The following is a 222056-nucleotide window of genomic DNA, read 5'->3' as shown; positions in this document are numbered from 1 at the left end:
ACACCTGCCAGCAGACTCTCGGGGTTTGCCCCAGCTGGAAGACAGAGAGGGAAGACCCAAGAGGAAGCCTCATGAGAATTTAGACAAGGGAAAGCTGTTGGTCCTCACACCTCAGGGCTCTTCTTTTCATTGCATTTGTCACACTCAGCTAGTAATCTGAATCCTGGAGTCATTAGTCATCACAGAAAGTACAATAAAGAAAAGACAAGAACTTCTGGTATTGGGGAAATTCCCATGAGGGTGTGAGGATTTATGGGGGAGGGGGAATGTGCTTCTGCGATGAAATGCTGAGCTGCACATGGAAATTTTTAGGAGTTTTGAAATATGACCTTTTTCTTGGTATATGTGCATCATGTCTGCGTCAGACTTTGGGCCCATTTTAGAAGCCTTCTTCCAGCCTCACATTTCAAGAGACAGTAGTGAAACCTCGACATCATTCATTTGCTCTCTCAAGTAACAAAGTCACGAGTTTGTTTACTAGGCCCTCTTGTGCCAAAGTTAATCCTTAGGAAAATGCACTTGCTGTTGCAAAGAAAGAGGCCTCAAGAACAGGACACCTCAGATGTTTCAACTGGAGAAAATCTAGCCTGTCCTCAAATCCCAGATGTCCTGCCATCACGCTATACTTGGAGTAGGCTCTGCGTCGAGATCTGTCCTTTCTTTGGCGTATTCCTTATCTTAGGGGTTCATCAGCAGCTCTACAGAGCAGCGCCCATATACCCCTTCGCCAGGGAGGCTTAAGGGATTCAGAGGTGGCTTTGGAGCCAGATGGACTTGGGCTGGACTCTCCGCTTCATCACTCACTAGTTATGTGGCATGGGTTGAGTTCTGTTTTACCTGCAAGTCCCAATTTCGTCACTGGAAAAATGAGGATAATATTACCTACCTCATAGGGCTTCTTGTTATGATAAATAAGGTCATATATGTCAACTGCTTAGCATGGTCTGGTAAATAGAAGCTCTAAACCCATAGTAACCACTTTTTTTAGGAATTTCAAGTTAATTTTAGTAGTAAGATTTTTAACAATTAAAACATTGTGTCCTGGGGTGCCTGGGGGGCTCAGTGGGTTAAAGCCTCTGCCTTCAGCTCGGGTCATGGTCCCAGGGTCCTGGGATCGAGCCCCGCATCAGGCTCTCTGCTCAACAGGGAGCCTGCTTCCTCCTTTCTCTCTGCCTGCCTCTCTGCCTACTTGTGATCTCTGTCTGTAAAATAAATAAATAAAATCTTCAAAAAAAAAAAAAAATTGTGTCCTTAGGACTGATGCTTGGCTCCTGCCAATATTTTCAGCCTCATTAGCATAAGCCCCCAGTCTCATTCTGTCACCCTTATTTAGTGCCTAAATTGTGTGCCAGGGCTGTAAGGCTGACCCAGGGAGGACAGGCCCTGAGACCACAGACCAGAGAGGGGGAAAGACGCATAGCAAACCACAGTTGCGTAACCAAGCAGTAAACTTGAGGGGAGACTAACCATGTGCTCTGCCTCAGAAGTTCGGAGAAGAGGTAAGGTTGGAGCTGGAAAAGAAGGATGGAGTAGGTACTGTCCAGGCAGAGAAGAGGAGCAAAACCATTCCAGGCAGAGGGAATGTTTGCCAGGGAGAAATAAAATCACGTGGTTCCTTCAGAAGTTTACCTCAAGAGTCTTCCCCCAGTAGTTAAAAGCATGACCCCATTCTTCCCTCCTGGGATCTAAGAAGATCTTTCAGAAGCCAACACACTGTATTTTGGAGGAGGCTGGAAGGTTAGGTGAGGTAACTACATTTTCCTGAACGGTTCCTAGTGCCGGGCATTTTACATACATGATCTATATGTCAAAGGAAGCCAGCAGAAAGCTAGAGGAGAAAATGCCCTTGGCTATTGCAGGGAAGCAGAGTTGGGATTTGAACTTAGATTTCTCTGCCTCAAGGCACATTTATACCTCTAGGGATCAAACCAAAAGGCCCCCAGAGACCAGGCAGACATGGAAAATGAGTGTAACAGTAGAACATTCACACCTCAGATTCAAGACATTTGAGATTCAAGACATTTGGGGGCTGAATAAGAGGAAGTATGCGAGCTAGGTCCAGTCTGCAAGTTTGTCCTTTATTGGGGATCTCTTTTTTTTTTTAGTCACTAACACTTTAGTTGACTCCTGCCACTCTGTTTTTGTTTCAGTGTCTTACACTTAGCAATCATCCATCTTCATGCTCAGCTTGTGAGGGATCTACTAGAAGTCACATCTGGTTTGATTTCTGATGACATTATCAATATGAGAAATGATCTCTACCAGGTAAGCAGAAATGCCAACTGAAGAAAAATGCAGTTAATACATGCTTTACATGTGTGTGTGCATGTATGTGTGTGTGCGTGTGTATACATATTATTTCTAATAATGTTAACAGTAAGAAAAATACAGTATTTTGTAAGTTAAATCCTAAAAGCCCGTTACTTGGGCATATTGCTTATGATTTAAGATCCTTTAGTCTGTGAGTATAATAGAAATCACTCCACAACAAAATTCTGCATCCTGCTGGGGGAAGGCAAAGTTTAAACTTTAGAAATTTGTCAAAGAATTGATTCATTTTCTTTTTTTTTTCTTTTTCAAGTTTATTTTATTCTGTCCTTCCTGTCCCCACCCCCAGCACCGGTAACCATCAGTTTATTCTTTGTAATTAAGGTCTGTCTTTGGTTTGTCCCTCTCTTTTTCCCCCTTTGCTTGTTTGTTTTGTTTCTTAAATTCCCCATAAGAATGAAATCATATGGTATTTGTCTTTCTCTGACTTATTTCACTTAGTGTTATACTCTATAGCCCCATCCATGTTGTGGTAAAGATTTCATTCTTTTTTATGATGAATATTATTCCTGTGTGTGTGTGTGTGTGTGTGTGTGTGTGTGTGACTTCTTCTTTGTTCATTGTCGATGGACACTTGGGCTGCTTCCATAGTCTGACTACTGTAGATAATGCTGGTATAAACATAAGGGTACATAGATTCCTTTGAATCGGTGTTTTTGTATTTTGGGGGTATTTACTTAGTAGTGGGATTACTGGGTTGTAGGGTAGTTCTATTTTTAATTTTTTGAGGAACCTCTGCACTGTTTTCCACAGTGGCTGTACCATTTCGCATTCCCATCACTTTTTCTCCACATCCTCGTCAACACTTGTTTCTGGTTTTGATTTTAGCCATTCTGACGGGTGTGAGGTGATATCTCATTGTGGTTTTGATTTGCTTTTCCGTGATGATGAGTTGTGTTGAGCATCTTTTTTTCTTTTTTAAATTGAAATATAATTGATATATAACATTGTATTAGTTTAAGGTACACAATAATTTGGTATTTGTATATATGGCAAAATAATCACCAAAATATGTTTGTCATCCATCACCGCCTATAGTTACAAATTTTTTTTCTTGTGATAAGAACTTTTGGATCTACGCTCATAGCAACTTTCAGATATGCAGTATGGGAGAACTTGGAGTAAATATGTCATTTTTGTCAAGATAAATACAATTGAAAAAAATTAAGTTTGGAAACCCAATAATGTGTAAGAATTTTGAAGCCTGCTGAAACACATTTTGACAATATCTAGATTAAGTGTATATCAAATAAAGGGTCTGAAATCAGAACACAGAAAAGTAAAAAAGGTCAGTTGAGGAGAAAGTGTCTTTCAAAATCAGAAAGACAGGGATGCCTGGGTGGCTCAGTTGGTTAAGCAGCTGCCTTCAGCTCAGGTCATCATCCCAGCGTCATGGGATCGAGTCCCACATTGGGCTCCTTGCTCCGCAGGGAGCCTGCTTCTCCCTCTGACTCTGCCTGCCACTCTGTCTGCCTGTGCTCGCTCTCGCTCTCTCTCTCTCTGACAAATAAATAAAATCTTTAAAAAAAAAAAAATCAGAAAGACAGCGCCAATCAAGGAAACCAGGAAAAAAAAAAAAAAAAAAAACAGAATTTTGCTCGGGTTGGGTTTGAACAGGAATTCAGTGGGTTCAGAAGCAAACTGAGGAACCCTGGTACAGAGGTCTCAGACGTTGCAGAGAGAAGGTAGCTGGGACCCGGTGAGGCTTCCTGATGGGCACGTGCAGACTTTAGGTGAGAAAAAGAAATTGGAACTGCACTTGGCAGAACCAAAGCCTGGAGGCTGGTATTGGGAGTCTGAGACCTGGCCCAGCCACTCTGGCCAAAGGGGCACTCTCCTGCCCCAGCCACCTTCGCCCCCACCCCACCTGGCTTTGGTGCCAATCTCCTGGTCTTGCTCCTTGTTAGCTTTCCCATTTTCTCCTTCCCTTCACTCCACCCAGAGTGACTTCCCAGCCCTTGGTGGCCCGGACAGCGTGCTTAGGTGCCTGGTCCAGGCACACCTGTCACTCTAAAAATACGGACTGTCGTGTGCAATTAACTGCACAGTAAAGGTACCTGTTCCAGTTCTCAGTTGTTAAAGCAGGTGCCGTGAGTCATTTTTATCTCCTCGAGGCAAAAGAGCTAAAATGTCTACATGTAGCTCTCACTAGATTGTTATGTGTGAATAGGCGTTTCCTGATAAGGGAAATAAGTCTCTCATTTGATGTAAGGCTTTCGGCTCCTTCCCTGGTGGTGGTGCTTTATGTCGACGGAAGAATGAAGTTGGGGATTCTTCACTGACTCATAATATAAAGTAATGAGGACAAAGTCTAATTTTAGGTAGACATTTAAAGAATGTCTTCAGATTTTCATACCATCTTGGGGGTTGGTGGTATTTGGAGAGTCATCTGGCCCTTAAAGCTTGATTTGCTCCATCTTTACGACTGTTCCTCTCAACCATCACGAGCATACAAATAAAACTGGGAACGAACGGGACTCTGTCGCTTCTCAGTCCTCCTTTCAAAGATTGCTTCACTTCGCTGCCTGTAGGTCAGATTCAAGGAATTACTTGTTTTTCTGTTTATAAATAGGCCCTGCAAAGGGCACCGCACAACAGGATTAGTAGTCGTGATTTATTATGGGCTGACCTCCTTACTGTATCATTTGGTTACATATATTGAGACTCTCTGGTGTGCTAGACACAAACACCTTGAAACCACCACCTCTGACACGTCTTGCCTTCCGATCTGGGGACTCTGGGGAGAACACAGGTCCATTTCTCCCCCAACTTAGCACCACTCTCCTTCGTGGACAGGGAATCTAGGATCCCCTGGTAATGGCTTCTAGATCTCAAAGATACACCCAGTGACGACTTCGATTTGAAAACTAGAAAAGGCTAAAATTTGGACTCATTTCTCTTTGTAAAGGCTCTCTGTTAACTATTCTCGATGGAAGAATCTTGCAGTTCTCTAAGTAATTTGGATTATTTGGCAATTGTCTTAGACAACCTCCCAAAATACCATTCACTAATCTTAGTACATTTCTGTGACCATCTGTCATGATCAAATCTCTCTCCCCACCCACTTTCTAGAGATGTACTCAAAATAATCCCATTGCATAGAGTTAGGATTCTTCTGAAGATATTTCTGAAATCAATTGCCTTCAAGCCCTCTCCTCTTCTTCTCCCCCCCACCACAGATCACCCCTCCAGTGTGTTTGATATGGATTGTTTATCAGTTGTTAAAGCAGGTGCCGTGAGTCATTTTTATCTCCTCGAGGCAAAAGAGCTAAAATGTCTACATGTAGCTCTCACTAGATTGTTATGTGTGAATAACATGAAACATTAATGAGGGGTTTTGTGCATGTGGGTTTTTGCTTCTTTATTTTTAACTTTTATCAATACAGTATATGTTAATGGTTCTTCGGATCATACATAAGGAAATACACTGGAAAATCAAAAGTTGCCCTCCCTGGCACTATACAGGTCCCCCAAACTCATTCCCAAATATAACTACTGCATTTGTAAGTATTTTTCCAGATACTGGCTACATAAACATATACACTTGAAATATTATAGATATTTTAGGATACTCTCACACACAGTCCACACTACATTATATAATCCTGGGGTTAAAGATATAAAGACTGAAATTTCATAGAAAACCTTTGGTGGGACTATGCTAAAAAAAAAAAAAAAAAAAAAAAAAAAAAAAAACTTACTCACGGTAGCAGAATTTGTGTAAACGTGAAAAAAAAATCATATTAAAACCAGATATAGGGCCGCCTGGGTGGCTCAGTGGGTTAAAGCCTCTGCCTTCAGCTCAGGTCATGTCCCAGGGTCCTGGGATCGAGCCCCGCCCTGTATCGGGCTCTCTGCTCAGCAGAGAGCCTGCTTCCCTTTCTCTCTCTCTGCCTGCCTCTCTGCCTACTTGTGATCTCTGTCTGTCAAATAAATAAGTAAAATCTTTAAAAAAAAAAAAAAGATAATTACTAATTTCTGAGTGGTATAATATTTTATAATTTCAGATCTTTTTTACAATTTCATTCTCTCGCATTTTTCATCTCCCCAAGTAGGGCTTCCTATTAATACATGCACCCTTTTTGTTTTACATATTTATTTTTTGAGAAGAAGGCTCTTGGCTTACAGTATCTAAAGTTTTGAGGACACCATTCTGTTTCAAGCAGGGATATAAAATATGAAAAAAAAAAAACAAGAAAGAATGGAAATTTGGTCCAAAAGCCTGCCTTGCTTCTGCTGTGTGCATTTATTACTGTGAGTGAGCTGAAGCTGTGGGAACTTCTTGCATTGCATCCTGGGCTGTGGTCGTCCTTCACCAGGGGCGTTGCTATTGTCGGTGCTGTCGCTAGGAATCGCATGCCGAGAGAGAAAGTGTAGGCATATTGTCACCAGACACACTGGATTTCACGAACTCCTGTGAAATAGACTGAGTTGTATAAAAACATATCACTCTTTTGTCAGTGGCCTCAGTTCTTTGAAAGATACTTTCACAATTCTGTTTTTGTTGCTCACTTTGAAAACACTGTTTGCAAAATATCTCATTTGCATTTGCCGAGGCACTGGCTTGGGGGCAGAGTAATCAAATGGACTCTGGACGCACCTGTGAGGTGTCAGCAAGTCAGCTTGCTTATTCCTCGGAGGCTTCTTACTGAGATGGGTCTCTCGTCCTTGTTAAGACATTTAGAATCCTTGGACACCTGTTGTAAAATGGGGGTGCCAGAGTTCTGTTGGTTGGTCTCATCATGGAGCAGGTCCATGGAAGAATATTTTTCATTTTAGCAAACTCATTTTCCATGTCAATATTGAATGACAGCACCTTTGTGAATTGGTTTCTATTGAGTAATGAGTTCATTTCCACTTCTTAAGTAAAACTACAGCCTTGCTTTGACTTGTTAATATGCAGAATTATCGGCTGAAGATAGATTTCTGCTAGAAAATCAAGGAAAAGAAATTTATTAATAGAAAAATTAACATATCAGCAGTCAGCAAGCTGTAATGAGGAACAAGAAAGCAATTAGGAATTGTAGATATAAAAATAACCTTAATTATCATGTGGCTCACTGTCAGTCCGGCACAGACTGCATTCTCACAGGGCATGGAACAGGGAATAACTCGTTTGCGGAGGTGAAGAGTTGATCTGGCAACGGGCAGTGGCCCCAAGGCAGGACACCACCCTCTTGCAATGGTAGCGACCAAGCCGGTAGGTTCAAAACCCAGGGGGTTTCAAGTGTGTGCCTCTGACCCATTTGTCTCCTGACCCTTCTCCACTTCCCAGACACCCTTGCACTTGGCAGTGATCACCAAGCAAGAGGCTGTGGTGGAGGACCTGCTGAGGGCCGGGGCCGACCTGAGTCTTCTGGACCGCTTGGGTAACTCTGTTTTGCACCTAGCTGCCAAAGAAGGACAAGATAAAATTCTCAGTATTTTACTCAAGCACAAGAAGGCAGCACTACTGATGGACCACCCTAATGGGGAAGGTAAGAGACAAGCAGATGTCATGGGTGACCTCTCACTGCTTTCTAAACAGTTGGTAGCTAGCTACATGATAAATGTGTGTTCTCTGATTTGCACCCAAAAATGCTTCCCAACTTCCCTGGAGTCTGTCATCTCTCATGAGAATTTCCTGTTGCCCGCTGTGACCAATTTCTTTAAAGATGATTTGGAATTGTTAGTAGGTGGAAAAAGCAGAGGCCTGAGCAAACTCCGGCCTCAAGGTGTAGCAAGCATCAAGCGTCATTAGCCACAGAATGTTTATTTACCCTCAGTGTCTCCTGAGCACACACGAGGAGACCGTGGGTTTTCCTGAAGAACAACAGCCTTGCAGCGCCTTTCCAGGCTCTCTGGAGCAGACGCTAGGTGTGCAGGGACTCGACAGCATTCCCTCCCTAGGGTCCAGTTTTGCTGTCCTGCGACCAGCCTCCCAGCTCCATGACTGTCCCTGTGCTTGGGCCGCAGGTCTCAACGCCATTCACATAGCCGTGATGAGCAACAGCCTGCCGTGTCTGCTGCTGCTGGTGGCCGCCGGTGCCGACGTCAACGCCCAGGAGCGGAAGTCCGGGCGCACGGCGCTGCACTTGGCGGTGGAGCGCGACAACATCTCCCTGGCGGGCTGCCTGCTCCTGGAGGTGACGGACATGCCTCTTTGCCTTCGCGTTACATTTCCCAGAGGGCGTTAGGACCATCTTTTCAAGGACGGACGTCAGTGACGTCTTTCTCCCTGCAGCTGACTCGATTTATTCCAAAGCTCCTCAAGGCTACGGGGTGGTCAGCTTTGGGCTGTCCTGACACCGCCAGCCCCTTCTCTCCAACTGGGGATTTCTGAAGTGGCGGAGAGCATCCCAGATAGCCGCTGGGCTAGTTATAGGATCTGGTATAGGACCCAGGAGTCACGCTGACAGGAGACAGTCGGGACTGGAGGGTGCAAGAACCTTCCACTAACTCCTTCCTGTATGGGCTGGATTTCAGGGCGAGGCCCACGTAGACAGTACCACCTACGATGGGACGACAGCTCTGCACATAGCAGCCGGGAGAGGGTCCACCAGGCTGGCAGCTCTTCTCAAGGCAGCAGGTAAGGCGGCCTGGCAGGTTGGGCTGGAAAGCTCTATCAGGAATGCAAACCCAACTCCAGGTGCACAGCCCCAGCTGCTCCTTTAAGCCACGGAGCTATTGCTGGAAGGCACGAGTAAATAAAAATCACACGTCCATGGCTGGAATGGCGCTGGCGGGACTTGTAATCCTGGGCTCCATCCCGATGCGTGTGTCAGTCCTTTCTCTCTGGTTCATTGGTTTGTTTTGGGTGTTAGTGATTTAGGTTGACTCCCATGACAGGAGATCTTCTTAAGGTTGAATTTGATCCCTTAAAGAACTCTAAGCAATGCCAGCCTCACATCGTGTCAGAAATCTCCAGGTAAAAAAGCTGATTGATAGAAGACATTTAGGAATTTCCGTGGGCAAGAGAGGTCCCTTAGAAATTGAAATAATAGGAAAAAACAAATGGTTTTTTGTGAGGCCCTAGAAATTGCTAGCTGCTATGTGTCAGGCAGTGTGCTAGGCCTGCCAGATGCACTGTCTCATTTAATCTGCAATAACCCCTAGAGTTAAGTATCATTTTTTTTTCCCATCTCACAGCAGATGAAACAGACTGAAGAAACCTGTGGGACCCTGTCCTGGGGTCCTAGGAAGGGCACAGCTATGACTCACATCTCATCCATCTGAGCTTCCAGACTCCATTCTCTCTACTATTTCTCTCCCCTGCTCTGCTCAAGGATTTTTAGGTGTCATTCCATTTAATTCTTTAGTCCTGTGAGGTATAGAAATTACTCCTGCTCACCCCTGAATCTCTCTTGCCTTCCATACTTAGAACCTCAACAAATGTTTAATGGGAGTAGTCTCGCAAACCTTGAGCTATCCGATTTACTACAGATCTTATTAGAACCTTTTTAGAAAACAGATGCTTCATAAGTTCAAGAAAACACAACGAGTTAAATACCTCTTTAAAAACTGAGCCCAGGATGATATACAGACTTTTTCTTTGGGGAGCCCCACATATTTCTAAGCGAATTAAGTCATGTCCAAATAAACCATAACCTTCTCTTTTCTTCATTTCGGTCAAGTCAACCTTTCTCTTGAACAAGAGACTCTGATTGCAGTATGTGTGAATAGTTTGGGATGTCCCTGGTTATTTTTTTTTTAATGAATATTCATTCCATTTAGTAATTTGTGATTATCGCATAACTTTGTTGATGTAAAGATTTTTTTTCCTTTTTTTTTTTATTTATTTTTTATTTTCAGCATAACAGTATTCATTATTTTTGCACCACACCCAGTGCTCCAATTAAGAAATGCCTTCAGGGGGCGCCTGGGTGGCTCAGTGGGTTAAGCCTCTGCCTACGGCTCAGGTCATGATCCCAGGGTCCTGGGATCGAGCCCCACACCGGGCTCTCTGCTCGCTAGGGAGCCTGCTTCCTCCTGTCTCTCTCTGCCTATCGCTCTGCCTACTTGTGATCTCTCTCTCTCTCTCTCTCTCTGTCAAATAAATAAATAAATAAATAATCTTTTAAAGAAATGATTTCAGACAAAAACCTATAACCCTTTCAAAAACACTTTCTCTTAAATTCTTAATACCTCATGAAAGGAGTAGTGAAAACAGAGTACAAAAATAGTAAATGAAGGTACTCGGATGAAAAACCTAGTGCTGAGCTCCCGGTCATGCCAAAGGTCACTTCAGGACCAGAGCTTAGCTCCTCCAGCATTCATCAGCCCATAAATCATTCCTCTTAGTTTCTCTTGTGTTTTCCGTGGTCAGATGGCCCTCCCTGCCTTCTGGATCAGGTGGGGGCTGGAAGGCTGAAGTAAGAAACAGCACGAAGATCCTTCCCTGACTCTCATTTGGCCCTCTCCTATTATTGAAGTTGGCACAAAGCAAATGATCGCCCAGCAAGATAAAAACAGGTTCTTCCCAGAAGGGTGTACTGAACTGACTACTGTTCGTTAGACAGCTGACTAAACGCTCTCATAAAAATAGTTTCTAAGCCTCTAAGAGGTAACTAGCTCTAATCTCTGAGTGACTTTTGGTGTTTTCTTGCTGCACATTAAGAAACAGACTGCATTTTTCCAAGATCAATAACTAGACATCGTAGGAGAATGTTTTTGTGGTGTTTGTCCGTTTAAGGATTGGGGCCCCGGCAGTGCTGTACCCAGGAATAAAAGTGAGCCTATTGAAAGAGCAAACTTTGCTGTATATCCCTATACAGCAAAGTTTGCTCTTTTGCGCAAGTAAGAGAATAGCCTGAGACATGTGCAGTGGTGGGCATGAACTTGAACGTTAAATTAGGTCCTGAATCCTGAGGAGGCAGCCCAGCCCTTATAAATCGCTGCCATTACTCCTCAGCTTAAAGGTGCCTCATTCAGTTGAAAACTGTCCTAAAGAGTTAAATGTGAGGGTCAGGGTACTTCTAAGTCTTTTGTCTTTGAAACTGTCCTTGGTTGTATAGGGTATCATCAGACATCTTTACAGTCAAAATAAATTAGAATTTAAAAGAGGATCTCTGAATAGTTCGGTAGAAGCATGTTTCCTGTATTAAAAATCATCCCAGTAATTGCCTCAAGTAGCTATTGTGCTTTACCTTTGGAAATGTGACCTCTGCAGGCATTTCAGAGTCGATAAGATTGGGGCTTATTGTGCTGTGTAACTTAACAGGCGCAGATCCCCTGGTGCAGAACTTTGAGCCTCTCTATGACCTGGATGACTCCTGGGAAAAAGATGGAGAGGATGAAGGAGTCGTGCCTGGAACCACACCTCTAGACATGGCCACCAACTGGCAGGTGAGTGTGGTTCCTGTCTGTGTGGCGGCAGCTCCGGAGGGAGCTAATGATTCGGGAGTATAAGAACAGATGGTCTTCTTGGGTCTTCATTCCCCAAAGCACAATCCTTTTATTTTTAAGAAAGTCTGTTTGTCAAGAGACATACTTATCTTGAAAAGCCTACCCATGAAAGATCTAGGTCAGCAGAGTTATGAGTGTGAAAGTGTGAGCCTAATCAGATCACGGTTAAATTGTGAGAGAGGGTTCCGCAAGAGAAAACACAAAATTCATGCAAGAGTTTCCCGTTCTGAGCTCACACCAGAATGGTTCCCATCTCCATTTCTGAAGCTAGGAGAAATGTTGCAGTTTGCTTAGAATTTTGCTAAGTGATTTCTTTTCATAAAAAGAACCCAGGGATTCTTCTGAGGATTTTAATAACTATAAACATAGTAAAGAGACTTAAACTCTTGCTCCACACTCCAGTGACCTGAGATCTGAGGGTGAAAAGCAGTGAGTAAGTCTTTATGGGCCAGGAAGAAGAGCCAGGGGGAGGACACGGGCATCAGACACATCTCTGACACAACAAAATCGACTTTCTTAGGGCCAAGCGCTGCTCTGCATCCAAAAACTGCTTGTTTGCCTCTTTGAGGCTCGTGGTGTTGAGCTGAGTGACCCTGGCAGAGACCACACGGTTCCCTTTAATGCTGAGCACCTGGCTTTCCCAGAAGCCTCACCACAGAACACACAAAGATAACCCACTTTAGTGACCCCATGTTGTCCTTACCAAAGTCAGCGAGCCCGGAGTGACTGCAGAGCACAGAGAGAGGTCTCCATAGCTACGGAATTGTGTTTTTCCTTTTAACCTAAGACTTTTCTGTCCCCTCAATTTAAAATGCAGCTGGTGCTGGAAGAGAATATCCAGCTTTGTGAGTATTACTATACCCCAGTCTGAGCACATCTATAGACTTCGTTCCAGACGCCTTCCCTGAGGGAAGAGAGGGCAGTGAGGAGGCCCAGCTTCCAGCTCTGCTTAAGCCCAGTCCTCCTCCGGGCTCTCAGACATACATCACTTCCTGACAAGTCTCCCACCAACACATGGCCGATCTGGTGGCCTGGACTGTTCTGGAGAACAGTGGGAGAGGGAAAAGCAGGCTACTCACAGAGCAGGGAGCCCAATGGGGGCTCGATCTCAGGACCCCAGGATCATAACCCAAGCCAAGGGCAACCGCTTTAACCACTGAACCACCCAGGTGCCACTGGACTGTTCTGGCTTTGTCCTTTAAAAGTACTGTGGTGCCAGCTCTCTGCAAGGTTGGCTTGGGTCTTCCTATCCACCTCAGAAGCCCCTATATAGCCCCGCCTCCTGGCCCCAGAGCCCCCAGGACTTTTCTTTGTCCAAAGGGCATTGTCCTGACTTTGAGGGTCATGGGACCGACTCCTTCCCATTCCTCCACCTTTAGGGTACTAGGCCCTCGTCAGGAGGACACAGTGAGTTTATTACAAAGCAACTGACTCCGTCCTGGTCCCTTTAATGTGTAATGTTTCTCCACGGTTTTCTCCCTAACAGGTGTTTGATATATTAAATGGAAAACCCTATGAGCCAGAGTTTACATCTGATGATTTACTTGTGCAAGGTGAGCTCTTAACCGGTATTCCCTCCACACAGTCATTAAAAGGGCTGAGAGAGAAGCAGCATTGGCCAGGCTGTGCTATGAAAGGCTCGGTGGCTTATTCCAGAATCAAAAGCTCCTTGGTTGTATGCAAAGGAGCCTGTCCGACTGTGATCTGCTAAAACATGCATACTGCCCTTACTTGGCTAGGCTGCTGCCTGCTCCAGGAAAAGCAGCTTCCTGGCTCCCACTGGGAGCCAAGGGCAGCAGCACGGGCCATGCTCAGTCCCTCCAGAGTATCTCTGGGTGCTTAGCACAGCTGTGTTTCTTCTTCATTCTTTCAGGAGACATGAAACAGCTGACTGAAGATGCAAAGCTGCAGCTCTACAAGTTGCTAGAAATCCCTGATCCAGATAAAAACTGGGCGACTCTGGCACAGAAGTTAGGTCTGGGCATACTAAATAATGCCTTCCGGCTGAGTCCTGCTCCTTCTAAAACGCTGATGGACAACTATGAGGTAACCCATCACCTCACCCTTGCACTTGACTCTCATCTGTTAACATCACTGACCTGGCCATGGTCCCCTTCCAAGGAGGCGGAAAATCGGTCATTACCGTGTCCTGGGAGAGTGACCCCGACCAGGGCAGAAACCCACCTTTGTAAGAAGACAGTTTTCAGATATCTTGAGATTTCCTGCACAAATCCTAGGTAGAAGGTCAGGGTTGTCACAGAACTTTGACCGCCTGAACCACCGTGATAGACTGTGATCCACATGCATTATCTTTTCATCCCCAAGAGCATGCCGTGATCCCCAGTCAGGACCCAGAGGCAGCTTTCTGTGAGGTGAAATCATTGGTCTACTGAGAATTTCCTTTGTGGCTCTGGTTTCTCGGTGGTTTTCAGAGCCTCAACCCCAACAGGGATACCGCGTGACCTTCACGGCAGGCAGAGTTTCACCGCCTCAGCACTTCTATCCTTCTCTGTCCTCTGGGCTTACTGGAAGCTGCTTCTCTGTGATTTCCTGAGAGGAGGTCTCTGCGCTGACACAAGAAGCCCGACATGAAGGCCACGCGTCTCCGTGGCCATCTGCCCGCCAAGCCCTGCAGGCCTCTGGGTGCTTGCAGGGGCCGAGCGGGGCAGGTGTCGTGGGGATGGCCTGCCTGCTTGGTCCTGGCTCCCTGCTCAGGAACGCATGCTGCCTGTCTTTCTCGCAGGTCTCCGGGGGCACAATAAGAGAGCTGGTGGAGGCCCTGAGACAGATGGGCTATACCGAAGCCATCGAAGTGATCCAGGCAGCCTTCTGCACCCCAGCAACCGTGGTCCCCGGCCCCGGGAAGGCGACGCCTCAGACCCTCTCACTGCCCCTCTCACCTGCCTCCACGAGGTCGCCAGTAGGTAAGGGAAAAACAGAACAAGCAGTGGAGATAACCTCCTGCTCCCCAGGCTGTGTCCTCCATGTCTTGAGCTGTGGCTGTCGTCCCCTGAGGACCCTGTCCCGTGTGTCCATCTCCCTCCACAGCTCACGGGTTCTACCTTCTGTGCCTCTCCTGATGCTGCTGTTCAGGCAGGGTGCTGTCCCCAGGAGCAGTCCCATTGACCCGTGAGTCACTTGGATTCGTAGTAAATACTACGTAGTAAATAGTAAAATAAATACTAAAAACAATGATGTGGCTACTTAAGGCAAATAGTGTCTCTCTCACTTCTTAAGTGTAAAGGAGGGAAAGGAACTAACAGAGCAGGACCTGTAGAGCCAGGGCTGGCCCCAGAATGTAGATGACACCGCAGTTCCCACCACCGCACCCTCGGCTCTTCCCATCCAGCCCAGAAGTGGCTTCACCTTCTCCCTGCGCCCCCTCCCGGCCCCCAGCACTGATCCTCTGTCCCCCACCTGAAACACATCCCAGAACAGACTCCCAGCATCCCAGTAACCCTTTGTTTCCCTGCAAATGTATTCTCGAACTCTCTCAACAACCACTCGTGCTTTCTCTCTTTGGACCCTCCCTCTGTCAGTTCCCACCGAGAACATGGCAGCAGCTAGAATTCCCTCATCCCTGAAAGACCAACAGTTGCCCATGTCAGGCAGAAGTTCCTCCATCCTCCAGGAGGTTAGGACAAAAATCCCAGACTCAGCTATGAACATCTGCTGCTCGCAGCCAGAACACACGCAGCCCCCAGCCCCTCCTCTGGGACAGCCTTCCTTGTCCATCCACCTTCATTTCTTGCCTCAGTTCCTGCAGCAGCTCCTGGTCAGTCTCCCTGCTTCCGGTCTGCCCCTCTTCCTTCAGTCCACTCAGGCAACAAGAGTCTTTTAAAAAAGTACTGCTATGGTTGTACCTGTTGTATACCTTCCAGTTCACTTATCCACTCACCAAATCTTTAATGAGCACATCCTGTGTGTCTAGCACTGTTTAAGGCTTTGAAGAGAGAGAGAGGTAACAAAGGCAGTGTCACTTATCCATTGTCTCTCGCAAATCCCTTCCATATGCCTTTCCTCCTGCCCCACTTCCCTGCACCCACTGTCCCCCAAGCCCTCTGCTCACAAGTCTGATCCCATCTCAGGACCCCCTGCCTGCAAAGATCCTCACCCAGTGGCTCCTTCTTGCCCTTCAGTGTCAGCCCAAGGGGTCACCTTCTCAGGGGCCCTTCTAGGAGAGTAAGGACAGATGTTGCACACGTTGGAAAGGAATAAAGTGTCCACCAGCAAAATAGCCCTAATCTCTTATGTCGTGACTTGATGCTCCTTCTACACAAAGAAATAGAAAAATACTTATATCTTTAAAATCTGATTTGATCTCTGACTTGTAGTTATTTTTAAAATACCTCCTACACATAATAGAAACCCAGTAAAGATTGGGTGACCGAATAAATCAAATCAGTCAATAAATCTACCAAATTAGTAAAAAAACAACAGCGTGTCACGGCCATTAAGGTCTTACTATTTTAATATCAGAACTTAATATACAAGAAGATAGCATTTTGATTTGTGTATATTAGACTTTGTTTCTCTGATCACTTTCTCTCTATAGGCAATAACTCCACATTGTTCCCATCTTGAAAGACGTTTCTCAACAAGGAGAATGTGACCTACTCGTTCATCACAGACTCCTTTTCCCCATAATCACCTCATCTTTTCTCTGCTACCAGAATGTTTTTGAAGCAATGAGTAGCATTTAATAGCACGTGAGGCCCAGAGAGATATCTCATTTTTAGTTCCTACTTTGGTCACAGATTTATTTTGCCTGGGTTCAGCAATTTCCCCAGCTAGAAAATAGGTAATACAGTGGTTGGAAAAATACACCTGATTTCTAAGAAAAAGAAGGCCCACTGTGAGTTAAGAGAATTCGGAAAGGATTCTGATAAACGTGATGGTAAGGAAGAGATGTGGAAACATTTGCCTAATTTTGATGTCTTCACGGTGTTTCTGTTGCCCGGGGTTCTCTGTTTTTCAGCCACCGCTGGGCGCAGTAGTGACAGGCGGGTGGCAGGAGTGACAGGCAGGCGGCCTGCGGAAGCGGATAGACAGGAGCTGCCCACGAGCCTCTTAGACCCAGACTCTGAGCCTGCCTGGGCTAACAGGTGTAGGAGAGCCAAGGCTCTGCCCTCTCCCTAGCTGTGCCCCAGTGACTCTGTGCTTCTTCCCCCAGACGAGGTCCGAGACGACAGCATCTGTGACAGCGGCGTGGAGACGTCCTTCCGCAAACTCAGCTTTACAGAGTCTCTGACCAGCAGCAGCTCCTTGCTGACTCTTAACAAAGTGCCCCATGAGTACGGGCAGGAAGGACCCATAGAGGGCAAAATCTAGCCTGCTGGCAGTTCTCCCACACCGTGTAAACCAAAGCTTTGAAATTCCACCCTTGTCCAAAAGAAGGAAGGCGAAGTGCATCCACGGGTGCTCAGAGGAAAAGCAGCCTGCCTCCGTCTCTTGGAATTTCACTCAAGGCCTTTTGCAGTTGGCTTCCTTTCTCGGTTCTCACGGGAATGTTACTAGTCCAGTCCACGAACACACAGTCCTGAGCAGTCACCATGCCTGGCTGGCCTGCCGCCTCCCTGTGGGCAGGCCGGCTTAGTGAGCTTTCCCAGCTGCTTCCCGTTGTCACTGCTGCTGCCCCCACACCTCCGCGTTCCCGCTGGCATTAAAAGGTGACCCAGTCCCCACCTGGTGTTCTCTCTGGCCGTCCACAGCACTGTCGTGCATTCAGATTAAGGATTATGAAAAGGGATATTTTTAAATGAAAGTTACCTGGTGTATAATTTTAAAAAAAAAAGGCTTTATTGCTTTTTCTAATGTGGTTATCTATGTGATTCGAAAACAGAACATATAATGTCAATATATAATGTCAACATATAATGTCAATATGTAAACATGGTTACAATCAGTGCTGCAAATGGTCTTTACCCCCTTTTTCTGCATTTTGCTATTGTAAATATGTTTTTTAGATCAAATACTTTAAAGGAAAATATGTTGGATTTATAAATGCTATTTTTTATTTTACTTTTATAATAAAAGGAAAAGCAAATTGGTTACCTCATTCTGTTCGATCTTCAGAAATACTTTTCTGAGATGATTTCTTACAATCACGGGATCATTCCACAGCCCAGTTATCACATTCACATACCCCTTCAGAGTCCAGTTTTTGACCCAGAAATGAATCCCCCAAAAATGATCAAAAGAGCAGTGTTTTAAGCTTAGATGAAAGCTTTGAGTTTGTCGACTCCTCGCTTGGCTCGTTTCATTCTGGCTGTGTCGCTTCACCTCCCACCGCCTCGTGGGACACTGGGCCCCTGCAACCCTCAGGATGCTCTCGGGGCCCCTGCACTGCCTCAGGTCCTGTGGTCTCAGCACATGGAGGGGGGCCTGCAACCAGCAGCCTTCCAGCAGGAAGCTTGACTGACTGCTCTTCACTCAGAGGCTTGGAAACAAGGCAGAGGGGACATGAAAAGCGTTTTAAGGAGGTGCTGTGATGAACCCTGGGACACGCAACCAAGAACCCTCTTTAACAAAGGCCGCATCCACCCAGCCGCCGGGAGCACACTTGGCCAAAGCCCTCTCGACCTGTCAGTTCCTTCGGGGATTGCCTCAGCCACAGAGAGCCACCCCACCAGGTCACACTCTTGGCCCTGATGGCCCCGAGTAACATGGATGGATGTGGCATACAAAGGCTCCTCAGCCCCTGGGACGACGGTGAAGGGCTGGCTGTCTGCACTCCAGAGCTCCCTCTCACTGGCTGAGCTGTTATTGGGGTCTGCGTCACAGCTTGGGTCTTCCGCCTGCCCAGGACGGCTTCCTCCCCCGGCCTGCACAGGCCTGGATCCCAGGCCACCCTGGCTCCCTCTCAGAGCCGGCTTTCATGGAGTCCAACCTGCACAGAGGCTCACAGCTAACGGTGACCACTTTCGCTCAACCTATGAAGTCGGGCAATCTTGAAAATAACCCAATCAAGTGTACGGAATTATCCCCAACATACAGAGAAGGAAATTGAGCCCCAAGAGTTCAAGTAGGCAGTGGCTAAGCTGCTTCTGAGTGTATATCCAGGTCTGTCTAGTTCCAGAGCTAATGGGCTAGAGAATTACCTTGGTGAGGACAAAAAGATAGGTTAAGATAATTGAGTCCAGAAGTAGACCCCCAAATATATAGGAATTTAGTCTATAATAAATTTCAAATCAAAGAGGAAAAGATGGTTAATCAATAAGATGTTCCATCTGGTTAATCACTGGAAAGAAGTTAGTTAATCTGAACTTCTACTTCCCTTCTTTCACCAAAATGACTTCCAAATATATCAAAAATGAAACCATAAAAATGCTAGAAATACTAAAAATCATGGATGAATTATCTTGAAATAGAGGAGGCCTTTTTAAGTAAGACTTTGTTCTTGGTGTGAACAGTTTGGGCTCTTCATTTCACAGTGCGTCCCAAAGAAATGAAAATATTTTTTAAATTCTACTTCTATTTTTTATTACATTGCCATTTCTCCACATGCTCCAATCCACTCTTCCAGTTGTTGAAAGCTGTATCTTTAAAAAACAAAAAACAAAAAACCTTACTTTCCTTAATTCTCCAGCAACAAGCCCATGACACTGTCCCTCCCCTGTTCCTCTCTGTGGCAGATGGTCCTCTTCCAGTTGGCCCACGGCGGCAGCTCTCCGGTCTACAAGATGGCGGCCGAGACTCCTCCCACTGAGGGAGGGGCCTGTGCTCCTCCCTCATCAGTGTAGGCCTATGAAAGGGTCGAACTGATGGTCAATGGCTTCCGAGGTTAGGTTGGAAAATGCAGTGCAGCTTCTGCCCGGACCCCCCCACCCCCACCCCCACCCGAGGTGTCACTCCCTCTTGGAATCCAGTTACCACACTCTGGGGAGCCGAGTGGATACATGGAGAAGCCACGTCGTAGGTGTTTGGCCTTCAGCTTTCACGGAGGTCATGGCCAACGCCAGCACCGCCAGCAGATGTCTGAGGGAGGCAAGCCTTGAGCTAATTCCAGTCGCTAGCCACTGAGTCACACCTGTCTGACCTTCAGGCTGCCTCAGCCACTGCTGTCCAAGCAGAGACCGGCGAGCCCTATGCAAATGGCAGATTCACGAGTAAAATCGTGGTTGATGCTTTAAGTCCTCCGTGCGGAGTGTTGACATGCTCCAGGGTTCCAACCTGACAGCTCCCATACCAGAAAGCCACTTTAAAGAGAAGCGGACTCCAGGAGGAACTACTAAACCACTCATGCCGAGACTAAAAATAACATTCTCCTTCTTCAATAAGAAGCCCTGTTTCTCTTCTGTTCCGGAAACTTCCTCTTTCCCCGCCTCCCAGATCTCCGTGTGGCCTGAGCCTCTGCATGGTGCTTTGAGCAAAAAGGCTATCAACGCTATCTGTACCTCTGAGGAAGAAGTGTCTTTCATAGTGTACCAGCAGATGGAGATCAATACCAGGAGGAACGCGGGAGATCAGGTGGAAAGCTACACTGGGCCGGAAATCAACCTTCCCAGAAAGCCGGTCTCTCAGCAGGAAACCATTTAAAAATAGCTTTCTCAGAACTTTGTCATCTTTACTCTGCAGGCATAACCTAGACTTCTGCAGGAGGGGCAGTATCTGTTGGCAGAAGGAGGTCCTCATCACCCACCTGAGTCCCCTGCAGTAGTCCAGTGGGGCACGGAGGGCCCTCCTCAAGCCATGGAGGGCAGCCTCACAAACCAGACCCTGGGCACCTTAGCAAGAGAAAAGAAAGGCAGGAGCCAGGCAGATCGATGTGCAATCCCCTTTGCATTAATGATTTCTAAATGATAATTGTCAGACATCCCTCTGAGGTACATATTTAACCCCAATGTTAGAGTGAGGAAATGGATAATCTGAATATTAACTAATTCACCCCAGATTTAAATCCAGTTCTGTCAGATCCCACGGGTTACTCTTTAACCATGTCTGAAGACCTTACAAGGAAAGAGGTGGTATTTAAAAGGGAAAGAAAAAAATCCACACAATTCTATATGTTAATAGAGTCATAAGGTACCTCAACCAAAATACAAAATGAACCTGGAATATCACTGAAGAGCCTTCTTGCTTAAATGTTAACCTGGCTTGATTTTCCTTCTAAAACCAGGCTAAGATGCTTAAGTATGAATTATTCATGGACAGGAGGTCACTAGAAGCATCTCTTTCTCCTTATTGTGCTTCTGGGGGAAATTTTCTTTCTGATTTGTGCTTCCCCAGGAAATAGGCTTGGGGAGGCACAGGAGTAAAGAGAAGGTGAAGCTAGAATGCTATCTATTTTGAGGGTCTGGCTGGCTCAGTCAGTAGAGCATGTGACTCTTGATACCAGGGCTGTGAGCTCAAGCCCCATGTTGGTCATAGAGATTACTTGAAAAAAATGCTGCTTATTTTCTTAAGCATCACAGAACTTAGAGCTGGGGAGTATCTTAAAGATCACCTAAGTAAATCACCCAAGTTGTCATCTTTTTTTAAGCACCTACAATAGGAAGCATCTCAATTTATAATGCTCACTATAGCCTGCCGCTTCATTTAAACACCAATCCCAGAGACTATAAATCCTTGTCCATTGGTTGGGAGAGGCGCTGTAGAGGGGCTTGACATTAAATGGATTCTCTCATTTTCCATTATTGTGGATTCCATTGTGTCTGCAATGGCCTGCTTGCACTACCCTGGACAAAAGACGAGTTCTACACATTGTTCAAGCTTCTTAGAATGAGAGGGAGGAAGGGGCTGAAATATCATTTTTTCGCTTCCAGCAAATAGCTCTTCCACAATGATCTCTCTCTTTCCAAAGTGATGATTTCATTAAAATATCACAACAATCCTCCAGGAATGAAGATATGTATTCAGTCAAGATGTTTTTGAGCATCTGTTGCGTGCCAGGCACTACAATAGGTGGTCATCATTCACTCACTCATATTACGTATCTGAAAACCCTGTGAAGAAAAATCTGTCCCTATTTTACAGATGAGTAAACTAAGGCACACATAAAGCATTTAACCACAGGATCTCCTGATTGCAATAAGGTGGCTGCCAGGGTCCCAGTCAGCTGAAAGGGGAAAGGAGCACGGAGGAGTACTTGTGGGAGTTTTGAAAGGGGCGCTTCCTCTCACATGGCCCCAGAGAAGAACGTAAGTCCCACAGCCATGGGACCAAGCGCAGGAAGGCGATAGGGGTGATCAACTTTTGTTCCCTATATTAGGAGGAATGATTCTGGAGAACACATCCCAGGGTCTGGCACAGATCAAAATTCTTTACCTGACTGAAGGAGGAGCTTGAACCTGAAGGTTCTTTCTAATTCCAAGTTGTGTGCAAACATTCACTCACTCTGGCTGTAACCAAAAGCAAAACCATTTCCCAGGATTAAGAATGAAAGATGCAGGGGCGCCTGGGTGGCTCAGTGGGTTAAGCCGCTGCCTTCGGCTCAGGTCATGATCTCAGGGTCCTGGGATCGAGTCCCGCATCAGGCTCTCTGCTCAGCAGGGAGTCTGCTTCCTCCTCTCTCTCTCTCTGCCTGCCTCTCTGCCTACCTGTGAGCTCTGTCAAATAAATAAATAATTTTAAAAAAAAAAAAAAAAAAAAAAAAAAAGAATGAAAGATGCACCGTAAGGACAGTCACAGTTCCTCTTCAGGAAATCCTCAGAAATAATCAAGTGTATTAGACTAGGTAGGATGAGGGAGAATTACAGCAAGGGCTTGTTGCCCTGGCGGTGACTCAAGGAGGACTCCTGTTCTCCAGCCCCTGGGGTCTGTAGTTCCTTAACAACAGACCTTGGGCTTGTTGATGCCAAGATTAAGAGTCTTCAAGACATCATGGTTCTTGGGATCCCACCCAAAGGAGAAAGGCAAGCAAGTTTATCTCCCTTGTGATCTGCAGAGAACAGGCATTTCTCGGATGAACAGGAAAGGAGCAGAAGTGGGTTCTTAGGGGAATAATAATCCCTCCAGGCCCGAAGAAGAGCAAATGAAAGAATTCTAGAAACTCCTTCTCCTGGGGTTCCATCTTAGGACTCAGGAAGCAGGGTTGATGCTGAAGACGGTCAGATGAAACCGCCAGGCACATGAGGGGAGCGTATAGGATAGGAGGAGGTTATGCGTTCATGCCGAATGCTACAGATAACTGGGTTGCTGGGACTATTCCCTGGCAGGAAGATTTTTTTTTTTTTTCCATTTCAAAACTGTTGTGTGGTTGCCCTTCCCTTTCCTAAAGCAAGAATCAACAACAAATTATTTTGTTTCAAAAATTCAAATGAGAAATTTCAGGGATTTTTTTTTTTTTTTTTCTTTTACAGGGCACCTTTTTATCACTTAGTTCAAATGTAAATGTTCCCTTTGGCTTTTGAAATAAATTTCCTTTTGCAGTTTTGGAAAAAAAAAAAAATCCAAAAACAAAATCTAAAACTTTGATCTACACAGTATTTTCAAATGTTTATTCTCCTAACAATCTGTGAAGCAAACTGGGAGGAGTTTTAATTGCCGCCTTCCCCCCGCCCTCCCCCCCCCCCCCCCCCGCACAAAATAGCAAAGCCCCCATGTCCCTGTTGGTTCCTCCTCTGGAACCAACAGGGACATGGGGGCTGGACTCGGCCTTCAGTGCTCTAACTGCCCTCCTTGGACTGGCGCTGCAGCCCCTCCCAGAACACGTGGCTGCTTGGAAGGGGAAGGTCACAATGGCAGGCCCAAGAGAGGGCAGGGAAAATGGCCAAATGCAGACACTGAAGGCTGTCAGAGCGGAGGGATAGCAGCATCCGGCCAGGCCGGCTGCGCTCAGTACCAGTCCCTGCGAGCAGCCGCCGCCGCCGCCGCCACCACCAGAGGCCAGGGGATCATACCGGATGTCCTCCTCCGTCCTTCCTTTCAGCCTCTCTCACCTCCTTTGCTTTGGGATTCTCCCAAGGGTCCCCAAGGTAATGTGGAATCCTGCCCCACAGCCAAAGGGCAGCCTGGGCCAGAGAAGCCAAAGGGCCAGAAATCACAGCGGGGGGAAGCCTCCCCGCATCTCCTCCCCAAAGTCCCAGGCTGTGCCCCTCCTGCCACACCTGAGACCACCTCCCCCCTCCTCCGCAGGGGCCGCCCAGGAAGTGTTTGCTCGCCCCTGGGCCCCTGTAGTCCTGTTCTTGTCTGGGAAGGTCAAAGCTGCCGTTGGGCCCTGACTCCCTCCCCCACCTCACCCAGAGCACCTTTTGAGGGATTATCAACATAAGCACACTTACAAGAGCCAGGGACCATTTTAGCTCTGAAAGGCAGAGAGACTCCAGATTTAAAGATTCAAGAAAGACTGTGTGGGCGGCGAGTCACCCACATGCCCACATGGCCGCCTCCTGAGTCTCCAGATCTCCCTCTTTGTCACCAGCAGGCCCTGCCTTTCTTCAGATGACGCCTTAATTGGGGTTTCTGTCCCTTCCCACTGCTCCCAGTTACTGCGCCTTGTAAGAGCACATCTGACTTCCTCTCCTCCGTCACCTCTTCTGGAGGCTTTATGCCAAGTTTTCATGACCCATCCTAATTAAATTAGGGTTAAAGGTCATAATCCCTCCTCCACCCTCCCTCGGCCTCCCTGCCCCCTCCTATTTATTCTCCCTGCCTCCCTTCTCTGCCGGCCTGTCTTCCTCCTCTCACGCTTTCTCTCTCCTTCCTCGTTTCCTTTCTCTTTTTCTCTCTGCCTTTCTTTCTTTCTTTCTTTCTGCCTTTTTCTTTCTCCCCCCATCCTCCACACCCCCCACCCACTTTCTCTTTCTTTCTTTCCTGGAAGACTCTTCCATTCCAGGGCAGGGGCCTCCAGCATTCTGAGGCAGGAAGGGCTGGGGTACAGGTGAACACCCTGCAGGCTGTTCCCCAGAGTCTTCTCCGCACCTTCTGCAGGGGAAGCCTCCTGGAAACCAGTGCCCTGGCCTATGGCTGCCCACCGCACTCCCCGCCCACCCCCCCTGCCAGCAACTGCCACCGGCCCCATTTCCTGTGCACAGGAGGCCTCTGCTGGAAGAAGCAGAATTTTGCACAATCATGCAACAGCTGGTCTGCCTCTTGCTACTCAACTTTTTTTTACTTGAACAAATTTGGAAAGAGGCTTACAAGAAAAGGGAATTAGAAACGTCTTGGGCTTTCTGCCTGAATGTTTTTCCTTCAATTCAGGTCACAGAAGCTGATGATTATTTTCCCTTAGCAGAGAAGACTTGAATTGTTTTTTTCTTTTGCCAAGAAACATGTAAACTCCCCTAGGCCTGATCCTTCCATCCAGGGCAACCTCCTAAGCCAACATTTACTACTCGCCCATTTTAGGCACTGTACTCCCTGTAAGGACCTATTTAGAAACTGTCCCTGCTCCCCTTCCCCCAGGGGATTTACTTGGAGACAAGTCCCGGCAACCAGCTTCAGGTAACAAAGCCCAGATACAAAGGTGGGTCAGGTCAGGTGAAGACATCCAATCAGTTGGGGGGGGGGGTGCATACTGTCTCCTTGGTTACCAAAGAGTATGGGCCCCACTCTTTGGGAGCCTTTTGGGTGCCAATCCCAATCAAGGTGTAATAGGCTGGTTCAAATGTCTGCTAGGGTAAATTGTAACTCAATTGGTCACCTAGCATCACTGTGGAGTTTCCTGTGTGTGTTACAATCTCAGTGGCCACCTGTGTGTGGCCAGGCCTGACCGCATGGCCTTTGCCCTTAAAAGCTAGTCTGTGAAACAGAGAAGGGTTGCCCTCTCTTATGAGAGGTGCATCCCTGAACGTTCGGTTAGATTCTTGATGCTTGGCGCGAAATAAAACTTTGCTTGACCTTCTTTTTATATCAGTCTCGCTCCTTTAATCACGGACTTATCATTGGGGCGTAACACTCCCCACCTCTTAGTTAAACCTCACAATCCTATGAGATCATAAATTACTATTAACCCCATCTTAAAGATAAGGAAACAGAAGTGTGGCGGTTAAGTGATCTGTCCAGGTTCAGTACGATTTAGAGCCAAATTTGCACATTGGAGGTTCCATATCAGAGCATGAGCTCATAGCCACTGCTGGGGCCTTCGTGTGTGTGCACACTCATACACACACACACACACACACACACACACACACAATTTGGATCTTTAACAAGGGAAAATCTAGTTTGTTGTATTTGCAAGTTCAATAAGCTAAAAACCTTTTTGTTCAAGCCATCAAAAACATGGGTAGGGAAACACTCCAATCACCTGGCTTGGGCTGGCTTCCCATGATAAAAGAGCAGGATTCTTCCTTCACTCAGCTGGACCAGTCAGGCCTCCACCACCTTCCTTACTGAAGACATTCAGGCGCAGGCAAGTGACAACCAGGAGGCCCTCCGCTGAGAGAAAACCTCAGCATCCTCCCTACCGCTCCAAGGCCCAGCTGTGTCTGACCTCCAAGCTCAAGCCTACATCTGTTCGAATGCCTCTGAGTACAAAGTAAGAATACCTATGATTGGATTAGACAGTTGCTTTCTCTTCTTGCATCATTACAAGATCAGAGATAGCTAGATCTAGATTTCAGGAGGAATGTTCCCCTTGTTGGCAAGTAATTCACCTTTTCAAATCACTATTTGTGCCAACAAAATTATCTGCTGGCCAAATATGACCTCTGTGACTTGACCCACACTTTCTATAATTGTACCTTCGGGATGACCGGGGAGGGTGATGAGCTTAAAGCTTTGGGAAGGAATCAAGGTCTTTACCTCTCCTCTTCTAGGTGCCATTGCTGGCTCCTCCCTCCCAGCAGCAGCCCTGGCTGATACTGTTCCCAACCATCACCCAAGTGCCTGAGCAAGTTCCCTTTCTGTCCACCTGCCTAGGCTTTCTTTGATGACCTAACACAGAGGAAATGATAATTATAATAGCCAACATTTGTTGAATAGTTATTGTGTGCTATCAATATCTAGGCATCATCTAAATTAGTCCTCACTAGTATTATTATTTGATTACTCCGATTTTTATTTTTCAAAAGATTTTATTTATTTATGTATTTAGAAAGCATGTGAGCCAGGGTGGATAGGAGGGTAGGGGTGGGGAGAGAGGGGCATAGGGAGGAGGGGAAAGACAATCCCATGCTGGTCTTGGTGCCACGACTCAGAGATCACTACCTGGGCTGAAACCAAGAGTTAGACTCAACCCACTGAGACACCAAGGCGCCCCATATTACTCCATTTTTTAAAAGGATTTTATTTATTAGAGAGTGGAGAGAGCATGAGCAGGGGCAAGGGGCAGAGGGACAATGAGAAGCAGGTTCCCCGCTAAGCAGGGAACCTGACTCAGGGCTCAATCTCAGGGCCCTGGGATCATGACCCGAGCAGAAGGCTGACACTTAACTGACTGAACCACTCAGTCACCCCCTCCCTTTTTTGTTTTTTAAAGATTATTTATTTATTTATTTATTTAACAGAGAGAGAAATCACAAGCAGGCAGAGAGAGAGGAGGAAGCAGGCTCCCAACTGAGCAGAAAGCCTGATGCAGGACTCAATCCCAGGACCCTGGGATCATGACCTGAGCTTAAGGCAGAGGCTTTAACCCACTGAGCCACCCAGGCACCCCCCTCCTCCCATTTTTTAAAGATGAAGAAACTAAGGTACAGAAAGAGTAACTAATAGGCAATGTCAAACAGCCTACTAGTGGTGGGTCTGGAATGGAAACATAAGTTATGTCTGATTTCAAAGCCCACACCCTCAACTGTTCTATCAGTTAGGATACCTGGGTTATAAAATGAGAATACCTGAGAACAACTAGATTACACAAATAGGGCCTTATTTTTCATAAGGAGACTGGAGTTAGATGACTGCAGGGTTAGCTCAGTAGCTCAACATCTCTGACATGCCCCGGTGTCACCAGTGTTTCCTCAAGCTCACAAAAAGGCTATAGCAGCTCCAAGAGTCAGATCCCCACACAGCAACTTCTGAACTTCACCCAACAGCAGAGCTGGTGATCCTCCTCAGGCCTCTTTCTTGTTAGGCAGGAAAACCTTCCCACCCCAAAACCTACATTAAGTGTCAACTTGTGTTTCATTCCCCAGAAATGGGTCATATGCCTCACCCTAGACCAGTCATTGGCAAAGAACAGAATTAGTATAACCAATTACAGTTCAGTCCCTGAGGCTAGAAACAAAGTCACCTCTATTAGCAGAGAAGCAGCAGATACGGAGGTAGGGTGGCCGGCCCATCATGTCCACCCCAACTGTTGCGAATATGTGAATTGTCTCTCAGGATCCAGTAAATCTTACAAAAGCCTAAGTAAGTAACACTAACAGAATAAGAACAAGAGGGTTGCTCGCACATGGATGATGAGACAGGAAACGAGTCTAGTGTTCAACCAGAAATTTCCATGAGCCTGACATCCCATTTCCTGGGAACTCTAGGTCACTTTGGTGTTACTGACATCTTTTGTACAGCTCCGTACTTTGTACTATGCTCCTAGCACAATGCGCCACAAGTTGTTGCTCAATAAATCCTGTGTAAACGCTGGGACTCGACCTAGGCCAGTGAGATGCATTATTGTTGCAAATGTTTTTTTCATGGCAGGATTCAGTAACCCATTACTGAGATAGAAGGAGAGGTAGTGATAAAATCTGACACAGGGATGCAAGACCCTTATTTCTGCAAAGCACATTCCTGATTTGGCCCCTATTCAAGGCTTAAAGATGTCTTGGGAGGTTGCCCAGCCTCAGCCTAACAAACTCAAGTCCGAAGTCCAACCTTGCTAACTACCTGCTCTTGTGCTTTTCCTTCCTTAAGGATTAACCACAGGGAAGGTCTTAAAGGCTCTTTTCTCAACTGAAAAACTCTTTTTCTTTTTTTGTATTTTATCCTAACCTTTCTTTGTATTTTATCCTAACCTTTCAAAACAAAACCTAAAGTTTTGAATGAGACGGCCCTATCTCACACTGCTCCGCCATCACTGTCACATTAACCCTGTAGGTCTTGTCCCTGCTGAAATGGCCTTATTTGTCTGTTTGCTTATTGTCTGTCTCCCCCTGAAACTGCTTAAAAGCATGATATTGAACAAAAATCAAAATAGCTGCACTTGTGCTTCAGCAGAACTCGATTTTAAAGTAACCTTTTTGGGGGGTACTCCAGAGTGGCTCAGTCTGTTGCACATCTGACTCTGGATGTCTGCGCGGTTCATGATCTCGGGGTGATGGGATCCAGCCCCACATCAGGCTCTGTGCTCTGCATAGAGTTGGCTTGAGAGTTTCTCTCCCTCATTTCTGCTCTTCCCCCTTGCTCACTCGCTCTAAATAAATAAAATATTTAAATAAAATAAAAATAGGGGCGCCTGGGTGGCTCAGCCGTTAAGCGTCTACCATCAGCTCAGGTCATGATCCCAGGGTCCTGGCATCAAGCTCTGCATCGGGCTTCCTGCTCAGAGGGGAGCCTGCCTCTCCCTCTCCCTCTGCCTTTCCCCCCAGCTCATTCTCTGTGTCAAATAAATAAACACAATTTCTAAAATAAATCAATAATAATTTTAAAAAATAAATAAAAAATAAAGTAGCCTATTTCCTCTCTTCCACAAACCTCTCCACCCTTCTTAGCCTTTTGTTTTAGGAACCCAGTCCCACCCTGAGAAGAATTAACAGGACTCACGAGGCTGGCTGCTCACACAATTCCTGTTATCTAGACCAGCTAGATCCTGTATCTCCCTACATCCCCACCCCAGGCCCTTCCTGCGGGTGGGTGTGGGAGGCTTACAGTTTTTGAAGGCCATAGCCTGCTGCAGTCTCCTTTGCCGGGCAAAGCAAAAAAGCTCTTGTTCTTCATCCCAAACTCTGTCTTTGAGTTCTTTTTTGGCCCTGAAGCATAAAGGTCGGTTTTTGACAACACCCCTACCAGGGACAGTCCGTGAGAGCAGAGACTTGACTGCCTTTTGTCATTGCAATACTCCCAGGGACAAGGACAGTGCCCTGCTGCTCAGATGATAAATAAATGCTTGGTAATAAATGCTCAGTAATATGCTTGCTAAATAAATAATAAATGCTTGGTAAATGAATGAATAAATTCTCAAGTTAAACAGACTCTACAGTCAGAACATAGATGTGTCTTAATACTGGTTTTGCCTGTGATTTTTAGGGCCTTACACACTATCAACCATCAAGTGGTTGATACCCTCTGATCAGTCTATTACAAAACAAGAAGCCTGGAAAGATTTCGAAATGCTTTGATTTTCATGCACAAATAACGCCTACTTGTTTTTCTTCCTAAATCTTACCAAGTTGGGAATAAGTTTCCTGAGAGCCCAGGGGACGATTCTTTCTGTCTCAGGTCCCTGTCACTTTGGGAATGTGTGGGAAACTCAGCTTTATTTCTCCTGTGCACCAGTTCACTTTCCTTCCAACCTAGAAAACAATCTTCCTATTTATTTTCCAAGTGACTTCCCATGGTTTGAAAACCTCTCACAATGAAAAGTCAAGTAAGAAAAAAAAAAACAAGTGGAGTTACAGTGAATGTGAATGAGGAAATTACCATTTTTATTGTCCTCTTAGTTCTCAAATGAGAAGATGGAATCCTGTGAACGGACTTCTCTTCATCTCACACTCTCTGGAATGTGCTTTGCATCCAGCATGGCAGAAGGACCCCATCCCCTTCTTTCCATTCTACTCAGGTTTGCATAACTACTAGCAGAAAAGTCTTCTCAGAAATCCAAAGCTGAGAGTAAGTATATCAGACTCTGACCCAGTACATGTGGCAAAATAAAATCTATTAAAATGGTAGAGAGGACTGAACACAGTGCCACACATGAGCTGTGGAGACTGTTTCCGATGTCACCGTTCTCTTACAGAAATAATATGCATACAGCAACAGCACATTCCTCTCCTTCTACCAGTTGTTGTCCACATACACTCATGTCTGTTCATTCATTGTTTCTTCCTTTACAGATTCATTATTTTCTGATATCTTCTTCCCCTCTTAAAAGTACGTCTAGAGGGGCGCCTGGGTGGCTCAGTCAGTTAAGCGACCGACTCTTGGTAAGAGCTCAGGTCTTGATCTCAGGGTCATGAGTTCAAGCCCTGCACTGGGCTTCAATAGGCATGGAGACCACTTAAAAAAAAAAAAAAAAAAAGTCTGGAAGACATTTGCCTTTAAATTTACTTTATTTTTTACTCTCGCATCATGTTTTAATTGGATAATAATGATTATGATGTTAAAAAATCCAACCACCATTTACTTAGCATTTATTTTGTTCCAGTTGTTTAGTCCTCACAACTACCTTGAGGGTTAGAGATTATTATCTCCATTTTACCAATGAGACAATTCAAGTCCCAGGTCAAGCAGTCAGCCAAGCTCACAATAACCTACACGCCTCAGAACCTCAGCACACAGATTCCAAACCGTGTCAGTGTGGCTAGAAGCCCAGCCCTCTCTAGGACAGGACGGTCCCCAACCCAGGATGGTGCTTCCATTTTCAGGGCCCTTATTATGGGCCAGCACAGGGCCTAGTCCCCATGTTAAATTTTAAATTCATTCTTCAAGACAAACTTGCAAGGGCATTGTATTTATTTCCATTTCACCATCACAAAACTGAAACACAGAAGTGAAATAACTTGATTAAGAGCTGGTAAAGGCAGAATTGTGATATAAATTCTGGTCCATCAATTTCAAAGCCCACCTCACAGGGTGCCTGGCCTAGAAAATTCTCTAGTTTAATGGAGACAGGATTTTCAACATTGACAAGAAAATTATATATTTATTAAGTAAAAATCTTCTAAGATGCATCCCCAAGCTCCAGGCTTTCATAAGACTTTTATAAACATATTGAAATAGCTGAACACATAAGATGAGGAAGCTCTTAGATACTGAAGAGAGGCCTGGATCACCTGCATTTATTGCCATTTTAGTCAATGAATCATGACCTAAACCTTCTCAGGTTTAAAACCAAATCTATATCTAATTAGGCTTGATTTTCAAGTCAAACTCTCATTGCCACTCCATTCCATAACCAATTACACGATTCTTCCCAGGGAAAACCACTCAAGTACCTTAACCTAGGTTTCTTAAACTCTCCCAATTTATCAAGTAGAATAAAAAGTTGGCTAGAGCTAAAGGGAAATCAAATGCCCAGCACACAAATGGACACAAATGAATGTTTCTGGAATGATTAAACAAGCCACAGATGAAACATCACACTGTTAATGCAATCTATATAACTTTTATTTTTTGATCATTTTAAACTTATAGAAAGGTTGCAAAAGCAGAAGAAAAGAATTCTTGCACACCTCCACCCATTAACATTTTGCCCCAATGGCTTCATTATGAATATAATTTATAAACATGATCATATATAATAAAATAATTTTATAGCAACTTACTTACAATTAATCAATATTAATAAAAATGACTTATTTTTAAAAAGATCTTTTTGTTTATTTGTTAGAGAGAGTGAGAGCACAATCGGGGAGGCAGAGGGAGAAGCAGGCTTCCCGCTGAGCAAGACCAATGCAGGACTTGATCCCAGGACCCTGGGATCATGACCTGAGCTGAAGGCAGACACCTAACTGTCTGAACCATCCAGTTGTCCAGTAAAACTGATCTAAACCCAAGCCAGAAGAAATACACTTTGCTGCCAGAGTCAACAAATATAAATCTAATTCACGGATTTCCAATTGGGAAGTACATTGGATTTTGCCACATCTACAATCCACACATAATTATGGGTAACAACTTATGTTAGGACACTCAAGAATCTTCAGAGTGACCACAGAGATGTCCATTTCAATGTCAGCTTATTTTTCAAAGGAGAATCACTCTAAATAGACTTTGAAAAAAGCTGTTACTGTCAAAAAAAATTTTTTTTTTTTGAGAGAGAGAGAGAGATGTGGGGAAGGGCAGAGGGAGAGGGAGAGAGAGAATCCTAAGCAGGCTTCACACCCAGTGGAGAGCCTGACTCAGGGCTCAGTCCCACGACCCTAAGATCATGACCTGAGCTGAAATCGAGTCAGATGCTTAACGGACTAAGCCAGCCAGGTTCCCCAGTCAAAACGATACTTTGTAACAAAACCCACAAATGAAAAGAGAATCTTATCCAAAAAAGTAATCAAACGGCAACAATCAACTCCCCAAACTTTCCAACAACCAATATGGCTACTATCCAGAACCCCCAGCTGAACCTCCATTTCCTCAGGGAATAATAACAAAGCAGCTTCATTTTGATTATTCACTATTTTTCAAGGCTAACTCTGAGAGGCTTACACGAACCTCACAGCCTTCCAATTTGGCTCCACAGACACTGCAGTCGTCATGTTCTTGTGATTCCCTGACAGGACTTTATGAGTGGACTTCCTTTTCTGGGTAGGAAGAGTGGTTGGGTTATAACTGGGTCACATGGTGCCAGAGCTGTGGGGGGAGGGCTAAAATCAAAGGCCTGGCACAGGCTGAAGAAAGCCGAACCACGGCCTTGTTGGAGGATATCACCGGAGTAAACAACCTTCCCGGACATAACACACTGGACAAACTCTTCAGAGTCATGACTCAGACAGGTGGAGGCAGGCAGACACACTTCCCAGCTTCTTCAACTTGTCTCTGGGTGTCTTCAGCTCCAGACGGTGCCTTAGAAAGGCTTTATTCCAGGGTCTGCTAAAAATACCACCTGCAACCCCTCAGTAAATATCCATCAGGGAAGTCACACGAAGAGACTGCTCCAGTTCGCTCTTGCTGGTGGGTTTCCAAGGGTAAAATAACACAGTCCGTGTCTCTTCAGTCATGAGGAAACCGTTGTCACTGAATCTCCCGGGGATGCTTCCTACATCTAACCAAACAAAAGGAGCAACAGCGGAGGTTTCCAGATCAAAAGCGAATGTGTCACCTTGCTGAGAGATGATAGCCTGAAAGAAAAAGATAAATTAAGTGAACGATGAGGGGAGACCTATTTATTCTACCCACAATGCCTATCAGAATGTGTCTGTGGGCCAACAAGGAGCGTGTCTCTTACAGCTTTGGCTCCGCTGACAAAGTCTCATACTCTGCGCACTGTCTAATACCAAAAAACAAAGGACATTTATTTGAGGCTGTGGAAAATTACCAAATGGTTATCTCTAGCTAAGTGTAAAATATGTCAGTCTCTAATGATTAAGGAGGATATTTCACAAGAAGCTCAAAGCTTTATTATCTCTCACAGCTTTTCTCCGGGGACCAAGAGAGGAACATTTTGGCATAAGGGCCGGGAAGTTTCGATGACTTTCTCAGGATGTATGGTGGAGTTAGCACCATCAGGAAGCTTGTTCTAGAAAGATCCAGCAATCTAGACAGCTGCCTGCCAGGCATTTACAAAAGCTCTACCGTTAGAGCCTCCTCTCTTTTGCTGCATAATACCAGAAAGTTACGTTATTAGCACTTTTAACATGTGCAAATCCCACACAATATCAGCAAAGGCAAGTGTAATTTAAGCCCTGTCGTTCACTAGCCAGTTAGTGCACACTGAGGAGAGGCTAGGTTGGGTGGTGCCCCAGAGGGTTGGGGTTTGTGAGGTTCTTTCAGTGCGAGCGAGCACGCTGCTGAGAGTGACACAAAAGGTGACACCTCAACATGCAGACATGCCACACTGTAGGTGTGACGTTGGACGTGATGTGTGGCATAGAGAATTCCAAGGTGCAATTTTTACTGTATGTAATTTTGGGCTTACACATCATGTGGGGTTCTGAGTTATAAACAAAAAAATGTACTTTGGAGGAAACAGCACAGACACTTCATAAGGTGTATCCGGTATCTCTTTGGATTCAGATCTGAAGCTAGATGTTAAAGTCCCAAACCATACCGCCCAGGGGTTCAGTGAAGACCTTACGGCAGTCGCAGGCATGCAATTCCCATGGCGGGCCCCAGTCCCCCTGCCAAGTCTGCCAGGGAAGCCTCGGCTACTGCGGCTCCCCGGCCAAAGCCAGCAGGGGGACTGGGGCCTGCTTCCCATCTGAAGTCTCATCTCTGTACAGGACTGCAGAGCCCAGGGTCAGGCCTGTCGCCTGGCTTCAGGGAGGTGTGGTAAACAACTTCCCAAATCCTGCTGGGGAGAGCACACCTGAGTGTCTGGCCTATGGTAAGCCTGCAGAAAATGTTAACTATTATTACTATTATTAGATCCCTCTGGAAGGGCAAGTCTCACTGAAATCCAAATGAGGCAGGACAAGGGAACAAGTCCCACTTCTCTCCCACACCCACTCATCCTAAGGTAATGAAGGCCTGGTTTAGGAAAGAGAAAAAAACTTCGAAATCCTAAGTCTAGAGCCTGCAAATTGAACTGCTACAGAGTTTTTTGGTTTTATTGTTGTTATTTTTCTGGAAAGAAGCTGTGTGATTGTATGGTATTCCCTTCACAGCTGCTCCACATCAGCTGTTACAGATTACTTATATTTCATTATGTGAGTATCTCACATTAATTAGAAAGATATGTTTTCACTTCAAGGACTGTTTTCATATGATTATTTCTAAGTAGACACACACACACACACACACACACACACACACACACACACACAAAAACCCTGTCACTGAAGCATTCTCAATGACTTATAGGTCTAAAACAAACGTAACTTTCATTAAACATAGAGAATAAAACTTCTTAGAGAATACATCCAATCACCATGTGTAGGGGAAAGGGTAAGAGAGATTTTCAACCAACTAGACAGATTCCACATTCTCCAGCTGCACAAATTTTAGAACAACACACGCTGGTTATTCCATTTTTTTCTTGGCAATTACAGATTTGATGATTAAGCTACTTGGAAGCAATAAATCAAAGAGAGTAGAGGGATATTTTTTTTAATTTCCTTAGTTTTAAGGACTTTCCTTAAATTTAAATTTTTAGTTTAAATATTTAATTTAAAATTTTAATTTTATTTTTTTTAATTTCCTTAAATTTAAATCCTTAAACTTAAATTTTTCTTAAATATCCTAAATTAAATGATTGTCCTTAAGCCTTCCAAGTCAGAGTGCTTCTGCTGGGGATTCCTGGTCCCCCCTCTACTAAGGTTTGCTGGCTTGTCAGGGTGGCACATGATACTTCAGGGATGAAGCAGGAAAGCCTGGGGACAGAGCCTGGGACATGGTGCAGGAGCAGTTAGCGGCGATGACTCATGCAGCCTTTTCCTGTTGTGCTCAAGCCCACTTCAGAGGGGCCAAGGGCTAGTGGAAGTGGCAGGAACCCTAAGCTCGGACAAACACTGAAATAGAAAAAAAAGTCTTTTGGTCTTTGCTTCTAGTGGGAAGAGACGAACATTCCCCAAGTCTCAGGTAAACTTAGTATCAAGGGGAAATTCTGCAGAATGCAGGAGGCCATGTGCTTCGCTCAGGAGCAGGAAAGGTTGGCAAGGCAACGGGGACCCCAGGCCACTGGTACTTACAGTGATGTACGCCTTGCGCAGCCCCACGCTCTCACTCAGTGAGGACAGGAAGTGATAGTTGGTTGGGCTCCCAAGTTGGCTGTCAGTTGAAAGGTAAAAGGAAACCACACAGCTTTGCCGGGTACAATTCCCACAATTCTCCAATAATACGGGTACCGGCTCCTTATAGAGGAGAACGGCCTTCCCTGCTTTCAGGACAAAATGGTCAGTCTCAGAGGAGCACACCGGCTCCAGCGAACTCCACGTGTGGACTTTCACCTGGGAGAAACAAGACAGGGCCAAAACAAACATTCTTGGTTTTGTTTTGTTTTGTTTTGTTTTGAAGAGAATAATAGATGAAAGTCTGAATAGCAGAACTAGTTAAGAGCCTATGAATCCTGGGTTTAACCCCACCCCACTCAGTCCTAGAGCTCATAAGAGAGCAAGTTCCTCAGCTTCTCAAAGGCTCTGCTTTTTCACATGGAAAATGAGAATAAGAACAGCATCAACTTCAACGGCTGACGTGAGATTTAAATTAAGTAATCTGTGGAAGACACAGGACCCGGTGAACTGTCAGGAGTCCATAGCCGTGACCTCTCTGCAGTGTTCTCCAGACTGCAGCCGCCTGAGACTCTGAGTCTCTACCCTCTATTTTTGCCTGACATTGTTTTAAATACAGGAGTGTTTTTCCATATATGTTCGGAATTCTTTTACAGATTTTCACTTTAATAAGCCATTTTTAAGGATTCCTTTCTGTCAAGTTTAGGCTATTTCCAGCTTCTTGTGATTATATGACTTTATGTTATAGCGGCACTTTACAGTTTATAATTTGCTTTCAACTGCCCATCGAAATCCTTCAGGATTGCCTGATGAGGGAAAATATGATATTCGCAGATGAGGAAACTGAATCACCAAGGCATTAAGCCTTAAAGTCATGGGATAAATGGCAGAGTTTTACCCTGAAGGTAAAGGTATTCTGAGTCCAAGGACAGCCCCTTTCCTGCGACAGGCACTAGAAACATTTTGATATAAATCAATTTCTCTTTTCTTTTTCCCAGAAGAAATATAACCAATAACTAAAGAATTATGAGCAAAATCTCTCCCTCTGGCTTAGAAAAAAAAACTCGAAGCAACTTACAGTAAGCTTCGCCTTACAGTCAGAGTGAAGGTCTGAAACACCATAGATGAAAAACACGTCTTGATCCTCAAAACCCATGGGCAACAGTGGAGCGAAGAAATGCCGAGCAAAGTAATGAAGCATCTTCCACTTTCCTCCATACTCTAGAAACAGGCGAGTTAAGAGATGGGTAGGGTCAAGCAGGCAGGGTCATCTCGCCCACAGTCCAGCTGTCTGACTTGTCATGATTCCAGGGACAGAGCATAGCAGAGAGACTCAACAGGGTTACAAACCCACATTTCATTAAGGCCTCGGGGCATTCAAGCCTTTTCCTGGAGGCACCCTCACATCTTGGTGAGGTGAGCATTCACATCTCCCTTACAATGAGGGAAGGGAAGCTCAAGTAGTAAAGCAAACATGCCACAGGCAGGACTCTGAGCCCGACAGGACTCCTAGGCAGCACTTTCTCATACATAATTCTGCTTCTGGGAGCTCGATGTGCCAATATTCCTTTTGACTACATATGCATGAAGAGGGAAATCGGTACATGGCCATAAAAATATCACACATATATTAGTAACTGGGTTTTTAAAATTTAATTTAATTTTTTCAGTGTTCCAAGATTCATTGTTTATGTACCCCACCCAGTGGTCCATATATTAGTAGCTGTAAGAAAATATTACAAGTGTATAAGATACCATAAATATTTATTTATAAGCGTTATAGAGAGGGGTGCCTGGGTGGCTTAATTGGTTAAGCAACTAAGTCTTGATTTCAGCCTCAGGGTCATGAGATTGAGCTCTGTGTGTCCATGCTCAGCAGCTCAGTGCAGAATCTGCTGGAGACTCTCCCCTTCTTTTTCTCTTTGCCTCTCCCCCTCCCATTCGCATGCACTCTCTCTCTAATAAATAAATAAATAAATAAAATCTTTAAAAATTTTTTTAAAAATAAGAGTTGTAGGAAACATAGTCAATAACACTGTAATAACTTTGTATGGTGACAGATGCTGACTACACTTATCATGGTGAGTATTTCGTAACGTATAGAAATGTCGAATCACTGTATGGTACACCTAAAAAAAAAAAACATAAACAAAACACTTGGGAAAGAAAAATTTAAAAGGTGACAGAAAGAGTTATTTAGAACTCAAAGTCTTCCTTTTCCCATAAGCACAAAAGGCTCTGAGTGAAATAAAACAACCATTATCATAAATGCCGCTGGCAAGTGCAGATTCGAGGAGAACATCCAAACAGATGATAATTAATGACAGTTGCTCAGATACAATTAGAAGCTGTTGAGAACCTATGAATTCTGTGCCCTGCTGGCAAGTCTAGGATGCTAAACCCCCAAACTGAAAAATATGTCACCATGCCTCTATTTCAAAAAAGCTCTTTCCCACAAAGCACTGCATCACTGAACAACTTCCAGAGAGATGGTGGGGAGGGAGAGTGGGAGGAAGGGGTGGGGGGTGGGGAGTATCGTGTCCAGAATTCAGTGTAAGCTGCTGACATGGGAAATGTGGTTTGAAGTTCAGATAGAACCAACTTATTTGGGTTTTCCAAAATTTCAACTCTCAGCACTTCAACTGCAACTCTTAAATTTCCCCTTAAAAAACAACAAGCGGAAAAAAAAAAAAAAAAAAACAAGCAGGGAGGGGTGGAGAGCCTTCCATATTAGACCTGTAGAATGAACTCACACTTACAACACTGACCTTGAACAACGTGGGTTTAGGGGCACCAAACCCTGCGCAGTCAAAAATCTGCATATATAAAAAATAATAATAAAATAAAAATTTAAAAGTATGTTTTTAAAAATCCACATATACATTTTTGACTCCCCCAGAACTTAACTACTAATAGCTTACTGTTGACCAAGCCTTACTGATAACATAAGTGGTCAATTAACACGTATTTTGTACGTTATATGTACTATATACTGTATTCTCACCATAAAGCAAGCTAGAGAAAAGAAAATGTTATTAAGGACATCAGAAGGAAGAAGAAATACATTTACAGTACTGTACTGTCTTTACCCAAAAAATCTGTATCTTCTTGAACATGCACAGTTCAACCTCATGTTGTTCAAACATTAACTGTATTTGGAAAGTTTTCTCATAAACAGAAGATGGCTCAGACCTGAGGTAACTTAGAGATGCTCGCGTGTGATATCCATTACAGAAGAGACTTTACATGCATGGTTCCAACTTTGCGGCCACATGCAGAACACAGGAGAACAGCAACTGAAGCACAAGGTCTCACTGGGCCAGACACTAGTTACTCATCAGGGACAAAGTATGGCTACCAATTTAACATCTTGCAGTCAACTGAAGATGTTCTGTGATTTCTGGCTTTTCTATTAGCTCTCAACCTGTCCAAGTTTATGACCCAAGCAAAATAAAATGCCCAGGAGGATTTCTGTATTTGCAAAATTGTAACTAAAAATGAGACTAGTTTTTTTTAAAAGGAAATATATAAGAATCTAGAGATTCCAAGCAGCTATGATCCCTTTAAAGGATCACATTCCCCATCCCCACCTGTATATTAAAGGATCCCCTTTTCAGGTGATAAGAGGAGACACATTCGTTCCCCCACCCTCACTGGCACACACTAGATGCACCAGATTCATTAAACCAACGAAGTAGAGTTAAACAGAGGCCATGAGGCTGCCCAGAGCAGGAGCAGACATAGCATATCATGTCACGCCTTCCCCCTGGCACCTGTTTTCTGTAACAGGTACAAGAAGATGGTAAACCTCTCCATGGAGGCACTGTCCTGCTAGACTTTAGAAAACAAATTCTTGCTCTGCCATCACAACTTCTGTTTCTGGCTTTACTCGCCTTTTCTCTCTCTCTCTTTTTTTTTAAAGATTTTATTTATTTGGCAGAGAGAGACAGCAAGAGAGGGAACACAAGCAGGAGGAGTAGGGGAGGGAGAAGCAGGCTTCCCGCTGAGCAGGGAGCCCGATGCTGGGCTCCATCTCAGGACCCTGGGATTATGACCTGAGCCAAAGGCAGATGCTTACCCACCGAGCCACCCAGGCGCCCTACTCACTCTTTCTAAAGAACTCATTAAAATAATCTGCAGTACAGTCATTTAAGGCGAGATCAACAAAGACTAGGTTCTCCCAGTTCTCGAACCAAACTCTGCTTCAGGAGTCCACAACCTCATCCACAGACAAGAAGGCAGGTTCAGAGTCCAAGCATCTCTGAACAATATCTCTTTGTCCAGTTTTAAGCATCCCAGAAAGGCTACTCTCCCTAGTCTAGAGCTGATTCTCATTCAATACTCTTTTATCTGGTTGGTGTTGATAAACAGTTTGGTCGGAGAAACTTGATCGACACTCCGACTTACCACAAGAGGTGATTCAGCACACTGATCAAAGCACATGGGTAATGGACTCCTTTGGATCTGTATACACAGCTGGTTTAAGAGTCTGACCCAGCAAAGGGGCTTTTTTACTGTGGGACCTTGCCTCACTTTTGCCCCCAAATTCTTGTGTACATTATTAACTGTACTTTGCTTCAAACCACCACTAGTGAACACCAAAGATTCATCATTACTCCTTAATTTTTAAAAATATATCAAAATAGAATAATTCAAACTGCTGGTACCATGCCAGTCATCTTTCTGTTGCCAACTGATGGAACTGATAACCTTTCCCATCTTAATTTCTGACTCCACATGTTTTGCCTGAGAGATAAACAGAGCAAAAATAAAGATGGCCTCATGAACCTAAAAGGGAATCCGGAAAAAGAACATTTTAACACTCGGCTGGGCCAGCATTCCACTTGGCTGAATTCTTTTTCTAAACAGAGGAAAAGAGGCTTAGGTAAATGCTTCTTTTGCCTGGAAATTCCTCCTAATTAAATTCAAAATTATAAGCAATAATTATAAGACACATGGCTGAGATCTTCATGCATCTACACCCTACATTAGCCGGCTTTTGTGACTCTGCACAGCCCACAACTCCAACAAGGCAGCCTCCAAGGCTCCTGGAGAGACCAGGAAGGTGGGTGAGGTGGCCACAGTTCACCAGCTGTGGGAGGAACCTCTCCACTTAGGTGCCAGAGTCTACTCAGTTTAGTCTGATCCTCAGGCCCTGGGGCTTTGTCAGCCGCCTCTCTGCCCTGGAGTCGCTTTCTCTCAAGGACGCAGAGAATGCAGCAACACTTACCTAGAGAAGCCCAGGAAGGAGCCTGCCAGATGTCATTCAGCTGCCAATAAAGGGCACCCATGGTATAGCCTTGCCCATCCACTATCTCGCTGCGACTGCGGCGGTAGAATTCAGTCTCTATTTTGACACACTGGGCCTGCGTCACCTGACTCAGGGGAAAACACCGAAGCACACAAGTTATTGTTAGGCTTAAGTGTCCAGGTCTGAGAAAATGGCATGTTTGAGCTGTTTTTTAAAGCAGGTTGGATAAATTAGGGACTCTGATTAACATTATGTCTACCATTATCATACTAGATCTGGAACTAGCCCCTCAGCATAACAGAAGGGTTATCTATAATAGCTGATTTGTTTGGGAGTCTTAGTGTTCTGTTTATGGGTAATCAAGGAAACAGGATGGTATGAAAGGTTCCTTGCTAATGACAGTATAGGCAATGATGGAAAACAGACTATTATTCCAGAATAAATGGTAGATGTAGTCAAACACTAATTTTTTTGAAAGTGATGGGTTTTATAAATATATTCATAGCTACTAATGAACAAAGTTTTATTAGAAAAAAGTTCTATAGGAAAAATAACATTATTTTAAGTCTGATACTGTCTGGTCCCTAGCCCCTTTTTTCTACTCAAGCAACTTTGTCCTTATATCGTGATTTTTGATAATCGTAAATTTTTTTTTTAAGATTTTTGTTTATTTGTCAGAGAGAGAGAGAGATAGTGAGAGAGGGAACCCCAGCAGGGGTAGTGGGAGAGGGAGAAGCAGACACCCCGCTGAGCAGGGAGCCCAATGCGGGGCTCGGTCCCAGGACCCCGGGATCATGACCTGAGCCAAAGGTAGACACTTAACCGACTGAGCCATCCAGGCACCCTGATAATCATAAAATTTTTTATAAATGTAACTCCTTCATTACAGCAGAACAGATGGTAAATTGTAGCAATGAGACCCATGAATTTAGTTCCCACTGAAGAGGCACTGAAGAACTTCATATAGGACTCTTAATTATTGGCAACATCACTGAAATATCACCCTTTCATTGCTACTATTATCACATGCTTTTTAAAAGAGTTACTTTTTTATTTGGAGAATGCGAGCCAGAGGGGAGAGTCCGTCCCAAGCAGACTCTGAACTGAGTGCAGAGTCCGACGCAGGGCTCGATCCCGCTAACTTTAGATCAGGACCTGAGCTAAAACCAAGAGTGGGAGGCCCCGACTACACCACCACCCAGGCGCCCCTGTTACCCCATGCCTTTAGAGTTGTAGTAGGGGAGGCTCACGAGTGAGAGGTTCTCAGGCTGGTTTGGAGAAGTCACCAAGGAGACCTTGCAGAGATGGTCAGTGCTGCAAGGATTCCTCACTAGAGTGAGGCCTGGATTTTCAGAGGAAGGAAAAGAAGGATGCAGATAAGGTTTCTAGGAGACTAAGCCCAGACACTTCCTAAAAGCTGGAAGAGCTCAGGTAAAGGTAGATCCTTTAAACAGAGTTAGGCTGGCTAGTGAGAAAGTCATAAGTGAAGATATGACTTACTTATATGAGATGGTGCCATAGAATTGCAGAAGAGTGAAGCAAGAAGAAATCATGGTCATTCAATAAAGATGTAATAAGTACCTATAGTATGTGTTACATGCTGGTATGGTCCACCCCTCTCCCAGCAGAAAAGATACAAGTGCACCCTCATGGAGCTTACTGGCTTGTGGAGAAGACAGGACTTCATCAGAGAGTCACGCAAATGAATGTAAACTCTAAACAGTAATAAGTGCTAAGTGGGAGGGGTGAGCAATGTTAGGAGTGTGGATCACAGGGAAAGCAGGCCTAGCCGAGGAATGACGATTGGCCTCAGAGAAGAGGAAAGAGAAAAAGAGAGAGGGCAGAACCTGGCAGCCAGACAGGACATGTGCGTTGAGCAGAGAAAATTCAAGTGAAGAACTGAAAGGCACAGAGAGCCAGGAGCAGTGGAAGGGAGGCCAGTAAGAGGCAGGGATCAGATCTGGGAAGGTTCTGATGTGTGTCCTGGAGGCAACCATAAGCTCAAGGGGTGAAAGGACCAGATTCACTTTCCCGAAGAAGATGCTGCTGACCAAACGGAGAAACAGAGGTGCGGTGGGGGTTTACAGTGGGATTAGGGCGACCCTTCAGAAAGCTATGAAAACCACCCCAGCAAGAGATGATACCAGCTGTGAACAGATAAAGAAATGTCCTTTCAAGAACTAGACCACGGGGACCACAGCAACGAGAACAGCGAATACACTCTAAAGAAAGTAAGAATCTCACAGACGGAGTGGCAATGGTGCCAACTGAAAATGACCACAGGATACATTCGGCATATATTAGTCCGACACTAAGTCAGAGGGAATGAAACAGAAAAACAAACCTATGAAATCTGATGTGTTAGTCAAGCCAATCTGCAATTATACTCAGAAATCTCTAGCCAAGTTCCTTGTAAAAATACCAATCTTGTCCAAACTAAAAGAGAGAGAGAGAGAGAGATTTATTTACTTCTAGGCCTAGATAGGTAGGCACAGAGAAATTAAGTCCCTTAGTAAGCATTCACGTATGTTGAGTTTTGAGGTACAAAATCAGTGTTGTGGAGCAACTTCTAGAAAATTCAGTGAAGATGAAGCAGGCCCAAAGTGGAAATCTCAGTAGGAACAGATTCTAGGACACCATCATCCATGCCCACTAGAGATCTTTACCTTATATCAGCATGGAAACAACCTTTACAGTTGTTTAAAAGATCTTATCTCTGAACTCATTTATATCATCCTGAGCCTTCATATAACGCCCCCACAAACCAAGCTAAATTGGGCCTATAGCACAAAATCAAGCCAACGATAGTCTCTGCCTCCATTGCACACATATCCACGACCTTGAACAAGAAGAAATCTCAGTTCTCATCCAGAGATTCCTGAAAAGCAACCATTGCTTTATAGACTGTGTGTGGAGTGAGCATGAGAGAAGCAGCTGAGAAGTCCCCATCGGACTGGTGAGTAATCACAGGAGGAGAGGAATTCTAGTCACCAAACATTCCAGAAACGATGGGTCCAGCCCTGACAAGCTGAGAACAAGCATCCAATGGCAACCACCATGGACAATCCACCTTAGATGCCAGCCCACAATCCGGAACTCCCCCTACCTGAAGTATCCCTGAAATCTAGATATACCAAAGAAGCCAAAGAACCTGCAATATTCTGCTATTACCCCCTGAGACTTGGGTCACTGTCAACTCATAAGTGGTGTGGAAGGACGGGTGTCATTCATAAAGTCTGGGACCAGAATCACTATCCTTGGATCCACATTTATAAAGTAGGGTGAATCGGAAAAAAATAACCTCTGTTCTGAGGTGGGAACAAAATACCAATGTGTATCAGAGTAGGAAATTAAGTTATCTCTTTCAGGCGGAAATGAAAATGGAAAAAGCCATACTCTATGAAATAGTCATGCTTCTGCTTAGCTGGATCTAATCCAGAAGACAACTATATATTTTACTGATGGCCTTAGTAGAGGTGACTGCATTTTCTTTTTCTTCACTTAAGCTTCTTTTCAGGAAAAAAAAAAAAATCTCACAAACATCAAATTATTTATATTGCTCCAAATTCTTTTCCAATCTTTGTGAACACATATTGTAGCATATACATTTAGTGTTCTGTTCTTAGTTTTGACATGTGTACTTTTTCATGCCCTGGCACTGGCTAGCATCTCTGTGCTTTAAATGGTTACACAGTTATTACCACAGTGTGATTCATCATTCTCCAATTATTAGGCATTTGAATGGTTTCCAGTTTTTTCTTTCAATGCAAGAGCTAAAAACATTGTATGTTCTTGTGTTGCTTCTTTTGGTAATAATAGATGACAAACATTAAACTCCTCGCTGCATAATGCTATATTAGGTTCTAATCAAGAGGCTGCTATAAACTGGTGACCTCCAGGCTGAACTTTGCCCCATACAGATTTTAACTGGCCCCCAGAGATAGGCAGTTTTTGGTTTCTTGTTTTTTGTTTTTGTTTTTGTTTTTAGGTGGGTTTTTTGTCTCTTTATTGTTTGAATGTTGCTTAATGTCTTAAGTCAGGGCCTATAGTTCGGTTTTATCACAATTCCCAATAATCATACTCCTATCCACTTAAATTACCTTCCTAGCCCACACAAACATTTGAGTTTTAAGTCTCTATTTCAATTTTCAGAACTACTTGCAAGATATCTTTCTGTTCTAACTACTTGCAAGATACCTTTATATCTGTTCTAACAATCTCACTGTAATTTATCTTTTCTGGTTTAATCGGTAAGTATTAATAATCTTTTAGAATTTTTAAACCTTTTTTTTTTTTTTACATGCATACAGGATTCCTACCCCTTGCTAGCAATGAAAGGAAAAGGACATGAGGCAAGCCCTAACTAGGAACTTGTCATAGCTGAACTTCGTGGGAAGGATAATCAAGGCTCTTTGAACACTCCGGGCTCCAGCACAGTGCAGCATACTCCACAGACAGATAGTGCCATGCCAATATCATGGATCCGGGTTTACCCAAACCAGTAGGTGCCAGTTAGGGCTAATGAATGATGCCTTTGTTCATAAAAATGCAGAAGGTCACTGCCCACTATCCTCCTTAAAGGGATGTTGTAGAACCCCATTTCCCTGGAAAATCTCTGCAACTGCCTTTCCCTTTAAAATTGTACCTGTATTTATACACTCATGCATCCTTCCCTAAAGAGGACAATCTCTACATATAAGAAGAATAAATGCTTAGTCATTTCCTAGGCTTCTAAGTCCCACTGTTAGCAGACAAATCTTATTTTAGTTTCAAAAAAGTCTATTTTCAGCAGCTTGCTTGATTACACTTATGAAATCAGTCTCCTTGGAGAAACAGATGGTAGGGTAAAAAGAAATTAGACCTAGGATACCAAGACCTAGGTTCCAATTCCAGTTTTGCCACTGTGATGGAGATTGCTAGCTGTTTATAAAAACCTACCATCCCTGTCCTCCAGAGTCACAGAGCTATAGGTGGGCTACATTCTCCAGAATCACACCCCTGACCCTTGGAACTAGGCATAGCCATGTGATGAAGCCCTGCTGACAGAATAATTTATATTATTTATTTACTTAAAAATTATTCGACACTAAGACTCTCCTAATAAAGCCATGTTTCAAACTGATAAAATTCATACCATACAATTCACCCTTGTAATATCCAATTCATTGGCTTTTAGTATAATCACAGGTTGTGTACTCTTACCCCTACCTAATTCCAGAATGTTACCACTCCAACAGGAAACACCATACTGTACTAGTTAACAGCAACTCCTCATTCTCCCCTCTCCTCTGTATCCAGAAACCACTCATCTACTTTGTCTTTTTGGACTTGCCTATTCTGGACATTTCATGTTAAGTGGAACGAGATAATATACGCCCTTTGTCACTGGTTTCCTTTACTCAGAATAATGTTTTTGAGGTTCATTCATGTTGTATTATATATTCATATTCCATTCCTTTCTATTGCTGAATAATATTTCATTATATAGGTATGCCACATTTTGTTTCTCTATTCCTGAGTTGGTAAACATTTGGATTGCTTTAGCTTGTTGGCTATGAAAAATGCTATGAACATTTGTGCACAAGTTTTTGTGTGAACACGTTTTCAATATTCTCAAATATACCTTAAAGTAGAATTTCAGGGTTGTTTTTTTTTTTTAAGATTTTATTTATTTATTTGACAAAGAGAGAGAGCTCCTAAGTAGGCAGAGAGGCAGGCAGAGAGGGAGGGGGAAGCAGGCTCCCCGCGAGCAGAAAGCCCAATGCGGGGCTCGATCCCAGGACCCTGAGACCATGACACGAGCAGAAGGGCAAGGCTTAACCCACTGAGCCACCCAGGCACCTGAATTTCAGAGTTCTATGGTAACTCTATGTTTAATTTTTTGAGAAAGGTATAGGTAGTATCTCTTTGTGGGTTTTGATCTGTATTTCCCTAGTGACTAATGATGTTAAGGATATTTTCGTTGGTACTTATTGGTCATTTTCTTTGGAGAAATGATTACTCAAATCTTTTGCCTGTTTTTTAATTGGGGTATCCTTTTCATTATTGAATTGTAAGAGTTTTTAAATATATTATGGACATTAGATCCTTCTTACATATATGACTCAAAAGTCTTCTCCCATTCTGTGGATTATCCTTTCACTTTTGTGACATATTGGCCTCTGACACACAGTTTCTAATTTTGATGAAGTTCAATTTGTCTATTTTTTCATTGGTTGCTTGTATTTTAAGTGTCAAATCTAAGGAACTGTTGTCAAATCAAAATTCACAAAGATTTACATCTACTTTTTCTTCTAAGAGTTTTATGACTTTAGTATTAACAGTTAGATCTTTGGTTCATTTTAAGTTAATTCTTATATATGGTACAAGGTAGGGGTCCAAATTCCTTTTTTTTACATGTGGATATCCACTGTTCCGATACCATTTGTTCAAAGCACTATTTTTTTCCATTTTGTTATCTTGGCACCCTTGTAGAAAATCAGTTGACCATAGACTTATGTGTTTATTTCTGGACTCCCAATTCTGTTCAATCTATACGTCTGGCCTTAGGTCAATAGCACACTATCTTGATTACTGTAGGTTTGTAGTTAAGTTTTGAAAGTAGGATGTGTAACACTTCCAAATTAGTTTTTTTCCAGATATTCTGACTATTCTGGGTGCCTTGCATTTCCATATGAATTCTAGAATCATTTTTCTCATTTCTCTGAAAATGGTAATAGGAATTTTGATAGGGATTATGTTGAATCTGTGGATCACTTTGGGGAGTCCTGCCATCTTAATAATATTAAGTCTTCCAATCCATGTCTTTCCATTTCTTTAATTTCCCTTAATAATGTTTTATAATTTTCACAGTGCAAGTCCTGCATCTCTATATATGTATCTGTATATTCTAAAATATTTTATTCTTTTTGATACTATTATAAATATTATTTAGTTTCATTTTAAAATAGTTCATGCTTAGAAAACAGCTGACATTTGTATATTGATCTTACATCCTATAAAGTTGCTCAATTAACTTAATAGCTCTCACAGGTTTTTTACTTTTTTTTAAAGATTTTATTTATTTGGGGAGCCTGGGTGGCTCAGTGGGTAAAGCCGCTGCCTTCAGCTCAGGTCATGATCTCAGGATCCTGGGATCGAGTCCCGCATCGGGCTCTCTGCTCAGCGGGGAGCCTGCTTCCTCCTCTCTCTCTCTGCCTACTTGTGATCTCTCTCTCTGTCAAATAAATGAATAAAATCTTTAAAAAAAAAAAAAAAAAGATTTTATTTATTTGCCAGATAGCGCAAGTAGACAGAGAGGCAGGCAGAGAGAGAGGAGGAAGAAGGCTCCCTGCTTGGCAGAGAGCCCGATGCGAGGCTCTATCCCAGGACCCTAGGATCATGACCTGAGCAGAAGGCAGAGGCCTCAACCCACTGAGCAACCCAGGCACCCTCTCACTGTTTTTTAGGTGGACTTTTGAAGCTTTCCTATATATAAAATCATGTCATCTGCAAAGAGAAAGTGTTATACCTTCCTTTCCAATTTCATGCCTTTTATGATTTCCTGGCCTAAATGTTTTGACTAGAATCTTCAATGCAATGTTGAATGGAAGTGGCAAGAGCAGGTACCCTTGTTTTTTTCTTGATCTTGGGAGAAAACTTTCTGTTTTTCACTATTCACAGTATGATATTGGCTATAGGTTCTTCACAGGTGCTCTTATCATGTTGAGGAAGTCCCTTTTTGTCCTAGCTTGTCAAATTTTTTTTTTTTTTAATCACAAAAGGGTACTGTATTTTTTCTAATGCTTTTTCTTCATCTATTGACATGATAATGTAATTATTTCTCTTTTAGTCTATTAATATGGTGTATTATACTGATTGACTTTGGTATGTTGAACTAATCTTACATTCTGGGTAAATCCCACTTGATTATAATTTATAAACCTTTTTATATGCTGCTGGTTTTGAATTATTAGTATTTTGTTGAGGATTTCTTTTTGTCTATATTCATAGAAGATCTTAGTCTCTGGTTTGCTTTTTTTAATATGTCTTTGTCTGCTTTTAGTATCAGAATAAAAATGGCTTCACAGAATGAGTTACGAAGTACTTTCCCCTCTTCTGTATTTTGGGAAGAATTTGTGAAAGATGGTGTTAATTCTTCTTTAAGTATTTTTTAGAATTCACTAGTGAAGCCATCTTTGCAGAGGACAATTCTTTGATTACTAACTCAATCTCTTTAGTTGTGATAGATCTACTTAGATTTTCTATTTCTTCTTGAGTCAATTTTCATTGTTTGTGTCTTTCTATGAATTTGCCATTTCATCTAGGTTAAATGACTTATTGTCATACAATTATTCACATATTTTCTAACATATTTACTTACCCTTTTTATTTATTTAAGGTCAACAGTAGTGTTCCTTCTTTCATTCTTGATTTAGTAATTGGAATCTTCTCTCCTTTTTTTTTTTTCTTGGCCAGTCTAGCTACAGTTTTTTCAATTTTGTTGCTCATTTCAAAGAACTAACTTTTTGGTTTTGTTGATTTTCTCTATTGTTCCAAAGAGGCCTCTTTTAATGTGCCAAATTTCTGATGTCTGCTTTACTTAAGTGCTGAAAATTGATAAAATGCAACCTCAGTAGTTACAGAATTTCCCTTATCTCAACTGTGAAAGGATAAAATACTATAGTTTAAAAGGCAGAAACTTGTTCCAATCATTGCCTGAGAACTTGGAAAGAATACTTAACCTTTCTGAGCCCGTTTACTCAAACATAAAATTAAAACAGAAACACAGATGTCTGGAGATGATGTCAGAATTATGTGAGAAGATATACAATGCATCTCGTGGCCCAGGGCCAGCCATTTGGTAGACACCCAAAGAATGCTGACTGTGTACTTGACTGCTAAATTACATGTTGCATATAAACATAATACATTAGTGTGTAATGTACTCTATTAATCATTCCCCTCCTTTACTCATCCCATCCATCTTAAGAGCTCAGCATAGACTTTATCTTCTATCAAATCTCGGTGCTGCTTACCAAACAAATAACCATTCCAAGGTAGCGAGTATCATCAACACCTGGGTCTACAACATAGTCTGTTTGTTGTTGTCATTGTTGTTGTTGTGATCAAGTTACATGCAACAGGAAGATAAAATGGACCCCTAAAGAATATGTATCTCTTAAGGACATCCCCAAGTATCTAGCCTTCACTACATGCTTAATACATATGTGAGGAATAAATGGAGGCACTAGAGGGAGCTATAAGCTAAGGGGTTAATAAAAATAGCCCAGCTTCCTCTTTAAGTGGCTAGTGAAGAGACCATACTGGCAGATTAAATTGATCAAAATTAAATGTGTTAGTATAGACAGTCCTCAAACTAATCAGTGAGCCTGTGCAACCCAGCTTAAGAGAGTGTGCCTGGGTAAGTAGGCTATTTGGAATACAATATAACAGGATAACGCAGGAGAATGAAAGGTGAGGCAAGATTATTTTGGAATTATTAGAAGAATTAAGGAAGTAAAAACCGAGAGGGATACTTTTGCTGTTATAAGGAAAAGCCAGCAAAAGATCTAAATGTGAAGAAACTTACTGCACCACCTTCTCAGCCAAGATATTTTTGAAAGTTGCAAAAACTTGCTTTACAGAACATCTTTTAGAAGTGGTACACAAGCAGGTACTCTGTTCTTCAGAATAGTATGACAGACAGTAAGAAAAAGAAGAGAGGCTGGAGGCAGGAACAGAAAACATGGACCAAGGAAGTTTTATTTCTAATGCACATGTCAAAGATGATTGTTTAAAATCAACATAGTAAGGAGGAGAAGAACATTTTACTTTTAACATTTCCTGTCTGTATTTCCGTCAAGAAAATCCAACACTAAAAACAAACAAAAATCCTAATTCTGATTTTTTTTCATCTCAGATCCCATCTAGTACAACTGAAGTTCTAGGGGAGAACTAACACAATCCAATTCCAAGTCAATGCCTGATAAGACACCATTGCTAAACTATCAGATGAAAGCCATCACCAACAAAACCAGCAACAAATAATTCCACTTGTATCATCAGCTCCTAACTACATACCACTAATGCTAATGAGTTCAGAAAGAACAATTATTTTTGTGAGTGCTTTGTTTTGAGGAAATAAAATAAAGTAACATTAATAAAATGAGCAGCTGGGAAGAGGGCAGCCAGCATGAAAAACAACAGCTGAAAAGGTTCCCATGTGTGCACACATACATACACACAGGAATGAGGATCGTCCTAGTTCATATATCAAACCTGAGGCATTCTGATAGAATATTGGCTATGGAAAGCTAATAAGATGAACTTCAACACTTTAAAAGGGACAGATATCAATTTTATCTTTTAATTTGCTTTCTGTGAGGTAGGTTCATAAATTATACATCACACTGGCAAAGCTTCCCTAACTGATAAGCTTAAGGTTAAAACATTAAAATCCTCCTTATTAGTTTATCACCTTCTAAAAAAGGGTATTCTTTTGGCTTCCAATTTTCTGCTTCAGCTTCCATCCAGATTTTTGTTTTTATATAGGAGAAAACTGATGTGAGTAGGCATGAGTTTAGATTAAAATTGGCATATTTTTAGGTGCTAAGATGCAAAAATTAAAATGTGATCATGTTTAACAAAAACTTTGAGTCTATTTCAGATCAACTCATATGACTGGGATTAGGCTCCTGCCTTCTCTCTCTGACTTGAAACAATCATGGCAAAAACATCAGATAAATAAGCGGTGGCTTTAATAGTCTTACGCATGCAAGTAGTTCACAGGTTCATGAGATAAAAGTGGCAAACAGAGAGAGTAAATGGAAACACTAAGAAGAAAATATTACCTAAAATTCAGCTCAACAGTTGCTTACTTTAAACATAAATTTAAATTTACCATATAATTCAGCAATTTCACATATATATTTCAACTCAAAGGAAATGAAGATATGTACACAAAGATCTGTATGCTAATATTCATGGTGGTATGATTCATAATAGTCAAAAACTGGTAATAATCCAAATGTGCACCAACAGATGAATGGATATGTGAAATATGGTACAGCCAATACAACCGGATACTATTCAGCAAAAAAGAGGAATAAGTACGTGTATTTGCTACAACATGGAAACACTTCAAAAACATTATGCTAGGTGAAAGAAGCCAGATGCAAAACATCACACATTGTAGTTACATGAAATATTGAGAAAAGTAAAATCTACACAGACAGAAAGCAGGTTAGTGTTTACCTGCAGCGGAAGGTGAGAAAGGAGAGTAACTGTCCATGGACACAAGGGACCTTCTGGGGATCTGAGAAATGTTCTAAAATTGGGTTATAGTCACGGTTGCATTATTCAATAAATATTCTAAGAATCACTTAATTGTATACTTAAAATGAGTGAATCTTATGGCGTGTCAATTATATCTCAACAGAGCCGTTTTAAAAATAATCCAGGGGCACCTGGGTGGCTCAGTCATTAAGCATCTGCCTTCGGCTCAGGTCATGATTCCAGGGTCCTGGGATCCAGCCCCATGTCGGGCTCTCAGATCAGCGGGGAGCCTGCTTCTCCATCTCCCTCTGTCTCCCCTTGCTTGTTCCCTCCCATCTCTCTCTCTCAGATGAATAAATAATATTTTTAAAAATCCAATAAGGTGATAAGGTAATACGCAGAAATTTTAAGTGTACACCTCAGTGAACTTTATCATGTGTATACACCATGTACCAGCACCCAGATCAAGACATAAGGCTTTTTTTGGCATTTTGGAGAGTCTCCTAATACCCATGTCTAACCATAATTCACTATCCCCTCCACAAGAGTGGTGATCACTAATTTGCTCTCCATCATGCTGATTCATTTTGTCTATAACTAAAACTTCAATGTTTCTTTTGCTCAACACAATGTTTGTGAGATTCATCCAAGTTGATGCTGATATCAGCAGTTCATTCTTTTGTACTGCTATAGAATATTCCATGATGTAAGTATACCATAGTTTATAAATTCCTCTGTTAAAGAACATCTAGGCTGTTTTCAGTTTGGGGCTATTATGAATAAAGCTGGTATGAACATTATTTTAGATGTCTGTTGGCAGACATATGCACTCATTTTTCTTGGGTACATAGCTTGGAGTAGAAATGCTGATTCAAAGAGGAAGCAAATGTTTAGCTTGGATAGAAAGTGCCATAAAATTTTCCAAAGTGGTTAAACAAATTTCTATTCCTACTAACAATGTCTACAAGTTCCAGCTGTCGTATATCGTCACCAACAGTTGGCATTGTCAATCTATTTAATTTTAGCCATTGTGCTAAAAAGACATTGTATACCTTGTAGTGTATACTCTAGCATGATTTTAATTTGCATTTCCTTGATTGAGAATGAAACTGAACACATTTTCACATATTTACCGAACACTGGGTGTCTTCTTTGATGAAGTGCCTGTTCAAGGTTTTTGTCTATTTTTTAAAAGGTTATATCCTTTTCTTATTACTTCATAAAAGTTCTTTATTTTGAATACAGATCTTTTATCAGATACATGTTTTGCACGTACTACTGCCCAATCTGTGGCTTGTCACTGCTCTCTCTTAATGGTGTCTTAATTTACAAAAGTCTATAATTTAATGAAGTCCCAATTTATCATTCTTTTCTTTCATAGTTAGTTCTTCTTATGCCCTGTTTAAGAAATCTTTGCCAAGGTTATAAAATTGTTACCTTTCATAGTTGATTCCTTGATCACTGATCAAATTAATTTTTGTATGTAATTTTTGTATGTGGAGTCTAAGTTCACTTGTTTTCCTATAAAGATACCCACTTGATACTGTACTGTCTACTGGAAAAACTAACCTTTCTCATGGGGATTACAGTGGCAAATGGCCATCAACCAAGTAACTATATCATCTGTAAGTCTGTTTCTGGACTCTACTGTGTTCTACTGTTCCATTTTATCCTTGGGGAAAGCTATTGTCTTAATCACTGACACTGTATGGTGATCGTGAGCTAGGGAACATGTTAATACACAATTTGTTGTAGAACATTGTGAACCGTTTGTTCTCTCTAAGAGAGGCGAATGCCAAAAATTAACTATTTCAAGTACTACATGTCATCATTTATCTATTTTGAAGAAGATATGCTCCTCAATCAGTGAAATAAAATGCTTTTTCATCACGTAAGGCTTACAGAGTCTATAGGATCCCTTGTGTTAACTGCAGGAACCTGCTGAACTCCAGGATGCAAATGTCTTACCTGAGTAAGGTATATGGTATCCTTGAACGCCTGTAATGGATCTGGGCTTTCTGGGAGTGTGAAGTGAAATTCGACCTGACGCAGCATTTCACTGTTACCATCTGCATGATGTTGTCGGTGAAGAGAAAATTTGCTGTTGTAAGACCAGTCCTCTTTAGATGAAACCTTTCGAGGAAAGAAGAGGAGGTACAAATTGGGAAGTTAGGAGTGAAACTACTTTTCCACACACTTCTGACAAACTCAAAACGTACTCTGCACAGAGAAAAGAGCTCAAGGTTTGCTCTGCGACTCTAATTTCACAGATGGTAGATGTTTTGTACTTATTACTAGTGGAAGAGTAGCCCTGTGCAAAGTTGAATCACAAAACTAGAATATGGCACCTATACCTTCCCTGACTCAAACCTAGGAAGTTTCACTTTGGCATTTCTTTTTCTTTCTTTCTTTTTTTTTTTTTTAAGATTTTATTTATTTATTTGACAGACAGAGATCACAAGTAGGCAGGGAAGCAGGCAGAGAGAGGGGGAAGCAGGCTCCCTGCAGGGCTCGATGTCAGGACCCTGGGATCATGATCTGAGCCAAAGGCAGAGGCCTTTACCCACTGAGCCACTCAGGCGCCCCTCATTTTGGCATTTCTATCAAAATTCTTATCTTATCAAAACATTATTCCTGTGTTTAGAATACTCATCGTGCTCATTTTTAAATGTCATTTTATCTATTCAAGTAAATAAATTGTCAAAAAAAAAAAATGGACTGAAAACAGTAATCTGTTAAAACTGTCAGTTCTTTGACAGGAATAAAATATGACTATTAAGACAGTAAATGCTTAGCACTTGCTTATTTGTTTCTCAATTACTACTAAATATATTTGATATATACAGATGTTTAATTTTGATATAGTTGAAGACAAAAACCAAACAATGATACTCTTTCCCCCTAACAGTAAATCTTTTTTTAGAGCCAGGCACAATTTATGTGATCTGTCATCTCCTTGAGAAGCTATCATCAGGTCAAGGTAAAAACAAACAAACAAAAATACCACACACATATTAGTAGTGTAACTTTTAGAGAAAAATAGACAATCATTCTGCCTTCTAAGTCTATGATTTAATGCTCTTTTAGCATTTGAAAAAGATGTAAAACAACTGCTGTCTACACCTGAAAATATCAGTTTAATGCAGGTTACACAAAGGCTTTGAAAAACAATCTACCGCACACTCAAAAATCCCTAAAAATTAAAAATATTAATCCCTGTTCATAAAATATGACTTATACTTCCCTAGAATCATGCAAGCCACAGACCAATCACCTTAAAAGGAAAAAATTACTCTTTAGGAATTTATTTATAGTAAAATGTAAGTAGTGCACATTACTCATGTTTGATGTGAAAGTTTTTCCAAATTATATGTATTTTCCAAAACTGGTATCACCAGACAGTTTAGAGAACACTAATTACTTCAATTACTTACTTAAAAGAGGTATTAGCATTTACAGTCATCTTGTACACATTTGAAATGCACACCTTTACCAACTGCCTTCCTTTCCTTTTAAAAGCCTGAAACACATCTTCAGGCTTCTCAGCCTTAACTGGTAATGATATGAATGTATCCCATAACTGGTAAACTTGATCTTCTGTTATGTGGAAAGCTTTCTAACTTCTGATAGTCATGGTTTGAGAGTCTATTACAAATTTCAGCTGTAAAAACATTATCAGTAGGAATTAGAAAGTGCCAGACAAGGCTCTAATTGTTTTAAGAATATTACCTCACTCAATCCCCATGACAAGTCTACAAGTCAGTATTATTATCACTGTTTTTTTTTTAAAGATTTTATTTATTTATTTGACACAGAGAGAAAAACATCACAAGTAGGCAGAGAGGCAGGCAGAGAGAGAAGGTGAAGCAGGCTTCCTGCTGAGCAGAAAGCCTGATTCAGGGCTTGATCCCAGGACCCTGGGACCACGACCCAAGCCGAAGGCAGAGGCTTTAACACACTGAGCCACTTAGTCAACCCTGGCAGTTCTAGAATTAAAATCCAAATCTGGGAGCGCCTGGGTGGCTCAGTGGGTTAAGCCGCTGCCTTCGGCTCAGGTCACGATCTCAGGGTCCTGGGATCGAGTCCCACATCAGGCTCTCTGTTCGGCAAGGGAGCCTGCTTCCTCCTCCCTCTGCCTGCCTCTCTGCCTACTTGTGATCTCTCTCTGTCAAATAAATAAATAAAATCTTTAAGAAAAAAAAAATCCAAATCTGTTTATTCCATAGCCCAAGCTTTTAATCACTATGCAATACTGATAATGGACTATTGAAAATATTATTTTGGGCGCCTGGGTGGTTCAGTTGGTTAGGCCACTGCATTCAGCTCAGGTCACTACCCTGGAGTCCTGGGATAGAGTCCCATATCGGGGGTCCCAGCTCCATGGGGAGTCTGTTTCTCCCTCTGACCTTCTCCCCTCTCATGCTCTCTCTCAAATAAATAAATAAAATTAAAAAGAAAATATGATTATTTGACAAAGAAGTAATGCATCCTAAACTAGAAAGGGACATTTTAATATTTTTGTTAAATATATGGGGGAAAAAAACCTCTAACTAAAAACCTAAGTTTTATGTAAAGTTATTCTTTTGGTTTCTTTCATTTTCCCAATTACCTAATCCAAATCCTCAACTAAGCAATGTAGTTCAAAAAAGAGGAATGGTTAAATCAAGGGTTCATAATGAATAGTACATACAGAACTTAGCTTCACCTTTCCCTATGTTAAAACACAGTGTTTTGTATCTTTGAACATCATCAGGCATTTCACAAAAACACGGCAACTGCATTATTATCAGAAGGTAAATAGAAAGGCTAATAGATTTAAGAAAAAAGTTTAGCAATTTATAACACTCATCCCTCCCAAAAATGTGAAATGAAAATGATTCAGCTTCTGTGTTAGACAGTAAGCTTGAATCCAGATATCCTACTTGCTATCTGGGGATAATGATGGAACTCTCACTCCCTAGAACCTTGATTTCCTTCCAGACCTCAATCAAAGGGTTGGGGGAGGGAGGAGATCATTGCTAAATGAAACAATGGGTCTCTGGTAAAGAGCACCTGCTCAGTAAATATTTTTGCTTCTTTCTTTCCTTCCTTCCCATTCGAACACCTATTCCTACCTGAGTCAGTATACTCAACTTCATCCTCCTTCATTTTGAAACAAAAGTATTCCTAAAAAATCCACCTTGTAATATGGAAGTGCTAAAAAAAAAAAAAAAAAAAAAGAAAGAAAGAAAGAAAGAAAAAAGAAAAGAAAACAAGGGGTAGATCTAAGGTTACGACATTACTTATTAAAGTTAAAAATATAGGGCCGCCTGGGTGGCTCAGTGGTTAAGCATCTGCCTTTGGCTCAGGTCATGACCTCAGGGTGCTAGTTTCAAGTCCCACATCACCTTCCCTGCTCAGCAGGAGTCTGCTTCTCTCTTTCCCCCTGTCCCTGCGCATACTCTCTCTCTAATGCTCTCTCAAGTAAATAAATAAAATCTTAAAAAAAATAAAGTTAAAAACACAATATGACTGCATTGTGTGGAAGCAAAAATAGTTGGGTTCAGGTGGTAAAATTGAAGAAGATTCTGAAACTGTCTTAAAATTTTTTTTGTGGTGGGGTGCCTGGGTGGCACAGTGGGTTGGGCCTCTGCCTTCCGCTCAGGTCATGATCCCAGGGTCCTCGGATCGAGCCCCGCATCGGGCTCTCTGCTCAGCAGGGAGCCTGCTTCCCCCTCTCTCTCTGCCTGCCTCTCTGTCTACTTGTGTCTGTCTCTCTCTGTCAAATAAATAAATAAAATCTTTAAAAAAAAATTTTTTTTGTGGTTACTTTACACAAGTAATAGGGGAGGGAAAACAAAAGTTCGTATTTATTTTAAGAGAGCGAACCTGCATATATGAGTTGGGGAGGGGCGGAGGGAGCCAAAGAATTTCAAACAGAGTCTGTGATGAGTGCAGAGTTCAAAGCGGGCCTCCAGCCCATAACCTGAGATCATGACTTGAGCCAAAATCAAGAGTTGGACACTTAACAGACTGAGCCACCCCGGGGTCCCCAGGTACATGATTATTTCAGCAGATGCAGAAAAAGAGCATTTGACAGAATCCAATACCCTTTTATGATATAAGCACTCAGCCAACTAGGAATAAAAGGGAACTTCCTCAACCTGATAAAAGGCATATATGAAAAACCTACAGTCGGGGCACCTGGGTGGCTCAGTGGGTAAGCCTCTGCCTTCGGCTCAGGTCATGATCTCAGGGTCCTTGGAAGAAGCCCCGCATCGTGCTCTCTACTAAGCGGGGAGTCTGCTTTCCCCCCTCTCTGCCTGCCTCTCTGCCTACTTGTGATCTCTGTCGAATAAATAACTAAAAATCTTAAAAAAAAAAAAACAAACCCTACAGTTAACATCTTACTAAACAGTAAAAGACTAAAAGCTTTCTCCCTAAGAAAAGGTGTCTGTTCTCACCATTTCTATTCTACATTGTACTGGAGGTTTTAGCCAGGGCAATTAGCCTAGAAAAGTTAATAAAAGGCATCCATATTGAAAAGGAAAAAGCAGAAGTAATTCTATATGCAGATGACATGCTCTTAAATATAGAAAAACACAGAGGATTCACAAAAACTATTAAAGCTAATAAATAAGTTCTGCAAGGTTGCAGAATGTATGTTCAATCTACAAAAATCAACGGTCTCTTTATATACTAGTAATGAACAATGTGAAAATAAATTAAGAAAATAATTCTACTTACAAAAAGAATAAAATACTTGGGAACAAATTTAAACAAGGAAGTATAAATTCTGTACAATGAGATTACAAAATAGTGAAAGAAGACATCACATGTTCATGGATCAGAAAACATCTTATTGTTAAAATGCTAATACTTTTGCAAACTAATCTAGTGATTCAACACAATCCCTATCAAAATCCGAGTGGACTTTTCTGCAGGAACTGCCAAGGTGATCGTAAAATTGATATGTAAATGGAAGGCACCCAGAACAGTCAAAACAATCTTGAAAAGAGGAACAAAGTTAAGTGAACTCACACTTCCTGCTTTCGAAACTCACTCCAAAGCTGTAAGTAATGATGACAGTGCATACTGGCATAAAACAGACAGGCAGATCAATGGAAACAAATTGAGAATCCAAAAATAAACCTTAACATTTATGGTTAATTGATTCTGACAAAGGGGTCAAGAAAATCAATGGGAGGGCGCCTGGGTGGCTCAGTGGTTAAGCCGCTGCCTTCGGCTCAGGTCATGATCTCAGAGTCCTGGGATCGAGTCCCGCATCAGGCTCTCTGCTCAGCAGGGAGCCTGCTTCCTCCTCCTCTCTCTCTGCCTGCCTCTCTGCCTATTGTGATTTCTCTCTGTCAAATAAATAAATAAATAAAATCTTTAAAAAAAAAAAAAAAAAAAAAAAAAGAAAATCAATGGGAGAAAGAATAATGCTTTCAATAAATGATGTCTAGGTAACTAGATATCCACATGCAAAAAAAAAAAAAAAGAACTTGGACACTTTCTTCACACCATATAGAATAATTATCTCAAAATAGATTACAGATCTAAAATTAAGAGCTAAAACCAGAAGACAACACAGGAGTAAACCTTTGTGCTCTTAGGTTAGAAAATGGTTACTTAGATACAATAGCAAAAGCACAAAAGATAAATGAGAAGACTAATAAGGACTTCATCAAAATTTAAAACTTCTGGGGCACCTGGGTGGCTCAGCCAGTTAACCATCTACCTTTGACTCCGGTTCTGATCCCAGGGTCCTGGGATTGAGCCCCACATCGGGCTTCTTGCTCAGGAGGGAGCCTGCTTCCTCTTCTCCCACTGCCCCTCTCCCTACTTGTACTCTCTCTCACTCTAATGAGTAAGTAAAAAATCTTAAAAAAAAAAAAAAATTAAAACTTTTATGCTTTAAATGACACCATCAGGGCACCTGGGTGGCTCAGTGGGTTAAAGCCTCTGCCTTCGGCTCAGGTCATGATCCCAGGGTCCTGGGATGGAGCCCCACATTGGGTTCTCTGCTCCGCAGGGAGCCTGCTTCCTCCTCTCTCTCTGCCTGCCTCTCTGCCTACTTGTGATCTCTGTCTGTCAAATAAATAAATAAAATCTTTAAAAATAAATTTAAAAAAATAAATGACACCATCAACTAAGTAAAGAGAAAACACACAAATTAGGAGAAAATATTTGCAAAACATAGATCTGATTTTAAAAAAATATCCAGAATATATGTATAACTCTTTAAAAATTTTTTTTAATTTAAATTCAATTTAGTTAACATATAGTGTATTATTAGTTTCAGGGGTAGAATCTAGTGATTCATCAGCTGCATATGTATGGAGCCGGTGCTCATTACATCAAGTGCCCTCCTTCATGCCCATCACCCAGTTACCCCGTCCCCCCAGCACCTACCCTCCAGCAACCCTATCTGTTCCCTATAGTTAAGAGTTCCTTATGGTTTGCCTCCCTCTCTCCTTTTATCTTATTCTATGTTTCCTTCCCCTCCCCTTCTGTTCATCTGTTTTATTTCTTAAATTTCATATCAGTGAAATCTATGGTATGTCTTCTCTGACTGACTTATTTCACATAGCGTAATATAGTCTAGTTCTATTCACATCATTGCAAATGGCAAGATTTCATGCTTTTTGATAACTGAGTAGTATTTCATTCTATATATATACCACATCTTCTTTATCCCTCCATTTGTTGATGGACATCTGGGTTCTTTCCATGTTTTGGCTACTGCAGACACTGCTGCTATAAACACTGGCACAATTCAATAACAAAAAGACAACCCAAATTAAAAAATAGGTGAAGGGTTTTTGAATAGACATTTCTCTAAGGAAAATATACAAATGTCTAAAAAGCACATGAGAAGAAGCTCAACATCATTAGCCATGAAAAAAAGCAAATTTTCTGTAAATGCTAATCTCCAGAGAAATGTTAAAAAACACAAAAAGGGAAAATTAGTGTTGACAAAGATGTAGAGAAATTGGAACCTTCATACATTTCCTGGTGGTAATGTAAAATGGTGCAGTGTTTGCAAACTATGGGAAATAGTTTAGCAGTTCCTTGCAATATTAAACATACAGTTACCATATGGCCCAGCAATTCCACTACTAAGTGTATACTTAATAGAACTGAAGACATTGCTCACAGACACACTCACACAAAAATGTATACAAATATTCACAGCAGCTATTATTTTTCATATTGGCCAAAAAGTGGGAATACACAAAGTACATCAACTGATGAATGGATAAACAAAATGTAGTATATCCACATGATGGAATATTATTCAGCAATTTTAAAAAATGACAAACTACTACATGAGAGACCATGGACAAGTCATGAAAACTTTATGCTGAGTAAAAGAAGCCAGTCTAAAAAGATCACATATCTTATGATTCTAATATATGAATTGTACATAAAAGGCAAATGTATAAACACAGAAAGCAGATTAGTGGTGCCTAGAGCCGGGGTGGGAGGAACTGAGAGAGTGGGGAGTAATTTGGATATAGAGTTTCTTTGGAGTGATGAAAATGCTCTAAAACTAGGTCATGGTTAATAAATAAACAAAACAAAACAAAACAAAACAAAAAAAAAACAAAAAAACTAGGTCACGGTGATGACTGCACAACTCTGTGACTAAACCAAAAACCCTGAAAGTGTACATTTTAAATGGGTGGATTTTATGGTCGGTGAATTATATCTCAATTAGGAACACATACAACTCTGAAATAAAATCTGCCTATGAAACTGAATCTGTAGGAACAAAGAGTAAAATGCCATAGTGAAAGTCAGATACTGCAACATGAAAGAAAAAGGAGAAGGAAGAGGAGGAGGAAACAGAAGACAAAGGGGAGGAGACAAACGAAAAGAAATAATTCCACCTGGTAACAGTTAGATAAAACTTTACTTATCACATTCATTTCTCTTACTGTAGCAAACCATCCAGTTCTGAATATCTGTAAGTGAAAACAGTTGTAGGATATACAGAAAATAGCAAGTGAGAATTACTTTCATGCATGATAAGAAGTCAGGCTTAAGCAACCCTGGTTCCCATTCAATTTTTATAAATGTAAGTGAAGGAACATAATTAAAAGCAGGTTCGAAAAGTTAGAATTCTCAAATTGATGACTACAAGAAATTTAGCTCCCCAAACTTTAAAGAAAAAAAGTTCTCTTCTATGATCTTCCTCAACTTTCATTTAAATACTAAGCACATTTCATTAGACTGTCTATGGCCATACCACCCCAAACGCGCCCAATCTTGTCTCATTTGACTTTCTGAATCTCTGCTGAGAATGACCTATGCCCATCACCTACCATTCTGAATCACTGGGAAATCAAAAGTGGCTTACCTTTTTTAATGTACTGAAGGAAGGCCAGGACTGATATCCATATTCAGATACAAATCGAGCTTTTGGGAAAACTTTCCAATCCCAGCAATCACTGGTATAGTCATAAAAATGTACATCACCAAAATTATTGTCATATGGGTTGACAGAGAGCCAGCCTTCTTTAACAGATTCGGCCCCATTTGTAGGGCTGGATATAATAAAAGGTCGAGTCTTGTCTTCCTGAGTCCAGAAATAAAATGAGTGTTTGTTTTAATTCCAATATAGTTAACATACAGTGTTAACATTAGTTTCAGGTGTACAATATACTGATGCAACACTTTCACCCTCACCCAGTGCTCAACATGACAAGTATCCTCCTTAATCCTTATCATCTATCTCACCCATCCCCCTCTCCCACCTCCCTCTGGTAATCATCAGCTTGTTCTCTATAATTAAGAGTCTATTTCTTGGTTTCCCTCTTTCTCTTTTTCTTTTCTCTTTTTTCCTCTGCTTATTTTTTCTTAAATTCCACATATGAGTGAGATCATAACGGTATTTGTCTTTCTCTGACTGATTTAATTCACTTAGCATTATACTCTCTAGCTCCACCCATATCTGTGTAAATGGCAAGATTCCATTCTTTTTTATGGCTGAGTAATAGTCCATTATATATACCATAGACACACACACACACACACACACCCCACATCATCTTTACCAATTCATCTGTCATGAACACTGGGTTGTTTCCATAATTTGGCTATTGTAAATAACGCTGCTATAAACACAGGGGTGCATATATCCCTTTGAATTAGTGCTTTTGTATTTTAGGGGTAGATACCCAGTAGTGTGATTACTAGATAGTCAGGTCTGTTTTTGACCTTCTGAGGAAACTCCATACTTTTCCACAGAGGTTGCACCAGTTTACATTCCCACCAACAGTGCCCATGGGTTCCCCTTTCTCTGCACCCTCCCCAACATCTGTTGTTTCTTGTGTTTTTTATTTTAGCCGTTCTGACAGGTGTGAGGTGATATCTCACTATAGTTTGATCTGCATTTTCCTGATGGTGAGTGATGCTGACCACCTTTTCATGTGTCTGTTGGCTGTCTACATGTCTTTGGAGAAATGTCTGTTATGTCAAATCATTTACTTTTTAAAAAAAACACTGTCAAGTTACAGGATGCCAAATGACTGCAGAAAAATAATAGAACCATTAACCTTCTGCATTCAACAACCACCAGCACCTGCTATTCACCAATCCTTTCTATCCATTTGTAATTAACACAGCTTACTCCTTAGTACCTGCTCCCAATCTTTTTCAAGAATGCTGTGCCTCTACATTACCTTCTACCAACATGGGTAATGTACAATCTACTGCAGAAGTTCTCATCCTTGGCACTACTGACATTCTGTGCTTGATAAGTTTTGTGCATTGGTGACCAGAAAAAGGGAGCAAGGGGAGACAGAATGTTTAGCAGCATCCCTGGCCTCTACCCACTAGATGCTAGTAGTACCCTGTACACACACCAAAAAATGTCTACAGACATTGCCAAATGCGCTCCTGTCCCTTGGAGGACAAACTCGCCTCTACTTAAGAAACACAGGTCCAGTGCTTAAGAATTAGAGGCTAAGGTGCAGGATATAAAATTAATACCCAGAAATAAGTAATATTTCTACACACTAAAAACAAACTAGCAGGAAGAGAATTTTTTAAATTATATACACCGTTTATCCTTTTTAAAGATTTATTTATTTATTTATTTGACAGAGAGAGAGACAGCAAGAGAGAAAACACAAGCAGGGAGAGTGGGGCTTGATCCCAGGAGCCGGAATCATGACCAGAATGACAAAGGCAGCCGCTTAACCAATTAAGCCACCCAAGCACCCCAAGAAGGAGAAATTTTAAAACAACACCCTTTATAAATGCACCAAAAAGAATAAAATACCTAGGTATAAACTTAACCAAAGAGATCAAAGACCTCTACTCTGAATACTATAAAACACTGATGAAACAAACTGAAGATGACCCAAACAAATGGAAAGATATCCCAGGTTGTGGGCTGGAAGAACCAATATTATTTGAATGTCCATACTACTCAAAGCAATCCACAGATTCAGCGCAATCCCTATCAAAATACCAACAGCGTTTTTTACAAAACTAGAACAAATAATACTAAAATTTGTATGAAATCAGAGAAGACGCCAAATAGCCAAAGCAATCTTAAAAAAGAAAAAACAAATCTTGGAGATGTCAAAGCTCCAGGTCTCAAGATTTACTACACAGCAGTAGTAATCAATATAGTATGGTACTGGCATTAAAAACAAATACATAGATCAGTGGAATAGAATGGAGAGCCCAAAATAAACCACTGATTATATGGTCAGTTAATCTGTGACAAAGGAGGCAAGAATATACAATGGGAAAAGACGGTCTCCTCAATAAATGGTGCTGGGAGAAATGGACAGCTACGTACAAAAGAATGAAACTGTATCACTCTTTAACATCATAAACAAAAATAAACTCAAAATGGATTAAAGACCCAAATGTGAAGTCTGAAATCATGAAGACCTAAAAACCATAACAAAACACAGGCAGTAATTACTCTGACATTGGCCATAGGATCATTTTTCTTTATAGGTCCCTTTACCCAAGAAAAACAAAAGCAAAAATAAATTATTTGAATACCATCAAAGTAAAAAGATTTACACAGCAAAGGAAACTACGAGCAGCGTGCGCACACGCACACACACATATCAAGAACATGTACAACTCAATACCAAACCCCGAATAATTCAATTAAAAAATGGGCAGAGGACTTAAATAGACATTTTTCCAACAAAGACATAAAGATATCCAATGGACATATGAAAAGATCCTCAACACCACTTGTCATCAGGAAAATGCAATTCAAAATTAAAATAATCACTTTATACCTATCAGAATGGCTAAAACCAAAAACACAAAAAACAATAAGTGTTGGTGAGTATATGGAAAAAGGGAAACCCTTGTGCACTGTTGGTAGGAATGCAAATTGGTGCGGCCACAGTGGAAAACAGTATGGAAGTGTTTTGAAAAATTATAAACAGAAATACCATATAATCCAGTAATTCTACTACAGGTATTTACACAAAGAAAATGAACACACTAATTCAAAAAGACACGTGTACGTCTGTGTTTATTGCAACGTTATTTACAACAATCAATATATTGAAGCAATCTAAGTGTCCATCAATAGACAAATGGATAAGGAAGATGTGGCGCATACACACACACACACACACACACATTTCATTATATATATCCCATTATATATATTCCATTATATATATAATGGAATATGGCACAGCCATAAAAAGATGAGATTGTGTCATTTGAGATGGACCTTGAAGACTAGGATGGATGCACCTAGAGGATATTATGGTAAGTGAAATAAGTTCAGACTGAGAAACACAAATATTATATGATTTTACTCACAAGTGGAATCTAAAACAAAAACAAAAGAATAGACAAACAAAAAGCAGAATCAGACCTATAAATACATAGAATAAACTGATGGTTGTCAGAGGTGAATGGGTCAGCAGCTAGGCAAAATGGGTAAAGGGGAGTGGGAGATACAGGGTCCCCATTATGGAATGAATAGGTCATGGGAATAAAAGGCATAGCAGGAGAAAAAAAAGGAAATAATAGAGGATATTCAGTCAGAATGACTTGAGTTTAAATCTCAAATCAGAATCTTATTATTTTTGGACAGATCTAAGCCTCAACAGACTCTTCTGTAAAATGGGGGAAATAACAGTACCTACTTCATAGGACTACAGTAAATGGTAGAGAACTCATGTGTGGAAGATATGGTTAAATTTCACTGAGATTCATGTTCTCATTTCCATAATATAGAGCTGTTTCTAGGAAGTGACTTTCTAACCTCTTTGCATCACTGTGGGGCTATGTGTCTCCTTCTCATCCTCCTGGAATCATGAGCTCTTAACCACTGAACTGTGAAATGAAAATGCTCAAATATTAAAATCCATTTCTTAAATCCATCAGATATGAAAAATGTAATACCAACACTATGAGTAAAAAGATTATAAATGTTTTATAAATATTAATTAAAGCTTATACCATCATAGGTTGTGTATAGAAAAATTCTTCTTGACACATGACTAAGCATATCAGATAAGCTAAAAATCTGAACCTAAGTTTTTCATAAATTCTCACTGAAATGTCTTCACATAAATGAATAATACCATAAACTGTACATATTTGGGTGCCAAAATCACATACTATTCTTTTCCCTTTTTAAACTGCTTCAGGATATACCCAAATATTTAAAATATCTAATTAGAGGGCGCCTGGGTGGCTCAGTGGGTTAAGCCGCTGCCTTCGGCTCAGGTCATGATCTCAGGTGCTTCCCTCTCTCTCTCTCTGCCTGCCTCTCCATCTACTTGTGATTTCTCTCTGTCAAATACATAAATAAAACCTTTAAAAAAAAATAAAATAAGATAAAATATCTAATTAGAGATAAAAAATATAAGGATAATCAGATGATTAAATCACACGTTGAACATTAAAGTTTTTAAAAGTTCTATCCTTCGAAGGCATTAGTACAAAAGCAAATGCTGCTTCCTCTCCCTATCAAAAAAAGTTAACTTATATTATCATATAATTTATATGTAGCAAATACTAGTATAATACGCTTATTAAAAAGTAGTGATGAAAAAGAACCACCATAAAGGAAGGGCTCTATGGTGGAGTTGGGAAGAAGCTCTTTCCTTTCCCTTTCTCCTTATTTCACATATCAACATATTCATATGTTGATTCATATGAATCAACATAAAGTTCTGCTTTAGCGTTTATAATTACAGAATTTTAAATGACACATTAGACCAAATAGACTTTACAGACAGACACAGTATATACCATCCAAGAGCAACAGAATACACATTCTTCTCAGGTACACATGGAACACTCTCTGAGAGAGATCACCAGTTAGGCCATAAATCAAGTCTAACAAATTTAAGAAGACTGAAATCACTCGAGCATATTTTTGGACCACACGGGTATGGAACTAGAAATCAATTAGAAGAAGATTACTGGAAAATTCACAAATACATGAAGATTAAGGAATATGCTACTGAACAAACAATGGATCAACAAAGAAATCAAAAGAGAAATTGAAAAATACCCTGACAAATGAAAAGGAAAATACAACATACCAAAACTTATGAGATGCAGCAAAAGCAGTTTAAGAGGAAAGATCAGAGATAAATGACCATTTCAAGAAAGACGAAAAATGTCAAATAAAGAACCTAACTTAACATCTTATTAAACTAGTAAAAGAAGAACATGGCCCCAAGTTAGCAGAAGGAAGGAAATAACAAAGACGAGAGCAGAAATAAATGGAATAGAGACTTAAAAGACAATAGAAACGATCATTGAAATGAAGAACTGGTTCCTTTAAATAAATAAATAAATAAATAAATAAACAAAACCAACAAACCTAATTTAGCCAGACTTGCTTAGGAAAAGAAAGAGAGAGGACTCAAAATCAGAAATGAAAAATATATTACAAATAATATCTAAAAAATACAAAGAATTTTAAGAGACTACTATGAACAACTATACACACAAAAAAATTGAGCAACCTAGAAGAAATGGATAAATTCTTAAAAACATACAACTTTCCAGGACTGAATCATGAATAAATGGAAAAGGTAAACAGACCAATTAACTAGTAAGGAGATTGAATCAATAGTCAAAAATCTCTGAACAAACAAAAATCCAGGATCAATTTCACTGGTGAATTCTACCAAATATTCAAAGAACTAATACGAGTCCTTCTCAAACTCTTGTGAAAAAAAGAAGAGGAGGGAAAACTTCCAAATTCATTTTATAAGACAACCATTACCCTGATACCAAAACCAAATAGGGTCACCAGAAGAAAATTACAGGCCAATATCCTTGATGAACACAGATGCAGAATTCTCAACAAAATACTAATAAACCAAATTCATATAAGTAAAAAAAAAAAAAAAAAAAAAAAAAAAATATATATATATATATATATATATATCATGATCAAGTGGAATGTATTCCAAGGATGTAAGATGGTTCAACCCTGGCAAGTCAATCAACATGATATACCACATTAATAAAATGAAGTATAAAAATCATATGCTCATGTGAACAAGTGCAGAACAAGTGTCTGACAAAATTCAGCATCCATTTATTATAAAAAGTCTCAACAAAGTGGTTACAGAGGAAACATACCTCAACATAGTAAAGGCCATATAGGACAAGGCCACAGTTAACATCATACTGAATGGTGAAAAAGTCAAAACTTCTAAGATCAGGAACAAGATCAGGATGTCAACTTCCACCCAACAGAGCACTGAAGTCCTAGCTAGAACAATTAGACAACAAAAAGAAATAAAAGGCATACAAACTGGAAAGGAAGAAGTAAAGCTGTCACTCTTTGCCGATGACATGATATTATATGGAGAAAACTCTAAGACTTCACAAAAACCTTTTACCATAAATACAGTAAATTGTAGGCTACAAAATCAATATATGGAAATGTGTTGCATTTCTGTGTATTAATAATTACTAGCAAGAGAAATTAAGAAAATAATCTTATTTACAACTGCATAAAAAATATCTAAGAATAAATTTTACCAAGGAAGTGAAAGACAGAAATTATTATTAAAAATTATAAGACACTGAAAGTTGGGGTGCCTGGGTGGCTCAGTTGGTTAAGTGTCTGCCTCTGGCTCGGGTCATGATCCCAGGGTCTTGGGATTGAGACCCGCATTGGGCTCCCTGCTCAATGGGAAGCCTTCTTCTCCCTCTCCCACTTCCCCCGCTTGTGTTCCCTCTCTTGCCGTCTCTCTCTCAGTCAAGTAAATAAATAAAATCTTAAAAAAAGAAAAGACACTGAAAATTATAAGACTTTGTTAAAAGACACTGAAGAAGACATAAATAAGTGAAAAGATACTCTGTACTCATAGACTGGAAGAATTAATACTACTATAATGTCCATACTATCCAAAGCAATCTACAGATTCAATGCAATGCCTATCAAAACCACAATACATTTTTCACAAAATAGAATGAACAATCCAAAAACTTTTATGGAACCACAAAAGTCTCTGTATAGCCAAAACTATACAAAGCAATCTTGAGAAAGAAGAACAAATCTGGAGGCATCATGCTTTCTGACTTCAAAACATGTAACAAAAGTAATTAAAACATTATGGTATTGGCATAAAAACAGCCACATAGATCAGAATAGAGAATCAAGAAATAAATTCATATATGTATGGCCAATTAATTTATGACAAAGGAGACAAGAATATACAATGGGGAAAGGATAGTCTCTTCAGCAAATGGTGTCGGAAAAACTGGACAGTCACATGCAAGAGAATGAAATTGAATAACCATCTTCAACCACACACAAGAGTTAATGCAAAATGGATTAAAGACTTGAATGTAAGATCCAAAATCACAAAACTCCTAAAAGGAAACATAGGTGGTAAGCTCCTTGACACTGGTCTTGGCTTGATTTTTTTGGATTTGACACAAAAAGCAAAGGCAATAAAAAAGAACAAGTGGGACTACATTCAAACTAAAAAGGTTCTGTACACCAAAGGAAACCATCAACAAAATAAAAAGGCAACATACTGAATGGGAGGAAATACTTGCAATCATATGCCTGCTAAGGGGTTAATACCCAAAATATATAAAGAATTTATTTGTTCAACCCAACAGTAAAAAACAAACAATTAAGAAATGAGCCAGGGATCTAAACAGACATTTTTTCCAAAGAAGACATACAAATAGCCACTTAGTACATGAAAAGGTACTCAACTAATTATCAGGGAAATGCAAATCAAGACCACAATGATGTATCATCTGACACCTGTTAGGATGGCTATTACCAAAAAGATAAGAGATAACAAATGTTAGCAAGGATGTGGAGAAAAGGGAACCCTTGTGCTTTGTTGATGGGAACGTAAGTTGGTATAGTCACTAAAGAAAACAATATGGAGGATACCTAAAAAATTAAATGTAGAACTACCATGTAATCAAGCAATTCTAGTCGTGGCTATCTGAAAAAAATAAAAAACATTAACTCAAAGAGATATATGCACCCCCATACTCACTGTGGCATTATTTATAATAACCAAGATACTATAACAATCGAAATGTTTATTGATGATGAATGGATAAAGAAAATGTAGCATACACACACACACACACACACACACACACACACACAAAATGGAGTATGACTCAGCCAAAATAAAGAATGAAATCTTGGAGCACCTGGGTGGCTCAGTCAGCTGAGTATCCAACTTTTGATTTCAGGTCAGGTCATGATCTCGGGCCCAATGTATCAAGCCCTGCATGTGACTCTATGCTGGGTATGGAGTCTGCTTGGAATTCTCTCTCTCCCTCTCCCTCTGCCCCTCCCCACTTGTGATCACTCTTTCTCTCTTAAAAAAAGGTGGGGGGGGGGATGAAATCTTGCCATTTGTGACAACACAGATGGACTCTGAGGGCATTATACTAAGTGAAATATGTCAGAGAAAAGCAAATATTGTATGATCTCACCTATATGTGGAATCTAAAAACAATAAAAACAAGCTCATGGAAAGAGAACAGACTGATGGTTGCCAGAGGTGTGAGGTGGGAGGTGAAACAGGTGAAGGTAGTCAAAAAAATGAAAAGAAAAAGTAAGAGTCTATATATCTCTTAGGAAGGAAGGAAGGAAGGAAAGAAGGAAGGAAGGGGAGGGGAGGGGAGGGACGAATGGAGGAAGGAAGAAAGGAAGAGAGGAAGGAAAGGAAGGAAGGAAGGAAAGGGAAGGGGCAGGGAGGAAGGAAAATAGGAAGAAAGAAAAATAGAAAAGGAATATCCATAGAACAGTTGAGCCTGCTCTGTGCCTTTTTCTCCCTGCCTAGGGAAACTGTCTGGTAATTCCAGAAATTACCAGATGTCTGATAATTCCAGACATCCACAATGGACGCACATGTACACTCACAGACACACACATACACAGACACACACACACACACAGACACACACACACACACACACACAAGAATAAGAGCAACTTCCACATTCAAACATTATTTGCACTGACAATCCTGGAGTCTCTCAGCCTATATAACTTGTCTACTTATAGTCTAATCTACAAAGCATGTTTATTTACACAGAAATCTTCTAAGTTCTAGGTGAAATGCTATGTTCCTAGGAAATATAAATATCCATAGTTCCAGGAATTATAAACCCAAATTAATAATAACTTCAGAAGAAATGAAATATATGAGGCAGAAGATCATTTCTGCTCCCACAAAGGCACTGGGCCCAGAATGTTTTATGGGTGAATTTGTCTCAGTAAAACCAATAATCTGTATTTTATTTAAATTGTCCCTGGACTATAAAAACAACAACAAATGGCTCCTAACTCATTCTGTGCAGGCAGCATATGCACATACACACATACCAACCTGGGTTCTCTAGGCTAAATCTGTCTCACAAAAAGGCTTATTTATTTATTTATTTATTTATTTATTTCAGTGTTCCAAAATTCATTGTTTATGCACTACACCCACTTCTCTATGCAATACATGCCCTCCTTAATACCCACCACCAGGTTCATCCCACCCCCACTTTCCCCCTCAAAACCCTCAGTTTCTTTCTCAAACTGAGGGTTTTGTCTCTCACGGTTTGTATCCCCCTCCGATTTCCCCCAACTCACTTCTCTCCATTTTCCCAGTGTCCTCCGTGTTATTCCTTATGTTTCACAAGTAAGTGAAACCAAATGATAATTGACTCTCTCTGCTTGACTTATTTCACTCAGCATAATCTCTTCCAGTCCCATCCATGTTGATTCAAAAGTTGGGTATTCATCCTTTCTGATGGAGGCATAATACTCCATTGTATATATGGACCATATCTTCTTTATCCATTCATCTGTTGAAGGGCATCTTGGTTCTTTCCACACTTTGGTGACCGTGGCCATTGCCGCTATGAACACTGGGGTACAGTTGGCCCTTCTTTACACTACATCTGTATCTTTGGGGTTAATACCCAGTAGTGCAATTGCAGGGTCATAGGGCAGCTCTATTTTTAATTTCTTAAGAAATCTCCACACTGTTTTCCAAAGTGGCTGTACTAACTTGCATTCGTACCAACCATATAAGAGGGTTCTCTTTTCTCTACATTCTCTCCAACACTTGTTCACTGTCTTGTTAATTTTGGCCATTCTAACTGGTGTAAGGTGGTATCTCGATGTGGTTTTGATTTGAATCTCCCTAATGGCTAATGATTATGAACACTTTCCATGTGTCTGTTAGCCATTTGTATGTCTTTTTTAGAGAAATGTCTGTTCATGTCTTCTGCCCATTTTTTGATGTGATTATCTGTTTTGTTTGTGTTGAGTTTGAGGAGTTCTTTATAGATCTTGGATATCAGCCCTTTGTCTGTAGTGTCATTTGCGAATATCTTCTCCCATTCCATGGGTTACCTCTTTGTTTTCACAAAAAATTTTGTTTAGATATCATTTTTTAAAATACTCAATATAAATGAGACCCAGCATTCATTTGCTATTACCATAGTCCCCCCTTCTCTCTTTATGAACCTCATCAACTCTACTTAATTTTTTAAAACAAATTTGGCTCCTCTAGGCATTTGAGTTTACAATTCCTACCACAGACTGAGTTTGCTTATGAACATAAATTTTCAAATTCTAACCAAAATATTAGCAAATCAAATCTAGCACAGAATAAAAGAAAAAAGCATTATAGCTAAACAGAGTTTATACAAGAACTAGTCTGTCATCAGGAAAGTAATTCATAGAATTCATTATATTTACTGAGAACAAGGAAGGAAGGAAGAAAGAAAGAGGGAGGGAGGAGAGAGGGAAGGAAGGAAAAAGTAGCATATGGATAAGTCATCCAAAGTAGAAATTCTCAACATTTGGGGTTCCATAGATGGGCTCCAGAAAAGAGTACATGACAATCTGCAGATGTAAACACCATATTGTTGTATGTGTGGTGAGCTCCACAGATTAAGTTCATCTGCAAAGAAGCCCATAACCCATAAATCCATTCACATCCTGCAGCATTACAGGATGTAATGTATAAAAATGGTATTACTGAAGGTTGCTCTAAAAAAGGGTACAGGGGCTCCTGAGTGGCTCAGTTGGTTAAGCAACTGCCTTCAGCTCAGGTCATGATCCTGGAGTCCTAGGATTGAGTCCTGAATAGGGCTCCCTGCTCCACAGGGAGTGTGCTTCTCCCTCTGACCTTCTCCCCTCTCATGCTCTCTCGTCTCTCAAATAAATAAATAAATAAAAATATTTTAAGGGGGGAGGAGTATAAAAACATACTACATCAATATTCCAACTGATTCATTTTCAAAACACGTTCTTAAATTCTATTACATGAGAAATCATTACTTACAGCCAAGACAATCTTTCGAATATTCTTCACATACAGTACCACATAGTCCTTGATATAGGTATGCAGTTCTCTGGCAGGGATATTATACCAATTCATCATCAGTGCTGCTTCATTTTCATTATTTCCACCCCAAATGATGATGGAGGGATGATATTTCAGTCTCCTGATCTAAAATTTCAGAAAACATGAAACAATTTTGCAATAATCAACAAGAAAAAAAAAGCCTCAGAGCTGTAATGATTCATAAAATGATAGTCATTGCATTTTTGCACATAAATTCTTATGTACAGAAAACTCATTAGAAAATGGCTTGTAACATTACCTGCAGGAATACACGTTAAGAAATCTGATTCTTTTTACCTAGATTTTATAAACACCAGTAAAATAGGATTCTTCTTCTTTACTGTATAAAACCTGAAGAAAATATAATCCCTTTTATTAAAAAAAGAAAAATAAATCAACCTCATTGTTATCTGACTTGCCACAAGAAAAGGCTCTAAGAAATACAAAGGGCAGCAGACATTACATTACAGAGAAGTTTCTCAAGAGCAAGATGGAGTTTTGTGTGAAGAAACAAACGAGGGAGGACAACCAGTTCTGCTGAAAGAGGGACTGAGAGGTTGTCATGGTCTCCACTGAGATCAGAAAACCGCAAGGACAGCTAGAGAGGGTTTTACAAACCAAGAGAGTTCCCAGAGATACTCTGTAAGTCAAAGACAAATATGTGAAATATTCTAAAGGAAAAAGGATGAGGACATCAAGAGGATATCTCCAGGGCACCTAGGTGGCTCAGTGGGTTAAAGCCTCTGCCTTCGGCTCGGGTCACAATCTCAAGGTTCTAGGATCGAGTCCCGCATAGGGCAGGGACTCCTCTCTCTGCCTGCCTCTCTGCCTACTAGTGATCTCTGTCAAATAAATAAATAAAAATCTTAAAAAAAAAAAAGAGGGTATCTCCAGAAATAACTATCAGTGTCATGTCCTGAGAAATCAACTAAGGTTAAGTAAGTTACTGAATATATCTGAATATAGAAGAAGAAATTAGAGAATCTGTCTGAAAATCCTGCAGCCCTAAGAACTGAGCCTGCATGACCTGGGCTCTACACAAAGGTGGAAGGATCCAGTTCTTCGGATACACTGGGAGATGGACTCCGGCAGAAGAGGACAGTTAAATCTCTTGGAGAACACAGTGAGTCAATAATCAAGAAAAACTCCTCTGGAACCCATTTTAGCAAAATAACCATATTGGTATTTATAGCTTCTCTTCCATGAAATGCATAATTAGAGTGATTCCAGCTAATGATCACTATGATCACTCATCATAATTAGTGATCCCAGCTGATGTTCTCACTGTGGCCTCCTTTCAAGATGCCAAGTATCTCCTACATGACACAGAGATCCATTAAGGATGCATGCATTAAAGGGATTTATCTCATTCTTAAAAATTACAGTCTTGTGTTTTTCTAACCCAGCCTTATGAATACTATTTCCTTTATTTGTCTCTGTGCATGCCCAGGTACGTGACGGCTACTACCAAGTTTGACTGGCACAAGAACACAAATACTTGGGCGCCTGGGTGGCTCAGTTGGTTGAGCAACTGCCTTCGGCTCAGGTCATGATCCCCGACTTCCAGGATCGAGTCCCACATCGGGCTCCCAGCTCTTTGGGGAATCTGCTTCTCCCTCTGACCTTCTCCTCTCTCATGCTCTCTCTCACTCATTCTCCCTCAAATAAATAAATAAAATTTAAAAAAAAAAGAAAAAAAGAAGAAGAACACAAATACTCAAGAGGCAGAAAGCTCCAGTGACTCTGTGCTACACATACCCTTCAAACTGACCTAGAATTTTTGACAAGCTTTCCTTTAAAATTTTAACAAAGTCTTCATAAAAAGCTCTCCTGTTTAATAATACATAAAAGAATTGTAGGTACATAGACACCATAATTTATTTATATGAGAAAAAAATGTTTAAAAAACTGAAATGTCTGCAACCTACATAACTATAATTAATATATTTTAAGCTCATCTATCCATTCATACTCCTGATGAAAAACCTGGCCCGGTAGTGCGGATACAGAGAGGAACAGTCCCCGAGGCCGCAGGGAGATTACAAACTTGCAGGGGAAACAAAACATTGAACAAGTAATTCAAAGTGTGGTATAGGTCATACAGGGCAAATTTTGTGATCTAGACTTGCAAATATAGAAAGGATCTGCCCCTCCCCACCGAGAAATTCATGCTCAAGGTAGGACGTGACAGAAGAAAACGAGAGAGGTGGTTCGGAAGAGGGTGCTTGATGGGGCCAGGGACACCAGCAGAGACAGGAAATGCCCGGTGTCTTTATCTGGAGGATTCAGCCAGAGATGATTCATTTGTATTTTTTAAATCTTTTTTAAAAAAATAAAACACAGGGGTGCCTGGTTGGCTCAGTGGGTTAAAGCCTCTGCCTTTAGCTCAGGTCATGATCTCAGGGTCCTGAGATTGAGCCCCACATCGGTCTCCTGCTTGGCGGGGAGCCTGCTTCCCCCCCCCCCCTCTCTGCCTATCTCTCTGCCTACTTGTGATCTCTGTCTGTCAAATAAATAAATAAAATCTTTTAAAAAATTTAAAAACATAGATATAAAAAAATTATGACATACTAAATTACTATAACACAATCACCCTCGTAATCACCACCCAGATCAAGAAAGATAACCCCAGAAGCCCTCATATACTCCTTTCTAATTATAGTCCTTTCCTGCTCCCAACAGTAACCACTATCTTGTATTTTACAAGTAATCACTTACAGTAATCACTTCCTTCCATTTCTTTTGGTTTTCCATGCAAATGTACATCCCCAGACATTGTAACAACAAAATCACGGATTTTAACTTGCTTGATGGATTTCAATCCACTGACATCCTTATTGAGTTTCAAATTGTCCCATTTTTGGTTTGTGAGACTCTCATCAAAGTTTTTTTTAACATATCTTTGATAGTGTCGTTGGTATCTCTAAGTCCAACTATTCCAGGGTCATCTATTACACTTCCTGCCCCAGACCTAGAATTGGCCATTTGTCTAAGAGCCCCTTCTCTTAATGGGAAGAATTATTTCAATAGAAGGATATACCATATTATTAGGTTGTCCTAGTCCTTTTGATGGACACAGCTAGGTTGCAATCACTTCCTTGCACTTACAGATCTATAAATAGAAGTGTGTACATATGGTATGCAAAAGAAATCAAGGAGTCAAGAATCACTTTAAATTTTTGACCTGAGAAACACAAAGACTGGCTTTGCCATTTCTCAAGTTGGGGGAAACTGCAGGGAAAGCAGGTTGGGAGATGGTAATGCAAGTTTGGTTCAGATATGTTACACTGGAGATGACTATGAAACCTCCCAGAAGAGGCTCCAAGTAGGCAGCTGGATATAAGAACAAGGAATCCAGCAGACATGTCAGAACTGGGGATAAATCTGAAAGTCATCAGCATATAGGTGGTGTTAAAGCCATGAGACTGGGTGGAATCACCTAGGAAGTCAATTATCTGACTGATTTTCATGGGATTTAGTAAGGAGAACAAAAACACACACAAAAATAAAAAATGAGGAGAGGTTTAACGAAAGACAAATGAAACAAAAGCATTATCCTTCTTCTTGGAATGGTAATGACATACCTGGTAAGCAACTTCTGCTCTCACCGAATTCAGGAAGTCCTGATTGGTTGGATAAAGGGCACAGGCGAACATAAAATCCTGCCATACCTATCAAACCAATAAAGAGCAGTAAAGAACTTCCATAGACTTTATTACACAGAAAGAAATTCTTCATTTTGAACTCTGGGGAATTATCTTTCAGGCAAATGAAAAAACAAATTAGCCTGCTGAGTGTAACCATTTTAAGGCAGTGGGAGAGGCTCTCATATAGACCTCACGACCTTCCAGAACAGCATAAAACTGTGGGGGGAACCCAAGAGAAGAAAATGTTAAGTAGGGAGAAAAGAAAGAGAAGGAAAGGGAATTCAAAGAAGGAAACAGTGAGTGTGTTGAGGGGAACATGAAATTTGAAAAGAACCTTCCCCCAGCTCCTCCTCACTCGCAATACTTTAATTTTCACTGGGAATTTGCTGTTGAGAGATGGGCCAGATTGTTTATAAAAGAACTAATTTTGGGGGCGCCTGGGTGGCTCAGTGGGTTAAGCCTCTGCCTTCGGCTCAGGTCATGATCTCAGGGTCATAGGATCGAGCCCTGCATCAGGTTCTATGCTCAGCAGGGAGCCTGCTTCCCCCCTCTCTCTGCCTGCTTCTCTGTCTACTTGTGATCCTCTCTCTCTCTGTCAAATAAATAAATAAAATATTAAAAAAAAAAAAAAAGAACTAACTTTTCATGGCCAAAGGATTACTACATGGACATTTTTTGATGAAACCACATTAAGTTCTTTTTTATCTCTTTCTTTACCTCTCTCTTTCTTGAGAGACAGACTGTGTGTGCGAGTGTGGGGCGGGGGGTGGCACAGAGGGAGAAAGAGAGAATCCCAGGCAGGCTCTGAATGACGCAGGGCTCAATCTCATGACCCTGGGATCATGACCTAAGCCAAAGGCAGACGCTTAACCAATGGAGCCGCCCAGGTACCCCACGTAAGTTCATTTCTAGAGAGGCTGTTATTACGCAGTGCTTAAGGGCCCAGGCCCCAAATCAGTAGACTGAGTCAGAATCTTGGTGCCACCACATACACTGTGTGGATTTGAGAAGGTTATTTCACCTCTCTTCCACTTGTCCATTTCCTTACTGATAAAATGGGGATGGAGAACAGCAGTAACTACTTCATAGGATGGGCACGAAGATGAAAGAAAATAACAGAAGCAGAGCACTGAGAACAATGCCCGATCCTCAGTAAGTATTATAGAACACTGTGACACTATCATGACCATCGGGACTGCCAATATTGTAATTACTATTCTTCTATGGAGTGCTTTATATTTTAGAACTATAATACCAGAACTAAAAGATTTTATTTTCTGTGCTTAACCCTCACGAATGCAAAACACGCCTGGAGTACTTGGTAGCAATATTATGTATAGCTTTTCTTCACTGAATTTTACTATTTTTCTTCTCTCTAGATCTTGTTAAATCTTCTTCAATTTAAAATTTTTAAATTGTTTATGCATACCCTTATATCAAAAAGAAAATTACAAATACAGAATGCCTACTACTTAAAAATAATTAAATAATTATGATATTTACCATCAACTATGGTTCTGGGTTTGCAAGATGCCATTTATTCCTTTGCAAAAAAAAACCAGAATATCAGTGCTGGCTCTGAGAAAAGAAGGAACAAGCCATAGCACTCACTCAGAACACAGGTACTCAAAGTGAGGCTATAGTAACATATCAATCAATAAAATGCTGTCAACTACCCACCATTATTCCTAGTTCATCACAGAGTCTATAGAATTCATCCTGCTCATAAATTCCTCCTCCCCAAACCCGGAGAGTATTCATGTTAGCATCCACAGCAGACTGCAGAAGGAGCCGTAACCTATAGAAGAAATTGTAAAAATAAGTGTTAATATGAAAATCTGGGGATGTTTAAAAAAAGATTTTAAAAACACATGGTGGGGGCCACCTGGGTGGCTCAATCGGTTAAGCGTCTGCCTTTGGCTCAGGTCACAATCCCGGGGTCCTGGGTTGGAGGCCCGCATCGGGTTCTTTGCTCAGCGGGGAGCCTGCTTCTCTGTCTCCCTCTGCCTACCACTCACCCTGCTTGTGTTCTCCCTCAAGTCAAATAAAAAAATAAATAAAATCTTTACACAAAAAAACACACATGGTGTTGATAAATATGTTTCAAAACTCTTTTAGAAAAACATGTTCTAAAATTATGGTTTGGATATAACGCTAGGTGAAGAAAGTGAGACAAAATTATATAAATATTAACTGCAACCACATAAACAAACCTGGAAAAATTGTAGGTTATATCTTTTCTCTGCCCTCTAAATTCACACTGTTATCATACTGCTTTTCAAACTAAATTATTTATTAGTTATTCTTATAGAAAAAAATGTTGTAAACCTTAGGAAGTATGAGGTGATTTTATACAACCATTTCAAATTTTAAGACAAAAACCAAAGTTTGCATAGTAGTACCCAGCTTACTCTTATTTCCTTTTTTCAATTCCTCCAGTCTAGTACAGAATTTCCTCAATTTACGGCGGGATTATATTCCAATTGGCCCATTGGAAATTGAAAATATTGTAAGTCAAAAATGCATTTAACACAGCTAAACCTTCCGAACATCCCACCTTAGCCTCACCTACCTTAGATGTGCTCAGAACACTTACATTAGCCTGCAGTTAGACAAAATCATCTACCACATAGTCTACTTTATAATAAAGTATTGATATCTCATGGAATGGACTGAATACTATACTGAAAGTAAAACACAGAATGGGTATATGGGTACAGAATGGTTATGACCATATCAGTTGCTGACCCTCAGTCTAGCGTGGCTGACTGGGAGGCTGCGGCTTTTGCCTCTGCCCAGCATCACAAAGGAATTCTGTACCGTTGTTAGCCCAGGACAAGATCAAAATTCAAAATATAATTTCTACAGAATATGTATCATTTTTACACCATGATAAAGTTAAAAGATCATGTCAAACCATCGTGGGTACCAGCTATTCCTCTTTCTCTAGTCAATTAAATCTCCATTCTGACTCTTCCAATTCCTATTCACATTACCCACAAGAAAATGTATAGCCTCTCTAAGAACATCTACTTTGCATCTCCAGAACAGAGCCCAGAGAGGAACCAAGAAGCCCCCAACCACTGGCCGGCCAAGGACCCAGAGTGTTGGGCTTCAACAGGTATACTAGTTGGCCCAGCTGTACTAAACAGTCACTGTCCAAACCAGCCAAATGGGAGGAGCAAGGAGATGAAAAGGAAAAGAAGCAGCAAATTATGTGTCTATGTTGGGAGAATAATTTCATTTTCATGTGAAATTCAAGACAATATGTTTAAAGTAAAAGCAAATTACTACAACATTTGGCAAATTCTAAACACCAAATAATATGGTACAATGCATATTTATACATATGTAAATAAGTTAACTGTGTTTATTTCTCTTCCCAAAGTTTGTTTTTACTATCACAAAGACAGTTGGTAATCACAAACAGGAAATATTATTCTCTTGTGAAGTGTTATTCTCATAGCTTCAGATAAACACTTTAAATTTTCTTCTAGATTTAAAACTGTAAAGCTTTTTTGGTTCCTTTTACTAAGGTAAAAGTAAAGGAATATACAAATAGCTTAGAATGAATAAGGAAATATGGGTTTCCATTTTTAAAAAAGAATGCACAGAAATAATTAAGGTATTTTTTGAAAAATTTAAAAAAAAAATTTAATCATTTTTTTTCAGGGACTAACTATCCAAAATGTGCATTAGTCATTTTCTTGTTCCTCCAGAGGAAATATATAATAGTTTTCTAAAAATTGGATGGTTTCAGCAGTCTCAAGTCACTTAGCTGTTAAGACTTGTTAAGACTATCTATAGCTTGTGAAAATGGAATGTATGATTTAAAAATCCTTTCCATTCTAAAGTTTCCATCATCCTAGAATTCTGTCTTACCTCTCAGTTCCTTCTACTGCAATCAAAGAAAACAAAAAGGAGTAATTCTTTAGCTTTGGGGGCTTTTAATAAAAAGAAAAACAAGAAATAAAAAAATCATAACTTACAAGTCAGAGGTTACTCGATCCTGGAATGAATCTGCTGGGATCCAGTTCGAGCCTTTCAGAAATATGGGCAATCCATTAATTTTGAAATAGAAACTCAGACCTTGAGATCCTTCAATGGGCTCTTCTATAAGTTCGACTGTCCTAAAATAAACCTTTTATGAACAAAATTAAACAATGAATATCAAATTTAAAACATAAACAAGAGATTTTTTTTTTTAATTTTATTTATTTGACAGACAGAGTTCCCAAGTAGGAAGAGAGGTAGGCGGGGGCTGGAGGTGGGGGGAAGCAGGCTTCCCTCTGAGCAGAGCATGATGTGGGGCTTAATCCCAGAACCCTGAAACCACGACCTGAGCCGAAGGCAGAGGCCTAACCCACTAAGCCACCCAGGCGCCCACAAGAGATTTTATTTTTAAAAAGGAAAGCAAATTTCTGAACAATTTACATGAACATATTTAATGTTAATTTCCTACTTGCTATGAAGCACTTAATGTAGAAGTGCATATTTCAGAATATATATATAATTATTGCCAGATTCTATCTTTTAATAGATATAAAATATAGAAACTATTAAAGAGGAAATATATTCTAGTCTTCCTTATGAAACAGGCATTTGTAATTCCATCAAAAGAAATATATTTGAATGCTCACCATTCTTCTATTTTGAAGGGTGCTTGGGTGGCTCAGTTGGTTAAGCATCTGACTCTCAATTTCAGTTCAGGTCATGATCTCAGGGTTGTGAAATCGAGCCCCAGGTTAAGCTCAGCATGGAGACTGCTTGGGATTCTCTAACCTGCTCTGTCCCCCCACTCAAATAAATAAATAATCTCTTTTATAAAAATATATATATACATATATTTGAAGATAACATTTCAAAGTTAGAACAAAAACTTATACTATTTCACAAAATCAGGGGAAATCCCACCAGTTAAACTACGCATCCTGAATAGAAAACACACTCTAATTTTAGTGTTAACATGTGCCAAAATACGCATCTTAGAATCAAAGACATATAGCACTCATGAAAGAAATTGAAGAAGATACAAAAAGATGGAAGACCATTCCATGCTCTTGGATTGGAAGAATAAACATTGTTAAAATGTCTATACTGCCTAGAGCAATCTATACTTTTAATGCCATTCTGATCAAAATTCCACCGGTATTCTTCAAAGAGCTGGAGTAAATAATCCAAAAATTTGTATGGAAGACCCCGAATCGCTAAGGAAATGTTGAAAAACAAAAATAAAGCTGGGAGCATCACGTTACCTGATTTCAAGCTTTATTACAAAGCTGTGATCACCAAGACAGCATGGTACTGGCATAAAAACAGACACATAGACCAGTGGAACAGAGTAGAGAGCCCAGATATAGACCCTCAACTTTATGGTCAATTAATCTTCGACAAAACAGGAAAAAATATACAGTGGAAAAAAGACAATCTCTTCAATAAATGGTGCTGGGGAAACTGGACAGCTATAAGTAGAAGAATGAAACTCAACCATTCTCTTACACCGTACACAAAGATAAACTCAAAATGGATAAAAGACCTCAACATGAGACAGGAATCCATCAGAATCCTAGAGGAGAACATAGGCAGTAATCTCTTCGATATCAGCCACAGCAACTTCTTTCAAGATATGTCTCCAAAGGCAAAGGAAACAAAAGAGAAAATAAACTTTGGGGACTTCATCAAAATCAAAAGCTTCTGCACAGCAAAGGAAACAGTCAAGAAAACAAAGAGGCAACCCACGGAATGGGAGAAGATATTTGCAAATGACAGTACAGACAAAAGGTTGATATCCAGGATCTATAATGAACTCCTCAAACTCAACACACATGGAACAGGCAAACATATCAAATAATGGGCAGAAGATATGAACAGACACTTCTCCAATCAAGACATACAAATGGCTAGCAGACACATGAAAAAATGTTCATCATCATTAGCCCTCAGGGAGATTCAAACTAAAACCACATTGAGAAATCACCTTACACCAGTTAGAATGGCCAAAATTAACAAAACAGGAAACAACATGTGTTGGAGGGATGTGGAGAAAGGGGAACCCTCTTACACTGTTGGTGGGAATGCAAGTTGGTGCAGCCTCTTTGGAAAACAATGTGGAGATTCCTCAAGAAATTAAAAATAGAACTTCCCTATGACTCTGCAATTGCACTCCTGGGTATTTACCCCAAAGATACAGATGTTGTGAAAAGAAGGGCCATCTGTACCCCAATGTTTAAAGCAGTAATGGCCATGGTCGCCAAACTATGGAAAGAACCAAGATGCCCTTCAACAGATGAATGGGTAAGGAAGATGTGGTCCATATATACTACGGAGTATTATGCCTCCATCAGAAAGGATGAATACCCAACTTTTGTAGCAACATGGATGGGACTGGAAGAGATTATGCTGAGTGAAATAAGTCAAGTAGAGAGAGTTAATTATCATATGGTTTCACTTATTTGTGGAGCATAACAAATATCATGGAGGACAAGGGGTATGAGAGAGGAGAAGGGAGTTGGGGTAAATTGGAAGGGGAGGTGAATCATGAGAGACTATGGACTCTGAAAAACAATCTGAGGGGTCTGAAGTGGTGGGTGGGTGGGAGTTTGGGGTACTAGGTGGTGGGTATTACAGAGGGCACGGATTGCATGGAGCACTGGGTGTGGTGAAAAAATAATGAATACTGTTTTTCTGAAAATAAATTAATTAATAAAAAAAAGACATATAGCACAGAGTATTTCACAATTTAACAACTTACCAATCTTAATAGCACATTAGTGTAAAATCATTTCGTTTAACGGACAATTTAATCCCAACTAATCATCACATTAAACTCAATGTTTGAGAGAGCTCTAGAGATGTAAGTGGTGTTCCAAGTGGAAGACAGAATAGGAGCACACACTCCAATATTATAACCACTGAGTGAGAAGAAGCTGAGACCTTTGTCCCTGGGACACTCTAGCCAGGTTAAGCGGAAGCACTTAAGCATGAGCAGCAAGACTCCAGATAGAGAAGACTGAGGTTTTTATCCAAATCTTCATTCCTTTCAGTCATAAACTGGATCAAGGAATGAGGAAGTGGTTGTACACCAATGAAGCCTCGCCTTGAACCAAGATTATGCTTTTCTTCTCTAATTAAAATAAATAAATGAATTAATCACCTTATTCTATGAAATAAAAGTGCTCACCGTTCTTCTATTTTCTTACCCTTGCTCTTATTACTCTGACATGACAAAAAGATATGAATTAACTTTATGAGAAGACACAGAATAAGGCTTGGTTGAGGAGGATCTTGACATGGAATTACTATACCTGCTTTAGGGTTGCAAATGTAAAAAATGTAAGGCGATTTTCACAGACACTTTGAAAACACTTTGAGGGGTAGATTCAAATATCTAGAACAGCAGTTCTTTAAGTATGGCTGGGGACTACATGGGACCCCTTGGAATCCTGTAGGAGATCCTTGTGTTCGAAACTATTTCTGTAGTAAAGCTAAAATATTATTTGCCGGGCGCCTGGGTGGCTCAGTGGGTTAAGCCGCTGCCTTCGGCTCAGGTCATGATCTCAGGGTCCTGGGATTGAGTCCCGCATCGGGCTCTCTGCTCAGCAGGGGGCCTGCTTCCCTCTATCTCCCTCTCTGCCTGCCTCTCTGTCTGCTTGTGATCTCTCTCTGTCAAATAAATAAATAAAATCTTTAAATAAAAAATAAAATAAAATATTATTTGCCTTTTTCACTCTCTCACTCTTCTGAATGTATGGCCTTTCCAGAAATTACATGATGTGTGATGACATCACTTTTTTGGCTAATGGAATGCATGCTTGCATATTCTGGTGTGTTCTACTTCTACGGTAGAGGTTTAGTATTTAAAGGGGTGAGTTTTCAGATATTAACTCAGTTTGTTCTCAGCTTCTACTGTGTTCTTTGTAGTGTGTCTGGTTATTCCTGCTATAATCTCTATAACCTCACTGTCATTCAATAAATGCTCCTTTTGAATCTCAAAGTTTCCCTTGCAACCTACACAGAAACACAAAAGAATTAGGTACCATTTGTTAACTTGTTTCACAGTGGTTATTTTTAAGTTTTCAAATGAAAATGAATGTTAATTTTAATTGAAATTCATTTTACAGTTCAGTATTTTTTATTCTAAAGAAGTATTTCAAATATGCTTTTTCTTAAGTTTGAGTTGCAACTACAAGACTAACATTCTCAACCTACACCTATATTGTCTCCATTTAAAAAATGCTGGAAAAAAAAATGAAATTGACATATCAGAAGTTTTCTTTCTCTCTCTCTTTTATTTTTTTAAAGTAGGCTCCACAGCCACTGTGGAGCCCAATGCAGGGCTTGAACTCACAACCTTGAGATCAAGACCTGCAATGGCATCAAGAGTTGAATGCTTAACAAGTGAGGCACCCAGGTGTCCAACATTATTAGAGTTTGCTGATTCATGGAAGGGAAGAACCTACTCCAAAGAAATTGGGTAAAATTACAAATAAGTAATGAAATTGTGATGAAATCCATATTTCCCTCAACTTTATAACTGTTAATAATTTATCTTACTGTGCCTTATGCAATGTAACATTTGAAAAACAATACTTATGGTGCCAGTTAAATTGCAGTATCATTTTGAGACCCATCATTTTTCATATAAAGAAAAAAGAATGGAAGATTTTAGACAAGATAAGCTCTTTAAAAGGCAAACATTGTTTATTATGCTCTAATATATTATTTTATATTATATTACAATGCTTTCAAACCAGAAATGAAAAAGTCACTGGAGCATGTTACAGGACTCATTATGTTACATAGCTGGAAAAGCATTCACACACACACACACACACACACACACACACACACACACACATTTTATATTCAGTTAGTCAACATATAGTATATCATTAGTTTTTGATGTAGTGTTCAACAATTCATTATGAGAAGCACACATATTAGATGACAGAGTTTTACAGTTGACATTGCTGAATGCCTACTAGATAAAAAGTCAAAAAATGAAATCACAGCATTGTCACTTGGCAATGATACAGTAAGTCATCCAATTAAAGATTTAGCTGCAACAGGATACTGAGCTGATCTCTCATCTGAAGTATCACTGTTTGCCTGAGAAATGGATGAATCTCCAGAATGATGGACTCACTGTTTGCTTTTATTTGTCTGTTAATAAGCAGAATGAATCATCAAAGATTTCTTTTATGTAAATCTCTGGCAACAGAATACAAGAAATGCTGAAATATTCAACGTACTGAATAGTTTCTTTGAATCTCAAGGTTAGCAACAAGTGTGTTAACAACATTTGCCCCGATGTTACAAAGGCAGTGGTGGGTAACAATTCCTGGCACCTCCACAAAAATCAAGGCAGTAGATCCCAACTGTGCTAACTGTCACTGTATCCTTCACCTTCAAGCATCAGCAGGAAAAAAAAAGTCAGTTTCACTTAAGAATGTCCTTGGTAAAGCAGTAAAAATTACTAATTCTATTAAACCCTAACCTTGAGCAGACATCGTTATAACAGTCTGTGTGATGAAAAAATGATAGAATGGGAAATACAGATGAAGTCCCACAAAATAGATTTCTTGAGGAAAAGCATCTGGGCCACTGCTTGAGTTGTAAACTGAATTAGTCATCTGGTTTGTGAAACTTCATATTCACTGGAAAGAACTGCCAGACAAACTATGGTTATTCAGACTTGGCTATCTGGCAGACATTTCTTGAAAATGAATGAGGTGAGCCTTGTCACTTCAAGGAAGATAAGTGAAAGTATTGTGGACAAGGATAAAACTCAAACTTACAGGTAAAAATTAGGATTTAGGAAAACTTATATCTACTCCCATGAGCTCGAGAGCTTCCCAATACTTAAAGACTTCTCAGTAACATCAGTGTGATATTAACAAATGTGTATGTGATATTATATAATGGAATGTTTCAGTATTTGGAAACATCTGGATATCTTAAGACACCAATATTTTTCCAATAACCAATGCACTACGTTATGATATCACATAAAAGATCCATTAAGAATGAGTAAGGCATGGTAATACAGAGAATACAGAGAATAGAGTCAGGTAGTGTTGTAGTAACATTGTAGGGTGACAGGTAGGAGCTGAACTTGTAAGCACAGCATAAGTTACACAGTTGTCAAATTACTATGCTGTATACCTGGAACTAATGTAATGCTGTCAACTATGTCTCAGTAAAAAAAATAATAATTTTAAAAATCCATTAAAAGTGGAAGATACACCAACAGATTTTAATGTAACAGAGTACAAAGTTTTTTAAAATGGCTTCAGATTCCACTTTGCAACTAACCTTTAAGAAACCACCACTGCTTAAGTTCTCCTGCAGTACCAAAGAACGGCCTCGATCATTTGAAAAGGCTACTAAAGGACTCCTCTCTTTTCCATCTACATACCTATGTAAGATCATTTTTTCTTCGCATGTTTCAATGAAAACAACATGTTGCAAATTAAATGCAGAAGCCGATGAACATCCAGCCATCCTCCATTAAGCAACACATTAAAGAGACTTGTAAACATGTAAAATAATGTCATTATTCTCACTACATTTTCTGTTTTATAAATATATTTATTCTTCATAAAATAACTCACACATTAACATGTCATGGATTTGGTACTGTGATTTGAAATGAGTAAATATTTAATCCTCAGTTTTAAAATTTGCCCACATAAACAAAGGTACATTGGGGTTCTCAATAATTTTTATGAATGTAAAGTGATTGTGAGTCCAAAAAAAACTGAGAATCACTAATCTAGAAAACAGAACTCACTTACTTCTTTATACCAATTAATGCTACAAACAGTATTAATGATAAAACTCATCTGCCCCAATTTTCTCTTTTCTGTTTAAATTTTCTCATGAAGGGGTGCCTGGATAGCTCAGTGGGTTAAGCCTCTGCCTTTGGCTCAGGTCATGATCTCAGGGTCCTGGGATCGAGCCCCACATGGGGCTCTCTGCTCATCAGGGAGTCTACTCCCCCACCCCCACCCCGTCTGCCTCTCTGCCTGCTTGTGATATCTGTCTGTCTAATAAATAAATAAAATCTTTAAAAAAATTTTTTTTTCTCATGAAAAGCAGCTATCACTATCTTCCACTCCTGCAGTAACAATTTTATGGCCCAGGTCAAAGTAAACCCTAAAGCACCTGAGAGTCCTCAGAGGTGAAGCAGGAATTACCAGGCACCTTTCCCTTTGGACATTCCCCGACAGGTTAAAGGCTGGATCTATGACAGTAACTCCCCATGTCCTCTGGGAGTCCTGATAGGTTAATATAAAAGCCTTCTTCTACAACAGGTATTTTACTTCCAAGGAAATAATGAGCTTTGAAAGAGGTTTTTTGAAAAGTTCCCTGAGTAAAATATATTTACATCGAGAGGGAATTACAAGATCAAAACTATATTAAAGAACTCAAAAAAATATTGTCTAAAAGTAGAAAAAAATACCTAAGAACCTAAATGTGTAAGCCAAGCAGTTTGCATTTAAAACTTTTTAATTTGCAAACTTGTCTATCTACAGTTGAAGATTCCACTGGCAACTCACCAGGTAAGTTTTTAAATTAGCTTTAATGATTACATTTTTGAAATAGAAGGACTAACTCAAAGTACAGAACTGAACACATTTTTTAGACTAAGAGTTAGGAATATCTTTTTTTTTTTTTTTTTTTTTTCTTTTTAAAGGCAGGCAGAGAGAGAGAGAGGAGGAAGCAGGCTCCCTGATGAGCAGAGAGCCCGATGCGGGACTCGATCCCAGGACCCTGAGATCATGACCTGAGCCGAAGGCAGCGGCTTAACCCACTGAGCCACCCAGGCGCCCAGGAATATCTTAACTAAAGGGCTTAAGAGGTATGTGACTGATAACACTGTGCTTCTCAAATTTCTTTCTCTGGCAGACCAGATGATGATGTAATGAATCATTGAGTCATAAACTGCATATCGCCTCTCAGCTGTTTGCAATCAAATACTAAAAAGGCTGCCATAGTTGGGGCGCCAGGGTGGCTCAGTGGGTTGAACGTCTGACTCTTGGTTTCGGCTCAGGTCATGATCTCAGGGGGGTGAGATCGAGCCCGGGGCTCCCTGCACAGTGGGGAGTCTGCTTCTCCCCCCCTCCCTCTGCCCTGCTCATGCTCTCTCTCTTTCTCTCAAATAAATAAATCTTAAAAAAAATAAAATGCTGTCATAGTATCACTAGATACTAGTAATTTTCTTCTTAAAAAAATCTTATTTCCAAATATTGACAAATGTTACCTGAACTACTTTTTTACTACTTTTTTTACTTTTCAAATAATTTTCATGAATTTCCAAAAACATGAGTCATTTCATTTACATTACATTACAGTGTTTTTAGAGACAAGCAAACACATTTCTGTCTGCTCTAAAAGTGCTTTAACAGGCAGAAGCACTGAGAAAACATGTGCTGGGTTTCCACAAAGAGCTGTCCTCACACAGGCCTGTGCAGGACCACACAAGCCCTAGCAACATGCAGCAAGCGCAACCAGAAGGTGACATCTTCAAGTTTACACCCACACAGTTGCCTGGTATCTTTGTGGCCAGAGGTGCATTCCCTTATCTGACAGAATAGACAGAATCACTGTTTAACAAATCCCCTCTTCTCTATGACAAAATTATTTTCAGTAATAATAATGAAATGAAATGAATAATGATAATATCCAGAAAAGAAATGCAGACACTTTCCTTTATTTAACTTCATATGAACAGTCATACCATTTTTAAGTAAAATAAAAGAATAGAAAAAAGGAGAAGTGGACCCCTAGTTCGCTCAGTCAGTTAAGCACCTGCCATCGGCTCAGGTCATGATCCCAGGGTTTTGGGATCAAGGCCCCGCATCGGGATCCCTGCTCAGCAAGGAGCCTGCTTCTTTCTCCCCCACTGCCGGCCATTCTCCCTGCTCGTGCTCTCTCTGTCAAATAAATAAAATCTTAAAAAAAAAAAAAAAAAAAGGAAAAGTAACAGATTCATGTACTCAATTATATTAGTGTTTTTGGAAAAAAGTAAATGACATTTCCATATATCGGTTCATTATAGAAATGAATAATATTTGTTATGTTGAGCCTTAACTTCTAACAATGTCAAGAACTTTGTCAAAACTGATCTTCTTTGTGTGTATATGCTTTATAAAGAATAAAGCCAGATTTGTTAATCTATCCTTACATAGTTGACAGAGGAACACTTTTTATTAATTTTAATTTATTAAATTTCATTTTTTTCAAATGAAGCCCAAAATATGCAAATATTTGGGGGGAAGTATTAGACAGAAAGTTAAGTCTGACAGAGATTCATAGAAAATCCCACTTCTCATTAAATTCCAAAAAATGCAGTAGTACCCATGCCTTTGTTTCTTTGAGAACCACTCCAAGAATTTACAAATGCCTCTGGGGTGAAAAGTATGCCTTCTGAAAGTAGCAAAATCAAAGAAAATGCCTACATGATCGTGAACATAGACATTACTTGATCCACTGGTTTAGAACAAGTATCCAGTTCTTGGTGAAAATGACTGGGATATTCAACACAGCTGTTTCGATTCCTCTGGGCACTGTAAGAGCTCATCTTTTGTTGCTCCCCCTGACACTCTTCTTCAGAATTTGATTCTTTTTTTCTATGTAAATGTTCATTTCCTTACATTTTGTTGTTGCACAGTAAATAGCCTTCACCAAAATTTCTGTGTGCTTATCTTCAAAGAAAAGTTTGAAAGCTTGGTATTTCACTGTACATTGTTCAAGGCAGATTCTGGCTATTTATAAATAATGTTTGTATCTGATTAACCTCAACTAAAATTCTACACAGGAAAAAAGAAAGATAATTCAAAAGAGGAAAACTGTAGTAGCAGAGGACAAACTCTGAGCGGATTCTCATGCATCCACATGTCTTTGGATCACAGAGTACTTCAAAGTGAAGATTAACTTTTCAAAATTTACTGTATCCTTGCCTCCTAATGAGCACTCCATCTCGTCTAGCTTTTTCCAACAATGAGATTTAAAAGAATGAATAAAACTTTTCCAAAGTTCACAAAACATCACACATGAAGAAATGTTTCCCAAAAAGAAAACTTCACAAGGTTCAGAGAATGATTTCCAGAAGATAGAAATCAAATATGAGATTAATCTCTTGAATTCCTGTATGAACTCCACCGCAAATATTGGCCACATATGCAGCACCCTCCTGTCACTGATCACAACAGAGGTTTATGAAACAAGCATCCAGTTGTTTCAAGGTACCCTCTGTGAGGTCAGCTGCAGCCTTTCCAGAAATACAAGAATGACTTTTTTATATCAATTCTTATCACCTTTTATACAGACAAATCTTTTATACAGAGTTAGATTTGATCTCTATGAAGCATCTGAAGTGTTAACAAAAAGAATTCCAAGTAGGGGTGCCTGGGTGGCTCAGTGGGTTAAGCCTCTGCCTTCAGCTCAAGTCATGATCTCCAGGTCCTGGGATCAAGTCCCACATCGGGCTCTCTGCTCAGCAGGGAGCCTGCTTCTCCCCTCTCTCTGCCTGCCTCTCTGCATATTTGTGATCTCTCTCTCTCTCTCTGTCAAATAAATAAATAAAATCTTAAAAAAAAAAAAAGAATTCCAGGGCATTTTGGTTTTTTTAATATCTGCCACTACTAAAACATACACTGATAGTTTTAAAACAATTAACAATTCCCACAGTTGTGGGAATGGTTAACTAATCTTCAAGAAAGCAGGAAAGAATATCCAATGGAAAAACGAGTCTCTTCAACATATGGTGTTGGGAAAATTGGGACTGCCACATGCAGAAGAATGAAACTGGACCATTTCCTTACAGCATACACAATAATAGACTCAAAATGGATGAAAAACCTCAATGTGAGACAGGAATCCATCAAAATCCGAGAGAAGAATACAGGCAGCAACCTCTTTGACCTCAGCCACAGCAACTTCTTATTAGACATGTTGCCAGGGGCAAGGGATACAAAAGCAAAAATGAACTACTGGAACTTCATCAAGATGAAAAGCTTCTGCACAATCAACAAAACTAAAAGGCAACTGATGGAAGGGGATAAGAAATCTGCAAATGATACATCTGATAAAGGGTTAATATCCAAAATCTATAAAGAACATTCGAGACTGAACACCCAAAAAACAAATAATCCAGTTAAGAAATGGGCAGAAGACATGAATACACATTTTTCCAAAGAAGACATTCAGATGGCCAACAGACACATGAGAAGATGCTCAACATCACTCATCATCAGGGAAATACAAATCAAAGCCATATGATGAGTGAGATATCACCTCACACCTGTCAGAATGGCTAAAAGTAACAACACAGGAAACAAAAGATGTTGGTGAAGATGTGGAGAAAGGGAAACCTCCTTACACTGTTGGTGGGAATACAAACTGATAGAGCCATTCTGGAAATCAGCATGGGGCTTCCTCCAAAAGTTAAAGATAGAACTACCCTACAATCCCACAACTGTACTACTAGGTATTTACCCAAAGGATAAAAAAGCACATATTTGAAGGGCCATATGCACCCTGTTCTATAAACAATAGCCAAATTATGGAAATAACCCAGATGTTCACTGACTGATGAATAAAGAAGATGTGGTAAATACATATAAAATGTAATACTATTCAGCCATCAAAAAGAATGAACTCAGGGCACCTGGGTGGCTCCGTGGGTTAAAGCCTCTGCCTTTAAATCAGGTCATGATCTCAGGGTTGTGGAATCGAGTCCTATGTTGGCTCCATGCTCAGAGGGGAGTCTGTTTCATTCTGTCCTTCTGTCCCTCCCCACCAAAATAAATAAATAAATCTTAAAAAAAAGCAATCTTGCCATTTGCAACATGGATGGAAGTAGTGGGTTTTATGCTAAATGGGGTAAGTCAGTCAAAGAAAGACAAGTACCATATGACTTCACTCATATGTGGAATTTAAGAAACAAAACAGATGAAATATGGGAAGGGAAAAAGAAAGAGAAAGGGAAGCAAACCATAAAAGATTCTCAATGATAGAGAACAAACTGAGGGTTGATGGTGGAAGGTGGATGGGGATGGGCTAAATGGGTGATGGGTATTAAGAAGGGCACTTGTTAAATGAGCACAGTGCTCATGGGTGTTTCCATGAGCACTGGAGTGAATCACTAAATTCTATTCCAGAAACCTATATTACACTATACATTAACTAACTAGAATTTAAATAAAAATTTGGAAGAAAAAAATTAACAAATAAAGAATTTCAATTCTAAAGATATTAAAACTAGTAAAATATTTCATATATCAATTCAAATATCCACTTACCAAACAAAATATTATATATTCTACATCTCAGTTCACACTTTCCCCCAAGTTTTTTTTTTTTACAGACTTTATTTTTTTAGAGCAGTTAAGATTCATGGCAAAATTTAGGGGAAAGTAAAAAAACTTCTCATATACTCTTTGCCCCCACAGTGCATGGCCTTCCCCATGACCAGCATCCTCCACTATGGTGGTACATTACTTACAACTAATAAACCTGTATTGTTATACAGAGTAGTTCCACTGCCCTCAAAATCCAATATGCACCACCCCTTCCCCTCTCCCTCCTCCCCACAGTCCCTAGCAACCACTGATCTTTTTACCACTTCCACAGTTTCATCTTTTCCAGAATGTCACATACATGGAGTCATGCCATATGGGCCCTTTCAGACTGGCATCTTTCACCGGGTAATCATCATTTAAGCTTCCTCCAAGTCTTTTCAGAGCTAATAGCTCTTTTCAACACTGAATAATAAACAGTCCATTGTCTGGATCCACCAGGTTTACTTATCACTTCACTTACTGAAAAACTTCCTGGTTGCTTCTAACTTTTGGCAATTAGGAATGAACCTAATGTAAACAGCAATGTACAGATTTTGTGTGGACATACGTTTTCAGTCCTTTGGATAGTAAGCAGATCAACTGCTGGATCATTTGGTAAGAGTATGTTTCGTTTTATAAGAAACCACCACACTGTCTTCCAAAGTGACTGTATGTACCACTCTGCATTCCCACCAGTGATGAAAGAGAGTTCCTGTGGCTGCATATCCTCACCGGCATTTAGAACTGTCAGTGTTCCAGGTTTTGGCCTTTTTTTGTTTGTTTGTTTGTTTTATTTATTCACTTGACAGAGAGCACGAGCAAGCCAGTGAGCAAGTGAGATCATGAGCAGGGAGAAGGGTCAGAGTGACAGGGAGAAGCAGACTCCCCACTGAGCAGGGTGCCTGATGCAGGGTGCCAACGCAGGACCCCAAGATCATGACCTAAGACACCCAGGTGCCCCATGTTTTGGCCATTCTAAAGGGTGTATAGTGCCATCCTATTTAAATTTGCATTTTCCTAATGACATGTGATGTGGATTATCTTTTCATATGTTTATTTGCCATCTGTATCTCTTCAAGTTTGCTACGGTCTTTAGTCCATCTTTTTAAAAATTGGTTTATTTTCTTACTGCTGAGTTTTAATAGTTCTTCGTGTATTTTGTTTAACAAGATATGTCTTTCGCAAACATTTTCTCCCATCTGTGACTTGTTTTCTTATTCTCTCGACATTGTCTTTGGCAGAGAAGTTGTTCTGAATTTTTTTTAAGATTTTTTATTTGAGAGAGAGAGAGTACAAGTGCAAGCCGGGAGAGGGGCTTAAGAGAGGGAGAGAAAGGACTTCCAGCCTAACTCCCTCAGAGTGTGAAGACTGATGTGGGGCTCAATATCACGACCCTAAAATCATGACCAGAGCCAAAATCAAGAGTTGGATGCCCAACTGATTGAGTCACCCAGGTACTGCCCCAGAAGTTTCTAATTTTACTCAAGTTCAGCTTATCAATTATTTCTATATTAAAATTTTAAGCTTTAGGTCACACTGAAGTAGCTCATGTTTAGTTTCTGTTTTTTTATAATCACTCTGCTATTGTTGTTTCTAATCTACTTTTAAATGCAACAATATGTAAGAAGACAGAGACTAGGGACACAAACCATTCCAAAACAAGTTTAAACTGTTTTAAACTATTATAAACTTACTTTCAAAATGACTATATGCAGCTGAGTCTCCATGATCCTGGGGACAACTATATAACTAAGAGTTCTCCAAATTTATGTCCATGTAAAATGTAACATTTATTAAAGAGTTAATAATAAAAATGCGCTAATTGAAGCCTACATATATGTTATTAAAACTCAAGAATAATTGCACAGATGGATAAAACTTAAACCAACAAAAGATTCTGCAGGGAAGAGTATTTAATCACTGACATTGTACAGAATTGCCAGACACACTAATACACATAATGCACCCACTTACTGCCTGTACCCAGGGCTAACTGCTCCCATGACCCAGTCTGGGTAAGCTGCTATCCACAGCCATTTTGGAAATATTTAATTAAAATGTGACAGTTGGAAAGACAAAAGGGTGGGGGGCGCCTGGGTGACTCAGTCCATTAAGTGTCTGCCTTGGGCTCAGGTCATGGTCTTGGGGTCCTGGGATCGAGCCCGAGTCAGGCTCCCTGCTCAGTGGGGAGTCTGTTTAACCCTCTCCTTTTGTCCCTCTCCCTGCTTGTGCACTCCCTCTCTTTCTCAAATAAATAAAATCTTTAAAAAAAAAAAAAAAAAAAAAGGGAAATTTACTGAGATGAACAGTGTCCTTCAAAATTCAAATCACTCAGAAACTCAAATGTGACCTTATTTGCAAATAGGGTCTTTACAGATATAATTAGTTATTAAAATGAGGTTATACTGGCTTAGGATAGACCCTAATCCAAAGGCTGCCATCCTTGTAAGAAAAGCAGAGACACACACATACACAGAGAAGGCCATATGATGAGAGAAACAGAGATTTGAGTAACCCAACTATAAGCCAAGAAATGCCAAGGATTACCGCAACCACCAGAATCTGGAAGAGGCAATGAAGGATCCATCTTGGAGCCTTTAGAAGGAACATGGCCTGCCAACACCTTGATTTTGGACTTTGAGCCTCCAGGACTACGAGAAATTAAATTGTTTTTGTTCTAAGCTACTCCATTTGTTACAGTTGCCCTAGGAAACCAGAGACCCACAGAGGGTGACATACTTCACAATCTCTGTGAACTCTCAGTACTGATCAGATGTACGAAGTAGTCAGAAATAGACCTTGATTATTCTGAATTCCACATTTTTTTGGCTATGTACTTGTAAGGTCTTTAAAGAGCCAAAAGCAGCATTTAGAAAGAAAAAGAAAAGAAAAAATCTCACAGGCATTGTGCTCTCTTTCTGCCCTGCAGATACTGCAAAGATGAAACTGGGAACTTAAGAAACAAAGAACAAAGCAAAATTTGGGAAAAAAAAAAAAAAAAAAAGGAATAAATCTCCATCATTTTCTAATTGTAATAGCTAGGGGCAGTTTTTTATCTCTTCTGGTTTAGGAACTGCGCAAAATAATTTCTAATTCTGGAATACATATTACTACATTGTCTATTTCCCTACATAATTTAATTAGAGAATCTTGATGCTAAGACAAATACAAACAACTGCTTTCTGTTGCTTTTAGCAAGATTTACCTTACACAGGGACTACATGAGAGACACAAAATAAGTTGTGCTAAAGAGAAATACCAACTAATTGATTTACTATTGTTCTAGAAAGGTTAAACTGTAATAGTCCTTCAAACGTACTTATTATGTCTTTGACATGTATTAGGTAGGAATTCAGTATAATCAATTAGTAGGATAAAAATATTCAATTAACCTGGGCAGAAGATGGCAAAACAGTGATTAGGAAGATTTTTTTTAATCTCATTTACCCAGAGCAGCCTTTCCCACTAAATGTATACACAAAACTTCCTTTGTTAAAAGCAAGCTGACTCTACCAAACTTGCACTTTAGGGTCCCTGTGAAATGACATATTGGACAGAATTTATAAGAGCCCAATGCCTAGCTTTTACTTTATAATTTATTTTTAAATTTCCTATATTTTCTTCATATGACCTCCCTTCATACCTACAGTATGAATAACCTCAAAGTTATTCCTTTCAACAATAAAAAAAGTTCAGTCATTCAGTCAAAAAAATATTATCAAATATCAAATATTATCAAATATCAAATATTATCAAAAAGAATGTCAAGATATTCTTCCCTGTTCACAAAGAAATGTAGTCAGCCCTTTCCCCTCCTATTAGACCCAGTACATCTCTGCTGCATGGGCTGCATCCAAAATTCCTAACTTCTCCAAGGCCTTTTTGTCTGAGTTAACTGTGCTGCTGTCTTGAGACAGACTGAGTTAACAAAAAATAAAATACCCTTATGTCTGGGCATGTGGGTGGCTCAATTGCTTAAGCGTCTGCCACAGGGCCCTGGGATCGAGTTCCACGTCAGGTCTCCCTGCTCTTCGGGGAGCCTGCTTCTCCCTTTGCCTGCTGTTCCCCCTGCTTGTGTGCTTTCTTTCTCTCTCTTAAGTAAATAAAATCTTTTTAAAAATGAGTATGTCTAATCTCAGTGGAAGAGAGGCATGAAAGATATAAAACTGAAGCAAGATGGATTACAATAAGATAGCTTCAAAATAGGAACAGTTTTACATAGAGCAAGCCCAAGGTAACAACAGAACTGTCAGGATACCAGAGCCACTGAGGTGAGATAAGGAGGTGTCTGTGAGGAGAACAGAAGTCCTGACACAACAGCTAGCGCTGGGGGGCACATGAGCGTGGGCAGTAGAAGTGAAACCTAAGCCCTCTGGAAGGCAGTTCAGCAGGCTCTCTCAAAGCTGACCTACGTGTCCCCTGTGATCCAGTGATTCCGGTCCCAGCACAAACGTTGTGCTCTGACTGATCATCATTAATGTTCACAGGGTTTTTAGAGGGGCAGGAAGTGGCAGGGAGGGGTGACCCTGGTGATGGGCATTAAGAAGGGCATAGACGGCACAGAGCACTGGGTGTTATACGCAAACAATGAATCATGGAACATTCCATCAAAAACTAATGATGGACTGTATGGTGACTAACATAACATAAAAATAATAATAATAATAATGTTCACAGTAGCATTACTCAGAATAGCCAAACCTGTAAACTACCTAAATTTCAACAGTAGAATGTATAATACATTGAAATATAACACAACAGTATAAACAAACTACAGCTATATATAACTACATACCTAAACACCACAAGTATAATGTCGAGCCAAGTTGGCCAGACACAAAAGAATATATACCATGTGGTTCCATATACATAAAGGTTAAAGACAGACAAAAGTACACTAGAGTGAGAAGGCAGGAGAGTGGATCTTCGGGAAGGACAAAGGCGCAGTGATTGGGGACGCTCACAAAGGGGGAGGGGGAGCTTCAGAGGTACTAGCAATTGTTCTATTTCTTGATCAGGATAAGTGTAACATAATTCTTTTTCTAATCCCTCATCCAGCATTTCACACATGTTTCACATGTTCTGTAGAGTTTTCTGTATGTGTGTTATACTTCACAATAAACAGAAAATAAAAAGAAATTCCACTCTGGCAACATGGATGGGCCTAGAGGGTATTATGTTAAGTGAAGTAAGTCAGAGAAAGACAAATACCATATGATTTCGCTTACACATGGAATCTAAAAGCCAGAACAAACAAATAAGAGCAGAAAAGAAAAAACAACCAACCACACACACAAAAAAAAACCAAGATCCATAAAAACAGAGAACCAACTGACCACTGCCAGACAGGACAGGAGGGGGTGTGAGGATGGGTAAAATAGGTGAAGGGGAGTGGGAGGTGCAGGCTTCCAGTTACGGAATGAGTAAGTCGCGAACATAAAAGGCACAGCATAGGGAATATAGTCAATGGTATTGTAGGAGTGTCACATGGTGACAGACAGTAGCTCCACTTAGTGAACACAGCATAGTGTACAGAGTTATCTGAACTCTATATTATACACCTGGAAATAACGGAACATTGTGTGTCAACTAGACTTCAGTTTAACAAGACAAGAAAAGAAACCCCAATCTGACACATTCCCACCAAAGAAGTTAGACTAAGAGACCCCTGTCAACTCCTTGCTTGTTGAAACACTAGCAAGTCTGAAACCATCTGAAAACATGAAGAAATTTAGGGCTGGCAAGTACTGAATTCCCTGTAAAAACCACCCTGGAAAGGTCAAATAGGTATTATTTCTCACTTACAAAATGTGAAATTAGTCTATACCATTAATCTAAATTTCAAAGGCAAACACTGATTCCTAAAACTTGCAGTAAACTCAAATTTTTATTTCATTCCGGTTTTCTCTTCTGAGCAATCAGAATTGTGGGGATGTGCAAGAGATCCTCTGATTAGCCTCTACCATCCTAGTCTAACGGACAAATGAACATAAATACTCTTCAACATTCCCACTGCAAGCGCATGCTAAGGTGTTCCTCTGTGGCCCATTCTAGGGTGTACAACCTTGCCACCACCACCACATAGCCACTCCCATGGGTGGCCTTGGTGTCACAGGCTCCACTCTAAATTCACTTCCTCATCCTACCCTTCCCTATTACAGATGAATGAAAAATTTCATGAATAACAAGTTAAAGAATTAGCAAATGTAGGGGCGCCTGGGTGGCTCAGTAGGTTAAGCCTCTGCCTTCTGCTCAGGTCATGATCTCAGGGTCCTGGGATTGAGCTCCACATTCTTCAGGCTCTCTGCTCAGCGGGGAGCCAGCTTCCATCCTGCTTCCCATCCCCCTCTGTCTGCCTCTCTGCCTACTTATGACTTCTCTGTCAAATAAATAAATAAAATCTTAAAAAAAAAAAAAAAGAATTAGCAAACATGTCCTCAGCTCTCTGAGGTAAATCACCTTATTCTTTTATCCTCTTTTTTCTTTAATCACCTTCATGGCTATCTTCTAAGCCTTCTAATGAGCAGAATACAACACTGATTTAAATGTTACAGTAAGGTTTTAACAGGCTAACTAAAACAGTACCTTAAGACTCTTACATGACATAGAACATTCTAGAAATAAGATAATTTCAAAAACCACAGCAGGGAAAGATACCTAGTTTTAGACCCAATCCTCACCTCAAACTTTAACCTGTTGCTCAAATACAAGGAATTTCATTAGCATGTGTACAAGCAGGGTTGGTGGAGGGTCCAGAAAACAATTTCAAACCACACACCAAGACACCTTATAAAACACCATCAAACCACCCTAACATGTCCTAAACAGAAATCAGTACTTTATCCAAAGTGAAGGTATACCAACTTTCAGATAAAGAGATTCCGTTCTCAGCCTCAGATGAGCCCTCAATTCTTGTCCCAGAATCCTGCCATGTTGCCTTAACCCCTTCTAGCTTTTCTCTATAGCAGCTATCTCAAGACTTAACTTTCTCAAATTTCTCACTTGCCCCCCATTCCTCTCAACAAGACATTATATCCTAGTGCCCAGGAGAAGAAACAGTTACCTGAGCAGAACTCCCTAAACTTTCTTGCTAAGGTTCACTTTTCCTCTTAAGACTCTGCTGAAAGAAGAGCTTGCAATTCCCACAGAAAGAAATTATACCTGAAGTGGTCCTAGGGATCTTCAAACTTACTTCCACCTTTAAGCTCCATCCTTTCCTCTACATATGTTATTTTATCTTTAACCCCTACGGCAAGATAACAGAGCCCTTCCTCCCCCACTGAATCCATTCACTAGTGTGGTGATGTCATCCCCTACCTTATCAGAGATTTTGCCCCTGAACACCTCTCTGGTTTTGAACTGTTTTCAGTCTTGCCCTGTCTCTGGCTCTTTCCAGTCAGGATTTTGTTGTCATTGCTCTTCATTCTCTTAATGGTGTTCCTTCTTGTGTTGCAACATTTGAACTTAACAGAAAAGTTGCAAAGGCAGTACAAAGAACTGAATACCCTCCACCCAGGGACCCCACTCAAGTTTTTTCAGTTGTCCCAATGATACTGTTTATAGGGAAAAAAGATCAGGCACTGCACTCAGGTGTGATATCTCTGTAGTCTCTTTAAATGTAGAATAGTTCCCTACCCTTCTTTGACATTTTTTAAGATTACTGTAGACTGAAGTACATTTGAAGGTTTTAGCTCATGGAGCTCAATTTGAGACTGCCTGATGCTGCTACCTTAGGATTAGATCCAGGTTATCTGCTTTCACTGGACTGTCACAGAAGTGATGCCATATTCCTCTTTCCGGCTTGTTGGGTGGACACCATGTCACTTTGTCATATTGGTGGTGATAACCTTAACCACTTAATCAAGATAGTGTCTGCTAGATATCCCCACTGTGTTTTTTTCTCCATTATAATTGTAAATATTTTGTTGAGAGATGCTTTGAGGCTATATAAATATCTCATTATTTCATGCCTCAGTTTTAGCATCCATTCATATTTCTTACTTGAATTACTTACAACTATAGTAGTTATCAAATTATTATTATTCTAGCTCCATTATTCCTTCTACATTTATCAGTTGATATTCCACTTTAAGGAATCACTTTCCTTCCTCTCATTTACTTGTTAAATGGGTTATAACTTTTTACTACCGCTTTTTATTTTAATGCTCAAGTTTCTCAGATTTGGCCAGTGGGGGCACATTAAACAGTTTCAGTGTCCTTTTAACTTATTCCATCCTCTTTTTTTTTTTAAGATTTTATTTATTTGAGAGAGAAAGTACACACATGGGGGGTGGGAAACAAAGAGAATCTTTTTTTTTTTTATTTTATATTTATTTGACAGAAAGAGAGATCACAAGTAGGCAGAGAGGAAGGCAGAGAGAGAGAGAGGGAAGCAGGCTCCCCACTGAGCAGAGAGCCCAATGTGGGGCTCCATCCCAGGACTCTGAGATCATGACCTGAGCCGAAGGCAGTGGGTCAACCCACTGAGCCACCCAGGTGCCCCAAGAAAGAGACTCTTAAACAGACTCCCCACTGAGCATGCAGCCCCAACATGGGGCTTGATCTCACAACCCTGAGATCATGACCTGAGCTGAAATCAAGAGTCTGATACTAGGAAGGCCTGAAAAGAGCTAGGAAATGTGTGTGTGTGTGTGTGTGTGTGTGTGTGTGCGCGCGCGCGCATGTGTGTCTGGATGTCTATCTGTAAATATACACACATGCATTTAAATTTGTATAGCTCTATTTTTATCTACATATGTTGAAAATCATGAGTTCCCACTACTCCAACTCCACTGGACTCAGGCCAATCCATTCTAGCTTTTCTCTTTGCTATAAGTATACTACCTTCCACCATCCATGAAAAAGCTGGGTCTTGGTAGTTTGCTATATATACCTATTTGCACAGTCTCCTACATGTAGCCACTCTTCTGACCCCAACTGGCCACCATTCCCACTTGGCTCAGGGGTGGTTCCCATCAGACAGAGTCATCTACTCTCTCTGTCTCCACTTCCTCACCTTCAGGCACTTCTCCACCTACTGCAATCTGACTCCTTCTGGTTGAGTCCAACAGTCATCTACTTATTACCAAACCTAAGGCTCTTTCTCACTCCTGGAGTTCCTTGCAGCTTTTGACACTCCAAACATTTTTGCTTTTTAAAATACCCTCTTCCTCTGGCTTCTGTGACTCCCCACTCAACTGGTTTGCCTCTACCTCTTTGGTCATTTCTTCCTCGATTCTTCCATGGACTTCCCCACCACCTTGGCTTAATTATAATGATGCCGAGCTTTGTCCTAGCATTCCTCTCCTGCAGTCCCTGAGGTAGTTCATCCCCTCCTATGACGACATTAACTTATTCTGTGGATTTCTGCATCTACTTTTTTAATCCAGACACAATTCCTAAATCCAGACCTACATAATGAAATGCCCATTGAATATCATTCCTTAAGTGTCTCTTAATCACTCCATACAAAACACATCTAACACAGAAATAATTTGCACCCCATACTGCCCTTCAAACTTGCTCTTCTTTCTGAGTAACTGAGTTCAAAGAAATGCAATCTGTTCAGTAACCCAAACCAGCATCTTAAGAACCATTAATAATCCACTCCTCTCTCTCATCCCCACATCAACAAGTCTGATGGTTTTAACTCCTAAATCTTTCTCAAATCTACTTCCTCAGCTAGTCTATTGACCGAGCAACCATCATTTTGTGCCTGGATCACCACCACAGTCTTCTAACTGGCCTCCTATTCTTGTCATTCTTCCAATCTGATCTGTAAAATCTTTGTAAAACAAATATGGTCATGGCTGTCTCCTTAAAACCCTTCAGAGAATACCCACTGCCCTCGTGGCCAAGTCCAGTTCCTTCACATGGCTTACCAGACCCTGCATGAACTTGCCGTAGCCTACCATTACAAAACCATCCCTTGTGCTACTTCAAACTAAAACTCAGCCACACTGAAATGACTTTCACCTCTACAATCACACAATATTCCTACAAGTCCCTGGGCCCTAACATAGTCTTGTTCCTCTGCCTCTTTGCTACACACTGCTTGGTCAAATTTGCCTCATCCTTGAGAACACAGGTATCACCTTCTCTGGGAATCTTCCCAGAATGCTCCTGCTCTGGTCCTTCTACAGTACTCTGTATTTCTCTAGAGTGCTTATTACAATTAATTGCAATTGCTTGTTTAATTATTTAATTTCCCAACCAAATTGTTAGCTTTACTAAGACCTCAGAGAGAAATGGAAACAATGTTTTACTCACCGTTCTACCACCAGAGTCTAATAAAATGGCTGAAACCCAGTAGATGTTCCCTAAGTATTTAGTGAATGAATGAGTCTCAAAAATAACAAACCCAAAATGGTTAAATAACTTCAATGTGAGACAGGAATCCATCAAAATCCTAGAGAATATAGACAATAACCTCTTTGCCATGGACCACAGCAACTTCTTTCAAGACACATCTCCAAAGGCAAAGCAAACAAAAGCAAAAATGAACTTTGGGGACTTCATCAAGATCAAAAGCTTCTGCACAGCAAAGGAAACAGTCAACAAAACAAAGAGACAACCCATGGAATAGGAGAAGATATTTGCAAATGACACTACAGACAAAGGGCTGATATCCAAGATCTATAAAGAACTCCTCAAACTCAATACATACAAAACAGATAATCATGTCAAAAAAATGGGAAGAAGACATGAACAGACACTTCTCCAAAGAAGACATACAAATGGCTAGGAGACACATGGAAAAATTTTCATCATCATTAGCCATCAGGGAAATTCAAATCAAAACCACATTGAGATACCACCAGATACCACTGGTGTTAGAATGGCCAAAATTAACAAGACAGTGAACAACAAGTGTTGGAGAGGATGTAGGGAAAGGGCAACCCTCTTAAATGGTTGGTGGGAAAGCAAGTTGGTGTAGCCACTTTGGAAAACAGTGTGGAGATTCCTTAGAAATTAAAAATAGAGGGGCGCCTGGGTGGCTCAGTGGGTTAAGCCGCTGCCTTCGGCTCAGGTCATGATCTCAGGGTCCTGGGATCGAGTCCCGCATCGGGCTCTCTGCTCAGCGGGGAGCCTGCTTCCTCCTCTCTCTCTCTGCCTGCCTCTCTGCCTACTTGTGATCTCCCTCTGTCAAATAAATAAATAAAATCTTTAAAAAAAAAAAAAAAAAAAAAAAAAAAAAAAGAAATTAAAAATAGAGCTACCCTATGACCCTGCATTTGCACTACTGGGTATTTACCCCAAAATACAGATGTACTGAAAAGAAGGGCCATCTCTACCCCAATGTTCATAGCAGCAAAGGCCACACTCGCCAAATTGTGGAAAGAACCAAGATGCCCTTCGACAGACGAATGGATAAAGAAAATATGGTCCATATATACAATGAAGTATTATGCCTCCATCAGAAAGAATGAATACCCAACTTTTGTATCAACATGGATGGGACTGGAGGAGATTATGCTAAGTGAAATAAGTCAAGCAGAGAAAGTGAATTATCATACGGTTTCATTTAGTTGTGGAACATAAGGAATAACATGGAGGACATTAGGAGAAGGAAAGGAAAAGAGAACTGGGGGAAATCGGAGTGGGAGATGAAGTATGAGAGACTGTGAACTTTGAGAAACAAACCAGGGTTTTGGGGGTGGGGTAGGGAATGGTGAGCCTGGTCATGGGTATTAAGGAGGGCACATATCGCATGGAGCACTGGGTGTGGTACATAAACAATGAATCTTGGAACACTGAAAAAGTAAAATTAAAAAAAAAAAAAAAAAACTATAGTCACCACAGCCAAAGGGTACACTTCAGAGACACACATTAACAAAAGGCATGGGAAAATACAGCTTTCACTCCCCTTGCTGGCCAATTCAAAAAATGGTAACTTTAAATGTAATAAACAATAATTCAACCATGCTAGCCAGAATGAAAATAATTATTTCCCACAAACAGAAAAACACATACATTCCTGTTTCATCAAAGTAACACATAACAACTCAACATGTGAGAGAGCAGACATCTTGTACCAAGAGAGTTAGAGTAAGAGTGAATGTTTTGGCCCTTTAGACGGCTCTAGGACATTCTCCCTATATACACTGTGGACACACACACACATTCACAAACACTCACAATGTTCAGAAAATACAGAGCATGATTAAACAAAGAAAAACAAATAATGATCTTCTAAAGGGTACATTACATGGTGTCTGGCCCAAAGGACAGGTAACACCAAATATGACAGATGATGCCAGAGTATAACCCCAGCCAACTGCAAACACCAAAGCTTGATGATGGGGGAAGGAGGAGACCTATGAAGGGGATTAAGATTGCTACTACTTACTGTACACTATTACAAGCCAGATTAGGTTATGTCATTTTTACTGTCCCATTTTACTATACAGAAATGACACTTGAAAGACTAAATAAGGGGGCACCTCGGTGGCTCAGTGGGTTAAAGCCTCTGCCTTTGGCTCAGGTCGTGATCCCAGGGTCCTGGGATAGAGCCCTACACTGGGCTCTCTGCTCAGCAGGGAGCCTGCTTCCTTTCCTCTCTCTCTGTCTGCCTCTCTGCCTACTTGTGATCTCTGTCTGTCAAATAAATAAAATCTTAAAAAAAAAAAAAAAAGAAAGAAAGAAAGACTAAATAAGTAGCCTATAGCTAATAAATTCCAAAGTGTAGTTCTTTCCAATCCTTAGTGCTGTACCCCAAACCAGGCAGAACCTAGTCATTTCTTTAGACTAAAGACAAATTTTCCTTTCACTATCCTCTAGTTAAAGTTACCACAAGGTTTATTCACAGATTTAGGGACAAAAAAGATGGTTATACCTTCAGGGGGAAACATTTTTATTGCATTTTTAATTTTTTAATTTATGTTTTTTTAAAGAATTCTTATTAATCTAGATGGATGTGATAAAGGTATCATGGTTAGTTTTTTCAAAGATTTTATTCATTTATTCATGAAAGACAGAGAGAGAGAGGGAGAGGGAGAAGCAGGCTCCTTGCTGAGCAGGCAGCCCAATGTGGGACCCGATCCCAGAATCCTGGGATCATGATCTGAGCTAAAGGCAGATGTTTTACTGACCGAGCCACGAGGTGCCCTGTATTCTTTTTTTAATAATGGTCCCTGACAGATGGAGGCACTGGATGAGATTTTTCTAGAGGTACTTTGAGAGCAATACTTTTGAGTACAGGGATTTTGTCCCTCATTGTCCTTTCTAGATAGCTCCAGTTTCAATCTTGACTCTATTTTAGAATTTTTTAAATAACATGAAAAGGCAGTTTTATGTACAATGACCTATATAAGATGTTTTAATTCTAAAAGCAGAACTCAAGGACATTGCTTTGGGAAAAGGGATCCTGAGGCTCACCTATTGTTTTGCCTTTCAGAACCAGAGAGACTTGAGCATATAAAGCACAATGTGAGAGGGGGAACAGATGAAACTGTAGCTCCATGTCAGAAATTGAGTCCCCTTCTGCCACTAGACTCCCTGAATGGTAACAACCAGTCTTATATTCCCCAGGCAAGAGAATAGAGAATGTCTTCCCTGGCAAACACACACACACACACACACACACACACAAGATCTATAACTACGGACAGGTGGGTATCACCACAAGATAAAGCTGGGCTTCCACCTGAATAATGAATATTGAAGCTTATATAGGACTTATGTGGACAGTCTCGCTGGCTCAGTTGTTAGAGCATGCGACTTTTTATCTTGGGGTTTTAAGTGTGAGCCCCACGCTGTGTGTGGAGATTACTTAAAAAAAAAAAAAAAAAAAAGCGGTGCCTGGGTGGCTCAGATGGTTAAGCATCTGCCTTCAGCCCAGGTCATGATCTCAGGGTCCTGGGACTGAGCCCCGCATCAGGCTCCCTGCTCAGGAGGGAGTCTGCTTCTGCCTCTCCTGTCCACCCCTGCTTGTACCCTCCTGCATGAGAGAGCAGTCTCTCAAATAAATAAAATATATTTTTTTAATTTCTTAAATTGATCCTTTAAAAAATTAATAAAATAATAAAAATAAAAAACTTTTTAGGGTGGCTCAGTGGATTAAAGCCTCTGCCTTCGGCTCAGGTGATGATCTCAGGGTCCTGGGATCGAGCCCCTCATCGGGCTCTCTGCTCAGCGGGGAGCCTGCTTCTCCCTCTCTCTCTCTGCCTGCTTCTCTGCCTACTTGTGATCTCTGTCTGTCAAATAAATAAATAAAATCTTTATAAATAAATAAATAACTTTTTAGAGATTTTTTTAAGTGACAACAAAAATAAAGTATCTAATTTTTTTTTTTTTTAAAGATTTTATTTATTTATTTGACAGAAAGAGATCACAAGCAGGCAGAGAGGCAGGCAGAGAGAGAGGAGGAAGCAGGCTCCCCGCTGAGCGGAGAGCCCGATGCGGGCCTCAATCCCAGGACCCTGAGATCATGACCTGAGCCGAAGGCAGAGGCTTAACCCACTGAGCCACCCAGGCGCCCTAAAGTATCTAATTTTAAAAACTGAAGATAAGGGGCACCTGGGTGGCTCAGTTGATTAAGCAACTACCTTCAGCTCAGGTTATGATCTTGGGGTCCTGGGATCAAGTCTGATTTTCCCTCTTCCACTCTCCCTGCTTGTGTTCTCTCTCTGTCAAATAAATAAATAAAATCTTTAAAAAATAAAAATAAGAATAAAAACTGAAGATAAACTCAACTAAATCTACCAGAAGACAAAATAAAAAGATAAGACAGAATACAGAAAAGAAAATCGAGGTATATTGCTCAGTTCAGGAGGTCCAATATCTGATTAACAGTTATACCAAAAAAATAAAATAAAGATAATGAATGAAAAATTATAAAAGATATAATACAAGAAAACTTTCAGATTGGTTTCTATATTCAAAGAACCCACAAGGATAACTAGCACAAGAACAACAACAAAAATCTACTCATTTTCAAATTTTTAAATTCAGATTATCAGAGATAAAGAAATCCTAAAAGCTTCTAGAAGCCAATAAAAATAGTCCTGTACAAGAAAACAAAAATTAGAATATAATTATATTTCAAAACATACATAGAAAAGCTGAAAGCTAATGAAGCAATGTCTTCAAGATTCTGAAGGAGAATTATTTCCAACCTAGACTTCCATACCTAGCCAAACTATCAAATAACTGTGAAGACAGACTTTATGTATTTGCATGTTCAAAAAGTTCTCAAAAATGTTATTTCCTACACAGCCTTTCTCAGGAATCTATAATGTATCAGTAGCTATGGAAAGTCAAATTTTAAAAAAGAGAGAAACATGGCTCCAAAGAAACAGGGTTCCATGTTTAATCCAGAAGAAAGATGAAGAGAATACCAAGAATTCACAGAGGACAAATAAATAAAATTCTAAGAATAATAATAAAAGGAAGTTCTAGGACTTAACTGTTGTAGTTAACTGTAGTTAACTGTTGTAGTTAAGTAGAAGGTCTAGAGAGTAACCAAGCAAGATCAAGGAGATGAAGAAATGGGTCTGGAAGAAAGAGTTTTTACAGAGAACAAAAATGAAAATAACAATAAACAATGGATAGAGCACCTAGTGAGCTGATTAAATTTAAAAGTTATTTCAAGTATGTCAGAGAGTTTGTATATGATTTAGAGGAAGATAAAAGATTTTTAAAAAAGCAACTAGTAACATGAGGCAATTATTAAGTCTAAGGAAAAGAGAAAGTTGCAAAGGAAAGGAAGTATGATTTTAGTATGCCATGCAATTCAGCTTTGAACAGTATATTCATAATATAATAATGTAAACACTGAATACTAAGTTAACAAAAAGGACCATTTGACAACACTGGATGGGCAGAGGGAGGCAAAATATGTACACTGGGGACTAAGAAGAGGTCAAAAGAGAGAATCATATAAGAGAGCTATATCCTTATCTTCTAGGTTTGAAGTCAATAGGTAATACATCAAACTGAAAAATTAGAAAGCACCAGTAGAAGCAGGTTATTTGGGAAAATGAAGAGGTAAAGTTAAAAATGATTGATTCAGAGGAACAGAAAATAGGAACAGGAAGCATTGGTCAAGTTACCCTATTACCTTCTGGTAGTATCAGCGCTTTAAAATTACATATATATATATACTAATTTGATAGAATGTAGAATTTAAAAACACAGTAGGAGAATTATTGATAAATAAAATAAAATAATATGTAAAGTCTGATTCATTTACAAATATAAATACACACACATATGCACACAGAGAAGCTTTGGAATGCACAGAACTGTTACTAGGGACTGTCTCTGTGTGATTAAGTTACAGGAGTTTTGCTGGTTTCTTCTTTTCCTACAAAGATGTTTTGCTATTTTAACAAGAAATATATTTTTTCTTCACAAAGTATTTTAAAGTATTAGCTTACCTTAGCTGATTTTTCAATACTTAAGCCTCCGTCCAGTTTAAAAAGAAATGTCATGTTGTATCCCGTCTGGTTTCCATGTCCATGAGGCCACCAAGTTTCTATGGTAACATTCTTTGAAGAAACAATGTAAGTCATTCTAAGTAATCTATGACATATTTTTAACAAAATAAATAGTGATTAAGAGCACGATATCAATGTCTCATAGATTAAAGCACAGAAATTCTAGGCTCTGTATATGCCAAATTACACCAATCCATAGTAATATTTAAAAATCAACATGCTAGGTGTTTTAGCATGGATTAATATACCAAAAGGAAAAGGTAAGAACAGAGTAACACGGATTTTCAGAAAAACAATTATCTCCATTTCTAACACTGACGCTTACATTTTTCTGTATTCTTAACAGTTAGAATTGGATGTTGAGGTTGACTCTTCTTCCAAACCCAGAACTAGAAATTGTTTGGGGTTCTCACTTTATCCGAATAGTCACAATGTTGCTTTACACCATCCTGTTCAGTTCACAATGATCAATAAGAGGAATAAAAAAGAGAGACAAGGGAAAATCCAGCCAACTTCTACTCATTAAAGATCATGAGTTTAGAATTAGAATTCTGCATGTAAAATAAGCATCAATATTCAAAAAAATTTACTGTATTTAATAATTATTGAAATCAGAAATTATACAAAATTATACAAAAATAATCACTGCATTTAAATGTAATGCTTAGAATGTATTCTGGATTTAGGATACTGCAAACAGTGCAGAAAAATTAAGATACAATACCCCTGACTTCTTGAGAGAAAAGGATGTTAAATCACATATTCTCCATTTTCTTAATCTTAAAATTTGGGAATATCATTCCTTAGGTCGTAACATACATAAAATATATGAGAGGTTAAAAGTGAAGAAGGTGGAAAAGTACATTTTTCTTTCATTCTCAGTCCCTTTCTAGCCATTTCTTTTGAATAGTATTGCTTTTCATCTAGCGCTTCTGAAGAAGTACCATCATTCACCTTATTAATTTTCACAAACAGCTCAACAATTCTTTCCCCAGGTTGAAGTTCAATGCTGTATGACTGCTGTGTTTGCAGTTCAGGGATGGCTACCATCACTTGACCAGAAATTGGCTTTGAGCTGACAACATCAAAAGAAGACTCTATTTCAAGATTCCACCCCTGGGTATGGTTATCTAAGGCACAGAGGAAAAAAAGAAAAAAGAAGCATTATACACACACACACACACACACACACACACACACATATATATATATATATATGAATGAAATATGCTAAGCATTATTGCTGCACTCCTTAGGATTCATTGAAGAAAAACTGAAGCAGCTTCTAAACTAATAAGCACTCCACAGATCCTGTCATGACAAAAAGTCCAGTAGAAATTCTCATTTAATCTTTAGGTTTTAATCATTCATTTTGGGTTTTTTGTGTCTTTTTAAGCCATTCATTCTGAAGAAGAATAACCAAGAGTATATATATTATATATACTTCTACCCTAAAAAAGGTTACAATCATAAGTCATAAAATCTTTATTAAATAGGGCATGAAGAGAATATCACAAATGAAAATATAACATAAATTTTCTTTTTTTTTTTTTTTTTAAGATTTATTTATTTATTTGACAGAGAGAAATCCCAAGTAGACAGAGAGGCAGCCAGAGAGAGAGAGAGAGGGAAGCAGGCTCCCTGCTGAGCAGAGAGCCCGATGCGGGACTCGATCCCAGGACCCTGAGATCATGACCTGAGCTGAAGGCAGCGGCTTAATCCACTGAGCCACCCAGGCGCCCCTAACATAAATTTTCTAAGACTGATATATGTTCAATTCCTTTTCATAAAGCAAAGTAAAAATATAGAGGTTTTAGGCCATATAATAAGGTATAAACTTAGATGTAGTAGATTTAATCAAATGTGAAAAAACAGAGATAGACAGTTGACCCTTGAACGACAATGATTTGAACTGCATGGATTCACATATATGATTTTTTTTCAAAAAATATATTGGAGAGTCGACATGGCTAAACGCACCAAGAAGGTCGGAATCGTGGGCAAATACGGGACCCGTTATGGTGCCTCCCTCAGGAAGATGGTGAAGAAGATTGAGATAAGCCAGCACGCCAAGTACACTTGCTCCTTCTGTGGCAAAACCAAGATGAAAAGACGAGCTGTGGGGATCTGGCATTGTGGCTCCTGCATGAAAACCGTCACTGCTGGCGCCTGGACCTACAACACCACTTCTGCTGTCACAGTAAAGTCTGCCATCAGAAGACTGAAGGAGTTGAAAGACCAGTAGAAGCACCGCCGTTTGAAACATTGCTAGCCTATAATAAATGGGTTAATTTATGTAACAAAAAAAAATATATATATATATATATATATTGGAAAACTTTTTGGAGATTTGTGACAATTTGAAAAAACTCATTATTGAACTACATAGCTTAGAAATACCAAAAGAAATATATAAGAAAAAGTTAAGTATTATTGTAAAAGTACAGTATATAATACATATACAAAATATGTGTTAGTCGACTCTGTATGTTATTTATAAGGCTTCTGGTCAACAGAGATTATTAGCAGTGAAGTTTTGGGGGAGCCACTGTGGCTCCTGGCTAGGTCAGTTGGTAAAGCTTGCATGTAGGTGTAGAGATAACTTAACAACAACAAAAAAAGTATATGTGAATTTTCAACTGCACAGGAAGTTAGTGCTCTTAATCCCCATGTTGTTCAATGGTCAACTGTTATTTTAAACGTAGATTATTTAACAAATAAATATTTACTGAGAACATTCTATGTGCCATGTACTTTGCTAAGTGATTGGAACTACATGATGATCAGGATAAACATGGCCCCTGACCATGTGAGTTTAGAGTGTAACAGGATATATAGCCAAGTACAAAAGTGAAATAATTCCAGGATGGGAGAAATATGAAGTTTTCTGAAAAAACATTCACAGGATGGGAGATCACTTAACTTATAGAGGGTGAGGGAAGGCCTTTATGAAAAAGCAGTAGCTAGTTGAACCCAGAAGGATTCTTTAGCTAAGTTCAGAGGCAGATGAGAAGTATTCTAGGCACGATGAAAACCAAGGGTGAAGAGCCGTAAGCAATGCTTTAACAAAAACTTGAGCAATAATCAAACTGGTAAGGAAGATCCTTACAGAGGATGTAAGCACAGTCCAGCTCATCCTGGTTCATGTGAGGAGTCCAGAGACTTTACCCTAGATCAGTGAGGAGCACTGGAGATTCTTTTTTTTTTTTTTTTTTTTTTTTTTTTTTTTTTTTTTTTAAGATTTTATTTATTTATTTGACAGAGAGAAATCACAAGTAGATGGAGAGGCAGGCAGAGAGAGAGAGGGAAGCAGGCTCCCGGCTGAGCAGAGAGCCCGATGCGGGACTCGATCCCAGGACTCTGAAATCATGACCCGAGCCGAAGGCAGCGGCCTAACCCACTGAGCCACCCAGGCGCCCCAGCACTGGAGATTCTTCAACAAAAAGGAAAACACCCGGTCCTGGGTGGCTCGGTCAGTTAAGCCTCTGCCTTTGGCTCAGGTCATGATCCAGGATCCCAGGATCCAGCTCCATGTAGGGCTCCCCACTTAGCAGGGAGTCTGTTTCTCCCTCTGACCCTTCCCCTTCTCATGCTCTCTCTCTCTTTCAAATAAACAAATCTTTAAAAAAAAAAAAAAAAGAAAGAAAGAAAGAAAGAAAGAAAAACACGATCAGATCGGCATTGTAAAAAATTACAGAGGGCCCCATCACAATAACATAACAGGATAAAAACAGGAAAAGCAGAGAGATATGAAATTTCTATCTATGTAAAAGGAATAGAAGGTGCCACGTGGAAAATCTTGGAATGGAGAGGAAGAAAAGGGAGCAAGCCTGAAGAGGAAGGTCACGGGGAGAAAAGAAAGATGAGACAGCTGCCTAAGGAACAACACTTTGGGAGTGGAGTCTGTGAATGGCATAGAATGTTTCAAGAGGATTCTGAAGTAGTGTTTTATACTATGTGCGATATAACCCGTTCCTCTATCACCGGATCAACTTACATCACTTAGTCTCCAGAATAGAATCTGGGTTTGGTTTTGGTTTTAAAATAAGACGGTATGCTTTAGGCAAGAGCAGAGCGGAAAAGCTGACTCATATTTTTTAAGTTACACAGGAGAAACCAGAATTGGAGTACCCAAAAGGCTGCATAGGCAGAAAGTGAGAGCCACCAGTGAAAGTTCTCATTCCTTACTGCCACAGAAAGGACAGTGCCTGGTGAAGATGCACTTAGCTTTGTATGACCTATGGCAAGAATCTGAGGAATTTCCTGCTGAGTGGCTTCTATTTTCCTCTGTGAAAAAGAGAAGGGAGAAGGTTATCAGCTGATGAATATCTTAAAGTCCCTTCTAGAAATAAAGAGGGGACTAATCATCATGGTTTTGCTGCAAATGAAGGAAAAGTATATATGCTGATCAATGAGCCAAGACTTTGTAACTGGCATTCCTTACAAATGCAGAGCCACAACCAGACCCACTGTAAAGATGATCATAGCACGTCTCATCATCTGCATCCCCCATCAAGCCAAAGTAGAGGTGCACTGGATGCACTCGGAAGTAAAACTAATCCTGGACTTAAGAACTATTTTATTTCTTAAATGATCCATTCTTTTTTTTTTTTTTTTTTAAGATCTTTTTATTTATTTGAGAGAGCGAGCAAGCACAAGGGGAGTGGGCAAAGGGAGAAGTACATGCCCTGCTAAGCATGGAGCTGGACGAGGGGCTCGGTCCCAGGACCCCAAGATCATGACCTGAGCCAAAGGCAGACACTTAACCAACTGAGCCAGCCAGGTTCCCCTTAAATGATCCATTCTTAGGAACACCTGTCAATGAGCTCTGAATTAATTTGTTCTGATCCAGCCAATTCTGGAGTTTACCCACCCATAGCCTGCAAGTTTTTCTAAGATACAGTAAACTATATCAAGACAACCACACTTGTTTGTTCAAGATACTTTCTTCCTACCAAGTATATACTAAGTCTCTCAATTTCCCTTTCCAGCATTTTTATTGTTTTTTTTTTTTTTAAGATTTTTATTTATTTGACTGACAGATCACAAGTAGGCAGAGAGGCAGGCAGAGAGAGAGGAGGAAGCAGACTCCCCACTGAGCAGAGAGCCCAATACGGGGCTCGATCCCAGGACCCTGGAATCATGACCTGAGCCGAAGGCAGAGGCTTTAACCCACTGAGCCACCAGGTGCCCCCATTTTTATTGTTTTTAAACAGAAGCACACACTACAGTCTGATCCATAGGTATTTATTTTCAAAACATCCTAAATCTTTGACAGCTACATGATCTTTAGCTCCCTATCATATTCCCTCTGGCTTCCTTTACTGTCTCTTACTTCAAGAAATAATAATAGATAATATTTACCAAGAACTTCCTATGAGCCAGGCATTGCTTTATGCTCTCAACATGTATTAACTTATTTAAGCATTACAACATTTCTATAAGGTAAATTCTATTATCACCACCATTGTCTAGATAAGAAAACTGAAAAATGGAGGAGTTAAGTAACTTGTCCAAGGTCACAAAGCTAGTAAGTTGCAGAGCTTGAACATGAACCATGACAGTCTGAAGCTAGAGACTGTACACTTAACCTCTAAGTTATGCCAATCGTAACCAAATAATGTCCCCCCAACTACGTCTTATTGGTACTCAGAATTTTTACAGAATTTAACAGTTTAATTATATAGGGGAGTATTTCACCTAAAGGTATCAAGTGATAATAGACATCAAATATAGTTTTTGGCTGAGTCTTTAACCACAACAGCACAAAGTCATAAAACTTTTGAGCTAGAGGTTGACAGATCATCTAGTCTACTTTCTGGTAAGTGTTTATTTCCTTCTAGACCAAAGGCTGACAAACAACTGGTCTTTGGGCCAAATCTGACCCACCTCCTTTTATAAATAAAACTTTATTGGAACACAGCTGCTATGAACTGAATTGTGTCCCCCCTCCACCTCTCCAAAATGCACCTGTGGAAGCCCTAACTCCCCAACTTATCTGGAGATAAGGTCTTCAGGAGATAATTAAGTTAAGTGAGGTCAAAGGGGTGAGGCCCAATCTCATAGGTCTGTGGTCTTATCAGAGAAAGATAAGACCCCTCCCTCCCTTCATCTCATTCTATTTCCATCTGCCTGTGTCTGTTTCTCTTTCTTTCTCTCTGCCACCACCACCACGGGATCCTGCAAGAACAGAGCAAGAAACGTAGCTATCTGGAAACCAGGAAGAAAGCCGTCAGTACAAACCCATCAGCCAGCACCTCACTCTGAGCCCTCCCAGCTTCCAGAACTGTAAGAAATCAAAACCTGAAGCCACCCAGCCTATGGCATTTTGTTATCACAGGCCAAGCATGCTACACCAACCACTGTCATTTGTGTACATGTTGTCTTTGATTGCCTTTGCACAACAATGGCTAAGTTTGAACAGCTGCAACAAAGGCCAAATGGCCCCCAAAACCTAAAATGTTTATTAGCTGACCCTTTCAGAAAATGTTTACTAATCTCCATCCTTAAAATATTTCCCTAAAAAGGCTATTCTAATCTCTTTAATATCTGTAATGAAAAAACCCTCTGCCTCACAAAATAGCCTTCCTTTTTGCTAGCCTTGGCTATTGTAAAGTCTTCACATTGAACTGAAATCCCCTTTTCTTTAATTTCTAAGTAAAGATTTTAGTTCTACCCTACTAATAACCACCCAAGTTCAAGCCGACGCCTTGGATGTTTCCTATCACTTCCTCTTTGGTGAAAAATAGGAAGGCTCTGCTTGTAAGAGCCTCTGCCAGGAAGACAAATAATACAGTTCCCAAAGGCTACTGGAAGTTTCTACTGCTTCTAACAGGGAAAACGTGCTAAAGTAAATCAGCAGTCCTCTGGGGCTCATCCAGTTAACTTCCTTGGGAGCTGACAACTGAAAAAATTAAGGCTGCGGAATTCAAAAACCCAATATGAACACTTGCAGGTGTTCATATGCAGGTGTTCCCCTGCAAGACTATCATGTCATCAGCAGAGGCACTATACCAAAATATTTTTGCCCCCTCCTCTTCTTCCAAATGGAATACAACACTTCCTTCCAGAAGTCATGGAGAATTTAAGTAATTTAGTTTCCAAAAGTACATACAGACTCATAAATCATCAATAATTTTCCTGGTATTAAGTGGTCACTTCTTTTTATTTGTTACTTTTTAAACATATAATCCTATTTCTAGGTAAGGAGAGCTCCCTTTTATAAATTAAGACCCATTTCTAGAATACAGCTTCCTGTCATACTTCTCCTAGCACTGACAAAATTACCCTTTCCTAAAGAATATCCATCACTCCTCTCATGAATAGCCAAAGAAATCTTGAGAAAGAACAAAGCTGAAGTATCACAATTCCAGATTTCAAGATATACTACAAAACAATATGACACTGGCACAAAAATGCACAGACAAAGGGAACAGAACAGACTCCAGAAATAAACCCATGATTATACGGTCAATTAACTTATGACAAAGGAGGCAAGAATATGCAATGGGGAAAAGACAGTCTTTTCAATAAATGGTGTAGGAAAACTGGTCAGCTACATCCAAAAGAATGAAACTGGTCCGCTTTCTTATGCTATACTCAAAAATGAACTCAAAATGGACTAAAGATCTAAATGTGAGACATGAAACTATAAAATTCCTAGAAGAAAACATAGGGAGTAATTTCTCTGACACCAGCCTAAGCATTTTTCTAGATATGTCTCCTAAGGCAAGGGAAACAAAAGCAAAAATAAAAATAAAAAAGCAGGACTATATCAAACTAAAAAGCTTTTGCACAGCAAAGAAAGCCATCAACAAAATAAAAAGGTAAGCTACTAAATTCAGGAAGATATTCACAAATGATATACCCTATAAGGGGTTAAGATCCAAAATACATAAAGAAGATATACAACCCAACACCAAAAAAACAAATAATCCAATTAAAAAAATAGGAGGAAGATCTGAACAGACATTTTTCAAAAAAAGACATATAGTTGGTCAACGGACGCATGAAAAGATGCTCAATATCACTAATATCAGCAAAATGCAAACCAAAACCACAATGAGATACCACCTCACATCAGTTTGAATAGCTAGAATCTAAAAGACAAGAAATAAAAACTGTTGGCGAGGTTGTGCACATTAATGGGAATGTAAACTTGTGAAGTCACTGTGGAAAACCATACAGAAGTTCCTCAAATAGTCAAAAACAGTAATACCGGGGCACCTGGGTGGCTCAGTGGGTTAAGCCTCTGCCTTCTGCTCAGGTGGTGATCTCAGGGTCCTGGGATCCAGCCCCGCATCGGGCTCGCATCGGGCTCTCTGCTCGGTGGGGAGCCTGCTTCCTCCTTTCTCTCTCTGCCTGCCTCTCTATCTACTTGTAATCTCTGTCAAATAAATTTTTTAAAAAATCTTTAAAAAGTTAAAAAAAAAAAAAAAAGGGCGCCTGGGTGGCTCAGTGGGTTAAGCCGCTGCCTTCGGCTCAGGTCATGATCTCAGGGTCCTGGGATCGAGTCCCGCATCGGGCTCTCTGCTCGGCGGGGAGCCTGCTTCCCGCTCTCTCTCTCTCTGCCTGCCTCTCCATCTGCTTGTGATTTCTGTCAAATAAATAAATAAAATCGTTAAAAAAAAAACAAAAACAGTAATACCATATGCTCCAGTAATCCCACTACTGGTATTTACCTGAAGAAAACAAAAACACTAATTTGAAAAGATCTATGCATCCCTATGTTTACTGCAGCATTATGTACAACAGCCAAGATATGGAAGTAACCTAAGTGCCCACCAACGGCTAAATGGATAAAGAGGATATGGTGTATATGCGTGTATTATGGAATTTCTCTCAGTCACAAAAAAGAATGGACCTAGAGGTTTGTTTTCTGGTTTTTTAAAGATTTATTTATTTATTTTTTAGAGAGAGAAAGAGAGAGTGCACAACCTTAGGAAGGGGTAGAGGGAGAAGCAGACTCCCTGCTGAGTGGAGAGCCTCCTGCTGTTTTGAGGTTCAGCCCCAAGATCATGACCTGAGCCGAAACCAGAAGTCAGAAGTTTAACTGACGGAGCCACCCAGACGCCCCTGGATCTAGAGGTTTTTATGCTAAGTGAAGTAAGTCAGACAGAGAAAAACGAATACTGTATGACTTCATTTACATGTGGAATCTGAAAAATACAACAAACAAAAGACAAGAACAGCTACATAAATACAGAGAACTGATGGTTGCCAGAGGGCAGAAGACTGGGGGGAACAGGGTGGGCAAAATGGCTAATGGACAGCGGGAGATACAGGCTTCCTATTATAAAATGAATAAGGTACAGCAGAAGAAATACAGTCAATGGTGTTGTAATAGTATGGTATATAGACTCACTGAAACACCTGAAACTAAGGTAACACTGTGTCAACTACACTCCAATAAAAAATAAAACAAATAAAAATAAAGAAAAGACGGAGATTAAACAAAACAAGATAACAAATACCGATCACTCCCACCTCTCCAGCAGTGGAATGCAAACAATTCCAAAAAATGGATACAGCACTGGGGATGGGGATAGCTAAGAAGAAAAACGATTAAATGAGTCAAAATCTCCTCCCAGGTCTCCTTCCCAATTACACCAGATTTTACATCCTCTCCTCACTTTGAGCCCAGACAACACAGGAATTCTGCCAAAACAGGGCAAACAGGCAAGGCTGACCTGCTCTCTCTAGAACTTGAGGCCTTTCCAGAGACTCAGGGATACCCTCACTGATGTCCCGCTCCCTGCAAAGGAAACCATGGTCTATAGTTTGTTCCATATAAAATCAATCAGGCAGCCTATCCAGAGAAGGTCAGAGAATGTGGTTCTGGCCACTGACTCACTTTTAAGTTTTTCCAAAACTGATTCAGGGAAGACTTTTTAAATACCAACCAACCAACCACTAAGAATCTGACTTGGATGGAAATTTGTATAAAGAGTAGGCAGCTACATAACCAGAATAAGTGTGCTGCCACTTCATCCAAACAACCTTCAAGACAGTTCCAGTTTGCGTAGATGTGGCCAACACATTAACCTTTAAAAAACCTCTAAGATTAACCAGTTTCTCCTCTTATATTCCCGTATGGTCTACTTCTTTGTTGAGATGTGGTCAGAAAAGAAAACAGCTTGGGGCGCCTGGCTGGCTCAGTTGGTAGAGCATGTGACTCTTGATCTTGAAGTTGTGAGTTCAAGCCCCATGATGCATATAGAGATTATTTAAAAATAAAGTCTTTAAAAAAACAAACAAAAAAAAAGCTTTATTCAGTTGTTTAAGAGAAAAAGGAAAGTGTAAAAAGACAAAGAAGTAGAAAAATAAGACATGGCTGAGTTACTTGAATTCAAATGTGTCCATAACTACCAGAAAGACTCTCACACTATATCTTAACCCTTGCCTTAACTGATTATAATTAAGCCCCAAGTATCAATGTCTTTATTAATCATGTGTCCAGCTTCAAGAAGAACTGAATTCTTCAATAAGAATTTCTTCTACTTGGCAATTTCCACATCACTTTGTAGACAAGGTTCCTGAGGCCCCAACTACAGAACGTAACTCAAAAGCTCCTCCGCCAAAAGACAAGTCAAGGGTCCAGGTTTCCTGACTCTAGGGCTCTCCACTTTGCATGCATTTCTCACAGAAGCACCTCTCAAAGAGAAAGACACTAGCAGGCACATGCTGAAATTTGTGTATAAACACTGAGGAAAACCAAAAGCAAAGATACTTTGAGGATCCAGGAATCACACTACTGGGTATTTAGCCAGAAAATGCAAAAACACAAATTCAAAGGGATACCTGCATCCTGATGTTTTTAGCAGCATTACTGACAACAGACAAACTATGGAAGCAGCCCAAGTGTCCATCAACAGATGAATAAATAAAGAAGAGGTGGTGTATATATATATACAATGGAATATTACTTAGCCATAAAAAGAATGAAATCTTGCCATTTGCAACAATGTGGATGGAGCTAGAGAGAGGCTAAGGGAAATAAGTCAGTCAGAGATAGACAAATACCACATGATGTCACTCATATGTGGAATTTAAGAAACAAAAGAGCAAAGGGAAAAAAAGAGATAAATCAAGAAAAAGACCCTTAACTATAGAGAACAAACTGATGGCTACCAGAGGAGAGGTAGATGGGGGGATAGGGGAAATAAGTGATGGGGATTAAAAAGTATGCTTATCAGGCACCTGGGTGGCTCAGTGGGTTAAAGCCTCTGCCTTCAGCTCAGGTCATGATCCCGGGTCCTGGGATCCAGCCCCGCATTGGGCTCTCTGCTCAGCAGGGAGCCTGCTTCCCCCCACCCTCTGCCTGCCTCTCTGCCTACTTGTGATCTCTATCTGTCAAATAAATAAATAAAATCTTTTAAAAAAGAAGTATGCTTATCATAATGGAAAAATAAAATAAAATAAAATGATAAAAGCAAAGGTACTTTTTGTCTTTCAGAATCCTAAGTCCAAGTATCAGATACATTCAATGTGAAACAAAGAACGGGGGGAGGGCAGAATATAACAATAAAATATTATCCTCTTAATAAAAGGGTCTATGAAAAAGAATGCTGAAATCTACAACCATAAAGAGTGTGTCTGACCCTCTACTAAATGTATAATTATATGTTGCCACAGTTCCTTCATTTGTCAAAATACCATCTTTGTAACCTAAACTATCTCACAAGGGCATGACAACAGTTATGGGAGCATCAAAGAATACAAATATATTTCTTGAATCATTACTGTCTGTAAACCTTAACAGGCACTATAAATTATATCCCAACCCAAAGAAGCAAGAGGTTGAATCTACATAGAGAAATATACCCAAAGGTCATAGTTAAGAATACAGGACAGTATCTGGGGGTTAAGAATGAACACGGAGATGGAAGAACATTCGGGTCAGCATGGGAAAAAGGATCTGCAAAGGAAGGGAGGTTGCATATGTAAGATGAAAACCAATGCTCTAGGGCGCCTGGGTGGCTCAGTGGGTTAAGCCGCTGCCTTTGGCTCAGGTCATGATCTCAGGGTCCTGGGATCGAGTCCTGCATCGGGCTCTCTGCTCAGCAGGGAGCCTGCTTCCCTTCCTCTCTCTATGCCTGCCTCTCTGCCTACTTGTGATCTCTCTCTGTCAAATAAATAAATAAATAATCTTAAAAAAAAAAAAAGAAAACCAATGCTCTATCTGGGGGGCGGGGCAGGAGCTATTCAAAGATAGCTGCCTTGATTAGCTTCACCCTGCTGAGCATCTAACAGCTCCTCCTTTCGCCTGCTTGCTTCTTGCATCTTTAATAAGTGATGAAAAGCTGCAGTGTTGAGGTCCTCCTGTGCATGTGAAGAAACAGCAGTGACAACAAGCTGAAATGATCAAGCCACAGAAGGTTTCAATTCAAACACAGGATATTTTCCTGTGCTCCTGCTAGAATTATAGGACAGCCTTCAGCAGCTGCTTTTCAAAGAGCTAACAGCTTGCATTAGCCAGAAAGGCAGGCTCACAGTTAGTTACAACAGCTGTTTTCCCCTTCTTTTACCAAGCAGCAAGACCTCCTCGCTTACTCAGCAGGACAAAATCCTCAAAGATGAAACTAAGGCAAAACAGACCGCAAAGCACAATTTCCCCCCAAAGATAAGTTGGTAAATTCCAGAGGGAAAAAAATCTGTTCAGAAGCTAATCACAGGAGAGATTAGTCAAGCAACCTACCTACCCATAAAGATATTTTCAAGGGTGAATAATGTTATTTTATGGGTAAAGTAATTCGAAGATGGATGAAAAAGTGATTCAAACGAATGCATTCAAAAAATGCATCAAACAAGGCATTGTGCAAGACTGACAAATCATCATTATGTTGTAATTACATTCCCTATATCAAAGGGGAGCAACGACCTTCAATACAGACTTCTGTGGGGAAGGCCAGGATCTAGCCAAACTAAGTCCTCCAACTCAAAGGCTAGGTCTTGGAGAATGACGGAGGGGGCACTTTAGGCTGAGGCAGCAAGGAAATGTGGATCGGGTCGGGGGAAGGCAGCATCTCTGAGATGGTGGAAGTGCACAAGCACCCCAGGTCAAAGACCCACAGCTCACCTCAGCTCAAGAGGAGGATTCACATACCGGAAAACTTCTCTATACTATTTTTTTTTTTTCCTGGCTGTGGTAACAATGCAGCATTTCATCAGAACATACTTATTATAGATTTGGACTTAATGTGTTTATGTAATCTTATGAAAAGCTCATAAAACTACATGATCAACCTTCCCTAATACATTTTTGGGCATAATGTGAACAATTTACATCAGATTACAAATATTAAAGACCTAGCATGGAAAAAACAATTAATAAATGAATATATGTATGAGTCTCTCTCTCTCACTCTCTCTCTGTCTCTCTCTCTCTCTCACACACACACACACACACCACCACCACCACCACCAGACAAGGCCTGCCGTTTGGGCCAGATTATTTGCTTATAAATGTCTTAATCTTTGGAATTGGGGCATCTACCCCCACCAGCTATCTTCTCCCCATCTCTCCTCCCCACCTTGGAAACCCAAGTCCAGAGAGACTTCCCCCAGTCCCCCAGCAGATGGGGTCATTCTTCTACTCCCTCCCCAAGAAAAATGAACAGGAGAATCTTCCTAGGTTTCTACATCCAGTAAAAAGCCTCTGGGCTTCCCTTTTCAATACCAGAGTCAATCTTTCACTGTTCAAGACACTGAAAATGTGGGTGCCCTAGAGCAGCTACTGCTGTTTAAAACCTGATTAGACTATTTCAGGGCTACAAGGGAATTATTCAAATAAACATTTTCTAATAAGGTTTTAAAGAAAGTCATGTCAATGAATTGGTCTCTCTTAATACCTAGATAAATGAATGACAGAAGCCTAAGACATAACGGGAGTAATTCTTGTTTTCCTTTGACCTCAGTATTTTTTTCAAATATAAATTTGTTTTTATTATCTTAAACATTAAGAATGGGTGGAAATCATTGAGGAAGCTGAGGTTAGGGCAAAATCAAACAAATGACCACAGGATACTAAAAAGTGAAAAAGTTTAGAAACCATCATTACAATGACTGAGAATGCAGAAAAGGATATCTATCTATCTATATATATGAATTGATATAAATATATAAGTTTGTAAATGTATTAATAGATATATAAAGTAAACTAATTCATAAGAATTTCAAGTTAATTTTTTAAATGTTAAAAAGACTTTTTACTGTCATCTGCACACGATTAAATTGGGAAGTTATGGTCAGTTATTTCACCTTCGGTGGTAAACCTACTAGTTTTAAATTCATAAATAAACTGAACATTTGGAAAAACAATAAGGTTACGTTCTTCTAGCCTCAATAGGGAGAAGGTAGAAAGTGCCACACAGTCAAATCAGTTAAGCCCTTCATAACAAGTTGGCTGAAATTACTAAATAGGTTGTTTTACTGACTTTCTTCCCTTACTACAGAAGGAATATAAGCTCAGCATAGAAATCTAGAGAAGAGAGTCGAGCAAAAGTATAAAGTACAAACTATCTGTATTACTATTCCCCAAGATAGTCCCGTCTGCATTAGTTCTGGCCAGCCTCATTTCACACTAAAATCTTCAAAAATAAACACGTGATTTTATTTTATTTTAAAGATTTTATTTATTTATTTGACAGAGAGAGATCACAAGTAGGCAGAGAGGCAGGCAGAGAGAAAGAGAGAGAGAGGGAAGCAGGCTCCCTGCTGAGCAGAGAGCCCGATGCGGGACTCGATCCCAGAACCCTGAGATCATGACCTGAGCCGAAGGCAATGGCTTAACCCACTGAGCCACCCAGTCACCCAACCTATGTGATTTTAAAGAAAAGTTATATTTGTGTAGTTTTGATTATGAGCTAATCCTCTTATAAACCTTTTAGTACCTCTCACAGTGCCTGCCTCATACTATATACCAAATAAATGCATAAAATATATTAGCTTATTCTCTTTATTATTTTTCAACTTTTAAATAACTATTGATTTCAGTGATGACTGCGGTCTTCCAAAGGAAAACTGGAAAAAACTCTGAAAAAAACTCCTAAATGAAGTTCCTCTCCTCACTTTCACATGTTTATGCTTCAATTTTCTTTATTACATCCAACAACCACATTGAAATCTATATAGAATTAATCATAGTAAGAACTGATGTTTAATATGCACAGGGCATATCCTCTGAACAGGAAGCATATTTTTCTCTATATTAAGTACAAAATATATTGCAGTCACAAAATATCAAAAATGTAATTGAAATGGGGAATTACACTGAATCTAAATTAAATTTTAAACATCACTGAAATAGATTTAATTCCAATAAAATTCACGTAGTCACTAGGGACTAATAAACTGAACTCTAATGACTCATATTCAGGAAGAAATTTTAGTTTCATATTCAAAATTTTAAATTAAACCAGAACAGTGTTATTCAAATATTTGCAGGTATCAGGGTGTCTAGAACACAACAGCACTTTTCGCAAACCACCTAAAACATTCATTAAACTTCAAAACAATTTAAATAAATAACTCTTTGCAAAATCAGACCTCTCCTTCCACTAGATTCTATTATACCTGAGAAAAAAATATCGGTGGGAATAGGAAAGAATGAACTGTTCTTTGAATTTAATAGCAAAACTCAGTTCAAGTTACACCTCTGAAGAGTTCAGAAGCACTAGAGTGGCCACATTTACACATGCAATTTAAATTACATCTCTTCATGCCCTTTTCCCATTTAAAAATGCCAGCAGCACCTAATTACTTCAATTACCCACCATCTCTGATTGGCTTTTGTCTTTCCCTTTAGAAAACAGATTTGGCTCTGATAAACTAGCAATCTCCGGTCCCCAGGACCTTTAAGATAACGGAATTCCTGTACTGACCCATCATCTTCTTGCTGATTCCATCCAGCAGGCTTGCCTATAACTGGATCAAGTTTCACTGAGCCACCCAGGTGCCCCGCTTGCTTTCTTTTTCATTTCAAAATATGTTTAAAAATGTTTATCTACCTCCTTCCTATTTTATATTGTAAATTTTCATGACAAATCACAGTTTGTATATATTTTTAATGCTGATAAATGTGCCACAAAATTTTTTAAATGAGTCTCTGAAAGTATATCTACATATTCAAATTATAAGCCCAATTTTTATCACATAGAGGAGGCTCAAAAAAGAAAAACAAGAAATAACATCTCTTAGCTTACCATATATAGGGGAAAACACAAAGTAGTTCAGACGACAAATGTTATAGGCTTCAATTCTGACATCTTTCCAGATGCCCTGGGTAGGAAAGGACGGCCCCCAGTCCCAACCAAAGGAACTCTGCTCCTATAATGTCAAGGGGAAAAAAACCAGATCCCAATTACCATGAAATTTAAACACTATGGAAAACATGTTCTTCTAAAATATTACATACATGTATATTAGTTTGCTAGGGCTATCATAACAAAATACTACAGAGTGGGTGGCGTAAACAACAGAAATGTATTATCTCACAGTTCTAGAGGTTGGCAAGTCAAAGATCAGGGTGCTGGCAGGTCTGGTTTCCTCTGAAGACTCTCTCCTTGGCTTATAGACAACCACCTCACTGGGCCTTACCATAGTCTTTTCTGTGTGTGTGTGTGCTTGTGTGTGTTGTGTGTGTGTGAATGCGTGCCCTGCATGCGTACACACACGCACACACATTACCTTTTCTTAAAAGGACATCATTCACACTTGATCTCCCACCCTAAAAGTCTCATTTTAATTTAATCCCTCTTTAAGGACCTTATCTCCAAACAAGGTTACAGTTTTAGCAACTGAGGAACAGGATTTCAACAAAAAAATTCAGGGAGGAACACACAATCCAGTCCACAATAGTGTTTGTGTATATGTGTGTGTCCCATACAGAGCATCTAAAAAGGCCTCCGATGATCCCCTCCTGGTATTCATGCCCTGTGTAATCCCCTCTGCTCCAGTATGGATTACACCTAGTGAATCACTTCTAAACAAGAGAATACGGGAGAGGTGATAATCACTTCCAAAATTAAGTTATAAAAAAACTGCACCTTCTGTTCTGGGTACTCTCTCCCATAATCTCCAGGCCATGAGGGAAGCCAGCTGCCACGTTGTGAGGTGACCTCTGTGGAGAGGCCCATATGAGTAAATGAGCTTGGACGCCAATCTGAGCCCTACCGATAACCACATAGATAAGCTTCGGCCCAAACACTTCAGGCCCAGTAGAGCCATGAGATTACCACAGCCCCAGTCCATACTTGACTGTAACCTCACGACTGGCCTTCAGCCAGAGGCACCAGCTAGTCCACACTCAGATTCTTGACTGACAGAAACTACGATAACAAATGTTATTTTAAGCTGGTAAGTTTTGGCATAAGTTGTTATACAGCAATAGATAACTAATACAGTTAACTAATACATGAACCTATGCAACCCAGTTGTTTGGCAGAAATGTTTTAAGAACCTAAAATCTGATTATGTACTTTTATTCTTCAAAAGCATATGACATTGAAGCACTCTTTAACCTCTCCAAAATGTATCTGAACCTATCATTGTATTTAACCATAAAGAACATTCTATTTAAGTGTGATAGCTATAAAGAATGAGGAAACATTTAAAAATAAAGATAATAAACAAATTGAGGCTATGAGCTGAGCTTTAGAAAGGAATAAACACCACAATAAGTAGTAAGCTCTTTCTGAATGGAACATTTGTAGAATAGAGCCTGAGGAATCGGCCAAACTGTTCTCACTTAAGTATTTCCTAAGATCTGTATTTATCTGAGATAGAGATAAATTAGTCTCCATTACAGAGAAAAACAGAGAATTAAAACCACTTTATACTATTCACATTTGTCTAAATTCACCATTTCAGCATCAGATTCTCATGTCTGGAATGAAAGTCATCTTGGGGCTATTTATTAAAGAGTTTATAAGTTCAAGTATGTAATTCCTTTATTAGAGACAGGGATAAGGAGGAGGGCGAAAATATTCAACATCTTATAAGGCAAACTATTTTCCCCACCAAGGGCTACAAATCACTCTGTATTCATAAAACTTCCTCAGATAAAAGTTTTCATTAGTCAAAAAAGATTTGTGAACTGCTTTTTATATTTCAGGCAGGAGTACATCAATGTATAAAACAGACAGTCCTTCCATTTATAGTGTTCACAGTATCCAGGAAATTCAGGTGCTGAATAAATAATCACAAGTGCAAAAGACACCAACAGGGAACAATCTAATGGGGGAGAGGAAAGAAAAGAATCAAGCAAGGTTTCCCTGAATAATAGTATCTTTCATATGGAGATCTGAAGGGCGAGTACCACTTGTCCAGTGTGTTTAGGAGAGAAGTATAAGCATCCCTTCTGGAAGGAACAGCATGTGGCACCTGGATGGCTCAGTTGGTTAAGTGACTGCCTTTGGCTCAAGTCATGATCTCGGGAGTCCCGGGATCAAGTCCCGCATCCCGCATCCAGCTCCCAGCTCCGCAGGGAGTCTGCTTCTCCCCTCTCATGCTCTCTCTGACTCTCTCTCTCAAATAAATAAGTAAGATCTTTAAAAAGAAGAAGAAGAAGAAGGAACAGCATGTGCAAAGGCCTTGAGGTGCAAAAGACTATGACATATTCCAGGAGATGAAGAGGGAACAATAGGAAGAGAAGGGACGAAGACAGAAGTGGGCATGAGTCAGACTAAACAAAGATCTGTTACTTCAGCAATGAGAAAGGCAATGAGAAACTGTTGAAGAGTTTTAAGGACAGTGCTATAATGATTTTTGTCTGAAAAGAAGATTCTGGCTGCTCTATGTAAAATTAATTAGAGGAAGGTAAATTAGGTTGTAGGTTGCAGTTAGGTGGCCAGGATAATACTTCACGCAAGAAATGATGGCTTGAACTCAAGCATGATAGAAGAAATAGAGAACAGGAAGATTAAAGAACTATTGAAGAGGTAATGTCCACATGGTCAAAATGACTTAGGAATGGACTGGAGGAGGGAAAAGAGAGAGGAGGAGTTATCAAAAACAACTCTTGGGTTTCTGGCTTGAACAACTATCCTGGATGGTATTCCATTTAGCAAGTCAGGGAACCCTGGGAGAAGGATTCAGATCAAATGCAGTATTGGACATCCTGAGTTTTAGGTCCCTGTGAATTAGGTAACTGAAGATGCCAAGTAGGCAATCAGTATAAGGCCTGGAGGTCTGGACTTTAGATACAATATTAGAAGTCATTAGAAATTCGACTGGTGGGGCACCTCGGTGGCTCAGTGGGTTGAACCTCTGCCTTTGGCTCAGGTCATGGTCTCGGGGTCCTGGGATCAGGCCCTGCACTGGGCTCTCTGCTCCGCAGGGAGCCTGCTTCCCCCCTCTCTCTGCCTGCCTCTCTGCCTACTTGTAATCTCTCTCTTTCTGTCAAATAAATAAATTCTTTAAAAAAAGAAATAAATTTGACTGGTTATTGAAGAAGTGAAGCTAAATGAGATAGTTTAGAGAAGGCACAAAATTAAAGGAGGAATGTGTCTGGAACAGAGCAAAGCATGAATGATACAACTTCTAAGAGGGATAGGTTGATCTGGATAAAGTAACTTAGAAGGAATGGCCAGAGATATGGGTAAAAAACAAGGGGGTGGTGGAGAATATTGCTAAGAGGGTAGCTGAAGTGATATGCCCCACCATCCAGGCTGAAAAGGGAAGAAAGCAGAGGTAAGAGGGGACCTGTGTTGATAGCGCTACTCCACTTACTTCATATAATCAGTAACACACTTAGAAGTCTGTAACCACAGAAATAAGTCTCCAAAATAAGTACAAACACTATCTTACATTCTGAATAGCTATATAGCCCTTCATGCATGCAAAATGCATTTACATTATTATTTCACTGTATGCTCCTATCAACACAGTCAAGAAGGGAAGGATTAGCTCCATACATAAATGATGGACTTGCGTAAGATCATTCTGGTCCTAAGGCCAGAATTCAGATCTAAGATTCCTGACTTGCTCTCCAATTCAGGTCTTTTTCCACTAGACCATGCTAGTCTAGCCAGAAACATCAAGATGCAATTCAGTGCTCTGGTTAAGTTTGCCCCAGGGTTAGTGTTCCACACACCCTGAGAGCAGAATCTTGGGTCTGACTCCTGATTTCAGTGATAAGGGCTTTGTTCTATCTAGAGAAACTGAAAGTGTGTTTTCTTTCTTTTAAGATTTTTCATTTATTCACTAGAAAGAGAAAAAGAAAGAGCTCAAGCAGGGGGGAAGGTCAGAGGGATAGGGAGAAGCAGGCTGGATCCCCGAACCCCAGGATCACGACTCCAGGCAAATGCGGAAGCTTTACCAACGGAGCCACCCAGGTGCCCCGAAAGTGTATTTTATTTGCCACAAACTGACATGGATATATGCATAACATATACATCCTTTCACTGACGACTGGAAAAGTAACATTAGGATTCAGGAGGTTCTCAAAGATTAAAGACAGAAAAGAGAGAAAACGCGCAAACTCTAGTATTCAAACCACTGTGCCATTTGAAGCCGAAGGCCAAAAACAAAAGGTGAATTTTAAACAAGTCTCAGTACACAGTATTCCACAGATACCTCCTGACTGCTCAGTTACAGACCATTCCTTTACGGTAGTAGGAACAAACAATTGTATTGAGACACTGACACAAATATAAGTAGGTTGAATAAAACCAGAGGAGGTATAATTTTGACCTTAGTACTTGTATCAGAGAAACATAATTTAGTGATAAATCCAGCCAGTCTGAAGAGAGCCACTTAACTTAAATAATCAGAATTTACTAACTGAGGCTTTAGCTAATAAATACTGGAAAAATATTCTCAATATCTTCACAGTGAAACCAATGCTTACATTTGTTTTTTTAAAACCAAATGCCAATTTCCAAAAATATTCAAAATAGAATTACCATACACTGCAGTATCCCACTTCTTGGTCTTGATGAAAAAGAACTAAAAGCAGAATCTCAAAGAGATATTGGTACATCCATACACAGCAACATTATTCACAATAACCAAAAGGAGGAAGTAACCTAAATGTCTACTGACAGATGAATGGATAAATAAAATGTGCTATGTACATACAATGGAATATTATTCAGACTTAAAAAGGAAGGGAAATTCAGACACATGCTACAGCATGAAGAACATTATGCTAAACGAAATATGCCAGGCACAACAAGACAAATGTGCATGATTCCACTTATCGGAGGTATCTAGAGTAGCCAAACTCATAGAAACAGAAATAATGGTGGTTTCCAGGGGCTGGGAGGAGGGGGAAATAAAAAGTTTTTATTTATTAACGATTTTATTTATTTGTGAGAGATAGAGAGCACAAGCAGGGGGAATGGCAGGCAGAGGAAGAAGCAGGCTCCCTGCTGAGCAAGGAGTCCGATGCGGGACTCCATCCCAGGACCCTGGGATCATGATCTGAGCCAAAGGTAGACCCTTAACCTACTGAGCCACCCACGCATCCCTGGGAATTGTTTTTTAATGGGTATGGAGTTTCAGCTTTGCAACATGAAAAGGTTCTTGGGATTTGTCCCCCAACAATGTGAATATACTTAATACTAGTGAACCACACACTTGAAAATGGTAGAGATGGCCAATTTTGTGCTATGGATATTTTATCACAATTAAAAATTTTTTAATAAAAATAAAATAAAAAAATTAATGCCACAGAGCAAACTAATCCAACCATACTGGAATAAACTCAAGTCATTTAGACTCAGATGAAACTCAAGGAAAAATAATCATCATGTGGATTTTGTCATTTTTTTTATGTCATTAGATTTTATGTGAACCTAGCAGTAAAATATAAGAACACATCAGCAAATATATCAGTATTTCCAGAAAGCTTCCTAGTAACACAAATCACTAATAAGTATAAACCATACAATCTGGTGAAAAGTTGGATAAACTTAAATGCTAAAAAAAATAATTTGTAGGGGTGTCTGAGTGTCTCAGTCAGCCCAAGCATCTGACTTTGGCTCAGGTCATAATCTCAGGGTCCTGGGATCAAGCCTCACATTGGGCTCCCCACACAGTGGGAGTCAGCTTGTCCCTCTGCCCCTCCCACAGCTCATGTCCTCCTTCTCCCTCTCTCAAATAAATAAATAAAATCTTAAAAAAATAATTTGTCAAATTACATTATCAGTCACCTATTTTTCTTCTTTTTCTGTTGTTACCTAAGTTTGAGGTATGCTTCAGGAAAAAAATCTACTAGAAAGACAACGATTCTTCAAAAAATTCGTATAACCTTTTGGTTCTTATTTCAAGTGTTCCATCCCATGAAGCAGGCAGGAAAGAGATGCCCAACTTCTAAAATACTATTGGTGGGACGCCTGGGTGGCTCAGTTGGTTAAGCAGCTGCCTTCGGCTCAGGTCATGATCCCAGCGTCCTGGGATCGAGTCCCACATCAGGCTCCTTGCTCGGCAGGGAGCCTGCTTCTCCCTCTGCCTCTGCCTGCCATTCTGTCTGCCTGTGCTCGCTCTCTTTCCCTCTCTCTCTCTCTCTCTGATAAATAAATAAAATATTTAAAAATAAAATAAAATACTATTGGTGTCTTCAAACAAGCATTTCACATGCTGGCATACCTCACCCTCAAGCCTAACGCCCCCTCCATTTGCAAGACTGTTACCTTTCGAATGAAGTTTACATGGCATTGGCCCTTCTGCACAGGCGGAGGACAGTCTGGAGGCACAGAGTAGTTAGAGTGAGCTTTGCTCTGCTGGGCCGCATACAACACTGGTGACTGGAAACGTAGCTCAAGGGAGTTCACATCTCTAACCACACTGGTAACATCAAAGCTCTGCATTAAAGAAAAGAACAGATGTGGAAGTGGACATGTGTGTAAAATTTTAGATATAGATATAGATATATAAAAATGCGTGAAAGATGAGTAAAATAATTGAAATCTTTAGGGTTAGCCTTTTTGTAGAAGAAAGCACTTCACTGAAATAGTATAACCTAGTTGCCTGCTTATAGGTACAAGCGAACACATTCTCCTACCCAAAAGTAGATTTCTAGGTTTCTCCTTCTATTTGTACTGACAGATGACGGTCCCGGGCAAAGAGAGCAAGCAGAAAATATCTTTAGTCCTGGAATGTCTGCTCTGGCTATTTGAGATGTGGCCTTGAACAGCCAGGGAATTTCCTAGATGCTTCGTGACAACCTGACTCTCTGGTATGAACCGCATGTTATTTCTAAGTCATAAGTTATTTTTGTTTTTGAAAAGTTCTACCCTGGAATGGAGACCAGGATATGATATCTTAATGCAACATCATTTGGCGTTTCACATGAAACTCTCGATCACCAAACAACAGAGAAGGGAACAGCATTCACTGAACACTTCTCCTGTGCCAAGAACTGTGTCAAATGTTTTACATCATTAGCTTATTAAGTCCTCACAACGACTCCACGACTCCACGAGGTCTGTGGTGTTTTCATCACTCAACAATGAGGCAACTGAGAAAGAAAGTAACCTAATCCATGCTTCAAAGAGTATTGCCTGGGGCGCCTGGGTGGTTCAATGGGTTAAAGCCTCTGCCTTCAGCTCCCGTCATGATCTCAGGGTCCTGGGATGGAGCCCCACATGGAGCCCCACATCGGGCTCTCTGCTCAGCAGGGACCCTGCTTCCCTCTCTCTCTGCCTGCCTCTCTGCCTACTTGTGATCTCTCTCTGTCAAATAAATAAAATCTTTAAAAAACAAACAAACAAAACAAAAAGCATTGCCTGCATGGGCAATTATGCACTTAACTTTCTCTATTCACAACAATTAACACACAAACACGTAACAATTAACACACAAACACGTAACAATTAACACACAAACATGTATCAGTAGCTTTTAACCTGACGTCACTGGATACTTACATATCTTTTGAACATGTTGCCTGTTTTCCCAATAGGAACACTATTTAGCAGGACTTTTGCAACTGTGTCGACGCCCTCAAAAATCAAATTCACTTTTTGCCATTTGCTTAAAAAAGAAAAGATTTTTAAAACAAGATGTGTAAAACATGAACTTAGATAAATCTTTTTTAATTAAAAACTAAAGGAATAAATATTTCACAGAGATTACACAATCTTAAAAGGCAGATTCCAATGAAATTTTCATAAGTATTGATTTAATACATTTTTATTTAAATTCAACTAATTAACATATGACATATTATTAGTTTCAGAGGCAGAGTTCAGTGATTCATCAGTCACAAATAACACCCAGTACTCATCACATCACATGCCCTCCTTAATGTCTGTCACCCAGTTACTCCATCTTCCCGAATACACCTCCCTCCAGAAACCCTCATTTTGTTTTTGTTAAGAGTCCTTTACGGTTTGTCTCCCTCTCTGATGTCGTTGTATCTTATTTTCTCTTCCCTTCCCCTAGATCCTCTGTTTTGTTTCTTAAATTACACATATGAGTAAAATCATATGATGACTGCCTTTCTCTGATTGACTTATTTTGCTTAGCATAATACCCTTGTTATGTTGAGTAATCTAGCTTATCTTTCTTCATAGTATTTCAATTGCCATAAAACCATGAGCACAGCTAACAATTTCCAAATGCATGGACTTTTTTTCTCGGACTTTACAAAATTCTTATGATAGTTTAGTTAAATAGAAGATATAAAGCATTTTCACAAAGTATTACCTTTATGACACTAAGAGAATGTATTAACCAACTAACAGGTATCTATGAGTGAATATGATGTGCCCAGTACTCTGCTAAGCCCTACAGGGAACTAAAACACTCTCTGAATTTAAGGAAATCTGTAATCTAGTTGCCATTCAAGCCTAAAATACAGGAATAAAGAGAAAACATTCAATTTCTTCTTTTTTTTTTTTAAAGATTTTATTTATTTATTTGACAGAGAGAGATCACAAGTAGGCAGAGAGGCAGGCAGAGAGAGAGAGAGAGGAGGAAGCAGGCTCCCCACTGAGCAGAGAGCCCGATGCGGGACTCGATCCCAGGACCCTGAGATCATGACCTGAGCCGAAGGCAGCGGCTTAACCCACTGAGCCACCCAGGCGCCCACATTCAATTTCTTCTATTTTATAATATAGTCTGGTCAGACAAACTACAAATGCTATCAGAGCTTCTGTCATAAGGAAAGACTTCAAGAGAGAAATAAGAATTTCAAGACGAACAGAATAAATAAAATGGGGTATATCCATGCAATAAAGTATTAGTGATAAAAAGAAATGAAGGATCAGTGAATGTGACAACACAGATGGACTTTGAAAACACTGTTAGGCTAAGTGAGAGAAGCCAGTCACGAAGGACCACATGCAGTATGAGATTCCCAGAAGAGAAAAATCCATAGAAAATGAGTCAGTGGTTGCCTAGTGCCAGGATAGGGATGAGGGAATGGGGATGTTGAGAATGGGGAATGACTGCTAATGGGTATGACCTTCTCTCTGACATGGATAATGATGGTGGCACAACGCTTTGAATATACTAAAAACTACTGAACTTTATACTTTAAAAGGGTGAATTGGTGGCACCTGGGTGGCTCGGTCATTGAGCATCTGCCTTCAGCTCAGGTCACGATCCCGGGGGTCCTGGGATCAAGTCCCACAACAGGCTCCCTACTTAGCTGGGGGTCTGAGTCTCCCTCTCCTCTTGTTCCTCCCCCCACTCATGTTTTCTCTCTCTCTCTGTCAAATAAATAAACAAGTAAAATCTTTTTTTTTTTTTAAGATTTTATTTATTTATTTGACACAGAGAAAGAGAGATCACAAGTAGACAGAGAGGCAGGCAGAGAGAGAGGGGGAAGCGGACTCCCTGCTGAGCAGAGTCTGATGCAGGGCTTAATCCCAGGACCCCGAGATCGTGACCCGAGCCGAAGGCAGAGGCTTAACGCACTGAACCACCCAGGCGCCCGTAAAATCTTTTAAAAAAAAAAAGATAATGAGCTAGTTTCAGGTGTAGAGGTTATGCTAAGGAGCTAAGGGAAAGAATCTGATCAAGTCAGCAGGGCAGGAAGGGATGCAAGAAGTGGGACAGAATAGTCAAAATTAAGTAGTATTTTCACAAATAAGCAGGGAAGATGAAACTGGTTTTACCAATGAAAAATAAGACACTGTCAGAGCGCCAGGGTGGCTCAGTTGGTTAAGCCTCCAACTCTTGATTTCAGCTCAAGTCTACTCTCAGCATTGTAGGATTCATTCCTGCCCCCCACACCCACCCACTGGAGTCAGCCTCCCACTCCCATTGGGCGGGGAGTCTGTTTGAGAGTCTCTTCCTCTCCGTCTGCCCCTCCCCCCACTCACGATCTCTTGTGGGCTCTCACACGCATTCACGTTCTCTCTCTCTCCCTAAAATAAACAAACCTTAAAAAAAAAAAAAAGGGAAGACACTGTCATTCCTTTGCTCAAGAATGACAGTGCCTTCTTTTTCAAGACTTTATTTATTTACTTGGGAGAGCGAGGGAGACTCTTAAGCAGACTCCCACACTGAGTGTGGAGCACAAGGCAATATGGGGCTCCATCTCAAGACCCAGAGATCATGACTTGAGCTGAAACCAAGAGTTAGATGCTTAACTGACTGAGCCGCCCAGGTGCTCCAACACTGTCATTCTTGAGCAAGAACATCATGGTAAAACCAGTATGTTGGGAAGATGAATCTAATGTTTGTGGAAGATGAGTCTAACATTTCCATATATAAGACCGGAGAATAAAAAGACAAAGCAAGAAATTTAGTTGCAGCTTTGGCCTAATTGTAGTCACTTGCTCACAAAGGCCAAGGCAAATGTGGAAGCTGGGAAATGAGGAAAAAAGGGCTGAATCAAGAAAAATTACTATGCTTTTCCTCATGGCTTCATGACATAACATAAGGCCAATGCCATAGCCTCAATGGCTGGCTAACACCACATGGAAAAAATGATATAGCTCTGATCCTACTTGACAAATTATAACTAACATTCTAGTGATTATGTGGTCGTAGGGGCAGAGAGAAGGAAATGGAAATAAGAGAACTCACTAGGTATAGGTGACTCCATTATAACCACTGGAAGGAGGACTGAGTAAGAGATAATTTCATGACTGATGGTCAGTGGCACCATTCTTACATACAAATCAAAACATAAATCAAATAGTCACTTTTATAGGAAAAGGCTTTGGTCTCCCACCTCTCTGACATGCAACCGAAACAAACAAAAGATTACTGCAGAGAAAGAAAAAGATCAATAATAACAATAACTAAATAAATACAGATGTAGATATAGATATACACACATACATACCTAATGTTAAAGGGGATTTTAAATTTCTTGCTGTAAGTCCAGTTATCCAAGGAGATCCATCTATAGTCAAGGTCATTAAATCTGTAGTACGGATCCTGTTGATAAAAATTATGGCAGACAATTATGCAAAAATAAATAAATTAAATAAACATGAAATAAATTATTAACAATAGCCATTTGTCACCTAAAAATTAATGAACTCTGAGCCTAGGAGTGTAAGCATTTCATATGCTGGCACATGCCATCCTCAAGGCTAAAGCTCCATCCATTTAACTTTCAACAAAGTTAACATGGCTTTCAGATAACCAAAAAATACTAAAAAATGTTTTCTTAAAAAAATCCAACAAGGGGCGCCTGGACGGCTCAGTGGGTTAAGGCTTCTGTCTTCAGCTTGGGTCATGATCCCGGGGTCCTCGGATCGAGCTCCACATCGGGCTCTCTACTAAGTGGGGAGTCTGCTTCCCCCTCTCTCTATGCCTGCCTCTCTGCCTACTTGTGATCTCTGTCTGTCAAATAAATAAAATATTAAAAAAAAAAAGTCTAACAAAATTCCTCAATGAAAGAGCTTTGAGATAGAAATAACATAGTTTCATTATCAATAAGAACATGTATGGAGATGATTAGCTGCCCTTGTTAACACCAAATACAGAACCTCCGAGGTATTAGCAGAAAATAAAAGTCAGACCATCTGCTGTGAAGCCCTCAGTTTTGTCTTTTTTTTTTTTTTTTAAAGATTATTTATTTATTTATTTATGTGAGAGAGCAAGTGAGCGAGCAAGCAATAGAGGACAGCAGGGGTAGTGACAGAGAGAGGGGGAGAAGCAGTCTCCCTGCTGAGCAGGGATCCCGATGTGAGACTCGATCCCAAGACCCGGAGGTCATGACATAAGCCCCAGGCAGACGCTTAAAGGACTGAGCCACCCAGGTGCCCTGGCCCTCACTCTCTTATAGCCCTTTTATTGTCACCATGCTTATTGCTGCCACTATTCTAGCGGACCTCAGGGGGGATGGTTCTCCTCTACTACCCAAACATCAGCAAAACGCCCACTCTTTGGATTTACATAGCATTTCCAAAGTTATTTTTCACCAAGCTTTACTAAATGAGCACAAAAAGGACCTCTACAGGAAACACACAGGCAGCATGGATACCATTGAATGGACCAACTTCAGGTTACCTATACTGTCCCAGACCAGGTCAGCAAACTACAACCTATGGGCCACATGCAGCTCACTCACTGTTTCTGTGCAGCCAGTGAGCTAAGAATGGACACATGTCAATAAATAAAGCTTTACTGGAGCACTGCCATGCCTGTTCCTTTACAAATCATACACGGCAGCTTTCATGCTACAACAGCAGAGCTGAGTAGGTATGACAGAGGCCATACAACCCATGATGCCTAAAGTAGTGTCCAGGCCTTTACTGAAAATGGTTGCCAATGTCTACTCCAGGCAACAGGCCTGCTGGGTGTTCACTGATGCTATTCTTACTGAGTGTCCAGCCCTAGATCCTTCCTTTCATAATACTCAGAGATCCTTCTTTTCCTACCCATTTTCTACACTTTACATTCCAGATGAGGACACAGAAAAGAAAGTGGCAAGTGACACTTTTTGGTCCATCTTTCTGTGAACAACATCACAGCTACAAAGAAGGAAACAGTGCAGTCCTCCCCCACTGGGACGGGACAAAGGGTGATTTCCTCAGGAATTGCATCTCTAGATGGAGAAGGAAAAGCCAACTTTGTCTAACTTCCACAGAAGTTAGGTTGGCACCTGCTCAGAGCACAAGTCAGTAAGACACACTACAACATGGCTGGGTATATGTCAAGATGGAAAGAATAGTACCTGTCAGAAATTGCTCCTGACGAAGAAACACTTCATTTTATTTTTAAGATTTTATTTATTTTTAGGTAATCTCTCCACCCAATGTGGGGCTCAAACTCACACCACCACAAACAAGAGTCACATGCTCTATGGACTAAGCCAGACAGAGCCCCTGGAAGAAATATTTTAATAAACTACTAGGGAAGAGTGCAGTTAATGAGATTTAGTAACAACTGATAATCACCAAACTGACTTTTAAGGGCTGATTAACAATGAGGTTTTATTCTGCTAAGTAGGGTGTGCCAGGCCCAGCCAACTTGTTTCCTTTTCGGCTCTTCCAACACACACACAGGACTTAAGAGTCCGATGAATAAGCATGGAATAAATATTTAAGGACACAGGTTTAAAGAAGTACCTAATAATTAGCCTGTCCATGTGTCTCCACCCAGCCTTATTTATAACTCTACACTGTGGACTCAGTCCAATCCAGTTAAAAATAACATGAAAAGGAAGGTGTGAAGGCTAATGTAGTTACAACATGTCATCCTGCTAAGCTGTGGGGCTGACTGATGATCTGGTTTGTGTGGCACAAGTCCTGTCTCTCAGGCTCTTGAAGTAAGCTGCTTGTTGAGTTTGAGAGGACAAGCTTCTCAGATATATTTTTTCTAGACAAATAGAATTTGGAGGTTAAGTTTTTCTTTTACTTGAAAGAAGCCAAAATTTAAAGACCAGAAACCGGGGCACCTGGGTGGCTCAGTCGTTCAGCATCTGCTTTCAGCTCAGGTCATGATCCCAGGGTCCTGGGATGGAGCCCCAAGTCAGGCTCCCTGCTTGGTGGGAAGCCTGCTCCTCCCTCACCCACTCCCCCCGCTGTGTTCCCTCTCTGGCTGTCTCTCTGTCAAATAAATAAATAAAATCTCCAAAAAAACCACCACCAATCAAAAGGCTACATACTATATGACTCCAACTACATGATGTTCTGGAGAAGGCAAAACCACATTAACAGTAAAGAGATCAGTGGTTGCGGGGCACCTTTGCCCTCCCCCCCCCAACTCTCTCTCTCTGACAAATAAGCAAATCTTTAAAAAAAAAAACAACAAACAAACGGGGGTGGGGGGGGGAGCAGTGGTTGCCAGGGATTAAGGATTAAGGGGGAGAGAGGTGAACAGGCAGAGCTCAGAAGATTTTGAAGTTAGCGAAACTCCTCTAAATGATACTAAAATGATGAATAGATATAATAAATTTGTCAAAACCCACAGATATACAACACCAAGAGTGAACTCTAATATAAATTATATGCATAGGGTGATAATGATAGGTCAGTGTAGGTTCACTGATGATAACAAATGTACCACTCTGTGGAGGGATGTCCTTATGAGGGGCTGTGCCAGTGTGTGGAGGGGGGTATATATGGAAACGTCTGCATTTTCATTCAATTTTGCTGTGAACCTAAAATTACTCCAAAAGATGAAGTCTACTAAAAAAATTTCCTGTAAGGGAAAATATCTTACCTTCCCTAAAATAAAGATTGCAGAAGCTTAGATTACACTTATAATAACTATTCCAAATGCTAAGCAACCAACTTAATTTGCTCATATTAAAACTCTGAGTCCTATTTAAAGCTAACAGCCCAGTCTATCCACTCCTCAAGGATAGCTATTTTTCTGGTCCTTCTGCTTAATTTGTAGTACTCAAACTCACTGCCATGTCTTCTGAAGAAGGAAAGCTTTTCGTGGGAGGGCTCAACTTCCACATCAATAAGCAGGATCTGGAAGACCACTTCAGCAGCTCTGGTCCTATTTCTGAGGTAGTTGTTGTCAAGGACTTACGAGACTCAGCAATCCTGAGGTTTTAATTTCACTACCTTCACCAAACTAGAGCTTGTCTCTGATGCCAGGAGAGCCATGAATGGAGAGTCTCTAGATGGTCACCAGATCCACATGGATCTCTCTGGCAAGTCAGCCAGGGGTGATTTTGGGGCCCAGGGGCAAGGTTGCAATTACTCTAGAGGTGGTGGGGACCAAGGCTACAGGAGTGGCAGATACGATGACCTGGAAGATATGGATATGGAAGGCCAGAGTGCTTATGACCGCTACACCAGAAGAAATTACAGAGACAATTATGACGAGGGAGATGAGGCGTGTGTACCTAATGTAGACACAGGAATAAAACTTCTGATCCAGGATCATCCTTCCAAATGGCTGTACTTACAAAGATTTTTAAAGCTACACTGAAACATCTGTTTCAGTGCATCAACTTCTACTTTTGAACTGACTCCCAAGGTAGCTTGTTAAAGACATTTTAGAAAGCTCAATGTGTTTTTTTTTTTTTTTGGTTTGTGATTTTTTTTTTTAAAGAATGAATCTTCTTTTTTTAAAGATTTCATTTATTTATTTGACAGAGAGAGACACAGAGAGAGAGGGAACACAAGCGGGGGAGGGGGAGAGGGAGAAGCAGGCTCCCTGCTGAGCAGAGAGCCTGATGTGGGGCTCAATCCCAGAACCCTGGGACCATGACCTGAGCCAAAGGCAGACACTTAATGACTGAGCCACCCAGGCGCCCCTCAATGTGTTTTTTAAACTTTTTTCTGCCATTTAAAGACAAATTCTGGGACATTTGTAGGGTCTGATTATTTTTCCTTTTACCATTTTTTTAGTTTGGGATCTCAGAGTTGCTGGTCCTGCCCCCCCCCCAAAAAAAAATAAGATAATAATGTGCATTTAGGGACATTTTAAGATTTTATTTATTTATTTATTAACAGAGACAGAGACACAAGGAGGCAGAGAGGCAGGCAGAGAAAGGAAGGGAAGCAGACTCCCTGCCGAGCAGAGAGCCCGATGTGGGGATCAATCCCAGGACCTTGGGATCATGACCTGAGCCCAAGGCAGAGGCTTAACCCTCTGAGCCACCCAGGTGCCCCTTAGGGACATTTTAGAATGTTTATCAGAGGTGGGAAGCAATTTCCAAATGCAAATTTGGATTATAAGAAATCAAGAACATGATCAGAGGTTTGTTTTTTGATTGTTGTTGTTTTAATTCGGGGTCACCACCTTGATTACATAGAAGTTTCCTTAAAACATTTGTGAATATCATTTTTATTTATTACTGGAAGAAAAAATATTCTGTTGTGTCTCATTCAGCATTTAGGATGTCCTTCATAGCACAGATTAAAAAGTTGAAAACTGAAAATAAACAAAAAATAAACAAAATAAAGCTAACAGCAGTTCAGTGTTATACCTGATGACTAAGAAACCATGTAAGTCATTGGGATGCTAAGCAAACCCATGAGCCCTAAAAAACAACAGAAATATCATTTGTTGTCCAAGACAGGTACTCATATAGTCTTATCTTCATCACAATCATATGCAGTAAATACCATTTACAGAGGAAGAAACTAAAGCTCTGGAAGATTCCACTCCTAAGTCCCACAAGTAAGCAGTACATCCAGGAACCAAATCACCTCAGTCTAACACCAAGGTCTGCATTCTTTCAGCTATCCTCATGCCACACACACCGACACTTTTATATCAGATGATCACCTGACCCAAGGGGAAAGGTATTATCATCATTGCCATCTCGGAACAAAGAGTCCAAGGCTAAAAGTTAAATGAAGTGGCGGAGCACTGATTTAGACCCAGGACATCTAGCTCTAGAGTCCAAACAATCCATTACCCAGTGCTGCCATTATTGTCACAAATGCCACCAACTGTTACAATGTCAGTGCTACCTACCAAGCAGGAACCAGGAGATAAATATGCCATATAAAGCCTGTGCTAGTTATTTATAATTGGCATTTACCATGCTTGCATACGTCAACAAACTATATGGCAACACACCGTACAAAGGACATTATCAGTCTCATTTTCTCTGTAAGCTTCTGAACGCCATCTGTTAGGACTGCCTATAGATACATAAATTCTTTTTTTTTTTTAAGATTTTATTTATTTATTTGACAGAGAGAGATCACAAGTAGGCAGAGAGGCAGGCAGAGAGAGAGAGAGAGGGAAGCAGGCTCCCCGCTGAGCAGAGAGCCCGATATGGGACTCGATCCCAGGACCCTGAGATCATGACCTGAGCCGAAGACAGCGGCTCAACCCACTGAGCCACCCAGGCGCCCCAGATACATAAATTCTTTAACCAGGTATAGCTTCTCCACTCTCCAATTCTGCTTCAATCCAACACCTGATTCTACCCCAGACATAATTACTTCAAATAGAGTTAAAAAAAGAAAAGGAAATCTTTGCAACTGTCTCATACATAGATGTCTTCTTGGACCACTTCGACAAAAAAAGTTTAAGAAAACATTTATGCAAAAATGAGCAGAAGTAAACAATACATTGAGCAAACAATATATTAAGATACAGAGAAGCTACACTCTCCAAACCTCAGTTTGTCCATCGCCAAAAGGAGCTTCATCTATGATTCTTACTTCAGAAGGTGCACAGGTACAAGAGATTCTAAGTTCCTAAGTCAAAACATTTTGGTTGGCCTTAACATCATTTTTGCCTAAAATCCTTAAACTAGTAAATACTGCTTCATCTCTACCACAGCTAAGTAAAAAGGGGTGGAAGTTAAGGCAACTCCTTGTTTCCTGACCAAAGAGAATTTAAAAGGGGAATTTAAAAGGAGAAACAAGATGCTTTCCTTAGCCCACTCCACAGCTCCAGACTAGAACTCATGAAAGATTAGGGTAAATGCCCAGAGAATGATTCTAGACTGACACAAAGGGTCAGAGGAGCCACAGATCACACCTGCTTAGGGAGCAAATTTGGGTGGTTAAACAGATCCACAGCCATAGCTCCTGCCTCTGAGATGAAGCTGGGGCAGGGAGAAGGGAGGGGGTGGAGCTCACAGGTAAGAGCAGCAGCAGGGAGCAACCTTGCTTGCATGAATTCAAGTCCCAGCTCAGCCCTAATATCTGTGAGATCCTGTGAAGCTTATGTAACACCCTACTCTTCCATTTTCTCAGTTCTAGAACAGAAATAATAGTACCTCCCAGGATCAGTATGAAAATTGCCAAGAGGTAACACGTGGAAAATGCTTAGAACCATTTATTGCATACAGCAAGCATTCAACAAATGACAGCTATAGTTACTGTTTCAGATACTGATCTGAAATGACTTCTAGGGTATGTCAAATTAAAGGAAAAAGTCAGTACCAAACCATATGCATAGAATATCATCTGTAGAGAGAAATGTAGATAAATCTATTATGTATACAAACATCTGTCACAAGATACACGAATGTACACAAGACCCCTGTTAACAGTGGTTGTTTCTGTGGAAAGAAACTAGAAAACTAGGAGACAGGGATGCTTTCATTATATATCCCACCTTTACATTTTTTTTTTTTTATCATTACAGTTAACCCTCAGGGGTACAGCTAACAATATGGTGCTCCTAAACCCCACACAGTCAAAAACCTACTTACTAACTTTGACTCCTCAAAATTAACTACCAATCGCCTACTATTCACCAGAAACCTTACTAATAACATAAACAGTCAATTAACATATTTTGTATATCTATTATACACTGTATTCCTACAAGAAAGTAAGCTAGGGAAAAGAAAATGTTATTCATAAAATCAGAAGGGAAAGAAAACACATTTATAGTACTGTACTCACTGAAAAAAATCCAAGTATAAGTGGACTCGCCTAGTTCAAACCCATTTAGTTCAGGGATCAACTGTGTATCCTTTACCTATTTCTAAAAGTCCTTAAAATTAGTTGACCTCTTTTTTAAAAAGAAAACAATAAGCTGGGCTGATAGCAGTACAAATGACGAAGCAGGAATGGTTATAAGACACTGCAGGCTGGACCTACAAGATCCAACAAGCAGCAACACAGGTGACAAGAAACAAAAACGGCCTCAAAATTCCAGGTCTCATTCACTGAGAAAATATTGGTGTGTTGTTAGAAACAGATAAAAGAAGAGAAACTAAGGATTGGGAGAATTGAGAAAAGAGGCATTTGTATAGACTGAGTTTCAATATTCCATGAAGACATTCAGGTAGAAGAGTGGAGATAAATTTCCAGCCACAAATCAGCAGAGGACAGAGTTCCAGATTAAGACATCAGAGCAGCTCTAGGCCAGAGCCACAGTTTTGGCACAGACACCAAAACTAAGAGACTTCCAAGAGGCAGAGAACAGAGAAGAAGGGATGTGTAGAGTGACCCTCAGGAACTGCATGCATTTATCAAGAACTTTCAGCAAATGGGATGCTCTGGGTGGTATATTTTGAACAGCACATTGTGCTCATCACTGTTCTCACTGGACATCTTTAGATTAAGACAGTAATTGTTCTCTTTGCTTACTATTTCTTCTTGCCAACAGGCCACATGAGATGTGAAAAGATGTGGGTTGCATCCTTGTCCCCCCAACCATTTAAAAGATGCATGACCTTAGGCCATAACTTCTCTGAGCCTCCATCAGTGTAACTAATGATAACCTTCTCCACAGGGCTGCAGTGGGAATTATATGACCAGGTGCACCTGAAAGGGTCAAGGAGAGTGCATTTCACATGGAAGACATTAAAGCACTATTACATGAAGATGAGTTTCATAGTCTAGGTTGACTATATACATGTTCATGTGATAAAGACAACGCCTTACCTAAAGATTCAACTATCAGTTGTTTCTCTGATATCCAGTGTTGGGCCATAAGAAGCAAATCTTCTTATGCCCTAAACACACCCCACAAGGTATCAAATGAAGAAGCATATATCCAGGTTTAAGAATCAGAATTTTCCAAAGCTGTCTTTAAAAAAAAAAAAAGAAGGGGTGCCTGGGTGGCTCAGTGGGTTAAGTGCAATTGCACTTAAATTGTTTAATTTTTAAGGGCAATTGCACTTAAATTGTTTAAGGAAATAAGGATATATGGGACACCTGGGTGGCTCAGTGGGTTAAAGCCTCTGCCTTTGGCTCAGGTCATGATCTCAGGGTCCTGGGATCGAGTCCCACATCGGGCTCTCTGCTCAGCGGGGAGCCTGCTTCCTCCTCTCTCTCTCTGCCTGCCTCTCTGCCTACTTGTGATCTCTCTCTGTCAAATAAATAAATAAAATCTTAAAAAAAAAAAAAAAAGAAGAAGAAAAAGAAGGCTTAAAAACCTCACGGTTTTCTCTTCCCCAAAACTGAATATCTGATTATTTCTGCTCAAATTTAAACTTCAAATACAGAGTTCTTAACTCACTTATCTCCTTAATGCCATACATCATTTTTAAGCAAACTTTTAGAAAACATACAGACCTTCAAAAGATTCTTTTTCTATGTGTGCCTGGGTGGCTCAGTTGGTTAAGCGACTGCCTTCAGCTCAGGTCATGATCCTGGAGTCTCAGGACTGAGTCCCGCATCTGACTCCCTGCTCAGCAGGGAGTCTCCTTCTCCCACTGACCTTGTTTCCTCTCATGCTCTCTCTCTCAAATAAATAAATAAAATCTTAAAAAAATATATATTCCTTTTCTACAAGCTTTTGAGATCATTTCACATTATAAAATGATCAAATAAAATCAAATATTCCAGTTTTAAGTCCTTCATAGAAGATGAGTACAGACACCAAAGAAAAGACCTTCTATTTAAGGATAAATTTATATTTGGTCATTTTGGACCACAATCATGAGACTTCTTCCTCTGAAACACAACAAAAATATTCAAATGGGTGATAATGGCATTACAGTTAGAGATCCATAGTAAAATGTTTGAGGATGAAATGGTGTGAAGTCTAGAATTGCTTCAAAATTAGGGGTGGCATAGTGAATGGAGGAAGAAACAAAATGTACTGTGCTGAAGGTGGAGTGATGGATAAATGGGAGTTCACTTTGCTATTCTTTGTAGCTGTTTGAAATGTACCATAACAATAAGTTTTTAAAGTGTATTTACATGACAATTGTCTCTTGGCTACTTCAAGAATACAAAAATGTACATTTATCCACACTAATGCACATATTTTATTAGAATTTATCTGAGTGATAATCGGCAGATTAGGGCCTCCAAGGGCTCATAGGACAGAATGATTAAGACTAAATTGTTAGGCACATGTATAGCTACCATGATAGCCTTGACATTTATATTTTATAAACTGACATATCTAAAAAATCTTCTCTGATCATTTGTCCCAATTACATAAGAAGGATACAAAAGAGTCGTAAAATTTAGAGAATTCCTAAGTATTTGGTGCCTATCAGTTCTTAGTATATGTGTATATTCATATATTTATAAAATGTTTTCGTCAATTTTTAAGTGTAGATTTCAAATATGAACACATCTTCATAATGGGAGTCTATGTAGTTATTAAACATTAGTCTAGATCTATACTTACAGACATGTATAGATACAGAATGATGTTCACCATGTATTTTAAATGAATAAATACTTATAAAACCATTACAGGAATTGATTTCATTTTTATATTATTGTATTTGTATGTACTTAGAAAAATCTGGAAAGACACACATAAACATTTTTATAATGGTTACTTCTGCTTTGTAGTATGTTTTTTATTGTTTTTCCCTTATTCTTTATATTTTATATTTTTGTGCATCGATTTTTTTGTTCAATAAGCATTAAACATTTATAATTCTTTAAAAAATAATTTTAAGAGAGGAAATAAGAAAATTACCAGTATGTGAGAATTTCATACATGAAAAAGTAATGTTTTATATCAGTGAACAAAAGAGAAATTGTTAAATTATGAGATATAAAAAACTAACCATCTGAAAACCTCAAATGGATCAAAATTTTAAATATATAAAGGAATTATAAAGATACAAAAGAGGAAATACATGTAAATATTTACTTATTGGGGTAAGAAGGAATTACTTTCAAAGTAAAATATCCAAGACAGAAACAATCATGAAAGGAAAAAACCTTACAAGATTTCAATATATAAAAGAGACATTTTGGGGGCACCTGGGTGGGTTAAAGGCTCTGCCTGCGGCTCAGGTCATGATCCCAGGGTCCTAGGATGGAGCCCTGTATCAAGCCCTGTATCGGGCTCTATGTTCAGCAGGGACTCTGCTTCCCCTCTCTCTCTGCCTACTTGTGATCTCTGTCTGTCAAATAAATAAATCTTTTTAAAAAAATAATAAAAAAGAAATTTTTGAAAATATATAACCAGAAGTCTAATAAATATGTATTTTAGATGAAGAGCCAACACAAAAATAAAGGACATAAGTAACCCGAAATCACCAATAAACATGAAATAAACATATAAAAGATGTTCAACCTCACTATAAACTGTGTTTGGTTTTGGTTTTTTTAAAATAATGTCCAAATGGGGCACCTGGGTGAGTATCCCACTCTTGATTTTGGCTCAGGTCATAATCTCAGGGTTCTGGGATTGAGTACCCCCACCCCAGGGGCCAGGCTGCCTGCTCATCAGGGAGTCAGCTTGGGAGTCTCTCTCCTTCTTCCTCTACTACTCCCTCTTCTCGTATGTGCCTGCACCCTCTATCTAAAATAAATAAATAGTCGGGCCTGGGTGGCTCAGTGGGTTAAGCCTCTGCCTTCAGCTCAGAGGTCCTGGGATAGAGTCCTGCATCTGGTTCTCTGCTCAGCAGGGAGCCTGCTTCCCCCACTCTCTCTCTGCCTGCCTCTCCTAATTGTGATGTTTCTCACTGTCAAATAAATTTTAAAAATCTTTAAAAATAAATAAATAAATAATAAAATAACAAATCATTTTAAAAAATAAGTAAATAAAATAATGTCCAAATCTAGCACCTAAAATGAGCACTCTGATAAAAGAATGGGAATGTAAAACTGTTACAGTTTTTATTATTTATTGAGAAAAACTGTATTGAGAAGCAGGGAGCCAGGAGATCTCTCCCTCTCTCTGTGTCAAATAAATAAATAAAATCTTTAAAAAAGAAGTACATATTAAAAGACCAAAAAAGGGGGTGCCTGGGTGGCTCAGTGGGTTAAAGCTTCTGCCTTTGGCTCCAGTCATGATCCCAGGGTCGTGGAATCGAGCCCCACATCTGGCTCTCTAGGTTCTCTGCTCAGCAGGAAGCCTGCTTCCCTCTCTCTCTGCCTGCCTCTCTGCCTACTTTGATCTGTCAAACGAATAAATAAAATCTTAAAAAAAAAAAAAAGACTAAAACAGTGTATACCCTTATGAATCAGCAATTGCACTTCTAAAAATTGTTTAAGAAAATAAGGATATATGGAAAACCTGGGTGGCTCAGTGGGTTAAAGCCTCTGCCTTTGGCTCAGGTCATGATCTCAGGGTCCTGGGATGGAGTCCCATGTCCGGTTCTTCACTCAGCAGGAGCCTGCTTCCTCCTCTCTCTCTCTGCCTGTCTCTTTGCCTACCTGTGATCTCTGTCAGATAAAAAAATAAAATCTTAAAAAAAAAAAAAAAAAAGAAAGAAAGAAAATAAGGATATATACTAATTAAAATTTATTTATTTTAAAGATTTAATTTTTTTTTTTTTTTTTTTTTTTTTGACAGAGAGAGACGCAGCCAGAGAGGGAACATAAGCAGCAGAAGTGGGAGAGGGAGAAGCAGGCCTCCCACTGACCAGGGAGCCGAATGCGGGGCTCAATCCCAGACCCTGGGATCATGACCTGAGCCAAAGGTAGATGCTTAACGACTGAGCCACCCAGGCACCCCACAATAACTAAAATTTAGTTAAAAGGATCTTCATCAAAGAATAGAAAAAATCGAGTCTGGTAACTATCCAACAGTGAGTGATTGATTATAAATGACAGCAAATATATACAACGAAATCAAAAAGAGCCCTTAACCATGGTTTGTAGAAATATGTTTATCGTGTACAAAACTATCAAAAATATTCTATACGAAAAAGTAGTTATGCTGTATATTTAAATAATTATCAAAAATGTGTATAGACAGAAAAGTTCTGAAAGAATATAGTGTATTTTAACCCACTGAGCCACCAGGTGCCGCCAAGAATATAGTGTATTTTAAAATTTTAATAGTAGTTATCTCTGAAAGCCAGGTTTCCAGGTTTTCTTCTTCTCACCTATATTTTCTAATTTTGGCATACTGAGAATATCTTTATCTAAAAAAAGAGAAATGTGGGACACCTGGGTGGCTTAGTCAGTTGGGCATCTGCCTTTGGCTCAGGTCACGATCCCAGGGTATGAGAATCTAGTCCGACATCCAGCTCCTTGCTCTACAGGGAGTCTGTTTCTCCCTCTGCCTCCTGTTCTCCCTGCTTGTGCTCTCTCTCTGACAGATAAATACATAAAATCTTTTTTAAAATTTAAAAAAAAAAAAAGCTTTTCAAACTTGCACCACTGAGAATTGCATAGGAAAGCTGAAAACAGTCATAACAAGTGTCCCCTTATCTAAGCACTTAAGATATCAGGCAGCTCCATTCATGCAACTCTATGCTCCAAACTCCCAACAGCTTCCCCATTACATGCAGAATAAAAACCAACGTGTTTCCCATGGCTTACAAGCCCTACAAGATCTGCAGTAGATGCCCTCTTTGAACACATTCCCTTCCCCAAGAGCTCACAGGGCCCTAGTCACACTAACCAGCTTACTATTCCTACAACTTCTCCAGCACGTTCCCATCTCAAGGCCTCTCCTCTCTCCGACTTTTTTTTTTTTAAAACTGATCTTATCAAAAAGATCTCTGCTTAAAAGTTACTTTATCAAGACAGCTATCTTTAACCACTTTATTCTTTTTTTTTTTTTTTAGATTTATTTATTTATTTGACAGAGAAAGAGAGATCACAAGTAGGCAGAGAGGCAGGAACAGAGAGAAGGGGGAAGCAGGTTCCCTGCTGAGCAGAGAGCCTGATGCGAGGCTTGATCCCACCACCCAGAGACCATGACTGGATCTGAAGGCAGAGGCTTAACCCACTGAGCCACCCAGGCGCCCCTAACCACTTTATTCTAATAGCATTCTTCCCCACCAGCCTTCTACCTCTGCTTCCTCTTATCGACTTTATTTCTTTTCCGTGTACCACCTGCCATTATATTATCTATTAATTTGTTTATTGTCTATCTCCTCCACTGGAATGCCTAATGGAACAAAGAGTTTGTTTTCCTCACCACTCAGTTTCAAGCACTTTAAATAGTGCCTGCTACATTGGAAGTGTGGAATACTTACAAGATAATTAGGGGAATGAGTAAATAAATAACTTTGGCCAAGATATGTTTCAAGTTCTTGTGTAAAAACAGTATTTGGCCTTATCTGCTCTAAACGATAGATTTCCTGAGGCCAACACCAAAAGGGTAGTTGTAATAAAGCAGGTGGAGTAACAGCACCATATTAACTCAATAATACTGATGTTGCTGATGATTAGGCCCAGAGTTACCCAATCCCCAAAAGCCTCCCCCCGCCCCACCGACCTCTCACTGCACTACCATTTAAAACCTACATCTTGGGGCGCCTGGGTGGCTCGGTAGGTTAAGCTTCTGCCTTCAGCTCAGGTCCTGATCTCAGGGTCCTAGAATAGAGCCCTCCATAGGGCTCTCTGCTCAGCAGGGAGCCTGCTTCCCCCCTCTCTCTCTGCCTGCCTTTCTGCCTACTTGTGATCTCTCTCTGTCAAATAAATAAATAAAAATCTTCTTTAAAAGGTTTTAAAAATTAAAAATAAAAAAATAAAACCCACATCTTTGAAAAGTGAATTGTGGAAAATCAGAGAAGGAGATGAACCATGAAAGACTGTGGACTCTGAGAAACAAACTGAGGGTTTTAGAAGGGGGGGGAGGTTGGGTGAGCCTGGTGGTGGGTATTAAGGAGGGCCCATATTGCATGGAGCACTGGGTGTGGTGCATAAATAATGAATCTTGGAACACTGGGAAAAAAAATATTTTGATAAGGGGGAAAATAAAATAAATAAATAAATAAATAAATAAAATCTTTTCAGAAAAGAAAAAAAATTTTTTAAAAACCCACATCTACCTTACTGAACTTAAAGTTTTTCTAAGAATTTCTGAATATATTTAACAAACATTATAAATTATTTCCATGAAGAAAAGTGAGTTATTTCATACTCTGAGCAACCTCTTTCTCGTTAGCTAGTAACCAAACCCTGTTTCTTAATATGTAGCCTTGTAACATGAAATAATCATCTTATTTGCTAAAGCCACTAATTATTTCTCACTGCCCTTAATTTTTCAGTAAAATGAAGCAAGGAGAGACCCTGCAAAATAAACACAGGCAGTCTCAAAGCATGTGTGAGGGAAGCCTCAGGGAACCAAGGTCTGCTGTAGCCTATGTCACAAGTAGTTTGTTAACTAAAAGTAGTTAAAGTACCCAAATTTGAAAATTAGTTATTTTAAAAAAGATAAACTGGACTATGGTCCATTAGTTATTTTAAAAAAGATAAACTGGACTATGGTCAGTGTCATTTACAAGGTTCACTTCCTTTCTGATACACATTTCTTGAAGAAAAGCTCATGTATACAAGATCAGAAATTCTGCATAACCCTACTTGATGATGCCGTCATTTAAGTAAACTGTGAATGATATTCCCCATAGTCAACCACAGGAATATCATAATTTTTCACACCACCACGGTAAGCGTAGTACAGTTGAGAACCCAGACTGTGGAATGGAGTCTGGCCAGCCTGGGCTAGAATTCCACTTCTGCCACTTAGTTGCTGTGTGATCTGGAGTAAATTCTCTACCTTCTCTGGTCTCCCTAACTCCGTATTATCCATAAAACGGAGATAAGAAGATCTACTCTTGTAGAGATGTTCTTGGGGCTGGTAAAATGTATCAAAAACATCTTGTCCCAGGCAAGAACGACTGAGGAATGGGAATGGAACAGTGCACAAAAACAGTGGAAGGTGTTAAAGTCTGGAAAAGCTCTCAACTTCTCTGCACACAGGCAGCCAAAGAGGAAACCGTCCTCCACAAGGAAATCTATAAATTGGAAGATCTCTTAACACACACACACAATGTGCCCGAAGAAACGGCACCTTTCTTCATATCCCAATCAGCCTTAAAAATTATCTAGCCTTTACACTAGCACTAATAATCCTAACCTTACGCTTGTATGTCTCATTCTCCTTATCTTAGGGTTGCATCAATCCCAACCCGACTCCCTGAGGTCTACAAGCTAAAGAGAAAAACCAAGACATCACTGAATATAGCTAACGCTTAGCAAAACTAGTGTCCCCTAAAGGGTCCATATAAACAGTAAACCCCCGCCTTACGCTTTGTCGGTAACAAGTCCCTTCTATGCTCCTCAGTGAACTACAGCAATAGGAAAACCTCCAGTAGAAACACTAGGCGCCCAGTATGAACTTCCGCTTTCCGAATTAGTGCAGTCCCAGACTGGGTCCGGCGGCCCGCACCAAGCCTGGACCCCAGCGGTGCTCTCCGCCGACAGGAGATTAACTGCTTCAACATTTCCCCGCCCCATACCACAAGACCCAAAGAAAAGTTAGGACCAAACCCAGGAACACAGCCCTAAGGGTCGGGGGCTGCTAAGCCGTTCCTGCGCCCCTCTCAGCACATGGGGCACGCGGGTGCAGGTTGCGGCGGGGCGTCCGCACACAGTACCTGGATGAGGCCCCGCTGGAACAGGGCGCTGTGCACGCAACCGGGGACCCTCCCTGGCAGTTCCAGGGAGCCGTTCCCGCTGCGGATCCTCCAGCTTCCCCGCAAGCTGAGGCTGCGCCCGAAGGCGGTGGGGCCCGCTGGGCATAGGGCGAGCAGGAAAAGCAGGCGGAGGCGCATACCGAGAGCCGGAGCTGAGCCAACCGCGCCTGCGGCCGCGGAAGCCCGAGTTCCTCGGAAGCCGCCCGGGCTCCTGCGCTCCCCGTCCGGGCCCCGCCCCCGGGCCCGCCCCCAGGTCAGCTGAGAAGCTGGGACGACCCGGGCTCCCGCGGCGGGGCGGGCTAGCGCAGAGCTCCGCTGGGTGGGTGGGCAGAATCTGGTCCTGGTGGTACCTCGGCAGTCTGGGTGGGCAATTTTCAGCGCTTATTCCTGCTGCTCCGCTGTCTGAGCCAAAGGCGAGAACAGTGCTGCGCAATTGGGACACACAGATCCCTGGGCACGAAGTGGCGCTCAAAGCCGCAGGGAGCTCAAGGACCGACAGTAGGGTGATGAGACGCAGCGAGAGAGGCTTCCAACCGCTTCAGACAACCGAAACACGGAGACACTCACCGCCTCAGCTCCCCCAAATTTCCCGGGACCTTCATCCACACTTCAGAGGCCTGTCGGGCGGCAGTAACGCTCACCTCCTGCAGCTCCACAGGTGGGTCTCAGAGCGCACTCCCACCCTTCAGAGATGTAACAGTGACTAAAATTACCTGATTCGTAGGGTCATTTTGAGGGCTGAGAAAATCCGTGTACCGCGTGGAGCGTAGGGCCTCCCCCAGAAAAACAGCAAGTTAGTTAATGTTAGTGGACTACGACCCTCTGTTTTGAAAAGCCTCACAGAGGACGCTTCCTGAGGTTCCAGAAATGTGCACCAGATGTGCAGGCAAATTTAAAATCCTCCAAGTCTCCTCCTCTCAGTAAGGGTGAGACTTGAACTGGGAAGTTTCCTGAACTCAAAAATGTAGACAGTCCAATTTTTTCAGGTTGTTATACGCATAGAAGGAATTAACATGTATGGCTGTTCCTAACAACGCAGGGGTACCCAAGGAAGAGCACAGGTTTATTTCGGGTTTCATTGTCACGTGGTCTACTTAAGTCCCATTTTGCAATAGGATGTAACGCTGATCCTAGGAAGAGGACACGAAATTTTACATTGCATGAAATGGATTTATACCCGTGCTGATATTATCTCCCTTGTTTTCATATTTAGGAGGAAGCTTGTGAAGGGTTCTCCCCTCATCAAATCTGAGCTTTGTTTTGGCTATTTATAATGACCCTGGAAGTGCCTGAACCTGTAGACACAGGACAGTGTTTTACAGAGGCATTATTTTTTCACAAGCCTAGTGTCTTGGCTTTGGGGGTATTATGGATTATCCAGTCCAAGCCTCTGGCTTTGCAGCTAAGGGAACAGAGTCCAAAGAGGTCAGGTGACTGGCCTGTCATACAGTGGCAAACAGAACCAAAATTCTCCAGTTCTGACTTAGTCTCCCTGTAGTAGAGACTACTGATCTTGAGCAGGCTGTGGTTGGTTCAGAGCCTTCCATACTTCAGCAGCATTCTTACTTTTGATAGGAACAAAGCTCTCAATTCAAATAATTTGCCATAACTCAATGCAATAAATAGTCAGCCTTGGTCTGTTCAAAACTAATTACAAGATATGACAGCAAGAGTAGCAAAGGAATTTTTTCATAAATCTCAGAGATTCCATTAAACCCAGTCAAAGGAAAACTCATCCCAGCCAGTATATTTGGATATATTCTGTTGTTCTATTAAGAAATAGTTTAAAGGGGTTCCTGGGTGGCTCAGTCAGCTAAACATCTGCTTGCAGCCCAAGTCATGATCTCAGGGTTATGGGATCAAGCCCCAAATTGGACTTCTGCTCAGAGAAGAGCCTGCTTCTCCCTCCCCTTGCACCTGCTCACACAGGCAGTCATGCTCTCTCTCTCTCTTTCTCAAATAAATAAATAAATAAAATCTTTGGGGGGAAAAAATGAAACAGTTTAAGGAATCTATTTTTTTAAAAAAGAATACTCACCAGGACACAAACATGGCATGACATGGATTGCTTCACTTTGAAATCTTATTTGATGTTTTCCAAAATTCAGATTGTTTAAATTAAATGATAGTTTCCTGGTTTAAAAAGACAAGGCTTATAGAAATTAAATGATATGCAGGGTCAACATCCTGCTACAGAAGACCAATGAGGGCTTTTTGGCTCGCATGACCATGCTTCCATCATCTCTAAATATATGAAGTTGGTAAACTCATTAGATTAGAACACCAAGGTATACCAAGGCCAAGGATGTTCCAATCCCATGAGATAATTACATAAATTATAATGAGGGGAAGAAAAATGATTCAGTGTCTGCTTAATCCCCAAAGCTAGGGACAACAGGCCAGAAATATTTCCCTAGAAAGTTATACAAAGAACTCTTAAACTCAACAATAAGTTCACAAATAACCTGGCTAAGAAGTGGACCAAAGACTTGAGCAGGCACGTCACCTAAGAAGATATACAGATGGCAAATAAACATATGAAAAGATGTTCCACATCATTTATCATCAAGCAAATGCAAATTAAAACAATGAGATACCACTACACACTTGTTAGAATGACCAAAATTCAAAATACTGACAACACCAAATGTTGGCAAGGATGTGGAGAAACAGGAACTCTCATTCATTGTTGATGTGAATGCGGAAAGATAAAACCACTTTGGAAGATACTTTGGTGGTTTGTTACAGAATTAAATATGTACTTACCTTATGATCCAGCAATCACAGTGCTTGATATTTACCCAAAGGAGTTAAAAACTTATGTCCATACAAAAATACTCAGGAGCACCTGGGCGACTCAGTCGATTAACCATCTGATTCTTGATTTCAGCTCAGGTCATGATCTCAGGGTCATGAGATCAAGGCTGGGTATGGAGCTTGCTTAAGATTCTCTTTCCCTCTGCCCCTCCGCCTCCTTCCTCTACTCATGAGTGCATGCATGCATGCTTGCTCTCACTGTTAAAAAAAAAAAAAAAGCATATGGATGTCTATAGTAGTTTTATTAGTAGCTGTTAAAACCTGGAAGCAACCAAGATGTTGACATCAGTAGGTAAATGGATAAATAAACTTTGGTATGTCTAGACAATGGAATATTATTCAGTGCTAAAAAGAAATGAACTATGAGCACTGGGTATTATGTACAACTAATGAATCTTTGAACACTATATCAAAAACTAATGATTCACTATATGTTGGCTAACTGAATATTAGAAAAGAAATTTGGAGAAAAGTGAGTCAGAAAAATCTTATGACCAAAAGAGATACCATATAACATGTATTACTACTTATTAGATATAAAATTATGATACAAAAATGGTATTTGTTATTTCTATTGCACTTTTTAAAGGATTTTATTTATTTATTTGACAGAGATACCGAGAGAGCACAAGCAGGCAGAGCAGCGGAGGGAGAGGGAGAAGCAGGCTCCCCACTGAGCAGGGAGCCCAATGTGGGACTTGATCTCAGTACCCTGGGATCATGACCTGAGCCGAAGGCAGTTGCTTAACCAGCTGAGCCACCCAGGCGCCCCTTTGATTGCTTTTTAAAACTGATAAATTAATCTTGAAAAAAACAAAACAAAAAAAGAAACTATCAAGCCGTGAAAAGACAGGGAAGAAACTTAAATACATATTACAAAGTAAAAGAAGCCATTCTGAAAAGGCTATTAAAAAAATAAGATTCCAAGTGTATGATACTCTGGAAAATGTTAAACTATGAAGACAGTAAAAAAGATGAGTAGTAGAAAGATGCCAGGGGTTAGGGAGGGTTGAATATATAGAGCGCAGAGGACTTTTAGGGCAGGGAAACTACTCTGTGTAACCATAATGGTGGGTATATATTGCTATACATTTGTCAAAACCCATAGAAGGCATCACACAGTGAGTGAACTGCAGCATCAACTATAGACTTTGGGTGATAACGTAAGTTCATCAGTGGTAACTGTTGGGTCCGTTATCAAAGGAACGAGACTGAGACAAAGTTACGCAAAGCCTTATTCTATGCCAAGCATTAGAAGTTAGACTGACCGGCCAGGGCCGCCTCTGAAGAGAGCGACGCCCCTTGGTCTTACAGGCTAGTTTTTATAGGGCACAATCACAGACATCTGCATATGTGGCTTTGGCTGATTGGATGTCTCCTACCTGTGTGTTTTAGTAACAGTTACCAATGGCCTTGTTTTAGGTATATGTTTTAGTAATAGTTACCTGGAATTGGCCTTGTTTTAGGAGTGTGTGTTTTTTTCTTTTTAAGATTTTATTTATTTGTCAGAGAGAGCGAGCACAGGCAGACAGAATGGCAGGCAGAGGCAGAGGGAGAAGCAGGCTCCCTGCCGAGCAAGGAGCCCGATGTGGAACTCGATCCCAGGATGCTGAGATCATGACCTGAGCCGAAGGCAGCTGCTTAACCAACTGAGCCACCCAGGCGTCCCTAGGTGTGTGTTTTAGTAACAGTTACCTGGAACCGAGAGCAGTAACTTTTCTAGACAACAAAATGTCTACCTAGGCAACATGGAGTCACCATGGCTAAGTAGGCCCATGCAGGCCCTAGGGGATTAACATGGTTTAAGGTGGAATCAACCCCAACAGTAACAAAATGTACCACTCTAGTAGGGGATGTGATAGTGGGGGAGGCTGTGTATGTGTGGAGCAGGGAATATATGGGAGATCTTTGTATTTTTCATTAATTATGCTGTTAACTTGAAATTGCTCTAAAAATAGTCTGTTAAAATATATATTTCTAGAAATTCTGTGGGTCAAAGAAAGAAGACTTCTTGGAAGTTATCACTGCATCCTAAAAATAAGCAAAAAGCTGAACTGAAAATCACTAATTCCATCAGAGAATTCAGGTGATGGCAAAACACTACCCCCAAAACTGGAGAGAAAGGTGGATACAGACAATCATGGCTTACTATAAGCAGAAACCCATGAACAGAAAGCTCCTCAGGAACAGCACTGGGTAGGAAAACCCACACTATAAATGATGAATTGCTGGAGACTGTGAGTTAAAAGCTCTATAGGGGCCCAGGCTTAGGGGTCACCCAGGCTTTTGTGGGTTTTGCTTTCCAGAGCTCAACCAAATTCTCACACTGAAGATTAGAAAATAGTTCCCTGATACTTCAGCAGGAGGAGATGGAAAGGAACCATTTTGAAATACATCAGATCATTCTGATCTTCTTAATAAGACCTGTCATCAAGAGAAACCATTTAACCAAAGCCTAAACCTTTGGGGTTTTATCAGGGTCTAACCAATCTGGAAGAAGGGAAATTCTAACTCCAACATTATTTATAGATTCAATGGAATTCCAGTTAAAGTCCCAGCTAGTTATTTTGTGGATTTTGATAAACCTATTCTCAAGTTTATAAGAAGAGGCAAAAGGCCCAGAATAACTGAGACAATTTTGAATAAGCCAAACAAAATTGAACACTACCCTATCAGGAGCGCAGCAGAGTTGGGAGAGAGCTGAGCTACCAGGTGTTGGAACAGCCAATCAAACCAACAAGGAGCCAAAATGAAAGTAACAGTGAAGACTTTAATTACTTACTGTGATAGTATAAACAAAAGGCTAAAATCAAAGATGCCAACTCCCCCTGCTCCATTTCCCCCATGAAATGGCATACAAATTGAGGGTCAGGTGGATCAGCAGAAATACGGGCATTGTCTCACTGTTGAGGGAACCCTCAACAAAAGGTTCTGGCTGCTTTATGAGCCCTAGGGGGAGGGAAGAGAGGAAGGGCTAACAGTAGAAAATTACTGGGTAGTGAGTTTAAGTAGGGATAAATGAGATTAAGGTTTCCCATTTGTCCTGCCCCATAAGGAGGTATTGGCAGAGTCAGCTGAAGAAGACTTCTGCCCAGGACCTCAGATAAAGAGACCCAGGAATGAAGTTATAGGGGATGGGAATGTAAATATGTGAAGAACATGAACAGCGGACATCAGTCCTTCACAGCAACTCTGTTTAGAGACTGTACTACTTGACGGTATACCAAGTCTGATCTGAGGGGATGGATGGCTTTTTCCCACAAAGCCTGTCAGGTAAGACCTTTGTAATTGCCTATGGTCAGGCCTGAAAAATTACACATACATCATGTGATCCAACAAATCTGATAGTGCTGGAGATTTATCCATGGAAGGTATATAGAGTTTGGGACAAGCTCCAACAGAAGAGTCATGGTGTAGACTCTTATATTCTATAACAAAGCTATGCACTTCGCCATAAAAAACTACTCTGAAAAATGTGTCTTAGTATGCTACTGGGTCTTACCAAATACCAAACATCTGACCATGGTACATTAAAGGACTATGCAGCCTGAGCAGAGGATTATCAAAGCAACCAAGTCATAAAGCTGGGCAGAAGCATCAATGTCCCATTGTATGTAGGAAATGGTATATTCAGGCTCAAGCAAAGCCCAAGGCACGCAAGTAAACTATAAGAATAGGTGGTGTAAGGGCACCTGGGTGGCTCAGTGGGTTAAGGCCTCTGCCTTCGGCTTAGGTCATGATCCCAGGGTCCTGGAATCGAGCCCCGCATCAGGCTCTCTGCTAAGCGGGGAGCCTGCTTCTCCCTCTCTCTCTCTCTGCCTACTTGTGATCTCTCTTTCTCTGTCAGATAAATAAATAAAATCTTTTTTTTTTTTTTTAAAGATTTTATTTATTTATTTGACAGAGAGAAATTACAAGTACATTGAGAGGCAGGCAGAGAGAGAGAGAGAAGGAAGCAGGCTCCCTGCTGAGCAGAGAGCCCGATGCGGGACTCGATCCCAGGACCCTGAGATCATGACCTGAGCCGAAGGCAGCGGCTTAACCCACTGAGCCACCCAGGCGCCCCAATAAATAAAATCTTAAAAAAAAAAATAGGTTCTTGGGTGCCTGGGTGGCTCAGTGGGTTAAGCCGCTGCCTTCAGCTCAGGTCATGATCTCAGGATCCTGGGATCGAGTCCCACATCGGGCTCTCTGCTCAGCGGGGAGCCTGTTCCCTCTCTCTCTCTCTGCCTGCCTCTCCGTCTACTCGTGATTTCTCTCTGTCAAATAAATAAATAAAATCTTTAAAAAAAAAATAGGTTCTGTAGCCTTCCATGTCACTTAGTTTGCCATACCGATGACCTCATGGGGAGTTCCTTATGACCAACTAACACAGGCCTGATTCACATGTAGGCTGCTGGTACAATATATTGGAACTGAGTGTAAAAGTATAGCTGCCAGCCACATTACAGCACCATTCAGGAATGGCCCTCCATGACACTGGTGAGAGGAAATCTCATTACACAAAGTTGTGAGACCTGTGTTTGATTTTTTACTTCATGTGATACAGGTAGCTTGAGCTATAATTATATATTGAACATCTGAGCTGAGCCAAAAGTCTTGTTTGGTTGGGGCCTTAAAAGGGCTGTAAAAGAGAAAGAAGTGCCTGGGTGGCTCAGTTGGTTGAGTGTCTGACTCTTGATTTCAGCTCAGGTCATGACCTTGGGTCATAAGTTGGAGCCCCATGTTGGGCTCCACGCTTGGCAGGGAGTCTGTTTTTCTCCCTCTCCTGCCCCTTCCCGTGTTTGTGCTCACTCACTCTCGCACGCTCTCTCTCTAAAATAAATAAATCTTTAAAAAGGGGGAGAACCTTAAATGAGGGTGGAAACTGGGTGACATGGAGGTCTGGGTAGATAATATGTGGATGGACGCTATAGGAGTGGGCACAACACATGCAGTTTTGTTGTGTCTCACATTAATGCTCAAAAAACAACATGTACCACAGAGGAGGGTCTGGAGAATCAAGTACACAGAAAGCCCAGTCCTTTGGATTTTAGCCAGTTTCTCTGTGTACCACCCCAGTACTTGACATTGAACGCATGAAGGAAGTGATCATAGGAGCAAAGATGAAAGCCAAGCAGACCCAACAACATGGGATTTCTCTCACCAAATACGATCTTACTGCCTTCGCTGGTTGCCCAACCAGCCAGAAGCAGAGACTGGTGCTGAGTTCTAGATAATGGTACCAGCCTACCACCTATTGGCAGGTTGATTACACTCAATCCTTTGCCCCTTGTTGGGGCCATCACATTGATTTACTGGAATTAATACAATGTCTGAAAATGTTCTGCCTTCCCTGACTGCAGTGTCTCCATAGCACCATCCTAAACTTATAGAATTCTTTTTTTTTTTTTAAGATTTTATTTATTTATTTATTTATTTATTTAAAGATTTTATTTATTTATTTGACAGACAGAGATCACAAGTAGGCAGAGAGGCAGGCAGAGAGAGAGGAGGAAGCAGGCTCCCTGCTGAGCAGAGAGCCCCATGCAGGGCTCCATCCCAGGATCCTGAGATCATGACCTGAGCTGAAGGCAGAGGTTTAAACCACTGAGCCACCCAGGCACCCCAAGATTTTATTTATTTATTTGACAGAGAGAGATCACAAGTAGATGGAGAGGCAGGCAGATAGAGAGAGAGAGAGAGGAGGAAGCAGGCTCCCTGCTGAGCAGAGAGCCTGATGTGGGACTCGATCCCAGGACCCTGAGACAATGACCTGAGCCGAAGGCTGCGGCTTTAACCCACTGAGCCACCCAGGCGCCCAAGTTATAGAATTCTTCTTTTGAAATGGTATCCCTATGACATTGCCTTAGAAAATAGACCTACTCAATGTCAAAAGAAATGTGAAAAAGGCCTCATGAACTTAAGAATCACTAATTTGACCAAGTACCTTATCAGCCAGGAGCAGCCATCCAGAACAAAACAAAGCAAACACTGAAACAGTGGAAATTTCAGCTTAGGTGTCAGCTAGAGGACAGTATCTTGTGAGGTTGAAGCCCTTTCCTTCAGGATGCAGTATATACACTGATTCTCTGGCTAGTTTTTGTGCTGTGTCTCCCAGAACTAGAAAACTCGGGTATAAGAACCAAGATGTAGAAGTGGCTGTTGCCTCTCTCATCATCATTATCAGTGACTCACTAATGGAATTTGTCTTTCCTATTCCTGAAACTGTTGACTCTGTTAGGTCAGAAGTCTTAATTCCAGGGGTGGGACAGATACAGGGTTCCACCCAATTGAAAGTTGTGACTAATATTTTGGAGTCACTTTGGGTTCCTCATGCTATTGGACAAACAGGTAAAAACATAGAGTTAATGTACTTGCTGGGTAATGAATTCTGATAGCCAGGTGAAGCTGGAGTTGCTACAGCCTAATGAATAAAAGGAGGATTCAGTTCAGAAACTTAGGGAACATCTCAGTGGAACATCTCTAACATCTCTAACTACTTCCATGCCCAGTGTTAACTGTCAATGGGAAATTACAATAAACGTAACCTAATAAACTCAAAACAACTCAACATGCAATCCACATAGGCCTCAGTAGCCCCAGGCCTACCCAGTCAGTCCCATGGTTATTCTGGCTGCTATCATCACTTTAAATCTCAGATGAGGCAACATGCCACAAAAACTAGAATCAGACTTTCCTAGCAACTGCCCAAAGGTGCTTTCCTACTTTCTCTGACTCACTTTTCTTTTCCTACACTCTCAATATTCTGGGATCTTACCTCCCAAAGAAAACATTAACAATTAAACTTTGCCTCCATCTCCCTTTGCTAGAGCATTCCAACAAAGAAAATCTTCTCTCTCAATTTCTATTCATTAGCTTAATTGTTCGTTCTAGGCTGTCCAATAAAAATTAGACTTCCAGAGCTATTCAGTAGAAATATAATGCATGACTCATAAGTTTGACAATATCTAGTAATCACATTTTTAAAAGTAAAGAGGAGCACCTGGTTGGCTCGGTCAGGAGAGCATGTGACTCCTGCTCTCAGGGCCATGACTTCCAGGCCCACATGGGGCATGGAGATTCCTTAAAAAAAAAAAAAAAGGAAGAGTGGGGCACCTGGGTGGCTCAGTGGGTTGGGGCCTCTGCCTTCAGCTCAGGTCATGATCTCGGGGTCCTGGGATTGAGCCCACATCAGGCTCTCTACTAAGCGGAGAGCCTGCTTCCCCCTCTGCCTACCTCTCTGCCTACTTGTGATCTCTCTCTCTCTGTCAAATAAATAAATAAAATCTTTAAAAAAAAGAGAGAGTAAAAGGAAACAGTTGAAATAAATTTTAATACATTTTATCTAAACCAATATGTAAAAATACTATCATTTTAACATATTCAATGTAATTATTGAGATATTTTACATTCTTTAATACAAGGTTTCAAAATCTATTGTAAATTTTATACTTACAGCACATCTCAATTTGAATGGTAACTTTCGATCTGTATTCAATATCATACGTTTTACGGTGAAAAATATTCACATACCCAATTTGTTCTGAAATATCGGTGCACAATTTCCCATGGATCTCATATTTCTGAACATCTTGTGAGCAGAGGCCCTGGATACTTTTGTTCTGCACTATCTTGTAAAGGATATTTGTATTTCAAACAACTTTGGAAGAAGAACACCCACCCATGTCTTAGTTTAGGTAGTCAGGCAGAGAGCAAACTCTCCCTTCCAGTGCCTTTTTGTTCTATTTAGGTTCTCAGCAGATTAGAGGATGCTGAGTCACAACTGGGAGGACAATCTGATTTACTTAGCCTATTGATTCAAATGCTAATCTCTTCTGGAAGCATCTTCACAGACACACCCAGAAATGTATAACCACTTATCTGGGCATCTTGTGTCCTAGTCAAGTTAACACAAAAAGTCAGCCATTATACAGTTCAGTGAGTTTGGCAAATGTATATATACTTGTGTAATCACTAACCCCATTAAGATATAGGACATTTAATCCTAGAAAGTTTCCTTGTGCTTCTTTCTAATCAAATTATCCCCATCCCAGGTAACCATGTTTCTGATTTCTATCACCAGAGTTTAATTTTGTCTCTTCTTGAATATCCTGCAAATGGACTTGCACACTATGTTTTTTTACTTCTCTTTTTCGGTATAATGTTCTTCACATTTATTCATGACATTCATCCTTATTCTTTTTTTTTATTTTTTTTATTTTTTATAAACATATATTTTTATCCCCAGGGGTAAAGGTCTGTGAATCACCAGGTTTACACACTTCACAGCACTCACCAAAGCACATACCCTCCCCAATGTCCATAATCCCAACCCCTTCTCCCAACCCCCCTCCCCCCAGCAACCCTCAGTTTGTTTTGTGAGATTAAGAGTCACTTATGGTTTGTCTCCCTCCCAATTCCATTTTACTTCATTGATTCGTCTTCTACCCACTTAAGCCCCCATGTTGCATCACCACTTCATATCAGGGAGATCATATGATAGTTGTCTTTCTCTGCTTGACTTATTTCGCTAAGCATGATACGCTCTAGTTCCATCCATGTTGTCGCAAATGGCAAGATTTCATTTCTTTTGATGGCTGCATAGTATTCCATTGTGTATATATACCACATCTTCTTGATCCATTCATCTGTTGATGGACATCTACGTTCTTTCCATAGTTTGGCTATTGTGGACATTGCTGCTATAAACATTTGGGAGCACGTGCCCCTTTGAATCACTACGTTTGTATCTTTAGGGTAAATACCCAGTAGTGCAATTGCTGGGTCATAGGGCAGTTCTATTTTCAACATTTTGAGGAACCTCCATGATGTTTTCCAGAGTGGCTGCACCAGCTTGCATTCCCACCAACAGTGTAGGAGGGTTCCCCTTTCTCCGCATCCTCGCCAGCATCTGTCATTTCCTGACTTGTTGATTTTAGCCATTCTGACTGGTGTGAGGTGATATCTCATTATGGTTTTGATTTGTATTTCCCTGATGCCGTGTGATATGGAGCACTTTTTCATGTGTCTGTTGGCCATCTGGATGTCTTCTTTGCAGAAATGTCTGTTCATGTCCTCTGCCCATTTCTTGATTGGATTATTTGTTCTTTGGGTGTTGAGTTTGCTAAGTTCTTTATAGATTTTGGACACTAGTCCTTTATCAGATATGTCGTTTGCAAATATCTTCTCCCATTCTGTCAGTTGTCTTTTGATTTTGTTAACTGTTTCCTTTGCTGTGCAAAAGCTTTTGATCTTGATGAAATCCCAAGAGTTCATTTTTGCCCTTGCTTCCCTTGCCTTTGGTGTTGTTCCTAGGAAGATGTTGCTGCGGCTGAGGTTGAAGAGGTTGCTGCCTGTGTTCTCCTCAAGGATTTTGATGGATTCCTTTCGCACATTGAGGTCCTTCATCCATTTTGAGTCTATTTTCATGTGTGGTGTAAGGAAATGGTCCAATTTCATTTTTCTGCATGTGGCTGTCCAATTTTCCCAGCACCATTTATTGAAGAGGCTGTCTTTTTTCCATTGGATATTCTTTCCTGCTTTGTCAAAGATCAGTTGACCATAGAGTTGAGGGTCTATTTCTGGGCTCTCTATTCTATTCCATTGGTCTATGTGTCTGTTTTTGTGCCAGTACCATGCTGTCTTGATGATGACAGCTTTGTAATAGAGCTTGAAGTCCGGAATTGTGATGCCACCAACGTTGGCTTTCTTTTTCAATATCCCTTTGGCTATTCGAGGTCTTTTCTGGTTCCATATAAATTTTAGAATTATTTGTTCCATTTCTTTGAAAAAGATGGATGGTACTTTGATAAGAATTGCATTAACTGTGTAGATTGCTTTAGGTAGCATAGACATTTTCACAATATTTATTCTTCCAATCCAGGAGCATGGAACATTTTTCTATTTCTTTGTGTCTTCCTCAGTTTCTTTCATGAGTACTTTATAGTTTTCTGAGTATAGATTCTGTGCCTCTTTGGTTAGGTTTATTCCTAGGTATCTTATGGTTTTGGGTGCAATTGTAAATGGGATTGACTCCTTAATTTCTCTTTCTTCTGTTTTGTTGTTGGTGTAGAGAAATGCAACTGATTTCTGTGCATTGATTTTTATATCCTGACACTTTACTGAATTCCTGTACAAGTTCTAGCAGTTTTGGAGTGGAGTCTTTTGGGTTTTCCACATATAGTATCATATCATCTGCGAAGAGTGATAATTTGACTTCTTTGCTGATTTGGATGCCTTTAATTTCCTTTTGTTGTCTGATTGCTGAGGCTAGGACCTCTAGTACTATGTTGAATAGCAGTGGTGATAATGGACATCCCTGCCGTGTTCCTGACCTTAGCTGAAAAGCTTTCAGTTTTTCTCCATTGAGAATGATATTTGCGGTGGGTTTTTCATAGATGGCTTTGATGATATTGAGGTATGTGCCCTCTATCCCTACACTTTGAAGAGTTTTGATCAGGAAGGGATGCTGTACTTTGTCAAATGCTTTTTCAGCATCTATTGAGAGTATCATATGGTTCTTGTTCTTTCTTTTATTGATGTGTTGTATCACATTGACCGATTTGCGGATGTTGAACCAACCTTGCAGCCCTGGAATAAATCCCACTTGGTCGTGGTGAATAATCATTTTAGTGTACTGTGAATCCTATTGGCTAGTATTTTGTTGAGAATTTTCGCATCTGTGTTCATCAAGGATATTGGTCTATAGCTCTCTTTTTTGATGGGATCCTTGTCTGGTTTTGGGATCAAGGTGATGCTGGCCTCATAAAATGATTTTGGAAGTTTTCCTTCCATTTCTGTTTTTTGGAACAGTTTCAGGAGAATAGGAATTAGTTCTTCTTTAAATGTTTGGTAGAATTCCCCCGGGAAGCCGTCTGGCCCTGGACTTTTGTTTGTTTGGAGATTTTTAATGACTGTTTCAATCTCCTTACTGGTTATGGGTCTGTTCAGGCTTTCTATGTCTTCCTGGTTCAGTTGTGATAGTTTATATGTTTCTAGGAATGCATCCATTTCTTCCAGATTGTCAAATTTATTGCCGTAGAGTTGCTCATAGTATGTTCTTATAATAGTTTGTATTTCTTTGGTGTTAGTTGTGATCTCTCCTCTTTCATTTATGATTTTATTTATTTGGGTCCTTTCTCTTTTCTTTTTGATAAGTCGGGCCAGGGGTTTATCAATTTTATTAATTCTTTCAAAGAACCAGCTCCTAGTTTCGTTGATTTGTTCTATTGTCTTTTTGGTTTCTATTTCATTGATTTCTGCTCTGATCTTTATGATTTCTCTTCTCCTGCTGGGCTTAGGGTTTCTTTCTTGTTCTTTCTCCAGCTCCTTTAGGTGTAGGGTTAGGTTGTGTACCTGAGACCTTTCTTGTTTCTTGAGGAAGGCTTGTACCGCTATATATTTTCCTCTCAGGACTGCCTTTGTTGTGTCCCACAGATTTTGAACCGTTGTATTTTCATTATCATTTGTTTCCATGATTTTTTTCAATTCTTCTTTAATTTCCCAGTTGACCCATTCATTCTTTACAAGGATGCTGTTTAGTTTCCATGTATTTGGGTTCTTTCCAAACTTCCTTTTGTGGTTGAGTTCTAGCTTTAGAGCACTGTGGTCTGAAAATATGCAGGGAATGATCCCAATCTTTTGATACCGGTTGAGTCCTGATTTAGGACCGAGGATGTGATCTATTCTGGAGAATGTTCCATGTGCACTAGAGAAGAATGTGTATTCTGTTGCTTTGGGATGAAATGTTCTGAATATATCTGTGATGTCCATCTGGTCCAGTGTGTCGTTTAAGGCTTTTATTTCCTTGTTGATCTTTTGCTTGGATGATCTGTCCATTTCAGTGAGGGGAGTGTTAAAGTCCCCTACTATTATTGTATTGTTGTTGATGTGTTTCTTTGATTTTTTTATTAATTGGTTTATATAGTTGGCTGCTCCCACGTTGGGGGCATAGATATTTAAAATTGTTAGATCTTCTTGTTGGGCAGACCCTTTGAGTATGATATAGTGTCCCTCCTCATCTCTTATTATAGTCTTTGGCTTAAAATCTAATTGATCTGATATAAGGATTGCCACTCCTGCTTTCTTCTGATGTCCATTAGCATGGTAAATTCTTTTCCACCCCGTCACTTTAAATCTGGAAGTGTCTTTGGGCTTAAAATGAGTTTCTTGGAGGCAACATATAGATGGGTTTTGTTTTTTTATCCATTCTGATACCCTGTGTCTTTTGACAGGGGCATTTAGCCCATTAACATTCAGGGTAACTATTGAGAGATATGAATTTAGTGCCATTGTATTGCCTGTAAGGTGACTGTTACTGTATATGGTCTCTGTTCCTTTCTGATCTACCACTTGTAGGCTCTCTCTTTGCTTAGAGGATCCCTTTCAATATTTCCTGTAGAGCTGGTTTGGTGTTTGCAAATTCTTTCAGTTTTTGTTTGTCCTGGAAGCTTTTAATCTCTCCTTCTATTTTCAATGATAGCCTAGCTGGATATAGTATTCTTGGCTGCATGTTTTTCTCGTTTAGTGCTCTGAAAATATCATGCCAGCTCTTTCTGGCCTGCCAGGTCTCTGTGGATAAGTCAGCTGCCAATCTAATATTTTTACCATTGTATATTACAGACTTCTTTTCCCGGGCTGCTTTCAGGATTTTCTCTTTGTCACTGAGACTTGTACATTTTATTATTAGGTGACGGGGTGTGGGCCTATTCTTATTGATTTTGAGAGGCATTCTCTGAACCTCCTGAATTTTGATGCTTGTTGCCTTTGCCATATTGGGGAAATTCTCCCCAATAATTCTCTCCAGTATACCTTCTGCTCCCCTCTCTCTTTCTTCTTCTTCTGGAATCCCAATTATTCTAATGTTGTTTCGTCTTATGGTGTCACTTATCTCTCGAATTCTCCCCTCGTGGTCCAGTAGCTGTTTGTCCCTCTTTTGCTCAGCTTCTTTATTTTCTGTCATTTGGTCTTCTATATCGCTAATTCTTTCTTCTGCCTCATTTATCCTAGCAGTGAGAGCCTCCATTTTTGATTGCACCTCATTAATAGCTTTTTTGATTTCAACTTGGTTAGATTTTAGTTCTTTTATTTCTCCAGAAAGGGCTTTTATATCTCCCAAGAGGGTTTCTCTAATATCTTCCATGCCTTTTTTGAGCCCGGCTAGAACCTTGAGAATTGTCATTCTGAACTCTAGATCTGACATATTACCAATGTCTGTATTGATTAGGTCCCTAGCCTTCGGTACTGCCTCTTGTTCTTTTTTTTGTGTTGAATTTTTCCGTCTTGTCATTTTGTCCAGATAAGAGTATATGAAGGAGCAAGTAAAATACTAAAAGGGTGACAACATCCTCAGGAAAATATGCTTTAACCAAATCAGAAGAGATCCCAGATCGTGAGGGGGGAAAAGGGGGATAAAAAGAGGTTCAAAAAGGAAGAAAGAAAAAAAAAGAAAAAAAAAGAAAAGAAAAAAATAAAAAAAAAGAATGAAGAAAAATATAAAAAAGAAAAAATATATATATTAGATAAACTAGTTAAAAAACGTTAAAAAAGAAAAGGGTAAAATTTTACGAAAAAAAAAAAAGAAAAAAATTAAATTAACTGCATGACTAAAAAAAATCACAGGGAGGAAGCCATGAGTTCCATGCTTTGCTTTCTCCTCCTCTGGAATTCTGCTGCTCTCCTTGGTATTGAAACCGCACTCCTTGGTAGGTGAACTTGGTCTCGGCTGGATTTCTTGTTGATCTTCTGGGCGAGGGGCCTGGTGTAGTGATTCTCAAGTGTCTTTGCCCCAGGCGGAATTGCACTGCCCTTACCAGGGGCTGGGCTGAGTAATCCGCTCAGGTTTGCTTTCAGGAGCTTTTGTTCCCTGAGCGCTTTCCATAGAGTTCCAGAGGACGGGAATACAAATGGCGGCCTCCTGGTCTCTGGCCCGGAGGAGCCGAGAGCCCGGGGCCCCACTCCTCAGTGCGCCCTCAGAGAACAGCGCCCAGTTACTCCCATCTGCCTGACCTCCGGCCGCGCTCCGAGCTCACTGAGCCTGCGACCGGTTCAAGGTAACACCAAGCTGCGAGCTTACTGTCGGCTCTGTCTCTGTAGCCGGCTTTCCTGTTCCAATACCCGCAAGCTCTGTGACACTCAGAGACCCTCGATCCCTCTGTGGCCCTGCGGGACCTGAGGCCACGCTGACTCCGCATGGGCTTTGCCCCGGTTTAGCCTCTGGAGCGATGTCCCTCAGCGGAACAGAATTTTAAAAGTCCTGATTTTGTGCGCCGTTGCTCCGCCGCTTGTCGGGAGCCGGCCCCTCCCCCCGGGGTCTATCTTCCCGTGGCTTTGGATTCACGTCTCCGCCAGTCCTACCTTTCAGAAAGTGGTTGTTTTTCTGTTTCCAAAATTGCTTTTCTTCTTCTCTTCGATCTGCCGATGGATTTGCAGGTGTTTGCAATCTTTAGATATGCTATCTAGCTGGTCTCCTGCTAGCTGAAGTAGTCTCAGCCTGCTACTTCTCCGCCATCTTGACTCCCTCATCCTTATTCTTGAAAGATCTTTTTCTTGATATAGTATTCCAGGGTGATAGTTATTTTTCCTCAGTGCATTGAATATAATATTCTACTATCTTCTGTTTCCAGGATTTATTGAGAAATATTTCATTTTCTTTTTTTTTCAATTTTTATTTATTTATTTGACAGAGATCACAAGTAGGCAGAGAGACAGGCAGAGAGAGAGAAAGAGAGAGGAGGAAGCAGGCCCCCCACTTGAGCAGAGAGCCCGATGCGGGGCTCGATCCCAGGACCCTGAGATCATGACCTGAGCCGAGGGCAGAGGCTTTAACCCATTGAGCCACCCAGGCGCCCCGAGAAATATTTCATTTTCGTTCTTTAGTTGATCTACTTATTGTTTCTTTGCAGGTAACCTACTTCATTTGCAGAAGAAGTGGCAACTCTATATGGACCTCTGGACTACAAGTGGGAGGCACACGGCTGTGTTGAGGCTTGTAGAAGTGGGTTCTGGTGTAAGACACTCCAAGACCCAGGAAACTGTGTATAGGTCATACAAGAACATTGGTTTCCATATCAAGGTCTGCAAAAAGATGATCACCTGGCCAAGGTGGCAAAGTCTCCTATGAATTGTGTTGTAGGCCTGTGGACATTTATTGAATGTCTTTAGACCCATACCAGGCAAACAACAGTCCACACCATGAACTGCTAGAGAACTTTTTCGTTTTCCTATAATATCCCCCCCATTACCTTCTACTGAGAAAGCTTAACATTATGCTCATAAGAAATGCTTAAAGGAATTCAGATGTTTCTCACAAAGGATACAGGCATACCTCAGAGATATTGTCGATTTGGTTCCAGACCACCACAATAATGTTAGTGTTGCAATAAAGTGAATCAGATTAATTTGTTGGTTTCTCAGTGCATGTAAAAGTTATGTTTACACTATGCCGTAGTCTATTAAGTGTGCAACACTGTTATGTCCAAAAAGGCCATGCATGTACCTAAATTTAAAAAAATACTAACCATTGGGATACCTGGGTGGCTCAGTGAGTTAAGCCTCTGCCTTCAGCTCAGGTCATGATCTCAGGGTCCTGGGATTAAGCCCTGCATGGGGCTCTCTGCTCAGCAGGGAGCCTGCTTCTCCCTCTCTCTGTCTTTCTGCCTGCCTGTCTGCCTACTTGTGATCTATGTCTGTCAAATAAATAAAATCTTGTAAAAAAAATTTTTTTTAAATACTAACCATTATCTGAACTTTGAGCAAGCCATTATCACTGATTTCAGATCTCCATAACAAATATAATAATGAAAAAAAATTGAAATATTGTAAGAATTACCAAACTGCGCATACACAAAAATTAACTCACAGTGGGTAAAAGACCTCAACGTGAGGCAGGAATCTGTTCAAAATCCTAGAGGAGAATATAGGCAGTAACCTCTTCGACTGGGCCAGAGCAACTTCTTTCAAGACACATCTCCAAAGGCAAAGCAAACAAAAACAAAAATGAACTTTGGGGACTTTATCAAGATCAAACCTTCTGCACACCATAGGAAACAGCCAACAAAACAAAGAGGCAACCCAAAGAATGGGAGAAGATATTAGCAAATGACACTACAGACAAAGGTCTGACACCCAAGACCTATAAAAAACTCCTCAAACTCAACACACACAAAACAGATAATCACATCAAAAAATGGGCGGAAGACATGAACTGACACTTCTCCAAAGAAGACATACAAATGGCTAACAGACACATGGAAAAACGTTAATTATCATTAGCCATGAGGGCAATTCAAATCAAAACCACATCGAGATACCACCTTACACTAGTTAGAATGGCCAAAATTAACAAGGCAGTGAACAACAAGTGTTGAAGAGGATGTGGAGAAAGGGGAACCCTCTTACGCTGTTGGTGGGAATGCAAGTTGGTGCAGCCACTTTGGAAAACAGTGGAGATCCCTTGAGAAATTAAAAATAGAGCTTTGCTATGACCTTGCAATTGCACTACTGGGATTTACCCAAAGATACATATGTAGTGAAAAGAAGGGCCACTTGTACCCCAATGTTCATAGCAGCAATGTCCACAATCACCAAACTGTGGAAAGATGCCCTTCAATGGATGAATGGATAAAGAAGATATGGTCCATATATACAATGGAGTATTATGCCTCCATCAGAAAGAATGAATACCCAACTTTTGTATCAACATAGATGGGACTGGAGGAGATTATGCTGAGTGAAATAAGTCAAGCAGAGAGAGTCCATTATCATATGGTTTCACTTACTTGTGGAGCATAAGGAATAACACTGAAGACATTGGGAGATGGAGAGAAGTGAGTTGGGTGAAATTGGAGGTGGAGACGAAACACTAGAGACTGTGGACTCTGAGAAATGAACTAAACGAACTGAGGGTTTTGAAGGGGAGGAGTGTGGGGGTTTAGTGAGCCTTTTGGGTGTTAAGCAGGGCACATATTGCACGGAGCACTGGGTGTGGTGCATAAAAATGACTCTTGGAACACTAAAAGAAAAAAATTAAAAATGTAACTTAATTAAAAAAAAAAAAAAAGAATTACCAAACTATGACACAGAGATACAAAGTGAGTAAATGCTGTTGTTAGAAATAGAGCTGATGCAATGTCCATAATAGCCAAACTATGGAAAGAACCTAGATGTCCATCAACAGATGAATGGATCAAGAAGATGTGGTATATATACACAATGAAATACTATGCAGCCATCAAAAGAAATGAAATCTTGCCATTTGCCACGACGTGGATGGAACTAGAGGGTATTATGCTTAGCGAAATAAGCCAATCAGAGAAAGACGACTATCATATGATCTCCCTGATATGAGGAAGTGGAGATGCAATGTGGGGGGTGTTGGGGGGTAGGAAAAGAAAAAAATGAAAGAAGATGGGATTAGGAGGGAGTTAAACCATAAAAGACTCAATCTCAAAAAACAGATTGAGGGTTGCTGGGGGGAGGAGGATGGGAGACGGTGGTGGGGATATGGGCATTGGGGAGGGTATGTGCTATCATGAGTGCTGTGAAGTGTGTAAACCTGGCAATTCACAGACTGTACCCCTGGGGATAAAAATACGTTATATGTTTATTAAAAATAAAACTGAAAAAAAAAAAAAAGAAATAGAGCTGATGGACTGGCTCAATGCACAGTTGCCACAATTTCAATTTGTAAAAAATACCGTATCTGTGAAACAATAAAATGAGGTATGCTTGTATGTTGAAAAGTGCATTTGGAACCTAGAGGCAATAAATTGAACTCAAGCACCAATTAGACATTAGACTTACTCATGTTTCTTTCTATATTTCATAGACTCTCATATTTTACATTTCTCTGTGCTACATTCAGAATTTCTTTATGTTACCACTGCTCTAATTCTTGCTTCAGCTGTGTCTACTGGGTATTAAACCTATTCTAAGAGTTGAAATTTCAATTACTCTACTTTTTTTTTTTTCCTGAAAATACTGCTTCTGGTTATTTTTCAAGTCTGACTTGTCATTTTTATAGTCTCTTGGTCTTTATACTTCAAACTTCTTTTATTTCTGGCATAATATTTAGGAGTAAGACTCTGGAATTTGATTACCTGGACCTAAATCCCAATCTCCGTTATTAGCCGAGTAACCCTGGGTAAGTCACCTAGAACCGATGCGGGGCTCTATCCCAGGACCCTGAGATCATGACCTGAGCCGAAGGCAGAGGCTTTAACCCACTGAGCCACCTAGGTGCCCCAGGCCACTACTTTTTGAGCAGGGACCCCACAAGTAGCAGGTCTGGGGAGACCCTCCTTCCTCCATTGGGAGGAGTGGCATGGGAATGCACTGCAGGAAACTGCTGGGTTTAGGAACTCTAAGTGGGGCTGTGTGTCAGAAATAGAAACGCTCAGTCACAGGCCAGGTGAGCATAGAGCACGGTCAGAAACCAGGAAGACAGGTGTAATTAACTCCTTTTCTCTGAGGGCCACCGAGCTCTTGGCTCCTCTGGGGTGGAGATTGGCAGGCCACCATCTTCATTCTTATCCTCCAAAGTAGTACAGAAAGTGTTCAGGGAACAAAAAGCTACCAAGAGCAAACCGGAACAGATTACATAGCCTGGCCCCTGGCAAGCATGGCGCAATTCGGCCTTGGGCAGAATTTTTAAAATGTTATTAATTTTTTTCTTTTTCTATTTTTAAAATATTTTCTTCTCTCCTTTTTTTTTTTTTTTAAAGATTTTATTTATTTATTTGACAGAGAGAAATTACAAGTACACTGAGAGGCAGGCAGAGAGAGAGAGAAGGAAGCAGGCTCCCTGCTGAGCAGAGAGCCCGATGCGGGACTCGATCCCAGGACCCTGAGATCATGACCTGAGCCGAAGGCAGCGGCTTAACCCACTGAGCCACCCAGGCGCCCTCTTCTCTCCTTTTTCAAGCAACATCTTACCTTATCAATTCCTTTTTTTTTTTTTTTAAGATTTTATGTATTTATTTTACAGAGATCACAGGTAGGCAGAGAGGCAGGCAGAGAGAGAGGGGGAAGCAGGCTCTCTTCGAGCAGTGAGCCCAAAGTGGGGGTCAAACCCAGGACCCTGGGATCATGACCTGAGCTGAAGGCAGAGGCTTTATCCCACTGAGCCACCCACATCAATTCCTTTTTTAAAATATTTTTAAATTTTCATTTTTAGAGTCATATTCTATCCCTTCATTGTATTTAACCTTATTTTATATATATATATATATAAGTTTTTCTTTCTTTAAAATTTTGGGATACAGTTTCTTCTAACAGACCAAAATATACCCTAAATTTGGATGCCATTTATTTCTTTTTGTTACCTGATTGCTGAGGCTAGGACTTCTAGCATTACATGAGTGTTGGTTAATATCTATTCCTTATATTTTATATATTTTTATATATATAAATAAGTATACATTTTGAAATTGTTTATATTATGTTACATGAGTTTTGCCTCAATTTTATATATAAGGCAAAACTCACGTAACATAATATAAACAATTTCAAAATGTATACTTCAGCAGCTTTTAATACATTTACAATTTGTGCATCCATCACCTTTATCTAGTTCCAGTTTATTTTTATCACTCACAAGAAAAACTCTATATCCATTCTCCACCCCTTATCCCCACAATGCTGGCACACATCAGTCTGCTTTTATCTGTATAGATTTCATTATTCTGGGTATTCATATAAGTGGAGTCATACAATATGTGATTTGTTTCCTCATATGTTTATTTTTTTAAAATTTTAATTCTAGTACAGTTAATGTAGTGTTAAATTAGTTTCAGGTGTACAATATAGTGATCCAACAATTCTATACTCAGTGTTCATCATAAGTGTGCTCTTAATACCATTCACCTATTTTACCTATTCCCCCATCCACCTCCTCTCTGGTAACCATCAGTTTGCTCTCCATAGTTGAGGTGTGTGTGTGTGTGTGTGTGTGTGTGTGTGTGTGTGTGTGTGTGTGTGTCTCTTTATGGTGGTTTTTCTTTATTTTGGTTCTTAAATTCCTTACATGAGTGAAATCATATGGTACCTCTCTTTCTCTGACTGATTTTTTTTTTAAAGGTTTTTATTATTTATTTGACAGAGAGAGATCACAAGTAGGCAGAGGGGCCGGCAGAGAGAGAGGAAGGGAAGCAGGCTCCCTCCTGAGTAGAGAGCCTGATGTGAGGCTCGATCCCAGGACCCTAAGATCATGACCTGAGCCGAAGGCAGAGGCTTTAACCCACGGAGCCACCCAGGTGCCCCTCTCTGACTGATTTTTGACCAGCATTATAATCTTTAGATCCATCCCTGTTGTTGCAAATGGCAAGATTTCATTGTCTTTTATGGCTGAGTAACATTCCATTGTGTATATACCAGTTCTTTATCCATTCATCAATTGATGGACATTTAGGCTGTTTCCATACTTTGGCTATTGTAATTAATGCTGCAATAAACATAGAGGTGCAATAAACATATATCTTTTCAAATTAGTGTTTTCATATTCTTTGGGTAAGTACCCAGTAGCACAATTTCTGGTCAAAAAGGTAGCTCTATTTTTAATTTTTTGAGGAACCTCCATACTGTCTTCCACAGTAGCTGTTCCAGATTGCATTCCCACCAACAGTGCACAAGGTTCCCTTTTCTCCACATCCTTGCCAACAACTGTTCTTTGTTTTTGATTTTAGCCATTCTGACAGATGTGAGGTGATATCTAGTTGTAGTGTTGCTTTTCATTTTCTTGGTGATTAGTGATGTTGAGCATCTTTTCATATGTCTGTTGGAGATATATACATATATATATCTATACAGATATATATATATCCCATATATATTGTCTGTTAATGTGTAACATGTCTGTTAATGTGTTATACTCATTTTTAAATTCAATTATTTACTTTCTGGTGTTGAGTTGTATCAGCTTTTTATATATTTTGGGTACTAACCCTTTATCAGATATGTAATTTGCAATGTCTTCTCCCATTCAGTAAGCTGTCTTTTAGTTTTGATTATTTCCTCCACTATGTAAATGGTTTTTATTTTATTTTTAAAAAATTTGATAGAGAGCAGGGGGAGGGACAGAGGAAGAGGGGAGAGAGAGAGAGAGAGAGAATCCCAAGCAGACTCTGCTGAGTGCAGAGTCTGAAGTCAGGCTCGATACCATGACTCATGAGATCATGACCTGAGGCGAAACCAAGAGCTGGTCACTTAACTGACTGAGCCACCCAGGGTCCCCAGAAGCTTTTAATTTTGATGTAGTTTCCAGTAGTCTATTTTTGCTTTTGTTTACCTTGCCACCGGAGACATATCTAGAAAAATGCTGCTATATATCAGAGAAATTACTGTCTATGCTCTCTTCTAGGATTTTTATGGTTTCTGATCTCACATTTAGCTCCTTAATCTATTTTGAGGTTGATTTTTTTACTGAAATCATTTATCAGTTCTAGTAGTTTTTTGGTGGAGTTTTTAGGGTTTTCTATATATAGTATGTCATTTGCAAATCGTGAAAGTTTTCCTTCTTCCTTTCCTATTAAGATGCCTTGTATTCCTTTTTCTTGTCTGGCTATTATGGCTAGGACTTACAGCACTATGTTAAATAAAAGTGGACATCCTTATCTTGTTCAGGATCTTAGTCAAAAAGCTTTCAGTTTTTCACCACTGAGGATGTTGTTAGCTGTGGGTTTTTCATATATGGTCTTTATTATGTTGAAGTATGATCCCTTTAAACCTTCTTTGTTGAGGGTTTTTAGCATGAATGAATGTTGTACTTTGTCAAATCCTTTTTTTTTTTTCATCTATTGAAATGATTATATTGTTTTTATCCTTTTTAAAAAATTGATGTAATGCATCATTGATTGATTTGCAAATATTGAATCATACTTGCAACCGAGGATTAAATCCCAGTTGATTGTGGTGAATGATTTTTTAAAATGTATTATTGGACGTGGTTTGCTAATATTTTATTGATGATTTTTCATCTATGTTTATCAGAGATATTGGCCTATGGTTCTCTTTTATTGTAGCATCTTCCTCTGGTTTTGGTATCAGGGTAATCGTGGCGTCATAGAATGAATTTGGCTGCCTTCTTTCCTCTTTACTTTCTGGAATAGTCTGAGAAAAACTGATATTAACTATCTCTAAAATGTTTGGTAGAATTTCCCTTTGAAGCCATTTGGTCCTGTACTTTTAACTGTTAGAAGGGTTTGTGTGTGTGTGTGTGTGTGTGTGTGTTTTTAGATTTTATTTATTTATTTGACAGACGGAGATCACAAGTAGGTAGAGAGGCAGGCAGAGAGAAATGGGGAAGCAGGCTCCCTGCCGAGCAGTGAGCTCGATGTGGGGCTCAATCCCAGGACCCTGGGATCATGACCTGAGCTGAAGGCAGAGGCTTTAACCCACTGAGCCACCCAGGCATCCCAACTATTAGAAGTTTTTTGATTACTGATTCAATTTCATTGCTGGTAATTGGTCTGTTCAAATTTTCTATTTCTTCCTGCTTCAGTTTTGGTAGGTTATGTTTCTAGGAATTTATCCAGTTCTTCTAGGTTGTCCAATTTGTTTGCATGTAATTTTTCACAATATTCTTTTTTTCTTTGTATTTCAGTCTCTTCTGGCCTGTAAAATTCTGCTGGAAAATCCAGTGGTAGTCTTATAGGGTTTCCCTTGTAACTATTTTCTTTTCTCTTGCTGATTTTAAAATTCTCTCAAAAAAATATAATAAAATTCTCTATCATTACTTTTTGCCATTTATTTACTATGTGTCTTAATGTGAACGTCCTTGGGTTGATTTTGTCTGGGGCTCTCTGTCACTCCTGGATCTGGATTCTTCTTTCCTTCCCCAGATTCAGGAAGTTTTCAGCTGTTATTTCTTCAAATAAGAGTTGTTCCCCTTTTCTCTATCTTCTTCTTCTGGAATCCCTATAATATGAATGTTACTAGGTTTGAGGATATTGCAAAGTTCCCTAACCTCCTTCCTTCCTTCCCTTCCTTCCTTCCTTCCTTCCTTCCTTCCTTTCTTTCTTTCTTTTTCTTTCTTTCTTTCTCTCTCTCTCTCTCTCTCTCTCTCTTTCTTTCTTTCTTTCTTTCCCTCTTATGTTCAGCTTGATTGTTTTTCCATTACACTTTCCTTCAGGTCACTAGTCCATTCTTCTTCCTCCTCTAGTCTACTATTTATTCCACCTAATGTATTTTAAATTTCATTTATTGAGTTCTTCATCACTGGTTCATTTTTTAAAATGTTTTCTCTTTGTTAAGGGTTTCCCTGAGGTCCTTCACTCTTATCTCAAAGCCAGTGAGTATCTTTATTACCATTACTATGTTATCCATCAGGCCTATTATCTCCATTTCATTTAGGTTTTTGCTGAGATTTTGTCCTGTTCTTTCATTTGGGATGTACTCCTCTGTCTTCTCATTTTGTCTGTGTCTGTTTCTATATATTAGGAAAGTCAGTTATGTCTCCTGCTCGTGACAGTAGTGGCCTTATGAAGAATAGGTTCTACAGTGCCCTCAGTGCAATATCCCGTTTACCAGAACCTGGCATCAGGGGTGTGTCCTGTGTGCGTTGCATGTACCCAGCTGTTGTGATTGAGCTGTTTTTGCCTTCAGTCCAGTTAGCAATGGCTTCCCTTGCTTGTTTTTGGTAGGGTTTGGTCTTTGTGTTGTTGGTGGGCCAGTCTGGGGCTGCCTTGGGCTTGAGTCAGACCAGGCATTAGCCAGAGATGCAGTACTTCTGATGAGGGAAGGGTTCTACAGTGGAGACAAGCTAGGTAGTGAGTGTTGACAACATGCTGGTTCCTGCAGGCGGCCTGTGTGTTTATGGAGGGAGGATAAGGGAGGCAAATGATGCCCTCCAGCTCCTTTGTTCCTGGAAAATTCTCAGAGGTCCCTGACCCTCCAGCACATGCTCTGAGATTAGTAAACAAATCTCCCTCCTGTGTACCACAAATATTTTTCAAACTGCTTCTATGCTATATATCTGTGAGACTGTTTACTGTGCTATCTCTTGAAGGGTTGGGACTCAGTTTCCTCCTGCTCTCCCAGCTTTCACACTGGCCCACTGATTTTTTTTAAGTTCCAAGTTTTAAGTTTCACTGATTGTAAGGACTTGTGAAATTTGACCCTTAGGTTTTCAAGGCTGAATGGTATAGAGATTCATCTTCCTAGTATGGGTCCTCCATGCCTGGGGTGCCTGCTGTGGGGCCTGCTCTTCTCTCCTTGCTGTGCCTGTGGCATCCCTCCCTCCTGCAGACAGTTCTGTGGGTCCATTTAGCTCCCAATTTGGTCTCCACCCTTCCTACCCTCTTTGATGGGCCATCTTTCCACATTTAGCTGTGGAGAGTTGTTCTGCCAGTCTTAAGGTCGTTTTCTTGGTTATTTACACTGATGTGGTGGTTATCTAGTTGTATCCATGGTACAAGATGTGCTTAGGTTCCTCCTATTCTGCCATCTTCCTCAGAAGTCAATATTGAACTCTCCTGACTTCTTTGACTTAGTGTGTCTTTAAGGTCCATCCACATTGTATCATGCATCAGTACATTCCTTTTTATGGCAAAATAATATGCCAGAATATTAATATATGATAATTTGTTCATTCATCCATTTTTTCCACCTTTGCTATTGTGAATAATGCTGCTAAGAACATTCATGTACAAACATTTGTTTGAATTTCTGTTTTCAATTATTTGGAGTATGTATCTAGGAATGGAATTGCTGGGTCATGTGGTAATTCTGTGTTTAAATTTTTAAGGAACTGTCAACCTGGTTTCCATAGAAGCTGCATCATCTTACATTTCCACCTGCAATGTAAAATGGCTCTAATTTCTCCAAATCCTCACTTATTTTCCGTTAAAAAAAATTATAGACACCCTAGTGGATACAAAGTGGTATCTTATTGTGGTTTTGACTTGCATTTCTCTAATAACTGATGGTGTTGAGCATCTTTTTCATAGGTTTGCCGGCCATTTGTAGATCTTTTTTCAGAGAAATATTAAAATCTTCTGCCCATTTTTAAGTTGGGTCACTTTGTCTTTTTGCTGAGTTTTAAAGATCCTTAATATATTCTGCAAACTAGACTTTTGTCAGATATATGATTTGGAAATATTTTCTCCCACCCTGTAGGTTGTCTTTTCACTTTGGTACTGTCTTTGGACATACAGAAGTTTATAATTTGGTAAGTCCAACTTATTTTTTTTTTTCATTGCTTTTGGTTTTGGTATCATTTCTAAGAATTTGCCAATCTGGAGTCACAAAATTTATGCCTCCTAAGAGTTTTATGGCTGTAGATCTTACATTTAGGATCTTGGTCCATTTTGAGTTAATTTTTGCACAAAATCCTTTTTTTTGGGGGGGGGCACGTGAATATTCCAGTTGTCTTAGAACTAATTGTTGAAGACTATTCTTTCCACATTGAAAGGTCTTAGCACCCTTGTTGAAAATCAATTGACTGCAGATGTGTATGGTTTTATTTTTGTATTCCCAGTTCTATTTCATTGGTCTATATGTTTTATCTGTATGCTAAGACCATACTCTCACTGTAACTTTGCAGTAAATTTTGAAACAGGAAGTATGAGTCCTCAAACTTCGCTCTTCTTTTTCAAGATTGCTTGGCTCTTTGTGCTCTTTTACAATTCTCTATGAATTTTAAAATCTTCCATTTCTGCAGAAAATCATTAGGATTTTGATAGGGATTGCATTGAAGATGTAGATTGCTTTGAGGATCCTTGTAATCTTAATAATAAATCTAATCCACAAACACGGGAAGTCTTTCCATTTACTTAGGACTCTTTTTTTTCCAGAAATGTTTTGTAGTTTTCAGTGTACAAGTTTTACACTTCCTTGGTTAAATGTATTCCTATTTTATTCTTTTTGATGTTATTGTAAATGGAATTTACAATTGATCATTGCTGGTTATAGAATAACCACCAATTGATTTTGTGGTATTTGTACCCTGCAATGATGAATTCCATTTTCAGCCCTAATAATTTTTAAAATTGTTATTCTTTAGGATTTTCTATGCCATCTGTGAATATAGTTTTACTTCTTTCTTCCCAATTTTTGATGGTCTGGTATTTTTAGTATCTGAAATTTTTGCAGGTCACCTGGCTCCCACTCATGGTGCTATATTCCTTTGTATATATATATTTTTTTCTTTCTGATATGTTAACTGTGAGCTATTTATTACTTACTGAGTCCCTGCAGAGTGTTTGCTTCTGCCAGTACTTGGCTCCTCTCTTTCTAAAAAATTAAATCTTTTCCTTGATTATTCTGGGATCACCTATGTAGTAAGATTCAGGGCTGCAAATTTTCACAAAGACCAAACTATTTCTACAGATTCTGAGAAAATATTCTCCTGCCACAGAGCACCAAGTTCCAGAATATGCAGACTCCTCACTGTATGCATTAAGGAGGGTATTCTCACTTGACACCACTCTTTGGGTGCATTCTGTGCTTTGCCAGGGTCACAAATATTATAGTTCACTTGGTTTTTCAACTGTTTTTGAGGTGAAAGTTGGGCTTCTGGCTATATTCTTTCTTTTTGGGCTCCTGGCTCCAATTTGTTTTTGGCTTATGAGTACTCTTTTCTTGATTATAGACATTAAAAGAAAAATGTAACTGTAGTTCTTTTACAGGAGAGTTGGTCAAGATAATCATACTAATGGAAACTGAACTGTTCATCTACTGACTGTGATGCTATTTTTCTTACAGTGGCCAGAGTGTACGTTAAGTTTCCATTCATTTCATCAGTCTCCCTTATCTGTGGAGGATAAGTTCAAAGACCTCCAGTGGATGCCTCAAACTGCTGAAAAGTATTGTACCTCTATGTACTATTTATTTTCCAATATATACAGACCTACCATAACGTTTAATTTATAAATTAGGTACAGTAACAAAAGTAAACTAACAATTTTAACAATATGCTGTTCTAACAGCTTATAAAGTTACATGAATGTGGTCTTTCTCTGAAAATTATCTTATTGTACTGTGCTCACCCTTGTGATAGGAGACTAAAATGCTTGCGTGATGGGATTAAATAAATGTGATGTACTTGGGCTACTATTGACCTCCTGACTGGATGATGATCTGCTTCTGGACCACAGGTGATCCTGAGTTAAGACTGTGTGCAAGGGAGAACTACTGTATTTTTTTTTATAGTGTATATATATTTTTTGTACGTTTAGAATTAAAAATATAGCAAGGAATATTTTTGGTGAAGTCTGTCATTTAGTTCATAATCATCTATTAAATATTTGGCCACTGAACAACATGCCAGTCAGTCAGTCATCTGGTCACTGACGAATGTAGCAGAACAAAACACAAAATCCATTCTAATGGCTTACATTCTGTGATAGGGTTGAAGAAACAAATACTACATGCAAGGTGGATAATACTGAATATGCCATGGCACACTCTAAAATGGCAGGGCTGTTGGTGTTTTATGTAAGATAGTTCAGAAACACCACTCTGAAGTTTGACATTTGAACACTTACAAAGAGAGCGCCAAATGGCATCTGAGATAATTCTAGGCAAAGGGAATCAATCTCAAGGGCAGACATCTTAAGGTGAAGAGTTCCCCATGTTCAAATCTTACCAGAGGTCTGTGTACCTGAGCTGAAGGAACTGGGGGCGTGGTAGAGTATACTAGAGAAGCAGAGGTGGTAGGAAAAGTCATTACAACTTGTGGTTCACCTTAGTATTTCAGCTTTTACTCTGAATGAGATGGGAAATGTTTAGATTTGCAGTGATGACGTGAAGTGAGGTTTAAAGGGATTGGTTATCCGGGGTGTTACATGTGGGACAAACTGTTGCCAAATAAAAAGCAGGGAAGACCACTGAGGCGGCTACTGCAATAACCCAAGAGGTGATTAAGCTTTATACCATGGTGGCAGCAGTAAATACAGGGAATAGGTAGACTGAGTAAAAATTAAAAGTGGACCTGAAAGGAGTGCTATTTAATTTGGAAGCAGAAGTGTGAGAAATCATGGCTGATGACTAGGCTTTGGACCAGTGCAACTCAATATTTACTGAGCCCAAGAAGAGGTAGTGGTGTGTACATCTGTGTAGAAATCAAGTGGGTTTTAGACACTTTGAAGGTACCTTTCAGTTAGCCAGGTGGATTATAAGGAGCTATACAGGAGTTTAGGAAAGAGAGCTGGGAGGTCAGCAAATGACAAGTTAACTATGTTCTCTTTAAGCAACAAGAGCACGAAACTCCACTTTGGTCTTACTTGACACTATTCAAATTTAATATAACAAGGTACTGAGTTATTTAAGAGGCTCACAAAATATAGTATGCACAATGAAAATTATTTCATAAAACCATTTTCAGTACAGGAAAACTTTGAGGGCTCTTCAAATTTAAAAAAATTCATTCAGAAAGTGAACAATTTGGCTAGACAATGGACAATGGGATCTTAACTAAAATTCCATGTAAAAGAGCAATTACTAGAAAGTGTGCCAGAGTTAAAAATCATGAATTCTTCAAAATGAGGCAAAAAAGGATCAAATAGTTTTAAGGTAGCAGGAAAAAATGCAAAACTGTAATTACTGAAGAAAAGAAAACAATCTTCCTAGCCTTTCTAGAAAACCATAGTTCTGGTCTTTCACAGTTCTTCCATTTAACTCTTTTTGGGGGGTTGGGTTCAGAGGTGGTCATGCTTTAAAATCCTATTTTCAAATACCTTCACAATTTATTTATATTACACTGAGACCGTTGAAACCTTTAATAGCTATTTGCGAGTATGTTTAATACATGCTAAACCCAATGAATACTGCGAACACCCTAAACATCAGATTTTACCTTTTCACTCACTTCCCCCAAGGCAGGGGGTACAAATAAAAAACCAAGCAATGTGAAGGCCACAGAATCAGACCAGTGTTCAAATCTTTGCTTCCATTTTCAACCAACACTTAGCCAACGTTTGTACCTGGTTACTCTTTAAATACTTGGCCATTGGTTGAGTTATATAAAGTTTTATCTTTTGTCATAAATTTCAAAGTTGCTAGGTTAGACTAACTGTAGGATGTACATTATTTGTAATTCAAAGTACTATAAACTTGTCAGATATTTATAAAGATGGAAATGTATTTGGGCATCCAAGAGAAGTTCTCTTATCCCTGTGGAACAGCAAGACGTGTCAAGTAACTACTGATAAGGCTCAAGGACTGCTGCTGTGGGCTGCCAGATCTAGCAGCAGATTTCAGAATCAACCTGGATGGCTTTTTAAACCAACCACTGGGTTTCTCGTTTTCTCAATCTGTAGACCTGGAGTGTGGTCTGGTAATTTCCATTCTAAAGAACTTCCCAAATGATACTGATGACTAGGTCTTAGAACCACACTTTGAGAACCAGTCTTACTTCTTTATAAACCAATTTTGTAACTGCTATTTTAAAAGGTTCAAAATAGACACAGTATTAAAGTGTGGATTTCATGTTAGCTGGAATTACTGAGACCGAAGTGTCTTTAAACACAGACTTTAATGGTAACAATTCCTTTAAGCTCAATTAACCTTAGCTATTACAAGTGTTATGCAGATGTCACTATTAAGACAATATTTAGTGACTTGTACTGGTTTCCTCATAAAATAGAAGACAAATTCACTTAAGTGTAATCAACAATCATTTAACAGTTTTGTTATGCCAACACAAATCACGGCTAATTTGAGTCACCTCCAAAATCACTAACACAGCATGATCAGTAACTGAAGCATATTTTAACTAAGCCATTAAAAAAAAAAAAAAAAAAGTGAGTGTTTCACTACCCCTGAGACCACTAGATAACTGTGGTTCATACTTTAAAAAAATTGTGAGTACACCCACACAAAAAAAGCAAACTAACAAGCTTTTTAAAAAATCTGGTATCACATTGCAAACTTGCCCAGGAAAAATGAGTCACTTAGAATATAATTTACCATAACAGGTCAGCTGGACTATAATCCTCATAGATTGAGAAATTATTAAAAATTTGACCTTATGCATGAAAAAGACCTAGGAAATATAAGAACCAAAATCAATTTTTAATCTTCTAATATGCATCCAGTCCTACACATGGCACTAGTAATATATATGGGGGAAAGGGCAAATTCTTGGATTCGTTTGAAGGTTTCACTGGAGATGATCTCAAGTTCAGTGTCCATACATTCAGAAATGTTGGTTTTTCCAGGTACTTTACTGTTCTCTTAAACCTGGAGAAGCCTTTATGGCTTATTCCCTTAGAAGTGACATAAGAAATGTCATAGAAAGCATCAAATCAAAGATACAGAGAACTGGACACATCTAGTAATTATTATGACAATCAATGGTTTAAGTTATCTCTATCTATACTTAAAGGTTGTCTATGGCTAAAAAGAAAGATCAACTTGAAAAGGAATTCAGAAGCTCTGACAAACTGTTTATTCACAGCTGGCTTTCAGTGATATGCCTACTAAAGCTATTATTTTGAGAGTATAGAATCAGAAGTAATTATTTTGAAAATAGAGCAAAAGAACAGTATTTCTTACCTTACGGAGCAGTAGGCTACTAATTTCGTATTTGTAAGTTGAATCCAAAATAGCTTTAACAGTATGACATCTACCTTTAAGGAGTAATTTTTAAGTAAAAGATGAAACGAAAAAAATTCACTCATTGGAAAATTGTATAGCTGGGTTGATATTTCTCAATGAAATGCTTAAATTACAGAATTAACAAAGCCAGAACATCTTCGGAAGGCATGCATTTCACTTGCAGTTTAGAGAAAAACCTTAAGTCAATAAACCATGTCCAAACTATGTATTAAAATGTTTATAAAAAAATCAAGCTTTAACATTTATTTTATCTAGCTTTCCACATCTGTATGCAGACAAGGAGTAAGAATGCACATAAATGTAAGCAGTGCAAAAATGTGGAAGTGAAGAAAAGTCACAGATGTGCTAGAAATAAATACAAGATTTTAAGAAAGCAATGGACAAATCAAAATAACTAGGAAAAAAGTAAAACTATAGGGTCAGGATTAAGAAGGGTGAAGAATGATAATGCCCTTGTTACTACAGAAGTTAAATTAGTGGCACAGATAGCACTTGTCAAACAAAAAATAATCCAATAGCATTGACTTTTATTCATTCATGTTAAGTCACCTGAAATGATATCTGTTGCATTTAAATGCTCATTAATGTAAATGGCTGAACAAATCCATTTCAATGGATATTCAATATCCCACATAGTTAAGTTACTTCAACACAGCCTCATGACAACTCCCACACCAAAACAGTACTTTATTTTGTAAATTTTGACCCATTATTACTCCCATGTTATGGTTTCTTCAGCTGTCGAGTGTACAAGGTGAAGAAAAAAATTTAGTTAGATGGGGGTTGCACCTGGAAAATAAATTTCTCAAACTCCACATACATGTTTCAAAACTGCTGGGTCCCAAGTCCATCTATGAACTCCAGGGCTGCCAGTATCATGTGCAGCATACTAAAGCTACACTATTCGAATAGCTTATTAATTCTGCATAAATCAGGTCAATCAATGTGTCAACCTGTAACAGACTGTGCACTTTTAACTGAACATGGCAAAATATTCACTCTTTTGAACTTTACATCATCATTTGATGTCAAACAATGAAGCAAATCCCAACAGTATATACAAAAACAGCTTTGCATTTACAAAAGATTGTTTCCCATACTGATTAATTCAGGCAGCTAACTCATTGGTTTATGCAACTTTATTGAAGAAAAATAAATCAATTACTAGCAGAGCTATTAGTTGATCACTCATCCATTGACAACTTGCATCATTTATTCAGTGCTATATTAAACAGTGTATTGGAAGATAGATTAACTAATAGCTCCAAGCCTCCTAACAATTTAAATGAGAATTACAAAATGTTTGAGACCCTATTTTGGAATACAAAGGGTGTTTGACTTCCAATTTCCATTCTCTGTAGAACAAGAACAGGTCATTCCTTTATTGACATGCATAAAATACATCACATTTTCTGTTCTGCTGATGCTATAAATTCAATACCAATTCTCCAGCCACATCAGTTATGAGCATAAAGTATATCATGTAACCTCAAATCTCTAACAGTGGAAGGCTTAAAAAAAGACTGGATGCTAGAATAATGCTGCTTCTTTTGATGTGACAACTGAGCATCCATCTCCCTCCCCCTCAGATGATTTCTTCAGCATGTTAGAGCAGTGAGGAATGGTTTTAGTCTCATAACCAAGTTAGAGTGAAGACATTGGCCACATAATACACATGCTCCATTTTTAAAAAAATTCTGAATCTTGGGCAACTGTTCTCTTGTAACTACTTTACAGTTTCTAAAAGCAGTTATTGTCCAAAGCTGGAAGAACTTAAGTCTTCTCAGATGAGCATGTGAATGAATGGAGGGAGGTAAACAAAAAATAAAATTAAAAAAGATGAGGTCTGATAGGGGAGCAGCCGGATAAGAAAAATCAAAAAAGGAACAGTAATTTAAAGTTTATTCCAGCTATAATGCAGGTTATTCTGACTTTAAGGTAGCATCACATGGCATACTTCTGAGTCCATTCCCGAGATATTCTGTTGTACCTGTAAATAAAGAAGATGTTACTTAAAAAGTTAAAGAATTCTTAATACTTAAAAGGAAAGATTTCTGTTTTATCTCCAGACTCATCATGGAGTCATCTCTCAGGGTTATGATTAGAAAGCCAACTAGGAAAAAAAGCAATGTGGGAAACGGAAGCCTTATGCTTCTAATACAATGTTCCAATACACTGAAAGTGTTTTAATAGACACAATAAGGGGACACTGAGATTGGGGAGGCTAACAAAAATCAAAGACCAATTTTCTCTCCCCTACCACTGAGTTAAATGTTCTATTAGAAATTCTGTAATTAGTATCCATTACAACAAATTTTAACATTAAAAAAGTATTTTACAGTTTATAATGGACTTATGTCAGAGTGCAACACAGATTCTGAACCATCTATAAAATTTCCATCAAAGCTGGAACCAAACAATTTTATCTGAATCCTACACCTTGAGAAATTACTAGAGCTTGAGTAATCAGAAAATACCTTTGAGAGTTAAGCACAGGTAGAAGATTAGACACTGGGGAGGGTGGAAAAAAAAAGAATTTTCAAGAGGGATGTGGGTGGGACTGGTATGTATGTGTTAATTAGAACACTTATGTGTTACTTTGAGAAAGGGTGGTGACTGGAGCTAACAAGCCCCACTTAAGACCAGATAAATGGGAATTTCCACTAGGGGTACAATTTGGGGGCATCTATTTAAAAGATCAACAGATAATTCACACACAAGCAAGGTTATTTATTACTGAGGAACATCACTAATATTGACAAATGCTATCAATTTCTCCCTGTATTACATCCATGCCATAGGCTACTTACCAAAAATTATAGTGAGAACTTTAAGAAGTAAATATACATCAAAGGGCACAAGAGAACTTTTAGATTTGTATTTCTGGTTTACACTTTGTAAAATATTAACTAGCTTCATTTCAAACCAAGAACTAAACATGGTTCAACCATTTTTCTAAACTTCGGCATACAGAAGTTCTTTCTACCATTCATGGTTACCTTATTTAAAGACACCCTCTCAAAAAGCCAGCACTTTGAAACAAAGGTTTCATTTAGCATACACGGAGCCACACAAAGTATAGCTGATATTAATGCATGCTTGTCAGTAATGAATATTTAATTTAGATGCGTAGAGACTTTATTAAAAAAGTATCTTCCCCTTATATTATTTCTGGGCCAAATTTGAACTAAATCACCACATTCCATGTAGTACTGGTATAAAGGTTAAAATATACCAAATTTAGAATGTAAATATCATGGTAGTTTGAGAAAGATACTACTTAAACTTTAATTTCTTACTTCTGCTATATATAACTGCTTTGCCATGCAAAAATTTTCTCAAGCAATAATGACTACTGGGTATACTTTCACACTAAACAGATCAAGCAGTTAACTGTACAGTTTTAAAAAAACTGTCACGTTACCTTTTGTTAGTTAATACAGTGCCTTAAAACATGCAGCACTCGAGTGCTGGCAGTACCATGAATAAGCGCACCATAGAGTGCAGATCCTCTTACCCTACAACATAGCGTATTTCTCTGTCCACTCTCTTGCTAACCTATTGTACCTAATTGAACAAGTATACTTAGCGTTAATTACAACATACAACAAAGTTATAATGGTGGAGTTGTACACAAAGATAATTCAAGTATTTGAGAAATTCAGATAAATTTTGACAGTACCAGTATTTGTTTTAAAAACGTAATTGGGGTAAGGAAAATTTTTGCTTTCTTCCCAGAAACTTAGTGACAAAGCAATGACCATGTTAGAAAAATAGAACGTTTTAGACAGGCTATTCACTGTCACATAAACTAAAAACTATTTTAAAAATATCCCATTTCAAAAACTACCTTTCTGTACACTTTATTATCTTATCAGAAATAAACCATCAAATCTTCTTGGCACTGCCACAACTTACAACAGAGTGTAAGCCTAGCTCATTACATCACTCTATATTATTTCCTTTAACTACTATATACTTACTTATCTCTGTCTGTTTTATAGATCCGTGCAATCTCTGGCACTAGGGGGTCATCTGGGTTTGGATCACATAGCAGTGAACAAATGGATAAAAGAACTGCAAATTAAAAAAAAAAAAAAAAAAAGTCTGTTACCCAGCATTGGGAATTTGGATAAATAAAAGTATATTTAAAATCATATTATTAAAAACCTCAATCCTCAAAAGATTTTTTAGCCTGTATCTTAATGTCAATGAAACAAGTCTGTATAGAGATTTTGCTTCATAGGAGATAAACTCCTAGTAGATAAGGAATGCTAAAAACAGAGTTTTGTTGGGATCAAATTTAGTACTGACTAGCTATAAAAAAATTCTGCCCAACTCAGGAGTTCTCAGATATTCAAATGATGCTATATCAGTTTATTAATAATCATTTTTTAAAAGTGGCATTAAAATTTAAGTAACTGGAGTTTCTTGGTACTATGAAGGGAGGAAATCTAACAAAGCATATGCAGAACACCTGTGCAGTATTATATTATTCTCAGCTGTTAGGCATGATGAAAAAAATCCATCCTCTGGGAGCCAGCTGGCTCAGTCAGGATAGTGTGTGACTCTTCATCTTGGGGATTGTGGGTTCAAGCCCCATGTTGAGAGCAGCAATTACTTAAAGATTTAAAAAGAAAAAAAAAAAAGAAAAAAGAAAAAAGAAAAAACCAATCTTTGCCCTACACTCAGGGATATTCACAAAAACTCCCAACTGCTCCACTGTTTCACTCCTTGAATTTATAAACTAACAGTACTCATTAAATCAATATGGAGATCTAGCTCTATTAACTCAGTGAGTCTTCTCAACTCTAGTTCTTACCTTGACCTATTCAATATATGAACTTAGAAAGATATAAAGCACCACATAGCATGTATCTAATTCAATCTGTACTCCTGCTATGTGCCAGACACTGCAAAAATGTTTTAAAATTTTAACATATAAAAGCTCAGAGTAGTTATAAAAATCTTCAAAGATAACATTACCATGAAAGACAGTACTAATGTAATGTATTACAGCCAAAAGGCAGGAGAGCACATATAAAGGGAACACAGTGTTGAGTTTTATTCCCAAAAGTGATAAACCTGGAACCTAGTATTAAGATACTCTTGATACTGTATCTATATAGTATCTGTACTGTACTGTGGTATTAAGAGAGCTTGATTTGCAAGGGAACTGGAATGTATCCCAAAAAGGTGAAAAACATCTAAATTTATGTCACACTCGAAATTACAGCAGCATTCACCAAAACTGATTTTTTTCTTCTCTAAGAGTAATTTCAAATTCATTGTACAAACATATTTGAAACACTGTCTTAATTAGTAACAGTATAAAACCCTCATTTTTTGTACTAAGGAATGCTACATCAACACCAAAACACAAAATTTACTGGAAGGCCAACTTCCCATTATGCAGTTTGTTGTAGGTCATTTGTGTGTGTGTGTGTGTGGGGGGGGGGGTGACAAAAGCCACCATAGTCATTCAAAATGGAAGAAAGATGAAGGCACTCAATCTCTTATCTGGGATATTCATGTGGAGACTGGATAACCTATTTGAGATGACACCTAATGGACCCTTATTAAAAGTAGAAGACCAGAATTACTCTAGCAACATTTCCAAGACTCTAATTTTAGCTTATTACTAGGTAGGAACAATCTATTAAACAACACTACCCAAGTTGCTTTAAAAGCCTTTTTACCTAAAAAATACTGTAAGAAACACAAGAATGCAAAACCAGAATTTTCTTATAACGGAAACCAAGATTTAAAAGTTCTATTAAACATCAGATCTGGGGCGCCTGGGTGGCTCAGTGGGTTAAAGCCTCTGCCTTCGGCTCAGGTCATGATCCCAGGGTCCTGGGAAGCATGCCTGCTTCCTCCTCTCTCTCTTCTGCCTCTCTGCCTACTTGTGATCTCTGTAAAATACATACATAAAATCTTTAAGAAAACAAAAAACCTCAGATCTACCATTTTATAAAAAGCAGAAGCGGGAGTTGAGATGGGAGTGGCCTAGGATTCAAAAATACTACAGAAATCTATTAAAAAACTTAACTATTATTTGCAAATAATGCCAATATTCGAATTTGAATTTTAACTTTTTCCCACAAAGTCTTTAATCAATACTGCTAAAAGCACAAATAGATGTAACTTTTTTTCCCTTCTCCACCTCTTACCAAAATATTGGCATAAAATGGAAGTAGGCCCAAAATGGAACTTTATTTTTTTTAAGATTTTATTCATTTATTTGACTGAAACAGTGAGTGAGGGAGCATGGGCACACAAGCAGGGGGAGCAAGAGAAGGAGGCTCCCCACTGAGCAAGAAGCCCAACATGGGGCTTGATCCCAGAACCCCAACTCTAGCCCAAGGCAGATGCCCAACTGACTGACCCACCCAGAAGCCCCAATGAAACTCCTTTAATTTGAAAATCAGAGGAGCTCAGGGCTCTTTCTCTAAAAGTACTTTACCTTTAGAAATAGTTAAAGCAGGAGACCACTGTGATCTTAGAATATCGAGACAAATGCTGCCATTACTGTTAATATTTGGATGATAAATTCTTGTTGTAAATGCAACCTAAAATAAATAAAAATGTTATTTTTCCCAAGTGAAAATAAGCATCCTAATCTGAAACAGAAGACTTTTAAGCAAGGCTTACAATACTGTGTGACTCACACACACACACACACACACACACTCTCTCTCTCTCTCTCAAATGGCTAAAACCTACTAATACATATAAAAAGACTAAAAATTACAGAAACTGGTTTGTATATTCTGATCAAGATCTTCCAGGACCTCCCTCTCTTTACTTAAAATAAAAAACATAACTTTGGGGCAAAAATTTTATTATTTAATGATATGATGGCATATTCTGAAGGTTAACTTTGGCTCTACCATGTCAGGAGTATCAAAAGAACATAGTTAACAGTAATCAATATTCATTAAAAAATAAAGGAACTTCAGATTGTAAACAAAATTTACAGACCAACTTATTTAAAGTATCAAGTTACAAAAGTATGTGTTTTAGTCTGCATTTCCACTGTACATAAAATACAAATCTGAATCATGAAAGTGTTTCATCTGAAGTAACTATTACACTGCACCTATAATGGGACTGCAAAGATTGCTGAAGTGCCAATGTTTTGTTATTTCTATGTTGAATTCATATAGGTTTGCTTTCCATTAACTGTTCTGAAAGTCAAGACCTTATGTTTTTAATAACTGTTGACCAGTCACCTTAGTGCATCAAGCAACTCTAAGTTTTGACAGATTTATTGTCATATATGCAAATGCGACCCCCTGACAGACAATGTAAACCCTAACAAATATAGCACAGGCTTCAACAATATGGGCAAATGCACAGGAAGCTAATACTTGAAGCCTACTACTACAAAGGTTAATAATACGCATCTCTATGAGCATAATAAACAGTGGAAAAAACCTTCCACATAATGTATCAGAGTCCTGCAACATTAAGGATAAGTCAGTTCTTATCTCCATTTACAAAGTTCAAATCCAGGCCTAACTGCTCTCTTAACTAAAGGTTAAAAGTCATCATTCTGTATTACTGTATTACTGACTCCTAGTCACTACATGTACATACCCCAATTTAGCCTTACGTATGTAGAACCTTGATTTCTAAGAATATTCTACTCCTCTGAAATATTGCACAGATCTTATTTACTAATGGATTTTGGGGGTAAATACTTGCCTTAGGTGGTTTGAAGGGGTAGTCTGTAGGAAAATGAATTGTCAAAAAGAATACACCGCCTTGATATGGGCTGTCATTCTGGTGAAAAGAAAAATTTGCTTAACTCTGGTATTTAAAATACTAATGCTAAATAATGCACGTAACATTTCTATTTTCTAAGCATTTCTTTAACATGAAACAAGATTACCTGTTTATGCTGCAAGAGAGAATACAAATCATTCCACAATTCAGTTCACATTACTAAAACACCACAATCAAAATTTCTTACAGAACAATGAACCCTTATTTAGTTAGATCCCATTTTATTTAAGGCACCAAAGAACTGAAAAATTAACCAGAAACCAAATGTTCTAGATCCTTATTTTCACAAAGGAAAAGTATACTTAGCAATAAGGTCTACATACAGTATTATATATCAAACCTGAATTTGAAAAAAGGTCTTATATTTATTTCTGAAAATGACAGCCATATACAAATATATGGCTTTGCACCTCAACACACCACTCGTCACTTTAGCAACCCAAAATGTTGGCTATTGCAGGTTAACCTGTAACTACCTTCAACAGAAGCAAAACAGAAACAAAATAGTTTTGTTTTTGTTTATTTATTTGACAGAGAGAGACACAGTGAGAGGCTACCACAAACATGTGACCTGAGCCGAAGGCAGATGCTTAACGACTAAGCTACCCAGGCGCCCCCAAATAGGTTTTTAACAAGTTTAATTCCCATCTGGCTCCTCAAAACCTTCATTTTTTAAAACATTTATTTAGATCATCTCTATACCCAACATGGGGCTCAAACTCATGATCCTGACATCAAGAGTCACATGTTCTTCCAACTGATTCAGCCCGACATCCCTCAAAATTCTCATTTAAAACCACAATTTTTTTTGAAGTTTTGAGAGAGAGAGAGAGAGAGAGAGAGAGTGTGTGTGTATGCGCATGCAAGCGCAGGAGGGAGGGGAAGAGTCTTAAGCAGACTGGCATTCTCCACAACAAATTAATGAACAGGATTACAAATCTGGAAAACAATGTGGAACTGCTCTGCCACTTCAACAGAGAACAGAAATTTTCAAGCTATAGCATCACTCTTCCTCCTTTGTTATTTTGCTTATTATATAATCTGAGTATGAAGAACTCTCTTAATATTATACAATGTTAGTACATAAGTAACTTGCTAGAATTTTACATTTAGTTTAACCAATACCAGGAAAAAGGTAACACTGTATTCCCATTTTACGGCTAGATACAAATGGGACTTGAATAATTTGTGGCAGAAGAACCAAGACTGGGAACCCAGGTCTTATGAAGATCACTGGTCAATATGGGATCAGTGAATGATGAAAAAGACAGTGACCTCATTAAAACCTTTAGGGTCAAACATAGTAACTGCATAACTGCTTCTGGATATGCAAAGTCGTCACCTGGTGATGTCTTTAAAAATTCACGGTAATTCAGTTATTACCAACATCTACTCCTCTCCATTACAGACAGTATGTACATAGTGCTAATTATAAGCCTTTTATTATGCCCATTCTGGATGTCAGGAAAGTAAAAAAATTTTTCCAGATCTGACACTTAATACAGCTCATTTAATTCCGAGCCCTCTGTAAAACAGTTAAACAATAACTGAATTAATCTAACTCAGTTCTTAGGACACCTGGGTGGCTCAGCCTGTTAAGCATCTTTGTGGCTCAGGTCATGATCCTAGAGTGCTGGGATGGAGCCTCGAGAGCCCCGCGTCAGGTTCCCTGCTCATCAGAGAGCCTGCTTCTCCCTCTGTCCCTCACCCTGCTCGTGCTTGCTCGTTCTAACAGATAAATATTTTTTAAAAAAACCTTAACTTGGGCGCCTGGGTGGCTCAGTGGTTGGGCCGCTGCCTTTGGCTCAGGTCATGATCTCAGGGTCCTGGGATCGAGTCCCGCATCGGGCTCTCTGCTCAGCAGGGAGCCTGCTTCCTCCTCTCTCTCTGCCTGCCTCTCTGCCTACTTGTGATTTCTCTCTGTCAAATAAATAAATAAATCTTTAAAAAAAAAAAAAAAAAAAAACCTTAACTTGGGGTGCCTGGGTGGCTCAGTGGGTTAAAGCCTCTGCCTTCGGCTCAGGTCAGAGATTCCAAAGTCCTGGGATCAAGCCCTACATCGGGCTCTCTGCTCAGCAGGGACCCTGCTTCCCTTCTCTCTCTGCCTGCCTCTGCCTACCTGTGATCTCTGTCAAATAAATAAATAAAATCTTAAAAAAAAAAAAAAAACAAAAAAAACAAAAAAACAAAACCTTAATTGTTCTACAGATCAGGTATGTATAAGGGACACAAAGAACAATTTCTTACATTGGTGGGTAAGTGTTCTGGTGAAGAGACATGCAATAAAATGTTGCAAACATTATGAAAAATGAACAGGGCATACCAGCAACTTGAAGGAAAAATGACAATTTACTGATTAAGAATGAAGTTCAAAGAAACATATAACTAATATAATCAAAGAACTACATCTTGAGTCCTTCTTACTTCAAAGTCTTTTCATATTGCCTAAAAAATTTAAATTCAAAAAACTAAGACTGCAAAGCAGCATATAAAAAGTATAGAAAAAATAAAGCACAGAATATGATCTGAATTAAATAACATTCCTTTGTTAACAGCTACATTAACTGGGAATAGATGCTTCAAATGGCATAGTTTTACAAAACAGACTAATATGGAAAATGGTTACACAGTACTCCTGAACAGTAGAAGTTTTTATAAAACCAAATTACCAAAGTTTTAAGTTTTCATTCCAAGTTTCATACAATCAGAAGGACCGTATCTGACTGCCTCTAAATAAAGGCAATCTGATGGTAAGATTTAGGGAAAGCCAAATTTAAGAACTCAGGGATGAAAATATTTCAGTGTTACAATTTAACACTACAATTTCATCAACTCAAAGAGGAAAAACTGGTAAAACCACAAGATCCAGAGGTAACCAAACCAAAGTATGCTATCTAAAAAACTGAAGCTCTATTATCAAATTTACTATAAACTAAAAGCAAACAGAAAACAAAAAAAGAAAAAGAATACTTTAATCTGTAACATCACCCAAGTCTTAGAAATCCAGTATAAATTCTGGATTTATAACCTATCTCTTTAGACACCTTCTACTGGTTTTAACTACGATCAGTCCAAAGTCATTCTTTCTCAGTGTCAGTATTCCTCCCCCAGGGCAATCATAAAGTCTTGGTATTCCCCCCACTCCATCCATCTTTTGCTTCTATCTCCTGACTCATACTTATTTTGGTTAAATCTTGAATTTTTCTCTAGTTATTAATTTAATTCTCTAGTTATTAATTCCAGGATATATATATATATATATATATATATAATTTATATAAAAAGCCTATAAATATTTATCCTTAGATGTCTCCTGTGTCCAAAACTCAAACCACAAACCAGTAACTCATCACTGATCAAAGTAGTTATTAATCTTAAAGATCCTTAAAATCTCAAACTAGCTTCCTCTTTTATGCCCACTGCCTGCCACTACCTCCCTTTGTTCATGATCTTACGATCTTTTGTTTATATTATATTATAGCAATGGCTCACTTTTGATATTCCTGCCTTCACTCTGGTTTTTTTCTTCTAATTTATCCCTTACCCTAATGCTGAAGTTGTCCTAAAACACAAGTTACATTCCTGCTTGAAATCTAGCATAGCTTTCAAGATAAAAGTGCAAACTCCTAAGCACAAAAGGTGCTTTATGGTCTCCTTCAAACCAATATAGCTGGTCTCATCTTCCACCTCTTCTCCATATGCTCTCCCTACTGGACTTAAAATATTTCACACATCTCCTTTTTCTCCCACTTGAAATATTCTTACCTGTATCCTTATCTTCTTCATCTCTAGGACCTTACCTACACTGTACCATCCATCTCAAGTTTAAACATCCTTAAAAAGATAATACAGCCTTCTCTTTGTTTAGTTCAATATGCTTGTTGCCCTTCTTTTATACCTTTCTATACAACAGTTATTAGAACCCAACACACTTATGTAACTTATATTTTCCTCTTCCTCTAGACTACAAAGTTCCTTAAAAAGGTACTGAAAGGGGAAGTTTTCACACATCATTAGCCTCTGCAGGAACTGACAAAATACACTTAAAATAAGTTGAAAAATAACCCTTAGGGACCAGTAAGACAATATCTATGAACCAATTATCTGACCAGATGGTTTCTGCAAGTGATTCTCCTCAGGCTGGTTACATTGTATTACCCCAAAATGGTACCTTCTTCCATGGCTATATCAAAGATTAGGTGGAAGTCAGGGTGGTTCTCTAAGTAACTTTAAACTATCTTTCTGCCAGTTCCATTTCCAATTAAAGAAACATCAAGTGTATAAACTATCCGATAAGGAGTTAATTTCTCCTAACTGCATCAACTGATAGTGGGAACTGCCCTTAATACAAAAAACCAAAAACTTAAAAACTACCAGTTTAAAAACCCCACAGCCAGCAGTGCTCTGTCAATTCTTTTGAAGATTTAATTTTTATTAGTATTTGTGCTTCCAAAGTACCCTACCTTTGGAAAGAATAAGCCAGTTCAAACAGTTATTAGGAAGAAGCATTCTGCCTCATAAATTTAATGATTGAGAACATTTCAAGACTATAAAATGCTAAAATCCAATAGACGACTCTGTACAAAACTTAAAATGAGACGTTCCAGTCCTTAGTCAGGAACCTTTACTTATGTGGCACTGTCAATCACTTTTACTGACCTAAGAAGTACTCCAAAGCAAAAGTACTTTTGTCACCATTTATTCTTTCAGCAAATCTGCAAATATATGGATTGTTTTATGACCAATGGCCCTATGTTTTAGCTCATGTCACATACTAACAAAATAAAGCAATGAGTGATATAATCAAACTGTAATGTTTTATCACAAAATACAATCAAAAGCCAAACTAAGAATGACTTCACTGATGACTCTACAAGGATAATTATTAACTACTCGCAACCTGGCATCTAAACGTGCTTAAATATAGTTTTTGCTTTTGTTAATCACGGAATATATATTTTTTATAAGATTTGTATTTATTTACTTCTCAAACAGAGCACACATAAGCAGGGGGAACAGCAGGCAGAGGGAGAAGCAGGCTCCCTGAGGAACAAGGAGCTGATGTGGGACTCATTCCCAGGACCCTGGGATCAAGACCTGAGCCAAAAGCAGACAGACACTTTAGTGCTTTATTAATACTTAGAACTAATTTTAATAATGAGGTCATTTTAAAGCACCATCTGGATGAAAGATGAGCTTTTATTCGGTGCAAATTTTAAAATATTTTATTACATATGCTTTGAAAATGGGTTATCTATAATGAGAAAATTCTAGAAATTACAAATGCAAGTGCCTAAAAGGAAGGCAAAATGAGTGGATAGAAATAGTGTGAGACACAAGCTCCATATAAAAAAGGGAGGTAGCTGCTACTCCATCCCAAGCCATTATCTAGTCTGGCTTTTTATGTGAAGTTATCCAACTTTTAAAATGTTCTGAGGACCAAATTGGTTAAAAGTCACACTAAATTAACTATGTGTATTTAAAATAAATAAATCACAATTTTGTTACCAAATAAAAAGCAGCATTTTTAAAGCAAAATAAGATTTACAACAGTAAAAACAGGCCATGAAAACAACTGGAAATGAACAATTCTGACACTGAATAGTTTCTTAAATTAGAATATAGACAGATTTCAAATTAAGAAGCTAAATATCCCCCACTACCACTATACCAAGTTTAACTATGATTCACAATCTCCTTACCTTTAAGTTCTAACATCATAATTACTCTAACTCAATCATTCCTGCTATGGATTTCCCATAAAATTTCTCCCACTAATCACTTCATTTATGTATCACTTACTTCCCACGTTAATCACACCTGTTTTAACTGTCTCTCCCAGTAGGTAAGTTCCTTAAAGAATGAGAGGGACCATGTCTATCCTTAATGGCTGGCACACAGTGAAGGATCACAATGAAGATTACAGTTACCAAACTCGGAACTACGGAATAAAAACTTACTAACTTTTCCAAGAACCTTTCTCCTTTAAGAATGACAGACATCTATCTATAGACCACTAACTCACCAAGTACATTATTGACATTTATGCGGAGATTAAACCACCAAAGGGAGGGGTGCAGATTAAGACATACATATACCATAGAAGAGAAATCCTAAAGAGCCTTTCAAGTCAGAAAAATATTAAGTATTGTGCAAGATACAGTCTTACCCCAGGTTGTTTTACTGCGCTCTAATTCTGTGAAATTCTTAGATGGTATCCATAATTCTGAATATTCAATTATCCAGCATATACAGTTTCTTATCTACCCAGGATAGAAAGGAATTTTGCTGTATTCAAAATACCACTTTCTACCTAAAATTTTTCAAATTTTGTAAAAAACTAAGGAAGAATCAAGTATCAAAATAATACAATAAAAATAGATTTTCAGCAGCAACAGGAATAAGATCTTTGAGTAACACCACGGTAGAGCCAGTTAAATTAATTGGCTCTATAAGTATAAGGAAGCTCTATGACAATGCTTTACATTCCTATGAAAGAAAACTAGAATAAGTGAAAAAATATGATAGGCCAGAGATGCTATATTCTAGAACCTGAGTACAGGAACAGACACATAGCACATGTAACAAATTACTATTCATTGAATTGTTATGCCTTTCAAAAACAGTACAACTATGGCAATTCCAAAAAAGTACTACAATGTAATAAAATAAACAGAAGACTAAGTTAAATACAACTTGGTCAATGCTGAACCTTTAATCAAAAGCAAAATGTTTTAATTCTTAATACTTACAGGTCCCATAATTGTGGCTTGCCAATGAAACACTAGGGAAATACAAAACAAAACTGTTGTTATCTAAACACATACAAGTTTTTTGAAATTAGCCATTAAAATCTACTTGAGAGTTACTTACTATCATCCCCAACTGGACCTGCAGAACATTGTGCTGGAGGGTCACGGGCCAAATCACTAAGTTCCTACACCAAAACAGAAAATGATGGGTCATGTAACCATAATAAAAAATGTAAGCAAGCAAAGAAAGCCAACTGTTTATTTTCACCCCATTCTTTAAGGAACATATAATCAGTTCACATTAATATATTCTAGTAAAAGAGAGAAAGCGTAAGTAGCCAGTCCAGATCCTGGGACATAGCAGGTATAAATATGAAAATTTTTGTTACACCAATGAAAGCTGTGCAAACCAAAAAAGTTCTATCAGATACTTTCATGGCTTAAGAACTTAAGACAAAGCAGTTCTCAATATCCTTAATACTCATGTTGTCTAATGAACTTCCCTGACATCTCAGAGTTTCTACCATCTCAAATCCTGCTATTTCCAAACCACACTATCCACAGACCTCATTTTCCACTTGAAAAATCGCTCATGGGGCTAGGTAGGTATTCTTTTTTGTTTGATCTTATTCCTGCAACTCAACCATGTCTTTTAGACAACGTTGAGTAAAATTACAACTCTGGAAGAACCTGAAATTTGCTCATAGTAAAAACATGCAGTTTCCAAAAGTCCACCCCACCTTGTATTTACAAATACATACTGAGCTCTTCCACATGACTTGTATGTAACACATATGGATAATGCAGTAAGAAAATAGTTGTTTCTTCACTGTTTTAAAATTTAAGACGATATAACTTTATCTATGTACATATATACCTATATATACATCTTTATAGGGATTTACAGACAGACCCATGAGGTAATAGTGGGCTTCTAAAAAAAAAAAAAGGAATACACAATGCTGCAGAAAGAGAACTAGAGCAAATATCTGCCTCTGTTATACGGTCAAAATGTACTTTAGGAAATGGCCAATTGTTTGGGAGTGATCAATCTAGATTCACTCCATTAAAAAAAAAAATCAATGAAAAATCAATGCAGAAGAATTGTCCTTGTGGCAATCATTTCACAAAATATCAGAACATTATGTTGTATACCTAAAACTAAAAACATTACAAGTCAATTATATTTCAATAAAACTGGGGTGGGGGGTTGCTCTGATATACTCGATCTTGTTTCTGAAAACTCATACCACATTTGCTTTTAAGATTATTCAACAGCCAGACATCCCAAGATTCACAATTTCAGGATAATGGAAAACCAGATAATTTCTGCTTGCCTTTTAAATATACCTTCACATGTTCAGCATATGTAAAAATGGGAGAAAATTCATTTCAACCACTTTTGATCCTGATAATAGGAATTACAGAAACTCTTGACTAGAAATTAAACAAATGGTTAAAAGAAACTATGTATGGTTTTGGCTTAAAAATAAAAACAAACACCCTTACAAAGTATCAAGTGATTCTGAACCACATTAAATTTTTGAAAACTATTCCTTTTTTGAATAAAAATAGAAATGTAGGGGCGCCTGGGTGGTTCAGTGGGTTAAAGCCTCTGCCTTCGGCTCAGGTCATGATCCCAGGGTCCTGGAATCAAGCCCCGCATCGGGCTCCCTGCTTGGCAGGGAGCCTGCTCTCCCCCCCCACCCCCGCCTGCCTCTCTGCCTACTTGTGATCTCTGTCAAAAAAAAAAAAAAAAGTACTTACAACTTGAATTGACTATTATGAAGCAAATTACTTTTTCATAGGCCAAATAAGTTTTCATATGGTATTTACTTACATCCCATAATCAGCCACTTTTATTATAATGGGAATCTAACACCATCTCAATGCATAAAAATTTTACTGTACGGGGCACCTGGGTGGCTCAGTGGGTTAAGCCTCTGCCTTCAGCTCAGGTCATGATCTCAGGGTCTTGTGATCAAGCCCTGCATGGCAGAGAGCCCGATTCTCCCTCTCTGCCTACTTGTGATTTCTTTTTCTGTCAAATAAATAAAATCTTAAAAAAACAAACCGGTCTTTTAAATCATGTACCAGCCCTCATCTCTAAGATAACAAGTAATTCTCATAACATTATTATGCCTATAGCATAAGCAAATGAGATTACAGAATAATATCATAGCAAGGAAAAAATATGGGAGAAAGCATAATTAACAAGTCATTTTAGACATTCTTCTATATATATAACATTTTGTCTACTCAATAAGTATCTTACTCCGCTTTCATGAAAATGTTTTTTCCTCCAAACTTGTGATTGTAGTGTTCGGTTAATGGTGGCTGACAATCACCTGTTACTCAGGGCTAATCACAGAATTTTGTTACTTTGGCCTGTGATTAGCTCAAAGGGTTGCAAAGCAACCCAAGCCAGGACCTGACCTAATCAAGTCCATCCATCTCTGCCCGGTTTTTCAAACTGAAGCTGGAACACTCTTCCCTCTAAATCAAAAGCTGTATGATTGTGACCTAGAGCTGTTGGCAGCCATGTGCCCTGAAATTACATGGTGAATCCAAAGAAAAAGAGATCACATTGAGCAGTGGAGATAATAAAAGCTGACTTGGCATATACACGTGCAATTTTAGTCCCTGAGGTTATAGCTTGTTCTGGGTTCCTATAGCTATTTCCTTTGATTGTTAACCACTCCAGTTTTCCTTCTAATAAATCCAAAGGGGGAAAAACCCCAAGCGTGAGGAGACCCATTCTAAGGCAGAGAGCTACTGGGACCCACATAGACTTTACCCACTAAAGCACAATGTAATGCTCAAGTCTTGTTTTCTTGAAAAACATATAAGAAAGAAAATTAAGTGAAGCAGTCTTAAAATTAAGCTAGAGGGAGCAGTCATGTGTCCTGTCTAGCAACTTTTAATCTAATCACAGAACCCAGAGGTTAATTTAAATTCATTTCTAAAATGAAAAGTGCAATATCTGCTATTAAAGTTTCACTATCAAAACATTTATTCGCTTATAGGAAGACTGCATTTTTGGTATCCAGCAGGTTAGGTTTGAATAATACCAAGATAAAACATGAATGACTTTCCCAACAGACTGAGGTAATATCAAGTAAGCAAAATGCAAAAACAAAAAACTACATTTCAACAACTCAAGTGCTTAAAATAAAAGCATTCAAATACTTTGTAAATCTTAAAAAGGTAACCACTAACCTTGCGAGGGTTTAAAAACAGTGACAACTGAGCTGGGTCTTGATGGAAAGGGATAAGCATTCCAAACAGAGAAACTCATTCAAAGTTGAGGGTGTGAAAGAACACAAGGCTGTAAAAATTTGCTTATAGTCTTACATACCAGAAACACAACAGGGTATAGGTAGAAAGTAACCCATGTGGCCAGAAAGGTTAACCATGGCTAGGATCTTCCTTGGGTTTGAATATGTGAGACTACCTCAAACACAATGGGAAACGAACAGTTTTATTTTTGTTTTAAAGATTTACTTACTTGAGACAGCAAGCACGGTGGGGGGGCCACGCAGAGGGCACCCTACATGGGCCTCAATCTCACCAACTCATGAGATCATGACCCAAGCTGAAACCAAGAGTCAGATGCTCAACTGAGCCACCCAGGTGCCCTGAACCATGGATAGTTTTTAAGCAAGAATAAGACAAATCAAATTTGGTTTTCACTATTTTTTTATATGTATGGACAAATACTACATTAGGAGGGATTCTCTGAATTTAACTTACTAGGTCATATCCCCAAAGTACCCATAAATCTGTGTACCAACCTGTTAGTTAAGCAAAGCTTAACATTTTTACTACTTCCATATTTTAAAAAAGAAAATGTTGTAGATATAATTGACGATCCCTCACATACTCCTCAAATTCCATTTCCTTTCTCCCACAGTAGGTAACAGATTATCCCAAATTTGGCTTCCACTATTTCTCCACATTTTTACACTCTACTAGGTATGTATCTTTTCACACATAGTATTGTTTTGCAGGTTTTCAAATTTTAAGAGATAAAAAACTATGAATACATAGTTATACAAAGACCTATATCTACATATTTCTATGTATGTCTACTATTCAGAACACTGGCTCTGTGTTTATAATAAGGACTTCTAAGACCAATTTAACTACAGCTCTTCTATCCCCCCAAATACACACATACTTGCACAAAATTTTAATTTGTGGGGTTATCAAAGACCCATCCCCATTTTGTAGGAATCCCTAATACAAAGGACAGAGAAGTAGGTAACTACATTAGGAAGCTATAGCAGTAATTCAGGTGAAAGAAGAACAGGAGAACTAAGTCACTGAGGATGATAAAAGATCTTAAATAACAAGCATTTTATTTTTAAAACTATCTTATGGAAACAGGCCTTCTTTCTATTTTTCCATCAGATCACCTTACTAGGGGAAAGAATGCATTCGAAGTGTAGGACATACTACTCTTTGGTGTCTCTACTAGACCACTTGAATATTAGAGGTCTAAGGATGGATTTCCAAATGGTTGCTTTTTCAAAAGGGTATCCTTACATCAAAAATGTAGTTTAAAAATTTGATATGGCATTTGGAAAACTGAAAAAAAAAATTTCAACTGTACCAACTCAAGTCTTTATTCTACTCAAGGTATATTTATTGGACTTAAGATAAATTTTCAATGAAGCATCTACTCAAAGATTACTCAAAAGTAATTTTGTCTTTGGTTTTAACTTTACGAAATGACTTTAAACCTGAAATTTTCATAGGCTTTAGGGACAAAAACAGTTTGTAAAATTATATGAAGAACTGAAACCATTAGCTCTTTGCTTCCTAGCAGGGAGAGACAGTGGCAAGGACCAAAGAGAACAGCTCACATAATAGCACCTATAAAGGGTTCATACTGTTGACCACCCCTTTCCCCAAGAACGGCATTACTAAGGTTGTCTCTTGGCCAACTATTAAGACCACTAAAATAGCAAAGAGGCTGGCAGGGAGACTGGCACACACTAGGAGTGGCTAACGGCTCCACTCACAGTGAATCAACTCTAAAGATGACCAAGGGCATACAAGGACATAAAGAAAAATAAAACCTCACCAAAGTTAGACATCTCTTTGCCATGGTGTGTTCTTCTGGAGGATATTTTCCTTTTGGATCATCTTCCTATGAACTGCTTCTCCTAAAACCTTCCTGTGAAACACCTGGCTATCATGAGAATCCAGGCCTCTTCTCACTTAGAAATACGCTTCTCCTTCCCATTTAAAAGCCTAAACAGACTCATAAGGAGTCAAGCAAATCTCTCTGTAAGGAAACCAAAAGGTACAGCTTAAGCCACTGAGCATTCTCATCTGGAGGTATGTAATTAAACAGTAAAGAATCTGACCATTCCTTTTCTGAGACTCATAAGAGAAAGCCTACAGTTTATCTTGAGAAAGATCTTTGCTTTGATCATTTTAGCACACAATATCTCTTTGACAGTTGACTGTTAGAAGCAAATCATGAAAAGGCTGAGACACTTGCTTAGAAGTCTAAACACACTGCTAAATATTTGCTTCTTGCTTCTCTCATTGCACGTTACTCATTTCAAAGAAGTGAAAGGACGGACATAGACTATGAAGAACAGGAAACCAAGGTATTAAACACAAAGGTATCAGAAGTGATAGAGACATAAAAAATGGTCTCTGCCTTTAAAGAACTTGTAAATTGGGAATTAAGAACTATTTATGAATGATGAAGCTATACAGTAGCCACTTCAGATCAGTGTCCAATAAGTTAATAGGAGTAACTGTTTAAGCATTCTGCTAATCGTTCTTCAAATGATAGCCTCTACTTATGTTAGATTAACATAACCAAAGTCAGCATTTATGAAAACAAAGATGATTGCTATGGTAACACCAAGTTCACAGGTTCCATCCTTGAGTAATTAGCACCACCAAGTTCACAACCATTTGTCATCCCATACTCCACCATTCATCTTGAACATTATCACACAAAGGTCAGAATGATAGTAGTATCATAAATACAATTCCCATCATCACTTTTGGGGAAACTGAGAAGTTCATGCCATCACCGAAAGGTAATTTCTTGTATTAAAGAGTCCACTTCTTTAAAAACTTCTGACTTAAAGACAAGATGTGTGTAACTATGTGAATCAGTGTCATACAGACGGTCCTGCCTCTTAAAACCTATACTGAGCAACAGAAACTACTACCTTGGGGGCTGGATGAGATGAGGCTATGAGGTGGAAGGCAAGAAGAGAGCCTTTACAAGAAATTTTGAGGTAAGAATCACCCTCAAGGAGCCTTTACAACCTAGCAAAATATAAAGGTACACACTCAGACCAATGTCAGGATGAAATACAGTATAATTGCCTAATTAGGCAGATGAGAACTGCTCTAATTGTTCTTATAAAGATCAGGTTTACCATGAAGTAGAAATTTGTATTAGATTTAATGCTCTGAAATTTTTACATACCATGTGTAGACACAAATGGTAAGGAAAGAAACAGCATACATTTCAGAAATGTATCCTTACCATAAGTTACTTAACAAGGAAGCTTAGCAAAATATTTTGGGATCTGAACAATTTCATGGAGCTATGGACTCAAAATAAGAAGGAATAGTCACTTTAAAATCACTACAGCTTGGAATTTAGAATTTGAGAAATAGTTAAAATTTCTTTTACCTTAAGGATTAACAGGTAGGTAGGTTCTACAAACCATGTCTCATTGTATCACTGACACTACATTAATTTCCTGTTTAGTTGTAATTACAGGTTAGACAATGTGCTAGTTTGCCTGATTAGACAAGATACAAAGAATGGGTTGAATAATACTACAATTTTCTTTCTTTAAATCACCACTTAAGTCACTTAAAATTATTCAAAGCTATTTTTCTGTAAGCACTATCTAAATGAGCAAAACAGCCAAATTTAGGTTCTCAGCTTTGATATATAAAAGCATACAAGACATTTCATAAACATAAAAAACAAAATTAACAACAGTCCAGTGGTGGAACACATCCAATTATAAATTAGCTTTGAAATGCTAACAAGACTAAGATGAATGTGAACAAGTACTCCATTCTAAAAATGAACCAGTAACCAAGTACTGATTCACAACTGAAACCTACGAGACCAAATATGACATACCCAGCAATGAAAAGTTGAAGGCCCGAATGAAACAAGATTATGTTGAAGGTATCGTTAGAGATAAAAATCAGATGTTAAGGGAGAGTATAAAACACTTCATTGAATTTTTCCCTTCCCCAAAGGCAGAGGGTAGTTTTGAGACGCTCACATACCAAGGTTAACTTGGCTAATAAGTTATTCAGTAAATTCATCTGTTCTGAATTACACCATTCAATTTTCAAATAAGATCACTATTGTAGCAAAACCAAAAAGAATACAAAATTTTCCATTTAAATAATGAAAATCCTTTAACTTTGCTTATTTCAAAATTTTGACACTGAGAATTAACTACAGTTAGAAAAACCATCCTGAGATGACAAAACATAGTATAAGTAAAATATTTAGATAAACTATCTTTAATAATAATGGGTAAATCTGATATATGAATAGCCCTTTCTTTTCAACAGGTGTTTCTCATACTTGATTTATGTTCTTAAAAGGTAAGTTGCACAAGGTGACAAACACCTATTCGTGTGTTTATATGCTTGTTTCTTCCACTCAAAGCAGAGACTCTCATGGGTAATGACAAGGCTTCCTCATTTTTCTTTATCTCTTGGGACTAGACTACTGTGCCAAACAGTAAAACCTCAGTAAGTATTGATTAAATGATTATTGCTAAGTCTGTGGATCTTAACCAGAGGAAGGCCTTAGAATCATCTGGGTAATTTCAAAATTATGCCTGATCCCAGAGAAAATGATTCCATAAATATGCTTAGTTAGTTCCCATATACCATATTCTTTAAGATCTCTGCTCAATATCCTGATATATAAATGCAACTCGTGTCAAAACCCACAAACCGTAACATATTCTACAGAAGGCAAAACCCAATCTAAGACTTGAGATTTCAACCTGAAAACTTTCACATCAGTGGTAGGAACCTAGTATCTTCTTTACTAGAAAGGGATCATTATAGTCCAAAGGATTTGGAAAATCTTCAAGAATTGACTGTACCTTAAGACTAACAAGGGGTACTGAGTCCTTGAGTTAAGTAACATATAACCTAACAACACATACCTTGTAAGTAGTTTTCCTCTAGTGCTAGTAAGAGTATTCAACTTTGTATTCGTAGGAGTAACAACAACTAGAATAACTGCAGATAAGCAGGATGATCAAAGCAATGTCAAAGTAAGTCACTCTTAATAAAATTAACACCAAGGTCACCATCAGCATCCATGAGTCACACAACCGTCCCACAAATTGAGCTAGCTACTGAAGCACCTTGGGGATCTTAAAGAGACACCTGCAAAACCATGTATCTGGTCTATAGGCTCTTTGGGGACAAGAGTATTTTAAGATATCCCTAACAGTTGGCACATGGTAGTTTCCATAGTCCTTGAAGAGACTAATCAAAAAGGAACTCACCCCTGCTTTCAAAACTTAGCAGTCAACAGCTTAGTTCACAAATTAGCTATTACCTGGGTGTAAGAGTCAAGTCAAATCCCAATTATTTAAATGTGGCCTGGGAGAAGAGAACAGCTTATTCCAGGTAGCAAGACCAAATAACATTCACTGGGTAAGACAGAAATTGAAATGGTCTGAAATAGCAGAACAGCATGAAGTTTAAGAGCTTAAGCTCCCGAGGCAGACTATCTGATCTGAATCTCAGTCTCTTCTTACTAACTGTGAGACTGGATAAGGAACTTAACCTCTCTGTGCCTTTTCTTTAGATATCACTGAGTAATAAAGTGCCTCTATCTCAAGAGAATTGTGAGGATTAAATGAACTGATTCTTATAAAGGCCTTATGAACAGTGCTGCGTATATAGTAAAGGGTAAGTCCTAGCTACTATCAGCAGTACAATAATGCACAAGAAAACATTTTTGATTACCAAAAACCTAAAGGATGATGATGTAACAGTTAAGACACATTGTGGAGCCACACTGTCCAGGTTCTGATCCCAGTTCTGCCTTTCAGTGCCTCAGGTTTCTAATCTCGAAATGGGGATAACAATTTAATTGTAACTACTTCCTGGAGTTGTTGTAATATTAAATGAGTTAATGCTGGTGTCTCAAATAGTTCTGACACATTGCAAACACTCAAAACATTATTCTTCTAGGCTCGGCTCACATATTTTATGTAGTTCTTTCTAAACGCCCCAAAACACAAGCACTGTAGTTACTTTAATAGCAGTAGTAAAATTGTCTGTGGTTCTCAACCACTAATCAACTTGGGAGTTCCCATTTTTGATTCTTGTTGTTTAATAAATAGCACTGTAAAACCATACTACAGCTTATTAAATAAATAACACAGAAGAAAACCAAGTTAAGATTATATGATAAGGCTGCCTGGTCTAAGAAATACTCAAAATATTGTAATGTAGCTTTAGAAAAAACAAATCCAAAGGCTAATCAAATAAATTATTAATGGCTAAAAATATTCCAACGCTACCATTTCAATAAAGTATCAACAAGGAATACAGATATCTTAATATTTGGAACTTGGGAGCTTCAGACAGTAAATTCAAAATAAACAGGTAGGGGCACCTGGGTGGCTCAGTGGGTTAAGCCTCTGCCTTCGGCTCCAGTCATGATCTCACGGTCCTGGAATCGAGCCATCGAGCCCCGCATCCGGGTCTCTGCTCATCAGGGAGCCTACTTCCTCCCCCCTTCCTCTGCCTGCCTCTCTGCGTACTTGTGATCTCTGTCAAATAAATAAATAAAATCTTAAAAAAACAAAACAAAAAAACAAAAACCCAAACAGGTCCATGACAGAAGAAATACCACACTAACATCAATGCCTACTTGACCTTGTATTTCTAGAACACAGGACCCTAAAAGAACCACCTCCCATTAACTATCTACTCACTGAAATTCTTTGGATCTTGGATCTTTTCCCCTCCAAGTTTCATCATGTGTTTCTGATATTAACAGCTAAGCATCAAGCCATAAGCCTTTCAAAAACTTTGTATAGGTTGAATGAACCGTCCCACATAAACACTGTTTCTTCCAATTTGTAAAGTATTATGTCTAGTTTCTGTATTACACATACCTTCAAAATATTTCTAACAGAAGTCAATCTGGTACTAATGAAAACAACTAAACCAAGAAAGTTCTTTAAAGTCTCTGAAGATTAAAAATAGTGATATAAAATAGCAGTAATAATAATCTGAGTGCCATGTGCCAGGGGCATATTCAAAGCCACACGTCAACCTCTTTAATCCTAAAATAAACAAAATCTAGAAACCTAAACCCGTTTTTGCTCATTGCCGCATCCCTAGAGTCTAGAACATACTAGGCACTCAACTATTGTTCGTACATAACAAGTATTTGTTTCACAGAAGCACACAAATAATTTGCCCACTCCTAGAACTCTAAGTGGAACATTTCTACCCCAAAGTTCACATTCTTAACTATTATATTGCCTCTCTAGAGCTTTTAAATCATTAAGTGGTGTCACAGCAGCTGGGTATCACCTATAAAAGAAAAAAAAAATAAATGAGACCTTCCTTTGAAGTGTGCTGTTCCACACGCATAAAAAGCTATGGATTTGAGATTATTCCACATCTTAGTTTCCTGAACTAATTCTCATATATAAAAGATTTTGATCTGTACTAAATGTTATATTCCTTATATTAACTATGCTGTAAAATAGGACTATGCTTCTCCAATCATACTGCTGGCCTCAGAAGTGGTCAGAGAGGTTTAATCTAATCCTTTTGACTTAAAATCTTAACTCCTAAAAATTTGTACCTCTCCTTTTCCATTCTCTCAAAAACAATGATTTTTTATATTTCACATAAACGCACAATGACAAAGCAATGATGAACTAAAATCAAAATTCAAGATTTCAGCCTCAATACATTGCCTGAAGATCTGCAGTCAAATGCTCTATCCCTGAGCTATAATCCCCCATCGCCTGAAGATCTGAACCATTATCTTTCATAATACCAGTTTGGTCAAATACACTCCAAAGTTACAGGTATTAAATAAAATTAGGCAGCATCAGGTCTACTTACTAAAGCCAAGTCTTTCCCATTCCTTCCACGTAGAACCCCTTTTAAAAAAGTAATCCATCCAAGCCAAAGTTTCTAACTCACAACATCCTCTGTCTCCTAGTTTTAGTAAGGCCGAATTTATTCCATGACATTTTTTTCAAGTTAGCTGTAAATACTCCACCCTCCTCGATTGTGCAAGAACCAAACACACCACACATACACAAGTTACAAAAAAGGGCAATACAGTCTCAGAGTTTGAATATAAAGTCTCCAGCATGACGTCTTAAGAGCGGCATACAATCTGATGTCAAAGTTAACATTTAACAAAGAACTTTATTTCATATTATTACGAAAGGAGATGCCGGAAAAAGCCTGAACCAGTTAAAGCAGCCGCCATCTTAAAATGCGGGATAGAAGTTAGAGCAAGAAAATGAGACTAAACCACCGGAGGTGGAGGTTCCGCTCACCCCCCCCCTCCTACTTCGAGCCTCGAAAAATCCCATTTTTTCAACTTCTATCGATAGTTCAGTATCAAACCACGTTTTAAGTAGCGAAACAATCTTCTCCGAGGGTGTTATTAAATGAGGCAAAAATAGGTACACTGAACCTCCCCTTACTGCCATCACACCCCTAGTCCTCCCTCCCCCCAAAAGAAGGGAGCTTCCAGAAGCCTTTTACATCAGTTCCCAGTGTCCCTCTGATAAATACTTTCGGGTGAGAAGTCTCAACTACAAAACATAGGAAGTGGTAACAGTGTCAGCCCATCTCCTCCCAACCCCACTTTTTCTTGTGTAACCTGCCCAGAGTCGATGAAGTTTGACTAGGCTCAGTGACTACTCTTCCGCCACCAAGAGACTTCTACACCGACCCCCCAACTAAGTTCGGGACCCGACAAATTTCAATGATCTTCTCCCCTATGAATTTGCCATGGTTCTTCCCCCTAGAAAACCCAAGAGCCTTGCTCTTACAACTGAAGTTTTTAAGCACCGAGAATAGAGAGCGCCATGACATTTGCTGGAGCGTTCTCGACAAATCTTGACCCTCAAACAAGACTAAATCTTCTTTCAGAAGCAGAACCAAACCGCCTGAAATCACTCCCCCCCACCCCTAATTTGAACCGATTCCAGTGAAACACACTCAAGATAACCTCTCACTTGCCACAAGTGTTCTGTTGCTAGCTTTAAGCATCATTTCTTTAAAGTACATCTGCGTTTCCCATCCCCCAACAGAAGTGACCCAAGGAGAGACGTTTTCATAATTATACTTCCTCCCCACCCCCACGCTTTCCTCCGAAACTGAGCCTTGCATTCCTCCCACGACCCCATTCCCAGCCCCACGGGTTACCTTATTAATCCGTTTCAGCGCCATAGTCTGTGCTTTTCGTCTGGCTCCTCACTCTCTCGGTGTGTGCTCAAAGGTCCGGCCAAAACTCTTGATTATCCGGGCGGCAGGGAAGGATTGTCTCTTCGTCTCACACCGGCTCGGCCAGACACAGGCGCCTTTTGCAAAAACGGAGATCAGCACTCGCACGGGCCCCGGAGAGACCCTGATGAATCCAGGTCCCTTAAAACGGTCGCGCTCCGGGGTGGGTGGGCTGGCGTGGCAAAGCCACCAACAGCCTCTATGCCGTGCTTCGGCCCGAAGAGGAGGCAAGGGTGACGGGAAGAGCGGAGGGGCGGCTACAAGTTTGACTTCCCGGCCTCTCGAAAGGAAGAGACCCGGGTGGGAGAGGAAGAGGCGTAGGAGAAAGGGGTGGGTGCGGGGCAGGGTCCGGAGCCCAGCAGAGGAGGAGCCGGGGCCTAGTCGGCGCTATGCCGGCGTCACTAGGGCAAAGAAAGGCTGGGGGGGGGGGGGAGGGGGAAACAGGAGACTCCGGACTGACGCCGGGCTTCTTTCGGTTTCTGCTCAAAGGTGCGGCCAGTAAGGGGAAGAAAATAATAGAGAAGAGACTTGATATATGTTGCTGTCCCCGCAACTAGAGCTATTCTGTGTCGGTCCCTGACGCCACCGTACACTCCGCCTTCCAGCGCGCTCCCGCACGCGCCCGCCCAGCCACCGCCACCACGCGCCCGTGCTGCCCCTGAGGCTCCGGCTTAGGCGCGAGGACGCGCCCATTCCCCCACCCCCTCAAACAGGAGAGGCCCTGGCTTCCCCAGCCTTCCCACCCCACCCCACCCAACAGGCTGGTCACTCAAGCCACCCCAGGCCTGTGTTTCCCCCTCTTACCCGGCCGGCCAGTGGGCCGGCCCCCCTTCCCTTCCCCTAGCCGTCCACACCCACGCGTACAGAGGGGCCGGGGCCTCCCTCAAGCTGCGGCCTCGGCCTCCTCCCCGCGCGGCAGCTGGTGCCTCCCCGGCCCTACGGGGCTCACGCGCACGACACAGCCACAAGATGTCCGCTCTGACGGAACTACTGCCAGCTGCCACGCTCCGCCCCTCCCCCCTCCTCCTGCCTCTTCACCGCCGCGTATCAGTCCGCCAACGCCGCCGTCGCGAGCACAGGACGAATCTAAGGGTGAAGGGGGACGGTTTACTTCCTACGTCCAGGGCCGAGGTTATCCGTGCTACCCCCTTTTCCTCCTTTTCGGAACAGCACCTTCTTACTAAACAGATCGGAGATTGGACTGGGAGGGCGGGGGCCGGAGGCGGGTCATGGGCTTGGGGGGGAAGGGTGGACGAGCGGCGGAAACCCTCAGCCTCAGAGAAGCATCGAGAACCGGAAGGAGACCATGGGAGGAAGGTAATGGAAGCGGCAGCTGCGCGGTGGAGACCCACGCCCCTCCCAGCAGCGTCCCCCAATTTCCTCACTTGGTATTGAGGCGACGGATCTCGCGAGAACCTCGTGGCTGGCTAACAGGAGCTATAACTCTGCAATGACTTAAGGGCAGTTTTGTGCGCTCTTCCGGGTGGGGGCCCGCCCACAAATTCTCGCGAGATGCAGTAGGAACCGGCTCGAGTTGGGGCGGGCCGTGTCCTGGAAGCACCGCCCCTGAATGGTCATGCTGGTGGGAGGGAGAGGAAATGGAATTCCCCCGACGGGTTAGAGCGCGCGCCGACACATCGGTCTTTCACGCGCCCAATCAGGAATGTGCGGTGGGCGGTACCACGGTCTAATTACTAGATACCTTTACTCCTGCTTGATCCGGGCTTTTGAAGTTTTCGGTGAAGCAGGTGAGCGGTATTTACTCGCTTGCCTGTGTGGGCTGGTTAACCAGTAGGAGGAGGCACCTTTCGAAATGGAAAGAGTCATTTTAAGTAGAACCTGGTGGACCGCTGATCAGCGCTCTCACGTGCCAAAATGGAGCGCGTTTCTGACCTAGAAGGTCAGTCCTGAAAGAAGTGGGCCCATGCAGCCCTTCCCAGAATTACAGCAGGCTGGAAATCAAATGCAACTATGAATTAACATAAAGAATGGGGAGATAGGGGCGGGGTATTTATTTGCCTCTCACGGTCCGCCAAGATTGAGGTACGGGAATAGACTAAATATATTTTTCTTCTTTTTGCTCTGTTCCATTTTCTAGATCCACAAAATTGGCAAAACTTAAGAGCTCAGAGTTTGGGGTCTCAACTGAAATAAGGGGGGGGGCAGAAATAGAATTGGCCTGTTTTAATCTTCCCGGTGTAAAATACGGAGATGGTGGTTTTGCTCTCTATCCTTCAGGCAAAGGGTAGTACGACATTCAGGAATAAAGAACGGCAATAAATAAATGAATAAATGGGATAAAGGTAAGTGCTGACTTGTTTAAAGCACTTGTAAAGTGCTGACTTTTCTAACATTCCTTTCTAACCTAACGAAGTGGATATTTAAAAGAATTAAATAGAAGTATAAGCTTGTTTTTAAAATATACATTAAAAGAAAAGCAGCAAGTTCTTTCTTGTTAAAGTATTACCTAATAACGGAAATAGGCCTGTGATGAATGGGCTAATGTATACTGTTTCAGTGACCAGAATGAGTGTCATAGAGCAATTAGTGAAACAGTGCTGCTCAAACTAGTGTGTATTTGAATCACCTAAGGATTTTGTTCAGAATGCAGATTTTGATTTAGTAAGCTTTGGTGGAGCATGAGATTCTACAGTTTTAACAAACTCCCCAAGTTTTGCATATTATTCTGGTCAGAAGACAATCCTGTGAGTAGCAGAGCACTAAAGTGCTCATCATATAGCCTATTTCCCGTCTTCCAAAATAATCTTTTTTCTCTGTTTTAACCAGCCTAATATAGTAGAAACACAGAATTAGGCAGTTGGGGTAGAGAGTGAAATCCAGGTTTGAGTTCTTGCTCTATGCCCATTTGTGTGATACTGTGTGGTTAACTTACTATCCTAGTTTCTTCCAACATTTGAATTATACATAATAATAGCTGTCATTTTTCACAGGGTTATGGTATGGTTCAGATGTCATAAAATAATTGAAAGGGTGCTGTAGACTACAGTGGTGTATAAACCTAAGTTATTAACATAATCAGTCAGACATTAACTGGCCATAATGTGATACCTATGTAGGAATAATCATAAATATAGGTAATGTTTATGCAACACCTGTCATTTGTCAGGTACTGTGCTTATTAATCTCTTTACAAATAAAGAAACTGATGCATAGGGAGATTGTTACTAATCCCAGGATCACATAGCTAATAAGTGGTAGAAGTAGAATTTGAACCCTTGCAATTAACTTCCGGGTATTTAACGAGTGGAGTTTCATATTGTCTTTTAATTTAGAAAGTAGGAGAATAGGATGTTTTATATTTCTACTTATAATGTCCTCTGAATCTAGTTTTGTTGACTTATTTCTCCCTCTGTTTTGTTATTTCAGAACCCAAGGTTACAAGAGTGGTAGGAAACATTCCTACCTACCCAAAGGCAACTCACAATATCCAGGAGTTCCTTAAAGAAAAATCCCAGATAAGCCATTTGTATTACCCTAATCTAAACAGTCTTTCAGTATGAAAGTTCCATATAATGGAACATGTTAATGCTCTTAATTAACAAAGCACAGCAGACTGGGACAAATTTGAGGTCAGAGTTCTTAACTTTTGTGCGACAGACCACGCTGGCAGTCTGGTGTAGCCATGGACTCTTCTAAGAATAATGTTTCTAAATGTTTAAAATAAAATTCATAGCAATGGTAATAATATGATATAAAGTATCTCATTCCTAGTGGTGATACAGACATAGGTATAGCTGTTTGTCGCTTACATTCAAAATTTAAGGCAATGCTAAATTTCAGTTAGAGATTAGTAAAAATAAAGATTTTTTTTTCTCCTCCATCAAAGTCCACATACACCCTGGATTCTATCCAAGAACTTCATGATAAAAAATTTTTGGTAAAGTCTAGTGCGCTTACTCTTCTTAGTGAGCCTTGAGGGGATTGTAAAATTTTAACATGCAGTTATAATTTATATTCATAACAGTAGTGATTAATTTAAAAAAGTTTAATTACTACCAATATACTCATTAAGAGTGCATGGAAGTACATACTAGTTTTAGGAAATAGTTTTATTTCATTTGTTGATTTTTTTTTAAAAACTAAACCTATAAATATATCCTATAGAAGACTTTCCTGTCCAGATAACTTATTCCCCAAGCATTCTGGTAACTTAGGTTTTACTATGTTATTCTTACTTATCACATACCTTTGCAAATACGATGTGGTAGAAGAAGTAAAATGAAAATAATAACCAAAGATTAAATTAAAATACTGTAAAAATTTTTTAATGAGTGTTAATCATTATTTTTTGAAGTACTATGAGTGGGGTCTTTTTTTTTTTAAAATATATATTTTTAAGACCTTATGTATTTATTTCTCAGAGAGAGAGAGAGAGCGTGCGAGCACAGGCAGGCAGAGTGGCAGCAGAGGCAGAGGGAGAAGGCAGAGAGAGAAGGCAGAGAGAAGAGCAGGCTCCTCGCTGAGCAAGGAGCCCGATGTGGGACTTGATCCCAGGACACTGGGATCATGACTTGAGCTGAAGGCAGCCGCTTAACCAACTGAGCCACCCAGGCGTCCCTGAGTGGGGTCTTTTAATTCATTATCTTATAAAATCTCTTTTATATAGATGAAACACTCAGGGTCTTAAAATTATTAACTAATTGTCAGGATTTAAACCTAGGCAGTCCGACCTCAAATCTCACACTCAACTAGTAAGCTATTTGATTATTTTTTAGTCCTTCGATTCTTAGTGAATATTAATTTGCCCAATAGTGCAACAAGTACATATTTGCTGTCTCAACTTCTTATGCATTTTGTAGTATTCCAAGTAAAATTCCACCCAGTGACTGAAAGGAATTTTCTAAACTTTTCCTTTGCAGCAGTATTGCTTATGGTATCCAACACCACCTTTAAATAAGTGGGTGACCGTTTGGGGCTGGACAATTGTTATGCAGAGGTTCTTGTTGCAATAAAGTTTTGCTTAGAAAAATCCACTTATGCCTTTGCCTGCCCTACAGACATACTTTCTCATCTGAAATCAAGACTTTGTTTTATAACGGTGCCACTATATTTTTATGTTGGCCACTGTCAAGGTTGTATACAAGAAATAATGACATACAAATAAATGTTAATATATGAAAGTATAGATTATATATGCTGGAGACAAGTGGTTGTGTAATCCCCAATTTTTATTTGGCAATGAAGTGAATTTATTGGTTGATTAGATTTCCTGTTTATTTTTTTTTCTTGTAGTTACATTAGCAAACTTAACAATGTTACTCAGTTTTGTTAAGGGTAGAAATAAAAGGAACATACATGGCTTAGAAGCATTTTGATGCTTTAGAGCAGCCTAGGATTAGCTGAAAATTTAAAACGCTATTTACAAATCTAGTGTTAGAACTCCTTTTACAATTGCAAATAAAGTTAAAAGTGACTCTCATTCATTTGACTTTTTGAATTACAGTGGTTGAAATGTCTATCTGATAAAAAGGAAAGATTTTTTTATTTTACAGTCTTATAAAGGGCTAAAAAGGGTTTATATATGAAAGAAACATTGACATTCAAAAATTAATATAAATACAAAAATGTTGAAAAGGTGAGCTTTAAAAAATCCTTAGTGAATATTGAAGTCTCAAAAAATGTTGAAAAGGTGAGCTTTAAAAAATCCTTAGTGAATATTGAAGTCTCAAAAGCTTCCTAATTGTGGTAGATCAGATCTTGCGTGAATTGACATAAAATGCAAGAAAAATATAAAGGTTCAAGAAAATTAGTATAAAAGCGGCAGTGAAGTAAGTAATAACTAATGAAATTTGTCAAAGTCCTAATGTTACATGAACATATCAGCAAAGCCACATAATTATAAAAACCTGAGTACCAGGCTTAATTAAAATGTACTTTTGAATAAATACAGTTAACATAGATTGATACGTATACTTAGGTTTATTGAGTCTGTATTTTCAGATCTTTGTAACTTTGTCATGGAATTTTATAACTTGCTAAGGATACTACTGGCTCTAATACACTGTATGCCATTTTATTAGTTTAAATTGTAAATGCTGTGATCCAGATTTTATATTCGAATCTGTGCTTACATATGCTGCTTGGAATAGGTAATTTAGAACCCAAGTCAACCAAATGTTATTTCATATTTGCATAAAAATTAAATTATCCCTTCTCTGTACTTTACCAGTTCAGGTCTCATTTTATGATCAAGACAAGTTAATGTGGTTTAGGGACCTACTTTATTTTTGCTTTGAACATCATTTGACCTTAAATTAAGGTGGTTTTTGGTACATAATGAGCTAGGCACAAATGTTGGGCTAAAAATAAATTTGAGCATTTTCACATAAAACTTGTATACATGACTGTTCAGAGTAACATTAATCATAATAGCTAAGATGTGGAAAGAACTAAATGTCCATCAGCTGATAAATGGATAAATAAAATATGGTATACCTCTATGATGGAATAATATTTATTAGAAAGAATAAAATACCAATATATGTCTCTTGTAGCTTGAAAATGCTCTGCTAAGTGAAAAAACCCACACACAAAGGCCACATGGTTGTTTTTGTTTTTGTTTTTTTAAGATTTTATTTGACAGAGAGAAATCACAAGTAGGCAGAGAGGCAGGCAGAGAGAGAGAGGGGAGGAAGCAGGCTCCCTGCAGAGCAGAGAACCCGATGTGGGGCGCGATCCCAGGAGCCTGGGATCATGACCTGAGCTGAAGGCAGAGGCTTTAACCCACTGAGCCACCCGGGCGCCACAAGGCCACATGTTTTATTCCATTTATAGGAAATGGCTAGAATAGGCAAATCCATTGAGACAGAAAGGAGATGACTGGCTGCCAGGGACTAGCTAGCAGTGGGGAGAATGGGAGTGATTGCTAAAGGAGTATGGGGTCTTTTGGGGGGAGATGATGAAATGTGCTAAAAGTAGGTAATGGTGATGGTTGCAGAGCTCTACAGATAAAGTAAAACCCCCTGAATTGTACACTTAGAAAGAATTTTGTGGTATGTGAAATACCTCAGAGTCTTAAAAAAAAAAGTTAATTAGAACCAAATGTGAAATCAACCTGAAGCTTATTACTGAATATTTTCAGTATCTCAACATTCTCAGATTACTGATGATAAATGAGAAACGATATCTTTGTAAAATGAAAAGTTAACA

At 39.7% G+C, this 222056-nt stretch overlaps 4 protein-coding genes and 1 long non-coding RNA gene across 22 annotated transcripts in view; 2 read left to right on the top strand and 3 right to left on the bottom strand.

Annotated features, from left to right (window-relative positions):
• NFKB1 (nuclear factor kappa B subunit 1) overlaps window positions 1-17770 on the top strand; it is a 120463-nt gene extending 102693 nt beyond the window's left edge. For all 5 annotated transcript variants that reach the window (XM_059172063.1, XM_059172056.1, XM_059172082.1 and 2 more), the window contains 9 exons: window positions 2151-2265; window positions 7604-7805; window positions 8284-8453; window positions 8794-8896; window positions 11528-11652; window positions 13199-13265; window positions 13586-13758; window positions 14456-14636; window positions 16886-17770. In XM_059172063.1, the coding sequence (XP_059028046.1) occupies window positions 2151-2265; window positions 7604-7805; window positions 8284-8453; window positions 8794-8896; window positions 11528-11652; window positions 13199-13265; window positions 13586-13758; window positions 14456-14636; window positions 16886-17043 (1294 nt within the window). In that variant the 3' untranslated portion in view covers window positions 17044-17770. The remainder of the gene's footprint in view (window positions 1-2150; window positions 2266-7603; window positions 7806-8283; window positions 8454-8793; window positions 8897-11527; window positions 11653-13198; window positions 13266-13585; window positions 13759-14455; window positions 14637-16885) is intronic.
• A 1408-nt stretch (window positions 17771-19178) lies between these two features.
• On the bottom strand, window positions 19179-20440 carry LOC131829877 (uncharacterized). Its single transcript, XR_009353023.1, has 3 exons — window positions 20354-20440; window positions 19585-19689; window positions 19179-19456 (listed from the first exon to the last, which is right to left on the bottom strand). It is a non-coding gene; the product is annotated as an uncharacterized LOC131829877 (long non-coding RNA).
• An 11396-nt stretch (window positions 20441-31836) lies between these two features.
• MANBA (mannosidase beta) lies at window positions 31837-154675 on the bottom strand. Of its 4 annotated transcripts, XM_059172032.1 has the most exons (18): window positions 154417-154546; window positions 150096-150266; window positions 138109-138203; window positions 134735-134840; window positions 133499-133669; window positions 127067-127190; window positions 111819-111994; window positions 110805-110915; window positions 82069-82220; window positions 79760-79877; window positions 78017-78103; window positions 74370-74537; window positions 62924-63142; window positions 54547-54711; window positions 41302-41446; window positions 37150-37292; window positions 36033-36290; window positions 31837-33524 (listed from the first exon to the last, which is right to left on the bottom strand). In XM_059172032.1, the coding sequence occupies exons 4-18, from the start codon at window positions 134747-134749 to the stop codon at window positions 33300-33302; spliced, it is 2277 nt and encodes a 758-aa protein (XP_059028015.1). In that variant the 5' UTR covers window positions 134750-134840; window positions 138109-138203; window positions 150096-150266; window positions 154417-154546; the 3' UTR covers window positions 31837-33299. The 4 variants fall into 4 exon arrangements, with proteins under 4 accessions (XP_059028015.1, XP_059027991.1, XP_059027997.1 ...); XM_059172008.1 differs by lacking the exon at window positions 150096-150266 and having other exon boundaries at window positions 154417-154675; XM_059172014.1 differs by lacking the exons at window positions 150096-150266; window positions 154417-154546 and adding an exon at window positions 141631-141651.
• LOC131829845 (large ribosomal subunit protein eL43-like) lies at window positions 112825-113169 on the top strand. Its single transcript, XM_059172043.1, has one exon. It carries the CDS (start codon window positions 112831-112833, stop codon window positions 113107-113109), a length of 279 nt encoding a protein of 92 aa, XP_059028026.1. The 5' UTR covers window positions 112825-112830; the 3' UTR covers window positions 113110-113169.
• Window positions 154676-188316: 33641 nt separating the features above from the next.
• Window positions 188317-216380, bottom strand: UBE2D3 (ubiquitin conjugating enzyme E2 D3). 11 transcript variants are annotated; one of them, XM_059171916.1, is made up of 8 exons: window positions 216272-216380; window positions 214809-214963; window positions 202471-202534; window positions 202350-202402; window positions 195517-195594; window positions 194273-194378; window positions 191790-191883; window positions 188317-189796 (listed from the first exon to the last, which is right to left on the bottom strand). In XM_059171916.1, the coding sequence occupies exons 2-8, from the start codon at window positions 214830-214832 to the stop codon at window positions 189751-189753; spliced, it is 465 nt and encodes a 154-aa protein (XP_059027899.1). In that variant the 5' UTR covers window positions 214833-214963; window positions 216272-216380; the 3' UTR covers window positions 188317-189750. The 11 variants fall into 11 exon arrangements, with proteins under 11 accessions (XP_059027899.1, XP_059027909.1, XP_059027877.1 ...); XM_059171926.1 differs by lacking the exon at window positions 216272-216380 and adding an exon at window positions 216060-216192; XM_059171894.1 differs by lacking the exon at window positions 216272-216380 and adding an exon at window positions 216005-216123.
• Between the last annotated feature and the right edge of the window lie 5676 nt (window positions 216381-222056).

Source organism: Mustela lutreola, chromosome 1 (assembly GCF_030435805.1).
Source record: "Mustela lutreola isolate mMusLut2 chromosome 1, mMusLut2.pri, whole genome shotgun sequence".
NCBI lineage: Eukaryota > Metazoa > Chordata > Mammalia > Carnivora > Mustelidae > Mustela > Mustela lutreola.
The sequence above is the reverse complement of the archived record's forward strand: the minus strand, read 5'-3'. Positions and strand labels throughout refer to the sequence as shown.

Excerpts from the sequence above, each read along its gene's own strand:
- LOC131829845 (XM_059172043.1), top strand. The coding sequence starts at position 112,831 with ATGGCTAAACGCACCAAGAAGGTCGGAATCGTGGGCAAATACGGGACC.
- MANBA (XM_059172008.1), bottom strand. The coding sequence starts at position 154,593 with ATGCGCCTCCGCCTGCTTTTCCTGCTCGCCCTATGCCCAGCGGGCCCC. Across the intron at positions 82,221-110,804 it reads GTATTGAAAAATCAGCTAAG|GTTTATTTTAGGACAGTCGA; the intron begins GTAAGCTAATAC and ends TGTTCATAAAAG. Across the intron at positions 37,293-41,301 it reads TCCTTCCTGGGCTTCTCTAG|AGTATGGAGGAAAGTGGAAG; the intron begins GTAAGTGTTGCT and ends GCCTGTTTCTAG.
- UBE2D3 (XM_059171916.1), bottom strand. The coding sequence starts at position 214,832 with ATGGCGCTGAAACGGATTAATAAG. Across the intron at positions 202,535-214,808 it reads CGCTGAAACGGATTAATAAG|GAACTTAGTGATTTGGCCCG; the intron begins GTAACCCGTGGG and ends GTTTTGGTGTAG. Across the intron at positions 191,884-194,272 it reads TGCTTTAACTATTTCTAAAG|TTCTTTTATCCATTTGTTCA; the intron begins GTAAAGTACTTT and ends TTTAATTTGCAG.